The sequence below is a fragment of the Schistocerca americana genome, chromosome 3 (genome assembly GCF_021461395.2).
Source record: "Schistocerca americana isolate TAMUIC-IGC-003095 chromosome 3, iqSchAmer2.1, whole genome shotgun sequence".
NCBI lineage: Eukaryota > Metazoa > Arthropoda > Insecta > Orthoptera > Acrididae > Schistocerca > Schistocerca americana.
In genome coordinates, this window is record NC_060121.1 from 932,440,389 (window position 1) to 932,695,835 (window position 255,447).

Sequence of the window (255,447 nt, forward strand, 5' to 3'; positions counted from 1 at the left end):
TAGGACGCCACAAATTCTACATAGTTACACAGCGTTCAGTACGGCGTCAATTGAAATCATCCGAGCGGGTGTCAATGTTAAAGTGCAGGTTAAAGCATTAGAGCTGTGACAGGAATTAACTACAAGGAAGACGAAACCCAAATGTTGAATCCGCAAATAGATTTCGCGCAAGGATGAATCAGGACCCACAAACACATTTATAAAAGCAGTAATATTAGGAGAAAAAAATGCTGTCTGCTACGGCGAACTTACCAACAGCTGGCATGTTAATATCATCTGCAGACAGTCCGCCCTTCCTAGACATTTGAATCTTGTGTTCGTTGAGGTAGGTTTTCGAATAACAAATTTTTTGTTTAATAACTGCCACTTCAAGAAGAATATAATAATTCCAATCCCAAAGAAAGCATGTGTTGACAGATGTGAAAATTACCGAACTATAAGTTTAATAAGTCACGGCTGCAAAATACTAATGCGAATTCTTTACAGACGAGTGGAAAAACTAGTAGAAGCCGACCTCGGGGAAGATCAGTTTGGATTCCGTAGAAATGTTGGAACACGTGAGGCAATACTGACCCTACGACTTATCTTAAAAGAAAGATTAAGGAAAGGCAAACCTACGTTTCTAGCATTTGTAGACTTAGAAAAAGATTTTGACAATGTTGACTGGAATACTCTCTTTCAAATTCTGAAGGTGGCAGGGGTAAAATACAGGGAGCGAAAGGCTACTTACAATTTGTATAGAAACCAAATGGCAGTTATAGGAATTGAGGGGCATGAAAGGGAAACAGTGGTTGGGAAGGGAGTGAGACAGGGGTGTAGCCTCTCCCCGATGTTATTCAATCTGTATATTGAGCAAGCAGTGAAGGAAACAAAAGAAAAATTCGGAGTAGGTATTAAAATCCATGGAGAAGAAATAAAAACTTTGAGGTTCGCCGATGACATTGTAATTCTGTCAGAGACAGCAAAGGACTTGGAAGAGCAGTTGAACGGAATGGATAGTGTCTTGAAAGGAGGATATAAGATGAACATCAACAAAAGCAAAACGAGGATAATGGAATGTAGTCGAATTAAGTCGGGTGATGGTGAGGGTATTAGATTAGGAAATGAGACACTTAAAGTAGTAAAGGAGTTTTGCTATTTGGGGAGCAAAATAACTGATGATGGTCGAAGTAGAGAGGATATAAAATGTAGACTGACAATGGGAAGGAAAGCGTTTCTGAAGAAGAGAAATTTATTAACATCCAGTATTGATTTAAGTGTCAGGAAGTCATTTCTGAAAGTATTTGTATGGAGTGTAGCCATGTATGGAAGTGAAACATGGACGATAAATAGTTTAAACAAGAAGAGAATAGAAGCTTTCGAAATGTGGTGCTACAGAAGAATGCTGAAGATTAGTTGGGTAGATCACATAACTAATGAGGAGGTGTTGAATAGGATTGGGGAGAAGAGAAGTTTGTGGCAAAACTTGACTAGAAGAAGGGATCGGTTGGTAGGACATGTCCTGAGGCATCAAGGGATCACAAATTTAGTATCGGAGGATATCGTGGAGGGTAAAAATCGTAGAGGGAGACCAAGAGATGAATACACCAAGCAGATTCAGAAGGATGTAGGTTGCAGTAGGTACTGGAAGATGAAGAAGCTTGCACAGGAGAGAGTAGCATGGAGAGCTGCATCAAACTAGTCTCAGGATTGAAGACCACAACAAGAACAAACTGCCACGTCACATTGGGGGGCTATTTCATGCGCGTAATCTATGATTTTTATAGTGCTTGGTTTCACAAATCACGTAGTTGACACACCTTGCTTTTTGTTTACATATTGAGTTTGTTTATTTATTCACCCAAAGGTCATTGAAGATTGTGGGATACATCACTGGTTTGCACACACACACACACACACACACACACACACACACACACACACACAAACACACACACACCTCTAAAGAAAATCAAACAAACTTAGTTTCTTGTCTTGTAATTCCAGAAGCTGCGAAAGTATACCAGCCGACCACTGTTTTCACTTTTCTTAGTAATAAGAATGGATTACAGGAGCAATTACACCACGATGACTGCGACAGAATGCTCTTGTTCCGAAATACAGCCACCAGGGAACAGTGGTGGAAGAAAAGTGGCGGAACTAAGTAGAATGAAGTTGAACTTTTTGTGGCATGACGAAAGCTGCGTCTCTGAAGTTACGCCCCTAAAAACTGAGAGTTCACACGCAACTACATTGCACCTGCAGTATGCCACCAGCTGTGGCAAAGTTTCTGTTGCGTGTGCGAACCCAGCTTTAGATGCGAAAGTCATGGGGCATTCCGTGTTGCCAAATGCTTGAGATAAAGCTGCCCCTATACCACCTGATGATGCATATACTGCAAGCAGTACTGGCTTTTGTGGATCGAAAAACATAAGACGTGAACGACTAAGCAATGCATGTTTCAGTTTCTGAAAAGATTGTTTGCATTCTCCAGTTAATTTAAGGAAACATTTTTGCACTGGAGGCGATGCAAAGGAGCAGCTATTTGCGTTGTGTTTGGAATGAACTTGATGTAGTACGTCAGTTTGTCAAGAACAGCTTGAAATTGTCACACACTTGTAGCAAGAGGCCTGTAAATGCTTAGTCGAGGGACGAGTACAGTGGTGGTCAATACCATGTCCCAAATATTGTTTCAGTATTCAATAATTAACATTCGTCCAAACTACACTTGAACCCTGTGGCAGTTAAAACTTGAAAAGGAGACTCCAAACTTTTAAGAATCGTTCTGGATTTTGTCCAGAGACAATGGTGTCATCTAAATAATTTGGGCAGGACGGAACTTTCTCGACGTTACGTGTTCAAGAAACCGTTGAAATAACGCAGGAACAAAGGCACTTCCGAAGGGAAGGCGCTGGTATTGATACAAGCTGACGTGCGTGTTAACCACGATAAATTTTTTAGTTTCCTCGCCCAGGGGAAGTTGAAGATAAGCATCGAATAAATAAATTCTCGAAAAGAATCATCCACCTGCTAGGCATTCCGTACGCACGTCAGTACATGAATGCGGGAGAGCAGGGGCGGCTCGTGACCAAGAAAGCTGGTGGTACACTTTGCTCAACAAGGGAAACATTAAAAACGGAGTGAAAATCAGCTCACTGCTCATGTTTTTGTAATCCATAATACAAACAGTACTCTTAGTAACACCAAAACATGTACACAGAGTAAAGTATTACTTTGCAGAAAATAAGAAATTAAGAATTGCAACCTTATTCACGTAAAAAGTAGAAGGCCTCCATTTCCGACCTTTTTCAGTAGCACCGATGTTAATGCCGTTCGATTGTATCTCCGTCGTTTGATGTGGTGGTGATCACTTATACAGGAATTCCATTCTTATTTCCTGCGTATCTGCGAAATTTTCAGTCACTCTTTGATTGAAGTCTCGTTCGAATTGTAATTGTAATTACCTCTTCCAGGAGTTTCACACATTCACTCAGTATCACAAAGAGTATTGTCTGTTATTTAATCCAACACGCTCAAAGCTCCACACATACTTTTGTACTCCTCTTTTCCGTAAATAACGAAGAGTTCTGTTCGAAGTTTGTTTGCTTCCAAAAAAGAATAGCATTCAACAATAGCTCTGACTGAAGTTTCTTGAAAACTTGAAAAGTAAGTAATGAATTTCTCTAGTAGAAAGTGGGAGGCAGCAACTAGGTGTCCAGTGAACTTGAATTTATCTTTTGCCTCGTAACTTACTACTACTTTTGCGTCCCACAGTAGATTACACATCACTCCTCGATTTTCAGTCCTTCCTCTTTTATGATACTCGTGCAAATTCGTTGAATTTTCAACCACATCTTCCCTAATGTTTGCAGTTTCTGGAGGAAATGCTGTCAGCTGATGTGCTCAAGTTGAGTCAATATCCGTTTTCTGCAGCTATACGTACAAAACATCTACACTGATCACAATTTTATGAAAAAATGAGAGCCAGAAAATGAACCTTTTATCCTTCAAAATTATAACTAAGCCGGCAGGCTTGTAGGACTGTATTTTCATTACATAGTTTTTCCCCATTTGTCATACTATTGACATACTCGATAATATCTTCCCTTCGAAGGCAGTATTGACACTCCTTGATGGTAATTCCGACGAGTAGGAACTAAATGTGGCAGACATTTTCATACTATTTCATAGAGGATTGCTGTTCTTTGTAGAAATGCTGAAAAGGAGCTGGAAGAAAATGATGAAGAAACAGACATTCCACACCAACAGTTACGTAATGGAAAAGCTGTAAACATCTCATAATTTGGACAAAACTTGACAGAAGTTTCTTTGCGATACTTATCAACAGTAATTTATTAAACGACTGTGCTTCATATTGCATAATATGTTAGAGTGAACTTATAGGCTTGAGCTTAATTCAAAACATGTATATAAATTAAATTTTAATGCAGTATACTGTCTTCGTTTTAAGTATTATCTATGATAATTGCAAAGAAATTAGTTGACTGGGAATCTCTTGGCATCAGCTGTGTTAGGTATGGATATGCTATGTATTAGCGACATGTGAAAATTTGTTCCCAACCAGGACTCGAAATCAGGTTTCCTTTTATCGCAAACGGCCGCTTTAACCACTTTGGCTATCTATGCACACCAGTTTATTTCGAATTAATTTCGGATATCTGCCAATCTCATTAATGCCTGTTCATCCAGATATGCAATAAAATAATACCTATGTGCTACTTTCAGGTTGAAAAAATGAATGAAAATTCCAGGAGTTAATACAAACACCGAAACTCCTGCAGTGTATCCCATAACAGCTGCTCCTGTTTTGTAAGTGAAGTTGATTTTTCAACAATAACTCCCAGGAAAGAAAAGTTAAGAAGTAAAATAAAATATTTGCAAGGAAGAACCGATATTTACTAAATAAATTAGCTTCATTTTCATATGAAGCTAAAAGAAGCTTGTACATGTGAAGAGTAATTAATTTTAAAGCTTATGTGATAAATTTTAATTAAAGAGTTATCACAAGTTGTTTCATTAGCGTTTATTTTCGTAATTTTTCTATTTGAATGGATAGATTAATTCCATTTAGCAAAAATGTCAGTTTCGATCTTCACGCAAACCTTCATTTAGAAAGCTGAATCTTCCATCACCATGCCTGTATATCTTAGAAATAATAGCATTTATAAGGAAAATCATAGGTGAAACAGCAATATTGCGCCAAAAAAAACAAAATATACATTCATACAGCACAAAGAATAATCAAGATTTATAAGTTCAGTCTGCACACACAACACAGAAACAAAAGGACTCCTGGAAGCAGAAAAAAAGCTATAGGCCTACAACAAACTACCTAAAAAAATTTAAGGCAATAACTGGCGTGCATAAATTCAAAATTTCAGTGAGTGACTACTTTTTTCAGAATTGCTACTATAGTGGTGATGAATTTTTACATACTACGTAAATATGTGAAAAAATTTAAATAGTTTATACAGCAAGGGGCAAAAAAAGAAATGTGTATATTTAAATTTATTTGTGTATTCTGTGTATGTATGTGTGTGTGTGTGTTTGTGTGTGTGTGTGTGTGTGTGTGTGTGTGTGTGTGTGTGTGTAAACAAGGGCCAACCGAGGTGCCCGAGTGATTCTACAGTCTGGAACTGCGTGATCGTATGGTCGCAGGTTCGAATTCTGCCTTGGGCATGGATGTGTGTGATGTCCTTAGGTTAGTTAGGTTTAAGTAGTTCTAAGTTCTGGGGGACTGATGACCTCAGAAATTAAGTCCCATAGTGCTCAGAGCCATTTGAATTTTCATAAACAAGGTCAAAAGCAAGAATTGTGCATTTGTGGACTGGTTTTATCCATATGTTACGCTTATATTGCTATATCCTCTAAACCATACAACAGTTTCTGTTCAAGTAGTAAGGAGCTATCGTTCGCGTTTATTCGGTTTCAATATGGTGCCGAGAGCAATTATTGACTTTATACTTATTAAATGAGCTGCCCCCTGCTTTAGTTTCTGTATACTGACTGTTCTGTGGCTCCGGTAACGTGTCTATACACCAAAGGCCTGTATACGAGTACGATGTAGTATTTCAGACCAAGCATGGTGAAAATTATAATACAAATGTTAATATAAATGGAAAAACTGTTAAAGAAGTAACCAGCACAAACTTTCTAGCAACTACAATAGACAAACATTCGGCATGGGGGGAGCACATAGATGCACTGTGTATAAAGATAAACAATCAGATCTTCATCATGCATAAAACAGCTAAGACTGTGGATGATAAAGTCCTCAGATCAATGTATTATGGACTTGTCTTCCTACATTTGTCATATTCAGTTCATATATGGGGAAGTGCACAAGCTGGCTACTTAAAACGAATATTCACAATTCAGAAAAGGGCAGTGAGATGCATTGCAAAAATACCACCAAGACAGACCTGTAGGCAAGCTTTTGTACACTATAATATTATGACAATATATTCACTGTACATATACCAAAGCATAATGGCGGTAAGGTCAAGCGATAAACACCTCCTAAATAAAGATGTACATAAACACGGTACAAGAGGAAATGAAAATTACTACATGATAAACAGAAATCTAAAACTGTCTATGACTGGCCCTGAAGAAGCAGCCAAAAGGTTTTTTAATAAACTCCCAAAAATCATTAAAAAAGAAACAGACCTAAAATGTTTTAAAAGTCATTTGAAACTATATTTCACAGAGAAATGTGTATACAGTTTGAGTGAATACTAAGATGATGTTTAAATATGTTGTATCATTACTGAAATGTACCTTTGAAAATGATCAATTCTGTATGTTGTCTGGATTTGTGTGTATATATAATGTGAAACATGTAATACCTTTGTATGCTTATAGACTATTCCTGTTTAATTATTTGTTTCATTTATATATATAATGAAATCAAGTTTGATGTTTCCAGTATGTGCTTGGGTAGCTCAGTCGGTAGAGCACTTGCCCACGAAAGGCAAAAGTCCCGAGTTGGAGTCTCGGTCCGGCACACAGTTTTAATCTGCCAGGAAGTTTCAAGTTTGATGTTAATAGCCTATTGCATGACACATCCAATACCCTCAGCTGGATTTTCAGCTGGAGTCCATGGGCAGAGAATAAATATATAAATGTTGTCAAGCACTGCCTCAGAGGCTCCGCAGGTCCCCAAGACAACCACTTGTGTCTAGGGACAGCAAATCTTGGTGCCGATCGGGTGAGCCGATCGGTTGCGCTCGGCTGGCATCGGAACCACAGCTCATAGCGCTTTCTATGGCAGAAAACGAAAGCTCACATTCGCCTTTAGGGCAAGGAACTGTTCGATTCATTCAGCACGAACTTCAAACTTATTAATTACTATAGTTTTTAATCTCATGTAAGTTATCACAATGTGTAGAAGTGCCGAAGCCGTTTATGCTGTTTTTAGGACATGCCGGTACAGTTTACTTTACAAAAATAAAAGAAAGTCCTGGACAGTGTACCCCACAAATAAACACGTAGTTAAGTTTTTCTTCCAAGACTACAAGTAATTTTTTTCATGACAAAAGTGTTCCAGTTCTTATCACAGTCTTCTGTTAGACTGTAGTTCTTATTATCTTAACTAACTAATTATATAAGTTTCTGAGCATAGAGGACTACATAGATAGATTGATCTGAATCCCTTGTTTATCATCACGGTCTGCACAAACATCATTGGCACTGGTTTCCTTTATTAACCTGGAGCTGTAAATGATCTTTAAATATCCGTGCTCTATGTACTTCTCTCGAGATGTTTCAATCCAACTACAACACTTTACGAGTAGCTACATGTTTTTTATGTAACATTCCTTTTAGTGGATTGAATCTGTCAGTAACACGAAGACTATTGTAATTATATTTCACAGTTCTGGAGATGGAGAAGTATTTATTAATGTACTGGACTGAATGGACATCCAGAAGCAGCTGACAGGTTTTGTCATATATGAATCAAGAATTTTATTCACTGTTGATCATTTTACAATGAAATAGGCTGTGTCATTGTTGTATAATACAGTTTGTATTATAATACATATGGGCACATAATAATAAAATAATGTCGTTTAACTATAGTTTACATATTAAGCGCCACAGTAATAAAATATATCACACGAATATTTCTAAGAGCCAGTATCCATAAGTTATACTATGATGATGTATGGCACAAACACTGAGAAATAATAACTGGGTAGAGTATACAGGACATAATTATACAAAACATAGAAGCATAATTATAGAAAACATAAACACACCAATAATCGTCACAGAAGAGTGCAGGTGCTGGAACTTGCGTATACGGGTATGGCGATGAAATCAAGGCCCAATCGTCCCAATGGAAACTGTCTGAAGAGCCAATACCGAAAAAGAATTCGGCAAGTTCAAACACATTTGAAGGTTCTTGTCACTGTTTTCTTCAATAACAATCCAAAATCGATAAATACTACTCTTTCAATAATAATTTCGTATTCGTGCAGTAATATCGTGTATATGTAGTATCTTTCTAGCAAATGCCTCATTACAATTGTACATTTGGATATCACCTTGTGGTAGGTTTAGAAACCAGATTGACTTCGTCTGAGGCTGAGGAAGTTGGAAGACTTTATCTTGAACTAACTGTAAGACGTTTCATGGGGCTGACTGTGGGGGGGGGGGGGGGGCAACAGCAGAGTATGGGAAAATTTTTTAAATGCTAATATCCTTCTCAGGTATCTCAAACAAATTTTGAATATGGTAAAGTGGATGATCTGATAGCCAGTTGTAGCGTTTAATTTCAAAAATATTTAGATCCATAGACCAAACATAGGTTAGTAATGTGATGAACATTTTGAGTCGGTTCATTTTCTGAGAATTTCCATTTCTTACTAATCTCCAACTTGGTACATCTAAATTAACCTTATTTTTGGTGTGTTAATGAGTTTTGTCCCTAGAAGCAAATTCTGAAATATAATTTTTAACATAGAGCACAGACATATATAATCATAAATTTGTAAAGGTGAGTATTCTGAGCCTGGAGAAAAGAGGACAACAGTGCTCCATGTGTCTTGTTTTACACATTATATGCAGGACATTTTTTTGTATTTTTAAAATGCTAGTTAGCTTCATAAATCGATTATTAGCTCCATACAATGCCAGTGTTTATGTGCATTTTATAAATATTTGAAATATATATCCATAGTATCAGTAATGGTGACATAGAAAATTTTTTGTTAAAGGTTTATTGCATGATGAATTGCTTGTGAGGTACACTCTGTTGCAGGAATTCAGGGTAATTGATATTAAGTCTACTTTCATACAGTAGTCTGATTTTTTATAAAACTGTCTGTGGTGCCTGATTGCCATTAGTGTTTTTGGCAATAAATACAAAGTAAATAAAGAGTGTCACCGCTAATGACAGTGAATTAAAAAGTAAAGCAAACTGCAAAAGCACATTTTTTTCATCTGGGGAACCATTATAAAATTGGTGACAGTATGTTTCTTTGATACAGTTTGTAAACTTATAAAGGTCTCAGAAACGAGATATTTAAGTTGCACATAGGGCAAATGAGACAGTCTATATCAGAATTTTTCATATAAATATTTTTCATCAGTTTCGACTTTGATGAAATTTTATGTAAATTACACACATGAGAAGCCTAATATCTGGTATGTAGGAAGAAGAACATTGTCGCAATATCACTATTTTCATAGTTTTCTGGGATAGCAAGGTTTGAGACATTCAAGATAGTCAGGGAAAATGATCTTGAAATCTGTAGTAAGGTCATGCAGGTTAAAAAGGAACCTGTATTTCTCAAGCTTCTCAAATGATTTTCACTCTCCAAAAGTAAAAAATAAATAAAATGAAAATAAAAGAATAAAAAAAGGTTTGGCACTATAAATTTTTATGAAAAGTTTTGATTATCGACCTTATATTGGACAATATAAGATTTTAATACTGCCCTATGCTGCAATGCTAAAATTGCAACCATATTTTTCCATGTTTCGAATGAAAGTTGTATTAAGATAAACAAATGCACAATAACCAAAGTACATCACCAGTACACAGGGGCCTTCACACTTTCAGTATTTATTGACAATACTAATTTGTCAAAATTCAGTATACTGAAGCGACCTCACACCATTAATAATATTGACAAAAATCGTCAGTTGACAATGCAGTTCTACAATGCTAAGATGTCGAACACCCAAAAGAAACTGCGTATTGCAATTATATTAGCTGTAGCTTGTAAGCAACAGAAAATAGCGAAAAAGAGGAAATGGGTCCAAGAACGGTTAAGGGAGAAAAAAGGAGCGACTGGGCACATGTTAATTTACTGACAATCAGAACCATGCATCCAAATATTCCATACTTTTTTCTGATGATTGCTGCACCACACCGGTACAACAAGACATTAAAGATGAAACGAGAAAAAAAGGGAAGCAGATACGTTAAAGAGAGAGGCAACCGCAAGAGATTAGGAGTTACTTTAAGATTTCTGGCGACAGACAGGTAATTCGAATGCTCGAAGTACAGTTCTGCAATATCAGCAAACGCAATTACTAAAATTTTATGGAGCTCTGTGAAGCAATTATATCTGTCTAGCAAAGATATGTCCAGGCAACTGGGGTAAAACATTTTTTTACAATGGTGGAACTGAAATGTATTTCACAGACATCTTACTTGTCATTACATTACATTTATCATTTCCCATGGATCCTTTGGAGAGGAGTCTCTGGTATGTGGAAAGAGTCAAAGTTTTTTTTTTTACTAAGATACTTTGATATTGTACAGTTCTAATGCAGACAGAGTTATGAGCTATAATCCTTGTGAAGATATTCATCGATTGAGTAGAAGGAGTTGACCGGCAGGAAGTTCTTTAATTCACTCTGAAACGGATATTTATCACTTACAAGACCTTTGATATACTCTGGTAAGTTATTGAATATATGAATACCCAAGTATCTGACTCCTTTTTGTACTAATGTTAAGTTTTTATAGTCCTTATACAGACTGTTTTTGATTCTGGTACTGTAATCATGTTTTGCACTATTTTGTGTTAAAAGAGACATGTCGGAAATGACAAACGACATCAATGAGAATATGTACTGAGTAGTAGTAGTAAGAAAACCAAGTTTGTTAAAGAGGTCTGTGCATGATGATCTTGGACTGACACCAGATATAATTCTAATGACTCATTCCTGAATTTTGAAAATGTTCTCTTTGTGAGAGGAGTTTCTCCAAAAGATGATTCAATAACTCATTAGTGAATGGAAGTAGGCTGAATAAACTAACTTCCTCATCTTTAAATCACCTATTTCTGCTATCATGTGTACTGCTAATATAGCTGAACTAAGGCGTTTCATTAAGTCTAGAGTCTGAGTTTTAAAATTTAGGTTGTGGTCAATTTGTAGCCCTAAAAATTTGACGCTCTCTACAGCTTTAAATTCATTGTTTAAATAGATTATTCTTATAGGGTCAGGTATTCTTGGTGAGGTACTAAACTGTATGTACTGGGTGTTTTCAAAATTCAGTGACAGTCCATTTGCTGAGAACTACCCATTAATACTTACAAATATTTCATTAGCTGACTGCTCCGTGATATCACAGGTACTGTTTTCTATACCAATACTTGTCTCGTCTGCAAATGAGACAAAATTTGCATTTTGTGGCACTGCATACGGAAGGTCATTAATATATAATACGAGCAACAAGGGACCTAAAATAGAGCCCTGGGGCACCCCTTGTCTGATGGTTTCATATTTTGAAAGTTTGTTGTTATGTGGTAAGCCTGATACAGACACACACTGTTTTCTATTAAAAAGATAGGATGAGAACCATGAGCCTGCTACTCCTGTTATTCCATAATATTTTAATTTTTGTATAAGGATATAATATCTAACACAATCAAAAGCGTTAGCCAGATCACAGAATATTCCAAGTGGTAATAACTTTTGATTTATTGATTCTAATACACCGTCTGTAAAAGTGAATCTAGCTTGATGAGTTGACAACCCTTTCCGAAATCCAAACTGATTGTGAATGAGAATGATTTTCTGTACTAAGTGTTTATAAAGTCTATTGTACATAACACTTTCAAACACTTTTGACAATAGTGGCAATAATGAAATGGGACAGAAGTTTTCCACTGATGATTTGTCTCCTTTTTTGTGTAATGGTTTGATAATAGCATATTTAAGCCTATCTGGAAAAGCACCACTGTGGAGGGATTCATCACATAACTAACTCAGTATGTCATGAAGTTCTGAGGAGCAACATATTTAATTATGGTAGCGCTGATTTCATCATAATCACTGGAACATTATATATATATATATATATATATATATATATATATATATATATATATATATATATATATATATATATATACAAATCTGTTGGTTCTATTGAGAAATACATCAATGGAGTAAAAGGAGTCGGCCACCAGTATAACCTTTAGGCTTCTCTTAAAGTGAATTTCATTGGTTGTTAAGTTTTTTATGGCTCCTGGCAAGTTATTGAAAATGTGTGTTCCTGAATAATGCGCACCTTTTTGTGCAAGACTACGTGACTTTAAATCCTTGTGAAGATTATTCTTATTTCTAGTACTGATTCCATGAATTGATCTGTTGGTTTGGAAAAGTGATATATTTTAATAACAAATTTCATTAAGGAATAAATATATTGGGAAGCAGTAGTTAGTATCCCTAGTTCCTTAAACAGGCTTCTGCAGGATGTTCTTGGGTTCACACCGCATATCTCGTAATGCACGTTTTTGTGCCCAAGAAACTTTAGCTTGGCTTGATGAATTACTCCAAAAAATAATACCATATGACATTATGGAATGAAAGTAAGCATATTATGCCAGCTTTTTCATTTTTATATCCCATATGTCTGACAAAATTTGCATTTCAAACAGAGATTTGTTAAGACGCTTCAGCAGTTCTGTGGTGTGCTCCTCCCAGTTGAATTTATTATCAAGCTGTAATCCCAAGAATTTAACACTGTCCACTTCTTCTCTCTGCTTGTCATCGTACATTAGGCATATACTCGTGTGACACCCCTTAAAAGTTCTGAAATGCATGTAGTGTGTTTTTTCAAAGTTTAGTGACAAAGAATTGGCTAGGAACCAGTGATTAATGTCCACAAATATTTTATCAGCCGATCTTTCTAAGATAACACCTGATTTGCTATTTATTGCAATGTTTGTATCACTGGCAAACAAAACGAACTTGGCATCTGGTAATGTTACTGATGAAAGGTCATTGATGCACAAAAGAAAAAGTAAGGGCCCTAAAATGGAACGTTGTGGGACTCCACATGTAATTAGTTCCCAGTTGGATGATGCCTGATAGCTTAATACATGTCTCTTTCCTAATAACACCCTTTGTTTCCTGCCAGAGTTATAAGATATGAACCATCTTGCAGCATTTCCTGTTACACCATAATATTTTAATTTACTTAAAAGGATATTGTGATTTACACAGTCAAATGCCTTTGACAGATCACAAAATATACCAGTTGCCTGCAATTTTTTTGTCTAATGAATTAAGCACATTTTCACTGTAAGTGTAGACAGCCTTCTCAATATCAGAACCCTTTAGAAAACCGAACTGCGACTTTGACAGAATGTTATTTGAGATAAGATGTTTATAAAGCCGATTGTACGAGGGTAATCCCAAAAGTAAGGTCTCCTATTTTTTTATAACTCCGTTTGTGTGGCAGTTGGTCACACTGTTATGAAGAGTGCTTCACGCGCTGTGTGTAAACATGCACACACTGTGCTGAGGCACTCGGTCTTGGCTTGGCAGCCGTTGAGAATGAATCTCCCATTGGATGTTACCGGTAAGTGCGAATTGAGCGCAGTTATTCGGTTTCTGAATGCAAAGGGCACTGTGCCAATTGAAATTCATCGCCAATTGACGTAAGTGTATGGTGAGTCGTGCATGGATGTCAAAAATGTTCGTAAGTGGTGTAGAGAGTTTGCAGCTGGTCGGACCGAAATTCATGACGAACAAAGGAGCGGGAGACCGTCAGTTTCTGAGGAGACAGTGTTGAAGGTTGAGCAAAGCATGTGTGAAGATCGGCGGGTCAGCCTGGATGATCTCTGCAAGTTGGTTCCTGAGGTTTCCCGAAGCACCGCTCACAGAATTTTAACAGAAACAGTGAACTACCAGAAGGTGTGCGCAAGATGGGTGCCACGCATGCTGACTGAGGACCACATGCGGCATTAAGTTGATGATTCCCGCGCATTTCTTCACCTCCTTGCAGCCGAACAGGACTACTTTCTGGACTTAATTGTCACGGGGGACGAAACCTGGGCATACCACTTTACACCTGAGACCAAGCAACAATCACGCCAGTTCATAACTTTCTGAACAGCATGGCGGCGAGCTGGTATGACATGGGCATACAAAAACTGCCACAGCATCTACAAAAATCGACAGAAATGATGATTACATCGAAAAATACACTCCTGGAAATGGAAAAAAGAACACATTGACACCGGTGTGTCAGACCCACCATACTTGCTCCGGACACTGCGAGAGGGCTGTACAAGCAATGATCACACGCACGGCACAGCGGACACACCAGGAACTGCGGTGTTGGCCGTCGAATGGCGCTAGCTGCGCAGCATTTGTGCACCGCCGCCGTCAGTGTCAGACAGTTTGCCGTGGCATACGGAGCTCCATCGCAGTCTTTAACACTGGTATCATGCCGCGACAGCGTGGACGTGAACCGTATGTGCAGTTGACGGACTTTGAGCGAGGGCGTATAGTGGGCATGCGGGAGGCCGGGTGGACGTACCGCCGAATTGCTCAACACGTGGGGCGTGAGGTCTCCACAGTACATCGATGTTGTCGCCAGTGGTCGGCGGAAGGTGCACGTGCCCGTCGATCTGGGACCGGACCGCAGCGACGCGCGGAAGACCGTAGGATCCTACGCAGTGCCGTAGGGGACCGCACCGCCACTTCCCAGCAAATTAGGGACACTGTTGCTTCTGGGGTATCGGCGAGGACCATTCGCAACCGTCTCCATGAAGCTGGGCTACGGTCCCGCACACCGTTAGGCCGTCTTCCGCTCACGCCCCAACATCGTGCAGCCCGCCTCCAGTGGTGTCGCGACAGGCGTGAATGGAGGGACGAATGGAGACGTGTCGTCTTCAGCGATGAGAGTCGCTTCTGCCTTGGTGCCAATGATGGTCGTATGCGTGTTTGGCGCCGTGCAGGTGAGCGCCACAATCAGGACTGCATACGACCGAGGCACACACGGCCAACACCCGGCATCATGGTGTGGGGAGCGATCTCCTACACTGGCCGTACACCACTGGTGATCGTCGAGGGGACACTGAATAGTGCACGGTACATCCAAACCGTCATCGAACCCATCGTTCTACCATTCCTAGACCGGCAAGGGAACTTGCTGTTCCAACAGGACAATGCACGTCCGCATGTATCCCGTGCCACCCAACGTACTCTAGAAGGTGTAAGTCAACTACCCTGGCCAGCAAGATCTCCGGATCTGTCCCCCATTGAGCATGTTTGGGACTGGATGAAGCGTCGTCTCACGCGGTCTGCACGTCCAGCACGAACGCTGGTCCAACTGAGGCGCCAGGTGGAAATGGCATGGCAAGCCGTTCCACAGGACTACATCCAGCATCTCTACGATCGTCTCCATGGGAGAATAGCAGCCTGCATTGCTGCAAAAGGTGGATATACACTGTACTAGTGCCGACATTGTGCATGCTCTGTTGCCTGTGTCTATGTGCCTGTGGTTCTGTCAGTGTGATCATGTGATGTATCTGACCCCAGGAATGTGTCAATAAAGTTTCCCCTTCCTGGGGCAATGAATTCACGGTGTTCTTATTTCAATTTCCAGGAGTGTAGCTAAATGTTCAAACTGTACACTGATGTAAACCATTGTAGAAACCAATAGGAGACCTTACTTTAGGGTTTACCCTCGTACATTACTTTTCTAAAATTTTTGAAAATGCTGGCAAAAGTGAAATTGGACGGAAATTTGATGCTATTTCTTTATCTCCCTTCTTAAACAGTGGCTTAACTTCAGCATATTTCAACCATTCAGGAAATATTACACTGATAAACGACTGGTTACACAGATAGCTTAATATGTTACTTAACTCAGAATCACATTCTTTAATTAACTTTGTTGATATTTAATCATATCCACTAGATGTTTTTGATTTTAAGATTTTATGGTGGACATTATTTCTGCTGGGGTAGTTAGGGTCAAATTCATGTTATGGAAGTTACTTGAAATGTCTAGTCTGAGGTATTCCATAGCAGCACCTACAGAACGTGATAACCCCATCTTTTCAGTAACAGTTACAAAATGTCTGTTAAAAACTTCTGCAACACTACACACATCTGTCACCAATGTGTCATTTACTCTTAATGCTATTTGTCCCTGTTCATGTCTGGTTGTACCGGTCTCCTCCTTCACTGTATGTCATATTGTCTTTATTTTGTTATCTGATACGACTATCTTTTCCTTGTAATATATTTGCTTTGATGTCCGTATTACAGTCTTTAATATTTTGCAGTATTTCTTGTAATGTGCTATAGCATCAACATCAGAACTGTTTCGGATTGACAGATACAGTTTTCTTTTTGTTTTACAAGGTACCCCTATTCCTTGAGTAATCCATGGCTTCTTTGTAGACTTTGCTCTAACCTTGGTTAGTTTTGGGGGAAAACAGTGTTCAAATGAGGTAAGCACTTTATTGGCAAAAGTGTTATATCTTTTATTCATGCCATGAGCACTGTAAACTCCAGTCTAGTGAATTTCTCTGAGGAGTGTCCTAAAATAATCAATTTTTGGCTTATTGATTACCCTCTTGCTCACAGATTTAACAGATTTTATATCCTGTTCAGTATTAACGTTTAACAGAGGGAACTGCATGTCATGGTCTGAGAGGCTATTAACTATTGGTTTTGTAACATAATTTTGTTCATTGGACTTTTCTATAAAGATATTATCATTGGCTGTTTTTGAGCAATTGGCTACTCTAGTGGGGAACTTCACAGCTACATCCACATTTATACTCCGCAAGCCACCCGACGGTGTGTGGTGGAGGGTACTTCACGTGCCGCTGTCATTACCTCCCTTTCCGGTTCCAGTCGCGTATGGTTTGCTCAAAGAACAACTGGAGGAAAGCCTCCGTGCGCGCTCGAATCTCTCTAATTTTACATTCGTGATCTCGGGAGGTATAAATAGGGGGAAGCAATATAATCCATACCTCATCCAGAAGCGCACCATCTCTAAACCTGGACAGCAAGCTACACCGCGATGCAGAGCACCTCTCTTGCAGAGTCTGCCACTTGAGTTTGCTAAATATCTCCGTAACGCTATCATGGTTACCAAATAACCCTGTGACGAAACGCGCCGCTCTTCTTTGGATCTTCTCTATCTCCTCCGTCAACCCGATCTGGTATGGATCCCACACTGCTGAGCAATACTCAAGTATAGGTCGAACGAGTGTTTTGTAAGCCACCTCCTTTTTTGATGGACTACATTTTCTAAGGACTCTCCCAATGAATCTCAACCTGGTACCCGCCTTACCAACAATTAATTTTATATGACCATTCCACTTCAAATCGTTCCGCACGCATTCTCCCAGATATTTTACAGAAGTAACTGCTACCAGTGCATGTTCCGCTGTCATATAATCATACAATAAAGGATCCTTCTTTCTATGTATTCGCAATACGTTACATTTGCCTATGTTAAGGGTCAGTTGCCACTCCCTGCACCAAATGCCTAACTGCTGCAGATCTTCCTGCATTTCGCTACAATTTTCTAATGCTGTAACTTCTCTGTATACTACAGCATCATCTGCGAAAAGCCGCATGGAACTTCCGACACTATCTACTAGGTCATTTATATATATTGTGAAAAGCAATGGTCCCATAACACTCCCCTGTGGCACGCCAGAGGTTACTTTAACGTCTGTAGACGTCTCTCCATTGATAACAACATGCTGTGTTCTGTTTGCTAAAAACTCTTCAATCCAGCCACACAGCTGGTCTGATATTCCGTAGGCTCTTACTTTGTTTATCAGGCGACAGTACGGAACTGTATCGAACGCCTTCTGGAAGTCAAGGAAAATAGCACCTACCTGGGAGCCTGTATCTAATATTTTCTGGGTCTCATGAACAAATAAAGTGAGTTGGGTCTCACACGATCGCTGTTTCCGGAATCCTTGTTGATTCCTACAGATTAGATTCTGGGTTTCCAGAAATGACATGATATGTGAGCAAAAAACATGTTCTAAAATTCTACAACAGATCGACGTCAGAGATATAGGTCTATAGCTTTGCACATCTGCTCGATGACCCTTCTTGAACACTGGGACTACCTGTGCTCTTTTCCAATCATTTGGAACCTTCTGTTCCTCTAGAGACTTGTGGTACACGGCTGTTAGAAGGGAGGCAAGCTCTTTCGCGTACTCTGTGTAGACTCGAATTGGTATCCCGTCAGATCCAGTGGACTTTCCTCTCTTGAGTGATTCCAGTTGCTTTTCTATTCCTTGGACACTTATTTCGATGTCAGCCATTTTTTCTTTTGTGCGAGGATTTAGAGAAGGAACTGCAGTGCGGTCTTCCACTGTGAAACAGCTTTGCAAAAATGTGTTTAGTATTTCAGCTTTACGCGTGTCATCCTCTGTTTCAATGCCATAATCATCCCAGAGTGTCTGGATATGCTGTTTCGAGCCACTTACTGATTTAACGTAAGACCAGAACTTCCTAGGATTTTTGTTAAGTCGGTACATAGAAATTTACTTTCGAATTCACTGAACGCTTCACGCATAGCCCTCCTTACGATAACATTGACAACGTTTAGCTTCTGTTTCTCTGAGAGGTTTCGGCTGCGTTTAAACTTGCAGTGAAGCTCTCTTTGATTTCGAAGTAGTTTCCTAACTTTGTTGTTGAACCACGGTGGGTTTTTCCCGTCCCTCACAGTTTTACTCGGCACGTACCTGTCTAAAACGCATTTTACGATTGCTTTGAACTTTCTCCATAAACACTCAACATTGTCAGTGTCGGAACAGAAATTTTCGTTTTGATCTGTTAGGTAGTCTGAAATCTGTCTTCTATTACTCTTGCTAAACAGATAAACCTTTCTCCCTTTTTTTATATTCCTATTTACTTCCATATTCAGGGATGCTGCAATGGCCTTGTGATCACTGATTCCCTGTTCTGCGCTTACATAGTCGAAAAGTTCGGGTCTGTTTGTTATCAGTAGGTCCAAGATGTTATCTCCACGAGTCGGTTCTCTGTTTAATTGCTCGAGGTAATTTTCGGATAGTGCAGTCAGTATGTCACTCAATGCTCTGTCCCTACCACCCGTCCTAAACATCTGAGTGTCCCAGTCTATATCTGGTAAATTGATATCTCCACCTAAGACTATAACATGCTGAGAAAATGTATGTGAAATGTATTCCAGATTTTCTCTCAGTTGTTCTGCCACTAATGCTGCTGAGTCGGGAGGTCAGTAAAAGGAGCCAATTATTAACCTAGCTCGGTTGTTGAGTGTAGCCTCCACCCACAATAATTCACAGGAACTATCCACTACTACTTCACTACAGGATAAACTACTACTAACAGCGACAAACACGCCACCACCAGTTGCATGCAATCTATCCTTTCTAAACACCGTCTGTGCCTTTGTAAAAATTTCGGCAGAATTTATCTCTGGCTTCAGCCAGCTTTCCGTACCTATAACGATTTCAGCTTTGGTGCTTTCTATCAGCACTTGAAGTTCCGGTACTTTACCAATGCAGCTTCGACAGTTTACAATTACAATAGCGATTGCTGCTTGGTCCCCCCATGTCCTGACTTTGCCCCACACCCTTTGAGGCTGTTGCCCTTTCTGTACTTGCCCGAGGCCATCTAACCTAAAAAACCGCCCAGTCCACGCCACACAACCCCTGCTACCCGTGTAGCTGACTGCTGCATGTAGTGGACTCCTGACCTATCCAGCAGAACCCAAAACCCCACCACCCTATGGCGCAAGTCGAGAAATCTGCAGCCCACACGGTCGCAGAACTGTCTCAGCCTCTGATTCAGACCCTCCACTCGGCTCTGTACCAAAGGTCCGCAGTCAGTCCTGTCGACGATGCTGCAGATGGTGAGCTTTGCATTCATCCCACTAGCGAGACTGGCAGTCTTCACCAAATCAGATAGCCGCCGGAAGCCAGAGAGGATTTCCTCCGATCCATAGCGACACACATCATTGGTGCCGACATGAGCGACCACCTGCAGATGGGTGCACACTGTACCCTTCATGGCATCTGGAAGGACCCTTTCCACATCTGGAATGACTCCCCCCGGTATGCACACGGAGTGCACATTGGTTTTCTTCCCCTCTCTTGCTGCCACATCCCTAAGGGGCCCCATTACGCGCCTGGCGTTGGAGCTCCCATCTACCAGTAAGCCCACCCTCTGCGACTGCCCAGATCTTGCAGACTGAGGGGCAACAGGACAAGCAGCCATGTCCGGCCAAAGATCAGTATCAGCCAGAGACAGAGCCTGAAACCGGTTCGTCAGACAAACTGGAGAGGCCTTCTGTTCAGCCCTCCGGAATGTCGTTCGCCCCCTGCCACACCTCAAGACGACATCCCACTCTACCACAGGTGAGGGGTCAGCCTCAATGTGGGCAGTATCCCGGGCAGCCACAGCTGTATTTCGATTGGGGGATGCGTGGGACGAGCTGGCCATCCCCGACAAACCCCCATCCGGACCCCCACAGTGATGCCCATTAGCAACAGCCTCAAGCTGTGTGAGTGAAGCCAACACTGCCTGCAGCTGGGAGCGAAGGGATGCCAACTCAGCCCACATCTGAACACAGCAGTTGCAGTCCCTATCCATTCTAAAAACTGTAGTGCAAATAACGTCTGAACTAATCAACAGAGAGCACAAACAATTCGACACAAAATTTAATCAGGTATTAAAATACAAGGTATCCTAGTAAATGCAGTAATGCTGCTACTTGCGCACTGCTGACACACTGCTCGGCGGCGGAAGGAGACTACGCGATTTTACACTATTCAGGTACTAAAATGTGATGCTACAACTCTCAAACACTATAATACGCCCGAAATTTATAAATTAAACAATGCAAGTACCCAAAAACACGCAAAGAAATTAAGAATTAAACTATGTAACAAATAAGTGAGCTAAGAGTATACGACTTGCTGCTGGCAGCTGCTTATCCAACAGCGGCAAGGAGCACACTGGGAATTAAGTTGAATGATAATGTTACTAACTCAAATAAGCTTTTATTGGGAGAGTCTTTAAGGAAATATACATTGAAATCATCAGTAACCACTATTTCTTTGTTTTTGGTTGTTAAATGGGCCAGTACAACTTCAAGATGGTTTATGAGCAGATTAAAGTTACTTGCAGGTGCTTGATATACACTCAATATTATGAAGGATTTTTTTGTGAAATTCTACTTCTGTTGCACATGCTTCCATATGCCATTGTAGGCAAAATTTATGAATGTCTGTGTTCATAAATTTATGACAGTTCCTGATGAATCACGCAACTCCTCCTTTCTCCGTTTCTGCTCTACAAAAGTGAGATGCTAACCTAAAACCTGTAACACTTAAAAGTTCTATACCAGTGGTCACATGATGTTCAGAGAGGCAGATTATGTCAACTGGGTTTGAGGACTCTAATTCATCTGTGCAGATAATTAATTCATTAATTTTATTTCTCAGTCCTCGAATATTTTGATGCAATAAAGATAGCTGATATTTCACATTGACTGAGTTAAAATTGGGTAGAGTTGAAATATCTGCTGACTGTTGAAAATTCTTAACCAATAGCTGTTTATGCTGATGTAATAAGCTAGAATTATGTTTTTTGGTTTCTTTCTCAAACTGAAGGTTTGTCTCAGTCCTAGCCTCTCTTAAAATTTGGTTTCTTTCTGTCCTCCCTACCCTATAACCACTGGTATTTTATCACTCATGACAGTATCTCTCCCCTTTAACTTTCCTGCTAGTTTCCCAGTCAGTTTACCCTTCCCTTTCCTGTTGAGGTGAAGGCCATGCCTAGTATAATCCCAACTATTGCGACAATCAACAGGAACCACACCAATGTGTGACCCTGCACCTGACATAACACCCGTTCCAACTCCAAATTAACTCTCTTGACAGAAGAGTTCAAATGAGGTCAATCATGACGCCCAACAACAGATACAAATTCAACACTAGTATCCTTTGATGCTGATGAAATCTTTGCCAGGTCGCACTCTATACTGTACCCAGGATCTCTGTCAATACTATTACCTGGCCCACCCACAATAAACATGGTGTCTTCCTTAGTGAAATCTTTGCAAAGTGATCCTAAATCCTCTGTCACCTGCTCCAGACCAGCACTAGGTTTAAAAAAATTGGTAACGTGGTATTCTGATCTTAGTTCATCCTGCAAAAGTTGGTCAACACCTCTTCCATGGGAACTACCTAAAAACAACACTTTCTTTCTCTTTACTGCTTTGCCTACATTATTTCTTTTCAATTTGCTGCTGAAAGTTTGTTGTGCCTTGTTTACACCTGAAACTGCTTGAGGCTCACCAGCTTCTAACTGAAGCAACAGGTCAAATCTATTTTCCACATTCACCACGAAGCTGTCAGACAAAGTTCTAGGCCTGTTCCTCCTGTTGCCACTTCCCACTTCTCTTTACCCTTCTCCCTCCTTAACCTGTCGAGATCTCCCCTGGCCTTGTCTAACTCAGCCTGAAGGGCTGTTCTAGCCTGTTCTAGTATCTTCCTATCTGTACTACATATCATACAAAACCACTGACGAGTCTCATTTACTTCCGCTATTCCCACGCCACTACAGTCACCCACATGGAAAAAACTACAGCATCCGTCACACCAAAGCCCCGACTTAACCGGCAGGTCAAGCACTTTTCACTCATGATAAACGTAATAGTTTATTAAGAATAAGTCAGTTAAATTACAGATAAACATGAAAATATGGTTCCACAAATTTGGCCTATACGCAACTGTGTGTAAACAAAAACAACAGTGCAAAGTTTCTGAAACAACAACTTAAACTTTACGCTACTTTCCGGAAATGTGAGCTAAATAATGAAGAGGTACGCTACAGTTAAATTGCTGGAGAGAGCAAAGAACAACTCAATGAAATTATGTAGATTTGCTGTGGCAAAACTCCTAAACAGAAAATACGACTGTTCGATCTTTTCGCGTTTTCTGCTATATTACGTAAAGAAAAATGAAACCTTTAATGGTACGCTTAAAAGGCACACTAATACACCTATTTACCACGTAATCAGTACTAAACTATGTGTTTTTATAATCTAAAATGACTTATCTTTACGAGAACACCAAAACTCGCGCTAGTCGCCCGGCTGAAGGGCAAGTCCACGAAGGCCATCAATACTGCTTGTCCATATTTCTAGTATTGACGGTCAATATACTGACGACTTGACATTATTATAGCGTGTGTGTGAGAGCCCCTTTAGCTTTCGCTGTCTGCTACATGGAAGCGCTAGGAACTGCAACAGGAGGAACAGGCCTAGAACTTTGTCTGACAGCTTCGTGGTAAATGTGGAAACTAGATTTGACATGTTGCTTCAGTTAGAAGCTGGTGAGCCTCAAGCAGTTGCAGGTGTAGACAAGGCACAACAAACTTTCAGCAGCAAATTGAAAAGAAATAATGTAGGGAAATCAGTAAAGAGAAAGGAAGTGTTGTTGTTAGGTAGTTCCCATGGAAGAGGTGTTGGCCAACTTTTGCAGGATGAACTAAGTCGTCATTTTCAAATGTAAAACATCAGTTGGAGGATATAAAATGAGAATTGTGACCATACATCCGGCAACGATTTCGAAAAATAATGAGACCAGGCAAGCGAGGCAATGGTGGCACAATTAAGTCACTACAAGTTATGCCCATGCTTGCCCACCCATCCATTCCATATCGTACACCAGGGTAAAAGCTACCAAAGATTCTTGCAATTCTTGTAGTACTGTGACTATGGCTTCACTACTGTAATGTCAAATAATCATTTAACTAATATCTAACTGTAATGGTACAGATTGACTGCAAGTATACAAAGAGATGCACAGTTTGCAGTGTTTCCTCTGAATGTGACTATCCGTTCTGACTTGCAGAAGACTGTCTTTCGCTGAATTGTGATTGACGAAGTGTTTAGCCGTACGTCTATAGATTTTTATCTGGGGCCAGCAAACATTCGTGTCGCTCGGGTGAGCCGATCGATTGCGCTGGGCCGGCCTTGGGCTTGTAGAAAGTCCGTGGTAGGCTCTCTAGCACTTCAGGTGGCAGACCAGGAAAGCATATACGGTATTCGTCTTAAGGGGCAAGGAGCTTCCTTCAGCGCGAAATTCAGAATCATATTTTAATTATCGAAGTTTGTAATTTCCTGCACGTTATCACAGTCTTCACATCACAATGTGCAGTTTTGAGGACCTACTGTTTACAGTGACGAAGGACATTAAAATAATATATCTCGAAAATATATCCCACAACTAAAAATAAAGGCAAGTTCTCCCCAAACTACGAGTAACTTTCCACGACAAAACTGTTCTAGTTCTTATCATCTTAACTGACTAATAATATACCAGCACGTTTCTGACTGCATGGGACTACGCAGATAGATTGGTCTGAATTTATCATAGGTTAAAATGTGTGCTACCATTAATTCTACACTATTACGTACTCATTTGAAATTAATTATAAGATGAAGATAAAAATTTTGTATTTTAATTGAAATCATAATCACAAAATGTAAATTTCACTATTTATTTGCGGCATTGAATTAAAACTGTGTACTTCCATTCATTCTGCTATTTTAAGCACTCACTTGAACTTATATCAGTAAAATGCGGGTTGCAATACTGTCTGCAATCAGTCGTTCACAGAAAATAAATATTCGAAAGATATACAAAATGCTCGCATAATTTTGTATTGTTTCGCTTGACTTGTCGTATATTACTGGTACACCATTTGTACAATGTGTAATTAACAGGACCAAATAAAAAATCCGTGTTTATCACTTTTGGCTGCAGAAACATCATGGACACTGGTTTCCTCTATTAACTGGGAGCCGAATTTGATCTTTAAGTAGCGAAACTTATGTAGTTCTCTCGAGAATTTCATATCCAACTACAGCGGTTTACGAGTAGATTTGTATTTTTATGTAACATTCATTTTAGTGCCCTGAATCTACCAATAACCCAAAGACCATTGTAATGATATGTCGCAATCCTGGAGGTGCAGAAATATTTACTAATATTTTGCACTTAACTGGAAAATCAGAAACAGCTGACTGTTTAACCTAATGGGAGTATTATCAGAGCAAGTTCTGTACAGTACTAGTGTTATTTAGTTTTTGTTAGTGTATAAAATGTTTTGTAAATTGGACGGGCTGTTGCATAGTGCATGGTCTCAGTAGCAGTGACCTGGGCAGTTTGCTAAAGATGTTTTGGATGAAAAAATTGTCAGTAAGGGGCAAACTTTTTTTACTTAAGTACCGTATAACAGTGTGAGTTTAAAATAAAAATCGTTTGTGCCGTCATTGCCATTAGTGTTTTTACTGATAAATAAATAGCAAATGATAATTGTTACTGCTAATGACAATGAGTTTAAAAAGTGAAGTAAATTGTCAAAACATTTTTTATTGGGAGAACCATGACGACGTGACAGTATTTTTCTTTGATGCGATTTATAAACTTATAAATATCTCAGAAATTAATATTTAAATTGTACTTTCAGCAATGAGGCAATCTAGATCAGATTGTTCAAATAAGTAAATTTGTGTATTTCATCATTTTCGCCTTGGTACGGTGTAAATTACATAAGTGAGAAGCCGAATATTTTGTATGGGAGTAGAAGAACGTTAAGGCGACATCTTTCTTTTCGTAGTTTTCTGGGTCAAAATGGCTCTAAGCACTATGGGATTTAACATCCGAGGTCATCAGTCGCCTAGACATAGAACTACTTAAACCCAACTAACCTAAGGACATCACACACATCCATGCTCGAGCAGGATTAGAACCTGCGACCGCTTTGTCACACCGGCTGGCTGTTTACAGGGATAGCAAGGTTTAAGACATCCAGGATTAAAAGTAAGGGAGAATGATCTTGAAACGTAATCTGTTATAAGAATTTGCAGGTTATTCTTTATTCCTTAGCTTCTCAGCTGATTCTCACTCTCCTAACGTGAATAAAAAAGTTCGGCCAGTTATAAGAGAGTTAATTTTTACGAAAATTTTTGATTATCATGCCTATCACGGACAATTTAGCGACATCAGCTTTTATTATTGTCATATGTTGCAGTGCACAAATTTCAAGGATATTATCCTTTTTTCTAATGAACGTTGTAAATGCACAATGACCAAAGCGAATTGTAAGCTGCCGCTGTCTGTCACTAGAGAGCTTTACGAGCTGCAGATCCGTGGGAACTGCAGACCAACCTAGCGCACCCGCTATGCACAAAGATTTGCTCTCCCCACACACAAGTGTCTATTAGAGGAGAGCTGATTAGACTGAGGCAAGATTTGGACTGAGTGTTTTAACATGTCAGGCCTGTGGTTTACACGACTGTGAGCCATGTGTATGTACACTGAGTTGAGTGGGCCGCTGTTGACAGAAACGAAATCTCATATGAATGCAGTGCCTGTTTCTACATTTGGGATATGGCGCTATACTAGACACGGCCTACACCTGAATAGGACAGGGTAATATGGGTTGCCTGAGAACCTTATCGAAAAAGTAAGGGGGGCGGGGGCAAGATCCCTGTGGTTTAGGTTAGATTCAAACACCCTGTTTTGAAAGAAGTCAGAATAACAGTGCTTAAAATTGCACAGAAAAGTAATTTAGCTTATATTTTCAATATATTAGAGGATTGAGTAGCTAGGTAGAAGAGCTTCTTGTCTATTTGTAAATGTTGAAAGCTTGGGAAAGATAGACATATTTTGCCTATGTGAGCACCCCATAACCATAGGGTTAAGGAATTTATATGAAAGATTACTCTCACGCATTATACTCTTAGAGAACTAATGTGGGAAAAGAAGGAGTTGTTACATTGTTAAGACAGGGATCTGCACACACAAGTGTGTGCATGCAAATTAATGCTGAAAAATACTCTACTTCTAATTGTAACTGTATATAGGGCCCTACTAGGAAAGTTTGAACTACTTACGAGGAATCTGGATTTCTTACTAAGCTATCTGTTAGACAGAAGCAAGCTGTTAATAGTTTGTGGTGATTTCAATGAAGAAAGGATTCTGATAGGAAAAAATGATCTGGAAACCATATTTGAATTTTATATTTTGATTACAGTAATTAACTTCCCAGGATAGGTGAATGAAGACAGTACAACATTAAATGATAATGTTTTTTGTGGACCTCAGAGCAAGAAAATAACTATTTACTCTGTAACAAATGCTCTCTCTGATGATGATGATAGTTAGGTAGGATGGATGAGATAGTGCCTTACAATAAAAACACTCCACAGTGGAAATCAGAAAAATTAATGCCTGCAGGACAAACATTTTTAAGAATAGTTTATAAGAGAAGACCTGAGATGAAATTTTTACTGAACCGGTTACTAAAACAGATGTAATATATTTCATGATAAATTCATATCATTATTTGAAAATAGCATTCTGCAAAAACTAATCAAAAAATACCTTAAACAGTCGTGTAAAAAACAATGGATCACTAGAAGGATCAAAATATCTTGTGAAAAAGAAAGGGAAATGTACCTCTTAGAAAGAACAAGTAGAGATCCTGCAAAAGTTTGCACAGTGCAAACAATAATCAAAATTACAAAGAAAAGTTTAAAAAAAATCAAGGAACATGCACATAATGTCAAAAATCAAGTTAAGGCTATATGGAATGTAGTGAAATGAGAGATAGGACATCCAACCACACAACAGGATGACACCACTACTGAACTGAATGGAAGGGCTGTTGGTGATGAATCGCATGTAGCAAATACATGTAACAACCATTTAAAAAATATGGTAAAAAGTGTAGGGGGAAGCAGTTCGAGAGAAAAATCACAGAAATTTCTTGAAAAAGCAACTCTCATAAAATTCAGTCCTATGAATGAATCACCAACTTTTCCCTCTGAAATTAAGAAAATTATATATTCTGTCAAAAGCAAAAGCTCATCTGGATTTGTTGGTGTTTCTATTAGAGTACTAAAGATTTGTTTCTACACACATCTAAAAAAGTTTTGCATCACCCTGGTTCCTAGAACTCCTGAAGATAGATGTTGACTGTGGATATTGTACCAAAGACACAGTCCTTTTGACTGTTCAAAGATGTCACTAAACCCGCACAAAGATGTAAACAACCATGCATGAACAGCGCCTATTAGATGGAGAGGGTCCGACAGCCGATCAGTTCCAGCCGTTCCACCAGGAAGAAGGTACACAGCTTGTGTTGTCTGTAGGTCAACCATGCCTAGACGATCAATACCGCAGCTCAATCGTGTCTACATTGTTACTTTATTCCAGGAAGGGCTCTCAACACGAGAAGTGTCCAGGCATCTCGAAAAGAACCAAAGCGATGTAGTTCGGACATGGAGGAGATACAGAGAGACAGGAAATGTCAATGACATGCCTCGCTCGGGCCGCCCAAGGGCTACTACTGCAGTGGATGACCGCTACCTATGGATTATTGTTCGGAGGAACCCTCACAGTAATGCCACCATGTCGAATAATGCTTTTCGTGCAGCCACAGGATGTCCTGTTATCACTCAAACTGTGTGCAATAGGCTGCATGATGCGCAACTTCACCCCCCACCTCCTCAGTGAGGTTCACCTTTGCAACCATGACACCATGCAGCGCGGTACATTTGGGCATAACATGCCGAATGGACCACTCAGGATTGACATCACGTTCTCTTCACCAATGAGTGTCACATGTGCCGTAAACCAGACAATCGTCGAAGACGCATTTGGAGGCACCCAGTCGGGCTGAACGCCTTAGACCCACCGTAATGGCTGTACAATATGTGGATGCCATCCTCCGACCGATATTGCAACCATATCGGCAGCATATTGGCGTGAGACATTCATCTTCATGGATGATAATTTGTGCCCCCATCATGCACATCTTGTGAATGACTTCCTTCAGGATGACGACATCGCTCAACTAGAGTGGCCAGTGTGTTCTCCAGACATGAGCCCTATCAAACATGGCTGGGATAGATTGAAAAGGGCTGTTTATGAATGACGTGACCCAGCAACCACTTTGAGGGATCTGTGCCAAATCGCTGTCGAGGAGTGGGACAATCTGGACCAACAGTGCCTTGTTGAACGTGTGGATAGTATGCCACGATGAATATAGACATACATCAATGCAAGAGGACGTGCTACTGGGTATTAGAGGTACCGATGTGTGCAGCAATCTGGACCACCACCTCTGAAGGTCTCGCTGTATGGTAGTACGACATGCAATGTTTGGTTTTCATGGTCAGCAGAAAGGGTGGAAATGATGTTTATCTTTATCTCTATTCCAATTTTCTGTACAGGTTCCAGAACTCTCGGAACTGACGTGACGCAAAAATTTTTTTGATGTGTGATTATATAATAAGCTCTGTCTCATATGAAATATGTAGTGCATCACTTAACTCAAGGCATTTTTCCAGAGAGACTGAGATTATTATGCCCCCATTACAAATGGTGATAAGAGACATTATTTTCAAAAGTTTTTTAGAAGAAGATGTATTCTAGAATAGTATCTCACTTGAGCAACAATGATATCCTCAGAAAATTAAAATTTGGATTTCAGAAGAGTTGCTCTACTGAAAATACTATTTACATGTTCACTCACCAAATTTTACAAGCATTTAAATAACGAAATAGCACTGATTGGTATTTTCTGTGATTATCTAAGTTAGTTCTCTTTGTGAATCATAATATTCTCCATAGTTAAGGTCATCTTTAGCACTCAAAGGGATGCCCAATCCTGTAACTAAATTTTTTGATCCCTTCCTCAGTGATACAAAATCTCTGACAGACAGCAAAGTAAAATTTGAAAATAAACTCAAAAAGTTTCTCGGTCGCAACTCTTTCTATCCCACAGAAGTATTTCTGTTATTGTAATGTGTAAGGGAAGCAGTGATTGGGAAGGGAGTGAGACAGGGTTGTAGCCTGTCCCCGATGTTATTCAATCTGTATATTGAGCAAGCAGTAAAGGAAACAAAAGAAAAATTCGGAGTAGGTATTAAAATCCATGGAGAAGAAATAAAAACTTTGAGGTTCGCCGATGACATTGTAATTCTGTCAGAGACAGCAAAGGACTTGGAAGAGCAGTTGAACGGAATGCACAGTGTCTTGAAAGGAGGATATAAGATGAACATCAACAAAAGCAAAATGAGGATAATGGAATGTAGTTGAATTAAGTCGGGTGATGCTGAGGAAATGAGATTAGGAAATGAGACACTTAAAGTAGTAAAGGAGTTTTGCTATTTGGGGAGCAAAATAACTGATGATGGTCAAAGTAGAGAGGATATAAAATGTAGACTGGCAATGGCAAGGAAAGCGTTTCTGAAGAAGAGAAATTTGTTAACATCGAGTATAGATTTAAGTGTCAGGGAGTTGTTTCTGAAAGTATTTGTATGGAGTGTAGCCATGTATGGAAGTGAAACATGGACAATAAATAGTTTGGACAAGAAGAGAATAGAAGCTTTCGAAATGTGGTGCTACAGAGGAATGCTGAAGATTAGATGGGTAGATCACATAACTAATGGGTAGGTATTGAATAGAATTGGGGAGAAGAGGAGTTTGTGGCACAGCCTGACAAGAAGAAGGGACCGGTTGGTAGGACTTGTTCCCAGGCATCAAGGGATCACAAATTTAGCATTGGAGGGCAGCGTGGAGGGTAAAAATCGTAGAGGGAGACCAAGAGATGAATACATTAAGCAGATTCAGAAGGATGTAGGCTGCAGTAAGTACTGGGAGATGAAGAAACTTGTACAGGATAGAGTAGCATGGAGAGCTGCATCAAACCAGTCTCAGGACTGAAGACAACAACAACAACAACAACAACAATGTGTAAAAGGTGGTGGGTATGAATAACTAACATCTGCATATTTAATATTGATAATTTTAAAAAAATTAAAAATTTTCTGCTTGTAGCCATAATTAAAAATTAATTTGTGATAAGAATGTAAAATGACTCGTTCCACATCATTACAATTTTTATACAAATGATCTGTGGAACATGAAACTAACTAACTAACTGTGAAAATAGATAGCTTTCAGCCATTATTTGTGTGGCACTGTGAGGAGCAGTGGATACGGATTCAGAATGGGGATCTAATTTATTTCATTTTCTCATGTCGAGATTTGTGTCAAACACAATTTATATTGCGTTGCGTTGCATGCACACTTGCTGTATGTATCCTGTGCAGTTGTGAGTGTCAGCGTTCAGCATGCCAGAGAAAGTAGTTTTTGTTGTCACATGTTACATAATATATTGCACAAGTCCTCAGGAGGTTTGAATGAGTCGAGAAAGCGGTTGAGCTACCCATGCTGTTTTTTAAGGACATCTTTGAGACCAGGTTTTTCATGTTTTAGAACCTCAGCCTGAATTCTGTTATCAGCATGATTTAGAGTAATGGCATTGCAAAGCATTTCATCTTGAGACAAGGTGCCAAAATAGTAGATAAGCAGTATGATGATGCCTACAAAAAAATTTGAAATATATATGAATCTGCACTTCAAAGAATTCATTTAATGTGCAAATAATATTTGGGATTCTAACTGAGGGAAAGACTTGGGATACAATCAGAAAACATACATTCCTACCCACAAAAGAAAAAAAGAAAGAAAGAGCATCATGATTCACCAGAGATGTTGTATACAGTGAAATGCTGGTCTATCTGTTCTTTCCTTTTGTGCATTAATGGAATGGAAGGGTGGAAGAGACCTCTGGCATTCTATCTTTCAGTTGTCGATGTTTGCTGTGTTATTGTCCATTCCTCAATTTGTAAATAGCTGCTAGTAATGATCAAACTTGTTGGCTTCGAAACTGTATAAATGCAGTGAGGAATTGCTACTGCAGTGTAAAGACACTAGAAATAGATGTATGTTTTAGAGAAAAATTAAGAATGTTAGTGTTTGCTGATCCCTGCTGTGGTAAAAGCAGACTCATCACCAGTTGAAACTGATGTGTCAGTGTTTGAGAGGTGGCTAATAAAGATAATCACATCTACAATAAATAACACAGTAATAAGTTTATTTACAATAGGTACAGTTAATTATTGAGGTATACATAACTTCGAAGTGATGTAAGCTCTTCTGTGATGCTGAATTATATGCAGTGAGAGCAATGTTCTTGACAGAAACAAATAGTATGGAAAGCTGAAGCACTTCGAGCCTCTCTGAATATTCATAATCTTTAGTAGCATTGTGCTTAATTGATGTAATGTCCTCATTGCAGTCTTTGATGCTAAGGTTGTTAAGAGTATAGATGCACTGAATCTGGGACCAAGCTCCGAATGTGGCTGCTTAAGATGATGTGATAGCCAATTAGAGTTGCAAGCAAGTGATGTCACATCAGTTTAGCATCCTCTGGTGGTGTGTATGCATGGTGTAGTGCCTCTCAGAAAAGCTAGCACTGGAAGAGTGAGTTTGCTTAGTGGCATGGTAGCGGGAAGTTAAAAAGTGCTGTGTCTTACATAAATGTGAGCAGTGCTCAGTGTACTGGGTGCAACTGACAAAGATGTCATCGATACTGCAGATTGTCTGTGCCAGTGGCAAAAACCTCTGGGAAAGTAGAGCTGAAGCCAGCCATAGATGTTAGTGCTTACCTGCAAATAAGCGTCTTTCTCTGTATCATCATCTTCCTCAGTCTTGGTTCAATCAGCAGTTCAGCATGGATCTGACCCTAGTAAGTTGGCTGCTGAATCATAAATAGTCATGTTAAAAAAAAAAAAAAAAAACTCGGCAGCAAACCTAAACAGTGTCTGTCAGTAAATCTATATATTAACTCTAATTTTGTGGATTTTCCCGTCGCGGTCATGTTGCAAGAAGAGTGGTGTGTGTGTGTGGGGAGGGGGGGGGGGGGGGGGGGATAAGTTGCAGTTGTAAAGACAATTTGCTTCTGACTATGGTTCATACTTGCCCTGTCTAGCATGTTTAAATCAACTAACCACTTATCAAGAAAACTTACTCCATCAGCACCAAGATTATCCACACTGATGGAAACCAGTCTCTCACCATCTATATCTTGTACATGTACATTACTCTGACATACAAAATATTGTTCTTCTCCAGTGGCTCTACTACACACAACATGTTAGCAGATTGTTGTATCCTCAGCCTCACCAAAAGTAATTAACCTGTGCAGTGCAGTACTGTATCATGTGAGTCAAGCCTTAGTGATTTTGCCTGTAATTTAATTGGATGATCCTTCATGATGGACGACCCTCTGATACACAAGTATATTAGAATGTATTGTGGAGAAGAATATCCTAATGTAACTTATCATCTGTAGGGTAAGAGTGGGCGAATGGTTCTCTGCTGGAAGTTGGCGGTGGAGCAGGTGAAGAAGGCACAAACAGACATGGTTCAGTATATCTGAAACAGAAAGGCTGCAAATAACAGGACGTGATCCTCAGACCACAGAACACAGGTACAGACATGCCAATGCAGGGGTTTCCCCTGGACAGTAGCCAGGTTATCATAGCATGCTGGTGAATGGCAGCTGACAGCTGTGGGGTGGTGGCATGGCAGCAAGGCAATGTCCCTGTGCCCAGGGAGGACACTCAGGCAGTGGCTATTGATTCACAGCCAGCAGAGGCAGTGTCATAGATGTTTGGCAACGGATACAGGCTAAGCGTCATCAAACAGCCCACATGACGACTTGCTGAAAGGTTGATCCTGGTGGTTTAAACCAAATTTCCACATGCTGACAGTTGTGGAAGGTCCCTCGTATCCAGGCCACATCAAAATGTCTGGAGCAAGGTCAATGGCTTGCCGTGACATAATCAGTAGGTCAGTCGATCAAGTGACAGGAGTCTCTCTTCTAGACGCCCAGAAGAGCTGGCTGCAGAAGCCATGTCTGCTGATGCTGCTAGGCTTTCAGGGTATTGGCCAATGGTCTATGGTCTAGTTTTCTCAGCTGGACTGCAATCCCAGCTGCCAATGTCTGGGGTGTTACACTGGATTGGAAAAATATGTTTCTCCACTTTTAATATTGCACTTATATTTAACACCTATGTAGTCTTCATTGTAATCTACATTAGCAATCTCCACATAGTTTACATATAAATAACTACAATTAGAAGCATACCAAGAATTACCACGGCAGACAAATTGCAGCATGATAGTAGTGCCACATACATGCTCACACTCAAAACCTTTAGAGGGGAATCTTTTAAGCATGCTTGACATATTGGTTCTTTAACAAGGTTCCAGATTGAGAAAAAATATGTTTCCCCAGCTTTAACATAGCACTTATTTCATCTTTGTTAGAGTCTGTACCTGTTCTACATCTGTCTGTCCTCTTATTTTAGTACAGTATTGCTGTTTGGTACTCCCTCTCACAATTAACAAAAGTTCCATAAAAAAACTGCAATATTCCATAGTATATAAACATCCCATACTTATTTTTGGAATGAATATTCCTTACGGCATACAGCCAGTACCCCAGCAGAGCAATAGCATCAGGTGCATATCCTAAATTTTCATATATTCTACAAATACTCTTGTCTTCCCATTCTTTTTAGTAGAGTATAGCTGTTTGATACTGCCTTCCACCATTACAAAACATTCTGTTAAAAATACAGTCTTCTAAGCACATACATCTCCAGAATTTGAAATGCATTTTTTTTTTACAAAGGATAACATGTATTCCAGCAGAGCAATGGAATCGACGATGATTTCCACCATAAGATAGTGTACAAATATACCTGTCAGTATAATTTTATTAGAATACTGCTGTGTGGTGCTGCATGTTGGCATTAACATCTAGGAGTATCTATCTGGAACGACCTTAACTGGAATGACCACATAAAACAAAGTTGAAAATCAGATACTAGAATTGAGATTTATAGGAAGAATTTTAAGGAAATGTAATTCATCCACTAAAGAAGTGGCTTACAAGGCACTTGTTTGAATGATTGCTCAGTATTGTTCATCAATGTGAGACCCTCACCAGGTAGGACTGTTAGAAGAGATAGAGAAGATCCAACAAAGAGTGCCATGTTTCCTCACAGGATTGTTAGCCGACACAAAAGCATTACAGGGATCTTCAACAAGTTCCAGTGTAAGATGTTACAAGAGTGGCATTGTGCTTTATGAAGAGGTTTACTACTGAAATTTCCATTTACGCACAGAAGTCATTGTTGGATGCTAGGTAGTCACACAGTTCCATTTTGTTAAATATCCCAGCAAAGTCTTGTATTATCTCCCTGAAGCTGACACGATAGTCCGAGCACTTGATCCATTAGAAGATGCATTGAGTTAACATCGGTCAGCTCCAGAGGCATGGATTCTTTCTTTACATTTGCTTGAAATCGCTTCCAGCACTTCTCTGCTAAAATTTCTTTCCGAGATACCTACTGCTGATGCAGTATGACCCATCTGTAGGAGAATATTCCAGTCTTATCTTGGCACCGCATCTCTAGAATGTCCCATGTTTCCACTATTAACGCTGTGTATGTGGTGATATCCCTCCTTATATCTAGTGGTCACATCAAAATCCTACAGCCTCTACTGCAAATTCCAACTACTCCCTTTGGAGAGGGAGTAATCGGAATTGCTAAATGCTCTTTTCTTTCTTAGTGTATATGTGGTGTCATCTCTTTCCTATATATCTAGTGCTGACATTAAAGTCTTATGCCACATATTTCGATTACCCCCTCTGTATAAATACAGATATCTTTTACTCTCATTTTGTATCTGGATTATTTTCTTTATTTTTTTCATACTCTACTAAACATAGGGTCTTGCAGGTTTATTTGTGGACTATGAGAAAACTGAAAATACACATCTGATTCCATTGCTCTGGTGGAGTACTGGCTAGTCATCATAAGGAAATCACACTTCAAAATTCTGTGTGGGATCTGTATGTGCCATAAGACACTGTGCTTTTTTAAATGCAGCACTTGTTAATGGCAAAAGGGAGTACCAAGCAGCAGTACTCTACTAAAAAAGGAGACTGACAGACATGGTGTAGATGATCTTTGTTAACAAAGGCTTCAGCATAGATGACAGACATTAAGTGCTAAATTAAACCTGGGGAACATATTTTTTCTCAATCCAGGGCCTTGTTAAAGTTATGTACCATGCATCAAAATTCTGTACTGAGGTGGATAATACCTAAAAAAGAAGCAATGTGTCAGCTATACGTAAACCGTTCCCTCTTAAAACTTCTGAGTGTGAAGCACGTTTGTGGCACTACTATCGTTCTGAAATTTGTCTGCTGGAGTAATTCTCTGTCTGCCTATAGTTTTAATTATTTGCCTGTAAATTACATGGAGACTGCAAATGCAGACTCCAACGACAGCTACACAGGTGTTAAATATAAGTGCTACTTGAAAGCTGGAAAAACATATATTTTCAATCCATGATATTCTCCTCCACGATACAGTGAAATATAGAGGACGGGTGAGAAGTCACTCCCTAGTCTTAAATGCTTATAATCTTTTTAATAATGAATATTTGCACATGGAAGAAGTTGTAGTCAGTTCTCAGGACGACGAGAATGTGTGTAGTACACTAAAATTCCACATATGCTCCTGCATTGTCAACCAAACGACATAAATGTACAGGAATGTCATCAACTGATTTCTGCAAGAAAGTCACAGGTACATTTCCGAGGACAACTATGATCCTCTCTGCTAATTCATCCAGAGTGCAAGAGTCTGTTTGGTACATCCCTTCTTTGGGCCAACGCCACAAGAGGAAGTCACAAGGGATGGGGTTGGAACTTCCTGGAAGCCATTTATAGGGTCCTCACCAACCCACTCAACGTTCTAGAGTGTGTCCATCCAGCCAGTCATGAGTGACGTAGGCAAAAATGAGGTGGTGCTCTCTCTTGCTGAAACAGGATTGTGCCACTGTGATATTAGTGGCCACACATATTCATGCAGCATCTGGCACTACCCATCGCTATTCGTGGTGCCTTGCAATATGAATGGACCAATGAGATGATCCACAGTCATACTGCACCAGATGATAACTCCTGAACATAATGGGGGTTTCCATGATTTTCGGGTCGGGTTCTTCTTTAACACAACACACACAGTGTGCCTGCTGATTCCACTTTCATGAGCTGCCTGGCATGTTTTTACCAGGGCTGCAAGTAAAGATGTCCCTCACTGCCACTACTTTTTCTGGAGATCGTGCCATTCAAGGTCGTCCTCCTCGTGGTCTATCCACAACTGACCCATTTGTCATTAGCTTGGTGTGACAATTCCCAATGGTTTTTGTATCAAGTGTGGTAGGAGGACCATGAATGCCCAGTCACAGTCACTGAACAAGGGCCATAGATCACCACACTTCAAACCACAAAGTGATGTGGGCACATTCTTTTAATGTCAACTTTCCTGCAATATCATCATTCACAGTAAGAAGATGCAATGGATGGTCAAGGTATTCTTAGGGATCCTGTAATAAAACACAATGACGTTCATCGACAATCATAAAATTTACGGACATTTACAATTAGGGAGTGACTTGTCACCACTGTATATCCAAGGTTCATCCATCATGAAGGATGATCCAATTAAACTGCAGGCTAAATCACTTGATAAAGTACCACAAGACACTAGGAAATTGCTTTAACACAGTGCAGGGTTACAACTATCTGCTCACATGTTGTGTGTAGTAGAACCACTGGAGGAGAAGTATGTATTGGAAGCATCAGGATTTTTTGTATATCAAAGTATCATATGCATACTGGGTACAGATGGTGAGAGAGTGGTTTCTGTTAGTGAGCGTAATTTTGGTCCTGATGGAGTAAGTTTGGTTAAGGGGTCGTAAGATGCTAGTACTTTGCTATATTGGAATACTAGCTATACTTCGTATTTTTTAATGTCTCTGTGAATATATACCAATTAAACAAGTACTGAACTAGATTAATTTGGAACCACTGCACTGAGTGACTACATAAAATTCCATTTTAAAATAATTTAGTTTGCAATGGGATGACCATAAAATGTTGTTATTTATTTTGGATTTCATTTTTCTTTGTAGAGAACTTGTGACAAAGCAAGTTGGGGTATTTTTACTTCCCTTCTTGTTTTGCTATCTGCTTCCTTAAATTCATTTTTTCACTTTTAACTAATTACCATTAACATACATAAGTATAATCTGCATTTTCATAAAAGAGAAAGGATAGCCCTCAGTTTTAAAGAATATTGCACCAGATCTAATTTTGTGCTTAGTTTTATGTATGCAATTGATTTTATAATTTGTTTTGACTATTCCTAGTTAATATCTTTTGTTATAGGGTGAAATCAGTAAAAATTCTATACTAATTATAAACATTTGGACGAACAACTGATAGCATTCTTTAAGTATTTATTTGGCTCTATTCGAAAACATGTTAGCAAAGCTAGCCCTTAATTAATTCCAAAGTAATTACCAGTTTTATCAATAGTATTGTTTGTGAATCTATATCAGTTAATTTCATGATTTAAACAAATTATTCGGCTTAGCTCTTGTAGTAGAAGAAACTGTTAAAAAAAGGAAGTTTTCGATGTATTCAGTTAATTTAATGAGTTATGTTTTGATTGTAATTTCTGTAAATTAAACATTGAACAATCTGTAGTTTCAGTGCCTATTATTGTGGATGATACATAAGGGCCCGATTTTTGGTTCCGAGACGGTCAGTCCACAAGGAAGTTTCTGACAAGAAACCTGTCTCGGATAGAACAACAACAATGCTTCAGCTTAACACTGAAATAAGTATCACAGGCCGTGTGCTAAAATAATGAGTGTCTGTTCAATACTTACCGTATTATGCAGCAAGAACTGTGTGGTTAGGTGTTTACTTCTCATAGATGTTCAACAGTAAACTATTGTTGCAGTATGTTCACGTTCGCTTGCAACCTATTAATGAGACTTGTTGAAAGTTAAACAATAATGCACTGGCCATATAACTGTGTATTATTGGGGGTTGTGAACAGTGAAAATAATGAACAGTGAAATGCAAATGTGCACCTGTCGGCTACATCATTTAAAGTAGTCAGTACTGAACTTCCACCCCCCATTTTGCAGCGCAGTACATTGACACCGAGGACAATCAAGCAGGCGAACATCACAAACTATCATAGGGAACAAAATTTCACAGTACATGGTAGGAATCAACATGTGGACACATCTTGCAGTGACATGTGATACATGATCAGTGGGGTTGTCATTGGACAGCTCATTACACACATCAATCATAGTTTACCAATGCATACAAAAATAAATGTATTAAAAGAATTCGAAATTGCGAATAAGGACAACCATTGCTGTAGCATGGAATGACGAAAGTGAAAATTTGTGCCGGACCAGGACTCGAAACTGGGTTTCCTGCTTATCGCGAACAATCGCCTTACCATTTGGCTATCCATGCACCAGCAACGGCCAGACCCAAACTTCCATACGTCATCAACCTGCATCTACAACTTGTACTCGTACATCCATTATGTATATTCCTGTGCAGGTCAGATAAATATGATATTGCAGTTCCTGTGTTATTCTGATTGCTATGCAAATTTCCTTTGGACGTACATGCATGCAGTTGTGAATAAGCACAACCATCAGCTGTAGGATGGAATGACGGCAGTGAAAATTTGTGCCGGACTGGGACTTGAACCCGGATTTCCCACTTACCATGAGCGGTCGCCTTACAATTTGGCTATCTGTTCACAACCAACAGCCAGACCCAAATTTCCATATGTTGTCAACCATGAATCTATGACTTGCACTTGTACATCCATTATGTATATTCCTGTACAGGTCAGACGTTACACTTGAAAGTCACTTGCCCACCAGTATCGGCAGATTACGATGCAAAGTTCCTTCGGACATGCATTCATGTCCAAAGGAACTTTGCGTTGTAATCAGAATAACACAGGCACTGCAATATTGAAAACAAATGCTGTTAGCAGTACTCTGGTGTCAAGCATAAATCATAGGAACCTGTCAGTTTCATAGTTTTGGAAAGAGTTTCAGAAAAAATTGAAGGATGGTTACCCACTAGTGATGTAATGATTTTAATAAAGATTAATTGTTGGAAATATTCTCACATAATAAAAAAACAATTAGACCATTTTTTAAGACTGGCTGCAGTCTCCTCTGCTGTTGGCTGCTTCTGATAGCATGCCAGTCTTATCTCCAGTGTACATAATGCTCGAGTGTTGCTTGTCTCAGGTGTGAGTACTCTCTCTCTCTCTCTCTCTCTCTCTCTCTCTCTCTCTCTCTCTCTCTCTCTCTCTCTCTGTCTCTGTCTCTCTCTCATTTATCTGAAGATGCATAGGGTGCTTCCAACTGTTGCTGGCAAAGGCATGTATTGCCTGTGCACTGAGTCCTGTCACATGCAGATTACAGTGTGGTGGTACTTCCTCGGCTTTCTAGTTGTGGCGAGACAATTGGCTGCATCTTCGGATCATTGTGCCAGAAAGCCTTGAGCCATCTGGAGCCTCACACAGACCTGCTACCGTGTACACACCTTGCACATCAAAAGTCATTCAATTGCTCTAGTAAGAAGAGGGTCAGGGGGAGGGGGTTTACACCATTTCAATGTGTTCCTACTGGCCTAGATAAGAAAATTGGGGAGGGGTTTCCTGTCTTTTTAAAGCCAACTTGTTGACCTATATCAGTGGGGAGAGGGTGACCTCATATTACACCATTATCTTGGCTAGAACTGTCAAAGTGGATGAGTAGCCTTCATATTCGTACAGATTTTAGGGTTCCATATGTCAGTCAGTGAAACAGAACCCTTATAGGATCATTTTGTTGTCTGTTAGTCCGTCTGTCTGTCTATCTGCCTGTCCAACTGTTAAGATCCCTTTTTATAAGGAGCAGGTAGATGTATCAAGTTAAAATTTATGTCACATAATAAGGTCTAAGGTCCCTTAGCAATGTAAAACATTTAAGCTTCTACGTCAGTGTTATCCAAAGATATGGCCTTGTATGTCACATATTTTGAGACTTGCAAACTCAAAACCTATAGAGTACTTCCAGTTGACCTAGAATCATGAAATTGTCAAGATGTAAAATTCAACAGCACAAGAAAAGGAAACAATGCAAAAATCGTTTATTTGTCATTATATCACATGCAAAAATATTTTTTGTCATTTGTTATCCATCAGTGTGTCTGTACTTCTGTTAAGACCCCTTTGTCTCAGGGAAGGATGGATGTATCAAGTTGAAATTCAAGTCATTTTATAACGTCTATGTCCCATAGCAGTACAAAAAAATTTAAGCTTCTACACCAATGCAATCAAAAGATAGGGCCATTTATGTCACATATTTTTATATCTTGCTATTGTTGATGTTGATAACAGGCACAAATCGTTGAAGTTCTCCATTCCCAGGATGGACAAACTATATATATCCATAATCAAATTTGTATGCAGCCCTCAGTGCAAGAGCCCTACTCACAATTATCCAGATCTTTTTTAGTCACACAATTGCCTGATATGCACGGGCAGGGTATCAGGTTACATCGTGATCTCGGATGTACCACACACAATTGCCCAACTAACATGGGTGGGGTACCAGGTTACAGAGTTATCTTATCTTGAGTTGTGCATCGCCCAATGTCTGTCTGTCCTTGTACTTAGTCTGCCTCTCTACTATCATACAGTAAATGATCTTTGTGCTCATATCGCCAGTCCCTGCACTAAATGTTGATCCTCAGCAGGTCTTCTGCATTTCAGTATAATTTTTTAGTGTTGCACCTTCTCTGTATACAACATATCCATTATGTCATTTATACATGCCTTCCGGAAGTCAGTGAATGTGGCATCAGCTCAGGTATTATTACCTACCCCTTTCTGGATCCTGTGTATGAAAAGAGTAAGTTCATTTCCACACGATTGTTAATTCCTGAATCTATGTTGACTGCTACAGAGGAGGTTCTCTGTCTCCATAAATGTCTTAGTACACAAGCATAAAACATGTTAAAAATTCTACAGTAGACTGACATTAGAGACATAGGCCTCTAGTTTTGTGCGGCTGTTCGGCAATCTTGCTTGAAAATAGGAATGAACTGCACTTTTTATTAAGCTGGGTTTATGCATGCAATTACAGCAATGTCACGGGTCAATGCAGTCTGCAGTAGCACTGTGAGCTACCATTCTGGTAGTTTCACAATTTCCAATCAGTGTCTACTTATGATTTGGGTAGGTGTCATGAAGTAGCATAGATTGTGGCTTGTGGCATTAGAACTGAGCCGAGAGTTAAATACATAGAAAAGAAAACTCAAATGTTGCATATGATAATGGAGTGTCTGCAGAAGTAAAATGTCAGCTGCAATACACTTTATAACAGAATTAACTATCAGAGATGGAAATTCATTCATATACTGTTTCAAATAACAAAAACGAATCTGAAGTATTTGTTCCACTGCATAGTGAACTCTATCGGAAAATTTGATACCCACATTAAAGAGATATTGACACAGAAATTACCTGTCATCTCATTCCCAAATCTGCAGTTTCAAAGTTCTTGTGTGATATGCTGGATGCTATTTGTCATGTATGAAGGCTCATTAGAAAGCTAATATTTTCACTCTTGCATCTGACATCGGTTAAATAAGGCAAAATATTATTCTACATGGAATGTTGGAGTTATGCCTTCTACATCTACTTCTACATCCATGTTTGCGCAAATGTGCTGAAAGACATTGTAATGAAGTTGATGATTAGATATTTGTGTTCCTTTATTAAGAGCTACAGTCAAGCTGAAATTATACTACCACCAGTAACCTTGTTGTTTCCTTCCCCAAATGCACTGGACAAGTGTTTAGGTACAGTTATTTTGCCAGTACTAGATCAGAATATACTGCCAGTATTGCACAAATTTTCACCATTTGTAAAAATTAGTAAGCTGCTGTGAAACTGCAAATTGTCTTTCACTAATTAGGGGAGAGTGTTGTACCGTGGTACACTTTTCAGACTTTCACCTCTACCCAGCCATGTAACAGGAGTTTAATATATATTATTATTCCATTTTTAAATGATGGCATTCATGTTTTATGTACTGCAGTCTTTTTCTAAAATTAGTAAAATTACTCCAGAAACTTAAGGTTTTCTCCAAATGTGAAAATATGTTCTAAGGTATGACATGGTCATGTACCTAGGTACACATATCGGTTGAAATTTAAAGGCACTGCGATTGAGAAATTCTTGTTAAACTGTATTTAATAGTCTACATGTTACATTATTACTTTACTACATTCTAATAATCAGTAAATGAAATCAAATTAAGGAGAAGTATTATCAAAAACCAGTTACAAGCTCAATACATTTTGAAGTAGAAGCTAGTGGAAACCGACACAAATTTCCATTTTCAAGACGGGTGAATTTGTCACATTAAAGGAACTCAGTTCATTTGCATGTTCCAAGGTGAAAGAACTACTTCTGTTTCATGGTACAATATGGTGCACAACAGACAACGAATGGCTTAACTGTCCACATGTTACATAAATAATTCTAAAAAATGTATACCATTTTACTCACTATAAAATTCTATACCTGAAGAATTAACAACATATTCCAAATAGCTTTAACATACTATACAGCACTTAATGTGTAGATCATGAAATATTTATAAGTGCTGAGCAAAACACAATATCATGTCTAACAACAACAAAAACTGTTGAAATGGCAGAAACTGTTTATGATGGTGTACAGTGTGCATTCCTTCACATGATTCTAAAATCACATCACTAGTTTGCAGTACCAACCAAAAAAACATCATGTGTTCCTAGGTACACTATCTTCTAGACACAACACTCTCCCCTACTTAATAATACTTTCTTATTCATAAATAAATCTTATCCATGTATCAGAATATAGAAATATTATATACTTTCACTACATAAATTGAACATATGTGCTCATAACTGTAATGGTAAAGCCTTTAACTACCAGAAAACTTGAATGTAGAACGTCAATATATTTCTCTTGGAATACATCTTGTGTTGTCATGGTTCTGGGCATTTACAGTTTAGAATAATAACACACATATCATGTTTTCAGAGTTGCTTAGTTCACACTGTACAGAATAAAATCATACTCCACATCATTTTGTTGCCATGGTAGCTGTACACATACCATAAAGCACAAAATGATTAATTGTTTGTATTGATAAAGAACAGTAATAACCACATTTTAATGATTAATGGAAAACAACTCAGCTGTATTATTACACATTTATTGTGCTGCAACTTATAGTGCTAAAGTAACACTATTTTCCAATCAATTAAGTGTTTAAGGTGCCCCTTACTGAAACTGCAAGAATAATGAAATATTTTTAGAATAACTGTAGCTGCAGATTTTTCTAGAAATAGTTTGTATCGATGTTTTAACTCTTCATAGTGTGGCTGTATTTATATCAGCTGCAAGGAACACTACTGGCTGACGTATTCACGTGGTGAGACAAGTGGCATGCTCACATTGCATGGGCATATTACCTCCAGCAGACATTCAATTTCTGTGGAGTCAGATACCATACCCCCCCCCCCCCCAAAAAAAAACAGGAGCATAGGGGCAGAAATGCGCCATATGGTGCTGTGGAGGGTGAAATGGAGGCACGGGCTAAGACCTGGTCCCTTCGATCACTGGCTGTGGGAAGGGAGGGTGTTCAGTGGCACCCATTGGAACATGGCTGGCACTGGGATGCCAGGGGGATCCACCGATCAACTCGAATGCAGAAGGGATGACCAATGAAATGGTGCAGAGCCACAGGATGCCACCAGGGGTGCCAGCCATGGGGCCACAGTGTCATCAGAAGGGGGTGGAGGAGGTGGCGGTAGATGCAACACCTGCCCTTGAGGCTGGAGTTGGTTATCATGGTAGTTCGTAAGCCCCTTCTGTGTTTGGTTCAACATAACCCACTGCCCCTGAGTCTCCATCACAGTTGTAGGTGTGCAAGCCTTAGTACTCCCATAGGATCAGGCCCATACAGCACCACCAGGTGCATAATCACAGGAGGGAGAGAAGTGGGGCTCTGAAGGAGGCAGTGTCAGAAGCTGAAGTAGGGTCCACATTGTTTCCCATAGAGGAGCTCAGTGGGGCTATAATTGTTAATTAGCGTGGTTCAATATGTGCTCAAAAACCATGTGAGGGCTGATGCAAGTGGCAGAGCATTCGACTGCTTTTGTCATTTGCTGTTTGAAGGTCGGAATGAGACATTCTGCTTCACTGTTTGAGAGAGGACAGGCTGGAGGGCTGTAATATGTTTATGCCGTTGGCCTCACAGAAATCTTTGAAGGCAGATGCCATGAACCCTTCAATGGCACCCTTTTAATGGCAAAAACTTGAGCCAAGGTGTTGAGGATGGCATAGGTCACATTGGACACCATGCATTCAACATCAAGGGTACTCTGAGTAAGTGTACACAGTGAGCAAGCACAGTGATCCCAAAAATGTGCCTGCAATGCTAAGATGGGTGCGGTCCCACGGAAAGTGGGGAGTAGGCCAGAGTCCCAGGGAAGGTGGGGGGTAGGTCAAGGGGCAAAAGATTGTTGTGGCACTGCCTGGTGCCTTGCAAACATGGACAATTGCTTTGATGTCACCACTGATCCCCAGCCAGTACAGATGTTGGCAAGCTAGTGTCTTCATGAGGGACATACCCCAGTGCCCAAGTGCAGCAAGCTCAACACTTGTGGGCACAAGTCTGCCTGCATAATCACCCGGTTGAATTCATTTGCCAACTGGCAGGTGAGGTAAACTGGCCAGACATATGTCACACAGTGGAGGACCTGATGCAAAGTGTGGTTCAGACACGTGGTGGCAGCGACACGAGCAGCCATAATGAGAAATCTGTCCAATGTATGTTGCCACTCGGTATCAGTGTGGAAGCAGAGGACCACCTGTTGGTCAAAATCAGGGTCCGGGCCAGCGGGTAGATGTGAAAGTGCGTCAGTATTGGAATGTTGTGCCTTGGGCTTATACCAGATGGTACAATTGTGTGCAGTCAGGAAAAATGCCCAGCGCTGGAGGCATTGGGCTGTTCAGTTTGAGAGACTGGAGCACAGCCCAAATAATGCCAATGGCTTGTGATCCACATTTAGGGAGAACTGTGTCCCAAAAAATTAGACATAAAATTTTGAATGGCAAACACTATTGCTGCTCTCTCCATTTGATCTGGGAATAGTTTCACTGTGCATGGGTCAGTGTCTTCGATGCACATATGCTATACACTGTTTGGAGCCATCCCCACTCCCGTGCACCAACCATCCCCATTCCTGTGCACCAAGATTACACCAATGTCAAAGGTGGATGTGTCAGCTGTCACAATCAGTGGGTGACTCGGAGAGAATGGCATGAGGCAAGGGGCAGATTGCAGCATGGTTTTCAATTGTCTAAAAAGCTGGTTGCTGGCAGTGGTCCATTTGTAAGGCATGCCTTTTTAAGCAACTGATTGAGGAGTCTATCATGGTGACATTCCAATCAGTTGGCTTGATTCCTTCTTTGGTGGACCAGTGCCCCAAATACTGCACTTCTGGCTGAAAAAACTTGCTCTTCTCTAAATGACAACACTAGCCTGCACCCTGCAGGGTTGTAAAAAGGAGATGGAGATTTTGCAAATGCTCTGGTGGGAGGATCCTGTGACAATGACATGATCCAAGCAATTCACATTAGCTGGAACATGCTCTGTTAGCAGTTCAAGAAAAGGTTGGAAAAACTGCAGGAGTCGATGCAATGCCACATGGGATTGGCTTGTACTTGAACAAATTAAGAGACAAATTGTTGTTGTTGTGGTCTTCAGTCCTGAGACTGGTTTGATGCAGCTCTCCATGCTACTCTATCCTGTGCAAGCTTCTTCATCTCCCAGTACCTACTGCAACCTACATCCTTCTGCATCTGTTAAGTGTATTCATCTGACAAATTAATGACAACAATTTTCTATAATTTCTAATCTAAGGGAAATGGAATTATGCATCAGTGAGGTTGATCTTTGAGTAGTATTCCCCTCTAGCAAGTATGATGATGATTTCTTCCAGCCAGTGGATGGCATAAGTTTCCACTTACAATTGAGCACTGAATGTAGCCTTGAAATCTCCACACAATCTGAGGAACCATTGGGCTTTCACACAACCTGAGAGAATCATTGAGCTTTCTGAGGATGACTAGGGGAGTGGCCCACGTGCTATGTTTCACCAATGCAATAACCCCAGCAGCCTGGAGATGATCTAGCTCCCACTTCACATCAGTATGTAAGGTAACTAGTATTAGTCTAGCATGGTAAAAACAAGGTGTGGCATACGGCCAAAGGGTGACATGAGCCTGAACATCTGAAGCACACCTCAAATCTGACTGATACAGAGATGCAAATGCAGTGCAGAGATCATTCAGTTCCTGGAAAGGAATTGTGGTTGATACAACCATGACTTCATCAAAAACAGAAAAAACAAACAATGTAAAGGCTTTGAGGCTGAAAATGTTAGCAGTAGATGGGTGGTTGACCACATATAACGTGATGAGCTGCTTCATGCTTTTGTAGGCCACATGACCAAAAACTGTGCACGAAAAGGAATAGAACCATCCCTGCAGGCCACCAGACACCATAAGGGTAGGGACAACTTGGTTAAGCCCAGTTGTGCATATGTCACATGACTTATCAAAGAAATGGTGGCCCCTATGTCCAGATGGAAGTGGACGTCCTGGTGAGAAATGCAATGCATGAGAAATAATTTCTGCTTGAAGGGGACCCCTGGCGGGAGGGAAGAGGGGCCACAGAATGCCTTTGTGCACATAGGGAGCAGGATGGGAGTGGGTTACATGGCTTTGACACACTGAACAGAGATCCCCTCTTTGCCAGAGCGATCCAGACATTCTCCTTGCGAGTGAACAGAAAAACACTGCGGGCATGAAGGGTGCGGTCCCCATGACTATTGGCGAGGTGCGACTGGAGGCTTGGATGTCATAGAGATATTGGGCAATCACGAACCATAATGTTGCTGCAACTTGGGGGTTGCCCTATGCCTGAGACTTGGGTGTGGAACATGTGGTGGTGTGTTAACCACTACAACTTGAGGCCTCACCATGAGTCTTTGATTAGCAGCCTGCGCAGTTCAGAATGAGTGTGCAATGCACAAGGTGTCCTCTAACAATGGGTTATTCAGTCTCTGTACCACTGTGTGGACCTCAGTTTCAGGCTCAGGTGAACTCTGACATCACACATGAAGGAGTATGCATATGAAGCCTTGCAGCCTTGATTGGCACAAGTGAAATTGCATTTGCAGTGCAGTCTTGCAAGTCAGTGACCCAGAAGTGGTATGACTGTCCAGGATGTTTATGATATTGGTGAAACTCAAGCCTGGAGTGAATAATAATTAGCAATGGAGCACAAATCTCCTGAAAGGAGAGTGCAACAGGATCAGATGGAGGCACCAATTTGAGGAGCAGAAAAAATGTGTCTGGTGAACCCCAAGACACAAATAACAATCACTGCAATGAATCATACGTGACTTGGAATGCCATAAAATGCTGTTTCAGTTGATGCAAATGTGTGTCCCACTCTTCTGTAGTGTTATGATGCAATGTTCCTTTGGATATGCAAATTTGTCCAAACGAAAATTGCATCATAATTAGGAATAACGCAGGCATTGCAGTATCATATTTATTCACCGACACTGGGCCAGTGACTTTCAAGTACAATGTCTCGCCTTTACAGGAATATACATAATGGATGTACAAGTACAGATTGTAGACAGACAGCTGACGACAATGGAAGTTTAGGTCTGGCTGTGAGTCAATCTCGGATTGCCTAATGCTAAGGCAACTGCTCGTGATAAGTGGGAAATCCGGGTTTGACTCCCGGTCCAGCACAAATTTTCATTGTCCTCATTCCATTATAGAGCTGATGGTTGTCCACATTCACAATTGCAAATACATTTCATGTATTTCATAATGGCCATAGTTGCCACAATATTGCATTGTAATTCGTAAGAGCACAGGCACTGCAATATCCTATCGATCTTAAAAATGCCTGATAATGTTCTAAATTCCCTCCTAGTGTACAACATCAGTGACACTAAAATATGAAGAACCCACTATGCCATAAACTGTATATCCATAACCAAAACAGGACTGTACAACACCTTACTAAGATTCTTGCACTCTATTCCCTGCAGCTTGATTAGGGTGACAGTTTATGTTAGGTGGAGGGGGCTTGGAGAGAAAGGAGACATGAATGAGATGGAAGAGGAAGAGTGGCTGACGCTAGGGATGTAAAGGCAGCATTTGCTTAGGAAGATTATGGGATTGAAGGATACAAGGGCTTGTTTCAATCTCCACTAACCCCTTGCCCCACATCTGTCTCCAGCCTGCCTCAGGCCCCCTTCAGTCACCTTTCCCCAACAATACCTCCTGCTCCCCATTTTGTTTCCCCCCTAGCCCATTCACACTGACACAACTGTTCCTTAGGTCTCTATCAAACATGAGAACCTTCACTGATGTTGAGTACGTTAACAAGAGAGAAATAACTCTCAAAAACTTATTGTCATGGTGCTGACAAGTAACTACATGGGGGAGTTGGAAAATAAGTTTCCCCTGTTGACTGTGGTCAGAGTTGTGTGTGAAAGGAAAAAAAAGAGAATGATGCATTAAAGATAAGACATATCTTTATTTTTCTACATAATTTCCAAGTACAATGAGACATTTCTCATACCACTTTATAAGCTTCAAAAAGCCGTCTAGGAAAATATCAGGGCATTGCATATGGAAGAAGCATTGAACGGCTTGTTTGACGTCAGCATTGCTGCCAAAGTGCTTTCCGCTGAGAGTCTTCTTCAAAGCAGGAAACAGATGGAAGTCACTTGGTGCGAGATCCGGACTATAAGGCAGATAGTGTAGGTGCTCCCTACCAAGAGTTGCAATATGGTTTTGTGTTACTGTCGCCGTGTGTGGTCTCGCATTGTCATCCAACGGCAGAATGCCAGATCTGGGAAGGCCAGGCCACTTTTTCCAAATCACCTCTTTCAATTTTGACAGAGTGGCACAGTACCACGCAGCATTAATGGTTGTATCCTCCAGAAAGTCCAGCAGCAAAACTCCTTTGGTGTCCCAGAAAATGGTGAGTAGCACTTTACCTGCAGACGGAATGCTTTTCAACTTCTTTCGGACAGGTGATGATGGATGTTTCCACTCCATGGATGCAGCCTTTGATTTGGGCATGTAATGGTGGACCTACATTTCATCCCCCGTCACAATCCGAAACAGATGGTCATTGCCAGATTCATGGTAATGCACGAGCTGGTCCAGGCTGAACGCCATGCATTGTTCCATGTGTGTCAGGGTCAGTTGGCGGGGCACACATCATGCTGACACCTTCCTGTATCGGAGAATGTCATGGATGATATTGTGAGCTCACTCATGTCTGATTCCAAGTTCTGCCGCTATTCCATCAATGATAATATGGCGGTTTGCTTTAATGATGTCATCCACCTTCCTGGCATTTGTATCTGTAGTGGCCATGTGCGTCTGTCCAGGTCTCGGTGTGTCCTGCACTTGCTGATGTACATCACTGAATTTCTGGCACCCCAACTGCTGGCATCCCAATGGTGTATTGGTGTCTTGCACGTGCGCGTTCACCTGCCATGTCATCTTTTGCCCATATCACACAACTCTGCCCACAGTCGACAGGGGAAACTTATTTTCCAACTCCCCCTTGTACATATCACTATGCTACTTCATACTATTTGTGATTACACTATCTCAGTGTAATGTATTAAATTAGCAGGAAATCAACACCTTTGGTTTTTAAATGCTGCTTCCTCAGTTATTTTAAATAACTGTTGTTTATCTAAATTAAAATTTGCTTGATTCAGCTACCTCTGATTTCTATGGAGCCTACAAAACACTTTTCATTTCACTAAAGCTGTATCCTAATGGAACGTGTTTTGCATCTGAGATGTACACAGTTTTCTAAATCACACAAAGCTATAAATGTTGTTATTTATATTTGTCATATCTGCTATCTACAGACTTTGCTGTTTCAATTGTGCAGTTCCTTTTACTTCTGTATGGGCTTTATCTTTAGAGCAGTACTTCCTCATTTTCTTCCTGATGTAAACCTTCCTTGAATCAGTATACATTTTTCCAGTTTTTAATTTTGGATTTACTTGGAAATCAAGGTGCTCTTGGGGTTCCTTCAGTGGAATGCATTCTGGATATCCTCCTGTATTATCCCCACTTCTTGCAAGCCTTTTTCTAACTACCTGGTTTCTGCTTCCTTGGTTTTCACTATTATCATATATACACTCCTGGAAATGGAAAAAAGAACACATTGACACCGGTGTGTCAGACCCACCATACTTGCTCCGGACACTGCGAGAGGGCTGTACAAGCAATGATCACACGCACGGCACAGCGGACACACCAGGAACAGCGGTGTTGGCCGTCGAATGGCGCTAGCTGCGCAGCATTTGTCAGCCAGTTTGCCGTGGCATACGGAGCTCCATCGCAGTCTTTAACACTGGTAGCATGCCGCGACAGCGTGGACGTGAACCGTATGTGCAGTTGACGGACTTTGAGCGAGGGCGTATAGTGGGCATGTGGGAGGCCTGGTGGACGTACCGCCGAACTGCTCAACACGTGGGGCGTGAGGTCTCCACAGTACATCGATGTTGTCGCCAGTGGTCGGCGGAAGGTGCACGTGCCCGTCGACCTGGGACCGGACCGCAGCGACGCACGGATGCACGCCAAGACCGTAGGATCCTACGCAGTGCCGTAGGGGACCGCACCGCCACTTCCCAGCAAATTAGGGACACTGTTGCTCCTGGGGTATCGGCGAGGACCATTCGCAACCGTCTCCATGAAGCTGGGCTACGGTCCCGCACACCGTTAGGCTGTCTTCCGCTCACGCCCCAACATCGTGCAGCCCGCCTCCAGTGGTGTCGCGACAGGCGTGAATGGAGGGACGAATGGAGACGTGTCGTCTTCAGCGATGAGAGTCGCTTCTGCCTTGGTGCCAATGATGGTCGTAAGCGTGTTTGGCGCCGTGCAGGTGAGCGCCACAATCAGGACTGCATACGACCGAGGCACACAGGGCCAACACCCGGCATCATGGTGTGGGGAGCGATCTCCTACACTGGCCGTACACCACTGGTGATCGTCGAGGGGACACTGAATAGTGCACGGTACATCCAAACCGTCATCGAATCCATCGTTCTACCATTCCTAGACCGGCAAGGGAACTTGCTGTTCCAACAGGACAATGCACGTCCGCATGTATCCCGTGCTACCCAACGTGCTCTAGAAGGTGTAAGTCAACTACCCTGGCCAGCAAGATCTCCGGATCTGTCCCCCATTGAGCATGTTTGGGACTGGATGAAGCGTCGTCTCACGCGGTCTGCACGTCCAGCACGAACGCTGGTCCAACTGAGGCGCCAGGTGGAAATGGCATGGCAAGCCGTTCCACAGGACTACATACAGCATCTCTACGATCGTCTCCATGGGAGAATAGCAGCCTGCATTGCTGCGAAAGGTGGATATACACTGTACTAGTGCCGACATTGTGCATGCTCTGTTGCCTGTGTCTATGCGCCTGTGGTTCTGTCAGTGTGATCATGTGATGTATCTGACCCCAGGAATGTGTCAATAAAGTTTCCCCTTCCTGGGACAATGAATTCACGGTGTTCTTATTTCAATTTCCAGGAGTGTATTTAACACTCGAACACCCAGTTAAGTGCTAGCTGTGTTTTGAAGAATGATTCAAGTGACATTTATTTATTTGGCCTGTACTTTCACTATATTAAAAAACAGTGCATTTCGCATAATAGATTATCACTTTTTTTCGAGTTTTACCTTTAATGCCCTTTAGAAAGAAGCTATAATTTTGTTTGTAGTTATGCCATACATTTATCACATGCATTCTCAAGCCTCGACTACTTTACTCTGTAGTTCAATAACTTACTTTCATTCATATTACTGCCGTATGAAATGACAACAATTGACTTGGTTCACCATTGTTCATCATTCCCTTGTACGAATCAGTCTTTCAAAGGTGACTGTGAGTTGAAGATTGAAATGAATCAGAAAGAGTATTTACGAGATGAAGAGATTCTTGGAAAGCTACAAAGAGTTATGGACTGTGATTCAGATGGTGGTGTGATGAAGCAAGCTGGGATATTTTTACTTACCCTCTTGTTTTGCCATCTGCCTACTTAAATTCGTTTTTTTTAAAACTAATTACCATTAACACACATGAGTGAAATCTGTATTTCCATACAAGAGAAAGGTTGGTCCTCAGTTTTAAAGAATATAACACGGGATCTAATTTTGTGCTTAGTTTTATGTATGTGCTTGGTTGTCTAATTTAATTTGACTATTCCTAGTTAGTATATTTCATTATAGAGAGAAACCAGTAATTGTTTCATAACTTAAATTCTATTGTTGACATATAAACAAATATAAATTCTGTAATAATTGTGAACATTTGGAAGATGAAATGCTGGTAATCTTAAAGTATTTAGTTGGCTCTATTTGAAAACATGTTGTCAAAGCCAGACCTTAATCAGTTCCAAAGTAATTAACAGTTTTGTCAGGAGTATTGTTTACATAAATATATTTGTTAATTTCATAATTAAAACAAATAATTTGGTTTAACCCTTGTAGTTGAAGAAACCGTTCAAAAGAACCAATTTTTTGTGTAGTCAGTTAATTTAATGAGTTAAGTTTTAATTGTAATTTCTGTAAAGTAAACTTTGAACAACTTGTAGTTTCAGCATCTATTATTGTGATGATATATAAGGGGCAGATTTTTGGTCACAGTTCAGTCAGTCCACGGCCGGGTTTCAGATGAGGAACCTGTGTTGGTTTGAAGGACAACAATGCATCGACTTAACAGTGAAATAAGTGTTACACCAACAGGACGTGTGTAAAAACAATGACAGTGGCTTCTTCCATATGTACCTTTCTATTCTTCAAGAACTGTGAACTTTGTGGTTAGGCTTTTAATGCTCGTAGATGTTCAACAGTAAACTATTGTAGTAGTATGTGGATTTTCACCTGCTAACTATTAATGAGGCTTATAGGACGTTAGAACAATAGTGCACTGGCCATATATATAACTGTATGTTATTGGGGGTTGTGAAAAGTGAAAGTAAAAGACTGTGAAAGGCAACTGTGCATCTGTCTGCTACATTATTTAAAGTAGTCTGTGTTGTACTTCCACAACCCATTTTTCAGCCAGTGTAGCAATGCAGTACATTGACGCCGAGGACAGCACACCAAGAAATAAATAAAGCAGGCAGAACTGTTACAGTGGCAAACTTTTTTCTGACAATTCAGAGGAAGAGTTTTACTGCAGACATTGAGAGAAGATGAATCATCTAATACTAATGACTCTGATTCTTCAGATACAGATAATGGAAGTTTATAGTCCAGTAAGTATATTATTATTGTTGCTGCTAATTTATAATCATCATATTCTTGTCTACATATAATGTTACTGTACTTAATTTAGATTTTATGGTGGCTTTCTTACATTTGTTCTATTATTCATGCTCTATAGATCGAGAAGAATCAAGTAACAGAAGAGGAGATGAAACTGTTCCTCGGAGTGTAGAACAAGTGACTGCTTCTTCATCGTCTGATGAAAGACATAAAGACATTGCTCCTGATGGAACAGTCTGGATAAAAGCAGTGCTTAATTCACAAGGTGGGTGTCTTCCTAATCACAATATTTTGAGAGACTTTCCTGGACCTACACCACATGCAAAAAGAAATGTAAGTGATGAACTTGTATCAAGTGCTTGGCACTTGTTCATAGACAACTATATAATCAAACATATCTTGAAATGTACTGTGATGCACACAGAGTACCAGGAAATGACAGTTGGTCAATGACCAGGGGTCCACCCCCGGTAGCTGAGTGGTCAGCGTGACGGAATGTCAATCCTAAGGGCCCAGGTTTGATTCCTGGCTGGGTCAGAGATTTTCTCCGTTCAGGGACTGGGTGTTGTGTTGTCCTAATCATCGTCATTTCATCCCCATCGACTCGCAAGTCACCGAAGTGGCATCAAATTGAAAGACTTGCACCAGGCGAACGGTCTACCCAACGGGAGGCCGTCGTCACATGACATAATTATTATAATGGCCAGGGAAGAACTAGAGGCATTTATCGTAATTATTTATGCTCGTAGTGTGAGTGGTTGCCGAAGTAAAGATCTTCACAGCTTATGGTCGGATTCCTGGGGCCTACCATTCTGTGAGATTACGAGATTCCTGAGGTTCGACGAGAAGTCTTCATGCTCTGTATGATTACAGAATGATAAGTTTGCATTGGTTTCTGCTGTCTGGAACAAATTCACAGAAAACTGTACAATGTGTTACAAACCTGGAAGTGACATAACAATAGACAAGCAGCTCTTCCCAAGTAAAACTAGATGCCTGTTCACACAGTTCATGGCTTCAAAGCCTGACATGTATGGGCGAAAATACTGGTTAGCTGTAGATGTTGAAAGCAAGTATATACTCAATGGTCTCCCTTATCTTGGTAAGGATGCTGCACGATCCCAAGATGAAAGGGTTTCATATTATGGAGTGATGCCTCTTATGGAACCATTTCTGGGCAAAGGCAGAAATGTCACAACAGACAATTATTTCTTTTCACTCAAACTAGCCAAAAAATTGAAAGAAAAATCAACCTCCCATGTAGGAACAGTAAACAGAGCAAGAAGAGAAATATAACATTATCTGAAGTTATTTAGGGTTGACATAGTAGACAAAATGGTGAGGCAGTATTCAGTCAAGGCTTCCTCAAGAAGATGGCCAGTGCACTCCTTCTACAATATCCTTGATCTAGCAGGAATAAATGCACATGTAGTATTTAGCATTGTTACTGGGAAGAAGATCAAAAGAAGACATTTTATTCAGCAGCTTGCAGATGAACTACGCTCACTCTGAGTATGTGAAGAGTCACTTTTCTCGTGTGACCACAGACAAGTATGAAAAGAATGAAAATGAAGAAGTGCCGTAAATGTCAAGTTCTCAAATTCTGCAAATGTAATAAATCTATTTCCAAGTGCAGTGTTTATTTATTTATTTATTTATTTTATTTATCCATCTGTTGACAATAAATATTGCATGGATGTTGTCAAGCCATTTCAAAGAAATGGACACAAACAATATATACGTAAAAAAGTACAAAACAAAATAATACAATCAGGTTAATAATAATACAATGAAAGTAACATAGCCTATATACATCCCTGCTTGTTATTTTAAATGCATAGTCTGCTTTTCATAAGGTTTTAGTTCTGTCCTCCCTAAACGGCAAGTCCTTATATGCACAACACTGCTTAAGTATATATTTACATCACACAACAGCTGTCCTTTAAGTATGTAAATGTAATGAATGATTAGGTACATATTGTATTTTCCATTTTGCCTTTATAAATATCATCAGAAAAAATTTATTGGCCTACATAGTCATTTACACAATAAAAACATTGTTCTACTAGAAATTTTTATATTCTGTTTTAAATTTGTTATCATCTTCTAACTGCCTGATGTTGACTGGCAGTGCGTTGTACAGTTTTGCACCGATATGGCTCACATGCCCTTGTGTATTCGTTCTTTTTGTTCGCTGAGTATGGAGTGCTGCGCTATTATGGGTATTGTAGTTATGAAAGTCGGCATTTGTCTGAAAATCTGCAATGTGGGTCCTGACATACAATACACATTTGTATATGTATAATGATGGTATAGTAAGTATTCTAAGCTTTTTGAATATGGTTTTGCAGTGTGTCTGTGGATGACTGTGAGTTATTATTCGGAAGGCCCTCTTCTGCAACAAAAAAATTTGTTTTAGGTGCCCTGTTGTGGAACCCCAAAATATTATTCCATATGTGGTAAGAGATTGAATGTAAGAAGATGGTTTGTTAAATGTACAAAGGAAACTAAATACAAATGTATAAATTGTGAAAAACAATGAAGTAGCTGAAATTTCTGTGCACATGAAAAGTTCAATTTTTTTATGAATTTAGAAGAAAGAAAAGCCTGTCACTTGCTTGGGTGTTAACAGGCTCAGTGAAATTTGTTTACATGTCAATAAATAATATAATTTGTTTCTGTTTTTTATTTACAACTCTGTATCTGAAATGGCTATAAATCTTGTAAACATTAAAATATAATAAATGCTTAAAATTTTGAAATAATAGTTCAGAAAACATTTTTTAAATGGTAGGGGTCAAAATGACCCCTCTGGGCGTTCGAGGGGCAGGCAAAGTCTGGGCATCTGAGTGTTAATCTATCTTAAAGAAGTACAATACAAGGTACTGACAACTAAGTGCTTTGCAATGCATCCAATAAGCAAGCCTACAATTAACACATCTTTAATATATCTTGCTCTGGTATGCAGTAAAGAATTCCAAGAACACTGTTAATTACGTTAACAGTCCTAAATGTGGTATGGAAATATTAACAGATTTATACCATGACACCAGTCTCTGCCATAGCAACATAAGCCCACCAATATGATTCCATATTCATATAAAAATTCAGTATTTGGTTTCATGGAACCTTATCAGGCTTCAATGAGAAAACAACTGAAATGTTTCACAGACTGTCAAGTAACTGAACAAAAATTATATATTTCCACCATTGGAAATCATTCACTGTGTGTGTTGGAACATTTTTTGTGGGTCTTGATAGGAAGCAATTTCATATTTTTAAAGTAAGAACTAGAATTTTCAATGAATTCACAATACATAATAGAAATATTTATGATATGCATTAGCTTTTATTTTAGGAATCAATGCTTTTCCTATATTTAAGAACACATATAGTGACAATCATCATAGTAAACTTGCCAACAATACTGAAAATTTCTTCAAAGGTGTTTTACAAAAATTGGAAATATTATCTGCTCAAATTCCATTCCAGAATATTTGGTGATTCATGTGGCACTGACTTCTATGTCTTGAGAGAAAGCCATTATGCATCTGTTAACTTATAACAATACAGATAATCATCTCGAGAGCCGATTACAAGTACTCCACCACATACCACCGGGGATGAAAATAATTCACAACCAATATTTTTTTTGTACAAGAGTTCACCTGAAACAGAACAAACCAATGGGATTTTTCATCTTTATTGTTGATACATCACAGTGTCACAGTAGTTTTATCAATTTTCCTCTCACTTTGTTTATCACACTATATTCAACATAAAAAAAAGCAAAATACTAACTTCTCATGGGATGGCAAAGAGACAGGAAGTTGAATATAAAGATGAAGAAAAACAACAGACAAATGTTGCTAAAACTTGAGCTTTTAAGATTGATGGTTATTTTTTAGTATAAAAAGACAAAACAGAAAAGGTAATTAGGTTTCATAAATAAGCACACTAGACAAAATATTTTCCACCTCCACAAGACCTCATGCTAATATTGTGTAACATTGCCTCCAGCCCTGAGGATGGCCTCAGCTCAGCTAGGAAGAGTGCCCAAAAGTTCCTCCAAATTAGAATAAAACTGGAAAATTTGCCACACTCATTTTCGTACATAGAAACATTCCACTACTATAGCATACAACCTGATCCATCAAGTAGGACTTGGGCCTTGTACCAACAATTTCTGTGTTCTTTATTTACATTTGTTATTTTGTTACTGTCATTCATTCACAAATAAATTATTCATGTAATGTAGAAAGCATTCTTTAACAACCAATTATTCTGATTATTGTAATAATAACTGCTATGAAATTATGCTTTCTAATTCCAATGTAACTCCATAGGTACACCCATATTAAGGTGGATTTCAGTTTTTCCCAAATTTGAAAACAGTTTGAACCTGACTGTACCAATAATTATTTTTTCCCTGTACCAGTTTGTCTGTAATATTTTGTATTTAAGATTTCAGACTGATTGGAAACTAACTGTCCATTTTTATTTATTTTTGAATTCCATGGATCCTTGATGCGAGGATCCATGTATTTCATGAAAATGTATTTCAGCAAACTGGTATACAATAATGTAATAATTTTTGTTTTCGCATATTTTAGAGTCCACTATGACTAATTACTGATCATAAAACAATATAACTAAAATTAGCATAATTAAAGTTATTTCTTCAAAACTATATCTATTACATTATTTATGCTAAAATTACCTTAATGAATCTATGTGTAGATAAATATTTACATAGAATTCTAAAATAGCGCTTTCTGTTGCATGAAATTTATATAAAAAGTTATAGGCATAAAATTTATAAACTTGTGTTTTGAGTATGGGCTAGACATCTCATGCAGAGTGTAATGTTTGAGGGCAGCTGGCATTTGAAAGCACACGGAGTAGGTATGTTTTGGAAACATTTCTGGAAATAATTACTTCCACGACAGTGATAGAAAAAAATGCAAGATGAAGATAAATATATTGTAACAGTATTTTACTAATAAAACAAAAGTTTTGTCTGCAACTTGCGGTTAAAGGCTAACAAATACCAAAATGTCAATAAGCCTTTGGAAGCTGCCAACAATCTAAATAGATGTCAAGTTCAATATATTTTCCACATTTGATATGAATTGCACAAAATTCAAGCTTTCGCAGACATTTCATGTCTGCTTGTGTCTGTATATGTGTGGATGGATATGTGTGTGTGTGTGTGCGAGTGTATACCCGTCCTTTTTTCCCCCTAAGGTAAGTCTTTCCGCTCCCGGGACTGGAGTGACTCCTTACCCTCTCCCTTAAAACCCACATCCTTTCGTCTTTCCCTCTCCTTCCTTCTTTCCTGATGAGGCAACAGTTTGTTGCGAAAGCTTGAATTTTGTGTGTATGTTTGTGTTTGTTTGTGTGTCTGTTGACCTGCCAGCACTTTCATTTGGTAAGTCACATCATCTTTGTTTTTAGATACAAGCTTTCGCAACAAACTGTTGCCTCATCAGGAAAGAAGGAAGGAGAGGGAAAGACGAAAGGATGTGGGTTTTAAGGGAGAGGGTAAGGAGTCATTCCAATCCCGGGAGCGGAAAGACTTACCTTAGGGGAAAAAAAAGGACGGGTATACACTCGCACACACACACATATCCATCCACACATATACAGACACAAGCAGACATATTTAAAGACAAAGAGTTTGGGCAGAGATGTCAGTCGAGGCAGAAGTGCAGGGGCAAAGATGTTGTTGAATGACAGGTGAGGTATGAGTGGCGGCAACTTGAAATTAGCGGAGATTGAGGCCTGGTGGATAACGGGAAGAGAGGATATGTTGAAGAGCAAGTTCCCATCTCCGGAGTTCAGATAGGTTGGTGTTAGTGGGAAGTATCCAGATAACCCGGACGGTGTAACACTGTGCCAAGATGTGCTGGCCGTGCACCAAGGCATGTTTAGTCACAGGGTGATCCTCATTACCAACAAACACTGTCTGCCTGTGTCCATTCATGCAAATGGACAGTTTGTTGCTGGTCATTCCCACATAGAATGCGTCACAGTGTAGGCAGGTCAGTTGGTAGATCACGTGGGTGCTTTCACACGTGGCTCTGCCTTTGATCGTGTACACCTTCCGGGTTACAGGACTGGAGTAGGTGGTGGTGGGAGGGTGCATAGGACAGGTTTTACACCGGGGGCGGTTACAAGGGTAGGAGCCAGAGGGTAGGAAAGGTGGTTTGGGATTTCATAGGGATGAACTAAGAGGTTACGAAGGTTAGGTGGACGGCGGAAAGACACTATTGGTGGAGTGGGGAGGATTTCATGAAGGATGGATCTCATTTCAGGGCAGGATTTGAGGAAGTCGTATCCCTGCTGGAGAGCCACATTCAGAATCTGATCCAGTCCCGGAAAGTATCCTGTCACAAGTGGGGCACTTTTGTGGTTCTTCTGTGGGAGGTTCTGGGTTTGAGAGGATGAGGAAGTGGCTCTGGTTATTTGCTTCTGTACCAGGTCGGGAGGGTAGTTGCGGGATGCGAAAGCTGTTGTCAGGTTGTTGGTGTAATGCTTCAGGGATTCCGGACTGGAGCAGATTCGTTTGCCACGAAGACCTAGGCTGTAGGGAAGGGACAGTTTCATGTGGAATGGGTGGCAGCTGTCGTAATGGAGGTACTGTTGCTTGTTGGTGGGTTTGATGTGGACGGACGTGTGAAGCTGGCCATTGGACAGGTGGAGGTCAACATCAAGGAAAGTGGCATGGGATTTGGAGTAGGACCAGGTGAATCTGATGGAACCAAAGGAGTTGAGGTTGGAGAGGAAATCCTGGAGTTCTTCTTCACTGTGAGTCCAGATCATGAAGATGTCATCAATAAATCTGTACCAAACTTTGGGTTGGCAGGCCTGGGTAACCAAGAAGGCTTCCTCTAAGCAACCCATGAATAGGTTGGCGTACGAAGGGGCCATCCTGGTACTCATGGCTGTTCCCTTTAATTGTTGGTATGTCTGGCCTTCAAAAGTGAAGAAGTTGTGGGTCAGGATGAAGCTGGCTAAGGTAATGAGGAAAGAGGTTTTAGGTAGGGTGGCAGGTGATCGGCGTGAAAGGAAGTGCTCCATCGCAGCGAGGCCCTGGATGTGCGGGATATTTGTGTATAAGGAAGTGGCATCAATGGTTACAAAGATGGTTTCTGGGGGTAACGGATTTGGTAAGGATTCCAGGCGTTCGAGAAAGTGATTGGTGTCTTTGATGAAGGATGGGAGACTGCATGTAATGGGTTGAAGGTGTTGATCTACGTAGGCAGAGATACGTTCTGTGGGGGCTTGGTAACCAGCTACAATGGGGCGGCCGGGATGATTGGGTTTGTGAATTTTAGGAAGAAGGTAGAAGGTAGGGGTGCGGGCGTCGGTGGGGTCAGGAGGTTGATGGAGTCAGGTGAAAGGTTTTGTAGGGGGCCTAAGGTTCTGAGGATTCCTTGAAGCTCCGCCTGGACATCAGGAATGGGATTACCTTGGCAAACTTTGTATGTGGTGTTGTCTGAAAGCTGACGCAGTCCCTCAGCCACATACTCCCGACGATCAAGTACCACGGTCGTGGAACCCTTGTCCGCCGGAAGAATGACGATGGACCGGTCAGCCTTCAGATCACAGATAGCCTGGGCTTCAGCAGTGGTGATGTTGGGAGTAGGATTAAGGTTTTTTAAGAAGGATTGAGAGGCAAGGCTGGAAGTCAGAAATTCCTGGAAGGTTTGGAGAGGGTGATTTTGAGGAAGAGGAGGTGGGTCCCGCTGTGACGGAGGACGGAACTGTTCCAGGCAGGGTTCAATTTGGATAGTGTCTTGGGGAGTTGGATCATTAGGGGTAGGATTAGGATCATTTTTCTTCGTGGCAAAGTGATACTTCCAGCAGAGAGTACGAGTGTAGGACAGTAAATCTTTGACGAGGGCTGTTTGGTTGAATCTGGGAGTAGGGCTGAAGGTGAGGCCTTTGGATAGGACAGAGGTTTCGGATTGGGAGAGAGGTTTGGAGGAAAGGTTAACTACTGAATTAGGGTGTTGTGGTGCCAGATTGTGTTGATTGGAATTTTGAGGTTTTGGAGGGATATATAGCAGACATGAAATGTCTGCTTGTGTCTGTATATGTGTGGATGGATATGTGTGTGTGTGTGCGCGAGTGTATACCTGTCCTTTTTTTCCCCTAAGGTAAGTCTTTCCGCTCCCGGGATTGGAATGACTCCTTACCCTCTCCCTTAAAACCAACATCCTTTTGTCTTTCCCTCTCCTTCCCTCTTTCCTGATGAGGCAACAGTTGTTGCGAAAGCTTGAATTTTGTGTGTATGTTTGTGTGTCTATCGACGTGCCAGCGCTTTTGTTTGGTAAGTCACATCATCATATATATATATATATATATATAAAAAAACAAAGATGAGGTGACTTACCGAACAAAAGCGCTGGCAGGTCGATAGACACACAAACAAACACAAACATACACACAAAATTCAAGCTTTCGCAACAAACTGTTGCCTCATCAGGAAAGAGGGAAGGAGAGGGGAAGACGAAAGGAAGTGGGTTTTAAGGGAGAGGGTAAGGAGTCATTTCAATCCCGGGAGCGGAAAGACTTACCTTAGGGGGAAAAAAGGACAGGTATACACTCGCACACACGCACATATCCATCCACACATACAGACACAAGCAGACATATTTAAAGATTTGCAACAGTTTGTATACACACACTCACTTAAGCAGTTCACAATACCATTACCAGTTTCAACCAGCCAGCCAACATCTTCTGACTAAATAGATAAAAAGAGGTTACTGATAAGCAATGTATGATCTACAAAATCTGCTGAGGGATTATCTACATACTGATAAAAAGAATGAATTCATATCTAAAAGGTACATGCTGTAAATGGTTTCCATTGCATTGTCAACAATACTGAAAGTACAGTAAGTAGAGATCAAGGTTTTTGAAGGGGGAGTTAAATCTTCACCTTGTCTATATTCATAGAAGAAATATCTACACTAGTAGATTTTACAGCTATGTTAATTAGAGGTAGTGTAGTACAACTTTTAAACAGTTTTTTTTAAAAACTTTAAAAAATTGAAAACACTGTGTAAGTTCCAGCAAAGTGATGTAAAAAAAGATAAAAAAGAATTAGTTGCATTTATGCTCACTTGGTACAATTAGTGTGAGGTGCACACTGGTGTCTAGATAGCACTGGATTTTTCATGATACACAATTGTCAGGGCAAAATTTATTTGTAGCCAGCAAGGTTAGAGAGGATGACACACAGCAGCTGGGAGCAGCAGCTGGACACCAGGCACTAGTGGGATGCAAGGAAGGTGGTACGACAAATCTCAGAGGAAGAGTTCTTCACAGGTGTTGAAATAGGCCTCAGTCGAGAAATAGGCATCTTGTGACTTCACCTGGTTAGAAAAACACCAAAAGCTTACAGAAGAAAACATTGAACCCTGTGATGTCACTTGGTTTGGAGGCAGTTTTATTCCTATCCTTTAAGCTGATATGCGCAGCATGAAAAATTTTCACCGTCACTCATCACTATCTCGGTAAGCTTTGGTGCCAAACTCATCCATAGACAGGATGACTAAGTACTCGGGAAGGTAATTATTACACTCTACAAAACATTTTAGTACCTTTTCCAATTTTTTTAGAAAAACATCAAATTGTAAAATTCTATTTCCATAATTTTTTATTAACTCCCTGTTACCTTGTAATTAAGGTGATAAGTCTATAACAATTATCGACAATCCATAATAGTTGGCAGTTCTGCCTTTACATCTTGAAATTAAAATACTGAATGATAATACACATCTGGACCTCCAGTTCATGTAGAACAATTTAACCATTTCAATTTTCTTGCCACAGCAGTAGAATGAGTGTCATCATACTAATCAGTTTCATAGCTTGTTTATTCATTATAAGTACAGAAAAACTGTGATGCAACATTTTCCAGCATGAGATGGAGAACAAGGTAATGTGGGATGATGTGAAATCATGAAGTGGTAGCCTCTAGAATGATCTTGCAGAGGAATACTTCCACTGAGATCAAGGCACTGTTTCAAAAATGTGAGGGAACACCCCCTCCTAACAGAGTAGACTTGACCAGAGAGGCAACCCAGGGATGGGCAACAAATCTGTGCTAACCTTTAAAATTTATTTTAAAGCATGGCTCCATAAGGAACATGGCTACAAATATTATATTGTTTTTGCCTTCAGCAGAGATAGATAATGAATGAAGAGGCAGCCAAATAAAGAAAATAAAATGTAAGAAAAATTTTCTCACTCGGCAAAAGATAAGGGGAGGCAGTTAGTAAAGAGTGCCAACCTGGTCTCTGGGCTTCCTGAGGCAAACTGCCCATACAACATGCACCAATGACAGCTCACTGCTTCACTATCATTCAACAGTGGCATTACAAATCAAAATATAATTTAGCTGTTAACTACAGATAGAGAAGAGGTTCAATGGAAGAATTGACTCAGTAATGTTTACACACTGCAATATTTTTGGTTGTAGCATGGATGTTATTTATTGCTGTCAAAATTTCTTAAGTAACTCCTGATAATGAAGTTAATCACTTCAACATTCCTTGTCAGTGGTGAGTTGTTACAAGTCTGTAATGGAATGATGAGCCCTGACACCAAAACAACTGATTCACATAAATACAATGGTTGTTCAATAAATAATGCCCCAAATTTTTACAGCCATTAATATATTAAATCATCTTTTCAGGTACTTAAAAACAAGTTTCTTCTGCATGTGAGCTAAGTTTTGAACACAGCCATAAATAGCACAGCCATAGTGAACCATCACAATGGTGTCTACACAAGACATTCATTACAAGCAATGTGCTGTAACTGAATTGTTGGTTGTAGAAAAAGAAACAACGGTGAACATCCACAAATCTTTGTATTCATTGTATGGTAATGATGCAGTTAATAGGAGTACTGCTGGGTGACGAGTAAAGTGAGTCAAAGTGCCATGAAGTGCAGAAACTCAGTTCCATGACTGACCAATTTTGAGATGGTTCTGTCACAGCCACTGCTTCCAACATAGTGAGTCGTGCAGATGCCATTTATTCATGCAGACTTGTGCATCACAACTTGACAATAGGCTTTACAGATATAAGTGAGCATTGGAACTGCATGTGCAATGACTGAGACTCTTGGATATTAAAAACTTTGCTCAAGATGTGTTCCACGAAAGTTCACAACAAACCACAAGAGTCAAAGAAAAGTCATTTAATCTTAGGTGTTGGAACAGTTTGAGGCCAATGAAGTGATCTTTGTTCATGGATTCTTAGAGGTAATAAAACCTAGGTGCATCACCTGGAGCCAGAAACAAAACCAGTCACTGGACAGGCACCACCCAGAAACACCAACAAAGAAGAAATTCAAAGCAGCTCCCTCTAATGGAAATGTCATGACGATATTCTGAGATAGTCATGGTGTCTAATAATAAACATGTTCTGAGAAAAATTTGTGGGGTGTGATTCACTGACTTATTCTCCAACACAGAACAGATACATTGCTACAGTTGGTTCTAATTAAGACAAAAGAACATGTATTAATGCCTAATTATTGCTAGTAAGTGTAATTCATCAAGGCAATATATATTATGATGTTTGACAAACCTGATTTTGCATGAAGGATGCATAGGGCACCAGAAGTAGAAGCTGCAGCAACAAAATCTACTTCGCTGTTGACCGTACTAAAAGGAAAGGGTGTTGCATAAACGGGTGAATCCAGTTTAGTTGTCCACAACAACTGTCCATTTGTACCCAAGCAGTACACCTGTAAAATAGCACAACAGGTAAAACTAAGGAATATTTATTTTCGTGATATTAGATCATTACATGAAGTGTCATAAAGATTTTACCTTCTCTGGGTTACAACTGTCATAGATATGAACTCTTGCTCACACTCTACAACTAACAGTTACTGTTTAAAAAGTACAAGTCATAAGCTGGGCTGACAAACAAATAATGCAATGTATAATTAAACATACAAGCTGGAATCTGATATTATTTAATTCAATACTCTTAGTGATTTGGAAGCAATAATGTAGTCTGCCAACACCCTGATAATCTCATCATGAGCCATTGTAAATGTCTTTTTCATGAATTCAGCATAAAGAGATATCTGTTTATTTTTTGTAGAATACAGTGTAAAGTAACAGTTCATACGTTAAACTCTATGATTACAACCAGTGATGGGGTAGTGAAGCAATATAACAGGTGCCCTCTTTATCTCTCCGCCAAATGAATTTAATGCAGATATTACACTGCATCTCACATTCCCTGCAAGAGGTTATTCTGTGATTACTGTACGAGGAACATCTCTCTGACCGCACCCCATCCCACCACTGGCACTGGTCAGCGAGCAGATGATTCTGGATGAAACCCTGTGGTCAGGGTGGTTATCAAAACTGCCTACAGATCTCCAGGTTCATCTCCTCCCCCCCACCCTAAAATCCATCGGTTCACGTCTGTGGATGGCTGACCAGGTCTATTTGCTCACACATCACTGCCACCAGCAGGAGTTCACGCAACAGGTTGGCACTCCTGCACCAGTAGTTCGCCGGGCCACAGGCAGGGGCAGCCCACACACTGCCCCCCAGACTGCTGCGCCACCTGGCACCCAGCGCACACACACTCTGCCCACTGAGCTGCTGCATATCGCACCTGCGCTGACCGCCCTGGCGTACAAACCTGAAGACATCAATGACGATCGGCCGCCTCCTCTCCAAACATACCCTCACTGTTGATACTACACCGTATACGGCGATGATGAAAGAAAGTGCCACTCCCCATGCAATCATCCGAAAAGCCAATCATCTGATAAGCACCAACCCATGCTACATTCCATCCATGCCTCTGCCCCGTCGAACGGCCACCTTTACATCACAGACTATTCTTTGAGTCACATCTTCCTCATGGACACCAGTGCTGACATCTCAATCATACCTAAATAGATGGTCACACACCCCCTCACATGCACACGCTCTCTCCTGCGAGCCATGAACTCATCTACAATCCAGACATGTGGACCCGTCAAGCTTCAACTCTATCTCTCTAATGGCCTCTCCCTCCCATGGATCTTCCACGTGGTGAACGTCAAAGAAGTGATCCTGGGAATCGACTTCTTATCACACCACCAACTGTCTCCAAATTTCGTTCGAGGTTCTCTGTTTCATCACACCTCTAACTCTCACATCCTGTGTGACCGTGCTCCGACATCTGCTCCGAGTATGAATGCCGTTAACTGCGTACTGCATCAGTGCGCGGCTCTTGCAAGCACGAATTGTGCAACTGTGAACCGCGTCCTGGCAAGAAGTGCCAAGACATGCACCCACTGCTGTGAGAACGCCGTTTTGAAATATCGCATTGCACGCACCGAGGACGAGCTTGCTGCAATAACCGCCCGCATTAATTCACACCACTCGGCAGTGCCGACACCCGAGCCTTCATCCGCCACACCTGGCCGCTCCGCCGACAACAGCACACAGGTTAGCAATATCACAACTATCTCATGTGACTCCAGTCTCAACCACACAGTGTTACACACGGCTCCCCTGTCCCCACCAAGTGTGTTCCACTCAAAGGTCGTCGACCTTTCTGACCTCACGTCCCTACAGAATCAGGATGAAGACAAACAGCAACTTTTCAACAGCATCTCCATTTTGCTATCTTTCACAAAAGCAAAATTTGCTGGCGTCTGAGAGGAGGTCTGGTGCAACTCCTCCACTGGCACCCTCCAACTCCTCATTCCCACCCCCCTCTGCCATTCAGTGCTTGAGCACAGTACATTCCTTGTATACCCCGGAATTATGTCATTGACACACCTTGTGACCAAACTATTTGTGTCACAAGACATGAAGTGCGGCTGTCAGACCTGGGCCCAGAACTGCATCACCTGCCAGCACAACAAAGTCATGGGTAGAGGTCATACCTCTCACCAACATAACCGCCAAAACCATGGATAAGGCTTTTGTTTCTTCCTGGATTTCCCGCTTCGGCTGCCCCACTACCGTCACCACTGAGCACGGCTGGCAGTTTGAATCAGCAGTCTTCGCCCAACTCTGCCAGCTGTACGGTATCAACAAATGTCGCATGACTGCCTACCACCCCCTAAGCAAACGGTCACGACAGTTATCCTGTAGATAACCACAGCATTTATGAAAAGACTCTGTAACATCAGTATAATCTTATTGTGAAATTGTTTTTGTAATGCCATTTAGCCTAAAGGTGAGGTATTCCCTCGAAACATGTAGCAAAATAAATAAATAATACAATAGTTAACAAAGTTTGTGACTGGTAGTGGTAATTTAAAAAACCTTTACATATTTGGTATAAGAAGATGGTCACGTGGGTGGAACTACTGGCAATAATACTCATATAACTTGCCATCTGGCAGAGTGCAAGCACTTCAGACTGTGCTGTGATTCACTGACAATTACTGCTATCACCATGCTTCACTATATCTGTCCGTAAGGTTTAGGTTGGCTATCTATCTCATTTACGTCATCAAGCTATGGGCTAGGTTGCAAGCAATTAATGTATTTTGTGCGGTTTTTGTTAGAATGACAAGTGTGACAATACACAGCGGTTCCCTTGCACCTGAATATTATTGGCATTATGAGTCCATAAGACCCTGCAGAGTAAATAAATGAGCTTCAGCTAACTTTAACAGTAATTCCTTACAATTCATTACCTTGTGATCATGACAACCAAACAGCAAACATAAACCACTGTTATCTTCAGGCATGCAAGCAGATTCAAAGAAGCAGAGGGATGAGAAGACATTTCCACCAGCTTGAAATGTCCACAGCTGTAACAGAAGGAAATTCTTCAGGGACACTAGAAGAAATCGAGAAGAATTGAAATATTCATTACTCACAGAGAAAAAAAACCAATGAAAAGTATTAGTAGGACAACGCTGCCATCTTCAAAAATCATGATGTGGGTCAACTGGTTCCATCATAATACAACATCATAAAAAACGCACTGTGACCTACGTGAGAACCACATCAAAACATTGTTAAGTTTCTTGAACATTATCCAGAAATATGATTTCAGCACAAATAGATACATAATAAACCAGCCAGGTGAGTCAAAAGGAACGACTGTTCTTACAGAGACCCTTTACTCCTGAACAGACTCATTCCAAGGTTATTTATTTTGCTGGTGGTTTAAAAAATTGTAAAAGAACTTTCTTCTACAGTTTAAAATTATACACATATCTTCAGCTAGGATATTTAACATTGAAATTGTTTGTTGTTATTTTTTGTATATATAATGACATAGTAATTTGTAAAGTTAATAGGTTAGGTTGTCCTGCTCCATAGCTGAGTGGTCAGCAGAGTAGAATGCCATGTGAGGGGTCTGGGTTCAATTTCCAGCCAGGTGGGAAATTTTCTCCACTCGGGAACAAGGTGTTGTGTTGTCTTCATCATCATGTCTTCCCCATCAACACTGAAGTTGCCGAAGTGGCACTGACTAAAAAGACCTGCACCAGGCAAAAAAAAAGGTCATAGAAACAGAAAGTACTTCGTCAATTATTATGTCAACTGGAGCCCACAAAGTCAAAATTGCAGCCTCAAGAACCTACCCCTAGATGTACTGCACCCAACAATGAGAAAATGAAGATAAATAATTTTTTTTTGTATATCTTACACCTCTCAAAGCTTTTGAAACTAATGAAGGGACTGAAAATTTACTGGTGATGTGTGGGAGGGTAAGAGTACAAGGTTCAGATCGTACTAGATAACAAAAAAGCGAGCCACTCAATGTCAGATAGAGTTGCATCTTTACCCATGTATTAGGCAAAACTGCAGGGCAATAAGATATTAAACTAATACAACATTTTTATATGTTTATTAAATAATAAACACTGTCTTGTTAATACTAACCTCATCACCTTTTGATGCACCATAACAGTGCACTATCCCAAGCACTTCTGCAACTACAACAACAGAGTAATCTGGCTGATGAAAGGTGACAGGTGATGAGAATATAGGTGCAGAGAGATGACGCTGCCAAACAACTTGTCCAGATGTTTCTTCTACTGCAGCTATGGTACCATCAAGTGTTCCAGCAAAAATCAATCCTATGTGAGAATTGACACATGGTGAGGCACAAATGCCACCTCTACTCAGTTCACAAGACCACAAAGAAGTTCCATCCTGTAAAATGCATTACAATTTGTTTTAAGTTTAAATGGGGAAAAGCTTTCACTAAACTTGAAAACATTTGTATCATCTAGATAACAACAGCAAACAACATTAGGATATTACAAGATGTGGTGTTTATGAGAAAGATGCCTTCTGCACACACTGGATGGCAACCACTTCAAAATCACTATGTACATGGATTCCCACAGTGTATACAAGTTTAAAACAAAATGTTAAAATGGAAGGCAAAGTTCTGGAATCAAGTCCCAGTCTAGCAAATATTTTGATCTGCCATGAATCTTTGAGATAGTTGCAACTTTGCTGGAAGGTCCATTATTATTTGGCTCACTCCTAGCACATTCAATACCATTTTCAAAATGAGAGTTATCTTGTGAACTTGTTTCCAGTATTATATAAAAAATAAGAAATTATTCTGGCTCTTCTTTCTTTTTTGCAGGTGAGAAGGTAGTATAATGAGAGAATAAGAGCAAAAGAGACCTCTGACAACTGAAACAGTCGGATTGTCGAATAGTTTTTCTTCTGTGAGCGTAACAAGAAATTGACTGAAGTTTCCACTGCCAAACACCACATAATGGCTAGTTAAGTGTGTATCCAGTTGCAGATCATGAAACATATGCAGTTGGCAAACTGGTGGAGGACATGTGGGATCTGTCCCATACATCCACCTGTCATTTCCTACTTCAGACCTGTAATACCACGGTAGCTTGTAAGAACCATATCACATACCAGCTCATATTCAGAGATTCCTGTGATCATGACTCAGAACTAATTGTCCACTTGGATGAATAGGTTTGTTTTCTGATATCTTTGTGATGTATGAATGTAGTCTTTTGTTTTGCCCCTGTACTATAAAATCTCTGGAAATATCCTGAGCCATCTGTAACTATTATTGTATTCTGGTGAACTGCTGTCTTGCTAAATTCGACAAACTTCCTATGGAGGCAAATTGTGGGTGCTCATTTAATTGCTTCACCTGCAGCAACAGGCACAAAATTTTTATGAGTAGTCAGATCTACTGTATATGAGGGATAGTCATAAGGTTTTACTTATCATCTCAAAGAATAATTTTGCAAACTTATTTCATGATCACAGGAATTTCTGCATAGTGCTTACAGTGAGCTGGTATCTGATATGGGACTTACATGTTACCCCGCCCTTGCTCTAATATATGGTGTCAGAGGCCTGAATAATGAAATGACAGGTGGATACATCGGATGGGTTCTACATGTCCTCCACCAGTTTCCCAAGTTGTCGAAGTGGCGTCCAATTGACTCTTGCACCAGGCCATTGAGCCACATGAAATAATAATAATAATAATAATAATCAAATAATAATAATAATTATTATTATTATTATTATTATAGTGTCTATATAAAGTCATGTACTTATTTTTTTGTTTGCAGATAAGAATTTCAGTTTGAATCTGCAAGCAAACAAAATAAATATGCAATGTTATTTTTTTGAGGTTATTTTATGACAATTCCTCATATAGTCTCAGAACTATGTACACAGTTCATAAGAAATAAATTGTCTGCTACACACACCAGTGGGACAAGTACTAAATTCGCTAACTCGGACACAAAGTACTGAACAAGAATGGTACCTTTATTAAGAAGGCTATTGCACGGCCAATGTCTGATGAGTTCGGTATTCATCTGGAGAACAAGATGCCAATGGGGAGCATGTGGTGAGAACAACACAAACAAAAGATTCATGTTAGAGGTGCTATTTATGTACTTCTTGTAAACCAAATGAAGGGCCATTTTTGGTGAAAACGTTAATGCAATTGTACAGGAACTGTTTCCAGAAAGAGATTGCACCATCCAAGATGGAATGCCCTCATTTATATGGCAGCTAACGTCCTAGATTGGTTTCGTGAGTGTAGGGATACATCTTATTCGGGCCTCCAAAATCTCAGAATTTGAGGTATGCATTGCCTAAATGGCCCACTGCCTTTCACCAGATGCTCTCAGAATTGGAACAGTTTATTCAAAGAAAGACTACAAATATCATCCAATATCAGTACGTCAGACCTGGTGGTCTAGCAGTAGAGCGGATGCATGGAGACCGAGAGGTCATGGGATGGAAGCTACTTTTCATACCAGTGGTCACATTAATCATCATTACGCAATTTTCTGGGGTACTGAAACTCCACATATCGTTCATGAGCATGAATGTGATTATGGGGTGTTCCGTGACTCTACTGGTGTAGTTGGCCTATTTTTATTTACAACCCCAATGGTGAATGCACTTGGCTACTTGCAAATGCCAAAATAGTTTGCCATTGATAACATGCCCCCCCTCCTGCCCCCTCTACAACTTAGATGAGAAGGGTATTTCCAACATGATGCTGCACTGCCCCATTTTGCTAGTTCCATTCATGCTTATCTTGATCAGACATTCCTAAACCATTGGATGGTCATGATGGACCATTTTTATGGCCTCCTCTATCTCTGGATCTCACACTCTGTGAGCTCTCATTATTGGGTGTGATAAAGGAGGACATGTATAGCACAATAATAAGAAAACTCGTAGAATTCTAGGACATGATACAAAGTGTGATATCCAACATTTCCCCAGCAAGGTGTGTTCCAGCACTAAATTGTACGGTTGAATGCTGGTCTGAGTGCATTAATCATGCTGGTGGTCAGGTTGCGACTCTGTATAACGAAAACCCTGAGTGAATGCTTTCTCTCAAATAATGTTCACTAATTTTGACTCATCCTGTATTTTGTATGTTTCAATATATTTTTTCTTTTGTAGAAACAGAAACAATGCCTAGATGGGGAAAAGGGAACACAATGGGTTATCTTTAAGTTATTAGTGACATGTTGTTCTTTGAGGTAGACTTCCTGCTTCAGTTCTCGAATTTTGCTGTTCTGAAATCAGCGGGCTTCTTAGCGAACTGTAATTCATATGTATGTATAATGTGAGGCATCTGCATGTAAATGTCTGCCTTTGGAATCATTTTTATAGGGTTAAAATAAAACTTACGCAAAGGTGGGAAGAGGAGGGGGAATTTCATCAATATGTAAGTAAGTTTCACTGGTCTCGGTATAACTTACTTCATGCTAGTATGTTATGGACAAAATTTGACACTCCAAACAGCCCACAATGGTACATAATAGAAGAACAGACATTTCGGTGAATAAACTCAACTTCTTTACATTTAATCAGAACCTATGATCCACTGAAATTCAGTGTGTCATATAACTCCATAATAATTGGACATTTCACGAATTTATCACTCCTCCATAAGGATGTTTGCTGTATGGAACCAGCTGTTTCCACATGGAAGCTCCTGGTCCAAGGCCGTTTTACTCATTTCAAATATCCCACTTTGCCATTTACAACCATGTGTGTATGAAGAAGAGGAACACACCCTCAGATGCCACCTAAGACTATAGTGAACATAAAACTGTGTTTTCTTACAGTACACATTTACTAAAGACTCCTTAGAAGCTCATATCAATCATGTTTCCTTTATGGGATGAGTGTTAGTACACTCTGTTAACGAACGAAAGTCTAAGAGTTTTAAAATTTTTGATTTTGTAGAACACATGGTTGTTCCACCACAAATGAAGAAAATAGTGGACCAACCAAGAAAAGCTTCACATACACAGATAAGCCTTACAGAACTGAGGCAGTGCGAGTGCTTTATGGAGTGTTTCACTTCAACACTAAATATATCATCTTGATTACATAATAAATCCATCTTGTTAAAGTATATCTTAATAGAACAAATCATACATATATTAACAATAATATCAAATGATGTGAGTGTTATCTAAAATCCAACTTATGCACACCTTCAATGCAGTAACACCCTGTGTACGTGTTGTAACTGTTTTATGGTTGATGGAGCTAAAATTGTCTAAGAGGACATTTCATGAAGTAAGTTACACATTTTGTCTCACTTGAAGACTATTGCACAACAAGAACGGCACATTATTGGAAGAGAATACACGTCCCGGATTTCCTGCAGACACAGTTCTGCTGCACTACAGATATCAGGTGCACCACAGTGTGGGAATGAAATGGCATGGCAACAGGAAAAGTATTTCAAATTTGAAGTACATGGGACAGTACTATTCTTTTGGGCAAAACATCTAAATGACACACAGATTAACCATGACATTCTGATGGTATATGGATCAAATGCAATGTTGTGTCCAACCATAGTGAAATATTGCCTACAGATTGACCAAGGCCACACAAACGTAGGTGATTCTGATAACAAGGAAAGTGATCAACACCGACCACAGATAACGTCCAAGCAATCGAGGAACAGATTCACTGCAATCACAGATTTTCCAGTGATGAGGATGTTCACATAGCAGTTGTCAAATAGCTCATGACCAAGGAGCAGATTTCTATACTCGAAGAATTGAGTGATTGGTAGAATGTTCCGACCGTTGTTTACAGAGGTTTCATGACTATGTTGAATAATAGTGTCACATATCTCTATCACTTTGAAGTGTAGTTCAGCATTCAAAAGAAGTTACTTGGCCCACAACAATAATAAGTAAATTACTTTTTGAAGTCCCTTCTTATTATCTAATGCACTTTAGTGTAAATACATTCACATGTTTGTGACAACTTGAATATATTATTTTTTAAATGAAAATATGTTTTACATTTTTTACATATTCCATATCCCTGAAGATCATATCACTTATGATCTGTGAAAGGAACCATGACATATCTGTTCTCCTGTACATTCATATTATGCATTTTTGTTTTTATGCTACCTTGAGGATTATATTGGATCTATAGAAAAAGTCTATGTATGTTTCCATCTAGGGCATGGAGTTCAACTATCAAATGCATAATATGCTGTTTAATATTGCCAGAAGCAAATTTTAATCTTTTTAAAAGCTATGTAACATCTATGAAAGCAGAAAAAGTGCTAAATTGAGTCACAAAAATAAGGCCCTGAGCTTCATTTCCATACTAAACAATTATTTGCTTAGTCAGTGCCAAGAGAAGACAATCTACACAATGGTCTCGTAAGATGTCCTTACCTGCACCTTAATACAATATAATTTGTGGTTGTAGCACCCAACAACAATGGCTGTTTGGTGACAACACAGAACAGGACCACTTTTCACCTTGTCACCAGCGGAGAATACCCAAATCAGGCTGCCCTGTGTAATGTCAACAGCATAAATGTTACCATCATAACAACCTGAAACAGACAAATGCCTCAATACTTTCTGTTCCTCTCTAAGAAGATGTGATAGAAGATGGTTCAGCAGCTTAAACTAAGGAACAGACGTGATTCATGCACATTTAAGAACTCATAAATTCACAATTTTTTTCTAAAGATACTGCACACAGGCAATAAGTAACAGCAGTCCATTAAAAAATAATAAAAAATAAAATAAATAAATAAATCACGCACACTTATTGTCATCATTTCTGTAGACTAAGGAAAATATTCAGTTTAAAATTCTATCAATGATTTGGACATTACAGATGGAGAAGTTAACAATAAGACAATATTATCATTCAGTAAGTTAACTCAGTTACAAGTGTTCAGTTTATAATAACTGATTTTTCTGATGACCCAATGAAATCAGAAACAATTATTTGGGCTTTTGCATCTGTTGGACAATCTGTTCCACATGGTATAAGTTTTCACGCCTCTGGGATGAGTATCTAATGCACAAAAGATAAATAAACATAGTAAAATGGCAGTTAATTTCTGTTTGTGCATTAGTACTGCAGATGAAGATAAATAATGTGTAAGAGGAGTGTTAGCTTTTCTTTCTACTTAGTTTATATCATACAGGGTGTGACAATGTTCAAAGCGTAATTTCACTTGCATAGTACAATGATGTACTGCAGGAATGCGCACCAGTTTGTGCCGCATTCATGTACTAATGAGCTGCCATTTCGAGAGTGACAGTGATATGGAGCAGTGAAGTGCACAGCGTCGTGCCTTTCCTGCTGAAAGTTATTTCAAGAATAATGACTCTGTATTGCTACCCAGCATCTATTTCGGCAACATTTCAACTTGGGACGTCATGGGAAAGTTCCAGAAGGATGGACCATTGTGAGGTGGGTAGGTGCCATTTCGAACAACAGGTTCTGTTTGCAATCACAAACCGGGAAGAAGTGAAATAACTATATGGACACCAGAAGCCATGGAAAATGTTCATGCACCACTATTTCATAGCCCAAAAAGATCTGCTTGTCATCATGCCCAAACTGTGCTTATGTCCGATCGCTCATTCAGGAGAATATTGCACGTAGATCTCCATTTTCATCCATATAAGCTGCAGATTGTTCAGGAAATTAGGCCTCGCGACTGGGTTTCACGCGAAACATTCTGCTTAACCACATGTGATCTCCTTTGCCAAAAACCACAAATGTTGCACACCATCCTGATGTCAGATGAAGCTCATTTTGAGTTATGTGCCAGCTATCACAACATTTCAGTCATTTCATGAGGCTCAAGAATACTGAGAAGTATATTTTTTAAAATTTATTACATATACTTAATTTTGTTTCGTATGGGTTCACAGCCTCAATATACAGGGTGCAGCAAAAGTCAGTTAACCAAAAATGCTGTACATTGTGGTTTACACAAAGTAATTTGTCCTATTAAAAGTGTTCAAAGTTTCCTCCATTGTTAACTAGACATTTAACACATCATTTAAACACTGATTTAATGTCACATAACTCCTCGTTATTATCAAAAAGTTGCCATATTCTTGTTCAATCAAAATCTCTAAATACTGTAATTTGAATAGTTTTGTAGTGAAAACATTACCATTCAGTATCTACCATATTGAAAATAACAAGGAGTGAGGTCCAGCAAGCTTGGAGGCCAACTGATTTTACCCTGCCTTCCCACCTATTCTTAAAAAACTGTCAGCCAAAAACACGAAGAGTTGTAACCCCTTGCGTGGTGGAGTGCTGTCTTGTTGCCAAATGAGATTGTTTTGTACAGCCTCAAGTACAGGGGTACTGTGTAAATAAATAACTTCTCTTAACAAATCAACATACTTTTTCTGCAGTCATGGTTCCAATGAAAAAGTATGGGCTTGCCATTCCTTTGTTTACATTTCAAACAAAAACTCCAAGAACATTTAACTCCTCCTCAACAACAAATCAAGGATTTTCAGGCAGCTGAATCTGTTAACTCTTCCATTTAATTTAATACTTGCTTCTTTACACCACAGGATTGTTTTGTAAAAGTTAGGATCACTTTCACTGCGGATCACACACCACTTACATAATTCATGGCTTTGATCTGGATCATCCTCATTTAGGGCATGTAGTAAGGTAGATACCTAAGGCTTCGGATGTAGTGTTTTTAACAACTGTAGTTCCTTAGAAGCTCTTTTTGCAGATTTCTTGGATGACGGAACAAATGCCTGTGCAACAAGCTGAAGACTTTCTTTAATCGTTGCTACTTTGGGCAGCCACTGTGTGGTAAGCCAGCTACAGAACCTTTCACCTAGAACCTTCAATTTAATTTTTAGATAGTTTGCCTGCGTGGTGGCTGTGTATGCAAAAAATTTTCAATTAATTATTGTCTTACATCTTCATAATTTCAACCAAATTTCCACCATATCTGTAAAGCTAACACTCATTGTTCTGTAGACAATTTTTTGTTCCTTTACTTTCCACACTCACAATAAATGCACAACTGACACCAAGGCTCAGTTTGTTATTTGTTAATAACAAACCAGTTCAGCCTTAACTCTTAAATCAAATTTCACTGTGCAGAGATTTCACAATTTTCAATATAGGGATTATTACTTAATTATTTAGCTAAAACATGACCATGAACCGAAATGCACAGCTGTTGAGTGACTAATGCCACACCCAGTATTTTTAAAATAAAATATTGCTGTATGGGCTGCAAAAATTTCAAATTTTAGCTGCTACTAGCTAATTTCAAATTTTTTGTCATTATCAAGTACAATTCAGATAATATCTATATAACACCTTACAACAGATGTAGCATGCAAACCAGTTCACCAGCCCACATGTGAGCCACTTGTAACCACTAATGTGATCATACAGAATTCACACTGTATCATGCACCAATGTCAAATTTACTCTCACAGTATGTCTACATGCAGACTCTGTAGGGAAACAGTGCAACGTGTTTTTGTAATTGACTCTACAAGCGGCAAACAAGTCCCATGCTGTGGCAGCCAACCACCCGCATTCTCTGCAATTCTGCACTAGTGATACATGTTGTTTACCAGTTGTCTGGATTGTTTTTTCTTATATCCCAGGTAGGAGTGGTCACATTACATCCTAAGCAGGAATGATCACATTATGAGGACAAGTATTCACAGTAAGGTCAAATTGCAGAATTATGCAGTGACACATGCCAGCACATAGCAACAAACCTGACCAATGCTAATAAGTAACATTTCTGATGATGATCAGTGCTGAAACTACGTAAAAGTTTTTGCCCATGACTTCTCTTTTTGTTAGCAGCATATCAGTTTCAGTAGTAAAGCAGGCTATGTACTTTAGTATGGGTGCTCCCTCTCTCTGTACAGCATAATAAAAGTTATGTACGTACAGCCACCAAAAGATGCCTCTTTTATGTCATGTACAACTACCAGTCACTTATTGTTGTGCTGGATTTGTCGGTTGAGTATATATTTGGCCTTGATGCATATTTCACTTTTGGATTTTCCTTTTATCATACAATGCATCCTCAGCTTGTCGGTAACTTGTGCTGCCACTGATGCACTTCATACACAATTTGCACCATTGTGTGAACATGGCCTGTGGAAAGCAGTCAACTTTCCAGCTCATGCTGTCTCAAGACAGACAACAAATTCAATATTTTGCAAATCCTGATTCTGTTGGCTATTAAGGATGAGGTAAAGACTGAAGTGGATAGGGTTAACAATGAGTTCTGTACTCAGATTCCTACAGTCAGTGGGATTCACCACTAGTGGTGGTCAAGAAATTTGGGGCCCCCTTGGATCTTGTGGAGACTTTAAGAAAATCATTAACATTCACATGGAAATTGATTCTTATACATTACCTCTTCTTATCCATTACATCGTTTGGATGAACTCTTTTCTAGACTTTCAGGTGGTAAACTATTCTCCAAAATAGACCACACACAAGCATATTTTAAATTGCCTCTTGATCAAGACACTCAGAAGATATTAGTCCTGAACACGCAATTCAGACTATATCGACATAACAGGATGCTCTTTAGGGTGACTGGTGCTGCTCCCATTTTCCAAAGGTCTCTTGAATGGATTTTTTTCAGCATTCTGTATTGTGTCAGTTACTTGGTTGTAAAACAAACACACATTTGCGCATTCTGTTTGTTTTTGCAGCCCCTGTTTAGAAATGACTTAAGTTTAATTTTTCCAAATGTGCCTTCTTTCAGCTTTCAACCACAGAATATGTAGAGGCTATTCAGAATATGCCTGTGCCTAAGTCCATTAAGGACCTTCAAGTATTTCTAGGAAATGTAAACTACTATGTGAGCTCTATTCCCCATCTAACTTTCATGGTCTGACGACTCAGCCATCTCTGTTAACATACAGGAGTACTGTTCATCGGTCCGAAGAATGAAATCAGGCTTTTCAGAAGTTAAAATCAGCCCTACAGTCAGCCACCTGTCTTATGACTTACCAGCCCTATTTACCACATGGAATCAGGGTGGCTCAGCTTCATAAGTTAGAGGATGGGAGAAAAAGGCCAATCAAGCACATGTCAAAGATGCTTACTCGCTTACTCCAGCTCAGGAGAATTATTCTTAGCTCAAAAAGGAAGTGCTGGTCATCATTTTTGGTATCCATAATTTTGCATTTTTGTGTGGTTGCCATTTTCACCTTATCACTGACCATAAACCACTCATGTCACTTTTTACCCCAAGGTTAATTTCCAGAGTGTACTGCATTGCCTTCATTGTTGGGCTCTCTACTAGCTGATCTTTCAGTATTATTTATTACTTGTAGTATTTCGAGAATTTCCGCGTAAATTCTAGAACCACTTGGCCTTCTACTATCTCAAACAAACAATATTTTAAATATAAGTGTGAGAGAGCCTATCTACTGCAGGTCCCCTGTGTGTGTGTGTGTGTGTGTGTGTGTGTGTGTGTGTGTGTGTGCAGGTCTGAAGTGTGTAGTGAGAAGACTGTAGACACGGGAGTCGAACGGTACCAACAAGTACTTGTCGGTTGCACCAAGGAAGTTCTAATTAAAGAACATGGCAGCCCCAAGGAACTTCTGTGTTATTCGGTGCTGTTTTATAACTCTGAATATTGTAGTGACGAAAAAAACAGTTGAGTTGAAAAAAGATTTTTAGTACCTTTTAACACAGACATGCTAGAGGCATGACTTGTTCACGATTTCCGTGGTTGAGAATCAACTATGTGGTAAATGTATCTTAATTTTTGTCTAATGTGAGATGACACGGGTGACTTACAAGAAGTCTAACGTTTATGTGAGAAATGATAATTTTGTTCTTTATGGAAGCTGAAATACACCAACAGAAGTATTCTTCAAGTACCTACTTATTTAATGAGTAGAGAGTCTTTGGAGAAGAAGTTTTTGGAGACTGACGTAGGTGGCTATCCAGAGAAGAAGATCGGCTGTCCATACCAAGTAAGTCTACGCGTGTAAAAGAAGTGAGGAGGTTGCAATCCAACTTCACACATTCTTGTCAGCAAAAACATTAGATACTGCTTCTCAGCATTCTAACATGACCACACAGTATCACCTTCTGGTAGGTCTGGATCTTGAATTTGACAGTCAAGAAACAATTTGCTTTTTCAGTTACACAGTCAGCTGGAGTAATTGCTCGATGTACCCTATAAATTTCCATGATGTTGGTAAATTGTCTCTTCACACTTGCTTCTTCAATGGGTCATGCAGTGTGAGTTGGCATCCCCTTCTCTCCCGTGCAGATCTGCCTGGCCTTCATTGCTTTTATTATTTTTATTTTTTTCCCCCAACTGTAGCACTCACTTCAGGTTCAGCAATGTGTGATGCTCTGTATAGAAACTGATGAACGGCGCCGAGTGGTGTCACTGAGCCGTGAGGACATCCCTGTAGCTATAGCATTCAAGTAATACACAGTAATTTAGTTTAGATTCTGTTTTTCAAATGTACTTCTGTATTTTACTGTGCAGGCTGGTGTTCACTCCATTACTCTAAGTTTTTTGCATAACTTTTAGTGCATTCTTCCCGTGTGAGGCAACTTTCTTTGGTAAAATAGACCAGAGGTAGTGTAAAGCAGAGCTTACATTGCACTCACTGACAAGTCACATACTTATTGTTGTACTGATTGAAATGGATAGGGACTGCACCTGTTGTGTATGGATGCAGGGGGGAACTGGTCACTGCCTGTAAACAGCTGGGAACTGCATAGGCCATGGTTGATAGGCTTCAGGCTGCTGCCCTGGGCTGCAGTAGCAGTTGGCCACAAGAGATGAATGCTTTGGCACCTCTGGAGCCTATTGCATCACATGGGACACAAGATGCTGCTGCAGCTTCTGATTCACATGGCATGCTGGCCAACATGTACCCAATGGTGAGTGATGAACAGTGCTGGGGTTGCAAATCTCTTGATGGGAGATGACAGTGGATACTCGTCAAACGGCTGCCCACTTATGCCCTAACAACAGGTTTGAAGTATTTCCCACTGCTGAAAGTACGATGGTTGTTTCAAAAGTAAGGTTCCCAACTCTGTACCCTTACTGTGCATGGTGCAATGCGAAATCTGGCAACACCCCCGTGTTTGCTGGATCCACCATCACCAATTCCAACAACCAGCGTGAGTCAGTACCGGCCTGACAGCCATAAGCGATGGAGCCCATCATCACCATCACTGCCAGGTGTGAAATTCGTGTGGTCATCTGATTTTTGCATGCAAGAAAGTTACCACCTGCAGAAATTCATCGGCAATTGAGTGAAGTGTATGGGGAAACGTGTGTAAGCATTCAACACGTCTGCAAATGTGTAGGGAGTTTGCCAACAGCCGTACGGATGTCCACGACGAACAACGAAGTGGGAGGCCGTCGATCTCCGACTTAGTTGTGGTGAAAGTTGAGCAAATCCTGCTTGAAGATCGGCGAATCACCATCCGGCAACTTACTGCTGAAATTCCTGAGGCTTTTGAAGCTTCTATTGACAGGATATTGAATGAAAAGCTAGGCTACCACAATATGTGGGCACGCTGATTGCCGCACATAATTCGCGGATTGCTGCACATGCTTTCAGAAGTCCACAAACAGCAGCGCATCGACTGTGCTCGGAAGTTCTGGAATGAATGCGACAAGAATAAGGAAGACTTCCTTGATTCCATTGTTATGGGGGATGAATAGTGGTGCCATTATATTATTCCAGAAACAAAACAACAATCGCACGAATGGAAACAGACCGGATCGCTACTAACAAAGAAGTTTAAGCAGCAGCTGTCAGCAGGAAAAATCATGGCATCGGTGTTTTGGGACCAGCGGGGTTTGCTGCTCATTGATTTTATGCATAGAGGGACCACCATAAACTCAACAGGTTATTGCAAGACCTTGAAAAAACTCAAACGGGCAATCCAAAATCGTCATAGGCGAAAACTCAGCAAAGGCGTAAGGCTACACCACGACAATGTGCGTCCACATGTGTTACAACAAACGATGGAGTTAACTGACAATTTGCCCGGGATGTCATTGACCACCCCCCTTACAGCCCCAATTTGGCACCCAGCAATTTACATCTATTTCTGAAATTGAAGGAGCACCTAGGCGGTCTGCGATTCCAGACAGACAAGGAGTTGCAAGAAGAAGTTTCCAAGTTTCTCAACGGGCTGGCGGCAGAGTTCTTTGAGGTGGGAATGCAAAAGTGGATTACTCGACATAAAATTGGGACTATGTGGAAAAATAGCTTAAAGATCAATGTTTCCAATGGTGTAATCGTTTTTTCAAATAAAAAACTCCTTGTGTCTAAAAAAAATGTGGGAACCTTATTTTTGAAACGACCCTCATACATATGAGCCAGCACAGGATACCTCACCTATTGGAAGACAGATTCTGATGCCAATTTCTTGATCTCCACTATCAGGTGGAGATGTGTAGGAGCCTGCACCTATTATGTCAGGCATGCACTACACATAGGAAGTAGCTTCCAGGGTAGGGGAGTATGTGTTGTGTGCACACGTGGTTTTTTTTGAATAGGGAAACCCCTCCACAACCCAATAATATGTGTTGCGAGTCGAGACAGGATAGCAGTCAACAGCAATGAAATTTACACTCTCACTGGAATGTATATCACAAAAATAAGTTGAACACTGGTGGTGGATATGTGTTTATAGCAACAAAAAACAATGATAATATCTAACAATGAAAAATCTGGAATGGAATGTAACAATATAATGAAAAGGATAGTTGATACTCACTATATAGTGGAGACGCTGAATCGTAGAAAGGCACAATAAAAAGACTGTCGGAAAGTTGGCTTTCAGCCAGCAAGACCTTTCTCAAAAGTAGACAACATACACACCCACACGCACACTCACACAAACTTAACTCTCACACACATGACCACAGTCTCTGGCAGCTGGAGGCAGACTCCGAGCAGCAATGCATTATGGGAGATGCAATCGGATGGGGTTAAGGAGGAGGCTGAGGTGGACAGGGGGAGGGATAGCAGTGTGGGGGTGGGGGATAGTACGGTGCTGTTCTCTCCTTTTCCGCTATCCCCCCCCCCCCCCCTCCCCCTCTTCCTCGCTCTCTGTCTTACCTCCCAACTGCACCTAGCTGCCTTACTCTCCATCTCATCCCTGCATGCTCCAAGCAGTACTTTACTGGCCCTACCCCTACCCTGCTATCGCTCCCCCTCCCTGTCCCAGCCTCCTCCTAACCCCCACCTGGTTGCCTCTCCCATAATGCACTGCTGCTTGCAGTCTGGCTCTGGCTGCCATAGACATTGGTGATGTGTGTATGTGAGTTGTGTGTGTGTGTGTGTGTGTGTGTGTGTGTGTGTGTGTGTGTGTGTGTGTGTGTTTTGTCTATTTTTGACAAAGCTGATAGCTAACTTTCTGATAGTCTTTTGGTTGTGCCTTTCTGTGAGTTGGCATCTACGCTGTATGGTGAGTAGCATTGTATTGTATTGAATTGTATTTCATTGTATTGCATGATAATATCTAGTGAAAGTAGTATAGATTCAGAATGCAAAATAGTATGGGTGGAGATAAATGTTAATGGTGGATCAAGCATGAGTATTTATTTGTCTATAGACCTTTGCCCTGGTAACAATAGTGGCAGAGCATATGAGGGGGAAACTTGGGGAATATTTTGAGTAAATTTCCTGCTCGTGTTATAGTTTTAGGTGGAGCTTTTAACATAGCAGCTATAGACTCGGAGATTCAAGTGATTTTATAAATAATAGGGACAGAGAATTGTGTGAAATTGTTCTCAGTGCCTTAGCCAAAAATTATTTTGAGCAGTTTGTCAGATAACTACTTAGACCTGCTGCTGACAAACAGACTTGAACTTTTCAATTGTTAGCACAGGACAGTGAATCAATGACCATAAGGCCATTAAAACATCAATGAATGTGCCTGTAAATAAGAACACAAAGAAAGGTAGGAAGGAAGGTTTTTCGATTCAGCAAGAGTGACAAGATTTCAGATTACCCGACACATCAACATGAAAATTTCATATCCACCACTAACAATGTTGAACATCAATGAACAAAGTTCAAGCACATCACACAATACACTTTTGAAAAGTATGTGTTGAATAAAATTGTAAAGGTTGGAAAACACCTACCTGGTGTGATAACCATGTAAGAAGGCTGCTTTTTTTTAAAGAGAGAGAGAGAGAGAGCTTCTCTGCAAGTTTAAATTCAGCCAAAGCCCCACAGACAAACAAAACAAAACATAGGCAAAATTAGTGTAAAGAAGGCCATATGTGTAGTGTTCTATAAATTCAAAAGTAAATTCTATCTACTGACTTGACAGAAAATCCTAAAAAGTTCTTGTCTTACATTAAATCAGTAAACAGGCCAAAGCTATCTGCCTGACAATCTGGTGACCATAAGAGAATTGAAACACAGGGTTGAAAAAAAGGCCAAAATGAAAAACATCTTTTTCCAAAACTGTTTCACAGTAGAATATCACAGTGTAGTTCCCCCTTTAAATAATCATACAAATGACCAAACGATAAATATTGAAATAAGTGATCAAGGGATAGAGAAGCAACTGAAATCATTTAATAGAGGAAAGGCTCCTGAATCTGAGGGCATACAAGTTCAATTCTACACAGAGTATGTGAAAAAAAACCTGCCACTATTCCAGTAGCGGTGTACCATACGTCTCTAGCAGAGTGAAGCATTCCTAATGATTGGAAAAAAGCTCACGTCATTCCCATTTTCAAGAAGAGTCATCAAATGGACATACAATACTATAGGCTTATAAACCTGACATCAGCATGTTGTAGAATTTTGGAACACATTTAACACTCGCATATCACAACATTTCTAGGCACTGAAAATCTCCTCTGTAGGAATCAACTTGGGTTCCAAAAATACCAATCGTTTGAAAACCAGCTCACTCTATTCATCCACAAGACACAGACAGCAGTAGATATTGGCACCCATGTAGCTGCTGTGTTGGTAGATTCCATGTTCCTGACTTCAAAAAGACATTTGAAACAGTTCCACACTGTCAACCAATGAACAAAATATGAAGGTACAGAATATCAGACCAATTATGTGATCATATACAAGAGTTTCTAGCAGATGACACACGCATGTCATTCTTAACAGCGGGAAATCTTCAGACGTATAAGTAGCTTTGGGCATGCTCCTCAGGAAGTGTTATAAGACAATTACTTTTCACAATATACAGTAAAGGAGAACATGTATAATTCAGAAAACTTCCCAAAACCGTACAAGTATTTCAGTCCTGATGCATCCAATACAGTTTTGTATACTAACCTTTTGTAAAAACCAAAACATATCTAACATGGAAACAGAATGAAAATTTTAGGACTTAATTAATAATTCATTGCATAATGTGGGTAAGAGCTTATACAGTACTACTGTATTACAGTGTAAATTAGTTATTCACGACTCTATAGAGTGAGACTGGGTTCTAGTCCATCCATGATCTTATTTGATCTGTATAATGGGCAAGCATTAAAGAAAATCTAGAGTGCTACTTTTAGCACAAAGGCTGTTCAGCCCTGACAATGCTGTTAAGTGGTGCAAAACCAAGAAAAGATGTTTGGCGCAGCACAGGGCTGCGGGTGTGGCTTCAAACCATGCTGCTCCATGCAACAACAAACAAGTTATGCGTAGTGTCGGTATATCAAAGGAATTCGTTTGTGAATGCTCTGTTTGTCAGCATTTCTTGTTTTCCATTACTATTGATGAGCATGGGTGCATAATAGAACATTGTTGTGCACCTATGAACAGTGTGCTGCAATCTGCACAATGAAAGAGATGAGTACTGTTCCATTCAGCAATGGCTTTACCCGGCAAGGTCAAGCATTCCAAAAAAATGCACTACCCGTATTATTTTCTACTAGTTTCAGTTGACTAGTAGTACTTTATGTGATAACATGATCTTGAAAAAAAGTATGAGTTGATAATACTTAATGAAAATGTTAGGGTAATTGTAGCAAATAAAAAAGGCAAACTCTCAGTCCGCAAAATAAGGTTGCATTTCAAATGTGGTAAAACACAAATTTATTAAGAAATAAGGATAAGATATGGGATGAATGACTGACAGGAAATGGGAAAATGAAAAGAAATGTGAAGAAGATGAGAAATGAAGAAATTAATGAGATAATATGGGAATGGGCAAAAATCTTACCTTTGTGTGGACCCATGTTGCAGAGAGAAGCCCTGAAAGTTGCTAAAGAGAATGGAAATGCAGAATTTAATGTATGCATTGTGTTATAATTTTCTTGCATGCTGTGTTGTTCTTTAGTGGATACAGGAGCATGGAATAGATGCTGTTCCTGAACAAAAAATTCAGATGTTAATTTATTCTATACCCAATATCAAATTGTAAAAATAATACATAAGTTTGTGGCTGCAGTTGCAGAGTCAGTCGCTAACAGTAGTTTAATACTGAATATTTACAAATCAGTCAGTCTCCAATTTCAATAACTATTCAGTAGATCATGACTCCTGGTCCTCTCCATGGGACACCACCTTGACGAAGCACTGTCCGTGCGGATGGAGAGGCTTGCGTATCCGCGGGAAGCTGAGGGCTATGCCCAAGGTAGAGGACCTACCGCTGGAAAGGTCTCAGCCAATGGATCAGACTAAGAGTGTCCCACAACGTCCCATCTTCCCTATCCACTCCTAGTCCTACCCTATTCCCTGACCCAACTCAAGGTGTGATGCGATCCGTGCTGAGGGGTGTGTGGCACATGGGAAGATGTGTTGCAAACAGAGCCTCAGGTATACCGGTCGACCTCCCTGAGTAATTATCCTTACACCGTGCGGGGCATTCATGGTATGGACTTTCTAGATCCCCAAATCTCATGGAACCAACATGGACATGACTTCAGAAAAAGAAAAAGAAACTGAGGGGCAAATTGAGACCTCAGATACCCAAACATTGGGGACTGAACCGATGGAAGGCACTTCCACTACTGAGTCAGGGTCTAGACCTGAGCCAGAAGTGGGAACTGTGACCGAGAAGCTAGACCAGATTAAGATCAAAGACTTGTCTGGGGCCCAAAGGAGGAAGCTACTCAGGGAACAGAGGGAAAAGGAAGGAAAAGAATGGCTTCCTAAACACAAGTGGAGGGAAGTATAGGGACTAGAACCCAAGAGTCCCAGGAATAAACTGTCTCAGGTTTAAGGGGACACGCAGACCCCCACAACTTCAAAGACAGGTAGTAAGCGGATAAGGGAGGAATCAAAGACTCCCTCCTCCCTGGATAAGTGAGTCCAGAAAAAACTAAGGCAAGAAATAAGGAAACAGACCTATAGTACTGCAGTCTCAGTTTTTAGGATGGCAGTTATCCAGGAAGGTTATCCACTGGTGGCCATTACCTCACAGCAGGAGTAACTAGTACATATGGCCCTCTTTGAAAAGATTGGGAGGTACGCTGGCCCAGAAACCAACTTCAGGAGGGTCTATCTAGACCGTGATGCACTCATTTTTGTCTGTGAGGGTGTGCACACAGTAGAATGGTTCAAGGACAAGGTTCCCATGATATCCCCGTGGCAAGATGCAAACCTGTTGGTCAAGACGGCAGCGGAGCTTCTTAAGACTGCAAAGATATCATTATGGGTATCCAAGGTCCTTAAGGAAGTCTCTTCCAGGACTCTGTTCGGGAAAATATGGGGCCAGAACCTAAAAGTCCCGACAGAAGACTGGAGGGACCAGAAACTGATTTTAGGGTTCTCGCAGGTCACCGTCAGGGTTCTCAAAGACCTCAAAGATGGCAGTAAGACGGAGCCTGGAGGTGCTGCAGATTAATCTGCAGCACAGTAAAGGGGCCTCTGCTGCCCTGAGCCGCTGCCTGGGGAGGCAGGAGGTGGACGTGGCTCTGATACAAGTACCCTATTTATACAAAGAGGGTGTATCGGGCCTCGGAGGCACTGGAGGTAATCTGATCTATGCTAGGAATCTAATAAACTCCAGAACATGCATCTTTGTTAGAAACGGCATTTCTTTCATGCCAATGATGGATTTCTGCTCTAGGGACTTAGGGACCGTCAAAATGCAGCAGTGTGAGGAAGGTATCATGAGGGAAATTGTCTCGGCCTCAGCATACCTTCATTACGAAGAGGGTTCTCCCCCTCCCTTGGAGGTGAGGAGACTGGTAGAGACTTGCCATCAGCAAGGTGACCAACTGCTGGTGGGGTGCAACGCCAATGCCCACAACCTAGTGTGGGGCAGCAAGGGCACCAACAGTAGAGGTGAGTACCTTCTTGAATTCCTCTTAGCTAACAACTTAGAGGTCCTGAATAGAGGCAATGAACCTACATTCAGGAATAGCAAAAGGGAAGAAGTAATTGGCATAACATTTGGTTCCATGACGATGCGTAGCTGTGTCAAACAATGGCATGTGGTGTTGGAGCCATCCTCATCGGACCACATGTACATTAGATTCAAGGTTGAAATGGGAATCAGACAGACTATGACTTATAGAAATCCCAGGAAAACAGACTGGGAGACATATAGGAGGGACTTGACTTAGGCTTATCGGAATTTAAAACCACAATAAGGAAGCCAGTAGAATTAGAGGAAGTAGCAGAGGCTGTTACCTCTGCCATAGTGACCTCATATCAGGACAGACCTCATATCAGGACAACTCCACAATCGCCAGGAAGTGCACAAATATGAGTGTTCCTTGGTGGAATAAGAAATTGGAAATGCAAAGACAACAGGTACGGAGACTGTTTAATATTGTGACGTAAAGGACAATGGGCTAAACATCGAGAGGCCCTTGTCAGTTACAACCTTGCAACTAGACAAGCAAAGGAGGCATTCTGGAAGGCGTTCTGTGAGGAAGTGGAGAGCACAGCTGCACAAGCCAGACTTCACAACATTCTCACTAGAGTACCAACTAATCCAGGAGGTACGTTGAGGAAGGAGGATGGGGAATATACAAAGACAACACATGAGACACTGGAATTGCTCCTCAAAACTCACTTTCCTCAATATGCTCTGCCGGATAACCCAGACCAGTATGTGACCCCAGAGAGACAACGGTTCTCAGACACTCGAAGAGAGGACTGGTAATTGGCCAAGGAGTGTGTGAACTTCAACAAAATCCAGTGGGCGGTGGGAACATTCCAGCCGTTCAAGTCACCTGGCCCAGATGGAATTTTTCCAGCTCTCCTGCAACAGGCAGGAGGAAAGCTTATAAGAATCCTATGCAGGCTATTTAGGGTTAGCTTAGCAGTAGGAATCATTCCCAATGTTTGGAGGGCAGTGAAGGCTGTCTTCATTCCAAAGCCAGGGAGAATTGATTATACCAAGGCCAAGGATATGAGACCAATCAGTTTGGCATAACATTTGGTTCCATGACGATGGGTAGCTGTGTCAAACAATGGCATGTGGTGTTGGAGCCATCCTCATCGGACCACATGTACATTAGATTCAAGGTTGAAATGGGAATCAGACAGACTATGGCTTATAGAAATCCCAGGAAAACAGACTGGGAGACATATAGGAGGGACTTGACTTAGGCTTGACTTAGGCTCATGTGTTGGGAACATTCCAGCCGTTCAAGTCACCTGGCCCAGATGGAATTTTTCCAGCTCTCCTGCAACAGGCAGGAGGAAAGCTTATAAGAATCCTATGCAGGCTATTTAGGGTTAGCTTAGCAGTTGGAATCATTCCCAATGTTTGGAGGGCAGTGAAGGCTGTCTTCATTCCAAAGCCAGGGAGAATTGATTGTACCAAGGCCAAGGATATGAGACCAATCAGTTTGTCCTCCTTCATTCTCAAAACATTGGAAAAACTGGTTAATGTATACGTTGGGGAGAGGAGGCTAAGTATGGTCCCTCTACACCTAAACCAACACGCATACGAACCAGGTAAATCATGTGAGACAGCTCTATGCCAACTCGTCGGGAAGGTGGAAAAAGCACTTCACTTTCCAGAAACAGCCCTCTGCATCTTCCTGGATATCGAGGGGGCCTTTAGTAACATGACCTTCGATTCCATGGTAAGGGCAGCAGAGGTGCATGACCTGGGAACCACTATATGTAGGTGGACCAGGGCCATGCTCAGTGGAAGGAAGGTAGAGGCCACCATGATGCATGAAAAGATGGTAATTAAGACCACTAGAGGCTGCCCACAAGGAGGAGTTTTGCCTCCTCTATTGTGGAATCTAGTGGTGAACGAACTCATTGAGGAACTAAATTCCAGACAATGCTTCTGCCAAGGATACACAGATGACCTTGTCATAGTAATACTTGGCAAATTCACTGATACAGTCAGGAATATGGCACAAGGAGGGTTGGACATTGTGCAAAAATAGTGCATTAAAAAGGATCTGAGAGTTAATCCCAAGAAGACTGTTGTGGTGCCGTTTACAAAGAGACATGCAAGTTGGAATCTAAAGCTCTTCGATGAAACTCTACCTGTGAAGGGGACAGTGAAATATCTAGGGGTAACATTGGATGAGAAGCTAACTTGGACCCCTCATATTAAGAGTAACTGCTCCAAGGCAAAAAGCACTTTAGTGAGTACTAGGAGGGCTTGTGGCAAAAAATGGGGGCTAAGCCCCAGGGGTATGCACTGGATATACACCACAGTGGTTAGACCTAGGATTTCCTATGGGGCTGTAGTGTGGTGGAAGAAGGTAGAACAGCGGGTTGCTGCTGAAGAGCTTGCTAAGGTGCAGAGATTGGCCTGCTTAGCCATAACAGGCGGAATTAGCAGCACACCAACTGCTGGAATGGAAGCCATGGTGGATATGCCTCCACTTCACCTTTGGGTTAAGATGGAGGCAGCAGCTGGGGCATACAGACTTAAAACTGGCCAAAACTGGGTCTCATTCGGATATCCATAATCACACACTAACATAGTGAGTGAGGTAAATATAGGTATGGCTGGGGAAATGCCCGCCGACTATATAATAACTCCGAACTGCTTTGACAACCCTTACAACATAATAAATGGAAGTAGGGAGCAGTGGGAGAAAACAGTTCGACACCATACGGGGGACATCATTTGGTTCATTGATGGGTCGAAAACAGATCAAGGCGTTGGGGCAGGGTTGTGCAGGGTTCAGCCAAGAGTGGAGAGCAGCATCTCTCTAGCGAAACTGGCCTCTGTATTCCAAGCTGAAATTACTGCAATCAGGACATATGTGGAGGAGAATACGAGTAGGTGCTACAATGACTGTAGCATCTACATCTATTCAGACAGCCAGGCAGCCCTGAAATCATTGGCAGCTCCTGCAACAAGATCTAAGATTGTTGCAGATTGCCACAGGGCTCTGGTGGAGCTAGGGGGAAGCAATAGGGTGTACCTAGTGTGGGTCCCTGGACACTCAGGGATCTGTGGCAATGAACAACCCGATAGATTGGCTAGGATTGGGGGCAACAACTCCATTTATTGGACTGGAACCTGTCTTGACAATCACCAAGGCTATGATCAAATTAGAACTACAGAACTGGCTTAGGAAACAGCACGTAGGATATTGGACCAGGTCCATAAACAAAAACATGGTAAGGTAATGATGCCTAAGCCATGTTTTAAAAGAAACTCTGTAATCCTGGGATTGAACAGGAAAGAGATCAAACTCATGACTGGACTGATGACTGGCCATGGGAACTTCAAAAAACACCTACACACAATGGGTATAATGGAAGAGGACCCTAAATGTAGGATTTGTGATGAGGGTGAAGAAACTGCATCACACCTAATCTTCGAATGCATGGCATTGGAGTGTAAAAGATACAGAATCTTTGGGACAACTAGACCTGAAGAAATTGAGCCTAACAAAAAACTGGTAGGGGGACTCCTTGCACTATTTAAGGGCAGTGGTTGGCTTTACTAGATAACAGGGAGCAATACCGCACAATAAGTTTCGGTGCAAGCAGTGGCGGGTAAGACCTAAGCTGTTTTAGCTCTCCTGTTAAAATCAATCAATCCTCAATCAATCAATGACTCCTGGTCACTATGAAAGTTTGTAATTGTTATTCAACTGGCAAACACTGAAGACGGTGCTCTGAGCATGAATGTTCAAACTTAAGTAGCTTAAGAGAAAGGGAAATACAGCCTGAAACTGTTACCAAGTACTTCAACAAAACACAATTTTGAGATAAAAAAAAAAAAAGGTAGCAGTCATTGTTATATTAATTGAAATGCAAAACATTTAATGTAGTGCAGATAACTACATTTGAAGTGATGACTTTCTGTTAACTCACTCCACTTTTATAGATTTAATAGAAATCTGCACCACAGAAGGTGATCAGGAAGAAACAGAGGAGGAGGAAAGGGAGGAGGAGGAGGAGGAGGAGGAGGAGGAGGAGGAGGAAGAAGAAGAAGAAGAAGAAGAAGAAGACGACGAGGAGCAAAATGATGTCCTTACAAAAATTAATACACCTGAAGAAACTATTGCATGCATAAACAATGTTATGCAATTTGGTCATGAGCTGTTGGAACTATTGTACAGTGCAAAACATTGCATAGAAAAAACAATTTTGAAAAGGAAATTCAAATAAGTTTCCCTCCCTGGTATGTGGTGAAAAATGTGAAATGTAAAGAAATTAAACACAGGAGTAATATAGATACATACATATAACAATAAACAAATTTAAAATCAGAGTAAAATACAGAAATGCTGTATTATTTACCAGTCAGTGCAACATTCTAGTGTTCTGTAGTACAATACACAGTAAATGAACATCTACTGTGCATGTGTGAAGGTACATAAATAAGTGCATAATTACAAATTAATATTGCGGTGCATGATAGCTGACAAATTTTATGTAGCCTAGTGAATTTTGTGTAATCTGGAAACTCGTCCAATTTGGAAAATTATTTTAGTCCCATTTCATTCCACTTTGAGCAAGTTTTACTGTCTATAAATAACCTAGTAGATTAAGCTGAAAGTTCCATGAGCTTTTTGTGGATGATACTGTCATACACACAGAAGTTGCAATGCTAGAAAAATATAGGAAGATGCCAGAAGACCTGCAGTGGATTGACACTTAGTGCAGGGACCAGCAACTGACCCAGAAATCTAATATACTGTGAATACATAGAAGAAAGACCTTTTATTGTGTGATCACACCATTGCAGAACAATGACTGGATGCACTTACTCACATAAAATATCTAGGTGTATGCGTATGGAGCAAACTGAAGTGGAATGACTACATTAAATTAATTGCAGGTAAGGCAGATGCCAGACAGAAATTGATTGGATGAATTATCATAAAATGTAGCCCATCAATAATGGAAGTAGCTTATGAAACACTCGTTTGACCAATACTTGAATACTACTTCTTATTATGGGTTCTGTGCCAAATAGGATTGATAGATGAAATTGAGAAGATACAAAGAAGAGGTGGATGTTTTCTTAAAGGTTCATTTAGTAAGCACAAAAGTGTCACAAAGATGATCAACTAACTCCAGTAGCAGGGGCTGCAAGAGAGGCATTCTGCACCACGATATGGTTTACTGTTCAAGTTTCAAGAGCATAAGTTCCTAGAAAAGTCATCCAATAAAGTTAACCAATATATTGTTTCCTCCTAAGTATACCTCATGGAAAGGCCATGAAGATAAAATCAGAGAGATTTGAGTCCACATGGAGGCTTACCAGCAACTGTTCTTCCCACAGACCATACACGACCGAAAGAGGAAGAGTGGGAAGTGACAATGGTGCACAAAGTACCCTCTGCCATATACCAAAAGGTGGTTTGTGAAATATATATGTAGATGCATATGTCAATGTACTGTCCTCTCTGCAATGTCATATGATTCAGATCATACATCAATCACAATGGCACGTTTCCTGAACGAAGCAACCGGCAGATCGCCATTTGTGCTGGCATTCTATGGACAATAATTTTGCACAGGTAATGTGGCAGTGTACTGCTTGACAAGTGCACCAACTGGCCCAACCCTAGGCATTCACGCTGTACCCAGCACTGATACAGCCATGGGACTGAGTTCATGCTGACTTTGCAGCCCTTTCCTGGGTCCACGTCATTAATCATTGTGGACTCCCTCGCACACTTCCTGTATGTTGTCCACGTCCAGCTGACAACACTGGTGGCCACAGTGGGTGCCTTGGACTTCAATGGTATTTGTTATTTTACGACGATTCCTTTTCACCCAGCCTCCGAAGGATTTGTAGAATGGTTTGTTCACACTTTTAAGCTGCAAATGCAAAAAGCTTTATGAGCTACTAAATTGGCATCAGCTTTAAACACCTTCCTAGTGTCTTACAAGTCCATGCTCACATGCTCATCAATGTCAGAGCCCAGTGGACATCCTCACAGGATACTTTTACATCTTCTGTGTTCACCCCCAGAACGCTAAGCAGGCACAGTCAAAATGTTTCAGCTGCCTGACCCTTTCTTCCAACTAACTGCGGGACATGCCTGTGGACGCCAATCTGGCTTTAGTGACAGCTGAATCACTGGACCTGCCATGTCCTGCATGGTCACCTCCACTTTCAGGTGTCTACGGGCCTATGCAAGAAGTCCCAGATCCAGCATCAGCTACGTCAGACATCTGCCAGAAGCATTCTTTCGTGTTTTTTTCCACCTTCAGACAGCTGCCACCACATCCTCCCCCACAATGGCTGGGCAAATTCTGGCTGTAGGTGACAGTTCAATGGAGGAAGGATTCAGTAACCCCAATGGACACATAAATGAATAAAGTGTAATGTTGCACACATCTGGTGGGGAGGGAACCTGTGACTGGCATGCCATCCTTACCACAGACTCGTCACATGAGAGTGCACATTGAACCAAATAAAAGGCCAGATATTCTGCACTGAAAAGGCACATTACAGTGTTAACAGGCTGTTTTCAGTGGAACTTGATCCTTCTACTCCGAAGCAATCTCCAAATGGTTTCTACTGTTACTCTGATGAATATTCCTCCAAATATTATTTCTACTTGACTCGTGGACTAATTTGTTATTTATTTGTCATAGAATTTGTTTTCAGCGCTCAATTCTTGAAGTTTTGCATCAAGTCACTGTGTGCAAAACATGTATTCTGCACTGTACATCTACACATTTCAAACAGCAACTGCCTTCACAATGTTACAAAATCGCAACAATAGCTGAAAATGTGCACTGCCTAAGAAGAATGAGAAAATTAGCACAATTTCAATAAAAAAATTACATAAAAACGATATAATTTTTATTTATGTAAGATATATGGTTTTTACACTCTACTTACCAATATATGCTTGCTGGCCACAAGGAGAGATACATGCAGGAGCTTCAATTCGACCTCCAAGTTGCAGAACAGAATGAACTTTTCCATCATCATGAATGGTGGCAAGTTGGCCAGAGTGAGATCCAACAATTGCTAGCCAGTGCTTGCTAAATGGTACATACTACAATTACACATATTCTTGTAAAATCAACAATAAAAACATACAAAATTATCTTACTGAACTTAAGTCACACATATTCAACTTTATACAGACAAATAGAAAGCCTCACATTCTGGAAAACATTTAATCACTCTGTCATGTGTAAAACCAGCCAACTCCATGCAACAGTCAAAGATGAAAGGAACACAAAATTCATCATTCATGAATTGAATGAGAGTAAAGTGCAATTACCACAATTAAATTCTTGTACATTGTTTGTTACTTAGGAACTAAAAAAGTTACACATGCAGGGACAACAGGATGGAAAGGTATGAATGGTGCAAATGCATCAAACAAGTTGCATTCAGTCTGATGGAGTTTACAGAGAATAACAGAATAAACTAAATCATTAGAGACTTCCACTTTTCATTTAAGATTGGAAGTGTGAGATGTACTGATTGTGGGAATATGCAGCATAACAAACTAAGTAAAAGGAACAGCAGAAATAAGAACAATAACAATGAAATTATAAGATGCTAATTGAAAGTGTCATATTTAATGTACTTGTTCATGAATTTACATTTATTTCAGGGAAAATTAGACCACTCTATCAGAGTGTTTGTGTTTGGTAGAAGTAATAGACAATCATTAAAATTTTACTTTATAAAATGAACTGAGAACTTAAAGTACAGATTTGATGTAGAGGAGTTTTGGCAAAGCCTAATATAGAGGATAAATTATTGTAGATAAAAATAAATACCTAATAAAGCAATAACAAAACAGCATAGTTTGATTTTCATTTCGTGGTAAAATTCAAAAAAAGTGGCAAAAGTGTAGATTTTTTTAAACTCTTGCTACAAAAGATAACACAAGGAAATGAAAAAGGAAACTAAATGACTACTTCTGCGTTCTTGAGAAGGGCTTCATGTGAAGCCTACAATTTTCACATACAAAATACGGCAAAAGTTCCACCAGAAAATTCTATCACAATGTAGCCATATATACAGTTAATGAAAATATGAACTTTTATACAATCTTTCTCTCTCTCCTACCACCACATTTCTCCTACCAAAAACTGGGTATGTTGGCTAAGATGTGTCTCAAGCACAATATTTAACTATTGTACTGACTTGATAAGCTATCTTTATAAATAATCAATGACCCAGTTCATTTCTGGCAGACTGAAATATGTAGTATTAATACACAGCAATGCATGCAATTAGAAATATCCAAATCTGCTCACTAACAGGACAGTTAAACTCTTTCCTGCCTTTTCAAAAGTTTTTGAGAAAATGGCCTATGATAAAACAGTGACTAGCTTTTTTAATATATATAGACACACACAATAACAAACACAAACACACACACAAATTTCAAGCTTTCGCAACCCACGGCTGCTTCATCAGGAAAGAGGGAAAGATGAAAGGATGTGGGTTTTAAGGGAGAGGGTAAGGAGTCATTCCAATCCCGGGAGCGGAAAGACTTACCTTGGGGGCAAAAAGGGACAGGTTTACACTTGCACACACAATCATATCCATCCGCACATAACAGACATATGCAGACACAAGCTGTCTGCTTGTGTCTGGTATGTGCGGATGGATATGTGTGTGTGTGCGCGAGTGTAAACCTGCCCCTTTTTCCCCCCAAGGTAAGTCTATCCGCTCATATGCAGACACAAGCTGTCTGCTTGCGTCTGTTATGTGCGGATGGATATGTGAGTGTGTGCGCGAGTGTAAACCTGTCCCTTTTTCCCCCCAAGGTAAGTCTTTCCGCTCCCGGGATTGGAATGACTCCTTACCCTCTCCCTTAAAACCCACATCCTTTCGTCTTTCCCTTTCCTTCCCTCTTTCCTGATGGAGCAACCGTGGGTTGCGAAAGCTTGAAATTTGCGTGTGTGTTATTGTTTCTATCAACATACCAACACTTTCGTTTGGTAAAATACAGAATCATTGTTTTTAGATATATTTTTCCCATGTGGAATGTTTCCCTCTGGGAAAAATATATCTAAAAAGAAAGATGATGTGACTTACCAAACGAAAGCGCTGGCATGTTGATAGATACACAAACATACACACAAAATTCAAGCTTTCGTAACCAGCGGTTGCTTCATCAGGAAAGAGGGAAGGAGAGGCAAAGACAAAAGGATGTGGTTTTTAAGGGAGAGGGTAAGGAGTTATTCCAATCCCGGGAGCGGAAAGACTTACCTTAGGGGGAAAAAAGGATAGGTATACACTCGCGCGCACACACACACACACACACATATCCATCTGCACATACACAGACACAAGCAGACCAAGATGTCAGTTGAGGCAGAAGTACAGAGGTAAAGATGTTGTTGAATGACAGGTGAGGTATGAGTGGCGGCAACTTGAAATTAGCGGAGGTTGAGGCCTGGTGGATAACGAGAACAGAGGATATCCTGAAGGGCAAGTTCCCATCTCCGGAGTTCTGACAGGTTGGTGTTAGTGGGAAGTATCCAGATAACACAGACGGTGTAACACTTTGCCAATATGTGCTGGCCGTGCACCAAGGCATGTTTAGCCACAGGGTGATCCTCATTACCAACAAACACTGTCTGCCTGTGTCCATTCATGCGAATGGACAGTTTGTTGCTGGTCATTCCCACATAGAAAGCTTCACAGTGTAGGCAGGTCAGTTGGTAAATCACGTGGGTGCTTTCACACGTGGCTCTGCCTTTGATCGTGTACACCTTCCGGGTTACAGGACTGGAGTAGGTGGTGGTGGGAGGGTGCATGGGACAGGTTTGCACCAGGGGCGGTTACAAGGGTAGGAGCCAGAGGGTAGGGAAGGTGGTTTGGGGATTTCATAGGGATGAACCAACAGGTTGCGAAGGTTAGGTGGATGGCGGAAAGACACTCCTGGTGGAGTGGGGAGGATTTCACGAAGGATGGATCTCATTTCAGGGCAGGATTTGAGGAAGTCGTAACCCTGCTGGAGAGCCACATTCAGAGTCTGATCCAGTCCCGGAAAGTATCCAGTCACAAGTGGGGCACTTTTGGGGTTCTTCTGTGGGAGGTTCTGGGTTTGAGGGGATGAGGAAGTGGCTCTGGTAATTTGCTTCTGTACCAGGTCGGGAGGGTAGTTGCCGGATGCGAAAGCTGTTTTCAGGTTGGTGTAATGGTTCAGGGATTCCGGACTGGAGCAGATTCGTTTGCCACAAAGACCTAGGCTGTAGGGAAGGGACCGTTTCATGTGGAATGGGTGGCAGCTGTCACAATGGAGGTACTGTTGCTTGTTGGTGAGTTTGATGTGGACGGACGTGTGAAGCTGGCCATTGGATAGATGGAAGTCAATGTCAAGGAAAGTGGCATGGGATTTGGAGTAGGACCAGGTGAATTTGATGGAACCAAAGGAGTTGAGGTTGGAGAGGAAATTCTGGAGTTCTTCTTCACTGTGAGTCCAGATCATGAAGATGCCATCAATAAATCTGTACCAAACTTTGGGTTGGCAGGCCTGGGTAACCAAGAAGGCTTCCTCTAAGCAACCCATAAATAGGTTGGCATACAAGGGGGACATCCTGGTAACCATGGCTGTTCACTTTAATTGTTGGTATGTCTGGCCTTCAAAAGTGAAGAAGTTGTGAGTCAGGATGAAGCTGGCTATGGTAATGAGGAAAGAGGTTTTAGGTAGGGTGGCAGGTGATTGGCTTGAAAGGAAGGGCTCCATCGCAGCGAGGCCCTGGACGTGCGGAATATTTGTGTATAAGGAAGTGGCATCAATGGTTACAAGGATGGTTTCCGGGGGTAACAGATTGGGTAAGGATTCCAGGTGTTCGAGAAAGATGATGTGACTTACCAAACGAAAGCACTGGCATGTTGATAGATACACAAACAAACACAAACATACACACAAAATTCAAGCTTTCGCAACCAGCGGTTGCTTCATCAGGAAAGAGGGAAGGAGAGGGAAAGACAAAAGGATGTGGGTTTTAAGGGAGAAGGGAGAGGGTAAGGAGTCATTCCAATCCCAGGAGTGGAAAGATTTACCTTAGGGGGAAAAAAGGACAGGTATACACTCGCACACACACACACATATCCATCCGCACATACACAGACACAAGCAGACTGTCTGCTTGTGTCTGTGTATGTGCAGAGGTCTACCACAAACATGGTGATTCATTACTGGATCAAATCATAACAGGTGACGAGACTTGGGTGAAACACGTCAATTGCGAGACAAAATTATAGTTCATGGAGTGAGGGCACACAAGGTCCCCCCAAAAGCTGAGAATATGTTTGCAAACCTTGTCAGCAAGGAAGTTGATGGTGACAGTGTTTTGGAACAGGCAAGGTGTGTTTCCTATTGATTTTCTCGAACATGTAGCAACCATAAATTCTGCCCACTACTGTCAAACTTTGCACAGCATTAGAAGAGCAGTTCAAAACAAACGCTGAGGGAAGCTGACGTCCAAAATTTTGTTTTTGCATGACAATGCCCGACCTCACATGGCAAACCACAGTAAAGAACTCATTAATTCATTAAAATGGGAAATTTTCCCTCACCCGCCCTACTGCCCCAATCTTGCACCAAGTGACTTCCACTTGTTTCCCAAGATGGAGAACTGGCCTGCAACGCAGCATTCTGATGAGGATGTGGACTCACTGGTCAAAGTCTCAGGCGGCAGAATTTTACAAAGAAGGTCTTTCAAAGCTTGTCCACCACTATGGTAAGTGCCTCAATGTGTTTGGTGACTATGTGGAAAAGTAATATGTCAGTCGCTCTTTCAGATATATATAATAAAACGTATTTCTTGTACATAGTTATTTTTTTAATGCCAAAACGTTCCCTAGTTTCTGGATAGCCCTCGTAAAGAATTATGGGATTAATAGCCCCCCACCTCCACCCTCTTGCAAGGATGGAGTCTTACCTTCACAAAAGAAATCAAAGGGGTCCTACAGACACACTGGGTCATAAGCATGAAACTAACCTCAGGAAGGGGGAGAACATAACATGTGGATTCACAGAATGATCAGTAATCCATTCTTGCTTTTAACCTTCATAAACAATCTTTCAATGACTTTAATGGATGGTTCAAAAACTATGTTTGATGATGACACTATCATACTAATCAACTGTCTAAAATGAACCTTACTAGACACAACTCAGATAACAGGTGAACAGTTCCATCACTGGTTCATGGTAAATGATTCACATCTTAATCTCACAAAGATTCATATTATGTAATTTTGAGTAAACAAAAATGAGCTGCTTGCACCAGAAGTAGACATTAATGGTCACACAATCAATGGAACACTGAGTGTAAAATGCCAAGAGGTCCACTTGAATGACATGTTCAAATGTAGTCAAAAAAGAGATAAACTAATGAAGAAGCTCAGTTCAATATGTCTGATGTTCAAAGTATCTAATTTCCACTCCCTCTTGTCTTGCAAATTCTCTTCTATGGCAGTGCACTTAAGAATTAATGAAGTATTCATTCGAGAGAAGTGAGCAGTAAGCGTACTGTGAGAAGTAGCTAGCTCCAAATCTTGCACAGTCCTTTTTAAGGGTCTTGGAATTCTCACGCTAAGTCCCAATTACATTTACTCATTAATGATTTTAGTTGCTGACAATAAAAAGCAGTTTAATCTGAATTGTGATCTTCAAAATCACAACAGAAGCTCACAAAATAAATGTCATGGGCACTTTGCTTTCTTGTCTAGAGTTCACAGGGCAGTTATGGAATCAGGTACAAAGGTGTTCAACCATCTACTATAAATCAAGAAACTGAGGATCCCAATCAGTTCAAAAGATAACTAAAAATGTACGTTACGAGCCACTGTACAAATTATCTATTTATCTAGTTAGTAACATTGGCAGCATCAGTGTAGGTAGTAAATCTTTATATACAAAAACTGAGCCTGCATATGTTTGTCCTTGCAAAATTAAAAAAGTTGTTGGTCGACAGACTTGAAATTTCTACACAATGTTGCAGCATTTTACCAAAAATCTCAGAACGTTCTTGACACAGTTCCTTAAAATATTATATGATACTCCAATGAACATTCAGATGGATAGTAGGCTACACACTTTAATACATATACAACATATATATAAAATATATAATACTGAAATGTTGTTAGCAAAAGTCTCGAAAAGTTCTTGACTGATTTACTTAAAATTTTAAATGTTGTTGTTGTTGTGGGCTTCGGTCCTGAGACTGGTTTGATGCAGCTCTCCATGCTACTCTATCCTGTGCAAGTTTTTTCATCTCCCAGTACCTACTGCAACCTACATCCTTCTGAATCTGTTTAGTGTATTCATCTCTTGGTCTCCCTCTATGATTTTTACCCTCCACGCTGCCCTCCAATACTAAATTGGTGATACCTTGATGCCTCAGAACATGTCCTACCAACTGATCCCTTCTTCTAGTTAAGTTGTGCCACAAACTTCTCTTCTCCCCAATCCTATTCAATACCTCCTCATTAGTTATATGATCTACCCATCTAATCTTCAGCATTCTTCTGTATCACCACATTTCGAAAGCTTCTATTCTCTTCTTGTCCAAACTAGGTATCGTCCATGTTTCACTTCCATACATGGCTACACTCCATACAAATACTTTCAGAAACGACTTCCTGACACTTAAATCAATACTCGATGTTAACAAATTTCTCTTCTTCAGAAACGCTTTCCTTGCCATTGCCAGTCTACATTTGATATCCTCTCTACTTCGACCATCATCAGTTATTTTGCTCCCCAAATAGCAAAACTCCTTTACTACTTTAAGTGTCTCATTTCCTAATCTAATTCCCTCAGCAACACCCAACTTAATTCGACTGCATTCCATTATCCTCGTTTTGCTTTTGTTGATGTTCATCTTATACCCTCCTTTCATGACACTGTCCATTCCGTTCAACTGCTCTTCCAAGTCCTTTGCTGTCTCTGACAGAATTACAATGTCATCGGCGAACCTCAAAGTTTTTATTTCTTCTCCATGGATTTTAATACCTACTCTGAATTTTTCTTTTGTTTCCTTCACTGCTTGCTCAATATACAGATTGAATAACATCGGGGATGGGCTACAACCCTGTCTCACTCCCTTGCCAACCAATGCTTCCCTTTCGTGCCCCTCAACTCTTATAACTGCCATCTGCTTTCTGTACAAATTGTAAATAGCCTTTCGCTCCCTGTATTTTGCCCCTGCCACCTTCAGAATTTGAAAGAGAGTATTCCAGTCAATATTGTCAAAAGCTTTCTCTAAGTCAACAAATGGTAGAAACGTAGGTCTGCCTTTCCTTAATCTATCTTCTAAGATAAGTCGTAGGGTCAGTATTGCCTCACGTGTTCCAACATTTCTACGGAATCCAAACTGATCTTCCCCAAGGTCAGCTTCTACCAGTTTTTCCATTCGTCTGTAGAGAATACGCGTTAGTATTTTGCATCCGTGACTTATTAAACTGATTGTTCGGTAATTTTCACATCTGTCAACGCCTGCTTTCTTTGGGATCGGAATTATTATATTCTTCTTGAAGTCTGAGGGTATTTCGCCTGTCTCATACATCTTGCTCACCAGATGGTAGAGTTTTGTCATGACTGGCTCTCCCAAGGCCATCAGTAGATCTAATGGAATGTTGTCTACTCCTGGGGCCTTGTTTCGACTCAGGTCTTTCAGTGCTCTGTCAAACTCTTCACGCAGTATCGTATCTCCCATTTCATCTTCATCTACATCCTCTTCCATTTCCATAATATTGTCCTCAAGTACATTGCCCTTGTATAGACCCTCTATATACTCCCTCCACCTTTCTGCTTTCCCTTCTTTGCTTAGAACTGGGTTTCCATCTGAGCTCTTGATATTCATACAAGTGGTTCTCTGTTCTCCAAAGGTCTCTTTAATTTTCCTGTAGGCAGTATCTATCTTGCCCCTAGTGAGATAACCCTCTAAACCCTTACATTTGTCCTCTAGCCATCCCTGCTTAGCCATTTTGCACTTCCTGTCGATCTTGTTTTTGAGACGTTTGTATTCCTTTTTGCCTGCTTCATTTACTGCAGTTTTATATTTTCTCCTTTTATGAATTAAATTCAGTATTTCTTCTGTTACCCAAGGATTTCTACTAGCCCTCGTCTTTTCACCTACTAGGTCCTCTGCTGCCTTCACTACTTCATCTCTCAAAGCTACCCATTCTTCTTCTGCTGTATTTCTTTCCCCCATTCCTGTCAATTGTTCCCTTATGCCCTCCCTGAAAATCTGTTCATAACCAATAGATTGTGAGCAGAGTCCACATCTGGCCCTGGAAATGTCTTACAATTTAAAACCTGGTTCCTAAATCTCTGTCTTACCATTATGTAATCTATCTTAAACCTGTCAGTATCTCCAGGCTTCTTCCATGTATACAACCTTCTTTTATGATTCTTGAACCAAGTGTTAGCTATGATTAAGTTGTGCTCTGTGCAAAATTCTGCCAGGTGGCTTCCTCTTTCATTTCTTAGCCCCAATCCATATTCACCTACTACGTTTCCTTCTCTCCCTTTTCCTACTACCGAATTCCAGTCACCCATGACTATTAAATTTTCTTTTCCCTTCACTATCTGAATAATTTCTTTTATTTCATCATACATTTCTTCAATCACTTCGTCATCCGCAGAGTTAGTTGGCATATAAACTTGTACTACTGTAGTAGGCGTGGGCTTCATGTCTATCTTGGCCACAATAATGTGTTCACCATGCTGTTTGTAGTAGTTTACCCGCACTCCTATTTTTTTATTCATTATTAAACCGCCTCCTACATTACCCCTATTTGATTTTGTATTTATAACCCTGTATTCACCTGACCAGAAGTCTTGTTCCTGCTGCCACCAAACTTCACTAATTCCCACTATATCTAACTTTAACCCATCCATTTCCCTTTTTAAATTTTCTAACCTACCTGCCCGATTAAGGGATCTGACATTCCACTCTCTGATCTGTAGAATGCCAGTTTTCTTTCTCCTGATAACGACATCCTCTTGAGTAGTCCCCACCCGGAGATCCGAATGGGGGAGTATTTTACCTCCGGAATATTTTACCCATACAGTAAAGCTGCATGCCCTCAGGAAAAATTACAGCCGTAGTTTCCCCTTGCTTTCAGCTGTTCGCAGTACCAACACAGCAAGACTGTTTTGGTTAGTGTTACAAGGCCAGATCAGTCAATCTTCCAGACTGTTGCCCCTGCAACTACTGAAAAGGCTGCTGCCCTTCTTCAGGAACCACATGTTTGTCTGGCCTCTCAACAGATACCCCTCCATTGTGGTTGCACCTACGGTACGGCTATCTGTATCGCTGAGGCACGCAAGCCTCCCCACCAATGGCAAGGTCCATGGTTCTTCATTTTAAATGATACTCCGTAAAACATTCTGACAGACATAGATTAGATACTGATTTAAAAAACAATGTACAGGTTTTCTTTAAAACTGGACTGTAAGAAAGAAAATGCTCTGATGTAAAGCTATGCCAGTTTTAACTATGATAGTAGGGCATATATATATTTTAAACATAAATTCTATTCACAACAATGTGCTGCTTTGTTTCTTCCTGAAAGACAGTTTTCAGAGCAAACAGGAAAGTAGTACTTCTGGCTTACTGGCTCATGATTAGAATATTACTACAGATTCTGAATTTTCAATAACAATAAACATGGCTCAAGGACAGAGGGGGAAAGGGGAAAGGGGGGAGGAGGAGATGGATGGAGCAGTGGGAGGAAATGGATATAGAAAGCAGGAAGGAGGGGCTGGACAGCGAAAGGGGCCAGGTGGACATGGAGAGGGGGGAAGGGTGTGTGTGGGGGGGGGGGGGGGGTGGAGGAGGAGGAGATGAACAAAGAGAGAGGAGGAGATGGACAAAGAGAGGGGAGGAGATGGACAAAGAGAGGGGAGGAGAGGGTGGCCAGAGACAGGGAGGAGAAGAAGATTAGTTTTATATCCAATATCTCATACATATTGGAATGTGAGTTTTCTCTTTTCTTTCTTTTCCATTTAACCAGAATGAGTCACAGCAACATGTGGCTGGGTACAGCTAGTAATAATATAAAAACAACACTGTACATGCAGAAATAGATAACAATTTCCTTTGAAAAATACCAATGTAATTAAGTACACATTAAGCTACTAATTGGAGATTAATGGCAGCTACTTAATACAACTGAGGAAACAGCAGCTTTCTTTTTAATTTACTACATTACATTTATCTGTCATAAGCACAAAGAGCATTGAGCACTATAGTGATAGTTTAACGGTGTACAGATTAAGTTTCTATGATTTGCTTGTCTTTTGTTAATGTCTACCTCGACTTGTTCAACTTCCTTGAAAGTTATCCTTCATGGGACACAATGTATCAACTAATGAATGGTAATATGGAAATATGCATTCCTGCAGCTGAAAACAATTACAACTACTCAAAGTGAGCTAAACATGAGGGCCTGACTTAATTTCCATAAAGTTTTGCACTAAGTACGTTGGAGACATGGCCCCTTTCATAACTCATATTTATTCAAAATCTCTTGCACAATGAATAGTTCCATGTCACTAGAAAAAGAGTATTGGCTGTCCTTCCACTACCAATCAGCAAGTCTTTGCACGTGGCCACCAAAATTGGCCAATCCTGCAACCAAGAAAGATAAAAGAAGGGATGCACAAAATTTCAGACCAATATGTTTAACACTGACCTGTTGCAAAATCCTAGAGCATACTACAAACATTATGGAATCAATTGAAAAAAAAAAGTTTATCTCACAGAACCAGTACTGGTTCAGAAAATTTCACTAACATGTAACACAAGTCGCTCTTTTTCACACACAATGATTTGCAAATAACACAAGCAGGTAAAGATTTAGATTTCGTGTTCTTATACTTCCACTAAGGTGTTTAGTACTGTACCACACTATTCACTGTTTTTTAAGATAGAGCACACAAAAATCTTAAGGAGACTATGATAGATATATAGGGTACAATGACGTTGCATATCCTGTTTTGAATTGTATCCCTTCTGAGTAGATATTTATAGAGTTTTCTCATGTGTACTGCTTACATACTTGATACTATGCCACCAGCTGTGAAATATTTTGCTGCTACTACTGCTTACTGAGCAAAAATCCAACTTCCTGTCTGTAATGGTGTTGAAGACTCTGCAATGATTCAACTTGGCAGTCAGAATCAAGTACATCCACCTTGGGGTAAGTGTTTCAAGTAATTAAAAAAAAAAATAGTTGTTTGTAATATTCATGTTCTGAACAAGGACTGGTTACAATAATTCATCACATTTGCAAAATCCCATAATGATATGCAACACCCATAAAACAGTAACATTAGTTCATCTTTAAACGGCCATCCATATATTTTTTGTATTAAAAAGTTGTACCATTTCCACAAAGCTATTATGCTCCTCTCATAAATATCCACAAATTATGGAATAGTTGAAATACTGGTCTGCTATTTCATGCTAAAAGCATACCATGTACTTAAGAAACCCATAGTATTATGTTCTGATAGTTCTTAACAAAATTATGAAGATATTTATACATTCAATTCCAGTGATGAGTCTTCAAGAGTTTTTAAAATGGTCAATCAATGACTGCTACACATCCACCCCACAAATGGTTATAGGGACACCACAGCCAAAGAAAAAGAAATACAAGCCTTTTATATAGCGGAAATAACCATATGGCCTGTGTTCAGGCAAGGAACTTTCTCAATAGACTATGTCCCTCAGTTTCACAAATCTGCAGTTGATGCTATGGGTAATATTAGTTCGCCTTTTAACAAAGTTGTCTTAATAATGGGCATCTTTATTCAATATACTCATGATGAGAAGTTTAAATATTTTCAGCAAATATATTAAAATCTTTCTACAGTTGTCCTGAATGGATTCACATTACAGCCATGAAAGTGACAAGGTTACAATTAAAATTTTGATACATCCATTTTCTTCCCTAGTGAAACAGATTATCATGCTTCCCTTTTGTTGTGTTATTAAAATCACTTTAGTGTGGGAATTGCAAGTAACAGTCAAATCAATGAAGAATAAGCATTATTACAACATTTCATTTGCCACCAATGAAATCTGACAAGAGTGTCTTTACATAAACCAATGAATGTCAGCTTAGGCTCACTATTACCTTCCACATATCAATAGGCTCACTATCCCCCTCCAAGTATCAACGGTTTAGGGTTAATATGCGCAAAACATTCAGTGTGTCACCATTGGAGCATTGTGGGACCACTCCAGGACTGGGATCTTCACAAAGTCAGGTGCAGTTAGTATGTCATATCAACATTCAACATCATAACAAAAAGATAGATTACTACCCACCATAAACATGACACACAGAGCTGTAGACAGGCACAACTAAAAGACAGTTACACATTGGCTTTCAGCCAAAGCCTTCATCAGAAAAGGAAACACACACACACACACACATGTATATTTATTCGCACAAACTAGTACACCTCATACGCACGATTGCCATCTCTGGCAGCACAGACTGGACTGAAACTGTCATACAGAACAGAAGCAGCAGTCTGACGGGGTAGGGGAGGGGAAGAGGAAGGGATAGCAAGATATGGGTTGGGGAAGAGAAGAGTGTTGTCTGGCAGATTGTGCAGAGACTAGACTACCAACAGGTGCAGCATCAGGAGGCTGTGGGTCAGTAAGGTGGCAAAAGGGGGGAGGGGGGGGAGGGCAAAAGAAGAGGGATAGAGGAATGGAGAAGGGGAAGGGGAAAGCTAGATGGGTGTGTTGGCAGCACACAAAACAAAGAGGGTGGCAGATGAGGATACGAAGCAAGTGACAGGACAGAGGGGATGGAAACGACAGTAGGTTACCATAGGCTGAGGCCAGGATAATTTCGGGAGCAGATAATGTCTTGTATGGGATAGGAGTTATGCTTGTGGAAAGAAAACATGCATAATGGAACACCAGACATTAAAAAAAAAAAAAAAAAAAAAAAAAAAATCTGCTGACATGGAATGCGAAGAGGCACATGAGAGAGTAATAGAACACAATTATGAGTAAGAAACAAATGTAAAAACTATACGGTTTTACAAATGTGGCAATTTTTTTTTGTTCATTTACCTTTTGTACGAAGCTATACACGGAGAAGAGTCAATACATTTGTTGAGGTATAACTTCCATTTTAATGAGGGGCTGATGCCAGAATATACTTTACAGTGACATGTATACGGTTCTACTGCAGAATAATTTTCTGTCCTACCTTGGCAATGAGAATGGAGCACACAGTCTTTTGCAAAGTCCAATGAGCAATTCTCTGAGCACCACAATATATTTTGTTCTGCACCTTTCACACACACAGTTGATAAATTTTCAGTTAACTGTCTGTTCTGTCTTTCAATAAATTCTCTTTCTTCGTTACTCTTAAATAACTGCGCACTCTCCAGACCTCCCCTCTCAGAGTACTGGGTAGTAGCTCTACGTTTCACACTTTGAATATTTCTGTTGTCCTGGAATACTGTTTCACTATTAGTACACTGTCCTTCATCCACAACGTCTTTTCTTTTTGATGTCTGGGGCGTTTTTGGCACCAATGAGGAAGATGCACAATCAACAGTTTTTCCAGGACATTCCTGCGTTATTTTGGTTTCTTCCTTTTTCTGCAGTATTTTCTCACCATGTAACATCTCTGAATATTGTTTTACACTACAATATTTTTTTGTGTCAGCTTTACAATTATTTTCAAAGCCCTGGGAATGGCCATCATGGTGCATTTTAATGACATCTGGTATATTACTACCATAAATTCTCCTACTGTCAGGATCGGCAATCAGATTTTTGCTATAAGATTTATTTTCAATGATTTGATATTCTACTGTAACATCCGTAGAATTGGTGCTTTGCTCCTGGTTCTGAAATGATAAAATTGTTATGTTAGTGCCAATAACTTTCCAACAAGATTTAGTAAATAAATATATTGTATCATATGAAGAATTTTTTATGATCTGGAGTACCCTCATGCTAACTTTCTGAGTGGCTCAATTGTGCACTGTATTTTTTTCAGTTCAAGTAATCGGAAATATAAAAATGCTTGTTCTACTTACACAAGAGACAGTGGGCACAATCAAAGATCCAGTGGAGAGTGTCTCAGAATTTTCCCCTGTTATTCTTGAAGCTGCAGCATTCACAGAAAGGCTATGTTGGTGCAAGTTACTGACAGGAAGTTTGTCCTCTAAGTTGACACCAGAGAGACTGTCTGCTGCAAAAGAACTGTCATAATTAGCAATTCTAACAGATAAAAAACAAATAATGTAGATGGAGGCAATTGAGTTCCAGTTCATTATTAAAATTTTAATAAACACTGAGTTCTGTACTCGGAACATGACAGATATAGAAATTAAGAGATATATAAATTAATGACATATTTTACTGCTTTGCACACTGCTAAATACGTTGTACATTTCCCTGCCTCTTTTTTTTCTGAGTCTGGCACAATGTACTGATAAAAATGAAATTAATGAAGCTGCAATGGCATGAAATGATATCAGTACAATCCATACAGATGCACTGAACCTGCAATGTTTTCCACAAACTCCTTTCCCCCATTGGTGCTGTTCTTACATACTCCATGGAGAACCCTCTACCGGCAGTGATCAGAAATCATAGATAAAAACATCAGTGACAATGAAAGTTTGAGTCAAGTCTGGCTGTGTTATTGGATTGCCTTATGATTAAGATGAATGTGGTATAGAGTGCTGGTACAACCCCAACTGTCTCTCAAAGTTGGCAACGGCAATGCAAGTTTCCATCAGACACCGACAGTAATTGTGCGGGATCTGGCAGACCCAGTGGTGTGTGTCTGCTGAGCCACACCTCCTGCAGCTCTGCTGTTGCAATATAGGACCCCCGGCAGCAGCCACACGGCCCACTCTCACTCCGAGCCACTTCACTAAGTGATGCTATGCAGACATCACCTAGCTGCAACTCTGAAACCACTGTTCGTGTTTTAGTTCAGAGAGCCACATAGTTGTCACTACTGTATTAGCTGGACTCTGTTTCTTGCTGCATTATGTGCTTGGAGAGTCTTCATGCGCTTGGAGAAAGCTACCACTTAAGTAAAGCTTTTGTTTACTGTATTTGCTTATTTACTCATCACTTCTACACCCGTCCAGCTTTCCCACAATGACAGCTGCTGCACCACTCTGTAGCCCACCTCTCCTCACCAGTGTGTATGAAGTGGTACACAACAGTGAATGATCGAGGTAAGCAGGAAGTTGAACTTGAACGAGCCTGCGGATCATAACGACAAAAGTGACAACACAGTAGTTAAGGTAGATAACAATGCCACTGGTGGTAGAACAGTGTGGTCAGTCAGAGAAGACATTATAGTTAATGGAGATGATAAGATTGATCCAGACAAAAAAGAAGAAAATGCAGAAGGAAATGATACAAGAGTATTAAAAGACGTGGTTCTGAATGTTTCAAGCTTTTATAATAGTGAGTCACTGAATGGCCTTCCAGCAATATTTGAAGTAGTGGCAAACGTACATGCAGGAAAGAGTAGATTTGTGGGGCCAGTATCAACAACAGAAATTGTATTACCAGGAGATATAAGGCACACATCAGTAGGAGAAGGAAGTATAGATAAGTCCACTCAAAATTGAACTGAATAAGACAAGGAATGGTCCAAATGTCAATGGGCAGGAAGGTAATTTTAATGACATAATCCGTAGCACAATATGACAACACTAACTTAGCACACGCTGCTTCATTTACGTAGACTGCATTGTCTGCACAGATTTTTGTTTTGTTTTCCTGTAATAGAATTTTTACATTCATAAATTACAACACTTTCTAAGCTTTTCACACTAATTAAGGCCATCGAAGAGTGGTCTTTTCTGAATGTACTTCTGACTAAAAAGTGATTCCAGCAGCTGGAGTCCAAGGTCCCTGTTAAACATGTTTTTTGTGTTCTAGTAATGATATTTCCATAGATACTTTCATCCCTTAACCACATACTTCTTTATATCTAACTGAGAAGTGAAATACCAATTTTCATAGATTTGGCTTCAAAATTTTTAATATAAGAAATATTATTTTAAAAATTTGCATCCCCTTAGATGCTGAATTTACAAAAACTGTGAAACATGATTATTTTATTTTATTTTATTTCTTACAGAGATGCCAAATACAATTTTCCATAGATTTAGCTTTGAAAATGCTTTCATAATGATATAATTTTTCATCCCACATTCCACTCCATTATGGGGCTGAATTTCCAAATACACTGAAACATGTATTATTTCAATTTGCAACAGAGAAGTCAAATATCAATTTTCATACATGTGGCTTTAAACATACTTTAGAAGTTCCTTAATAACGTTTTATTCTCAAAAAAAATTCCACCCATTATTTTACCTTCTTATAGGTTGAATTTCCAAAAGTGCTAGAATGCATATTTTCTATTTATTACTGAAAAACCAAATTCCAATTTTCATAGTTCTAGCTTTAAAATTGTCTTAATAGTGACATATTTTCAAAAAGCCTTTAATTCCCTACTTCAACCCCTTAGTAGTGGAATTTTGAAATAAAATCAACCGCCTCTCCAAATTTCAAGTTTCTGTCCTTGGTGGTTCGAGCTGAGTGATGATGAATCAGTGAATTAGTCTAGCCCTATTTCACACCCCGACGTGCTGAATTTGGAAATAACGTGAAATTCAAATATTTTTATTTCTAACAGAGAAGCCAAAAACAAATTTTCATAGATTTAATTTCATAAATGCTTGCATAATGAAATATTTCCATAAAAACTTTCACCCCCCTATTTTACCCCCACATACCATAGTGGTTGAATTTACAAAAATAGTGAAACACACATATTGTTATATCTAACTGAGAAGCCAAATTCAAATTTTCATAGATTTAGCTTCAAAAATGCTTTCACAACGAAATTTTTCCATAAAATATTTCATCCCACTGCCTTAATATTGACATTTTTCAAGTAATCTTCCACCCCCTGTTTCATCCCATTAGTGGTGGGATTTCAAAAAATCCCTTCTTAAATGATGTCTACAGTATAGCACCGCATTTTGAAAGCTTCTATTCTTTTCTTGTCTAAACTATTTATCGTCCATGTTTCACATCCATACATAGCTACACTCCATACAAATACTTTCAGAAACGACTTCCTGTCACTTAAATCTATACTTGATGTTAATAAATTTCTCTTCTTCAGAAATGTTTTCCTTGCCATTGCCAGTCTACATTTTATATACTCTCTACTTTGACCATCATCAATTATTTTGCTCCTCAAATAGCAATACTCATTTACTACTTTAAGCGCCTCATTTCCTAATCTAATTCCCGCAGCATCACCCGATTTAATTTGACTACATTCCATTATTCTCATTTTGCTTTTGTTGGTGTTCATCTTATATCCTCCTTTCAAGACACTGTCCATTCCGTTCAGCTGCTCTTCCAGGTCCTTTGCTGTCTCTCACAGAATTACAATGTCATCGGCGAACCTCAAAGTTTTTATTTCTTCTCCATGGATTTTAATACCTACTCTGAATTTTTCTTTTGTTTCCTTTACTGCTTGCTCAATATACAGATTGAATAACATCGGGGAGAGGCTACAACCCTGTCTCACTCCCTTCCCAACCACTGCTTCCCTTTCATGCCCTTCGACTCTTATAACTGCCATCTGGTTTCTGTACAAATTGTAAGTAGCCTTTCGCTCCCTGTATTTTACCCCTGCCACCTTCAGAATTTGAAAGAGAGTATTCCAGTCAATATTGTCAAAAGCTTTCTCTAAATCTACAAATGCTAGAAATGTAGGTTTGCCTTTCCTTAATCTATTTTCTAAGGTAAGTCGTAGAGTCACTATTGCCTCACGTGTTCCAACATTTCTACGGAATCCAAACTGATCTTCCCCGAGGTCGGCTTCTACCAGTTTTTCCATTCGTCTGTAAGGAATTCGTGTTAGTATTTTGCAGCAGTGGCTTGTTAAACTGATAGTTCGGTAATTCTCACATCTGACAACACCTGCTTTCTTCGGGATTGGATTATTATATTCTTCTTGAAGTCTGAGGGTATTTCGCCTATCTCATACATCTTGCTCACCAGATGGTAGAGTTTTGTCAGGACTGGCTCTCCCAAGGCCATCAGTAGTTCTAATGGAATGTTGTCTACTCCCGGGGCCTTGTTTCGACTTAGGTCTTTCAGTGCTCTATCAAACTCTTCGCGCAGTACCATATCTCCCACTTCATCTTCATCTACATTCTCTTCCACTTCTATAATATTGTCCTTAAGAACATCGCCCTTGTATAGACCCTCTATATACTCCTTCCACCTTTCTGCTTTCCCTTCTTTGCTTGGAACTGGGTTTCCATCTGAGCTCTTGATATTCATGCAAGTGGTTCTCTTTTCTCCAAAGGTCTCTTTAATTTTCTTGTAGGCAGTATCTATCTTACCCCTGGGAATATTTAAAAACTGCAAAAGGTGCCCTAGCAACACCTGGGTATACAAAATCCCACGCAGTTGTGGACAAGTATATATTGGAACAATGAAAAGAAGCGAAAACACCCACTTAGGCGTACATAAAAGAAACTGTCGCTTAGGACACATCGAAAAATCGGCCGTAGCTGAGTATGTTTTTCGAGATGGGAACCACGAAATTAAATTTAATGAGACAAGTGTTCTAGCACGAACATCCCATTATCATGCACGCATGTATAGAGAAGCAATAGAGATTCACAAACACCATGTTGTTGTTGTTGTGGTCTTCAGTCCTGAGACTGGTTTGATGCAGCTCTCCATGCTACTCTATCCTGTGCAAGCTTTTTCATCTCCCAGTACCTACTGCAACCTACATCCTTCTGAATCTGCTTAGTGTATTCATCTCTTGGTCTCCCTCTACGATTTTTACCCTCCACGCTGCCCTCCAATACTAAATTGGTGATCCCTTGATGCCTCAGAACATGTCCTACCAACCGATCCCTTCTTCTGGTCAAGTTGTGCCACAAACTTCTCTCCTCCCCAATCCTATTCAATACCTCCTCATTAGTTACGTGATCTACCCATCTAATCTTCAGCATTCTTCTGTAGCACCACATTTCGAAAGCTTCTATTCTCTTCTTGTCCAGACTATTTATCATCCATGTTTCACTTCCATACATGGCTACACTCCATACGAATACTTTCAGAAATGACTTCCTGACACTTAAATCAATACTGGATGTTAACAGATTTCTCTTCTTCAGAAACGCTTTCCTTGCCATTGCCAGCCTACATTTTAAATCCTCTCTACTTCGACCATCATCAGTTATTTTGCTCCCCAAATAGCAATACTCCTTTACTACTTTAAGTGCCTCATTTCCTAATCTAATTCCCTCAGCATCACCCGACTTAATTAGACTACATTCCATTATCCTTGTTTTGCTTTTGTTGATGTTCATAATTATATCCTCCTTTCAAGACACTGTCCATTCCATTCAACTGCTCTTCCAAGTCCTTTGCTGTCTCTGACAGAATTACAATGTCATCGGCGAACCTCAAAGTTTTTATTTCTTCTCCATGAATTTTAATACCTACCCCGAATTTTTCTTTTGTTTCCTTTACTGCTTGCTCAATATACAGATTGAACAACATCGGGGAGAGGCTACAACCCTGTCTTACTCCCTTCCCAACCACTGCTTCCCTTTCATGTCCCTCGACTCTTATAACTGCCATCTGCTTTCTGTACAAATTGTAAATAGCCTTTCGCTCCCTGTATTTTACCCCTGCCACCTTTAGAATTTGAAAGAGAGTATTCCAGTCAACATTGTCAAAAGCTTTCTCTAAGTCTACAAATGCTAGAAACGTAGGTTTGCCTTTCCTTAATCTTTCTTCTAAGATAAGTCGTAAGGTCAGTATTGCCTCACGTGTTCCAGTGTTTCTACGGAATCCAAACTGATCTTCCCCGAGGTTGGCTTCTACTAGTTTTTCCATTCGTCTGTAAAGAATTCGTGTTAGTATTTTGCAGCTGTGACTTATTAAGCTGATAGTTCGGTAATTTTCACATCTGTCAACACCTGCTTTCTTTGGGATTGGAATTATTATATTCTTCTTGAAGTCTGAGGGTATTTCACCTGTTTCATACATCTTGCTCACCAGATGGTAGAGTTTTGTCAGGACTGGCTCTCCCACGGCCGTCAGTAGTTCCAATGGAATATTGTCTACTCCGGGGGCCTTGTTTCGACTCAGGTCTTTCAGTGCTCTGTCAAACTCTTCACACAGTATCGTATCTCCCATTTCATCTTCATCTACATCCTCTTCCATTTCCATAATATTGTCCTCAAGTACATCGCCCTTGTATAGACCCTCTATATACTCCTTCCACCTTTCTGCTTTCCCTTCTTTGCTTAGAACTGGGTTTCCATCTGAGCTCTTGATATTCATACAAGTCGTTCTCTTATCTCCAAAGGTCTCTTTAATTTTCCTGTAGGCGGTATCTATCTTACCCCTAGTGAGATAGGCCTCTACATCCTTACATTTGTCCTCTAGCCATCCCTGCTTAGCCATTTTGCACTTCCTGTCCATATCATTTTTGAGACGTTTGTATTCCTTTTTGCCTGTTTCACTTACTGCATTTTTATATTTTCTCCTTTCATCAAATAAATTCAATATCTCTTCTGTTACCCAAGGATTTCTACTAGCCCTCGTCTTTTTACCTACTTGATCCTCTGCTGCCTTCACTACTTCATCCCTCAAAGCTACCCATTCTTTTTCTACTGTATTTATTTCCCCCATTCCTGTCAATTGCTCCCTTATGCTCTCCCTGAATCTCTGTACAACCTCTGGTTCTTTTAGTTTATCCAGGTCCCATCTCCTTAAATTCCCACCTTTTTGCAGCTTCTTCAGTTTTAATCTACAGGTCATAACCAATAGATTGTGGTCAGAGTCCACATCTGCCCCTGGAAATGTCTTACAATTTAAAACCTGGTTCCTAAATCTCTGTCTTACCATTATATAATCTATCTGATACCTTTTAGTATCTCCAGGGTTCTTCCATGTATACAACCTTCTTTCATGATTCTTAAACCAAGTTTTAGTTATGATTATGTTGTGCTCTGTGCAAAATTCTACCAGGCGGCTTCCTCTTTCATTTCTGTCCCCCAATCCATATTCACCTACTATGTTTCCTTCTCTCCCTTTTCCTACACTCGAATTCCAGTCACCCATGACTATTAAATTTTTGTCTCCCTTCACAATCTGAATAATTTCTTTTATTTCATCATACATTTCTTCAATTTCTTCGTCATCTGCAGAGCTAGTTGGCATATAAACTTGTACTACTGTAGTAGGTGTGGGCTTCGTGTCTATCTTGGCCACAATAATGCGTTCACTATGCTGTTTGTAGTAGCTTACCCGCATTCCTATTTTCCTATTCATTATTAAACCTACTCCTGCATTACCCCTATTTGATTTTGTGTTTATAACCCTGTAGTCACCTGACCAGAAGTCTTGTTCCTGCTGCCACCGAACTTCACTAATTCCCACTATATCTAACTTTAATCTATCCATTTCCCTTTTTAAATTTTCTAACCTACCTGCCCGATTAAGGGATCTGACATTCCACGCTCCGATCCGTAGAACGCCAGTTTTCTTTCTCCTGATAACGACATCCTCTTGAGTAGTCCCCGCCCGGAGATCCGAATGGGGGACTATTTTACCTCCGGAATATTTTACCCAAGAGGACGCCATCATCATGTAATCATACAGTAAAGCTGCATGCCCTCGGGAAAAATTACGGCTGTAGTTTCCCCTTGCTTTCAGCCGTTCGCAGTACCAGCACAGCAAGGCCGTTTTGGTTATTGTTACAAGGCCAGATCAGTCAATCATCCAGACTGTTGCCCTTGCAACTACTGAAAAGGCTGCTGCCCCTCTTCAGGAACCACACGTTTGTCTGGCCTCTCAACAGATACCCCTCCGTTGTGGTTGCACCTACGGTACGGCTATCTGTATCGCTGAGGCACGCAAGCCTCCCCACCAACGGCAAGGTCCATGGTTCATGGGGGGGGACAAACACCATAATAATTTTAATAGAAAAGAGGAAGTTTTAAAGTCTGACAAAATATGGATGTCGACATTGCACCAGCAGAATGACAATTGATTACTCTTAATTGAGAATGATGACGCCTTCCAAAGACAGGCATACCGTCGGCATCACGTGACGAATGGTGGTGCCCTCTATAAATGCGAGAGTACCTGGTGCATCGGTGGCAGTAGCCAGATGACCTCAGACGATGTCTGCCGCAGATGGAGACGAAACATTAGGTGGAAATTTTTCACATCGACCACAGCCTCTCAGCCCGGAAGTTTTAACTGAAAATGGTGGTCATGTTCTGTGTTAACTTGGTGCAGCATAACAAGGGAAAAAAAAGGTCACTGTGCACACGCAAACATCTGTGTATACAGAAAGTGCGGACTATATATGAACATGCATCAGCCAAAACCCACAGCATATGGAGAAAAAGTTATTGGCTATGGATGACAAGTAGTGCATATGGAAATTGCGGTGATCTCCTCGGAGCAAGAGGGTCACTGACATTGTCAAGGGCCAGAACAAATGAAGACGCTCTTTGAACTGACTTATTCTCATTGGTAGATATTGCTTGAACTGCTTCAGTGTATGTTGAGTTACGTGATTGTCATTATTTAGAACATTATTGTAACATCGATCAGTCATTTGTTTGACTTGGGTTGTTCAAATACACAAGAATCATGGAAGAAAGGAGTAAAATGATAGTTCAGTAGAGCTGAGTAATGAAGAGTTTTCTTTCAGCAGCACCCCACAGGAAGAAGTAGTACGATGAATTCAAGTTTGTACATTGCTGTGGTACAGAATAGCAGAACCACAAGAACTTTTAGAACAGTAACCATATTTATTTACAAAAATTAGCAAAATGGTAACATAGACTTTGATTGACAGATCCAATGCAGATATTATCTACGCATACACAACTACTCAAAGTGTATGTTACACATCACACTGTACGCCACATGAGTTCAAATCATAAAATTTCCTTCAAAGTCTACTTTCAGTACTAACTACATACCTCCCATTCAAGTTCAGTGCTACAGTAACGCAATTTGGAATCATTTTGACAGTAAATGCTCGAATAAATGCATTATGTCAAGGAACAAAGAATATGGTTAATGAAAAGTTAATTAAAGATGGAGCACAATCTCAGTTGGGGGAAAGATGGTTAAGGAAGCATCCTACACTCACCTTAAGCAATTTAGGGAAATCACAGAGAAGCTAAACCTAGACAGCTAGACAGGTTTTGAACTACCATCATGCTGAATACAGTTCTAGTGTTCAGCATTGCATCATTGCGATCTATTATATAACACGTTAACAAGATTGTTAAAAAGCTATTTACACTCTTACAAAGAACAATTTTATCAATAGGATTTCAACATAAGTAAATAGTGATTTTAAGCTCTTCATAATCTGAAGCAATCAAAGATAGAAAATGAGCAACAGGGGCAAAATGATCACTTTTGTCAATGGAAAGATGACTAAATGTGAGCCGAAGACATTTTTAAAAAAAGGCTATACCCTGTAACATCCAACAGCAGTCATCATGTTTTTTTAATTTTTTTAAAATAAAGGTCAATTTAGTTACTGTCTACCTAATTGTAATAAGAAAATATGTTACAATCGGAAATGACATTATGTCTGATCTGCAAAGTAAGAATGAAACAATTAATTTTTATTCACTTCATTATTTATACTAGATGTAGTAAAACAAAACTTGAAAAATGATAGTCAGCTATGGACAAAAAAAAAGTGTTGCATTGTTTAAATCCCCACCCAGTGAAGCATCCAGAGGTACTTTTACCTTGTTTTATGAGGCCTTTCACTGGCAATCTTTCATTCTTTGTGTCTATGAAAAGTGACTGTTTCCTCAGTCTTGTTACTGTTCAGCAAATAAAAGCAAACCAAAACCTTGATAAAAACATATTATATGGGCAGTTTATGCATTCTGGTAACCGAAAAGAAACTTAAATGACATTCTCTTAGAGGTACTACCAGTAGTATACATAGAAAATTTCAGTAGCTCTATCCAAGAATCATACACAAGAAAGATTCTAATTTTTTTATTTTATAGTCTTACCGTTATCCAAAATGTCCACACATTCTCTGAATGTAGCACCTCTTCCAGTAAGAAGAGCAGGCAATAGAGAGGCAGGAGGGTGATGACCTAGATGTAATTCCAAGAGAGAGAAAAGCTGAAGAGCAAGTATGGATGATCCACCTTCTTCCAAAAAGCCCCCTGATGATGGTTCTTCATTCAGTAATTCAGACCACAGTGTTTTCAGTGTTCCTTCAGAGGTTTTCTTCCTAAAATCTTGTTCGCTGTGGACTAATGGCACAACACAAGACTGGACAGAAGGAACATCCACTTTTCCTGAAATGTTTCAAAGGAAATTAATATAATATTAACAATTAATTGACAGAAATGTAAAATTAAGGTGTTTTTGTACAAGTTCCCATGCTGTATAACAGTTGGGAGAAGCTGTAATTTATAACATAAAACATATTCTCAAAAGTGCATGAGCAAATTAGGAAAAAAGAAATAAAAATGGTCAAAATTACAATTAAGAAGCCAAAAATAAATCACTAATCGGCTACAATGTTTGAGAACCTGACTGTGATTGATTTTAGGAATTAACAATGGAATGGCCCTATGAATGAGAATTGTAATCATAATGCAGCAATTTATAAGAGGTCTGAGGGGAAGCTTAGCTTTTCTATTAAGGAGATATACTCGTTTACATGAAGCTGATGTGTTTCATTTACAGGAAAACATCTCAGTCTGAAATCCTTCATGGGACAGGATGTGCAAAGAGGATTGAAAAGATTCAAAGTAGAACAATTTTTGATAGTTTTTGTATAGATGGTATACAAGCACCACTGAACTGCACTATGAACTTCAATAAGATACCCCAGAAAAATGTAATTGTACAGAAAATGAAGAACTGCTCTTAGAATTTCAAGAATCTCTTTTGTAGCAGGTTCTGCAAAAATGTTACTCCTTTCTGTATACAAATATTGTGCACAGACTATACTGATAAAATTACAGGATACATGGAAAAGTGTACAGGTGTAATTTTATTGATCAGCATCCAAGAACACAGTGGATAGCTTGAAAAGCATTAATGCAGCTGTAGCAAAAAGGATAATAATTTTTTGTTGTGTACGTATGTTGGATAGCTGTCAATTGTCTGTCCCACCTTCAGACTGCAGCTCTGATAGGTAATATTCTGCACCAAAAGATAACGTTTTGTTGTAAAAAGTTGTTACAGAAATATAAAAATGGCAAGCAGGTGTCACTGCCAAAATATAGTGTGATGGAAACCCCATTTATTCAGTGAATTGAGAAAAGCATTAAACAGCAGATAATTTCTCATTAATCTGGTGTCTTTAGACACAAAAATCTCTTGCCTACTTAATTACACTAGATCAAAATTGTTTTTCCTGCATATAAGGAAACACCTTGATGAAGATCTGAGGGAACTAAATTAAACTGTTATAGTGCAGTTTTTCCACACTGGGCAGTGAGGGAACAAGATGATGTAAGAAACTGCAAGTAGAATGCAGTTCAGATACACATACACTAACTTATCAGAAGTATCCAGACAGCTATTAGTAGATGTTAATGTGGCATGTGTCCACCATTCACCTTTATGGTGACTTGATCTCACTGCGGACACTTTCACTGATGTAACAGGTTGTAACACCGGAAAGACATATCCTCCTATTTCCATCTATTGTACCATAATTTTTTCCTTATTCTGTTACCTGAAGATATAACATTTCTGTGTCTTTATATATTGTAATTGTTTTAATATTTGTATATATATATATACATATATTTATCTCGATGTATAATTGGTTTGTTTTGTAAATACACTCCTGGAAATGGAAAAAAGAACACATTGACACCGGTGTGTCAGACCCACCATACTTGCTCCGGACACTGCGAGAGGGCTGTACAAGCAATGATCACACGCACGGCACAGCGGACACACCAGGAACCGCGGTGTTGGCCGTCGAATGGCGCTAGCTGCGCAGCATTTGTGCACCGCCGCCGTCAGTGTCAGCCAGTTTGCCGTGGCATACGGAGCTCCATCGCAGTCTTTAACACTGGTAGCACGCCGCGACAGCGTGGACGTGAACCGTATGTGCAGTTGACGGACTTTGAGCGAGGGCATATCGTGGGCATGCGGGAGGCCGGGTGGACGTACCGCCGAATTGCTCAACACGTGGGGCATGAGGTCTCCACAGTACATCGATGTTGTCGCCAGTGGTCGGCGGAAGGTGCACGTGCCCGTCGACCTGGGACCGGACCGCAGCGACGCACGGATGCACGCCAAGACCGTAGGATCCTACGCAGTGCCGTAGGGGACCGCACCGCCACTTCCCAGCAAATTAGGGACACTGTTGCTCCTGGGGTATCGGCGAGGACCATTCGCAACCGTCTCCATGAAGCTGGGCTACGGTCCCGCACACCGTTAGGCCGTCTTCCACTCACGCCCCAACATCGTGCAGCCCGCCTCCAGTGGTGTCGCGACAGGCGTGAATGGAGGGACGAATGGAGACGTGTCGTCTTCAGCGATGAGAGTCGCTTCTGCCTTGGTGCCAATGATGGTCGTATGCGTGTTTGGCGCCGTGCAGGTGAGCGCCACAATCAGGACGGCATACGACCGAGGCACACAGGGCCAACACCCGGCATCATGGTGTGGGGAGCGATCTCCTACACTGGCCGTACACCACTGGTGATCGTCGAGGGGACACTGAATAGTGCACGGTACATCCAAACTGTCATCGAACCCATAGTTCTACCATTCCTAGACCGGCAAGGGAACTTGCTGTTCCAACAGGACAATGCACGTCCGCATATATCCCGTGCCACCCAACATGCTCTAGAAGGTGTAAGTCAACTACCCTGGCCAGCAAGATCTCCGGATCTGTCCCCCATTGAGCATGTTTGGGACTGGATGAAGCGTCGTCTCACGTGGTCTGCACGTCCAGCACGAATGCTGGTCCAACTGAGGTGCCAGGTGGAAATGGCATGGCAAGCCGTTCCACAGGACTACATCCAGCATCTCTACGATCGTCTCCATGGGAGAATAGCAGCCTGCATTGCTGCGAAAGGTGGATATACACTGTACTAGTGCCGACATTGTGCATGCTCTGTTGCCTGTGTCTATGTGCCTGTGGTTCTGTCAGTGTGATCATGTGATGTATCTGATCCCAGGAATGTGTCAATAAAGTTTCCCCTTCCTGGGACAATGAATTCACGGTGTTCTTATTTCAATTTCCAGGAGTGTATTATTTGTATTTTACGCTGGGTCTTGCCTAGGGAAAACTATGCTATCGAACGAGTACATCGATAGGTCGTGTGAAGAACGAAAGTGTGTAGGATCTTTGGTAGTGTTAACTCTGCCGCGTGGAGCGCGGGCAGCGAGGGGGAGTCTGGTTGGAGTAGTGCGATTGAGCTGGTGTGTTGTGTGACGCTCCCGCAAGTTGCCGGGCTTTCGGGGTTTGGCAGCATGTAATTGCGATCGAATGGCTATGATGGTTTCTAGCACGGTGTCGCAGACGGGAAGCATTAGCTGGCACACATCAAGAGCCCGTTTCGCCTGGTGACCGTGTCGAGAAGAAGGCGCGCCAGCGTCCAGCTTCTGCAACAGCGACGGCCGACAATGAGTGACTGTCGCCACCTCCTCGATCGCAGACTTCAAACCTTCAATCAACCAACAAGGAAGACTAAAAGCACGTAAAGTTTCAGAACTGTATGGCAGACCTCAGCTTTTCAAACTGTTCCATTTGCCTCGCAAAATTACAGCAACTTAGCATGAACCTTTGTTGCTCATTGTCCCAATTGCATTGCCAAGCAGGGTCCCTTCCTTTCCCGAAATGAACCCGAGTGTCGTTGAAATTCAAACGCCAGCATTAAAGCATTATAATTCGATTTCACTGCTTTAATTTCAAAGTTCAGTTAAAGTATTCATAGCTGGCTACAATATTTAGATTACACAAGCACAAATTAAGAGTGCGAGTTTTGTTACCATATTTTAGCTTACCTGTGACTGCAGCTCAGCTTGGTACATACAAAATTTTACTATTGTTAATTGTTCAGAATCATTTAATTCAAGTTCAAAGTTAAATCTCTTATTTCTAAATTGTGTAGATTCAAGCTGCTTTTGAAATGATTGTTGAGGTAGTCCAAGACTAACCGTATTTTACTGAATTTCGATGTGCTTCAGAAAGAAAGCTCACTATTAACTTCAGTCACTAAATTAACTTTTGATTTTCCGGTTTTATTAATTCTTTTGCTAAATTAAGTCAGAGTGTAGTGAAATTTATTACTTCAGACAAACTTTCAGTTTTCACACTACACGTGTCAACCTTCAGTTGCCCCGCTTCTAGTGCTAATTATATGTGTAATAACCTTTCTTTTTCAGTTACTATAGTAATTGTCCTTAGGACTGGCAACCGTAATTTCCCCCAAATCTCAAATATCTAATTACCGCTAGTTAATTGTTAACATAACGGTCACACATTTACTTTCTTTATTAACTTTACCCCTTTTCAAAATTAATTTCCACCAGTTTCATTTGCATTTTTCCTTTCATTTAGATGTAACCCTTTCCTCCCTCTTTACCAACAGATTAACTTCGGTGACGATTGCTTTCCCAAATTTCCATTAGGTACATGCGGTTTAATTTTTCACTGTCATTAAGGTCGATAAGTGAGGGGGAGGTTACAAGGTCTGTTCAAAAAATTCAAGAACTCTCATAATTTCATGCCAATGGTGTGTTGGAGTGAAATGTGGTTGGAATCCCTGCAGACACCTGTGTTTAATGTGTAACTGCTGGAAGTTTCACTGTTGTATGTCTGTTAGTTATTGTTCAGTGCTGTATTTAGTAGAATGTTGTGTCACACAGTTTGTGAATTTTGAGATGGCAGAGTTAGAGGAGCAATGCATCTGCATTAAATTTGCGTGAAACTCAAGAAAACCTTTCCAGAAACACACCAAATGATGCAGAAAGCCTACAGTGATGAGCACTTAAGCCAAACTCAGTGTTACGAATGATTCACACAGTTTAAAAATGGCCAGAGGAAGTTAAAGATGGCCCCCATTCAGGATGCCCTTTGGTGTCTACCAATTGTCAGCAATGTCAATGAAATCATGTGCCAGTAGAAGACTCACTGTTGATTGCACAAGAACATAACATTTCAGTTAGATCATGTCATGAAGTCCTGACACAACATCTTGAAATGCATTATGTTGCCACCAAGATTGTCCCACGGCTCATGAGTCAAGACCAGAAAGACATTCGCCTTGCAATCTGTGAAGAGCTTTAGGACTGTGCAAATGAGAAGGAAATGATCGTTAAGAGAACCACTGCTGGTGATGAGACATGGGTCTATGGTTATGATGTTGAGACCAAGGTTCAGTTTTCACAATGGGTTGGGAAAGTTTTTCCAAGATAAAAAAAAAGCTCATCAGGTCAGGTCACATGTCAAAGCCATGCTGATAGTTTTCTTTGTCTTTGAAGGATTAGTTCATCACGAATTCATGCCACAGCGACAAACTGTTAATCAATGGTATTATCTGGATGTGTTCCAATGCCTGTCAGAAAATGTGTGAAGGAAATGGCCTGAAATGTGGCAAGACAATTCATGGTTCTTGTGTCACAATAACACACCTGCACATTCATCCCTGTTGGTGCATGACTATTGCACAAAAAATGAAACCACTGTGCTGTCTCATCCTCTGTGCTCTCCAGACCTGGCCTCTGCGGACTTTTTTTTTTTTTTTATTTCCAAAGTTGAAAACCCCATTGAAAGGAGAAAGATTTGCAATGACAGATGAGATAAAAGCAAATTCGCAAATGGCACTTCGCGTGATCCTGTAAGAGGCATACCAATACTGCTTGGTGGCTTCAGCTGCCAGAGGCTGCAGTCATGTGTGTGAGTTGCTCTGTTTGCGTGCGTGAGTGTGTGTGTGTGTGTGTGTGTGTGTGTGTGTGTGTGTGAGAGAGAGAGAGAGAGAGAGAGAGAGAGAGAGAGAGAGATAGATTTATTTTTGACAAAGGCCTTGGCCAAATGCTCATACTGTGACAGTCTTTTAGTTGTTCCTATCTACGACTCACCATTTCCGCTATATGGTGAGTAGCAACTTTCCTTTTCATAATATTGTTATACTCCATCCTGGATTTTCCACTGCTAAAGAAACTAAGTATAGTCACTGTGCTAACTGGACTGCTGGTAGCACTTTGGAACTCATGAGTGATTCCTTCCAATGATTTCATGCAGTTTTTTACAATCGCTCTCCGCAATGCTCAGTGGTTCCTGCCCATCACTGCCTAAGGCCTGCCTGGTCTGGGTTGAGCTGTGGTTCCATTTCACAGTCGTATCATCAGCATTCTGCATGGGCAGCTTTAGAAGGGTTGAAATATCCCTGATGGATCTGTTACCCAGGTGACATCCAATGACTAGCACAAATTCATACCCACTGAGCTCTCCTCACTGACCCATTCAACTGATGTAGTACATCTCTACTGACAACACAATATCCTCGACCTCTTTTGACACTTGTGGATCCACCTCTTGTGACATGTAGTGATCAATTCCACATTACTTACGGGTGTCTGGATATTTTTGGTCAGGTAGTGTGCCAACAACAAAAGTAACAGTACCATAATTACCTAGATTGAATTGCAGTATATATGCAAAATATGATCTTATCAAGCAGGAATATGGAGGGATTAAATTACAGCAAACAATTTTTTATATGTAGATATCTTTTACCTGTATCCGTAAGTTAACACAAAATGTATTTAACAGTACAAAAAAGGTTATGCTTTAAAAAATTAAAAAGAGAGAGAAGAGGAGTCATCTTGCATACTTTAATTTCTGCACAGTTATCTAGAACATAAATTAACAATAAATAACTAGAATACAATGAACAACCATTTAAATACAAAACTGTTGGTCATAAGTTTGTATACCTGTAAGAGTAGTCATGAACTCACTAAATGTCTCCTCCTCTCTTTCTGAACTTATATTATGCTTAAAGTTCAGAAATGACTAGTAAAACTGACTATTTACATCTGCAAAACATTCAGATGTTCATGCCAGAGAAAATACAATGGAATTTGCCTAGTAAAATATATAGCAGATACAAATAAACTGTGAATGATACAGAACATGGTTGTTATTTGCACATGACTAATCAATAACATTCCTCAACAATCAGGCCACTTGGGTGAAATATTATTTATTCCTGAAGTAAAGCATGTTTCTCTTTGTGCCCTTGTTGTTTTTACATCTTCTTAAAATTCACAGAGTATTACACTATACAAGATTCTATGAGCGTGTTTTCTAAGTAAGTACTGTTTTGAAATTAAAAAAAGACATGCTAAGATATCTCAATAATTTTATTTTTGCATGAAAGCCTGTACCTTAATCTACTATTCTACATAATTTCCATCAATATAGAGGCACTTGTCATAACATTGTACCAGTTTTTGAATACCCTCCTCATAGAAGTCTGCCCCATGAGTTGTCAACCACTGCATCACCACCGTTTTGACTTCGTCACCGTCTTGAAGACGCTGGCCACCCAGGTGTTTCTGCAAGTGCAGGAACAGATGGTAATCACTGGGTGCAAGATCGGGGCTGTACAGAGGATGATCTAGAGTTTCCCATCGAAAAGATGTGATGAGATCTTTGGTCTGATTCGCCACATGCGGATGGGCATTGTCTTGCAGCAAAACGAAGCCCTTGCCCAACTTGCCACGTCTTTTGTTCTGAATTGAATGGCACAGATTGTGCAATGTCTTACAGTAAGCTGCTGCATTGATTGTCTCATTACAAAGAAGAAATTCCACAAGCAATACTCCTTTTCTGTCCCAAAAAACTGTGCACATAAATTTCCAGGCAGAAACTGTTTGCTTAAACTTCACTTTTCTGGGCGAATCTTACCTCCATACAGCCCCGATCTTGCGCCCAGTGACTACCATCTGTTCCTGCACTTGAAGAAAACACCTGGGCGGTCAGCATCTTCAAGACGATGACGAAGTCAAAACAGTGGTGATGCAGTGGTTAACAAGTCAGGTGGCAGACTTCTATGAGGAGGGTATTCAAAACCTGGTACAACATTATGATAAGTGCCTCAATATTGACGGAAATTATGTAGAAAAGTAGATTAAGGTACAGGCTTTCATGTAAAAATAAAATTATTGGGATATCTTAGCACGTCGTTTTTTAATTTCAAAATGGTACTTACTTAAAAAACATGCCTCGTATAAGTCAGCTGTACAAGGATACGGAAATAACATGTTTTTCCCAAGATGTAGGAAATGTTGGAATAAATTACCATGTCTTGTGAGAGGAAACTTCTTAAGTTCAACAACAACATCAGGAACATGATCCACAGGTAAGACGTCCATAAGGTGCTTTCGCAGTTGAGAGCAGTCAACACATTCAGAAACAGCCAAGATGAGACTGGAATCCACTAATACTGCACAACATATTGCACCAGAAGTCAGCCTTGTTGCTGTAGTTTCTATCAGTAACAAGTCTAATCGGCGTCCCCATCGTTTTGTCATTCTATCATGCCGGCCTATGTAGAAAAGATGGTGTGGACCCACCTGAGGAACATAACAAGATTGGTTATGATTTTGCAGCTAATTTTCCTTTGCCAGATAAAACTGCCAAAATGAAATGAAATAAATTCTCATTTATAAATTGCAGTATTATTCACTTACTTAATCACTGACTTGACAGGAAATAAATACAGAAATAAAGTAACAATTATAGACATTCAAATCTTTGTCACTGAAAGCAAAGAACAACACTAAACTCTCTTCAGTGACAAAATGTAAAGTACCAATGAAAATTATATGCATGCATTTACAGTTCTCATCAGTCAACATATTAACTGATGAACTCTGCATACTGACCCTCTTCATCACACCGATAATTTCAGCTGACAAGAATCTAGAATCTAAAGATCAAACACTTCTCAGTATTCCCTCTGCTATGATAATGACAAAGTAATGAAAACACAATATTACAGTGTTGTTGTGGTGTTTAGTCTGATGACTGGTTTGATACAGCTTTCCACGCTAGTCTATTCTGTGTAAGCTTCTTCATCTCTGTGTAGCTACAACAACTTGCATCCATTTGAACCTACTTACCGTATTCAAGCCCTCATCTCTCTCTCTCTACAATTTGTATGCCCCACAGTTCCCTCATTTATCAAACTGATAATTCCTCGACGCCTCAGGATGTGTCCTCTCAACTGATCCCCACTTTCAGTCAAGCTGTATCATTAACTCCTTCTCCCCTAATTCAACAGAGCATCATTTGCCTTGTCCACAGATTTATGTCATTACCAACTCACAATGTTTTTGTTTTTTCTTCCTGAACATTAAGTCCCTTTCCAAATTTCTCCTTGGTTTCCATCACAGTTTGCTCAGTGTAAAGATTGAACAACATTTGAGATAGGTCCCAACCTTGCATTACTCCTTAATCAACTATTGCTTCCCTTTCACGTTCTTCAGCTCTTGTAACTGCAGTCTGGTTTCTGCACATGTGGTAAATAACTTTTCAGGCCCTGTGTTTCACCCTGCTACCTTCAAAACTTACAAATGCTACAAGCATAGGCTTGTCTTTCTTCAACCTATCTTCTTATATAAATTGTTGGGTCTGTATTTCTCTTGTATCCAAACTGATCTTCCCCAGGATTGGCCTCTTCAAGTTTTTCCATTCTTCTGTAAATAACTGATGTCAATATTTTGCAACCATGAATATTAAACTGATGGTTTGATAGTACAAGCAACTGCCTTTTATGGAATTGGAAATGTTACATCCTTCTTGAAGTCAGAGGGTAATTCCTGTGTCTCCTATGCAGTATCTCACACATCAGGTGAAATAATTTTGTCATGGTTGCTCTCCCAAGGTTCTCAATAATTCTGAAGAAATGTCGCCAACTCCAGGAGCCTTGTATCTACTTAGGTCCTTCAACATCCTGTCAAATTTTTCTCCAGTAACATATCACCTATCTCAGCTTTGCCTATTTCCTTTTCTCTTTCTGTAATACTGTCCTCAATTTTGTGCCCTTTATATAGTTCCTCTATATATTTCTTCCACCTTTCAGCTTTCCCTTCTTTGCTTAGTGCTGGCTTGCCATCTGAGCTCTTGATATCTGTACAGTCACTTCTCTCTTCTCCAAAGGTCTCTTTTATCTTCCTACAGAGAGCATCCATCTTTCCTCTAGTTATGCATGGTTCTATATCCTTGCATTATTCCTCTACCCATTCCTGCTAGCCATCTTTCATTTTCTGTCAACCAAATGTTTTACACGTTTTATTCCCCTTTGCCAGCTTCATTTGCTACATTTTTAAATTTTCTGCTTTCATCAATTAAATTTAATATTTCATAATAGGGAAACATTCCACGCGGGAAAAATATATTTAAAAACAAAGATGTGTGACTTACCATACGAAAGCGCTGGCAGGTCGACAGAAACACAAACAAACACATACATACACACAAAATTCTAGCTTTCGCAACCAATGGTTGCTTCGTCAGTAAAGAGGGAAGGAGAGGGAAAGACGAAAGGATGTGGGTTTTAAGGGAGAGGGTAAGGAGTCATTCCAATCCCGGGAGCGGAAAGACTTACCTTAGGGGGAAAAAAGGACAGGTATACACTCGCACACACATACACATATCCATCCGCACATACACAGACACAAGCCGTGCGGATGGATATGTGTGTGTGTGCGAGTGTATACCTGTCCTTTTTTCCCCCTAAGGTAAGTCTTTCCGCTCCCGGGATTGGAATGACTCCTTACCCTCTCCCTTAAAACCCACATCCTTTCGTCTTTCCCTCTCCTTCCCTCTTTACTGACGAAGCAACCATTGGTTGCGAAAGCTAGAATTTTGTGTGTATGTATGTGTTTGCTTGTGTTTCTGTCGGCCTGCCAGCGCTTTCGTATGGTAAGTCACACATCTTTGTTTTTAAATATAAATTTAATATTTCCTTAGTTAATGAAGGATTTCTATTAGGCATTGTCTTTTTATCTATTTGATCCTCTGCTGCCTTATCTGTTTCATCCATCAAAGCTACCCAATCAGTTTCTATCATATTCCTTTCCCTCATTTCAGTCCAGCATTGCATAATTCTCCCTCTGAAACTCCCAAAAATCTCTGGTACATTCAACTTTTCCAGGTCCCACCTCCTTAATTTCCTATCTTTTTGCAATTTCTTCAGTTTTACTCTGCAGTTCATAACAAATGAATTATGGTCAGAGTCCATATCTCCATCTGGAAATGTCTTATAACTGTGCAAAATTCTACCAGGTGGCTTCCTTTTTCATTCCTTCCCACCAGGCCATGTCCTCCTACTATTTTTTTCTTCTCTTCCTATTCCTACTACCAAACCCCAAATCACCCAACACAATTAAAGTGTTATCTCCTGTAGCTAGCTGAATAATTTTCTTTACCTCATCATACATTCTTCCAATCTCTTCATCATTTACAGAGATAGTTGTCGTATAAACTGGTACTACCGAGATTAGCGTTGGCTTCATGTCTCCCTTGGCTATAATAATGTGTTCACTATGCTGTTCATATTAGCTTAACTGCATTTCTATCTTCTTACCCGTTATTAGGCCTATTCCTGCATTATCTTGGTCATATTTTGTGTTGATAACCCTGTACTATATGACCAAAAGTCCTGTTCTCTCTGCCACTGCACTTCACTAATTCCCACTATTTCTAACTTCAACCTGCCCGTTTCCCTTTGTGAAACACCTAACCTACCGACCCACTAAGGGACCTAATGTTCCACACTCTTGATGACACTGTCCCCTTGAGTAGCCCCCATCTGGAGATCTGAATGGAGAACTATTTTACCCTGGAGGATGCCATCATCATTAAGCCATACAGTAGAGGTGCATACCCTTGCAGCAAAAAATTACAGCTATAGGTTCCCCCTATTTTCAGCCATTTTCAGTACCACAATAGCAGTGCCATGTTGGCTAGAGTTACCCGACCAGATCAATCAATCATGCACCCATCATGCAGACTGTTAATCCTGCAGCTACTGATAAGGCTGTTTTCCCCCATCCCCTTTTTTTTTCAGGAACTAAAAGTTAATCTGCCTATTGTCAAAATATAGGTACTGTTACTTGTTAGTAGGTTTAATATGAAAAGAAGTGTACAGCTGACACTTGCTGAGAATGAGGTCAACATCATGGGATTTGGCGTAGGACCATGTGAAATTTAATCATGAGAATGTATTTAGGGGTTCCAAACATTTAAACAGGTCAGTCTCACCATGAGTCCTTATGGCAAAGATGTCATCAATGTATCTAAACCAAATGAGGGGCTGAAGGCTTATGGATTCCTGGATAGTCCCTAGAAGAAATCCATGAAAAGGGTCACTTCGATGTCACACTATCGAGGCGAGTGTCGCAATTGCTGATCTTACACTCCTATGCATTAATTTGACGAGGGTGGGACCCGCCATGACTGGATGGCCCAAGTGCTACACATTTATGTTAACATAATTATTTGGTGACAACTGATGATAAAGCTTTATGCTTACAAACCAGTCATGCAACAACTAAAAAATTACTCGCAACTGATGCAGATTTTTTATTCTATTAATATGTTCTTCAGCTGCAGATGTTTGCCTGATCAAATACTTTGTACTATAGGTTGCAGGTGTTGATCAACTAAGGCAGATATATGTTTAGTGGGTGCTTAGAAGACAGCAATTTTGGGATGGCTAGGGTAATTGGGTTTATGGATCTTACATTCTTTGTTAAAGTGGTCGTGTGCGTTGTGTGATACGTGCACGCATATGTCGAGAGCATTCTGGACTGCATATCACACAGTTGCACCACAGAGAATGCTTCACAGATGAAGGCAGGGTCACACAGTTGCACCACAGAGAATGCTTCACAGATGAAGGCAGGGTTACGCGTCCGGAAATCAGACAGCCGTTTATTTTATCACAGAGGTAAACCCCATATATTAAGAAGATACTAATAAGAAAGAGCAGGTGAATTACTCGCAACTGATGCAGATTTTTTATTCTATTAATATGTTCTTCAGTTGCAGATGTTTGCCTGATCAAATACTTTGTATTATAGGTTGCAGGTGTTGATCAACTAAGGCAGATATATGTTTAGTGGGTGCTTAGAAGACAGCAATTTTGGGATGGCTAGGGTGATTGGGTTTATGGATCTTAGAAAGAGGATGAAGAGTAGTGCTGCTGACCCTTCAAAAACCCGCTTAGAAGTACGTCTCTTGTCACTCAGTATTATGCTGCTCTTGAATGTATTAATCAGCTACTTTGACAAGGCTATGACCTCCTACAATCAGACCCTGAAACGAGGTGCACTCTGCGTGATATTTTGTCCACCACACTTAGAATAGCTTTTCCTCACTCCAACACTCCACATATTCCGGAATATCCTGGTCATATCCTATGCTCCTTCTCCACCCTATTTCCCTACCCTATTGTTCCTATGACTGCGAGCATCTCCACTGTAAGACTTGCCCTATGAACCTCCTATCACCACCTATATCAGCCCTGTAACTGGCAAAACATACATCTATATCTATACTCTACAAACCACTGTGAGCTGCACGGCAAAGGGTACATCCAACTGTACCATATATTGGGGTTTCTTCCTCTTCCATTCAGGTATGGAGCACAGGAAGAATGATTGTTTGAATGTCTCTGTGTGTTGAGTAATTATTCTAATCGTATCTTCATGATCCTTATGTGAGCAATACATAGGGGGTTGTAGTAGACTCCTAGAGTAACCACTTAAGACAGTTCTTGAAACTTCGTTAACAGACTTTCTCGAGATAGTTTACATCTATCTTCAAAAGTCTTCAAGCCAGTGCCTTCAGTATCTCTGCGACTCTCTCCCACGGATTAAACAAAACCTGTGACCATTCATGCTGCCCTTCTCCATATAAGTTCTCTATGCCCTATTAGCCCTATCCGGTAAAGGTACCACACCCTTCAGCAATATTCTAGAACCAGTCACACAACTGATTTGTAAGCAGTCTCCTTTGTAGAGTGCTTGCACTTTCCCAATGTGCTACCAATAAACTGAAGTCTGCCACCTGCTTTAACCACAACTGAACCTACATGACCATTCTACTTTATATTCCTACAAAGTGTTAGACCCAGATATTTATATGAGTTGGTCGATTGCAACTGCGACTCACTGACATTAATCACAGGATAGTATGTTTTTTCATTTTGTGAAGTGCAAAATTTTACATTTTTGAACATTTACAGCAAGTTGCCAACCACTGAACCACTTTGAAAGCTTATCAAGATCTGACTGAATATTTATGCAGCTTCTTTCAGACAGTACTTCACTATAGATAAGTATGTCATTTGCAAAAAGCCTGATTTTACTATTAACATTGTCTGCAAAGTCATTAATATACAAAACAAACAGCAAGGGTCCCAACACACTTGCCTGGGGCACACCCGAAGTTACTTCTACATCTGACAATGACTCTCCATACAAGATAACAGGTTGTGTACTCCCTACCAAAAAGTCCTCAATACAGTCACAAATTTCACTTGATACCCCATTTGATCATACAAATGACAATAAGCTTAGGTGTGGTACTGAGTCAAATGCTTTTCAGAAATCAAGATATACAGCATCTACCTGATTGCCTTGATCTAAAGCTTTCAGTATGTCATGTGAGAAAAGTGCAAGTTGGGTTTCACATGACTGATGTTCTCGAAATCCAAGTTGGTTGGCATTGAGGAGGTCATTCTGTTCAAGACACCTGATTACGTTTGAGATCAGAATATGATATAAGATTCTACTCAGAATATGTTCTAAGATTCTACAAAAAATCAAAATCAGGGATACTGGATGGTAGTTTTGTGGATCACTTTTACTACCCTTCTTGTAGATGGGTGTGACCTGTGCCTTTCCCAAGAACTGGGCAATGTTTTTCTTCGAGGGATCTATGATAGATTATAGTTAGAGAAGGAGCTAACTGAGCCAAAAATTCAGAGTAGAATCTGATAGGGATTCCATCAGTCCCTGGAGCTTTGATCAAATTTAATGACTTCAGATCTTTCTCAATACCACTGACATTAATACTTATTTCATTCATCTTTTCAGTGGTACGACAATTAAATTGGGGCAATTCTCCTAGGTTTTCCTTTGTAAAGGAACATTTAGAAATAGAGTCAAGCATATCAGCTTTTGCTTTGCTACCCTCAATTTGTGGAGATGAAGATGAAATGGGAGATATGGATACTGTGTGACGAGTTTGACAGAGCACTGAAAGACCTCAGTCAAAACAAGGTCCTGGAAGTAGACAACATTCCATTAGAACTACTGATAGCCTTGGGAGAGCAATTTCAGAGAAAGCAGGTGTTGACAGGTGTGAAAATTACTGAATTATCAATTTAATAAGTCACGGTTGCAAAATACTAACATGAATTCTTTACAGACAAATGAAAAAACTGGTAGAAGCCAACCTTGGGGAAGATCAGATTGGATTCCGTAGAAATGTTGAAACACATAAGGCAATACTGACCCTACGACTTATCTTAGAAGATAGATTAAGGAGAGACAAGCCTACATTTCTCGCATTTGTATACTTAGAGAAAGCTTTTGACAATGCTGACTGGAACACTCTCTTTCAAATTCTAAAGGTGGCAGGGGTCAAATATAGGGAGCAAAAGGCTATTTACAACTTGTAGAGAAACCAGATGGTGGTTATGAGTTGAAGGATATGAACAGGAATCAGTGGTTGGGAAGGGAGTGAGACAGGGTTGTAGCCTATCCCCGACATTATTCAATCTATATATTGAGCAAGCATTAAAAGAAACAAAAGAAAAATTTGGGGTAGGAATTAAAATCCATGGAGAAGAAATAAAAACTTCGAGGTTTGCCGACAACATTGTAATTCTGTCAGAGACAACAAAGGACCTGGAAGAGCAGTTGAATGGAATGGACAGTGTCTTGAAAGGAGGATATAATATGAACATCAACAAAAGCAAATGAGGATAATGGAATGTAGTTGAATTAAGTCGGGTGATGCTCAGGGAGTTAGATTAGGAAATGAGACACTTAAAGTAGTAACTGAGTTTTGCTATTTGGGGAGCAAAATATCTGATGATGGTCGAAGTAGAGAGGTTATAAAATGTAGACTGGCAATGGCAAGGAAAGCGTTTCTGAAGAAGAGAAATTTGTTAACATCGAGTATTGATTTAAGTGTCAGGAAGTTGTTTCTGAAAGTATTTGTATGGAGTGTAGCAATGTATGGGAGTGAAACATGGGGAATAAATAGTTTAGACAAGAAGAGAATAGAAGCTTTCAAAATGTGGTGCTACAGAAGAATGCTGAAGATTAGATGGGTATATCGTGTAACTAACGAGGAGGTACCGAGTAGAATTGGGAAGAAGAGGAATTTGTGGCACAACGTGACTAGGAGTAAGGATCGATTGGTAGGACATGCTCTGAGGCATCAAGGGATCACCAATTTAGTATTGTACGGGAGCGTAGAGGGCATAAATTGTAGAGGGAGACCAAGAGATGAATACATTAAGCAGATTCAGAAGGATGTCAGTTGCAGTAGGTACTTGGAGATGAAGAAGTTTGCACAGGATAGTGTAGTAGGGAGAGCTGCATCAAACCAGTCTCTGGACTGAAGACCACAACAACAACAACCCTCAATTTCAGTTCCCGTGTCACTCACTAGAGATTGGACACTAACTTTGGTGCCACTAACAGCCTTTACATACGACCACAATTTGAGAAAGATCACTTGTAAATATTCTGATACAGCAGTCACTGAAGGCATCACACATTTCTCTCTTGACAGCCAAATGTGTTTCATTCAGCATCTCTCCATCTATAGCCCTACACTTTGTTTTACACTTATTACACACTAATCTCTGTTTCTTTAGAAGTTTCTTTACAGTGACTGTACACCATGGAGGTTCCCTCCTATTATGAACCGTTTTACTGCATAAATATTTATCCAGTGCACAGTCAACTATTCTTTTAAACTTGAGGCAGAATTCCTCTACATGCTCCTGCCCTCTGCTGAAAGTTTCAAGTTCCTCATGAGATATGACACAACAGATTTTTTTACCTAGTTTACTGAACATATATATCTTTCCGCTTGTTTTAGTTGTTCATTGTTGCCACAACTGCATCATGGTCACTGATACCAGCTGTGATGTGGACATCAGCTGTGATGTGGACATCCTCAAAGAGGTCAGGTCAATTTGTTGCCATTAGACCCAATACATTTCCATCACGAGCTGGGTTCCTAACTATCTGTTCTAGGTAGTTTTCAGAGAAGCCATTCAGTAATGTTTCAGAGGATGTCTTATGACGTCCATCACTAACAAAACTGTAATTTTCAAAAATTAATTTCTGGATGATAAAGTCTTCACCAATGATTACAGTATGCTTGGGAAACTTACATACAAGTAAACTTTGGTTTTCTCTCATTTTCTGGTTACTTCAAGAGAATAGTCTGGTGGGTGATAGAGGGATCCAATTATCACTTTATGCCTACCCCGATACTGGGTCTTGCCCAATTTCTACCTCGTGGATTTGAGTTTCTTGTCTATGGTGACAAATATACCACCGCCATTTACCATTTGCCTATTCTTTCAAAATACACTCAGATTTTCCCCAGAAGTCTCACTGGTATCTACTTCAGGTTTCAACCAATTTTCTGTGCCTAGTATTATGCGAGCTTCGCTGCTTTTCACGAGCACTTCAAACTCTGGCTCTTTGTTGTGAATACTTCGGAAGTTTATCATTAGAATTTTAATACTCCTGTCAGTGGGAGCCATTTCTTTCGATCTTACACTGATACTTTAGGGTTTCCTACAGCCTTCATCATGTAGATTGGATGGAGAGTTGCCTAATCTAAAAAAAACCTTGTGTACACCCCACACATAGTTATCTATCTGACTAGCAGCCTCTTATGTGTAGTGCACACCTGACCCATTTAGGGGGCCCTACAGTTCTCAACCCTATGGTGCAAGTCCAAGAATCGTAGCCTGGCTTGTCACAGAACTTTTGAAGTCTCTGGTTCAGTCCTTCCACTCAACTCAGAGCCAGAGGGCCACAATCAGTTCTGGGGACAATGCTGCAAATTGCGAGCTTTGTTGAAACTCCATGTGCAAGGCTGGTCTCAGTCTTCGTTGAAATGACCCAAGAATGATCTTGGATCCCAGATAACAAGGATCATTCATTCCAACATGTGCCAAAATTTGCAGTTGTTTGTACACTGTTCATCAATGGCTGTTGGAATAGCCTCTTCAACATGTTGAATGAGGCCCCCACGCATGCACACTGAGCGCACCTGGTGTCCTTTTCTGTCCCTTGCTGCCATTTCCCTAAAGGGCACCATCATTCGCCATATGTTTGAACTGCCGATGATTAATAGACCCCTACCCTTTTGCATTTGCCTCCTTCTGACACCGGACAAAACAGGTTTTCCCACAACAGATGAAGTGGGTCAAACTGGCTCATTTTCACTTCCAGAGACAGATAGCACCCCAAACTTGTTGGTTAGGAAGATCGGTACAACACCCTGCATCCTCCCTGGTCCCCCTCCACCCTGTACAGGACTCGTTGATCTACCATTGACATGCCACTCACAGTCAAGTGGACGAGTTATGACAGATCCTGTACTTTCAGCAGAGGAGACGAGATCCATGGGAGAGGATAGTACTTGAAGTACCAATGGTACAGGTATCACAGGTACACGACTCTCAGGAACTCTTCCAACACACCAATTCGAAGCAGCTGCCATTCTTTTGACAGTAGTCAGGGTGATTTCCAGCTGCTGACGAACATCAACCAATTCATCCTGTGTTCAAGAACAGCGTTCATAGTGGGGCTGCATTTTAGCTGGTGCATTGTATTATAAGGCAGTAAACTAATAACTTTACGTTAATCCCACTGATTATCTTTTAATCTGTTTAGTTAAAAAGTTGGTGATTTCCAATTAGAATTGAAGCAATTACACAAAACGAGATTTCTATTAAGGCAACACAAAAACTTGTGGTAAAAACTATTAGTTTCCTAAAACCCTTCCAGGTTAATTATAGTTGTTAGCAAACTCGAAAATCAAAGGGAGAGCCATCTGTGAAACAGCACACGTGTTCCAGCTGTTATGTAAACAGTGGAGTCATACCAAAATAAAAGTCCATTCAGTACGAGTACCAGCAAGTTAACAGTTAGGATGAATGGGCATGGACAGAGGAGGTATAATTGGAGCACAGTATCCTATTGCAGAGCATGCTCTACACGACAGCCATGACCTTGGTGCTTGTTTCACCACCTGGATTTTCCTCTGACATCAGTTTCTTAGAACTCCACTGGTTGGAATTGGTGTTACAAGAAGTCCTAGATTCTCACCAGCTGGCCTTAATTTACATTAATTTCTTCACTCTCAACATTTCTTTTCAGTAACTATTCCTCTCTTTACTGTCTTTTAGTTTTATATACATTGTATTTTCTGACCTGTCTATTTTTTCTCACCCCTCACATCCACCTGTCTACCACATCTAATACAATTTCTGCTCTTATTAAGTTTTACACGGTGTTTTGTCAGTAATCCATCTTGTTTATTACCCTATCTTCCACCTCTAAACTCTTGGGTTTTCAAATCTCAACCTGTACTGTCCCCAACATTCAGTCTTTCCTTCTCATCCTGCCTGGCAAGTCTCCCCTGACCTGGGGTTCTGACCTCACCAGTTCTTTTTCTTCATCCCTCTTCCTTCCATTTCAACCCTTCTGCCAGCAGGAGGAGCCACTGGCTCCGACAGCTTGCACATTTCATTAAATTTCATATGTATTTCCTCATTCTGCTACTTGGTGAGTAGATTTTTTATCCAATTATATTAGAAATACTGCCATTTATAATTTTTATGGATGTAAAATAGCGGTATACATAAAATTTAACTGTCTTCATTAACTTTAACAAGCAGCTGTAATGACTGTACTGTTTCCAGCAAAATGCCAATAAAATAAATATAAAAAATAAAATAAAACTGCATAATAACATTTTTGCTCAAGGATGACACACAATTTTTTTTTTCATGATGCCTACAGGTAGTTACTTAATGTGTATAATTTTCACTTTTACTTTACTGTGTTTTATTCCTAATCAAGTTCTTAATTCCTAAGATCAGACACCTGTTAAAAGTGGTTCCCTATAAATAATTATGAACTGTTGTGCATAAAAATAAAGATCTTGTAGCATAGCAACTACACCTACTGTTTGCATTATATATAGAGGTCTGCGCGGATAAGAAAAGTGCAATCCGCACCGCATCTGCAAGGTCCTAATCCGCAACCGCATCCGCGGCCATTAATCCGCATCTGCAAGTTCCTTATCCGCATCCGCATATATTTAAGTTTTGAATGAGTAATTAATAGTAATAGACAGTAGTACTTAGAATTTACCATATGTAATGACATAGTTATTGTCAGGGTGCCATTTCTGTGACAACTTAACTACTTTTTATATAAATGATTAATGGAAAATCTCATATAAGATGTGAAACAAATACTAACAAAGAGATAGAGGGGCTGGCCAGTACTTACCTCAGCTCAGTACAGCCGATAGATACACATAAAACAGAACTGAAAATTTACATTCCTAGCTTTCGGAACTTTGTTCCTTCATCAGGGAGGAGAGAGGGGAAAAAAGGGAAGAAGGGAAAGTGGATTCAGTTACTCACAACCCAGGTTATGAAGCAACAGGGAAAGGTAAACAGGGAGGGTAGCAAGGATGGAGGCATGGTTGTCAGAGGGAAGCCAAAGATATTCTACTGTAAGTACTGTGCCAGCTTCAAACCAAAGAGGATGCATACAGAAATTTTTTGCGGCACGCGCGATCTTTTTTGCGGCACGCGCGACCGCTTTTGCGGCACCCGCAATTTTTTGCGGCACGCGCGATCGCTTTTGCGGCACGCGCGATCTTTTTTCGCCACTCGCTATTTCTGTTTTTGAGCAACGTGTGTTCTTTTCCCCTGATCTGGACATACTTGCCTGGTCTGGTCAACTTTTTCCGTATTTTTCTTATTTAGTGGTCTTCCTTTGGTATTGAACATTACCAACACAATTTCTTTCCTTCTCGTCCTTCCTTCCGTGTTTTACTCCTTCTTATGATTACTATTTCAACTTTAGTTATTTAATTTCCCTACCCACCAGTTACCCACTATGTACCCTAATCCTATACCACATTATTTACATTCATTCCGGAAACATGCATTCACCGTAGCCAAACTGCAATCCCACATACTTTTCCTCCAGTCCTGCTTAACCTTTGGAATTACTCCTAAAGGGCTTACCTTAAAAGTTCCCATCTCCGGGTGCAATTCCTCCTTCCACCAGTCTCTCCTGGACTTCCAGAACCTTCAATCCTTAGCCCTTACCCAACTTGTCCTGAATCTCTACACTACTTCATGTAACCACCACTCCCAACAGCTCCTATCTCTCTTCGAAGTCCTCCACCTCTCAAACCCTTGCTTGGAGAACACACTGAGGAACATCATCCTAGAAGCCAGCTGCAAACTTGAGTTCCATGCCACACACCACCTGAAAAAACTATCCACAGTGCTAGTACAACACCTAAGAAGTGGTGTCCCTCTCCCTATCCCTCACAAACACCAACCACAACAGAACCTTCAACAAACCCCCCTCATAGCCAACAAACCTAGCCTAGCCACCCTACTCAATCTCCCCATCCCAGCACATACCCCACACAGACCAAATCTCAACTATAACCACAGTCAAATGCCACATATCACCAGTCCCAATTCAGTCCTAAACCTCTCATCCAGATCCCTCTCTCCTCCAGAGACATCTGTTCTATCAAAAGGCTTAACCTTTAGCCCCACACCTAAATTCAAACACACTGCCCTGGTTAAAGATCTCCTCTCATTCACCCGGAACCTCAACTGGAAATATCACTTCACTACCCAAACACAGCCCCCAAATACTAGACCCAGTGTTGAACCCTGTCTAGAACAGTTCCGACTGCCTTCTCAAAGGGATCCTCCTCCCCTCCCCCAAAACCATCCCTTGCAGACATTTCAGGAATTCCTCACATCCAGTGTTGCCTCCCAGTCCTTCTTGAAGAACATCCCGACAACCCCCAACATCACCCCAGCTGAATCCCGTGCCATTAAGGAGCTGAAAATAGACCGCTCTATTGTAATCCTCCCGGCGGATAAAGGCCCCACAACTGTCGTACTTGACCGTGTGGAGTATGTGGCAGAAGGACTGCGTCAACTCTCTGACACCTCAATCTACAAAGCTGTTACCCAGGATCCCATTTCCTCCATCCAGACTGAGCTGCAAAAAATCCTAAAAATCCAAGGTCCCTCACAAGGCCTCACAACGGCTTCCATAGACTTACTCACTCCACCTGAGCCACGTACCCCTACCTTCTACCTATTACCCAAAATCCACAAAGAGAACCATCCTGGCCGTCCCATTGTAGCAGGCTTCAAATCCCCAACCGAACGTATCTCAGCTCTGGTAGACCAGCACCTACAACCTATCACCCGCAGACTCCCATCCTACATCAAAGACACAAACCACTTCCTAGAACGCCTCAAATCCATTCCCACTCCTCTCCCACCTGAAACCTTTCTTGTCACTATAGATGCTACATCCCTTTACACAAACATCCCACATACCCATGGTCTCTCTGCCCTTGAGCACTACCTCTCCCAACGCCCACCCGAAGATCTTCCAAAAACCTCGTTCCTTATCACACTTACCAACTTCATCCTCACCCATAATTACTTCACTTTTGAAGGCCAGACCTACAAACAAATCAGGGGAACGGCCATGGGAACCAGGATGGCTCCCTCCTATGCCAACCTCTTCACGGGCCGCATGGAGGAGGCTTTCCTGAAGACCCAACAGCTGCTTCCCCTGGCCTGGTATAGGTTTATAGATGACATCTTTGTGGTCTGGACTCATGGTGAAGAAACACTCCTTAATTTCCTCCATAACCTCAACTCCTTTTCGAATCTGAATTTCACCTGGTCCTTCTCCAAAACCCAAGCCACCTTCCTGGATGTTGACCTTCATCTTGTTGAAGCTCACATTCACACCTCTGCCCATATCAAACCCACAAACAAACAACAGTACCTCCACTTTGATAGCTGCCATCCTTTCCACATCAAACGCTCCCTTCCCTACAGCCTAGGTATTCGTGGCAAACGTATCTGCTCCAGTGACGAATCCCTCAACAATTACACCAATAACCTGACCAGTGCTTTCCTCTCCCGCAACTATCCTGCAGACCTTGTCCACAAACAGATTTCCCGAGCAATACATTCCTCCCCGTCCAACAACAATGTTCCTACCCCCAGACCACACAGAAGCATCCCCCTTGTCACCCAATATTATCCTGGCCTCGAAAACATCAACAAATTACTCCGCCAGGGATATGACTTTCTCAAGTCAACCCCTGAAATGAGATCATCCCTTGACAAAATTCTCCCCACACCACCCAGAGTTGCCTTTCGTCGCCCCCCTAACCTCCGTAACATCCTTGTTAAACCCTACAATATTCCCAGACTACCTTCTCTACCCAGCGGTTCCTACCCCTGTAACCGACCCCGCTGCAAAACCTGCCCCATGCATCCCCCCACAACCACCTACTCCAGCCCCGCTACTGGTAAAACATACACAATTCAAGGCAGGGCTACGTGTGAAACTACACATGTCATTTATCAACTGACATGCCTGCACTGCACAGCCTTTTACATCGGCATGACAACAACTAAACTGGCTGAGCGCATGAACGGACACAGACGAACTGTCCGCCTAGGAGATGCCCAATACCCAGTAGCGGAGCATGCCCTCCAGCCATAATTCTAGGGACCTAGGAACCTGCTACACCGTATGTGCCATTTGGCTTCTCCTGCCCAGCACCAGTCCCTCTGAACTGCGGAGATGGGAACTTGCACTCCAACACATCCTTTCATCCCGCCATCCCCCTGGACTGAACCTACGTTAAACAACCTCGCTCCCATTCACTCTTCAGTCTTCTCCTCTTTCCCTTTCCTCTTTAGCCATTCACGCATCTTTTCATCCTGCATAGTTGTGTTTATCTTTATACTATATACCTCTTTACTTCTGTATGCATCCTCTTTGGTTTGAAGCTGGCACAGTACTTACAGTAGAATATCTTTGGCTTCCCTCTGACAACCATGCCTCCATCCTTGCTACCCTCCCTGTTTACCTTTCCCTGTTGCTTCATAACCTGGGTTGTGAGTAACTGAATCCACTTTCCCTTCTTCCCTTTTTTCCCCTCTCTCCTCCCTGATGAAGGAACAAAGTTCCGAAAGCTAGGAATGTAAATTTTCAGTTCTGTTTTATGTGTATCTATCGGCTGTACTGAGCTGAGGTAGGTACTGGCCAGCCCCTCTATCTCTTTGTTACTACTTTTTATATATACTAAGATGGTATCTGTTCATTCGGACATGTCTGAAAGAACAGATACCATCAGTGACCATGCAGCTCGTTAGAATGAAATTACAATGAAATGAACACCCTTAGTTGCTTACAGGATCTCCTGCTTACATGGCAGACGATCTAACCATCTGATGGTAGACAGTGGGCAGGTTTGCCACCCAGAGAGCACTTCACAGGTCACACAAAAGACACGGTCGCGGAAACGCATTAGGCGCAGGTCTCTTGGGTACAGCTACGTCGGTCGTAGCCAGGGGCTGAGGACAACAGACATCCGCTCTACCCGGGCCCTGCAAGATTCCAAGAATGTCAACAGACTTGAAGTTTTCAACTAACATTGCAACATACGTCCTGGGCAGATGCCTTGCTCATTATCCGCAGATGACCCGCGGATATTCGCGCCAGTCGCGATTTTATCCGCCAAGTAACAAATACCGCGGATATATCCGTGGATATCCGTATCCACGCAGACCTCTAATTACATAGTTGTTTTTCCCCTACACAACATAATTAAACAATTTTGTTTCATTTCACTTAATAAAAATATTCCTATTCATACAGGCTTCACTTAGATTTGATGCAGTAGGAATTATGGCTCCAATTAAGTGTCATTATTCAGAAATGCATTTTGCAACACTGTAACTCAGTCTGTACTCATTTGCAACAAAGACATTTGTACAGTGCATGGGGCACAAGTGAGATAGCCATGTGTTGACCTACGCAGAGAGGGCAGTATGTTGCTCTTGGTAGCAAGCCCGTCACAAACTCACTTGGCCACAACTTGTCTCTGACAAGCAATAGGAGGACATTCTATTGGATAATAGCCCTCAGTTTATGTGCAAAGTGTTCAGGAGTTCCCTGCAATCTTAGGGTGTGCAGCAAATAAGGATCACCTGACAATTTCGGCGATACAACCCTAGTGAGAGAGTAATGAAATAGTTGAACAGAATATATTAATAAGGTAGAAGGTCATGACACCACCTCATATGAGATATACATATTCTATGTGAGGGGAATAAAAAATGAGCTGCAATTGAGAACAGGGAATAGAATAACAACAAAGAGTCACTCGCCACCCCCTACATATCCACTGACTGATCACAAAGGAGCACCCCCTTTGTGGGTGAGCAACTTCCAGGAGTGGAGAAACTGAATCACATTATTATCACTATTACCTTCTTGGAGATGTGGTCTGTCTAAGCAACTACATGAAAGGTTGTTTGTTTTTATGCTATGGATGTTTAACTTCTTTTAGCTAACAAAGCATCATAGGTGGCCTGCAATACATATTTGTTGTATGAGTGCAATAAACATGTTATATAATGTTTCCAGATGTTTTTCTACTTTACAGCTTTTTCACCATTCACTTTTGCTAGATAACAAAGAACTTTTTGGAACACAAGTTTCATAAGGTTATTGTTACTGTTTGGTACCACCTAAGATTTTTTTACTGTCACATATGAATCTCCTTGGAATTGTATCTCATTGTCCTGCTGTTGCAAATGTAAGAAACATTTCAACCAATCCATTGATTCAGTTTAAGAAGTAGTTCTTGATCGAGAAGCAGCTGGGCACTTGCGCTGACTCCAGAAGATGCAAGCTAATATTTGAACTGAATAATGAGCCTACAATGTGCAACAGCGGCACATGACTAGCCTCTCAGTTTGCAGGGTCCAAAGATGTAAAGCTAGAAAATTCCATGTGTATTAAATACAGAGGGCATCATGCATTAACCACACGATCAGCCATGCACAGGGCAGAATCGTCAAACCTTCTAGTAGTAGTGCATATCAATAGTTAGCCACTTCTACCCTTCTCCTTGAGCAATCCTACAGAATTATGTGCTCTGCGTCACTCAAAGCTTGCTTTTCAGCCGAGGTCAGAGAACCAGCAGGTGGCCAACCACCAGTTAACCTCAGTGAATTCCACCGCACGAGGTAAGCTCTTCTATAATGCTTACAGCCATCCTTCTTTCTCCCTCTCAGGGCACGACACTGCATACATCCAGATGTCCAGTTTTCCGCATTTTTGAATACATTTCACATGACCACTTCACTTTCTTTGTGTGTTTTTTAAAAACGTGTGTTTGTGTGTTTATCAGTCTTTTTTGTTTGTGCTGAGGTGTCTGTATGCAGTTTGATATTCATGTGTTTGTTATGTAAGTGCATTTGTTATTGTGCATGGTGGGAGATGCGCTCTCTCTCTCTCTCTCTCTCTCTCTCTCTCTCTCTCTGTTTGTGTGTGTGTGTGTGTGTGTGTGTGTGTGTGTGTGTGTGTGCGCGCGCACACGCGTGCGCATGCATACGAGGTGCCGCTAGAAAAAAACCGGACTGATGCTGGAAAAAACATTTATTTACAATTATTTACAATTTCATGTTATCTCCTTCAATGTACTCTCCTCCTCGGTCTCTACACCGCTCCATACGAATTTTCCACTGTTCATAGCAATGCTGCAGATCATTTTCGGTAAGTCCACACATTACTTCCGTCGCTTTTTCTTTTACTGCTTCAACAGTCTCAAATCTAGTTCCTTTCAAAGCTGACTTGACTTTAGGGAAAAGAAGAAAGTCACAGGGGACCAAATCAGGTGAGTAGGGTGGATGATCTAAGATGGGAATGTTGTGTTTTGCCAAAAACGTCTTCACTGACAACGCATTGTGAGCTGGGGCATTGTCTTGGTGAAGGATCCATGACTTTTTTCTCCACAAATCGTTCCGTTTTCTCCGTACTCGCTCACGTAGGGTAGCCAGGACGCTAATGTAGTAATGCTGATTCACTGTTTGTCCCTCTGGTACCCAATCAATGAGCACAATCCCTTTGATGTCAAAAAAACAATCATTATTGCCTTGAATTTCGATTTTGACATTCGTGCTTTTTTTTGTCGTGGAGAACCAGGAGTTTTCCAATGCATCAATTAGCGTTTAGTTTCGGGATCGTAAGTAAAAAACCACGATTCATCGCAAGTAATAACATTTTGTAAGAAGGTGGGATCACTTTCAATGTTTTCCAGGATGTCAGAACAAATCATTCTTCGGCGTTCCTTCTGTTCAATTGTGAGACACTTTGGAACCATTTTTGAACACACTTTGTTCATGTTGAAACTTTCATGAAGAATCTGCCTAACACTTTCCTTGTCAACTCATGTTAACTCAGACACTGCTCTGATTGTTAAACGGCGATCTTGTCGAAGAAGTTTACCGATTTTTTCAATGTTTGCATCAGTTTTTGCTGACAATGGTCTGCCAGTGCGAGTGTCATCACTGGTGTCTTCGCGGCCATCTTTAAATCATTTAAACCACTCAAACACTTGTGTTCGCGATAAACAATCATCGCCGTACACTTGTTGTAACATTACAAACGTTTCACTTGCAGATTTTCCTAGTTTGAAACAAAATTTGATGTTAACACGCTGTTCTTTCTGTACACTCAACATTTTCCGACGCACAGACAAAACGTCAACTACTTAAAACAGACACCACGGGCAGACTGAGTGCAGGAGGCAGATGAAACTCGAGCAGTAGGTGGAGCGAGAGTCACGTGACAGGCCACGCGACTTTCAGCCTTATTGCATTCGTTTTATTGTTTCACCAGTACTAGTCCGGTTTTTTCTAGCCACACCTCGTATGCATGCACACACTTTTAATGTGGACGGAATTGTCAGAAGAAAGGAGATTGAGTGAGTTGCTATTTAGCCTGGTAATGTTCTAATCCCAATTTGTTATCACTTGATCAGTGAGTTGTTACTTATATTAATTTAGTCATTTGTTACTATTTTGTTCTTTGCAAGGATTCTTTGAACGTGAAAATTTTCCTACAATATTGAGAGTTTTCTGTTGTGACTGTTCATTCTGATAACTTTAACATTTTGTTCCTTGTTGGATGGTCCATGTTTATGCTTTGTTTGTTTTGTGAAGGTGGAATTGGTATTTTCATACTTCCACCTTCTTATGTGTTATTTGTATCTAGTTTTGAAATTTCCATTTGTCATTCCCAGATACACTGACTTGTAAATTTGACATTCTAATTGGTATACTTTATTTGCCAGCCCAGCTCTATGGTATTTATCTGGTTTTTATAGTGTGTGAGTAAATGTGACTAGAAAGTTTTTGTTGTTTGCATGCTTTGTGTGATCCTTGTTTCTTCAGTATGTTTGCCACCCTGTGCGTTGAACTGTGTATGTACATTAATTTGTTAGTCCAGTCGTACGTGTTTGTCTTCTGTATGTTTGTGTGTACTGTAGTGACTGTATTGATTGTGAAGATTTGGGGTGCTTGTGCCCTCTATCTGTTTTAATTTTTCTTTAGCTGTGTTTTGATTTTGTCATCAAGTCACTGTACTGTATGTGTGATGTACCCACTGTGTCTGGCTGCGAGCTATATTGCTTCTAATCCATTTTCAAAGTTTTTTCTGCTGAGTGGATTTTATTTAGACAGTCTGTCATGTGTTGAACAACTGCTAGTTTGTGGCTTTGTGCATGAGTTGATGTGGCATGTGTAATTGGGTATGTTGATTTTCTGTAAATGTCAAACTTGTACTTATTGTTTCTCTCTTTACTGTTGTATCCAGGAAGTGTATTTGTTTATACATTCATTTTTTCATAGTGAACTGAATATTCCAATGTATACTGCTTATTTATTTTCTGTGTTGGTTCATCTCGTACACATATTATACCATCCACAATTCTATACCAGTAAATAATTTTGTATCCCTTTTTTGTGATATTACTATCTATTAACATAGCTATGTTGTTAGCCAGTCAAAATTGGAAGACCGGTTACTGTTATAAGATTAAGATTACACAAGCATTACTGTAGAAAATTTGCAAAAGTATGCATAATAATACAGAACAAATTTGCATAAGTACAGCATAACACTTAATGACATATAGATTGAGAGCTTTTTACAAGTACATTTTCACTTCTTTTCAGATGGCAGTGCATTGTTTAGGGAATCCATTTTGCCGTTTCATGGTCAAAGAACTTATTTAAATTGTACTGTGGTTTTTGGCATAGATTTTGTGACATATTTCCTCAAAATTTCATGAAGTCCAGGGACTGCAATTTAGTATTTTGATGGTTGAAAATTTTCACAGCTACTGTTGGAAAACTGTCCCATGTCACGGAGTTGACAGCTTGGGATGCCTGTCTTCATTATTGCACACATTATAATTGTCATGTCAATCCTATTGGTGAACATTTCATGGTTTTCTTTCACATACATAAGACAGGTGGAGACACACTGACTTAATATCATCACTCCTATATGTGTGAAGATCAGTTTGCAGTGGTCCAGTTTCCTCCTTGATGTTATGATCCTAGTAACAGGCCATAGCTGACATGGCTGTGGAACGGTGAATAACATACCATCAGCTGATTCTGGTCAGATATCACATGCTTCAGTTTCCTCAGGAAGTATACGACTTGAGACAGTTTGTCACAAACATATGTAGTGTGTTCTTGCCAAGTGAGTTTACTACCCACCATAACCCCAAGAAGCTTCACAGTTCCTGCAGTTTAGAGGTATGAGGCTACGTACAAATTTTTGTGTTTTTTCTTCATTTATTTTCATTTTTTTATAACAACTTCTTCTAGCATCTACTTCTTCTTGAGCCTTGCTGGCATCAATGCCTTTGCAGTACAGAATTGTGTCATCTGCAAATTGCAAGTACTGTCCATGAGAGCTTAAATCATTTACAAATAATAGGAATGGGTGGGGGCCCATTACCAATCCCTGTGGCACACCGTATTCCACCTTCCATTCACAGGATAGTCCTCCTTGGACTAATACGATCTGTTTTCTGTTTTCCAGATAAGATTTGAGGGCTGCCAGAACAGTAGCTCCATCTCCACATTTACTGGGCTTGTTTAGGAGTACCTTATGAGGAAAACAGTCACACACCTTACTAAGGTCACAAAGTGTTAGTGCTACAGATTCTTTGTTCTCAAAACTCTAACCTAGCAACCAGATCTAGTGCTGCTGCTGTTGTAAATTTGCCTTTATAGAAACGATGCTGTGCATCTGTGAAGTATTCTTTAATTTCAAAGTAACTTGATATTTTGTATTTCACTGCAGTCTCAGTGACTTTTGCAACGACTGGAATGATTGAGATTTGTCTGAAGCTTGCTACCATGGCTGGGTCACCTTTTTTATAAACTGGCACTGTCCGTGCAAGTTTCAGAATATCTGGAAATACACCAGCAGTGAAACACTTATTAATTAACATAGTTAATGGTTCATCAATTTCATACATAATTTACTTGAGGACATTAGTAGACATCCCATACATATCATGACTACCAGAAGGTTTATAAGATTTTACAATCTTTATTATTTCATTTTTTTGTAATTCCCTCCAGTTCATCATGGTGCATCTCTTCTCATTTATTACAACAGCTGCAGAGTCTATATTGAGGTTTCAGATTGTACTTATAAGAGTTTCTCACAATGTCAATAAAATAACTATTAAAGGCATCTGTACTACACAAGTTTAAGGCAGAGGTGGTTTTCTTCCTGTGTTCAATGATCAGATCCCAGGCTACCTTTTATGGGTTGTGAGCTCCTTCAGTAAACCTATGATTGCTTTTCCTTTTGCTTTCTTCTACACTCTTTCTATAATGTCTTATTGCTTGTAAATATCTGCTGTAGAACACTTCCTTTGCATTGGAATCTGTTGCTGTATTGTAGTGATCACGAAACAATAGTATTATGCATTTTAATTTTTTCAATTCATCAGTATACCATGGTTCCCCCCCCCCCCCCTCACACACACACACACACACACACACACACACACACACACACACTGTGGGTGTGTTGTGACCTGCTCTTTTTAGGGCACTGTTGGTCTTCTGTGGATAGATATAGTCAAATCTGGCTTTCATGATCTAAGAAAACTCTTCAAATGTATCACTCACCGTCATTTCTGGCAATCCAGGCTGCTTTGGCTTTCATGATCTAAGAAAACTCTTCAAATGTATCAGTCACCATCATTTCTGGCAATCCAGGCTGCCACTTTACTGCAGATACTGCTGTCTGAAAAGCTTTCAATGTTCCCTTATTCATGACCCTTTTTGTGAATACTTAATTAGAATGCAGCTTTGATCTCTTTTTGTATATATTTCCATAATTAACGCACTGTGGTCAGAGATCAGTGGGTCAACTACAGAAGTCTCATGTTCCCCAGTATTTAGGTTTATGATCACAGTGTCAAGGCAGGAATCACATCTGGTTGGTAGATGGTTTGCTACAGATGGCCTGTGACTGACTACTAGGTTCATAAATTCTCTCTCCTTGATGCTTTCTTCACCAAAGTGTGCACTGAAATCACCAAGCAATGCAATTTTTGATTTCAAGTGCATTAAGTAGCACAACCACAATTCCATTTGGCTGAGAAAATTTTCAAAGTTTCCATTTGAAGAATTGTATACTGAGACAACAATTAGATTAAGATCTAATAACTCCAAAGCAGCCAACTCTAAATCTTGGTCCATAGAACAGCTTTTTAAATCAGTTTCTTTAACACTGAGTTTTCTGTTGGCATATATACACTGAACAGCCAAAGAAACTGGTACACCTGCATAATATCATGTATAGCCACTTCGAGTATGCAGAAGTGCCACAATACGATGTGGCATGGACTCGACTAATGTCTGAAGTAGTGTTGGAGGGAGTTGACAGCATCAATCCTGCAAGGCTGTCCATAAATCCGTATGAGGGTAGAGATCTCTCCTGAACACCACTTTGCAAGGCATCCAAGATATGCTCAATAATGTTCACATCTGGGGAGTTTGGTGACCAGCAGAAGTGTTTAAACTCAGGAGAGTGTTTGTGGAGCCATTCTGTAGCAATTATGGATGTGTGAGGTGTTACACTGTCCTGCTGGAAATGCCCTAAGTCCGTCAGAATGAACAACGGACATGAATGGATGCAGGTGATCAGATAGGATGTTTACGTATGTGTCACCTGTCAGAGTCATATCTAGACGTATCAGCTGTTATTACAGCTATGGTGATGAAGTCCAGAAGATCACTGTGAAAAGTACAAGGTCAAACTACTACTTCTTCTTCTTGTACCTTTGTCCCACATCAATACAGGATCAGCATGTTTAGTAACAAATTTGGCACATTTAATTGAAGGTGTGGCCTGTTGCCCTTCCTGGCACCACCCCATAACCCAACAGAATGGAAGATGTGTACCTCAACCGTCTGCATGTAGCGTTATCCATATAAAAATGAGTGAAAGTTTTCTAAATGTTTGTGAATTGTGTAAAGGAGGGTTACCAGCCCAGTATTCAGCAAGTGGAATGTAGGAAATTGTATAAAACCCACATCCAGGCTGCAAGCACATTAACCCTCATCGTTAATCCGCAGAGCGGATACGAATCGGAATTGGTGCACCTCCCATTCTGGAACTGGCACTTTAACACACTCAGCTATCTGGGAGGTGCAGTCAAACTACTTTTACCCAAATATAATAATAACCCCATATTTGAAAAAACAGCTACAGTTCAACTGTTTTCTCCCCATTACACGAATTCAATTGCGGCAAACTGTTTGTACTGCCTTGTGTAGATGCCATTCTGATGATTCACTATGGCTCTGGAGGGGGGCCTTTATTTATCGAACAATCCTCATGGGTATGTCGGATATCTACTTATGTAAGCTTACTGCGGAAAATATTAGCCACTCCCTCAAAAAAGCACACTGGTTACTTTGGAGCACTGTAGTTGGGGTACCACTGGTACCAAATGGTCATGTGACCATCCACTACTGATAATGGGAAATCCAGGATGGAATAATGACAATATTATGAAAAGGATAGATGAAATGAAATGAAATGAAATATTGGCCGGGATATCCCCTTCGGGGTTCGGCCACCGTATTGAAAGTCTTTTTAGATGACGCCATGTCAGCGACTTTCGTGTCAATGATGATGAAAACGATGATGAAGGACACATAACAAACAGTCCCCTGCTGGGAATCAAACCCGGGCCTGCTACTCACTATACAGTGGAGATGCTGAGTCACAGATTGGCACAGCAAAAAGACTCAAACAAGTGGGCCTTCAGCCAAAGAGGCCTTCATATATATGCGAGTCACATGCACATGACCACTGTCTCTGTGCGTGTGTATGTGTGTGTGTGTGTGTGTGTGAGAGAGAGAGAGAGAGAGAGAGAGAGATATGTCTAATTTGGATGAAGGCCTTTTTGGCCAGAAGCTCATTTGTTTGACAGTCTTTTTTGTTGTGCCTACCTGCAACTCAACATATGGTGAGCAGCAGTCTATCCTTTTCATAATACTGTCATTCGCCACTAACGTAGGTCATGGCAGTGACGTGGTGTGTATGTATCAGTCAGTTTTATGAAATTAATGCATTAAGGTGGACTATCATGGAGATGTAACAGAACGGCAGTAAGGGGCTATCATGTTTGGACATGTCCATGAGCACACTGTGAATCCAGTGACCCCACTTTGTCAGTGTATCTATGCAGACTGTCCAACTTGTTTACAACTGTCCAATTTGTTTACAAGGAATGATATAATACTCACAGTCATCTAATACAGCAATTATTAAAAAAAAACATAAGTGACAGGGACTGGAACTAATGTCACTCCTTGCCAATGACAATTGGCTTCAAACCTGAAACAAATTACCGTTGTTCAGTGCAGGTCCATCTCAACCAGTTTGCAAAGGAACACTGCAAATGGAGGGAATGGGTATTTGAAGTTGGGTACCTTGTAACAGGCCATTGCTCACAGCAACATGTAAAGCAACACTGCTGTAATGAGCTTGCAGCACCAACACATCGTATCATTCATAATTTTCACAATCATTTATAGATACTGTTTTGCCTGTATTTTGTTGCTGTTTATGCTTATTTCTGTTTTTGTACTAAATGTGTGCCATTTCTGTATTTCTAATGTAATCTCTGAAACTACTGCATGGTTTACTGGTTCATGTCTATGGTAGACAGAATTGTAATATCAGGATAGGAAAATCTGGAGAAAAGTCCCTCTGCATTATGAAGCACACCAACCAAAAAGATAGTGTGCATGAACAGTGTGTGTCAAATGTGGATAAAGCAACAGTTCATAGTCAGCTATCACAGTCAGCACATCCCAGCTTGGTGACAAGGCTAATATCTATAAAGATACATGGAATTATTGCCTCAGATGGTGATCGGCTCCTCCGGTAAAGATATGGAATGTGTTAAGAATGGTCCATGGCATTTGTTAATTAGAAGAAGAGCCATACTTGAGCTACATAAATGCCGAGACAAAAATCACATAATATTCTATGACAGTGACACAGTGCTCCAAGTCATTGCCTCCAGGCACTGTACTGCTTTTAATATTGTAAATCAGTTGGCCCAGTATTTATATGCTATTTTATAAATACAGTTTAATTTATGTGTGCATGAAGACAGTTATTGACCTAAGTCATATTATCTATAATAGGTTCCTGGTTCAAACCTTAAAATGTACCTTGTATCATAATTAAAAAGGAGAAAAAACAAATTTTCAATACAGCCTAGTTACGTGGTGCAGTTAGTTGCACAATGTTGTAATAGGTTTTGAATTTCATAAAACAAATAGCAAGCAATCTAAAAGTTACTTTTTATGACAATTATATTCAACAATATTATGAAAAGGATAGTTGCTACTCACCATATAGCGGAAATGTTGAGTCACAGATAGGCACAACAAAAAGACTGTCACAAAACAAGCTTTTGGCCAATGCCGGCATTTATCAAAACTTGACAACACACACACACACACACACACACACACACACACACACGAGCGCGCATGCTCAGACGAAAATGCAATTCACACACACATGACCATAGTCCCTGGCAGGTGAAGCCAGCCTGTCTGGCTTCGCAAATGCAATTCACACACTCATGACCATAGTCCCTGGCGGGTGAAGCCAGCCTGTCTGGCTTCAGTTAGCGGTGACTGGTCGTGTGTGTGTGAGTTGCATTTGTGTGTGTGTGTGTGTGTGTGTGTGTGTGTGTGTGTGTGTTTGTTTGTTGTCTATTTCTGACAAAAGCCTTGTTGGCAGAGAGCTTATATCTTGTGACAGTCTTTATTGTTGTGCCTACCTGCGACTTAGCATCTCCACTGTATGGTGTATAGCAACTATCCTTTTCATAATATTGTTACATTCCATCCTGGATTTTCCATTGTTTAACTATATTCAACAATCATTCACAATAACTGATTTAGCTGTGTTTAGCATTTCACTGTCTGCAAAGTGTGGAAGGTGTATGATTATTTACATGTGGTTGTGAATTTTGGAAACCTATGTAAAAAAAGTTGGGTTGCAGAATGACTTCCTCGGTTGCGTTAGAAGCTGTTTCACTCAAAACTGCATGGAATATTTTAGTAGCTGTTAATGAAAGGGAGTGATTTTCTGCTTAATTAGTGTCTCACAGAAGAGTGTTTAATCAGTATGGCAGGTAAATATATTATTATAGGAATGCAGTTCCGCCTTGAGCAAACACAAATGCTTTTTATTTAACACTAAAACATGTTTCGGTGATGTTACCATTTCCTTACTCATTAAAAGAATGTCTGAATTGGACTGGTGACTGTGATTTTACCTTGTTACAACACATAATTACTAATTTACATGACCAAACAGAAACAATCTGCTATCCACATTGTTTTGCACACTAATTGTGGTACGTTTTGGAGAAGAGTAATTAATTTTCGGTCAGACTGGCTAAATGAACCACTAGTAACACAATCACAGTCAAAAATTTAGTAAAACAACAGCTCACATGATTTGTAAAGAGTTGTGTGAAGGGATCTTATAGGTCAACTTCCAACAAAGGAACTGGACAATATCTGACTGGAGGCATATAGTATTGTCTGACAAATCACAAATTTGCATCTTTTCAAATAATACAAGGCGTCTAGCGCACTGATGGCCCAATGAGGCATTTAATGTGCAGTGTGTGAATGTACAAGGGTCATTCAATAAGTAATAGCGTATTTTTTTTTCTCAGAACATATTTATTGATAAGTCAGAATTTGGTGACAATATATATCAACATGTCTTGTCCATATAATATTTTTCTATATAGTCTCCATCACGTTCTATGGCCATAAGTCAACATTGTGGCATGTATTCCCCGCTGGTAAAATCTCTCGTCCTGCAGGGGCGTAGCAATATTTTAATTGCATGATGACACTCTTGTCATCTTCAAAGTATGTTCCCCTTAGAGAATCTTTAAGCGGCCCAGTCTCAAAATGCTCTGACAACTCAGATGAAAAGGCCTTTCTTTGAATCTTGTAGTCCGCTGTGAGCATTCGTGGAACCCATCGTGAGCACCTCTTTGAATATCCTAGAGTCTCGATCATTGCAGACGCACTTCCAATGCTGACCGACAACTGTAGAGCAAATTGTCAAGTTGTGATGTGCTGGTCAGCATGAATAATGGCATCCGCATGATTCAGCATGTCTGGAGCAATGGCTGTGACAGGACGTTCCAAGCATGGCTGATCATGGAGCTCTGTTTCTCCATTTCCTGAGGCTGTAACTTTCCTTACCCATTTCCCAAATGTACTCCTACCACAACTGCAGCATCACATTCACTGCACACAAACATTTATAGATGTTCACCACAGTTTCTTTTTCTGCACACAAGGATTCAATAACAGCACGCTGCTTGTAACAGGAGTGGTATGTAGACGCCATCTTGATGCTGTACTACGGCTCTGCGATCTGGCAGAACAGTTCGAAACTTCACCAGCGCACGGAACAAACATCAAATGTGAAGCACCAACAAGGATGTTTGTCTATGTGTATTAATGGCTTTTTAAAACAATGTGGGGCACTACTTATTGAACAACCCTCGTATATAAGACAACAGGTGATGTTATGATGTTTTGGAGTGTTTTTCATATTGCGACTTGAGCCCACTGATTTAGGTTGAACCAGAATGGCTACGTCAACATTCTCTGTGGTCAAGTGTTGCCCCTTCTACTATATCTTCTTGATGAGTCTGCTGTGGACACCCCCATCTTCCAAGATCACTGAAGATCATCACAAGAGGGCAGCACATATATGTCCCTTGTTTGACGAATGCTCAGGCACCCTACCCTGCCTCAAATGCATATTACAGGCAAAGGTTGATTCAAGAGCTTTCTCATGAAATAGATAATGAAACCGGTTACTTAGTCATTGAAATTTACCCAATCTTAATTTCATTTAAAATATTTGGAACTATTTTGGCATAGCAGGTGGACTACAGCAGTCAACATCCCCATAATCTGGTAGCTCTACAGGATCTAATCGTAACGAGCTGGATCCTGGATAATCAGCTGGACTTGACACACTTGAAGAAACTTATGGACTCCCTTAATCACTGATTTGCAGTTGTTACCAAGGTTACAGATAGCATTACATGGTATTCAGAGGATGTCTCCTGATGATGTATAATTTTTTGTCCAGTTGGCTTATGTCTTTCATAATTTAGTGATGGGGAATGATTTTATTTTTATTTTTTCTACTTCTACATTGAATGATGGCCCAATTCAACCAAAACCAGTTGTTGCATCTGAAAAAACGATCTAGACTACATTTTGTGCAAAAAAGATAATTTTATAGATGTTTTCAATTTTTCCAATATGTGTAATTGCTAATGAGAGTGGATTGACATCAGCTACAGCTTTTGTTAGTTTACTTCACAGAATTTTTCAGCACTGGCTGTTTCTGAAGATTAATGTATAACTTGATTTGTTCCATATGTGTGATGGCACCCTTTCACAATGGAATTTTCAGAATGCAATTTGTGAATGAGTCTATCATATGCTAAGGTATCACAAGCAACTCCAAATTAGCACTACTCACATTCTTAACTCAGGAAAGGTTGATCAGAACAATCTAACTGGTAATTTCCTGCACTTCATCTGGCCTGTTATTCAAGTGTCTTGGTATACCAACTTTCATACCAGTACATATACTTCCTCAAAAGATTCATGTTTAATACTGTATACCTAAAAGAAACTCAGCCATTTTTACTCAGTGGACTTGAGAAAGAAAAATGACTACATTGACAATTCTCATTCTCAAATTTGTTTCCCTAGAGTAACAGCAAAAGCTGCTCTGAACAAATGGTGATATTGCTTATAATAAGTCTCTTGCTAGACTAGATATAATTATGTATAGGACACTAATAGTGTCAAACATCAGTAGTCAGCTAAGACATGGCTTAAATGCTCAAGATAACTTAAACATCAAATTCCATATGTACCAAACAATTTGATCAATTAAAAGGTGAGATGTGATTCTTAACTGCTCATTTTAATCTCATGTGGATTCTATGTTGTTATTTTTTATTCAAATTTTTATTATTATTTATTGTTAGTATTTAATTATCTTCAACATAAAAGTAAAAAATGGGGAAATTAGATCAGATCAGTAAATTACCATATTATACCATTTCATGTAGTATGCCTGTTTTTAAATCTGGGCAACATAAGCTCATAAAATTCTTATTTTCATTATCACCATATTTTATGCAAGGTGAGGAAATATAAGTGTGATGCCTTACACACCTATAGCCGGACCACCAAAAAAATTTAGTTATACAATATACATAGTGATACTGAATAAAACAATATCTGTTAAGTAGGTTAACAGTACAGATAAAAAAATAAAATTAAAGAAATAAAAATTAAAGGAATCATACGTACTAACCTTAACAATGTCCCCTGTTGGCCTGAAGACAACTGCTGGAAGATCTTTTTCTAGCTCATCATTAACTAGGCAAACTCGATGAGAACTTCCTAGAGGAAGGAACAGATCTTTGAAGTAACATCAAGTATTTCGGTCAGTAAGGAATACTACACACTTCTGTCAATATACAGGGTGGAGAAAAATTGTATCACGAAATTTTAACCCTGGATAGCTGATGCCAGAATTACTAATGTAATGTAGGTTGACAACACACCATTTTTAAGCTATGGAAACTTGACACCACATGCTCCGATTGGCCATGGGATTGCCCTGTTGCCATTCATCCATTGACAGGCAGCGCTATGGTTGTTGGTTCACACGTATAAAGATCCCTCACTCCATCACTGCCCCAACGTGATACACACACGTGTCGAATATGTCTTGCTGTTTGTCTACATCTCATGTCAGAGGCATTATCATGTAAGCTTCACCTCAGAGCACACACACGTCACCTGTGATTTAGTCACAATGTAAGCATGGTGGCAGTTTGGTTTTAGTTTATGGACTAGATGACGGCAATGCGCATGAAGCTCGACAGTTGTGTGAGGAACAGTACCCAGCAAGATTCCACCCACACTCGCAAACATTTACAGCAATTCACTGGCAACTTGGCAACACAGGCTCTTTAGCGGGATATCATGGTGATGCTGGAAGACCTTGAACACATTGGGATGCTGCATTTGAAGACTGTTCTTGAGCACTTCGAGGAAGCACCTACGACAAGCACTCGAGTGGTTGGACATGAGATGGGTCTCACTCATCGGTTAGTCTGGGAGGTTTTGAGGCATGATGGCCAGCATCCATTTAGTTTTCACCCTGTCCAGGACCTAAATCCTGTGGCAGACTATGAACACAGGCTAGGGTTTTGCCAGTGGTTTCTGTGACATGTTGCACAAGATCCCGACTTCCCCGCCATTGTGTTGTTTACCAATGAGTGCACCTTCCGTCGGGATGACCTTTACAACAGTCAAAATGTTCACTACTCATCAAGGGGAAATCCTCATGTCACGTACGTCCACAGACACCAGGAGCAGTCTTCGCTCAACATTGGGGCAGACATAGTGGCTGACCATCTGACTGGGCCGGTCTGTCTACCTCCTCGACTTACTGGGGCAAATTACCTTCACTTTTTGCAAGAAACTCTACTCGGCCTGCTGGAAGATGTTGCCCTGGACATATGGCTACGCATGTGGTTGCAGGATAATGGGGCACCTGCACATAACAGACGTGCTGTGCGCAGAAATTTAAATGAACTCTTCGACAGCCAGGTAATGGGCAGAGGTGCTCGGAGGACATGGCCCCGCGATCACAAAACCTCACACCACTGGACTTTTTCCTGTGGGGATTCTTCAAGATTTTAGTTCACCCACCCAGATGCAAACCACCTAGAAATGAAGATATGTCAATGGATCACATTCAACAAGCCACCCATCACATCAGGGCAATGCCAGGAATCTTTGAAAGAGTTCAGCCAAACACTGTTCAACATCACCAAGTTTATGTCATGTTAGAGGGTCGCCAGTTTGAGCACCTACTTTAAGTAAACAATGTCCTAGTTACAAAAAGGCCCTTTTCAGGCCCTACACAATTTGTAAAAGACTTTCTATACCAAACTAACAGCTGTTGACAGTTTTGTTCCCAGTACTTCTTATCATGAAACTACAATGGATGTGTCGAGACCCCGGCAGATTTGCTCCCAGACCCCCAGAATGGAAGGCTGGCGTGCTACCACAGAGCTTGCAGGCCACCTTGGATACATTGTGATCTCTGGCAGACAAAGCATTTGCGGTCATGCGTTGTCCAGAGCATCCGGCAGTAGGACAATCCCACAGCCAATCGGAACACGTGGCACCAAGTTTCCGTAGTTTAAAAATTGTGCATTGTCGACCTAAACAAAAGTAGTAATTTTGGTTCCTACTGGCATCAGCCATCCAGGGTTAAAATTTCATGACACAATTGTTCTCCAGTCTGTATAGCTGATTACCACCTAAAACAATAAGTAGTGTTAGCTGCACTCAACTGATAGATAAACCATTGTTAATTCATAAAAGCACCCCAAGGTTGGAGATCATTCTATAAAGTAAAATGAAAACTAACTGTCATTCACTACTGCACAGTGTTCTTTATCAGGTGACTGTGTATGCTACAATGGTATGTATTCAAGATATTCAGGGCAAATGCTACTTACTCATGATAATTAGGAGAAAAACTGTCAGAATTATTTTTTTCAACTTTCTAAGTATGATATTTGTTTATGTTTGTCCCTTCAACCATGAGGAATACCCAAATATTACCGTTAATGCTTCTGCAGAAAACAAGTCATATCCACTACATGTGGGAGTGTACATGTATGTGATAGCTGCCCATGTGTACAAAGTGCAATTAGCCATTTGCTGACCTCTGACAGCCTCTAAACTACCTGCACCTGAGAACCACAAAATAATAGAAGAAATGAATAGAAGCAATCGACATAGGCAGCCACAGACTGACACCTGTCCACATTTTATCTCCTCTTGTCATTTCATCTGAATCTACACAGCTACTCTGCCATTCAATTTATGTACATGGCAGAGGTTTCATAGAACCAATTTCAGATTATTTTTTGACCATTCCATTCTTGAAAAGCAAGGGAGAAAAATGAACACCAGACTCATTCTGTAAGAGCTCTGATTTCCCTCATTTTATTACAATGATCATATCTCAAATACGTATGTGATAGTTAACAAAACATTTTGGCATTCAGAAAAGCAAGCTGGTGTCTGAAACTTTGTGAAAAGATCTTGCTGCAATGAAGAATCCCTTTGTTTTAATGAATGAAGAAGCTCCGTCTGGATCATTATTTCCTTTATTAATAATAATCAGTTTCAATCTGCACAGCAGACCATCTTCACACTTCAAAGTAGTGGTATGTCAGCAAACTGTACTTCACAGTGGCAAATCTGTAGATGATCTGCTGAGCAGAACACCACCAGTAATCTCTACATATATGTGAATTGAAGTCGCTTGCTTGTGTCCATCTCCATTGCAGCCTAATCTCAGGAACTGCTGTATGGATTTTTATCCAGTTTTTACTAATTGATGCACAGATTTATGAAGAAGGTTTTTATACATAATTTATACAAATGTCATACAAATTGTTTGAATTATGATGAATTCAAGTGAAATTGTGAAAACAATGCAACTGCCACCTACCAAACAGCTGAAATAACTTGAAAGAGCAGGAGAGAGAGAGAGAGAGAGAGAGAGAGAGAGAGAGAGAGAGAATGCAGAAGCAGAATTTCACTTGTATCTAGTGTGGCAGTCTAGTGGTAGTGTGTGCAGCTGGAAACCTAAAAGTTGTGGTGATTGAATCTTAGCTGGGTCACTTTCATTCACTTTGTCTTTTAACCTAGCATTTATTTCAGAGTGTCACTTCCTGCTTCCCTCAGATTACCAACTGCACTTTGCACTCTTAATTCACTGCATATTCTTTAAACAATGGGCAGAGATTTACTCATCTTTAAAGTATAATAATAAACAAGACCAATACGAAAAAAGACAACCACCTCATCAATAGGCTGTGATGTGAGACTTATAATTTGAAATAATGAAATATTTAACAGGTAGGTTCCCTGTAGTCATTTGGGAACAATACCATAGCAAAAAAACACATGAATCCAAAATATGTAGTGTTTTATTTTTTATGCTACAAGTAAAATGTTTCTGAAAAACTACTTCAGCAATTTTGCTTTGTTTACATATAGTACTTCTTTCAGCAGAGCAGCAGATGACTCATCTTCCAGCTTTCTGCCTTCCTTGAATCAAACCCACATGTAGACACGTGTCTTTGTGTGGCACACAGAAGAAGTCTGCCATAAAGAGCCCACAGCAAAGAATTGTGGCAATAAGTCTCAACAATGCATCACATTGCTCACTAAGCTTCACAGGAGGAGTGCTGTGACACAAGCTAAATAAGTGCAACATATGTGTTTTTCCTTATTTTTTCTTTAATTTGTGCCACTTCTGTCAGCCTCCGATATATACTGAATCTCACACACACACACACACAAACACACACACACACACACACACACACACACCACACACACACATGATTCATAAACAGTATTTGCATTGGTTGCAAATGTATTACTTACATCACAATGTAATGCCTTCATTGTCATGAGGTGTCACTGCAAAAACCAATTCGACATGGAATGCATAACATTCATGCCTCCAGACAACTTTCCAGCCGTGCGCTGCTTCCATCGCACAAGTTACATAAAAGTGATGTTATTCAGTTACTTAAAATTATTCTCTGAAATCTGTTCACAACTCTACATTGCAGGCCACAAAATAAATACACTACACCATGCTAATCGTATGGAGTTCCTGTAACTTGTGCCAAGCTGCACCGGATTGTTGTTCCTTAATGAGGTGACCAGTACGGGGGTGATACAAGACCCATGCTTCTGACAGCCAGGATGGCTATGGCTCCCCATCTGTGTATTGGGCAGGCATGGGCTACAGGAGTGTATCAGCAGAGGTCAGATGGTTGCAGCAAGACAGACATTGTGCCTGACAACTCTTTATTTGTACAACAAACTTTGAGCAGCTACAGATATGTGACCTCATGTGGTGGTGCAGCCTGGCATCAATCAACGTTTCTGTGATCCATGGCCTAGCCAGGGAGCTATACTCCACAGTGGCACACACTCTTGGTGGCAATGTGGCTGCTTGGCTCTTCTGACATACTGGGTGCTGGTGGACAAGGCCCTGAGGCTGAGCTGGTGATGGTTGACGAAGCCCGTAATGCTGCGCTGAGTAGCAGCACAGAGATGTGGCGGCACAGTGCACTGAACACATCCTCAGCATACGGGTAGCAGTCTGATGATGACAACAGCCGTCCAGCAGATGCTGGAGGGTCCAGCAGCACTGCAGCCACTGTGTACAGACATTGGCTCAAACCTGTCCCTGGTAGTTCAACTGATTCATATAAATCACATCCTGGTGACTGTTCAATTTACTGGCTGGCAGCAAAGGACTGCACCATCAGTTGGCACAATGCTGCACTGACATGTCATTATGGGAGCCTTGCCACATGTTGAGGTAATGACACACGCATTCTGCAGGTCATCTGTGTCATCAGCTGTGTGGCTTCCTGGTGGTAATCGGAATACTGTGTCCCTAACTCCTTGGTGTCATTTAATTAGATCATTCCCCAACAAAAGAAATAGTGATCAAGACGGTGTTTTTTCATTCTTTGTAACAACTGAGATGATGGTTCCTGAGACATGGCATCAATTATGAAACTTCATTTTAATGATTGTCTCCACAACTTGCACAATATACGCATGACACTATTTTGTCTTTTTAGTGATAATACATCATGAGCTGCCCTTTCTTGAACTATTCAATGTCCTCCATCTGTCTTACCTAGCAAGGATCCCATACCATGCAGCAATACTCCACAAGAGGATGAACAATCATTGTATAGAAGATTTTTAACAGATTTGTAGCAAGTGTTCTGCCAATAAAACACCGTATTTGATTCGCCTTATCCACAATGTTTTCTACGTCTTGGTTTCAATTTGAGTTGCTTGTAGATGTAATCCTTACATATTTAGTTAAATCTATAACCATTAAATTTAAAATATTTATTGTGTGACTGAAGTTTAAAGGAATTTTTTTAGTCCTTACGTGGAGGACCTCACATTTTTTATTGTCTTGGGACAATGACCACTTTTCACACAATGCAGGCATCTTGCCTACATCATTTTTTATGTCTGTCTGATCTTCTGGTGACTTTATAGACAGTGTAAACGACAGCACTGTCTGCAGACATTTCGAGACAGCTGCTCAGATTCCCTTGTATATACAGATTAAGAATAACAGAGGCCCACAAGCACTCCCTTGAGGAACCCCAGATGTCACTTGAGTTTCATTAGATGACTTCTCGTCAATTACTATGAGCTGTAACCTTTCTGAAAGTAAACCACAAATTCAACTGCACAACTGAGACAGTATTCAATAGGCATGCAATTTGAATTGAATCCATTTGGGAGGAATGGTGTTAAAAGTCTTCTGGAGATCTAGAAACATGAAATCAACATGACATCCCCGTCAAGAGATTTCGATTATTTTGTGCGAAACCGCACTCATTACATCTCAAAAGATCATTTTCTTCACGATATTTCCTAATGTTGGAACACAGTATAAGCTGAAACACAGTACAAGTTCCAAAATACTACTAAAAATCAATGTCAATTACATGGGTTTGTAATTCACCACATTGTTTCTATTTTCTTTATTGTATAGTGATAACACCTGTACAATTTTTCAGGCTTTAGGTACAGATCTTTCAACAAGTGACTGGTTGTATACGATTAATGAAAATGGAGCTGTTGCATCAGTATACTACAAAAGGAACCTAGCTGGTTCACAATCTGCTTTATTAAGTGGTTTAAGTTGTTATGCTACATTGAGGATATCAACTGCCAAATTACTAATTTTGGCAACTGTTCTTGATTCAGATTCCAGACTAGTGGTTCCTGAAAACCATGTTCAATAATTCCACTTCAGTGGCACTTTTGTAAATATCATTATGACTGCCACCATACAATGAAGCCATTGTGTCTTGCCACTGGTGTATTAGCATATAACTATATATATATATATTTTTTTTTTCAGATTAAACCGTATAACAATGAACATGCACTTTCAATGTGAGTCCTATATGATGATATATTTAATCACACAATTACAAAATGAATTTTCAGTCTGCTGAGGAGTGTGCGCTGGTTTGAATTTCCCTGTCAGATTAAACTGTGTGCCGGACAGGAACTTGAACCCATTATCTTTGCTTTTTGCGAGCAAATGCTCTAGTCTCAAGCAACCCAGCGATGACACAGAACCAACCCTCACAGCTTTACTGCCACCAGTACCTTATCTCATACCTTCCAAAGTTCACAGAAGTTCTCTTCACTCTAGAAACAAGCCCCAGACAGTGGCTAATCCATGTATTTGCAACATTCAGGAGAACTCCTGTGGAGTTTGGAAAGCAGGAGAGAGGTACTGGTGGAAGTGAAGCTGTGAGGGCAGATCATGAGGTACGCTTGAATAGTTCAAAGGTTGAGCATTTGCCGGCAAAATGCAGATGTTCAGAGTTCAAGTTCCAGTCTGGGACATTGTTTTAATCTACCACGAAGTTTCAATAATGTAACAATACAAACAGAGGAAATGTCTGGTCTCTTACACTACTTGCAGTTTTTGCATATCTTAAACTCATCTAACATTAGTATGGAGTGCAGTTCACTGTGATCCTTAGAATGCTAGCAGTGGTTCAGTGGAGTTGGAATATGATGTAACTAATTTCACAGGTGGTCCTGTCTGAGCTGGTCAGCAGATGTACAAGGTCTGTTCAAAAAATTCTGGAACTTTGTCCAAATAATTTTTCTACACTTACCTTGTACTTATTGTGCACGGTGTTCTTCAAAATACTCTCCTCCACAACTGACACACCACTCCCAATGTCGTTTTCATTTGCAGAAGCAGTCTTAGTATGCCTCTTGCTGGATCACGCAAAGCGCTGTCTGTGAATTTTCTTTTATCTCATCTATTATTGAAAATCTTCGTCCCTTCAATGGGAAATAAAAAAAGTCCAGAAGCAAGGTCTGGAGAGCAGGGAGGATGAAACAGCACAGTGACTTCATTTGTTTTTTTTTGTGCAAAAGTCACCCACCAACAGGATGAATGTGAGGGTGCGTTATTGTGATGCAAGAAGCATGTATTGTCTTGCCACATTTTAGGCTATTTTCTTCCCACATTTTCTGACAGGCGTCGCAACACATTCGGATAGTACCATCAATTAACAGTCTGTCCCTGAGGCATGGATTCATCATGAACTAATCCTACAAAGACAAAGAAAACTATCAGTGCGGCTTTGACATTTGAGAAAACTGAACCTTGGTCACCATTATAACCGTAGACCCATGTCTCATCACCAGTTACAATTCTCTTAAGGAACATCTCATTCTCATTTGCACCATCCAAAAGCTCTTCACACATTGTCAGGTCTTTCTGGTCTTTACTCATGACCCGTGAGACGAACTTTGTGGCAACATGATGCATTCCAAGATGCTGTGTAAGGATTTCATCACTAGACCTAACTGAAATGTTACATTCTTCTGCAATCTCTTGGACAGTCAGTATTTGATTGGTACATACAGTTTCGTTGATATTCCTGATATATGCGTCATCAATAGACACTGAAGGTTGTCCTGAATGAGGGTCATCTTTAACTTCTGCTGGCCATTTTTAAGCCATATGAACAATTTGTAACACTGAATACTGCTTAAGCACTCATCACTATAGGCTTCCTGCATCATTTGGAATGTCTTTGTAAAGGTTTTCCTGAGTTTCATGCACAATTTAAAGCAGACGTGTTACTCCTCTAACTCTGCCATCTCGAAATTCAGACTGTGTGAACAACATTCTGGTCAATACAGCACTGAACAATAACTAACAGACACACAACAATGAAACTTCTAGCAATTACATTTTAAACACAGGCATATCCAGGGATGCCAACCAAATTCCGCTCCAACACACCATTGGCGAGAAATTACGAATGTTGCAGAATTTTTTGAACAGACCTCATATGGTACTGGTATTGCATCTGGGTCTTCCACAAGGATATGACCCTGGACAGTTGAGACTTAAAGCTGTATTATGTGGCTAGGGGAATACCACATATGTAGAGGTGGGAAAGATAGTGAGAAAAAGGCATCACCACAGCCCTTTCATGTGCCAACAAGTTGCACACCAGCACAATCTTTTTTAATCCCCTACCACACTGTTCCCACCTCCGCTCATCCTACATTTCCTTCGCGTTCTCACACATATCCAAGGGAACACTGCTAGACCATGCCCAGACAGGCTGCTGTGCCAGAACCAGAAGACAACAGTAATGCGCTCTCTCTCTCTCTCTCTCTCTCTCTCTCTCTCTCTCTCTCTCTCTCTCTTTTAACAGTTTTCTCAACTGAACTTTCCATTTGATATGATGGCTCTATTCAAAAGTTTAACATTTGGTCATCCTTTCAGTGTGCCTGTGTGTTTGTAACTTACTGACCTGTTTCATGTAGCTCCTAAGTCTCATCAAATTTCTTGTTTTGCTTTACTTCTTCTTGATGATTATTAGTAACTTTGACCCATTATCAAATGATTCTACACAGTGTTTATAATTAAACCTTCATTACTTGAGACAGTGTAGACAGAAAGCTATTTACCTTATGGGTACCAAACCTTATCGGAACAATGTTCACACTATGCATCACAGGAATTGCATTGTAAGCAGTTTTAGAATCATGACTTGCTGTTAGGCATCAGCACTGATACCTCAACTTAAGCTTGAAACAGAAGCATCAGATTGCGGTACAGTTAGAGACAGTCAACATGGGTCTGGACACGATGAGCATAACTTTACTCATAAAGCTGTTTCTATCAAAACAAAGCAATAGCGCTGCTGCTGTTTGTAAGTATTGACGCAATTAAGGAATACAGAGAGGTTCTCTTTTCATACCAGGGCTGAAGAACATGATTCGGAAGTTCAGATTAACTGGTGATTTGGTGACTGCTCCTGGGAGCGGCCGACAGCCAATTGTGCTGCAAATTGTTGAAGGAGATACTGTTGCCATGGCTGAGAATGCTGGACAAAATGTGCAATTTCCAAACAATGCATGAGCTGTGTCATGAGAGCTGAACATTGCATGGTCAACTGTTCAAAAAGAGCTGTGAACAATAGTAAAATGGTATCTCTAGGGTGGCTCTACACTGTTGTGGATGTAGACGGTCATCATCTTGAGCATCATTTGTATCCTGGAACGTAAATATAGTACACAGTTAACAGATGTTACCCTGTCATGTTGGAATTAAAATGAGTTTCTTTCAATGGTTTATTCATTATTTCTCTTCTACATGTCTTTATAAATGTTTCCACAAAGTTCCATTGACCTACGATCATTTGTTTCTCATTTAGCCCCTCTAAAATAGCAAAATTTTAATTATAACCACCCTCTGCTCAACCTAGATGATACTAACTTTTACTTTTTTTCATATTTCTTGTTCATAAGCACTTTAGACAATCTACTTGGTTGTCATGAACTATTTCAATTTGATATCACAGGTCAGTAAGCTACATACGCTGTTATTAGCTTATGGAACATTAAGAATTGACATCACAAATAAAAAGCTGTTTTGAATAAAACTTTACATATTTACTCCTGGATGCAGACTGACTGATACTGAACATTACATTATGATTACCATATACTGAATGACTAACAACATAGTGACTGTGCTAGTTGAAGACAACTGACATAGAAATTTCCTTATCTACTACCTGGTTTTGCCTGCCGTGGCTTATTGTGCGACATTTAGTTATAGGCACACCAATTACAGAAGTAACAATATATTGAATTACATTCTGGATATGAACATAAAAGACAGAAAATGTAAAGGAAACAAAGATGCAATTGGCAGTGACATAAATTTTGTTTAGCTAAAGGCTGTGTCCTTTTATATTGGTATAAATGAAACTATTTTATGAGAGGGAAGTTTTAACATGCAATGAGATTTCCAAAGCCCACTAAGAAGTTGCTGCAAAGTTACATTTTACAATTTGGATATTTCATAAACTAACATGTTATTTTAAGAATCAGAAAAATTGGGGCTACAAAACTATAACAGTAGATTTGAGAAACAATCGCATTTTAAGAATGGAACATTCTGGAATATGATCCATTTAAATATGAATAACTTTTGAAATATTACAGTTTTGGAGAAACTAAAACATTTTTTTGAAAGAGAAGAATAAGAACTTTCAATTAAGATATGTCAATGCTACAACAGAGAATTATTAGCATGGTAGAAATTTGATGTGCACACAGTTTACAGGTATTATAAATTTATGACATTTCTTTACATAAAGTATTTCAATGTGGACCATTTATGCAACTGCCACGAATAATCGATAAATTATGTTATGAATAATAAAGTTCAGTATCAATGTATCAATAAGAAAGTAGTTATTTTATGTAATTATGGTATATGCATAATGAATTAAAAAAGATCAGAAAAAGAAAAAAAAAATATATGGATATCAGGACTGGTGTAAGAACAAGTAGGAGAATCCCACCATGCTCTGTTGCAGATGCTCAGTGGCTTTTCTATTTTATGAGCAACGATCTACTTTCATATAGATAATTATATCCCATACTTGATTTTTCTTTAAATGTAAAGTAATAATCAGCTGAATAACATAACTACATGATATGAAGATCATGAAGTCATAAACCTGGAACTTTTATTTTTAAAGCCCTATTGGCTGTTTATAAATCAACTTTTCTGTTGACTGATATGTTAAGTTATGTAAGTTTTAAGCATTCACTTTAATTTACATATACTTCACGCAGTACACTGTTTCATATTGGTGCCCTTATTTATTTCATTAGTTACTTAAGGTACTTTTTTGTCATTATTTTCTCTGTGAAGAATTCACATTGCATAAAGCAAAGATGTGCATCACTCAAAGCAAGAAAATTAAATGCTACCTCAGTTTTCTGTCTTCCTCAGTACCTTGAATTCTCAACTGGCTAAATTTGTTACTCAAAATTAAATGCTAGCTCCTTTTAGTGTCTTCCTCAGCACCTTGAATTCTCCAACTGGCTGAACTCTTTATTATCATTATCATTATTATTATTATTATTATTATTATTGTTGTTGTTGTTATTAGCTGCAGACATAATAGCAGTAGTAGTAGTGGTAGTAGTGGTAGAGGTAGAGGTAATAGTAATAGTAATAGTAGTAGTAGTAGTAGTCATAGGAGGAGGAGGAATCGAAGTTTCAATGCAATTTATGCTCAAAACAGTTGAACATCTACTAGATTTCTTCATAAGCATCTCCTGTTTGTCCAGTTGACGAAGCTTGCAGATATACATCATCAATACAAAAGAAACAAGACTGCTCAGATTATTACTGAACTATTTGTTCATTGCATTAGGGTCTAACTGATTCATTAACTTGTATTATGGCCTTTTAGTGGAAAATGGCATGCAGGAAGAAAATAACAAATGATATTGCAAATTTGTGTATCAATTATGTTCAGTGGTAGTCATCTTCAAACTAGCACCCTTTTCAGTCCTAAAATTTTCCTTCCAATGCCCAAAACATATCTGCACCATGTGTTCCATGAAACTATGAAGGAGCTTTCCAGGGGAACACAAGAAAATGTATGTAATCATTTTCTCATCAGCTCCTGATGAGCTGTCCAGTTTTGATGAAAACTGTAATAGTAAAGAGCACAGTTTGAAATCAAAAAGCATTTGTGCATTAATGTCAGAACAAATAGGTCTTTAGTAATGCAGCAGTTTCATTTCCTCCCCATCTTATTTTTCTTCTTCTTCATAAGGCTGGTAGATTAATGAACATACTGAACAAAATTGTTTATTCTCTGTGTCTAGTTGTTCTCTTTTGATTATTCAGCCATCACACAACTTCATATATAAGTTCACTCAGTTTTTTTTATAAAAAGTGAAATATAAACCTGTGATAGCACATTAATGGGATGGGCATATATATATTCAGTTCTAGTAGAGAGAATCGTAGAGACACGAATTTTTATCTCTTACAAACAGCCTACAACTCAGTAAATCTATAACTAATCCTCCTTTTACCTTCTTATTCTTGTGACAGAAGGGACATACACCTGCTACGAGCATACAGTGAAACACAGTCGCTCCGCATACACATGAGATTTAGAACCTGTAGTCCTTCTTATCCCAAATACAACAAGAGTAAACATCACTGTCTCAATATGGGTGTCCAACAGCAAAAGTAACAATAAAGTAACAAATAAATGGATGATTAAGAGGTCACTATCATACTTCGGTTTTAGCCTTACCAATATACATGTGACCTTCTCCAGCAGTCAAAACCTTTCCTTGTTCATCTCGTACTTCCATCAATGTTTCTGACAGAGGTTTGCCAAGAGGTACTGTCATTGCTTCTTCTGCATCAAGCTCAACACGCTGGAGGGATGCCCAACATGAAACCTCTGTGATGCCATACGCTGAGAAAACAGCAGGCCTATAAAGAGCGTATTAGTTCTTCACTGAATATTGCATGCTAAACAAATTTTGAACAAATAATTATACAGTGTTAAATTACTACATTTTACACTAATTAGCATGACTTAATTACTACAATTTTTGTTCTGAAATAGCATGCAAAAAGAGTCAAGCAACATACACTGATTGGCCAGGACATTACAACCACCGACCTACTATCGATATAAAATGGCCACGCAATAGCACGACTTTATGGATGTTCGAGGAGTGCTGTGATGAGTGTCTTCAGCATGTAGTGAAACCACATCCAGACATCAAGGGGTTGGGTAGCCTCCCCACACTACACAGTAGGACATCGTAGGTGGGGCAGTACGGTAAAACAGGATAGGCTGTGAACAGTGGCGGAACTAACATCAGACTTTAATGCTGGGCAGCATACAACTGTGCACTGAACACTCCTAATGATGGGCCTCTGCAGCTGATGAGCCATGTATGTGCCAATGTTAACACCACGACATCAGCAACTACCACTAAAATGGGCACGTGACCATCAGTACTGAACATTGGTGCAGTGGCAGAGCATTGCATGGTCTTATGAATACTGATATCTCCTTCATCATGCCAATGAGAGGATGCAAACCTGTCATCTTCCAGGGAACAGCTGCTTGACAGCTCAATTGCAAGATGGAGACAAGCTGGTGGTAGCTCCATTACGTCCTGGGAAACATTCACGTGGGCATCGATGGCTCCAGTGGAGCTCGTACAAGGCACCATCAGGGCCAAGGAGTATTGTACACTGGTTGCACGCCATATACACCTCTTCATGACGATCATTTTTCAAAAAGATAATGCTCCATGTCACAGGGCCAGAAATGTGATGGAGTGGTTCAAGGGACACAGTGGCGAGTTCCAATTCATGTGCTGGCCCCTCAACTCACCAGATCTGAACCCGGTTGAACATGGTGTCAGAGCTCATCACTCCCCCTCCCCGGAATTTATGGGAATTAGGTGACTTGCGTGTGTAGATGTGGCGTCAGCTTCCTGTAGTGACCTACCATGGCTTCATTGCTTCCATGCCACACTGCATTGTTGCTGTTTTATCCGTGCCAAATATGGTCATACTTGCTATTAGGTAGGTGGTCGTAATGTTCTGGCTCACAAAATGAACATGAAAGTGGAAACAGTGAAAGTCAAGATGATAATGAGGCTTATTGACTGTCATTCTTCCTACATGTCATTCACAAATGGAGCTGGAAAGGGAAGAAATGGCAATGGTGCACACAGTATCCTTTGCTACACATTATAAGGTACTTGTGGAGGAAGAAGGACAAAAAGCATCTTTTTTTTCATATATGCACACTGCAAGTTACTTTAAATTGCAAAATACATTATTTTGGTGCAACACTGATGACAATAATTATTTTAGCTTTCATTGAAATGTACTCACTACCATTTTCACTTATAGATATGTGGGGTTTAGAGAGTCAAGGAACAACACTATAATAACAACCTATTAGTATGTGGGGTTTAGAGAGTCAAGGAACAACACTATAATAACAACCTATAAGCCAAATCATTTAAACCATAAGTGCACAGATAAGTGTACATCCAAATCTCACCAGCGCGTACAGGTAACAAATATAAAAAATTTAAGCCAATAAATTTTAACAGATTTGTGTCAACAGCAAATTTCTGAGAGAAGAGAGTATTGACCAGCCATTTTGTACAATATTAAAAACCAAGTGTCACACAAAATATGAAAATATCTACCTAAGTGACAGTCAGTACACCATAACACCTTACTAACTTGGAAGAGGACTCATAAAGTCAGGTGGTAAGATAAACTGAGCACTGCTTAATTTCTCTCACTTTTACCCTATGTCTTCCAACAAGGCATAACAGTCTCTGTAACCTATTCACTGAAAACTGTATTAATGACAAGTGACTGATAACTGAAATTATTACAGTAACATGTAATGGTAAAAATAGTATGAACTAATCAGTCGATTTGAAAGTGCTGACACCAATCATTAGAAAATAATCATTTCACTATTTCAAACAACCTGATTCATTTTTCTGAAAATAAATTAATTGGAAAGATAACTGCAATTAAAGTTCTAACTTATCCAAAATTACTTTTGCCATCTGAGTCAGCATACCTGTTAATTCCAGGATTTGAGTTTATAATTTTGTTGCCCTTATTTTTTAGAACCAGATACAATCCATCATTATTCAATAAATCAATTAATTAAAGAATTGACTAAATGAACATAATCCATACTCAAATCATAAATGGAATAGTAACTCTCACTGCTACATTTTCATGACCAAACTGTTGAACTGATTTTGATAAAATTTGGTACAGGGCTTGAAACCCAAGGAATAACAAAGCCTACTTAAAAAAAGGGTGAAAAAATGGTTCAAATGGCTCTGAGCACTATGGGACTCAACTGCTGAGGTCATTAGTCCCCTAGAACTTAGAACTAGTTAAACCTAACTAACCTAAGGACATCACAAACATCCATGCCCGAGGCAGGATTCAAACCTGCGACCGTAGCGGTCTTGCGGTTCCAGACTGCAGCGCCTTTAACCGCACGGCCACTTCAAAAAGGGTGAAGTAGGAATGCTTATGACTTGGAATGTTTATAAATTATTCAGTGGCAGTGCAAATCCAATGTTTACTCATGCACATGGTTTCTGAAATTTTAAAAAGAATTACTATACCACCTGTTGAAGCTGGACAGTTTTTACAGAAAAATATCTGTGGAAATATGACAATGAAAACAATCAACATTTTACAAAATAATTTAATTTGATAGATAAAAAAATCTACTCACCATGCAGCACCAGAACACACACACAGAAGAAAGTTATGATTAGGCAAGCTTTTGGAGACAGTAGTTCCTTCTTCAGGCAGAAGGGTTGAAGAGGAAGGAAGAGGGGTGAAGGAAAAGGACTGGAGAGATCTAGGGAAAGGGATGGATTTTGGGAAAGTCACCCAGAACTACAGGTCAGGGGACACTTACCAGACAGGATGAGAAGGAAAAACTGCACAAGTTAATCAGAATGAAAAGCTAAGTGTATTGTATGTAACATAGATGGGAGAGGGACAGTGAAAAACCGATGGGTAAGTCAATGAAAGATGTATAAAACTAAAACGGAGTGAAGAAAAGATCAGTTACCACGAAGAAATGCTGAGACAGAAGAAATTAATGTAAATTAAGAGCAGGTGTGTGGCAAAAACCACGGATATGTTGTAGTGCAAGTTCCCACCTGAGGAGTTCTAAGAAACTGGTGTCTGGGGGAAGAATCCAGATGGCACTTGAGGTGAAACAGGTACTGAGACTGTCATGTTATAAAGCATGCTTTGCAACAGGATATTCCCTGTTGACAGCATACACTCTCTATGTCCATTTATCCTAATTGATAATTTGGTGGTTGCCATGCCAATGTAAAAGGCCGAACAGTGTATACATAACATCTGATACATGATGTGTCATTTCAAATGGTTCAAATGGCTCTGAGCACTATGGGACTTAACATCTGTGGTCAGCAGTCACCTAGAACTTAGAACTACTTAAACCTAACTAACCTAAGGACATCACACACATCCATGCCTGAGGCAGGATTCGAACCTGTGACCAGAGCAGTCACACGGTTCCAGACTGAAGGGCCTAGAACCGCACGGCCACACCGGCCGGCCGATGAGTCATTTCACAGATGGTTCTCCCTCTGATAGTATATGTTTTGTCAGTTACAGGGCTGATATAGGTGGTGGTAGGAAGGTGCAAAGGACAAGTCTTGTGGTGGGGATGGTCACAGTGGTAGGAGCCATAAGGTAGGGATATAGGTGCAGTAGGAGCATAAGGTCTGACAAGAATATTGGGGAGATTGGGAGAGTGACAAAAAGATCTTCTAGGTGTGGTGGGTAAAATCTCAGACAGAATGGATCTCTTTTCAGTGCAAGATTTTAGGAAGTCGTGCCCTGAGTGGCCGGGTGCTGTGCTCCAAAGTTGTTTTTTGGAGGGATCAGCAATACCAGGACTGGATGTGATGGCTCAGGAAAACTGCTTTTGAACTAGACTGGTGGGGTAATTAGGTCTAGTGAAGGCTCAGGTGTGAATGGTGGTGTATTGCTGTAAAGAATCTGCATCAGAACAAATACAGGGCTATTACAAATGATTGAAGCGATTTCATAAATTCACTGTAGCTCCATTCATTCACATATGGTCACGACACACTACAGATACGTAGAAAAACTCATAAAGTTTTGTTGAAGCCGCACTTCAGATTTCTGCCACCAGAGCGCTCGAGAGCGCAGTGAGACAAAATGGCGACAGGAGCTGAGAAAGCATATGCCGTGCTTGAAATGCACTCACATGAGTCAGTCATAACAGTGCAACGACACTTCAGGACGAAGTTCAACAAAGATCCACCAACTGCTAACTCCATTCGGCGATGGTATGCGCAGTATAAAGCTTCTGGATGCCTCACGGTTTAAAGTTTACGGCCCCTTTTTCTTCTGCAAAAAAAACGTTACGGGACACGTGTATCTGGACATGCTGGAAAATTGGCGCATGCCACAACTGGAGACCGACAGCGCCGACTTCATCTTTCAACAGGATGGTGCTCCACCGCACTTCCATCATGATGTTCGGCATTTCTTAAACAGGAGATTGGAAAACCGATGGATCGGTCGTGGTGGAGATCATGATCAGCAATTCATGTCATGGCCTCCACACTCTCCCGACTTAACCCCATGCGATTTCTTTTTGTGGGGTTATCTGAAAGATTCAGTGTTTAAACCTCCTCTACCAAGAGACGTGCAAGAACTGCGAGCTCGCATCAACGATGCTTTCGAACTCCTTGACGGGGACATGCTGCGCCAATTCAATCATTTGTAATAACCCTGTACGTTTGCCTCAAACGCCAAGGCTGTAAGGGAGAAAATGTTTGATGTGGAAAGGATGGCAAGTGTCAAAATGTAAGTACTGTTGTTTGTTAGTAGGTTTATTGTCGACAGAAGTGTGTAGAAGGCCTTGGGTGAGGATGAGAACAACATCACAGATAGTGGAATAGGATTTGGAATAGGACCATGTGAAATTTAATTGGGAGATGGTATTAAGAGATGCCAGGAATTTTAACAGGTCAGCCTCACCATGAGTCCATGTGACAAAGATGTCATCAATGTTTCTAAAACAAACAAGGGCCTGAAGGCTTATGGATCCCAGAAAAGCTGCCTCTAAGTGACCCTTGAAAAGGCTGGTTTAGAAAGGATCCATCCTGGCTCCCTTGGCTGTACCCCTGATTTGTTTGTATGTCTGCTTCTCAAAGATGAAGTAATTGTTGATAAGTACAAAGCTGGTTAAGGTGAACAAGAAGGATGTCATAGGTTTGGAACAAGGTGGATGCTGATTGAGGAAATGTTCAGCAGCAGTCTGATCACGTATGTGGAGGATGTTGGTAAAGAGGGGGACAAGCAGGGTGTGTAGTGAGAGTGGGACAGAAATGGATTTCAGACGATCTAGGAAATGGTTGGTATCTTTGACATAGGAGGGAAGTCTTTGTACTATGGGTTGCCGTTGTTGATCAACTAAGGCAGATATACTTTTGGTGGGTGCCTTGAAGCCAGCAACTGTAGGATGGCCAGTATGATTGTGTTTGTAGATCTTAGAAAGAAGGTCAAATGTGGGGATCCATGGTTTGGATGCGGTATAAAGTTCTATGGATTGAGGTGTTTGTCCTTGTGAGAGGCCTGAGGTTTTAAGGAGGGACTGCAAGTCAGCTTGAATCACAGCGATGGGATCTTGACAGCAGACACTGAATGTAGAGCTATCAGACAGCTGGCCTAGACCTTCTCTAACATACTCCTTTTGGTCAAGTACCACAGTGGTAGATCCTTTGTCTGCTGGGAGAATAATGATGGAGTCATCAGGTATTACGGAATGTACAACCTGAAGTTCTGCAGAGGACAAGTTAGGGTCATGTAGGGACCTGAGGAAGGGTTGCAAAGCAATGCTGGATGTGAGGAGTTCTTGGAAAGTTTGTAAGGAATGATTTTGAGGAAGTAGTGTGGATCAAGTTGATATTGTGACTGGAACTGTTCAAGGCAGGGTTCAATGTCAGAGTTGCTGTTGCAAGGGGTTTGGATTTGGTTTGCAAAGTGATATTTCCAGTTGAGATTACATGTGAAGGAAAGTTGGTCCTTCACCAAAGCAGCATGATAAAATGCAGGTTTAGGGCTGAAAGTAAGAGCCTTAGATAATACAGATAATTCAGGAGGGGAGAGTGGTTTAGACTAGAGGCTGAGGACACTGTACTGTTGTGACTGGTTCTTGTGATTATGGGTTATTCTTGGTCTGGAAGACAGTGGTGAAGGCTGCCGGATGTCAAAGAGGCTGGCCAAGCTCGGTTTGTAGGAGAGAAGTGGTGTTTGATGGTGTGGCTGTTTAGGGAGCTGCAGAGGGACAGGAAGGGAAACACCACTGTTCAGCTAAGAGAAGGTGGGGTAGCTAATTTTATCTTGAACTGCAAGTGAATATGGGAAATAAAGAATGGTTCCTGGTGGACAGTTTTGGTGCTGACTAATGAATTTGTAGGAGAGATAAATGAAAAAAAAATGTCACAAGGAGGAGGAGATATTGTGGAATATCTGACTGAACAAGTCACCTCATACCCTACAGAGTTCTTTCACTAATTGAAATTGTGAGGAGTGCCTTCATATAAATTGAGGTTAAAGGTTAGTGTTCTGGTCCTCTTAAGGAGAAATCTTGATGCGACCAGAGTGCATAACAGTGCACACTTACAAGTTACATATCTGGGCCAAAATACTGTTAGGGCTATCATAATCAGTGTCACAGCTAAAGGAGAAAGTGTTTTGATTTCACGAATCCTAATTATATCGAAAAATTTGCCATTTCAATTCTGAATAAAAACTGCTTTTGGAATGACCATAAATATAGTCCAATGGTAAAAACTCAAATATGCCAGTGTGCATTTAGTAAAATCACCTTTCTCTCATGGAAAATCTGTGTCATGCTCACCTGTATCCAGCTCCCACAAAATCTTTACGTCTTTGCAGAAGGAGATGAGACTAAAAATGTTGTTTATACAACTCTACATCTACATGATTACTCTGCAATTCACATTTAAGTGCTTGGCAGAGGGTTCATCGAACCACAATCATACTATCTCTCTACCATTCCACTCCCGAACAGCGCGCAAGAGAAAAGAACACCTAAACCTTTCTGTTCGAGCTCTGATTTCTCTTATTTTATTTTGACGATCATTCCTACCTATGTAGGTTGGGCTCAACAAAATATTTTCTCATTCGGAAGAGAAAGTTGGTGACTGAAATTTCGTAAATAGATCTCGCCGCGACGAAAAACGTCTTTTGCTTTAATGACTTCCATCCAAACTCGCGTATCATATCTGCCACACTCTCTCCCCTATTACATGATAATACAAAACGAGCTGCCCTTTTCTGCACCCTTTCGATGTCCTCCGTCAATCCCACCTGGTAAGGATCCCACACCGCACAGCAATATTCTAACAGAGGACGAACGAGTGTAGGATGTGTTAAGTTTGTGCAATGAATAATTGATAAAGAATAAAAAATTTTGAGCTTTTAGTATTTTTTAACTAAGATTTGTCATACAGCAAAATAAAACAAACTTGTTAATTATGTACCTATATACTGGCAATACAAACAATTACACACACACACACACACACACACACACACATATACATATGTACATCACCATATATGCAAAGTAACTGGATAGATAAAAAATCTATTAACCAAGTGGCAGCAGGGTGGTACAAATAAATAAATGAATGGACTAGCACATAAGGTAGAAAACAGATGCAGTTTCAACAAGACATATGACAATGTAGACTGACCAGGGGGTTACATAAGAAGGAATGATTGCCACATGGACTAATACAACAACAAAAAAATGCTGTCACTTGGTTGGCAGATTTTTTATCTATCCAATTACTTCATATTGTCAGAAATTGACTATTTTTGCCACTACACAGGGTGTCCCATTTATCTTGACCACCATAATAACTGTTTGTCCAGATGCAAATTACAAAATGCTTCAAGCAAATGTTCTTTAGCCGTCAGGGGGCACCAATCAGCATGATTGCCTTGGTTGTAGCTTTGCTTTTTACAAAGATATGAACAGCGGTATGACTTTTTTAAATAGCACCCTATATTTTTTATTTGGTAATCCATTTCCTCTCCAAAAGACCTATTCAAAAATGTATCACAGTGTACCATTCACTGAAACACAATGTTATTAATTACATAACACAACATTGACGCTGATGCTCCCAGCACTGGTGCACATACTCTAGGTAATGGAACACATCCACATGCTGACGTTGACAGAGGACAAATGCTAACATAAGTAGAATACACACCCATCATTCCGTCAACCATCATCAGTTGAAGAGTTGTGTGAGTTGAATGTACACCAATGAAGAGAAGGTAGAAATGCTACTTATCTATGGTGAATGTAAGTTAGCAGAACAGTAATTGCAGTACTGTTTTCTGATGTACAGGTACATTTAGTATAGTAGTTTAGTCCTTTTAAACATTGTTGTGTGGAGTAGACGTACAGTAAAGACTGTCCTTCCTATAAACTCCACTGACATAATGTTTCTTTTGTTGCTGTTGTTGAAGGTAGGTGAAATGGTATGCAGGCAGCGGAACTGTAAAGGGAGCGATACCCTGAAAAGAACCCACCTTCCCGACGGATGTTTTCTCATATTGTAGCGACGCTTCAGGAAATGAGAAGTTTCAACCCACAACTACGCAATCATCATAGCACTCGCACAGGCGAAGCTGCCAAAGTTACTGTTCTCACTTCTGTTGCTATGAATCCACCTGTGACCACACAACAGCTTGAACATGAGATTGGCATTCCTAAAACTAGCGCACATCATATTCTTACACATCACCGGTTTCATCCTTAACATGTACACCTACATCAAGAATTGCATGGGAATGATTTCCAGAATCGTGTACAGTTCTGTCAGTGGCCACAGTAGCAAACCCTCACCAACCCAAACTACTTCTATAATGTTCTATTTACCGATGAATGTTTCTTCTCAAACAAAGGACATGTAAATACAAGGAACATGCATTATTGGTCCAGTGACAACCCATGATGGCTTAGACAGGTGGAACATCAGCATCAATGGAGAGTTAATGTCTGGGTTGGGTTGTTTGGGGCAGAAGACCAGACAGCGAGGTCATTGGTCTCATCGGATTAGGGAAAGATGGGGAAGGAAGTTGGCCGTGCCCTTTCAAAGGAACCATCCCGGCATTTGCCTGGAGCGACTTAGGGACATCACGGAAAACCTAAATCAGGATGGCCGGACGCGGGATTGAACCGTCGTCCTCCCGAATGCGAGTCCAGTGTCTAACCACTGCACCACCTCACTCGGTTTAATGTCTGGTGTGGGATGCTTGGAACTACAATCATTGACCCTTATTTCATCAACGGTAGTCTAAACAGCATAGTGTACACCATCTTCCTCAGATGGGTTCTTCCTCCTCTTCTGGATGAAGTGCCGCTAAGAGCCATAATGCTTATGTGGTATCAACATGATGGATGTCCAGCACATAATGCCTTGCGTGCACATCGTGTTCTGAACTGAAGGTATCCTGCCAGATGGACTGGTCGAGGAGGAACAGTTACTTGGCTTGCTAGGTCTCCTGATTTAAATCCTCTGGACTTTTTTCCTTTGGGGATGTATTAAAGATGTTGTCTATCACGATATTCCAACAACTCCAAAGGACATGCAGGAATGTATCATACTTTCTTTTAATTCTCTTCAGCAGGCAACACTGGAAGAAGTACGTAATTCTTTCATTCAACGAGTACACCAGTGTATCAGTGTCCAGGGTCACCACTATGAGCACCTATGAATGTTCTACTCCTGGGCAATGGTACAGGAGACTCAAAGTCAAATTTGTGTTATGTTTTTACTTGGTTTTCATTTGTTTTCTGTTAACTCCAGCAAGTGGACAAGTTTGTGATCCCAGGCAAAATCAATGTTGTGTTATGTAATTAATAATGTTGTGTTTCAGTGAATGATACACTGCGATACATTTTTGTATAAGTCTTTAGGAGAGGAAATGAAGCGACAAATAAAAAATACAGGCTGCCATTTAAAAAGGTCATACCACTGTTCATATCTTTGTAAAAAACAAAGCTACAACAAAGGAATCATGCTGACTGATGTCCCCCTGATGGCTAAAGAACATTTGCTTGAAACATTTTGTAATTTGCACCTGGACAAACAGTTGTTTAGGGTGCTTAAGATAAATGGGACACCCTGTATATGCAGATATTTATAAATTACTTGCTTACTTTCTCACCATTACTCATCATAACAAAGCTACTAATGTGCAAGTGCAGCCACAAGTAACAGCTAGTGTCAAATATGGCACCTTTACTTGTACATAGGTAATTTACAGTGGAGGTATACAATTTAGTCAGCAATGTTTTTTACATTGTTAATAAAATATTTTAGTTGAAGCTAGTTCTTCTTGAAAGCTATAGAGTATCTGCTTTAGCAAAATTTCCACTCCACAATTTTATAAAATACAATGGTGTTCTCACAATCTCAGAAAATCATCACACCAGTCAATGGGTACCCCTCTCATCCCAAAAATCATCAGTTTATGTCCAGCAATCACATAAGTATGGCCTACGGATAATGAGTACAGGGTTATTACAAATGATTGAAGCGATTTCACAGCTCTACAATAACTTTATTATTTGAGATATTTTCACAATGCTTCGCACACACATACAAAAACTCAAAAAGTTTTTTTAGGCATTCACAAATGTTGATATGTGCCCCTTTAGGGATTCGGCAGACATCAAGCCGATAATCAAGTTCCTCCCACACTCGGCGCAGCATGTCCCCATCAATGAGTTCGAAAGCATCGTTGATGCGAGCTCGCAGTTCTGGCACATTTCTTGGTAGAGGAGGTTTAAACACTGAATCTTTCACATAACCCCAAAGAAAGAAATCGCAAGGGGTTAAGTCGTGAGAGCGTGGAGGCCATGACATGAATTGCTGATCATGATCTCCACCACGACCGATCCATCAGTTTTCCAATCTCCTGTTTAAGAAATGCCGAACATCATGATGGAAGTGGGGTGGAGCACCATCCTGTTGAAAGATGAAGTCGGCGCTGTCGGTCTCCAGTTGTGGCATGAGCCAATTTTCCAGCATGTCCAGATACACGTGTCCTGTAACGTTTTTTTCGCAGAAGAAAAAGGGGCCGTAAACTTTAAACCGTGAGATTGCACAAAACACGTTACCTTTTGGTTAATTGTGAATTTGCTGCACGAATGCGTGAGGATTCTCTACCGCCCAGATTCATACATTGTGTCTGTTCACTTCACCATTAAGAAAAAATGTTGCTTCATCACCGAAAACAAGTTTCGCACTGAACGCATCCTCTTCCATGAAAAATTCAAAGCGTTTGACTTTGTCATTGGGGGTCAGGGCTTGTAGCAATTGTAAATGGTAAGGCTTCTGCTTTAGCCTTTTCCGTAAGATTTTCCAAACTGTCGGCTGTGGTACGTTTAGCTCCCTGCTTGCTTTATTCGTCGACTTCCGCGGGCTACGCATGAAACTTGCCCGCACGCGTTCAACCGTTTCTTCGCTCACTGCAGGCCGACCCGTTGATTTCCCCTTACAGAGGCATCCAGAAGCTTTAAACTGCGCATACCAGCGCCGAATGGAGTTAGCAGTTGGTGGATCTTTGTTGAACTTCGTCTTGAAGTGTCGTTGCACTGTTATGACTGACTCATGTGAGTGCATTTCAAGCACGACATACGCTTTCTCGGCTCCTGTCGCCATTTTGGCTCACTGCGCTCTCGAGCGCTCTGGCGGCACAAACCTGAAGTGCGGCTTCAGCCGAACAAAACTTTATGAGTTTTTCTACGTATCTGTAGTGTGTCGTGACCATATGCCAATGAATGGAGCTACAGTGAATTTATGAAATCGCTTCAATCATTTGTAATAGCCCTGTACATGGTTAGGTGCAAGACGATAAGACTTGTGTAAAAAGTCTGTGTACTGTTAGCATCAAACTGACAGCTAAATGAAAGTACACTTAAAATTTTGCTCACATTAGCATTTTTGTGGTATTTCCATTAATGAAAACCAGTAACTTACTGTGTGTAGTAATGTTTACTTCAGGCTGCATAAGACTAGCATTTTGTTAACTGTTCTACTGTGAATAACAGGACACATTTGTGCAACAGATAATGACATACTGCATTAATTTTAATAAACTGTGATGTGAATGACAGTTAGGTTCAGTGTCACTAAATATTGAATGTACATTAGTGGACTGTAAAGTAATGTTATGTACAAATGAACTAAGTATAGACAACAAGAATGGACTGTGTAGATAATCTGACCACTGAATGTTATTCTTGTTTATAACACCAAGAAGTAAGGGTGCTTTACTTGATTACTTAATGACATTGTCCTGAATTAAAATCAGCAGAATAGCTGTAGCTAGATTTACAGGTGGAACAGTACATAAAGAACTTTCAATTGACAGATACTGGTTGTCACACCAATGAAAATGCCTAATTTGAGTAAATGTGCATTCATGAAAAATTTTGCATGTGGTGTTCCCCTTTGAACTGTATGACTACTAACCAAAGCAATTTCAGGTTATGAGAGTTCAATGCTGCACATGCCACCAAGGAACTTTAATCTACACCAAAATAAGTAAATTTACAGCTTTCTGGAAAAGAGAAAGGATATGCAGATATTACAGACAATTTTCTGTTTTGGAATGCACTTCCCAACAGAAATTGATAATAATTTCAAATTGCATTAGAAGTGCTTTACAAAGCTTCAAAATATAGCTTTGCCTCAGGTGTTTCTACATTTCTCAGGAACCCAAACTGATCATCCCTGAGATGAATGTGACAATTACAGGCAATCCTCACTCAGTATGACACCATGAATCAAGACAGCCCTGCAAAATTGTTTTCTGCCAGGTACAAAAACATTATTCCTGAAACTACAAGTGGCATTCAGTATGTAGTGTAACAATTTTTTTTCCGATTCAGGTTGGTTTTATTCAGGATTCCAACACACCACATCACTCCCCACTCTTTTCAATACAAAACAGTATTTTCCAACATAACCTCTATTCAATCGAAGGCCTTACGCCACCTTACTGACAGGACATGTATGCCTGCATGGTATCAATCTACTGGTCGATGTCAGAGCCAACATCTTACTGTGTCAATAACCTATCCCTCATCCACGTACTGCTTCCCGCTGAGTGCATTCCCCAATGGGCCAAACAGATGGAAGTCGGAAGGTGTGAGATTTGCCTGTAGAGTAGATGAGGAATAATAGTCCAATGAAGTTTTGTGAGATCCTCTCAGATGTGCAGACTTGTGTGTGGCCTTGTGCTGTTATGAAGAAGGTGAAGTACATTTGCATTTTTGTAGTGATGAACACAGTGAAATCATTTTTTCAGTTACCTGAGGAGAGCACAGTACTTTTCAGTGCACAGTTGATCATTGCATCACAAGGAAGGACATGAAACAGTCATCCCTTCAGAGTCCCAGAAGATCATAGCCACAACTTTACTGACTGAGGGTGTGGCTTTGAACTTTTTCTTTGGAGGAGAGGTAGTGTAGCACCGCTCCATGAATTGCCATTTCGTTTCTGGTTCTAAGTAAATGAGCCATGTCTCAACACCTGTGATGATGTTTGACAAAAAATTGTCTTAATCAGCTTCATAATGCAGAAGAAATTCTGCACATATGGTCCCTTCGTCACTCTTTATGGTCGTCTGCTAAGCAGCGAGGATCCCAGTGGGCACAAACTTTTGAGTATCCCAACTGGTGGATGAGGGTGTCAGCACTACCAACAAAGACGTCCAGTTGTGCAGCAAGGTGCTTGGTTGTGATTTGTTGATCACCTTGAGTGAGAGTGTCCGCATGTTCCAAAACTGCAAGAGTCACAGCTCTGCTCACATGCACGATATCGGACAGGTTTGTGTGATCTTTTTGCAATTGTTCAGTCAAGGTCTCCACAGACATCCTGCAAGTGCCTTGAATATCTGTGATGCTCTGGTTTTCCTCCAAAAGAAACTAAGTGATAGCTCTGTGCTTGGAACACACCTCCATTACAGATTCATTTTGAAGGTTATCGGAACTTCATGAAACTACACAGGCTGAAGCGGGAATATTCCACAATGTCCCAAGACAAATTCCACATTTTTTTCAATTGAAATTGGCTGATGAAAAAAATGTGTTGAATTACTTATTGAACACCTCTGGTACATGGGTGTCAAATCCTAGGTAGTAGTACAAAGCCTGAGAAGAGAACACACAATCGGAACATTATAAAAATGTTGCAAGAGAGAGATTACTACTGAAACAATGTGCACTAGTTAATAAGAGTGAAAAGCTAAGTGCATTGTATGTAACCGAGGTGGGAGGGGGGACGGCGAAAAATATACAGGTCAGAAAATGAAAGATGTAGAAATTAAAATGGAGTGAAGAAAGGAGTAGTTACTGTGAAGAAATGTGGACATAGAAGAAATTCTTGTAAATTAAGGCCAGGTGGGTGGTGAGAACATGCTGTAGCACTAGTTCCCACCAGCAGTGTTCTGAGAAAGTGGTGTCTGCAGGAAGAATCCAGATGGCGCGTGTAGTGAAACAGGCACTGAGGTCACAACTGTCATGTTGTAAAGCAGGCTTTGTAACAGGATACTGTGTGTTGCTGGTATATACACCTTCTGCCTATGCCCCTTCATCCTGACTGATAACTGGATGGTAGTTATGTCGATGTAAAAGGCCAAACAGTGTTTATATAACAGGTGGTATGACATGTGCTGTTTCACAGGTGGCTCTCCCTTTGATAGTGCATGTTTTGTCAGTTAGAGGACTCATATAGGTGTGATAGGAGGATGAAATCAGCTTCAAGGAAAGTGGCAAGAGATTCAGAACAGCACCATGTGAAATTTAACTTGGAGAAGGTATTAAGAGATTCCAGGAACTATAAAAGGTCAGCCTCACCATGTGTCCAAACGGAAAAGATGTCATCAATGTATCTAAATCAAACCAGGGGCTCAAGGCTTCTGGAACCCAGGGAAGTCCCCTCCATGCAACCCATGAAAAGGATGGCACAGAAAGGAGCCATCCCGGTTCCCGTGGTCATACCCCTGATCTGTTTGTATGTCTGTCTCTCAAAGGTGAAGTAATTATTGGTAAGTATAAAGATGATTAAGGTGAGCAAGCCAAATTCAGACTGCAGCAACATGCCAAATTTCACCTCAAAAAGATATCCCACCTTCTCCTAAACTACATCGACAGTGGTGTTTTCCTTCCTGTCCTTCTGCAGTTCCCCAATCAGCCACACAATCAACCACCATTCCTGTCCTACAAACAGAGCTTGGCCAACATCCAACAGCCTTCACCACTCTCCCACACCAATAACAACTCATAATCACAAGAACCAGTCACAACAGTACTGCATTTCACCAAAAAAATCTCACTTTCAACTCTAATTATATATTGAAAAATGCTGCTTTGGTGAAAGACCTATTTTCCTTAACACTTAACTTCGACTGGAAATGTCACTTTGCAATCCCACCCCAAAACCTTTCCGACAGCGAACCTGACATTGAAACTTGCCTTGAGCAGTTCCAACCACAATCTCAACTTGATCCACCCAGTGTTGCTTCACAACCCTTCCTCAGGTACCTACAACATGACACTAACCTGTCCTCTGCAGAACTCCAGGCTCTACATTCCCTAATACCTGATGACTCCATCATTATCCTCCCAGCAGACAATGAATCTACCACTATGGTACTTGACCAAAAGAAGTATGTTAGTGACAGTGTACGGCAGCTGTATGATAACTTTACAAAGACCATCTACCATCAAGATCCCATCGGGTGATTCAAATTTATTTGTAGTCCCCCCTAAAAACCTCAGGCCCCTCAAAAGAACTTACACCTCAACCCATAGAACTTCTTACCCCACCTAAACCACGGATATCTGCCTTTTACCTTCTTTCTAAGATCACAAACACAATCATACTGGCCATCCTACAGTTGCTGGCTTCAAGGCACCCACCAAAAGTAAATCTGCCTTAGTTGCTCAACACCTTCAACCCATAGTACAAAGACTTCCCTCCTATATCAAAGCTACCAACCATTTCCTGGATCGTCTGAAATCCATGTCTGTCCCACTCTCACTACACACCCTGCTTGTCACCACTGATCCCATCCCCCTCTATACCAACATCCTCCATGCACGTGGTCAGACTGCTGCTGAACATTTCCTCAATCAGCATCCACCTTATTCCAAACCTATGGCATCCTTCTTGATCACCTTAATCAGGTTTGTACTTACCAACAGTTACTTCATCTTTGAGAAGCAGACATACAAACAAATCACGGGTACAGCCAAGGGAACCAGGATGGATCCTTCCTAGACCAATCTTTTCATGGATCTCTTAGAGGCAGATTTTCTGGGATCCATAAGCCTTCGGGCTCTGGTTTGTTTTAGATACATTGATGACATCTTTGTCACAAGGAGGTTGACATGTTAAAATTCCTGGAATCTCTTAATACCATCTCCCAATTAAATTTCACATGGTCCTATTCCAAATCCTATTCCACTTTCCATGATGTTGATCTCATCCACACTGAAGGCCTTCTATGCACTTCTGTTCACATTAAACAGTACTTACATTTTGACACTTGCCATCCTTTCCACGTCAAACATTTCCTCCCATATAGCCTTTGTGTTCGAGGCAAACATATTTGTTCTAATGCAGACTCTTCACAGCAATACACCACCATTCTCACCTCAGCCTTCACTGGACCTAATTACCCCAAAAGTCTAGTTCAAAAGCAGATTTCCTGAGCCATTACATCCAGTCCTGGTACTGCTGATCCCTAGAAAAAACAACTTCGGAGCACACCACTGGTCACTCATTATTATCCTGGTCTGGAATGTATTACTCAATTCCTCTGACAAGGCCACGACTTCCTAAAATCTTGCACTGAAATGAGATCCATTCAGTCTGATATTTTACCCACCACTCCTAGAATAGCTTTCTGTTGCTCTCCCAATCTCCCCAATATTCTTTTCAGACCCTATGCTCTTTCTGCATCCATCTCCCTGCCTTATGGCTCCTACCTCTGTGACCATCCCTGCTGCAAGATTTGCCCTTTGCACCCTCCTGCCACCACCTATACCAGCCCTATCACTGACAAAACATATACTATCAAAGGGAGAGCCACCTGTGAAACAACACATCACGTATAAGCTTTAATGTATACACTGTTCGGCCTGTTACATCGATATGACTACCACCCAGTTATCAGTCAGGATGAATTGAATGGGCGCAGGCAAAGGGTGTATACCAGCAACATACTGCATCCTGTTGCGAAGCATGCTCTACTACATGACAGTCACGACCACAGTGCCTGTTTCGCCACATGCACTCTCTAGGTTCTTCCCCCAGATAGCAGTTTCACAGAACTCCACGGGTGGGAACTAGCGATACAACATGTCCTTGGGTCTTGCCAACCACCTGGCCTTAATTTACATTAATTTCCTCCATCTCAGCATTTCTTCACAGTAACTAATCCTTCCTTCATTCCATTTTAGTTTTCTACATCTTTCATGTTTTGACCTGTCTATTTTTCACCATCCCCCCCCCCCCCCCCCTGCCAACACTGTTTCATACAATGGACTCAGCTTTTCACTCTTATTAACTCGTGCACAATGTTTCTGCACTAATCTCTGTCTTGAATATTAGCCTGTCTTCCACTTTTAAGTTCTCAGGTTTTCAAATCTCATCCAATGCAGTCCCCAACAATTAGTCTTTCCTTCTCATCCTGTCCAGTAAGTCTCCCCTGACCCAGGGTTCTGGGTGACTTTTCCAAACCATACCCCTTTTTCTAATCCTCTCCAGTCGTTTACCTTCATCTGTCTTCCTTCCCCTTCAAATCTTCTGCCAGAAGAAAGAGCCATTGGCTCATAAAGCCTGCATAAGTTAAACCTTTGTGTGTGTATGTGTGTGTGTGTGTGTGTGTGTGTGTGTGTGTTCTCCTGCCGCCACTTAGCAAGTAGATTTTTTTTTTAATCCACCCAATTACATACATTGTTAATAATTGATTATTTTTGTTCTTATAAAAATGAATTTAGGCTTTCACAGAAGAATTAAAATAAACTTTAAATGTAGTAGTATGGCAATATGTATTTCATTAAACAAGAATGTATAAGTAACTGTAATCTTACTAATAAATGGGACAGGAGAAGATCATCTTTTCATCAACAATAGGAAAAAGACTTGCTGGCTAGTGTGGCCGAGCAGTTCTAGGCGCTTCAGTCTGGAACCGCGCGACCGCTACGGTCACAGGTTCGAATCCTGCCTCGGGCATGGATGTGTGTGATGTCCTTAGGTTAGTTAGGTTTAAGTAGTTCTAAGTTCTAGGGGACTGATGACCTCAGATATTAAGTTCCATGGTGCTCAGAGCCTTTTGAACCATGTTTTGAACAAGACTTACGAATAAAGAGATGTTAATATATTTCAATCTTCAAGCATCTTGTAGTTTTCTGTTGTCACAACATGGTACTCAGTGGTTTGGAGAAAGGCAAAGACTACATAAATGAGAGAAAGTTATTCAGAAATCTGTGCCAAGAGAAACATACTACATGCCAGAAAGGAATCAGAAATAACAACCAGTAATGATTACTAATGCAATGATACTAAAGCTTCAGAAGTAGATCAGATCTCTAGGGCAAAATTCTGTTAGAAAATATATAGAGAGGAATGTGTTAGACAGTTCATTCCTACAAAAGTTGCTGCAATATTTCCACAGCTGCAGATGAAGAATGGTGATTACCCCTCTCCCTTTACATATTTCCTGAAGCATTTTCTGTTAAAAAGATGAAATGAGATATTCTTACGATTGCAGATTTCATGTCACGTAAATAAAAAACAATAAAACCTCCATGGTTAGTCTGGTAAATTTCCATTAAGGAATGGAATACTTTTGTTGCACCTTCATAGTTGGTTTAAGCTTGATTATTCCCAGGGTCATTCAACACTGTACAGCATACACTTGATTGTTAACAGTCTTCTGAATTGGTCAGAGTGCGTTTGATAATGGAGAAAAGAGATGTTTGCTCAATAGGATGAAGTTAACACAAACTCTACACCATCCCTGCAGATCATTTGTTTTAAGGTTAACGAATTTAAACGCAATTGCACAAGCACCAAAGACAAAGCATGCTCCAGCCATGCAACTGAAGTCACCACAAAAGAAACCACTGACAAAATCAATGACATGATAATGCAAGATTGCCAAATAAAAATTCATGAAATTGCTGAGATTGTAGGCATCTCAACCAAATGAGGGCATAATATTGTGCATGGAGAATTGACTATGCAGAAGCAGTGTGTGAAGTGGGTGTCGCGATTGCTCACAGTCAACCAAAAGTGCTTTTGGCAGAACTTTTCAACACAATGTCTGGCAATGTGTAATCGCAGTCTGCAAGACATTTTGCACTAATTTGTGACTGTTGATGAAACCTGGATCTGTCACTACACACCAGACACAAAATGGCAATCAAAACATTGGGTCAAGGCTGGTGAAATTGCACTGAAGAAGGCAAAGACCATTTTGTTAGCTGGTAAGGTGATGGCCACATTTTTTTGAGATTCCCAAGAAATAATACTCATAGATTACTTGGATAAAGGCAAAACCATAACTAGACTCTTATATGCTTCATTGTCTGATCATCTGAAACTTGTGTTAGATGAAAACTGTTGAAGTTTGGCCCACAGAAGAGTGCTCTTTCACCAGGATAATGTACCATCCCACACGCCAGCAATAACAATGGCAAAAGTGAGTTTATTGGACTTGCAGTTGGTTCCTCAACCATCCTATACACCAGGCATCCACCCAAGTGACTTCTTCCTGTTCCCTAACTTAAAACTTTGCATTGCTGGGAAGAAATTTTCATGAAATGAGGAAGTGATCATTACAGTCAATGAGTATTTTGCAGAGTTTGACAGAACTTATTTTCCCCGATGGGATGAAAAAGCTGCAGAATCACTGGATCAAGTGTATATTCCTCAAACGAGATTATCTCAAGAAGTAAGGTGAGTTGTTTAAAAAAAAAAAAAAAACTCTTTTCTTCCTTTTTTACCACACTTATCAAACCACTGTAGTATATCTCCAGTCAGAAAAGGGACGCTATGGCTGTTGTATTGTCCCGTCTGTTAACATGCCTTCAAAAGCGATTTCAGACTTGGACTGTGTCCACAGTAAAGAGTAGTTATCCATCCTGGAATTTGCTCGCTGATTTGGTGTATATCTTAGTGACATCATTTAGTAATTCGATCACTATTAAGAAAAAAAATTAACTGAAGTTCCCCCTCATAATGGTCACCTGCAATTAACACCACCAGCTGATAATTGCTAACCACAGAGTATGGTTCATATGTACTTAAAGCAGAAGGCAACAGAACTGTGCACTGCCTGTTTAGAGGCAACAGTGAGGGAGGTGTTGACCCAGACAGAATGCAACAGTCTCAACACAATTAATTTTGGTCATTAGGCAACCATTATAGACAACAGTACAAACTTCCCAGCCCTGTGGTGTGCACAGAGGGGGGCAGGAAATACCTGATAGAGCATGGATCAATGTCATCAGGTCATTTTCACTGACAACAGCACAGTATTTGTCTTATGCCTGACAATCATTGAAGAAGAGTGTGAAGATAGCCAGGTCCAGTGCACACCTCAGAAACAGAGTCCTATGGGGTCACCAGGGTCGTGGATCATCAAAGTCAGACATGTCTCATCACTGTCAAGAGTATTTTGAAGGCTGTGCAATATAAGAACAATGAAAGTGTATGTGATGTTATGATGACTGAAAAAACAGCCTACGAGCACTGAAAGACAGTGCCACAGGTTACCCAACAGTCGTACATACAATACATCCACACCTTATTAACTGACAAAAATCCACCTCATGACAGAGATATTATTCTCTGAAACATATTGTGAATAGTACACGCTGGTGCCATTAAACGTAGCCCGACTCCCCTTTAAAATGTGAATGCAATGTTTTGGCAACTGAAACAGAGCAAACTGCTACAATGATGGACAGTTTTATGCAATAATTGATTATTAGCAATCTTCTGTCAGCATTTCAGTTTCATCAGTGAAGTTAGATGTTTCTCTTTGTGGCCTGCAATAGGACTTTGTCAAGAGAAGAAAGACTTGAAATTGTGGAAGCATATGTGAAAACAGGTTCAATTAAGGAAATTTGAGAAATTCTTGGGGTCGAGTATCTGGACAGAGGACTACCAGCAAAGAGAGCAATATAAACACTGGCACACCTACGGATCTGTGCAAAATGTGAAATGACAAAGAATTCTTTCAGTTCACACACCAGAAGTTATTGCAAACATCAGCTGAAAAATTATTCAGAGCCCAAAGAAGTCTACACAAAAACTGGCCCAACAGGCGGAGGTAAATAGGAGGAGTTGCCAGCGGATATTGAAAAGTCTTTATATGAAGCCATATGGTGTGATGGCTGCGCAGCAATTATGGGAGTATGAGAGTTAGAGATGTGTAGATTACTGTACATGGCTTTTGAGTATCACCAACGACAGTTTATTAGACCCTTTCCATTACATCATGAGTGATGATGACCCATGGTTTCATCTTTCCTGTCATGTGAATTCACAGAAAACAAAGTACTGGGCAACGGAAAACCCTAATACTGCAGGTCAACAATCACTCCATGATGGAAAAAATTGACATTTGGTGCAGTGTAACAGGAACGAGCATCATTGGACCAATATTTTTTTGACATTACCCTCAACACAGTTGCACATATGGAAATTTTTGATACATTTTGTGGTCAACTCACTGAATATGAAAGACAATACTGCTTCTTGCAGCAAGATGGGGCAACATGCCGTATGTCTAAGGTATCCCTGGGATGAGTCCACAATGTCTTCACTGAGGAATGAACTGTCAGCAAACATTTATGGCCACCACACTCGCTAGATCTAACAACAAGTGATCTTTTCCTGTGAGGACATTGGAAGAGCAAGATCTATCAAACAAATCCACACACAATACAGGAACTGAAAGACAACACAACCACGATGTGCTGCCATCAATATCCAAACTTCACGTCAGATGCATCTGCCAATGTTTAGAAGTGCGTAGCTGTGTATTGATGTTGCAGGGGATCACTTTCAACATCTTCTGTAAATGCATTTTTCACTATATTTTTCATTGGAAATAAATGGTAAGTCCATTTCAGCTCTTCGTTTCTGTAATTTCACAGCATTTCCTTTATACTTACATGGGCTACTTTTATCTAGACCATTCTGTATAATAAGTAGACTGTTTACAGTAATATGTAGTACAGAGCAGCATGCACCAACATTTTATCCAGCTCTACAGTCAAAATTTTAGCAGCAGGTTCATATTTAGAGACTATAATGTATGAGTACACTGTGCCCACCTTGCGATTACCTTTCTCCAAGAGGCAGGGATGAACCAAATGGAACATTCTGCAGTATCTGCCTTATAAGAAGCTGATTGAGCATGCCTGAGCCTGTTAAAACTTGCCGTGAGTTATCACAGGGACCCTCTTCACAAACTAAATGATCTCAGGAGTGCCAGCAACTGTGAGCTGGATGGGGCTGAGCCAGAACAACAGGAAAGTGAGCCAAGGAGGATCCAAGTATGATTGGGTGGAGTAACATGACACTGGATGATACCCAACAGTAGACTTTGGTTTCATGGATGTGCATTTATGGACAGAATTCATTTATTTTAGTTACTGTTTTACTTTTATTTCACAGTGAAGCTTCTTAAGAGTTATTCTTTTGCTCCCCACTCCCCTTGAATCTAAGCCCTACATACATCTGCAGATATGTAAGTAGTGCAAAACTGGTTTTGAGCAGTTTATTTTTGTTAGTTTTCTTAAATATACAGGGTGTTTCAGGAGGAAATGAACACAATAAGAGGTAGATTCAAAGGAAAATATCACATAAACATCAGCTCTTTCCTCAGTAGGGTCTGAGATACTACTGCACTGAGATGACAAAAGTCACGGGACACCTTCTAATATTGTGTCGGACTTCCTTTTGCCTGCCATAGTGCAACAACTCGATGCAGCACAGACATTTTGTTGGAATCCCCCTGCAGAAATATTAACCCATGCAGCCTCTACAGCCTTCCATAATTCCATATATGTTGCCACTGCAGGATTCAGTGCACGAACTGACATCTCTATTCTGGCCTGTAAATGTTCAATGGGATTTAAGGCAGATGATCTGGTGGAGAGAACATTCATTGATATTGCCCAGAATGTTCTTCAACCAATTGTGAATAACTGTGGCCCAGCAACATGTCGAACCATCATTCATAAAAATCCCATCATTTTTTGGGAACATGCAGTCCACGAATTGCTGAAAATGGTCTCCAAGTAGCCAAACATAACCATTTCCAGTCAATGATCAGTTCCGTTCAACCAGGTGACCCAGTCTATTCCATGTAAACACAGCCCGCTCCATTATAGAGCCACCACAGTGCCTTGTTGACAACTTGGGTCCATGGCCTCGTCGGGTCTGTGCCACATTCAAACCCTACCATCAGCTCTTGACAACTTAAATGGGGAATCATCTGACCAGGACATTTTCCAATCATCTAGGGCCCAACTGATATGGCCACAAGTCCAGGAGAGATGCTGCAGCCAAATTTTGCCACACAGTCTTAATTGATACATTTGTCATACATCCCACATTTATTTCTGTGGTTATTTCATGCAGTGTTGCTGTCTGTTAGAATTGACAACTATGCACAAACGCCACTGCTCTCAGTTTTTAAGTGAAGGCCATTGGCCACTACATTGTCTATGGAGAGAGGAAATGCCCGAAGTTTGCTATTCTCAGCACACTATTGACACTGTGGCTCTCAGAATACTGAATTCCCTAACAATTTCCAAAATGGAGTATCCCATGCATCTAGCTCCCAAGTACCATTGCATGTTCAAAGTCTGTTAATTCCTGTCCTGCAGCTATAATCATGTCGCAAAACTTTTCACATGAAACACTTGAATACAAATGACAGCTTTGCCAATGCATTACTCTTTCATACTTAGTTTACACGATACTACTGCCATCTGTGTACGTACATATTGCTGTCCCATGACTTTTGTCACTTGAGTGTATTTGAATGAATCAGTCAGGAATAGGAATGAAGTGGTGATTTTCTCTTCTTTAACATCCAATCAGTGTTACTGTCACTGGAGGGTGATCAGTTTAACTTGCAGTACTTAACACAAGAGACACCACAATGTACATAACTTCTGATCAGATATATGAAAATACCTACCTTGATGGTAGTAGGTTTAAACATTGTGCTAAAATGGAAGGTGATGGACAGGGTTCACCACCCAAAACTAAACACCGTAACTTCGGAATCATCTTCCAATTGTATAGTGTTCTCATCAATGATGGTGTCGTCTGCACTATTGTTGCCATTTCATAGGCAGTTGGTAATGCCAGACTAGCACCATTTGCCAAAGCTAGAAAGAGTTCCACAATGCTAGGATCAAATGTAAGTGACGTCCCAAGTAGTACGACATCTGATGTTTGAACATGGAGAATGTGCCTGTTGATTCCAGAGAAAAGCAATCATACATCAACTGAATAAATTTAAGTAGTTATTTCTACTGCAATTATTACAATGAATTTTTTAACTGTTGCATATTAGAGAAATTTCTGGCAATGATATTTCCAGAAATATTACACAAAAATGCCACTTTAACTCACATAGATGCAAATAGCTCATTTCACATTTACATATGCATTAAGTACGTTTCACCATCAGGCACTCCTTAAGTCTGTTCAGACATAACTAAACACTAAATGTGGTAACTGGTAACTATATAAGACTCTGCAGCATACGCATCTACAACTATAATCAATGTTTCAAGGTATAAGGTAGTTGGTGTTTGGGGTTAATTAAAAAGCAACAATGAAAGAGGTACAGAATATACAGAAAGGCTGTGGCACATTATTCACAGCTCCCTGCACTGCCATGCCATACTACTAGTCTCTACGTTTCAGAAAGTCATTCTGCAGTTGTTTTGGAAGTGAGAAGTTCTGTCTACAGTTTTGTAATCCACACAATTGCTGAATTTGTTTTCAGGACCGTGCCTGCCATGTGTTCAAAGAATAAATGCATGCACATACCCTGGAATATGTTTGAAGATTAGTGTACATACTTTTACATACTTTCTATAACTGCGCTATGTATTGTGTACATTTATGTATTTGTTTACTTGTGTAATAAAGCTTGTTTCTTTCACGCTCTCCATGGCATATACCTTAATCCATACGATATTCAAAGAATTTGCATCCTTCGTAACATTTCCGAAACGTCAGTATCATGGGACTACACATTTTTGTTGTGACTGAAAACTACTGGATGGAAGGTGCAGTGAATTACATTCTTTTTATATAAGCAGTATAAGGAAAGTGATCAGTTTTTCACAGATGTAGTACGCATTACTCCAATAATTGTTTTTGTTGCTTTCTGGAAGTTTTAAATGAAATATGCTTTCACATTATAAAATATGGGTTAACAGACAGGAAGGCCTGTAATTTTCTGTGGATATACAGTTACTTGTTTCAGATTACAAGAGGAGTTCTTTGCATGCAAAGTAAGATGGTCAAGTTACTCTATGAAACAATCTTCGTATGCTTTCATATGTGAGTAGTCATTTTACAAAGTTTAGATCTTTATAATGGATAGATGATAAATTAATTCAGTAGAAAGCTAATTTAGCTAGGGTGTGGCTTAAGAATTAATTTTATAAACTTATGATCATCCAACAACTTCACTGTATATTTGACTGGCTGGGTGGGTTAAGTTGTACTACATCTGATCCATGAATTGGAGTTTACTTACTTGATCTATGTAACAATCAGTTTACTTCACTTATATCAAATACAAATTTAACAATATGTCACATACAATTCATATAAGGTGCACATGCTGTGCTATGGGGCAGTACATATGGTTGGAAACAAAGAACACACCTTGTACATCGTGATTGCAGTCTTGGAACAATAAAAGTGTCAACATTGCAATTGTGGCATAGGAAATGTGTTCTTCACTTCCAATTTACATAAAAGCAAAATTTTCTCAAACATTTCTCTCTTAATTCTGTTCTCCAGAAGTTGTGGATTACACATATCTCCAGCTGAATTTGGAATTTGCTGTTTTGGATGTGTCTTATGTATAGTGGAGTATGCATTAATCCACACAAACACTGATATCAAACTGAATTTTCCAGTCCATGTCTTCTTTTTCTGAATGTCACACTCCAGATCATCTGGGATTGAAGTATTTGTATGTATGTATAACAGCAATTGCTGAAAGCAACCAATTTAATTTCACTTCTGCCTTTAACTGCTCAACATTAACAGATGGACTTTATCTCATAGCTATTGACACATTATCCGCCTATGTCCTGTATCACAACATTTTCTTTTGACTTCTGAAAATATGGCAGAGGCTTATTAAATTTGCTGTATTCTGGCTGCAGTGTTGTCTCTATTCTATCTCTTTGTCCCTATGCTATCTCTTTGTACACAAGTCTTTGAATTTCACAGAAATAATCAACAAGAAAACACTAATTGTTTGCAAAATTCAATTCAAGGACTCAAAAACTAATCATAACTGAAGGCGTAATATACCAATTAAGATCATCATCCATATTTGCCCTCCTCATGGCATATATCTGATTTATTTATAATTTTCTTTGCAGATAACATTTCCATTACTACTAATGAGATTGAGTCTATAATTATTTATATTCCAATTTTCATGCATGAGAAGTTTGTTCTTGTAATGAAATGCTATTATGCATACTTCCACACCTGTGTGCATTAAAATTTGTTTTTTTACTTCAACTGTCATCACACTGAGAAGGTAGGGTTTCCTGCTTGTGATTTGTACCATGGAAGAAGATTGTGCACTGCATATCTGTTTATTTATAGTGAACCAGAAGTTTGTGAGGGACACATCATTACCACTGATCTAATAAATGCTAAAGGTACATTAATGTTGAAAAAGAGAGATAAGCATCTGCCCCAAAACTATCTACCAATTCCTGTTGTTCTCATTTTCTCCAAAGTTTTCAAGTCTCTTACAGACAACCAGCTAAACAACTATTTCAACAAGCATGCTCTCCTCTCCAACATACAGCTTGGATTCCAAAGTCATAACAATTCTACTACTGTTGTCACTGAATTTGTTAACCAGAAGTTAACTACATTTGAAAATAAGGGCTGGTATCTATTGTATTTTATGGTCTCAGTAAAGCCTTTGGCTGTATACTCTTTACAACCCTGCTTGAAAAACTGTAATTTTATGGCATATACAACCTACCCTTAGCTGTAATCAAGTCCTATTTAATGAGCAGAAGGCAGTTTGCCTCAATTAACAATAGATGCTCTTAGTTAAGGAAGATCAGATTACAGTGTCACAGGGCTTGGTCCTTGGTCCATTTCTGTTCATCATTGCAAGTAATTATATAACTTACCACGCCGGAGCTAGTTGTGTAGTGTTTTATGCAGACACATTGACACAACTCAATACACATCAACTCACGAATGAACTGGTTTTCTTCTAATGAACTCGGTCATAATCTGATAAAACACAAGAACCAACGCTGAGGTGATTACTAAAGCTGTAGAAAGTAAAACAGTGAAATCATTATGCTTTCGTAGTGACTCCAAATTAAACTAGGAGGAACATATTGGTCAGGTCTGTAAGAAAGTAGTGAAGTGTGCTATCTCATGTGGAAACTGACAGATACAGTCACTAATGAGTATGTGAGATGGCATGCTTTAGCCTTTTCCTGTCACATATTTCATACGGCATACTAATACAGGGTGTCTACAGATTTTCAGAGGATCAAATCCCCAACCTTTTTATGACTTTTTCATTATCTCTTTACTTATATTCATGACCTCTCGAAAATATGCATAGTACAATGATGAAAATACTTCTTTTTTACTAACTTGAAAGCTGGTTGAAATAAAAGATAAATGTAATAAATCTTGTATCACTTAAACTGTATGTCAGCATGAATAATGTAACTGTGTGTGAACTGAAGCACACCACTCACCAAATGCTATAAAAACATTAAACTCTCACACAGGATGGGGTATTATTATTTTCAGATGTATTTATCAAATCAATTAAAATACAGATTGTTTTAAATATTAATGTAGTGAAAACTTACAATTTTCCTTAAGACAATATAACAATTTTGAAGGTACAAAATTTATGTCAAATGTTAAACTTCACAGTAAAAGATGCTATGTTTAAGTTTCTCAGGTAAACTTGAAATTTTAACACCTGAATCTTCAGCTTCTTCTTTTGCCTTTTCTATAATCGTTCTTTTTTTCATTTTTGAGGTCTTATTTCTTGAACTATTCTTCTTCCAATATTGGCCACTTCATTTTCATCAGATTTCTTCTTTTTTGAGGCTTCTACTCTTTCTGATGAAGCATTCTTCACAGCTAATATCACTGATTTTGCAACTCTATTGCAACCATCCCACTGATACACCAGGTAGAAGATACCTGTTTGGAAAAATATCATGTCTTGCTGTGTGAAGGAGTCTACAACTACCATCTGCACGTCATCATCCAACAGGAATTGTCGACACTTCAAGGCCTTTTTTAAGAGTTCCGAAGTAGTGATAACCACATGGGGAGAGGTCAGGACTGTCAGGTGGGTGATCGAGAGTCTCCCATTTGAGGTTGGCATAACTTTGGCGTTATGTCGTGTGCTGTATGCGGATGTGCATTATCATGAAGCAGTAGCATCCCTTGCTGCACCATTCTCCAACAGCACTTTTCGACAGACATGCTGCTCCTTACAAATTCTTCAATTTCCAATGGATGTCTGCCAGTGTTTATCCAGCCAAGAAAGAAACAACAGTACATTTTTCCTGTTTGGACGCAACTAGTAATAATGTCACCACGGTTCACGTTTCTGCATTTACCACACCCGTCGGAAAGACACAAAAGCCAAACTAATTCCTTTCCCACCTGTTGGTGCTTATATACCCACACCAGAGTCACACTATTTGCATACACACTGCAGCAACATCCTCAAATGGAAACCATTTCATCGCCCCTCATATCTTTCAATGTCACTACACAATAATTACGTCTTGTGTAATTTCATTTGGGTGATAGGGCAGGTCCAGACCCCATGGGCCTCCTCTGGCTACATCCTTGTTTGCAGCAATTTTTACATACAGACTTTGCAAAATACCGGTACACACACTTCTGAAAATAAGGATATCCTTTTGCATGTAGTTCTTGCTAACATCAGTGACACCAAATGCAATATCTACATAACAACTTGTTTTATGATTACATGCTTTCATGACATCAATAGCAAGTAACATGCTACAATTTGTCTCCATTACCATGACAGTTATCTTTATGAATCGAGAAGCAATGCTATACATTAAACTGAACAAATCTTTGTACAAAAAGCGGAAGAGAGAGGCGTTTGACCAATACTTAGTTAACAGTTCCTCAAATTCAATTGACAATGATACAAGAAACTCAAGTTTTGCATGAAGGAATTTGTCTTCTCAGCAATGTTTGGTTTCTTCAAAGTTTCGACTTTCAGTTGGTCTTTTCTGAACTTCACCAACATACTTCTTCAAATTAGCAATAAGTTCATGACTTCAATATTTCCAATCCATCTCATAGGACAAAATTTGAGAGCAAACTTGGAAAAACCCAGTGATATTTGAGAAGGTTGCAAACATTTGTGCTTAATTATCTTCTTCATTGATTAGAAATGCTTCTAAACCATACAATATCATCAACTCACATTTGGCACATGTTAAATTTTGAATTATATTCTTCAGTGACAAATTAAAACATTTTACACCCTCCAGGAAACTTGCCAGTAAATCAGAAGATGTGCCAGAATTCAAAAACATAGATGCTAAATATTTTGAAGGTACAGACTGATTTTGTTCATTCCAGAAATGAACCACCAAATCCGTCAGTACCTTTTGGACAACTTTGTCTAATAGGAAAAATAGTGAGACAGACACAAGTTGTGCTGAAGAGTCCTAGAATCAATGCCAACACAGCTACGGACCTCATGTCAAAAGTTCCAGTGCCACCAAGAATATATGGAGTACCTATAGTCCAGAAGGAAGACAGTTCTTTGAGATCAGTTATCAATGGGATCAACTCACCCCATATTATTTGGAAAAATATCTGGGCCACAAATTATGCAGCCTGGATGGCCATTTGAAATGTTGTCTTTAGGATTTGACACATTTCATCAGCTTATAAGGGAACAGCAAGTAGTAGCTCTTACGGTCAGCTTTCACATAAACTTTTTGTTTACCGACATGCCTATAGTTGAGACCACCAATGTCCTCTAGGAGCAAATATCGCCAGATTTCTGCAACCTAGAGCACTTGTGTTTTGTATTTTAGTTGGCAGGGCAAATTTTATGAGCAAACAGACAGAATAGCCATGGGCTCCCCCCTCTCACATGTAGCAGCTGACATATTCATGGAAGTCTTCAAACAAATTGTACTAAATTCCAAGCCATTGTGCCCATGTTACTGCCCACGACGACATTGGATGCCACCTAGTGGCATTGCGGGCACGTGACACGGTAACAAAAGTTGTAGGTGGAGCAGACATGGACAGGGGATCACCCTATCAAAGATATGGGCTGTATACAGGGAAATTCACTGAGATGGCAACTTTGACAAAGGGCAGATTATTATTATGCAGAGCCTGTGAATGAGTCTCTCTAAAACGGTGGAGCAGGTCGAATGTTCATGTGCTATTGCCTGGAACATGTATGGAAAGACTGCCATTAGGGGCTAAATGGTACGACATCCACAACTCTTCAAAGGAGACAAGGTTTGGAGGCTTGTCTGCCTTGCAAAGTAGGATAGATGGTGATATGTGGCATCTGTGCTGACAGATCACAACACTGATGCAAGCACAAGTGTTTTAGAGCACATCATTCATCATACATTGTTGAATATGGAGCTCCACAACACCCCACAACTACATGTTCCCATGTCGACCCAACAACATCTTCAATTACGACTGCAGTGGGTATTGGGCCTTCAGGATCCGACCGTCGATCAATGGAAATATGCTGCTTCTTCGGGTGACAAACATTTTGCTACACTAGGTCAATGTTCATCTCCACAAATACCTTCATAGAGGTGAACAGCAGCTCAAAACATGCAGCATGCCATGGATGTAGGCTGGTGGTAGCAATATTACACTATGGGAGACATTCTCCTGCACTATCATGGGACCTGTGGTGGTAGTCAAAGACACAATGACAGCTGTGAACCACCTGCATCCCTTCACGCTTCATGTCTTCCCCGATGGCATTGTCATCTTTCAGCAGTATAATTGTCAGTGTCTCAGAGTCAGAACCATGCTACAGTTGTTTGAGGAGCATTATAGTTAACTCATATTGATGTCTCACCAATCAAATTTGTCTGACTTAAATCCAACGGAACCCATCTGTATTGTTATCAGGTGCCATCATCACGTAAGCAAATCAGCAGCCCATTTTTTATGCGAATTACGTGAACTGTATGTACATGTATCCTGATGTGCGTAATCTGTGATGTATTTCATTCCAAAATGGATGAACAAGCTGTTAGGCAGGTGGTCATAATGTTTTGGCTAATTACTGTATATACTTTTATTAAATGGACTGCTGGATACAACAGTTTTGGAGGTAGTACTAACTCACTAGAGAGAGGAGAACGAGTGGGAGGATGGGGTGGGGTGGAGGGACGAGGGGGGGTTTGGTAGGGGGTGTTTCATTTGTTGCCTTCCTAGCCTCACTGCACACTTTCTTCATACTTATCCCCCATGGACCTGTAACCCACATTCCAGTCATTTTATTAATTTTTTCTTTAATCATATAGTGTTTTTCAGGTTGATTTCAGTTGGTTTTCCACCTTGCACTACCGACCTCCTACCACAGATTCCCCCAGATGTCAACCATTGCAACCTTTTCATGATTTTTCTCACGTGTTTTGGTGTATTTTTGCGGATTTTTTTGGACATATTTCTATGTGATTTACATATTTTTTACGCGTTTTTATCCTGCACAATGAATCCTTGACCCTTCGATCTGCATCAATACAGAAAAGTTTCCTTATCCCTAGCCAGAGCCCAGTACCATATATTGTTCCTTCATTGTTGCTTGGCTCATGGAATCGTCCCAAATGGCCTTACCATCAAATTACCCAACCACCTGCAACCCTTCCTTCCACAATGACCTCCATGTGTGCAGATTCCACCAGTCTTTAACCCTCACCAACATAGTCCTGCAGAACCATATCAAGCCAAAACCTCTTTGCAATACCTCCTATCCATCCATAAAATTCTCCTTCCTTGCTATCCCAAATTCCTGAATCTTGTAACACACATTGAAACTCTTTCTCATCAGCAATTACAGCAGTATGCACAATGCCACCTCAAAAATCTCTCCACCCTGTTCACTTCCAATTCCCACCTTGGACTACCACTATCTACCTCCTCTACAACAAGCTCCAAATCTCCCCCACATCTTTTAATAGCTGACAAACTCTGCCTTGCAGACCTACTAATTTACCACACCTTCAGAAACTCACTCCCCCTACCTCACAGAGTCCAGAACCTAAACAAACCCGAAACAGTCACGAAACTGTCCTCCAAATCCTTAGCCCCACAAACATATCAGTCCTTTCCAAAGGCCTCATTTTTTGCCCCATTCCCAAATTCAATCATGCGGGATTTGGTAAAGGTACTCTCTCCTTCTCCCGGTCCCTACAGTACAAACACTGTTTTGCCAGCGACCCTACCAATCACATTCAACCAAAGATCAATGTTGAACCGTGCATGATACAGTTCATACCTCCTTCCAACTGTGATCCACCCCCACTGCCCCCAAATCATCCCCTGTTAACTTTCCACAATTTCTTAACCTCGAACCTTGAATCGCCATCATTCCTTAAATTCCTCAAAATGGAAGCTGACCTTACATCCACAAAAAGAACTGTATACTACCACCTAATAACTGACAAAGGTTCCAGCACTGGTATTTTGAACCAAAAGGATTACCAGACAGGACTCCGCCACCTCTCAGATTCATCAATCTATGACCCCATTTCAGAAAGCAAGCAGGATCTCCAGGCTCTCCTCAAATCATTAGGCCCATCTCAGAACTTCTCCTCGGAGTCCATCTCTCTCCTCACCCCTACCACTCCATGCACCCCTCCCTTCTACATGCTTCCTACAGTCCATAAACTCAATCACCAAGAACACCCCATTGTGGCCTGTTACTGTGCCCCCAATGAGAGAATCTCTAGGCTACTACCCACCACCTACCCTCTTATATAAAAGAGACAAACCATTTCCTCCACCGACTCTCCACAGTTCCCGTTCCTTTACCACATGGTGTGCTGCTCATCACTACTCATGCCACCTCTCTTTAAACTACCATCCCTAATTCCCATGCCTTTGTGCTACTGAACACTAATTTTCCCAATGCCCTACAGAATTCTAAACCTGTAACTTCTTTCCTAGTCACCATGACCAACTATATTCTCACCTACTGTTGTGTTGGCTGAAGAGCCAACACCGTGTTACAAGAGGAGGCCGAAATGCACACGTTTAGCTCACGCAGGCTGGCTTGAGGAGGGAAGAACTATACTGACGTGAGGTCTGGAACATGACAAGGAATCAGAATTCAGAAAGCAGACGTAATTAGTTTCATACTTAACTTTAATCCATTAATGATGAATGTCGCTCTTGATGGTACATGATTCACAATATTATCTGTTCAGAATAGTAACTGAATATGGCGCCTTGCTAGGTCGTAGCAAATGACTTAGCTGAAGGCTATGCTAAACTGTCGTCTTAGCAAATGAGAGCGTATGTAGTCAGTGAACCATCGCTAGCAAAGTCGGCTGTACAACTGCAGCGAGTGCTAGGGAGTCTTTCTAGACTAGACATGCCGTGTGGCGGCACTCGGTCTGCAATCACTGATAGTGGCGACACGCGAGTCCGACGTATACTAACGGACCGCGGCCGATTTAAAGGCTACTACCTAGCAAGTGTGGTGTCTGGCGGTGACACCACACCTACAATTATTTTTCCTTTGAAGGCATTGCCTACAAACAAACTTGTGGTATGACTATGGACACCTGCATGACACCATGCTACACCAACCTGTTCATGGGCCCTCAACAGGAATACTTTCTAACACCCAGAATCCCAAACCCCTCACCTGGTTCAGATTCATTAATGACATCTTCGTGATCTGGATCAAGGATGAGGACACCCTATCCACATTCCTCCATAAGTACACCACCTTCTCCACCATTCACTTCACTTGGTCCACATCAACCCAACAAGCCATCTTCCTCGATGTTGACCTCCACCTCAAAGATAGTTACACCTGTACCTCCATTCATATTAAACCTACCAACCACCAGCAATACCTCCACTTTGACAGCTGCCACCAATTCCATACCAAGAAGTCCCTTCCATAAAACCTAGCCACCTGTGGCCATCACATCGGTAGTGACAAGCAGTTCCAAAGTCCCAACATCTGGTCATCGAGGAACATTCACCTTGTGGCGCAGTACCAGCCAGGACTGGAGCAACTGAGACACATTCTCAGCCAGGGTTTCGGCTACCTCTAGGGTTTCAGCTACCTCACGTCATACCCTGAAACAAGGAATGGCCTACCCACTATCCTTCCCACCCCTTGTACAGTGGTATTCCACCACTGACCAAACCTACACAATATCCTTGTTCATCCCCACACAATCCTGGCTACCAACCCTTTGCCTCACGACTCATATATCTGTAATAGACGAAGATCATGACCTGTCCCATACAGCCTCTTACCACCACCTACTCTAGTCAGGTCACAAGCATCACCTTCCCATCAAAGGCAGGACTATCTGTGAAACCAGTCATGTGACCTAAAAGCTAAGTAGCAACAACTGTGCTGAATTCTATGTGGGCATGACAACCAACAAGCTGTCTGTCTGCATGAATGGCCTCAACAAACTGTGGCCAAGAAACAGTTGGACCATACAGTTGCTGAGAACGCTGTCCAACACGACATTCTTTATTTCAATGACTGCTCCACAGCCTGTGCCATCTTGATCCTTCCCACCAACACCAGCTTTTCTGAACTGTGCAGGTGGGAACTCTCCCTACAATATATGCTACATTCCTGTATCTCTCCTGGCCTGTCTCCATTAATCATTGTCCTTTGACCACCTACCCCCTTTCCTGTTCCCATCCCAGCCTAATAGCCCTCTGTTCCACCAAAACACCCACAGCCTTCGTATTTCTCACCTTTTCCACTGCTCCCTCCTCCTGCCCTCCATCTAACCTCTTGACTGCATCTAGCTGCCCTGTCTGCTCCCACAAGCAGCACTTTACTGTCCCCGATCCTTATCTTGCTATCCCTCCATCTCCCTTCCTCAGCCTCCTCCTTATCCCCTACCAACAAGTTTGCTCGTCCCATCATGCACTGCTGCTCGCAGTTTGGCCTTGGCAGCCAGACTGTGGTCATGTCTGTGCGAGTTGCACTTAAGGGCACATTTGTGTGTGTGTGTGTGTGTGTGTGTGTGTGTGTGTGTGTGTGTGTTTTGTCTAATCAGATAAAGTCCTGTTTGGCTGGGAGCATGTTTGTCAGTCTTTTTTTTGTGCCTCCCTACAAGTCAGTAGCTCCGTTATATGATGTATAGCAATTACCTTTTTCACAATATGGTCATTTTCACCTCATTCTTTTTGTCAAACATTTGCTTCTAGCTCCTCCCATGAGCTTTTCACAGAAAACTCAGAGAGGAAGCTGCGTGGCATTAAATTTCCTTCAGTTTGATGTATACTTTTGCACTTTATCTTCAACCAATCAAAAGTTATAGAATTTCTAGGATGTACACTCAAATCCAATGCTCCTCTAGAAATGAGTATTTCAGAGCTTGCTGCGTTTTAACTGCTGTATCTTGCTATTTTGGTGAATAATGACATTTTAACAGTGGAAATAAGGTAATCTCAATTGAAACACAACACTTTTTTAAAATAATTATAGCTTTTATCATATCATTACGAATCATATAATGAAAGTAATTACATGGACTGATAGTACGAGGGCAGTTCAATAAGTAATGCAACACATTTTTTTTTCTCGGCCAATTTTGGTTGAAAAAACCGGAAATTCCTTGTGGAATATTTTCAAACATTCCCGCTTCGTCTCGTATAGTTTCATTGACTTCCAACAGGTGGTAGCGCTGTACGGAGCTGTTAAAATGGCGTCTGTAACGGATGTGCGTTGCAAACAACGGGCAGTGATCGAGTTTCTTTTGGCGGAAAACCAGGGCATCTCAGACATTCATAGGCGCTTGCAGAATGTCTACGGTGATCTGGCAGTGGACAAAAGCACGGTGAGTCGTTGGGCAAAGCGTGTGTCATCATCGCCGCAAGGTCAAGCGAGACTGTCTGATCTCCCGCGTGCGGGCCGGCCGTGCACAGCTGTGACTCCTGCAATGGCGGAGCGTGCGAACACACTCGTTCGAGATGATCGACGGATCACCATCAAACAACTCAGTGCTCAACTTGACATCTCTGTTGGTAGTGCTGTCACAATTGTTCACCAGTTGGGATATTCAAAGGTTTGTTCCCGCTGGGTCCCTCGTTGTCTAACCGAACACCATAAAGAGCAAAGGAGAACCATCTGTGCAGAATTGCTTGCTCGTCATGTGGCTGAGGGTGACAATTTCTTGTCAAAGATTGTTACAGGCGATGAAACATGGGTTCATCACTTCGAACCTGAAACAAAACGGCAATCAATGGAGTGGCGCCACACCCACTCCCCTACAGAGAAAAAGTTTAAAGCCATACCCTCAGCCGGTAAAGTCACGGTTACAGTCTTCTGGGACGCTGAAGGGGTTATTCTGTTCGATGTCCTTCCCTGTGGTCAAACGATCAACTCTGAATTGTATTGTGCTACTCTTCAGAAGTTGAAGAAACGACTTCAGCGTGTTCATAGGCACAAAAATCTGAACGAACTTCTCCTTCTTCATGAGAACGCAAGACCTCACACAAGTCTTCGCACCCGAGAGGAGCTCACAAAACTTCAGTGGACTGTTCTTCCTCATGCACCCTACAGCCCCGATCTCGCACCGTCGGATTTCCATATGTTTGGCCCAATGAAGGACGCAATCCGTGGGAGGCACTACGCGGATGATGAAGAAGTTATTGATGCAGTACGACGTTGGCTCCGACATCGACCAGTGGAATGGTATCGTGCAGGCATACAGGCCCTCATTTCAAGGTGGCGTAAGGCCGTAGCATTGAATGGAGATTACGTTGAAAAATAGTGTTGTGTAGCTAAAAGATTGGGGAATAACCTGGTGTATTTCAATGCTGAATAAAACAACCCCTGTTTCAGAAAAAAAATGTGTTGCATTACTTATTGAGCCGCCCTCGTAATTAAAAAATGAAGAAAAGTGCATTCAAGGCAACACCTTGATTTTTTCAAGCCGAAGGGTCGAGGTTCAGTCATCTTTGTCAGAAGTGAAGATGTCGTCCAACAATACAGGTAGAATACCGATGTCGTCATCGTAACCTTCTTCCTGAATTAATGTTTTCACTCCATTGTTGCACTTGCTCTTGCAATTCGGGTATGCAACACATTTTTACAGCCACATGTGCCACTGTCACAATCTTTTGCGCAATGGCAAAAAAATAATCTTCAAGGTTTCATCAGGGGCAGCATCCGACTATGAGAGTTTTGGAACTAGTTGGTCATTCCTCTCCTCCCAATCCCAATTTGGTGCCCTTATCTTTATGTTCCTCCTCTAACCACAGGTGTAGTTGGTGGTATGTCAGGAATGCATGCTGCTTAACAGTTCCTTCGGTTGGAAAGGGAGTTGAGAGAGCAGGCTTCATGTTTCCACCTGCTCTGATAAACTATTTGTAGCAGAACTTGTTGAGGGACATTTTTGTGGCTGTAGTGCCATACTACATGAGAGTACCCAATGGAGAATTGTGGGAAAATAGCTTGGTTGCACGTTGTGTGATTTTGAACTTCTGGTACATTTTGACAAAAACCATTTTACTCTTGCAATATACTGTCGATGTTGTGTAACACCCTATAAATGCATGTAAGAATAACAAATGGGCATTGTCCTTCATTTTCAACTCCTGTTGCAGCTTTTGTGAGGAATATGCACCCATCTTTACTCTTCCCTTACAGGTTTTACCAGCAGAATGTCATGATCAGTTGGGGTTTGGTTACCAAGACAACAGCTAAGTCGATGTCCTCTCCAGTAACAGCAACCAAGGAATTCTGCAATTTGTTGATAGTTGTCTTCACAATATCAACTCTAGCATCACCTGAAGCTTGGAGCATATTTATCCCATTTTTCTGCATGTGCATCAACAGTAGGTTTATCAGCTGATTCTTACTATGAAAGTTGGAAAGGAAACCATTTTGTTTGACTTTAATTTCAATTTCCAAACTGAGACTGACATCACACATCTGCTGGGTCATTACGATCGACTCTGTTCAGCTGCTTTTGTGCTCTCTCATGCGTCAGCGTACCATCAGAAATGATGGTACAATCTCTTCCATGATAATGGGTCTTCAGAAATCTAACATAACAATCACAAATGGTTGATACAGTTCTCTACTTTTACCAAACAACTTCGTGGACTAGGAATCCCAACAACAAATTTAAAGTTAGTTAAATAAGATCCTTTTCAGTTTCCTTAAACAGTGTGTATAGTGCTGATTTCTGCACTTCCTCATTCCACTTTCATTGATGAATCCCAGAAGGTACAGAGCCAGTTCATATAGGATATAATTTTTCAAATTGTCATCTGATCTCTTGGTAATGTAGACTCACTGAAAAAACAAGAATGGATCCACAACAACTTTTTCATTGTCAGTCTTGATTTTCCTATTCATTGAGAAAGGAGGAAGTACACAATCTTTCCATGACAGTTTGATTTTTATGAATTTCAAGTTTTCCACTTTTACCATTTCTCATTTGCCAACTGTGACTGCACCATAACATAAGATTAAATCATCTCCCACAACACCTGTCACTATTGACATGATTTTCTCAGCCCTCAGGAAAAGGCTGTGATTATCATAATAATATAAGTTGTAATTATAAAAAAGTGTAGTGTTTCAATTGAAATTACCTTATTTCCATTGTTAAAATGTTGTTATTCATAAAAAAGCAAGCAGCAGTCAAAATACAACAGGCACTCGAGACAATTATTTCTAGAGGAGCATTGATACTGAGCTTACATCTTAGAAATTCTATAACTCTTGGTTTGCTGAAGATAAAGTGCAAAAGTGTACATCACACTGAAGGAAATTTAATGCTCTACAACCTCCTCTCTGACAATTTTTCTGAATAAAGATTGTGGGAGGCACTAGACATAAATTTTTGACAAAAGGAGAGAGGAAAAAATGATTTTTTCAAATATCATCAATTTTCGCCAATGCATATCTCAAAGACCATTGGGAATTCTACAAATACGTATAGAGATAATTTTATAGTAAATTTAATTGGCTTTCATTTTTATTTGGAACAGTCTTTTTCTACTGATATAATCAAAGAACCAAACAATGTGACCTATCCATCACCTCCTGCCTAGCTCACCTCACAGGGGGTGGGGATTTTTAGAATGTTTGCCACCTAATTATTCCTAAAGAAGTCAATTCTTGCATAGTCCACGCACTCTACATCCCCTCTTTGATGCACTCATTGACTGGATTGTATGGAAAATTTTGAAGTAACAATCCCACTTGAGTGGGATGCAATGGCATGTAGGTGAACAGTATATGTCATAATTCTGTGCTCAGAATATAATTTCATGGATACTGCATCACGAATTTCATTTCCTTGGATTCCCATATTGCAGCTACCCAATGGGTGACTCATCTATCTGTTGCCTTTACTGTAGGTGGAGAGTATGCTGGATGTACTGGGTGGTTTTTTTCTGGTGGGTACTTGTGCTGAATGAATGATACAGCACAGAGGCCATCAGAGCAAACAAGGACTACTGTACTATTTTTATGACTTACCTTCTCCATTGTCCTCAGTACTGCTTGTAGCTGTACAGGAACAATAATGATGACAAATACAAATAAAAACCATAAACACACTGTAGATGTGAATCCTGAAGGCATATTTAAGAGAAATGCCTGTGCAAGTAACTAAGCTTCCTTCCTTGCACCAACCAGCATGTATGACTGCAGAACTGAATATAGAATTTGACGCACTGATTCTGTAACACTCTAGTAATTTTAAAAAGAGTTTAGGGACTAAAAATCCACGATGGACACTCTCTCCCTCTTCCATGAGGCCTGAATGAGGCTACAACCACTTCACACAAAACCTTGCAAGGGTCATAAAACGGACACACATAATTATAGGCTCAGATCTATCTTAGTGAGAGTCTCGAAGGTCAGCAGAAAAACAATTTATAATTGGGTTATAATTTTTTTTGTAAAAACTGCTTACTAAGTTAACAACAGTTTAGCTTCAGAAGGAGAAAATCTATTAATTGCCTCTATACTCTTTGTTAAATGAAATGATACAGGATTTAATGGAAAAAAGCTAACACCAGGAATTTCCTGCATCTCAACAAAGTATCTGATTTTGAAAAATATGCATTACTTCTACTACTACTACTACTACTACTACTACTACTACAGAAAATGCTAAATTATGGGACAGGGGCACATTTCGATCCTATCTACAGGTCAGGTAATAGAGTTCGGTAATCATATCACAAAGTGAGGGAACTGTACAATCCAGTGAACAAATTGGCAAACAAGGCCCTCCATAGTTGTCAATACTCAGTCCACTTTTATTTATAATGTTTATTAATGATCTCCCAAGCTACATTAAAAACTTTACCACATTATAAATGTCCTACTCATTAATCATCTGACACAGGAACTAAGACAAATGATTCACAAATCAACAACAGAATAATAAGCTGGTTAAACCGCAACAAACTATTACTGGGCAAAGAAAACATGGCGTGTTTCCAGGTGTTCTGCCTAGTTGTTGTTTCCACAGAATGGTGCATAAAATGAAAACAACACCTTGGCAAAACTCCTAGAAGCGCACCATTAATCACTAAATCAAAGAAAACCTGAGATATCACACAAAAATTTTACTTCTGCACAACAGTCAGCATCTAAAATTGATCATTTAGTCATTGACATTACTCTCATCAACCAACAAAAAGTAACGAAACTTCTTGGAATATGGATGGATGACATTTACAAATACATATAAGGAAAAACTTTTACATGGACTGAGTAGCCGTTGATACTCTTTCAGCGTCATCAGCAGCGTCTGTGACAATGAAACACTCAAAACAGTACACTTTGCAAGACACTCTCATCACATATGGAATCTCTTTCTGGAGTGAAAAAAACAGAGGAATATTCCTCATGTAGAAAAGAATCACTAAAACACTGAAGCAAGTTTCAGTACCCCCTAGTACAAATACTCCGTTCTATGAAGTGTCTATCTCACGTGTCCTTGAAACTGTCTGTTTCATCCATGTAATATCCAGTTGTTTACAAAGAATGATGAGGAGCACGAAAACTTAACCTGCTATTTAAATAATACCTTTACAGTGGACAAGCATTTGCATAACAATCATGGCAGTGTGAGACATAAGGCGTACTTGAGAACATAAGTTACCTCAATGAATTTAGCAAAATGCTAAAAAAGGTACTCCAGAAACACTGCTTCTACATTGTAAAAGACTACATGGGAGCCCAATTAATCTAATTAACATAGGACAGTCTGTTACTGATTATAGTTTCACAATAAATGTTATTAGTAATTAATAAATGTCTATTTTGACTTTTATATTTTTGTAATTTGATGCTACTGTATGAAATTACCAAATGCAGTTATCAGTTGTTCCCCTACAGAGCTCTTGTCAGTTATTTCTTGTGTATAATATAGTTTTTTATGTCATACATTATCATGTAAAAAAGCACAAAACTAGCTCATGGGATACATAAATAAGTAAACAAAGTTACACTCACATTACACATTTTCAAACAAGCAAAAGTGACTGTCAGTTTCATCCAGTCTTCCTCCCAATGGCTCATTATCTTCTGACTCAACAGCTACATAAAATCTCACCTGCAGATACTAATGTGTATCTCTAGAGAATACCAGGTCAGGTTCTAGCCAACCTGAACTCCCAAGTCTAGTAGGCCATTGAACAATAGCGATGCTGCTTGGAGATGTTCGATCATTCCCAAGTCTGAGAGGTATAGTTAAACCAGTTTCATAGCATATATCAGTAAATCGTCTTCTTCACACATAAAGTTAAAATAATTGTGGGGGATGTACTTGCAAGCTGTGAAGCTGTGGAGAGGTGCCACAATATATTGTGATTAACTATGCCAGAAACCTGCGATATGGAATGTATTATAGAAAAAACTAAATCCGGCTCTCATACATAAAAAAGTGCATTTGTAAACTTCACTACTGGCCGAACTGAGGTCTCAGCTGCTCCCCTCAACAATCCCTGACTGGAAGCAGAAAACTAGATTCAGTGTGATGACAGTGATTTGAGCGAAATACTCTGCCATAGTTTCTCCAATGCCTGGAGAAAAATATTCCTCTTTGCAGTATTAACAACACATAGAAACCTCACTTACAATGATAACAACAGTCTCCCATACAGATGATGGTAGGTGCCTTCATTTTGCATGGTGTAATGCTTGATCAACTGAACCATAAAAAAATCCTTTCTTCTTTGAGTATTTTAGTTGAGAAATATCCTATCACCTTCCGAGCAAGCCATAAGACTGAGAATACAGCCCTCCTGTCTGACAAAACTTTTGGACTATGCCAACAAGCTTGTAGGCACAGATACAAACAGCTGGTAAGATGCCACACAGGTGGCAATGGTATATATACTGGCTGCATGTCATCTGCAATGGACATATTAGTGACACACATGAAGGGTACTAGGCAATACAAATGTGGACAATACACCGTCGACTTTGAGAAATTAGTACTACATTTTACACTCTAACCAAGCCGAAGCCACCGTCATACTTAATCAGATTGTCCTTCACTACAATGACAAAAATGGCTGTCTTTGGTTGAGAGTAAGAGAGGGATTTCATTTTGAGTTTCGCAAGAGTCTGACGTACTTTAGATGAAAGGCTCCCTACATGTGGTAGAGGGGCATGAACTTCTTTTTCTTCTCTTTTGAATCAAAATGTTTATCTGAGGTTTGAACTGTAAATCCTTAATTCTATGTGGTAGGTGCAGTACCTGCCCCTTATTAATCTGGATCACCAGTTCATAAATTACTTGTTTGTTTTTTGTACAGTGTTTGATATTCTGGAAGTAGGGGACACCAGAGCTGATTAGCCCACTTTTTTCTAGATTTTTTTCCCCAGCTTTTATTTCAAATATTTCCATTGACCTTCTATGTCTTGCGACAGAATACCACATAAGTATAATGAAAACGAAGATGCTAAGGTAGACAGTGGGCCTCACTAAGTTAGATCACATTTCTAATGACATCATTAGGAAACAGCTTGATGTTGCACCAATTCAAGTCAAGATGCAGAAGAGTCGTCCTCAATGGTTTGGGCACGTTTTACAGGTCGGTGATGACTCTACTGCCAAGGCGGGTTACAAACTTGAAGTCGTTGGCAGAAGACCCAAAGGATGAGCTACGCAATGCTGGGCTGATACAATTCATAAAGACCTTAAATGCGTGAACACCCACCCAGATGCAGCCCGTGATAAGAGCGAAATAGAGACACTGGACCTACGTAGTGGACCGCACAGGCATGTGGGACAAATGATGAAGGAAAAGAAGAAGAAGATCTTTTATGTGGGAACATTTGTACATGGCTTCAGCATAACTATGGCTTCTCACTGTTTGACTATTCATAAAAAAATATTTAGCACAGTAATACCAAGTAAGCCAACCTATGGCACATACTATTTTATCATTTAACTTAGTTATGACATTGGTTAATTAACAGGAAATGTATTGATCTTAATATTCACAGTAAATTTTAATATAAATTCCTGCAAATTTATGGCAAAATTACAAAAAGTAATTTGTGTTATCATTGTTATACAAACAGTTTGACATAAAAGTATGTCCAATATTTTCATCAGTCTTTATCTGAATGCTCAATAGTATCTTTACAGTTCACACATTCATAAAAGAGCCCTATCATGCTATTTTTAACACAACACATGAGCACTTGTGCACTGAATCCATTCATCACCTCGAATGTTGTAAGAAAATGATTTAAGAATCCTAAGAAACAGGTCAGCCTCATCCTCATCTTCTTCATCTTGAAGAATCTTCTCACAAATTCTCACTATTGCTGAAGTTCTTTTATGTTTGTTCTTTGTCTTTCACGGCTGTGATTTCTCAAACGGCATGACTTCTTCAGGCTTTGTTGTTGACAGCATAGGCTTACCATCACATTTGTGAACAACTGAAGGGTCAGCTTCAGCAATTAAACCACAAGCAACAGCATTAGGATCAGGTCTATCTGTTACATATGAAGGCTGAAAGTTACTATCAGTGAAAATGTTCCTGTTTACGGGAGAGATGTCTGTCACTTTGAATACAACCAATATATTTCTGGGTGAACCTGTGTCTGCAGAGCAGTTCTCCACAATACCTGGGAGGCTGTATATTGTCATTGGTCATTTGTTTGTTGTCACTCTTACATTGCACACTGAGTTTACAAACTTCTTAAAGGGGCAGTAAAAACTTCTGTCTAAGGACTATAGTTCATGGCTATAGTGAGCAGGAAAAGACAAAAGTCTGGCACCACTTTCCCTGCAAAAATCTGACTTGAAAGGATAAATGGGAGCTATGGCTGTCAATTAGTAACAAGCAAGGATGGCCTTTGGAGCATTGAACATGTACCACAAAATGTTGCATGTATTCAAGAGGCTGGTTTCTGTTATTCACCCTCGAAGATAGGCACTACCTTTGCTCCCAACAGGATCGTCTCTGATACTTACTTTACTTTTTCATGCCCGGAAACTACAATTTGTTTGCCCAGTATTGGGCAATGTCCAATGCTTCTTCTATAGCCAGCCATAGATCGTCGAGGGTGCATCTGTGGGGGCAGGCAGGGCATTGTAGAAGACGTTCCATGTCCTGTCGAGTGCCGCAGTTGCATTTGTCGTCATTTTCATCCAACAAACCCCATTTGATCAGATTAGACTTCACAGACAAAATGGAGCTTGAAGTTAACCCTACAGAGTATGAGAAAAGGTGGCACACTATTCCCATTTGCCCTAACAGCTCAAGCACTAGTGATAAGTGTTCCTCTTTCAGCAGCTGTTACCCTCCCTGTTTGAGGTAATTACAGTAAGCAACTACTCTATCAGTCTTTGGATGGCTGTGATTCCAGTTTCATCTACACTATGTGATCAAAAGTATCCTGACATCTGGCTGAAAATGACTTACACATTTGTGGTGCCCTCCATCACTAATGCTGGAATTCAATATGGTGTTGGCCCAACCTTAGCTTTGACGACCGCTTCCACTCTCACAGGTCCTAGAAGGTTTCTTGGGCAACAGCAGCACATTCTTTGTGAAGTGCTGCACTAAGGACAGGTAACGATGTCGGTAGGTGAGGCCTGGCATGAAGTCAGCGTTCCAAAACACCCCAAAGGTGTTCTATAGGATTCAGGCCAGGACTCTGTGCATGCCAGTCCATTACAGGGATGTTACTGTCGTGTAACCACTCCACCACAGGCTGTGCATTATGAACAGGTGCTTGATCGTGTTGAAAGATGCAATCGCCATCCCCGAATTGCTCTTCAACAGTGGGAAGCAAGAAGGCACTTAAAACATCAATGTGGGCCTGCACTGTGATAGTGCCATGCAAAACAACAGGGGGTGCAAGATCCCTCCATGAAAAACACGACCACTTCATAACACCACCACCCACGAATTTTACTGTTGGCACAACACACGCAGGCAGATGACGTTCACCGGGCATTCACCATACTCACACCCTGCCATCAGATCATCACATTGTGTACCTAGATTCATCACTCCACACGATGTTTTTCCACTGTTCAATCATCCAATGTTTATGCTCCTTACACCAAGCGAGGCGCCATTTGGCAGTTACTGGGAAGATGGCTTATGAGCAGCCGCTCGAGCATGGAATCCAAGTTTTCTTACCTCTCGCCTAACTGTCATAGTACTTGCACTGGATCCTAATGCAGTTTGGTGGTCTGGTTAGATGTCTGTCTATTACATATTACAACCCTCTTCAACTGTTGGTGGTCTCTGTCAGGCAACAGACGAGGTCAGCCTGTACACTTTTGTGCTGTACGTGTCCCCTCATGTCTCCACTTCACTATCACATCGCAAACAGTGGAAGCTTCTTCATCTCCCAGTACCTACTGCAACCTACATCCTTCTGAATCTGTTTGGTGTATTCATCTCTTGGTCTCCCTCTAGGATTTTTACCCTCCACGCTGCCCTCCAATACTAAATTTGTGATCCCTTGATGCCTCAGAACATGCCCTACCAATCAATCCCTTCTTCTAGTCAAGTTGTGTCACAAACTCCTCTTCTCCCCAATCCTATTCAGTACCTCCTCATTAGTTATGTGATCTACCCATCTCATCTTCAGCATTCTTCTGTAGCACCACACTTCAAAAGCTTCTATTCTCTTCTTGTCCAAACTAGTTATCGTCCATGTTTCATTTCCATACATGGCTACACTCCATACATATACTTTCCGAAATGACTTCCTGACACTTAAATCTATACTCGATGTTAACAAATTTCTCTTCTTCAGAAACGCTTTCCTTGCCATTGCCAATCTACATTTTATATCCTCTCTACTTCGACCATCATCAGTTATTTTGCTCCCCAAATAGCAAAACTCCTTTACTACTTTAAGTGTCTCATTTCTTAATCTAATTCCCTCAGCATCACCAGAGTTAATTCGACTACATTCCATTATCCTCGTTTTGCTTTTGTTGATGTTCATCTTATACCCTTCTTTCAAGACACTGTCCATTCCGTTCAACTGCTCTTCCAAGTCCTTTGCTGTCTCTGACAGAATTACAATGTCATCAGCGAACCTCAAAGTTTTTATTTCTTCTCCATGGATTTTAATACCTACTCCGAACTTTTCTTTTGTTTCCTTTGCTGCTTGCTCAATATACAGATTGAATAACATCGGGGAGAGGCTACAACCCTGTCTCACTCACTTCCCAACCACTGCTTCCCTTTCATGTCCCTCGACCCTTATAACTGCCATCTGGTTTCTGTACAAATTGTAAATAGCCTTTCGCTCCCTGTATTTTACTCCTGCAACCTTCAGATTTGAAAAAGAGTATTCCAGTCAACATTGTCAAAAGCTTTCTCTAAGTCTACAAATGCTAGAAATGTAGGTTTGCCTTTTCTTAATCTAGCTTCTAAAATAAGTCGTAGGGTCAGTATTGCCTCACGTGTTCCCATATTTCTACGGAATCCAAACTGATCTTCCCCAAGGTCGGCTTCTACCAGTTTTTCCATTCGTCTGTAAACAATTCGCGTTAGTATTTTGCAGCTGTGACTTACTAAACTGATAGTTCGGTAATTTTCACATCAGTCAACGCGTGCTTTCTTTGGGATTGGAATTATTATATTCTTCTTGAAGTCTGAGGGTATTTCGCCTGTCTCATACATTTTGCTCACCAGATGGTAGAGTTTTGTCAGGACTGGCTCTCCCAAGGCTGTCAGTAGTTCTAATGGAATGTTGTCTATTCCCGGGGCCTTGTTTCGGCTCAGGTCTTGCAGTGCTCTGTCAAACTCTTCACGCAGTATCGCATCTCCCACTTCATCTTCATCTACATTCTCTTCCATTTCTATAATATTGTCCTCAACTACATCGCCCTTGTATAGACCCTCTATATACTCCTTCCACCTTTCTGCTTTCCCTTCTTTGCTTAGAACTGGGTTTCCATCTGAGCTCTTGATATTCATACAAGTCATTCTCTTTTCTCCATAGGCCTCTTTAATTTTCCTGTAGGCAGTATCTATCTTACCTCTAGTGAGATAAGCCTCTATATCCTTACATTTGTCCTCTAGCCATGCCTGCTTAGCCATTCTGCACTTCCTGTCGATCTAATTCTTTAGACGTTTGTATTCCTTTTTGCCTGCTTCTTTTACTGCATTTTTATATTTTCTCCTTTCATCAATTAAATTCAATATTTCATCTGTCACCCAAGGATTTCTATTAGCCCTCGTATTTTTACCTACTTGATCCTCTGCTGCCTTCACTACTTCATCCCACAAAGCTACCCACTCTTCTTCTACTGTATTACTTTCCCCCATTCTTGTCAATTGTTCCCTTATGCTCTCCCTGAAACTCTGTACAACCTCTGGTTTAGTCAGTTTATCCAGGTCCAATCTCCATAAATTCTCACCTTTTTGCAGTTTCTTCAGTTTTAATCTACAGTTCATAACCAATAGATTGTGGTCAGAGTCCACATCTGCCCCTGGAATTGTCTTACAATTTATAACCTGGTTCCTAAATCTCTGTCTTACCATTATATAATCTATCTGATACCTTTTAGTATCTCCAGGGTTCTTCCATGTATACAACCTTCTTTCATGATTCTTGAACCTAGTGTTAGCTATGATTAAGTTGTGCTCTGTGCAAAATTCCACCAGGCGGCTTCCTCTTTCATTTCTTACCCCCAATCCATATTCACCTACTACGTTTCCTTCTCTCCCTTTTCCTACTACCGAATTCCAGTCACCCATGACTATTAAATTTTCGTCTCCCTTCACTATCTGAATAATTTCTTTTATTTCATCATACATTTCTTCAATTTCTTCATCATCTGGAGAGCTAGTTGGCATATAGACTTGCACTACTGTCATAGGCGTGGGCTTCGTGTCTATCTTGGCCACAACATTGCGTTCACTGTGCTGTTTGTAGTAGCTTACCCACATTCGTATCGTTTTATTCATTATTAAACCTACTCCTGCATTACCCCTATTTGATTTTGTATTTACAACCCTGTATTCACCTGACCAAAAGTCTTGTTCATCCTGCCACCGAACTTCACTAATTCCCACTACATCCAACTTTAACCTATCCATTTCCCTTTTTAAATTTTCTAACCTACCTGCCCGATTAAGGGATCTGACATTCCACGCTCCGATCCGTAGAACGCCAGTTTCCTTTCTCCCGATAACGACGTCCTCCTAGGAGTGTGGAAATCTCGCATACAGACGTATCACACAACTGACACCCAATCACCTGACCACATTCGAAGTCCATGAGTTCCAAAGAGCACCCCATTCTCCTCTCTCACAATCTCTAATGACTACTGAGGTCTCTGATATGGGGTACCTGGCAGTAGATGGCAGCACAATGCCCCTAATATGAGAAACATATGTTTTTGGGGGTGTCCGGATACTTTTGATCACATAGTGTACATTTCAGGTGTCACCAGGGGTCAGCTTCAGTCTTGTCTAGACATTGTTCAGGTTGCCAAAAAACAAGGCTGTGTTGTGCTTGTTGAAGCTAGTACACCATGCCTAACTAGTTGCCCGAAAACCAATCAGGTCCCGCCATTCCAAAGTTGGTCCGAGAGTGGTGTATTTTACGTTGACAGGAAACTGCAGTGGTGTAGGCAAGCTGCCTAACTCGTTTTGGTGAAAAGCCAAAGTATATGTCAATAGCTTTAATAAGGTACTCTTCAGCATGTTTTTCTGCATTGGATGTGATCTAGACTTTACCTATGTTCGACCTATTAAAGTTAATAAGAGTACTTACTTACAAAAAGACACCAGGTTAGATTGGCTATGTCGGACGATGTGCCGCCATTTAAGTGGGCCAGTGTATCTCATTGCCATATTGGAGTTATTTTAGTTCATTTATGAAAACGTTTTAAACATTTATTGCTGTATAGTGTCAAATTAATTTTAAATCCATGGACTTTAATCGCTGTACTTGTTTAGTAATATCGTTGTCTTGGAGTGCACCACAAAATATATTGAGCAAGCAAATTTACTTTCACTGCCAAGAAAACACAAAATATGTGAGCTTGCTCACTCAACAATCTAATTCCACTGGCCTGTTTGTGGAAAGGTGACAGTATTGTTGCCATCAACCTCCTTGGTGCAGTTTAACAAAATAATACCAATTGTCCATTGTATCCCTACAGCCAATATTCTCATGTCTCTCCAAATAGTGGCAATAATCAGTGATGATAAACATTAAATTTAAATTGAATCACCTGTCATTCATAGATCCTGGAATGATGTCATATGAAAAGTTAATATTGAGTTCTACAGTACAGTATTGTTCAAACATAAAATAGCATGAAAGAGGAAGAAGATGGTAGAGTCCATGGACAAACAGTTAGATGCACTCTATAGGATGGATAAAGGTAAACTGTTGAAAAACAGTAATGCTGATTATTAGCTACAACATTGTCACATTGGAACAACAACCAGAAAGTAACTAAAGACCTCAGAGTGCACATGGACAAAAAATTAAAGGATAAAGGAGGATTGCTGAAACACACTGATGGTGAGTTTGGTGTTGGAACTTCAATGTTGTCGCACTGGAACAACAACAGAAAAGTAAAGATCTCAGGCTCAAACTAATGATTTCTGATGACAATATTATTGCCATTGTTTGTCTACAGATGATAACAAAGAACTAATCAATTAACTGATGATGTTGACGCTCAATGTGAATGCATTATAACACATACAGAGGCAACGAAGCTCCTGGACAATGTAAAGGTTTACTTGGACAGCCAGATGAACACAATTTCAGCCAAACTAACAGCAACGAAAGGCCTGTATGATCATGCTGAACACAGATGACATACAAATCTGACTCAAAGGAAACATACTGATTATTTCCTTGTACAAAACATTGCTTTTTTCAATATCTGGTCAAAATTTTGATTAAAATATTGTGTAATTGGTGGATTTATGTGAAATAAATACGAGCATGTTCTTGGCTTGTAACCTGTGTCATTCTAATTTTTTTCTGACTTTCTGGATTATTCAGATTTTTGACAATATGGATGAGCTACAGCACCTAGTCAAGATAAAAGAGGTTCCACTGTAGCTTTCATTTACAAAAACCTCTCCTTAGATGTTCATCGTGCATGTGGTCCTTATCACAAGTAAAATTTTGTGTGTGTAGAGGCATTGTGAGCAAAGGGTGATAACAACTGTCTGATTCACATTCAGTTTTGTGTCTATGGACTTGAGAGCTAACATACCTTCGATTTTGTGGTGCATAGTATGCAGCTTGGAGGAATGCTACATGTGTAACAACATTTACCTTCCCGTAACCATGCCTATCTGTCTTCATTCTCCGTGTTTACAAATCTCACGTGTTACTTCCAGTTTTTCTCAATTCTGAAGATAAGTCTTCTATGTTTCATTTGTGTTCTTCTCAAACACCCTATTGCAAATTAAATTATTAAGCCTTTCCCTGAGCCCACAGCACAATATACATGGTACAGTATAGCACCCTAGGTTGGTATTCTGGAAGGTGACGGTTCAAATCCTAATCCAGCCAGCCAGAGTTGAGTTTAGTTTACAAGATGTTAAGCCCAAAACTTCCTCGAGCCCGCAGTGCCATATAGATCTTTAATTTCTGTTTTTCCTAAAAGTATAACTTGGATGAGCAAGCACAAGGTGACATTTCTACAATGAAGGCAAACTCATGATTGTTTGGAAAAATGTTATGTATTGGACCCCCACCTCCCTTTTCAGTATGTCATATAAACATTAGTCTTCATAACTGGTCAATTTGTTACCACAACCAGATCTTCTGGTTTCACATTAATTGCCTTTGCCAATTCACAAACAAATTGTCACCTTACAACCTAACCTAGATCTTGGGCTGCACCACAAATCTGTCTGTCGCCACAACCAAGGTTTCGGGGGGGGGGGGGGGGGGGGGGGGGGTCCAACATGTGATTTTAACATGTTATTTTAACATGTTTTTTGGGAGTCTCTTCAATTTTCTTTCTAACTGTTCTACAAACAAAACCAGCCCACTTTTTTTAAATACCGTGGCAACTATCAATCTAGCAAAGAGCACCAATCAGTGTTTTAAGTTGTGTATGCAGGGAGGCAACGCTTCTGTTGACATTGGTATTTACGGAGGTATCTTTTCAGGTTGTTATACTTATTTTGTCTTTGTAGCCCCAAAATCTCTCTCCTCGACCATTCATTTACAACAGATATGATAATTTATTCTTCACGTTCATAAGAAATCATATAAGCAAGTATGTCTTCATTGAACAGTTATTAATTGTTTACTTACCCAAAGTCCAGGATATTAGGGATTACACATCTGTGAGGAACTTTAACGATCTTTGGTTTCCCAGTTGTGCCTGACGTTTGTACAGCATAGGCATAACTGAATTTATTGTGCAGCTTTGGCTGATTAATAATTGTTTCAGATCCTATATCCCACAAATAAATTGTGGAACCACATAAGATGATACTCTTATTAAGCCTTGCGTACTTCAACAGATGAGTCTGTGACACATCAGATGTTGATATTATCCAACAAATGTTCAGCTTTCGCACAAAACTCAAGTTCCGTTGGCAAGACGATTTATCATCTATAAAAGCAAAAGCTAATCGCTTCTTCAGTACACTGCAAATAAAAAAGGGTTTGAAAACGAAATATTAATCTGCACAAATAAACAGATGCTAGTGTCAAATCATCACAATCCACATAAATCGCAATACATTGGGTGAATTTTATTTGGTCCCATTTGATTACATTATGTAGGCTACAGGTAGTGTACTTACAACACCGAGTAGGTTACCTTACACCTATTAACTTAAAATATTTAACCTACATTTACAGCAAAAAACAACATACTATGAGTTATTTACATACATCGTACTACGATATTTTCAACTGATAACAATACATACATACAAGTACTAACAGCATTCTCATTCTTCATATGCATACTCTACTACACTATAAAAAGCTTACCCTAAAACAACACTGCACAGAAGTGGAACGCGGTCCATTAAAATACCTACGAAGCATCCTTCTTGATCAATTTCACTTAAAAACTCACAAATCTTGATTGCACATTCTCGAAGAAGACCGTACTTGACGGAAGAAACATCAGAGTCTTTCCACACTAGCGCAACATTCACTTCGTTTTTTGCAACAGAAGCCTCAAATAAATCATATAATGTCGCCATATTTCTGGAGGAGACGGCTATTCATCGTTTAGAATTAAGGAACAAGGGATGTGTTTTATAGGTGTATGACATTTTAAATGATGAGTCAACAAACACAATGTTTACATTTTTCACTCTCTAATACACAACGTAAACAACTCAAGCTCAAAGCGGAAGGTCTTTGGTGCAACTACGCTTACCATATTCAAACATTTTCAAAAAGATATGTCACTTGAAACCGGCAATTTACATCTGTGAGGAAGCGATTCCACGGGGTTGAGACTCTTGTTGTTGTGTTCTTAAGTCCGAATAGTGGTCTGATGCAGCTCTCCATGCTACTCTATTCTGTACAAGTCCTTCAATTCCGAATAACTATCGCAACTTACATCCTTCCGGGATCTGCTTACTGTGTTCATCTATTGGTCCCCTCTACGATTTTTCTCCCACACACTTCCGTCCAGTACTAAATTGGTGATTCCTTGAGGTATCGGAATGTGTGCTGTCAACCGATCCCTCCTCCTAGACAGCCTGTACCACCAATTTATTTTTTTCTAAATTCTGTCCAGTATTAGCGCATGTTAAGTGATCTACCATTTAATCAGCATTCTCCCGTAGCACCACGTTTCGAAAGCTTCTATTCTCTTCTTGTCTAAATTGTTTATCGTCCATGTTTCACTTCCATACATGGCTACACTCCGTACAAATACATTCAGAAAACACTTCCTAACACTTAAATCTATATTCGATGGTAACAAATTTCTCTACTTCAGAAACGCTTTCTTGCCATTGTCACTCTACATTTTATATCATCTCTGCTTCGATCATTATCAGTTATTTTCCTGGCCAAATACGTATCTACTACCGGTACTTTTAGTGTCTTGTTTTCTAATCTAATTCCCTCAGCATCACCAGATTTGATTCGATTACATTTCATTATTTTTGCTTTACTTTTGTTGACGTTCATCTTATATCCTCTTTTCACAACACAGTCCATTATGTTCAGCTGGTCTTCCACGACCTTTGCTATCTCTGAAAGAGTTAAAATGTTATAGGCAAACCTCAAAGTTTTTATTTTTTCTCTCTGGACTTTAATTCCCACCCTAAACTTTTATTTGTTTCCTTTGACGCTTGCTCAAGGTACGGACTGAATAACAATGGGAACCAACTGTCTTACTCTCTTCTAAGTCATTGCTTCCGTTTCATGCTCGTCAACTCTTATAACTGTCGTCTGGCTTCTGTACAGGATGTAAATGAATCGGTCGGAGCTGAAAGGCATAAGTCCATTTTCACAACTTTTCAGGAGAAGGAAAAAAACTGTATAGATGTATCCAAGCCAAATAAATATTGATTATAACTCCTATTACGTAAAAAGTAATTTCTTAGAATGTGAATTTTTTTAGTGAAAGTACAATTTCAATGTTCAAACTGCATTTATTTTTGTATAATGGTTCTCGGGCGAGACATCGGATGTCATAGTGAAAACTCCACAATATTTCGTCAGCGCAACTGGCCGACATCTTCAGGTGCGATGAACACACTGCTAAGGCAGGACCACAGCCTCCTTTTTATGCCAGTCTTAGGCAGGAAGTGCGCATGCGTGGAGGCGCCAAATTCGATGGCCAATAGCGACGATATCTACAGATAGCTGGAAGGACAGCAACGCCACCTACAGGATGAAGAACCAAAGACTTCGGCGCACGCGTGGAAGCTGCCGCCGCTGCTCTGCGCTGCCATCGGCCGCCCCAGCGACCTCTGTCGGAAGCCGCAAGCAAAAATGCGCGTCCACGTAGGCACCTTGATTATCCTCCCGTTGTCAACAGAATATTTATGTTGGTGGCGAATCGTCATCCGTCTTATGGCCAATAGTACTCCTCGCTGCTCGAAGCGACTTCAGTATGGCCAGTGCTGGATCCCAAGCTGTACTAAGCTGAAAGCCCATGTCTCAGTTTACAAGATTCGTCGAGCTACGTATTTCCACCACTTCCTTAATAACACTGTCCCAGTACGAACTCGTCGATGCGAGAATTTTTGTATGTTGATAATTCATAGAATGGCCTGTACTGAGACAATGCTCGGCCACTGCAGATTTTTCTGGTTGCTCCAGACGAGTGTAGCGTCGGTGTTCAGTGCATCTCTCTTTTACGGTGCGACAAGATTTGTCCGATGTACGACATGCCGCAGCTACAAGGAATCTCGTAAACACCGGGTCTTCTTAGGCCAAGGCTGTCCTTAGATGAGCCCAAGAGAGCTCTGAGTTTTGCCGGCGGACGAAAGACTCATTTAACTTTATGCCTCTTCAATAATCTTCCTATTTTTGAAGAGACACCGCCGGTGTATGGCAAGATGACCATTCCCCTTTGTTCTTCGCCTTCTTCCACTTCCTCACGTTGGGTAACCCGCTTCGGTTGTAAGGCATGGCGAATCTCCCGTTCGGAGTATCCATTTTGTTGGAAAGTGGTACGCAGATGGAGTAGGTCCTTGGATGAGCTGTCTGAGTCTGATATGGTTCGTGCTCTGTGGACCAACGTCCTCAGTACGCCACTTCATTGCAAAGGATGGTGACAGCTGGTGGCCTGTAAGTATAGGTCCGTGAGCACTGGTTTACAGTACACTGCGTGACCTAATGTGCCATCTTCTTTCCTCCGTACCAACACGTCCAGGAATGGACGTTCACTGTTTTTCTCCATCTCCATAATGAACTTGATGTTGGGATGAAGCGAGTTAAGATGCTCAAGAAAAACATTCAACAGTGCAATGCCATGAGGCCAGATAACAAATGTGTCGTCCACATATCGCCAAAAGCACGTAGGTTTCAAATCCGACGTCTGGAGTGCTCTCTCCTCGAAGTCTTCCATGAAAAGATTAGCCACAATGGGTGACAGGGGACTACCCATTGCGACGCCGTCAGTCTGTTCAAAGTATTGTCCATTAAATAAAAAGTATGTCGAGGTGAGCACATGTTGGAATAAGTCTAAAAGTTCCCCATCCAGCTTCTCGCTAATGAGCAACAACAATTCCTGCAATGGTACTCGAGGAAAAAGTGAGACTACGTCAAAACTCACGAGTATATCTGATAGTGTGAGTCGTAAGTTCTTGAGCCGACGAATAAAGTCTTGTGAATTAAGGATATGATGCTCACACTTTCCTACTAGAGGGCTCAGGTGCGCTGCCAGATGTTTTACGAGTTTATACGTTGGTGCCCCAATATTACTCACAATAGGCCGCAGTGGCACATTATCCTTGTGAATTTTGGGCAATCCGTATAGCCTGGGAGGTACGGGCACCTCTCTTAGCAACCACATCGGAGATCGTGCTGTTTTTGAGGAGCTCCAAAGTTTTTCGCTGAATTTTGGCTGTGGGGTCCTTATTTAGTGTGCGATATGCAGAGTCGTCCAGAAGCTGGTGCATCTTGCTCAGATACATTGACGTGGAGAGGATAACAGTCACATTTCCCCTATCCGCCGGTAAAATCACAAGATCAGGATCTTCTCGTAGAGATCGAACCACTGACCTCTCTGCTGCTGTTATATTGGTCTTAGGCACTTGAGCCCGTGTCAGAGCACGGCAAGTCTCCCGCCGGATCTCCTCGGCAGATTCCCTGGGAAGTTTTAGGATGCCTTGTTCGACGGAGCTAATGATGTCCAGAACAGGTGGTGTCCTCGGAGTGGGTGCGAAGTTCAATCCTTTCTCCAAGACCGATACCGCCGCGTCAGGCAAAGGTTTGTCCGCTATATTGTATACAGCTCGTCTACGAACTTCGTTGTTCTCTTCTTGTGGTAAACGGTCTCTGAAGCGATGAAACTTATCAATTTGACGTGCTGCGTCTTGTTGCCGTTTCCAGTCTGAGAACGCCCAAGTAGCGCTGTCAACCCATGTACAAGGATCAGCGGACAGTCTTGACGATATCTTCAAATGAAGTGCCAAGAGCTCTCTGGATACGAAGTCCAGTTCTCGCCGAGTATGGTGAAACCTTTCTCTTACCAGTGCGTGGCTTGCTCGATTTTTTATCCTTTTAGCGGCTGCAGAGGTTATGAAGTGCGTCACCTTAGCGAATGTCGGAATAACTCGATGATCTCAGCATCTTAATAAAAACGTAAGTGCACATAGCAGTCTGCTCTTCTTATTCCGTAGTCTATCAAGACTATTAACTTCTTTTATCATCTCCTCCCCGTACAGGTATCGGATGTGTTGCTTGAGGCTTTCCCGATGGACTTGTTGTATATATGGTTCTCGGGCGAGACGTCAGATGTCATAGTGAAAACTCCACAATATTTTGTCAGCGCAACTGGCCGACATCTTCAGATGCGATGAACACACTGCTAAGGCAGGACCAGAGCCCCCTATTTATGCCAGTCTTAGGCAGGAAGTGCGCATGCGTGGAGGCGCCAAATTCGATGGCCAATAGCGACGATATCTACCGATAGCTGGAAGGACAGCAACGCCACCTACAGGATTAAGAACCAAAGACTTTGGCGCACGCGCGGAGGCTGCCGCCGCTGCTCTGCGCTTCCATCGGCCAGTCGGTGATATAGTAATTACAATGTTTACAACCCCACAAAAGATAAATATTATTGAACTATATAAAATAAAATCGTCATTACTTCTGAATGGTTTGCGTTGACATTCAAACTGCACAGTTGGCCGTGGGGCATGATGGGAATTAGTATGGACATTGTTGTTTGGTTTAGCGATGCATCCACTTTCGTTGGTATGGGTTCATTAATAAGGAAAACTGGAGAATTTGGGGGACTGAGAATCCGCATTTAGCAATCAAGAAGTCTCTTCACCCTCAACACATGACTCTGTGGTGCGCAATGTCCAGTAATGGAATAATCGGTGTGATATTCCTTGTAGCATGGTGAGCACTGAATGGTAAGTGAAGGTTTTGGAAGATGATTTCATGCCCTGATTTCAACAAGACGTGGTTCATGCAAGACGGAGCTCCACCCCATCGAAGCAAGAGAGTGTTCGATGTCCTGGAGGAGAACTTTTGGGACCGCATTTTTGGTCTGGGGACCTGGAGGGACTGACATGGGCCTTGATTGGCCACCATATTCTCCAGATTTGAACATATGCTACTCCTTTTTGTGGGGCTATATCAAAGACAAGGTTTACAACAATAACCTCAAAACCATTGCTGGATTTGGTTAGATTAGATTCAGTTTTCGTTCCATAGACCCAAAAAATTAGATGATTCTCGTGAGTGTGGAACATGTCAGAAAGTATAACATAAAAACGATAAAACATTTGGATATAATCCATACTACCCTGGTCATTTGTCAGGGTATTGTCAAAATAGGTGAATACATTACAGTAAACTGGAACTGCTAATATTTACAGAATTAATACGGTGTCAGAATGAAACATTGTCATTCACTTTTAATAAATTTATCATACACAAAATACCTAATCGTGGCTGTTGTAACTAAGTGGTGTCAAAACTGTTGTCTAATGTGACTAAGTGGTGTCAAAACTGTTGTCTAATAGACATTTATACTTAAGTTGGTATAACAGTCCCTGCTAAGACATTCATCTACAGAGTAGGAGTTGCCTATCAAAACGGCTTCTGTTTAAATCGTGCTTAATCTGAAACTAAATTTTTAAACAGCTGAAAACACCCCTTGAAACACGTATGTAACGTAGCAACGATGGTGAGGCACGTTAAAATCTTTGACCAGAGAGCCTATTATCGTGGTTAGTCTGCGCTTGACCGCGCGAGTGTTGCGAGTAGTACGCGAGTAGCAGTAGGCCAGTGCACTCTGTCGGTAGCAGTAGCTCAGTTCAGTTGCGTGCAGTATGTCGGTAATAGCAGTCGAGTGGAGTTGTGTGTGTGAGGAGTCGGCGAGCGTCGACATGGCATTCTGGTCAAGAGGCTGAATGAGGTATATTGTTAATTAAGGTAATCATCAGATAATGTAAAGTTTATTTATTGTAATTAATTTCCAACAAGTGCCCCAATAATAATTTTGATTTCAAAGCAATTTTTACAAAAAAAAATTTATTTAATTGAACTAACGATTTCGTTCCACCTCCCTTAAAGAAAAGTTTCAGTTAAATTTCAAAAAAAATATATTATTTGCAATGCAGTTCCTCCAAGCCGTGGGCAACAATAAGACCAGAAATTTGACAAGCAGTTTCAATGAGGTAAGAAATTAATTCTGATTTTTGCACAAGGGCCAAAGACCGATATTTCGGTTTAATTGAATTTTCATTGTCACTGAAGTTTCATTAGCACTGAATTGTTTTTCATTATTTTTTTTGTGAGGAACTTATACTTGGATCAGATTGCTAATTTTTGTTTAATTGGCTTTGTCAGTACATTTCATTGCAGGGAGGTTACGTTTGGCTCCCATTTATTATTATATTTTTGTCTTTAAAATTTCGGTGGAGAGGATACACTTAGCGCAATGTCCATTAGCATTCTTAAATAATATTGCCACATTTTTAAATTTTTGTGGGGAGGTTACACTTGGCGACACCTAGTCCAGGATCGTATTTCGTTGAGAATCTTTTGAAAAACAGTCAGATATCTGCTCTTATTTGCTTAGATATAATTAGGATTTGGCGCAATGCTTTTATTAACTTGTGACTTTCTTTCTACAGGTCAACGGCAATTCGTTGCTCTGTTGTATTTGTGTGTTGCTTTTGCATTGTGCTTATTTCTGTTTTTGAACAATTGTGACTACTGTAAAAATGCCGCGAAAGACTGTGAATAGTGTATCGCGAAGTATTGTGAACGAAATTACCGACTTAAACAACTTGACCGTTAGGACATGTGACACGCAGTGTAATGATGACAATCCTGCGTTCACTAACAATCAGTGCATTCCAACCACTAATGATGACTTTTATCTTAGTGATGAACAAACGAACTCAATTGCCTCCTCTGTTAATTTGACGACAATTGATGACGCGGGACGCTCTATTGTAATGAGCGCTGCCGAGCTTAACTCACCCGATTTGGAAAATTCAAATAACGTTCAGACAAATTTTTCTAGTGAAAATGAACAGTGTACTGGAAGTACGACGGATCTATTTAATTCCGAAATAGTGTCTGACAGTGTACATCCGACTGATAAACCTTTCTGTAAATTACAGAATGACCAAATGGTCACGCAAAACAAGACAATTGTAGATACACCATCAAACAGTACTGAGAATAGAGTAGGTAATGTCACCTAGGAGCAATTTATGGCAATATTGATACAACAGAATGAAAAACAGAGTGAAGATTTCAGACAACTTAAAGAACAGAACAAACAAGATAACGTAGATCTCAAACAACAACTTAATGAACAGGTCAAACAACTTACGGAAGATAACAAACAAGATAACGAAAATCTCAAACAGCACTTAAATGGAAAACTTGACAATAATGACGAAAATTTCAAACAACTTAGTGAGCAGAACAAACAGTTAAATGAAAAATTAGATGACAATTACAGACACTAAAATAAAAAATTAGACGACAATTCCAAACAGCTTAGTGAACAAATTAGAGCCGTTGCCGCGCAGTGCCATGACACTAAGGAACAGTTGCGCGTGGAAATTGAGGCTTGTTCACGAAAAAATAGCGAAGAAATTAAGTCTGTTGCGCAAGAATTAAGGGAAATGCAAACAGCCGCAACAGAAACACTCAGAGACGAAATTAGCGGAGTCGCTAAACAATGCTCTGAAAAAGCTACACAATTACGGGACGAGTTTAAAGCAATGACGGTAGAACTTTCGCGCACAATGGACGCAAAGATAGACGCGAAATCGAACAGCAGAACACTCAGATTGACGAGCGCTTTAATCTTCACATACAATACGGTGATACGCGTTTCCGCAAATTTATTCAAGACCAAAACAAAGTAAAACGACAAGTCATGGAAACAATCACTGCACAAAGACAAGAAGACAAACGTAAAATGTTCGCGAAAGCGAAGACATATGTAGACAATAATATTACTACAGTGTCCGACAAAATTAATACCATAGAACAGTTGAATGCGGAATTACGTGATGAAATTTCTTATCTTAAATCAAAAACAGATACACACACAGTAAATATTCAAACAGTGACAGACAGATTCGAACAATTAGAACTAACACAGGATTGCGATGTCATCAAAGCTGATGTTAAAAAACTGAGCGAAACTACGCGTAAGTTGCAAAAACAGATTAAAGCGTCCGATTCTAAAACCGATGATCAGGCAAAAATACTGACTGAAAAATATGATGAATTAGCCAGTCGTATTGATGCTATTGAAAGTAATAATGATAATAAATCAGACGATACTACACCGATTTCATTTAACCAAACATCTGAATTTCAAAATTTACAGCAGACAATTAATGAGATCGATTCGTCTAATAACACGTTGCGTAGAAAATTGTCGAGTTTACAACAAGAAGTAACAGAGATGAAAAACATTTCAGTTAATAACATACCACAACAGACGCCACTTTATGAACATTTGTCAGACTCACGCAGCGCGTATAATTTGAGTAATCTACAGAGAGTACAGGACTTAGATTCCGATCAACCACAGTTCAATAGATTCTCTTACGATCCTGAACGTGTTCCATCACACAGAGATGATAATTTCGATTACAAACATTTTCTGTCAGTGAGAAAGTTTCAAGTTTTTAAAAACGATAGAACGCAGATTCACCCACTGGATTGGATTCAACAATTTAGCTTTGCTCTTCCACCGACTTGGCCTGTAACACACAAACTTGAATTTATTTGCAGTTTTTTGGAAGGCGAACTGGCAACTCGTATGAGACCGATCGCGAGGCAATGCTACTCAGTAGAGGAATTTCAGAATGCTTTTCTGTCAGCGTATTGGTCGAAGACGACACAGCGCGGAATTAAAGATCAGTTAATTAGTTTGCCAAATTACGAGAACTCAAATTTTCCCAGTGTGACGCAATTTTTTGAGCATATGGTCCAACAAAACCAGTACCTAAGTGAACCGTACAGTGAATCTGCACTTATACAATTATGCATCTCTAAATTACCACGGTCATTACGAGTGTCACTTCTAACGGGCCAGCAAAAAGAAAACATTTCAGCATTCAGAGATCTTTTACAGCTCTTGGAAGTACAGCAATCTGATTATTCTTTTGTAAACAAAAACTTTTCGTATAATAACCAAGGTCAACAAACTTAGGGTAATTATGATCAGGGACGTAATTTCAATAGGAAAAGTAACAGACGCTTTAGAAACGACAACTACCAGAACTTTGGTAACAGACAAAATTCTAATTATCAATATCGTCAAAATTTTCAGCAACAGGAACCACACTTTAGTAACAATAGAGGTGTTTCACAACAACAACATCAAAACCAGCCGGTTAGGATACCTAACCAACAATGGAATGCACAAGGTCAACCAGGCTTTAATGTTCCGCCGCGTGCACGTATAGTCCCAGATCCAACAAATAGTAACGCACGGCAGCAAGGAAACAACTACGTACAAAGAAGACAATATTTCAATTCCTATCGCAATACACCGTATAGGAATGACTATTACGACAGACGTAAAAATAATGAGAACAATTTTCAGCGTACATCTAACAACAGTCGGTCATACCAACAGCAAAATTATTCACAAGAACCTATTCTCATGAATGAAGCGGACAGTAGGTATCATCCAGAGCGTAACACGTCTGGAAGAAGTAATAGAACAGTTCAAATAGTAGAAATGCCACAGAATCCTCCTAATAATAATAACACGTCAGATAGAATCTGACTAGATACTGTACAAGCCGCATCTTCCAGTAACACAAGTACTACTTTAGACACGCAAAATGTTGTTCACGAAAATGTAATTACTTTTGACGATATCAGAGACACTTTCTTGCAGGAAAGACCAGTTGTTCAGAAAACTATTTCACATCCTGTCATCGAAATTAAAATTGGTTCATCAAAATTCTCAGCAGTAATTGATTCCGGATCACCTATATCAGTAATAAATGAGGAGACTTTTAACGAATGTAACAAAGAGAATACTTATCCGACATTACCTTTAGGCAAAACAAAAGTAAAAGGAGCAGTATCGAGTAAAGGAGTAGACGTTAAATTACAGACGCATTTATCATTTTGTATTGCAGGTCATACTTTTCACTCTAATTTTTGGATAGTTCCTTTATTCACAACAGACGTAATTTTAGGTACGAATTTTCTGGTACAACACGACGCAGTTATTGATTTTCAGAATTCTTATTTAATGGTGAAGGATGAAAATATACAATTTGCTATAGAATTTCAGCACTCACTATCTGCGGAAGAACAAACAATTAACCGCACAGAGGTCATTTCCGCAACACGTAACATAGACTGTAATCCCACATTGTTCACGGATACGTACGTACACAACTATAATACTCCAGACGAAGCTGACTACGACGTAATGCAATTGATTTCTGATAAGGTTAAAGAGAGCAGTGCAACTACAGACGACGAACGAACGCAATTACACAAAATTCTTTTACAGCAAGCTCCAGTTTTTGACAACATTCCTGGTACTATGTCCGGATTTATGTATGAATTTCAAGTCAAACAGCACGATACATTTAAAGCTAAGCATTATCCTATTCCGTATATTCATAGAGAACAAGTTAAAAAAGAATTGCAGGATATGCTCGATCAAGGAATTATAGAACCAGCAGTTAGTCCGTACATAAACCCGCTACATATTGTTAAGAAGAAAGATGGCTAACTTCGCCTTGTACTTGATTCACGTCACATCAATGACATTATTATTAATGAAACAGATCGACCACAGACTTTAGAGGAACTTTTACAGAAATTTCATGGTACAGCTATTTATTCTACACTAGATTTGAAATCGGGATTTTGGCAAATTCAACTTCATCCGAATTGCAGAAAATATACAGCTTTTCTCTGTTTTGGCGACTGTTATCAATTTCGCAAATTACCGTTCGGCTTAACTATTTCTTCTGCAGCTTTTATTCGCGGTTTGAACACAATACTTCCGACAGAACTTAAGGACAGAATTACGACGTATGTAGACGACATTCTTATCGCAGAAGCTAACTGGTCTGAACACAATCTGATTCTTGAACAACTGTTACAAACTTTTCATGCACAAGGACTCACAGTTAACCTCAGTAAATCGCATTTTGGCAAAACTTCCATAAAATTTCTGGGACACGTAATTTCAGCAGAAGGGATTGCACCTGATCCGGAAAAACTTCAAGCTCTACGTGACATTACTATTCCTTCAACGAAAAAACAATTACGCAGTTTTTTGGGCTTAATTAACTTTTTTCGTAAATTTATTCATCACTCCGCTTTAGACACGCCCAGATTATGCCAATTAACAGGTAAAAACAGTATTTGGTCTTGGGATAAGCAAGCACACTCTGATTTCATGAACCTGAAGCATGCTCTGTTGAATGCTCCACTGTTATCGCACCCAGATCTTACTAGAAATTTTTCCATTGCCACCGACAGTTCTAACACGGCTTTAGGCGTACATATTTTCCAGGAAATAGAAGAAGATGGCTCTACAGTAATTAAAAACATCGCATTTGCAAGCCGCATTCTGTCACCTGCTGAACGAAATTATTCCGTCACAAAACTTGAAACATTATGTGTTGTATGGGCTTTCACGAGATTTAGGCACTTTCTTTATGGCAGACATACTACCGTTTACACAGACCATAGAGCTATACAATTTTTGCTTTCAGCTAAATTTACTCACGACAGGTTAAGTAGATGGAAACTATATTTACAGGAATTTAATTTTACGATTGTTCACATTCCCGGCACACAAAATGTTATAGCAGACGCACTATCGCGTTCTCTGAGCAACAATCAGCAAGACGTAGCAACCAACTTCTGCAAAGCAAATTTCAGTGTCATGTACATTCAGCAAGTTGCATTTGAAAACTTTATTTCGTCGTCATTACAGGACATAGCACAAGAGCAAAATAAAGACAATGTGTGGAAAGAAATTAAACACTTTTGGCAAGGTAAGAATAATGTTACGATTAGAAACCATTACACTGTACGCAATGACATTCTGTTTCGCCGCTCTCATCCTGACAGCAACAATTGGTTATTATGCATTCCTGACGAACTGGTCAACAAATTAATCTGGTACACTCATTTAAGTTACGCACATTACGGAGCACGAAAATGTTTTCTTATACTGAGACAGAACTGTTATTTTACCAACATGGAGAAACGTATACGACGAGTTTTAGCGTCTTGTAAAATTTGCCAGAAAGCTAAATCAGACACCACTTCACATATTCCTCCTTTATATCCCATTATACCTGTTAAATTAAGACATATGGCCGCAGTAGACATTTTTGGTCCGATTCCGAGAACTAACAGAGGTTTTTGCTACATCTTTGTCGCTGTTGAGCTCACTTCAAAATTTGTTACTTTCACTCCATTACGCAAAGCTACTGCTAAAACTGTCTCGAAAGCATTTGTAAAACATTTTCTATTTCATATAGGGCATGTGATGAAAGTAATTTCTGACAATGGATCACAATTTCGTAGTACTATATGGATACGCATGTTACGAGCTAGAAACATTTCTCCGATTTATATATCCAAGTACCATGCTTCTTCGAACCCCTGTGAAAGATTAATGAAAGAAATTGGTAAGCTGTGCCGAATATACTGCCACAAAAGACATATTGATTGGGATACACACATACTCTCATTCCAAGATGTAATTAATTCCATTCCAAATGAATCCACTATGCTATCTCCGTCTGTTATACTGAAAGACGTTGAACCACCAAACAAAATTAAAGAATTAGTAAACTTCCCTAAATGTCGTCGACTAAGACACCACGAAATAATTGACATTGCGCTAAACAACATCAAACGTGCCGCAGAGCGCCGGAGAAGACAGCAAAAACAGGTTTGTACACGCCGAGACTTTCACGTTGGACAGAAGATATTAGTACGTACACACTATTTATCCAGCAAAATAAAAGATAAGTGCAGTAAATTTGAACTTTTATACGCAGGTCCATATCGGATTCGCAGCATTCCTCATCCCAATGTTGTACACGTCGAAACTTTGAGAACCAGAAAATCGAAAGGCAACCACCATTGGTCAAATATTAAACCCTTTATTGAATGAAGACTCTGTATGATTCAACACACTATGATGCCATTTACTAATCTTTATGACAACTTATGCAATTATATTCACGTGACTAATTACTGATGATTATCGTATTTTTTCTTGGCAAGTGCCCGGCAAGGTAAGGTTAGCAGGTCGTTTTTCTTGTCGTTACACATCAGACCGTGCATATTTTTTCAGAGATACTTATGTATTTTATGACTAATTATGCAATGTTATCTAATGACATGTAAATTTCGTTACATTTTTCTCCATTAAAGTCTTTAATTCTCGCCTCTATACAAGCTGAACACAACGAACGTCACATTTTGTCTTTTTATGTATGATTGTACTCCAGTTTTGTTTATATGCACTGTGAAATAGTTAAGATATAACACACAGCAGTTGACTTTGACATTTTTTGCCTTATGCCATCTCAAGATCATGACTGTTTTACATTTTTTTGCTGCTGCATTGTGATATTCTATGTACATTTTTGCATCTGAACACTGTCAATGTCTTTGACATATTACGTTTTCTGTCATGTTATGCTGTATGGTTAATTATGTCACCATAAACCAGTCATTATTTAGTGGGTATATGATTTAAATTGTAAGACATTAATCTCTGTTCATCAATTTCAGAAAGAAATGATGCGTGTAAGAAATAAATTCAACAGAAACGGGAATTTCACCTACGGAATAAACGAAAGAAGATGCAATAACTTTATGAGGAAGAGTAAATGGATCAGGATTAACAAACATTAACAAGAATATACTATACTCATCATAGAATAGCAGTCTTAACTAATTTTTTCTTTCAGAATACAAGGTGATTGATGCAGGCTGTCAGACAGAACTACACATCTTAGTTTTAGTGATGAAATATGCTAGAGATAAGGATTAGTTGTGTAATAAGTAATGAAGTGATTTTTTGCAGATGATAATGAATGCTGATGAATAATGATGAAGAATATGGTATTATGAATAATGAAGTTTTTCTTTACAGGTGATGATAATAATGAAGTTATGATAATGTGGATAATGAAGTGATTGATAATGAAGTTTTTTCTTTACAGATGAGGATAATGTTGAAGTTATATTTTGACTATGTAGTTGTTTAAGTATTTGTTGCAGTTTGTTTTGACAGCAGGTGTTATATTGCATAGTAGGATGACGGAAAGTTTTGGAAAGGACAGCTATGGAACACATTTTTTATACACATTTCACTACCTGTTAATTCGAAGTTCACTACTTTTCAGCATAGTGTGCGTTTCTTCTTTCAGGTCAATAATCCATTTTGTATTTTTTTCAGGAGAAGCTTTTCATGATACTTACTAAACCTGTTACTTATTATATCTGTTCTAGTACTTGCATTTTTATTTTTTACCCATTTGTGTTTATCATTTATAAATGTGATCACATATACTGCCTTGTTACATAACCTTGCTACAGCTGACTCATGACGAATGACGTTACCTATCCTCATTTGCAGCAATAGGTCAAAAGCAAATATTGTTATGCCTCAGCAATTAATTATCGATCCCAACGCAATGCATTGCTAACAAAAAATGTATTACCAGTCCCAAATAGTGATACCAGTTTGAGAAAGTTCTGAGTAATGCTGATCAGCTCTGAATAGTATGTCACTTCAGTAATGACTTCTTAAAAATATATATATATATATATATATATATATATATATATATATATATAATGCTTTGTAACTGGCTAATAACTGCCACTGTTTATTGTAATGAGACTACTTAAAATGCCCATGATTATTAATGCTATGACTATAATTAACTGATTTTTAATAATGACTTTGTAATGATCTGAATAATACTGAATGATGAACAATGTTTTATTCTATTCAATACTTGCTGGCCACTGAGTGCCAATAATTAATGTCACTCAATGAATAATGTTATTAATTATGCCATTAATTAGCTCTTGTTTTCAATGTTGATACTTTGTAACTGGAAAAGAATGTGATTGTTTCATAATGCTTTGTAATTAGGAGAAGGCTAATAATTCTTACTATATTCAAATGACAAATGATTAATTATGCTTTGTAACTGGAAAAGAATGTGATTCTTACTATATTGAAATGACAAATGATGCTATACTTTGTAATTAGGAAAAAGCTAATGATTAATACTATATTGGAATGACACATAATTAATTAACTATGCTATGCTTTGTAATTGGAAAAGAATGTGACTGTTTAATAATGCTTTGTAATTAGAAGAAGGCTAATGATTCTTAATTATGCTTTGTAACTGGAAAAGAATGTGATTCTTACTATATTGAAATGACAAATGATGCTATGCTTTGTAATTAGGAGAAGGCTAATGATTCTTACTATATTGAAATGACAAATGATGCTATGCTTTGTAATTAGAAGAAGGCTAATGATTCTTAATTATGCTTTGTAATTGGAAATGAATGCGATTGTTTCATAATGCTTTGTAATTAGGAAAAAGCTAATGATTAATACTATATTGGAATGACAAATAATTAATTAACTATGCCATACTTTGTAACTGGAAAAGAATGCGATTATTTAATAATGCTTTGTAACTAGGAAAAGAAGGCTACTGATTCTATGTAAAACAATTAATGAACATTTTTCTGTAATACTACATACTTGGTACAGAAATGTTCAATAACTGGGCTATGAATGCCGCAAACTACTAATGAAGAATGGTATGTGACTTAATGTCCTTCACCTTATGAGCTAACTACCCTGAATTACTGCAATGTCCATTTGTCCTGTCTATCCTAGTGATCATGGAGCACTATCTTTGGTTTTGCACTAATTCTACGTTGGTGTGCCTTGTAAGAGCGTGGTGTTGACACGACATGCTGTCCACCACCGTGAGCGATGAAGACGTTATTATGGTCCCACTGTTTGGTGTACCTAATGTACTGCCAAAATGAAAACATGGAACATTACTACGACAGTTCAGTGTCTTGGCTACGCTGATAAATTCTGATGGGAAAAGAACTTCAAATTGTGTCACTTGGTGTTGTACTTCTGTGGAAAGATATGGACTTTCAGAACATCTGTGTGCAATCTAAAGTGCTACAACCATGATGCAATCCTTCCCTTTTCTATCCTAATTCTTGTCACATAGTGAAGATCATTTTTTGGTTAACATCATTTATGTTCATGGGCTATACATTTTTTTGGATTTGCTGAACTCCAGTGCGAGTACACTTATGTCACTTGTCGATATGATTTTTTTTTTTTTTGCCATTATGTTTATTTATTGCGAAAATGCTAAAGACATTTTTTCGATTTGTTCTGAAGTACAGTATATGTGCACTCTTGTCTTTAATATTGTATATACATTTTTTATTTTGATGATATGTTCTGAACTACAGTGCATGTGCACTTATGTTGTGTGTTAATATGTTTTCTACTGAACTTCAGTGCCTGTGCATTTTTCTCATTTTTCAATATGATTTGTACTCATTCTGTATGTTCAATACTTCAATGTGTATGCACTTATGTCATTTGTTACTCATTGTATATACATTTCATCATTTACTGATATGTTCTCAACTGCAGTGCATGTGCACTCATGTCACTTGTCAACATGATTTTTTTTGCCAGTCTGTTTATTTGTTCTGAATATGCTAAAGAATTTCTTCAGTGCCTGTGCACTTTGTTATCTGTCAAATAATTTTTATATACATTTTTCTGATTTGCTATTATGTTTTGTACTCACTTTGTCTTTGCCTGATATATTTTGTACTCGGTGCGTGTGCACCACATTTAATTTATGTACTAAATTTGAATATTCTGTAAATTGTAAAAATTTCTTGCGATGGCAAGTCCAAATGACGCACCATCGCTGCCAAATTTTTGCCCCCCCCAGTGGAGGGTTATGAAACACGTATGTAACGTAGCAGCGATGGTGAGGCACGTTAAAATCTTTGACCAGAGAGCCTATTATCGTGGTTAGTCTGCGCTTGACCGCGCGAGTGTTGCGAGTAGTACGCGAGTAGCAGTAGGCCAGTGCACTCTGTCGGTAGCAGTAGCTCAGTTCAGTTGCGTGCAGTATGTCGGTAATAGCAGTCGAGTGGAGTTGTGTGTGTGAGGAGTCGGCGAGTGTCGACATGGCATTCTGGTCAAGAGGCTGAATGAGGTATATTGTTAATTAAGGTAATCATCAGATAATATATTATTTGCAATGCAGTTCCTCCAAGCCGTGGGCAACAATAAGACCAGAAATTTGACAAGCAGTTTCAATGAGGTAAGAAATTAATTCTGATTTTTGCACAAGGGCCAAAGACCGATATTTCGGTTTAATTGAATTTTCATTGTCACTGAAGTTTCATTAGCACTGAATTGTTTTTCATTATTTTTTTTGTGAGAAACTTATACTTGGGTCAGATTGCTAATTTTTGTTTAATTGGCTTTGTCAGTACATTTCATTGCAGGGAGGTTACGTTTGGCTCCCATTTATTATTATATTTTTGTCTTTAAAATTTCGGTGGAGAGGATACACTTAGCGCAATGTCCATTAGCATTCTTAAATAATATTGCCACATTTTTAAATTTTTGTGGGGAGGTTACACCCTTCATGAGGTCATCGATGTTCTGACATTTCGGCGGATCACACTGAATTTCACTATTCATCTGCCCCACATCATCACCAGTGATGGCAGGCGTATCGAACACATCATAGCCTAAATCTAAATAACTGTAGTGACATTTGCATGTTGGAGGAGGAGGAGATTAGTGTTTAACGTCCAGTCAACATAGAGATTATTAGAGATGGAGCACAAACTCGGATTAGGGAAGGATGGGGAACGATATCGTACCCTTTCAGAGGAACCATCTTGGCATTTGCCTGAAGTGATCTAGGGAACTCACATTTACATGTTGAATAAAATGTGTGCATGCCACGGTTTGTAACTAATTTATGTTTTTTTCATACACTTCTATAATTGTCACCATGTACATAACTCAAGATACTATCTTGAGAAGCAATTTAATTGTGGCTAGTACTTGATTTACTTTGGCAATGGTCACATATGGTATAAAAAACTGAAAAGTCAACCAAATCACTGTGAAAACTTTGAAAGACAGAGTTAACACAATGCATTTTAGAGTATGTCAAAACTGTTGACCCGGGATAAAATTGACCTGTCAATTATGTAAATTGTTTCTCAGATCAAATTTTGGAGACATGCCTAATTCACTCAAATATGGCAGTAACATCATGTTTAGATTTTTGTAACACTAAGACAATGTTTAAATACTGAAGAGTCACGTTCAGAAAAAAGACAGCATGAAATTATAGTGTTGTCTTTAAGGGTATCACCAACAATCACCCTGATCAAATCACTTGGCTACTGGAAACAGAAATGCTAAAATTGTATTTATATACACTCCTGGAAATTGAAATAAGAACACCGTGAATTCATTGTCCCAGGAAGGGGAAACTTTATTGACACATTCCTGGGGTCAGATACATCACATGATCACACTGACAGAACCACAGGCACATAGACACAGGCAACAGAGCATGCACAATGTCGGCACTAGTACAGTGTATATCCACCTTTCGCAGCAATGCAGGCTGCTATTCTCCCATGGAGAAGATCGTAGAGATGCTGGATGTAGTCCTGTGGAACGGCTTGCCATGCCACTTCCACCTGGCGCCTCAGTTGGACCAGCGTTCGTGCTGGACGTGCAGACCGCGTGAGACGACGCTTCATCCAGTCACAAACATGCTCAATGGGGGACAGATCCGGAGATCTTGCTGGCCAGGGTAGTTGACTTACACCTTCTAGAGCACGTTGGGTGGCACGGGATACATGCGGACGTGCATTGTCCTGTTGGAACAGCAAGTTCCCTTGCCGGTCTAGGAATGGTAGAACGATGGGTTCGATGACGGTTTGGATGTACCGTGCACTATTCGGTGTCCCCTCGACGATCACCAGTGGTATACGGCCAGTGTAGGAGATCGCTCCCCACACCATGATGCCGGGTGTTGGCCCTGTGTGCCTCGGTCGTATGCAGTCCTGATTGTGGCGCTCACCTGCACGGCGCCAAACACGCATACGACCATCATTGGCACCAAGGCAGAAGCGACTCTCATCGCTGAAGACAACACGTCTCCATTCGTCCCTCCATTCATGCCTGTGCGAGGAAGACGGCCTAACGGTGTGCGGGACCGTAGCCCAGCTTCATGGAGACGGTTGCGAATGGTCCTCGCCGATACCCCAGGAGCAACAGTGTCCCTAATTTGCTGGGAAGTGGCAGTGCGGTCCCCTACGGCACTGCGTAGGATCCTACGGTCTTGGCGTGCATCCGTGCGTCGCTGCGGTCCGGTCCCAGGTCGATGGGCACGTGCACCATCCGCCGACCACTGGCGACAACATCGATGTACTGTGGAGATCTCACGCCCCACGTGTTGAGCAATTTGGTGGTACGTCCACTCGGCCTCCCGCATGCCCACTATACGCCCTCGCTCAAAGTCTGTCAACTGCACATACGGTTCACGTCCACGCTGTCGCGGCATGCTACCAGTGTTAAAGACTGCGATGGAGCTCCGTATGCCACGGCAAACTGGCTGACACTGACGGCGGCGGTGCACAAATGCTGCGCAGCTAGCGCCATTCGACGGCCAACACCGCGGTTCCTGGTGTGTCCGCTGTGCCGTGCGTGTGATCATTGCTTGTACAGCCCTCTCGCAGTGTCCGGAGCAAGTATGGTGGGTCTGACACACCGGTGTCAATGTGTTCTTTTTTCCATTTCCAGGAGTGTAGAATGTGGTCATTACACAGAAATGGATACATTGGGCTGTAAGAATAAAGTGAAGCAAATGCTTTTCCTTCGAATTTTAGAGCTAAAGCTTCGGAATTTATGAATAAAATGTGAAGCAAGGGTTTTTGCTTGCGGGAACAAAAAGAACAATGAAAGCTTTTGCTTTCCCCTTGAGCTCTTGCTTTGGTATTAGATGAACTGTAAGAATAGAGAGAAGCTCTGACTTTATTCTGGGACCAATTGTTTGTAAAACTTGAAGGTTGGTCAGTAGCAGACTCACGTTTGCAGAGTGCAGATATGGCTCAAATAGCAGCACGTTTACGTCGTGAAAAATGCTACAGACCACGTTGATGTCCACCTGGAGAACATTATAAAACTCTGTATCGTTTCAATGAAGAAAATGTTAAGTGGATTGCAAAGAAGCATTTTCTGACAGAGACAGGGGAAAGAAAGGTGGAGCACTATCGTCAGAACAGAAGATGAAGATTTTCCTTCGGTATGCAGCTGATCCAGGATTCCAGTCTGGAATAGCAGAAGAAATGGGCATTCATCAAACTACAGTGAGTAGTGTTTCTAAAAAAATAATGGAAAAAGCTGATTTATGGATCAAGTTTCCGTCATCAACACATGATATTACTATGGCTAAAAATGAGTGGCTACAAAAATGTAAATTTCCAATTGCTATTGGTGTAATTGACTGTACCCATGTGCGAATTCCAAAACCTGTGCAATTTCGCGACGAATACGAGGTGTGTCTTTTTTTAAGTAAGTAACGTTTTGAAATTTAAAAAAGACTTGCTAAGATATCTCAAAAATTTTATTTTTACATGAAAGCCTGTACCTTAATCTACTTTTCTACATAATTTCCGTCAATATTGAGGCACTTGTCATAACGTTGTACCAGTTTTTGAATACCCTCCTCACAGAAGTCTTTCGCCTGACTTGTTAACCACCGCATCACCACTGTTTTGACTTCGTCATCGTCTTGAAGACGCTGACCGCCCAGGTGTTTCTTCGAGTGCAGGAACAGATGGTAGTCACTGGGCGCAAGATCGGGGCTGTACGGAGGATGATCTTGAGTTTCCCATCGAAAAGATGTGATGAGAACTTTGGTCTGATTCGCCACGTGCGGACGGGCATTGTCTTGCAGCAAAACGATGCCCTTGCTCAACTTCCATGGACTGTTGCTTTCATTCTGGTGTGACGTAGGCCACCCATGTTTCATCGCTCATAACAATTTGGCTTAAGAAATCATCACCGTCGTCGTGGTACCGCTCAAGGAAAGTCAAAGCACTGTCTAAACGTTTGGTTTTGTGCACATCCGTCATTTTCGGTACCCAACGTGCGCACAATTTTCAGTAATTCAAGTGCTCGGTCACAAAGCCATACAAAACACTACGAGAAAAATTAGGAAAGTCATCCTGCAAGGAGAAAATCGTAAAGCGGCTGTTTTTTCTCACATTATTGTGCACTTCCTGCACCAAACTTTCATTACCGACCGAAGACACCCACTCCGTTGTTCATCATGCTTATTTGTGCGGCCATCTTTAAATGCTCTCACCCACTTTGTTACCATTCCATCACTCATAATGTTTTCTTTGTAAACTGCACAGATCTCACGATGAATATCGATCGCTTTTAGGCCTTTAGCACTAAGAAATCTTATAACAGCCCGTACTTCACAGCCGGCGGGACTCATGATTATCGGAGGCATCTTAAACACTCAGTACACTACATAAACAAGGAAGAATCAGACTAATGGTGTCAGTGCGTAGATTAAGGTATGATGTGTGGATGGATATGTGCGTGTGTGCTAGTGTATACCTGTCCTTTTTTCCCCCTAAGGTAAGTCTTTCCGCTCCCGGGATTGGAATGACTCCTTACCCTCTCCCTTAAAACCCACTTCCTTTCGTCTTCCCCTCTCCTTCCCTCTTTCCTGATGAGGCAACAGTTTGTTGCGAAAGCTTGAATTTTGTGTGTATGTTTGTGTTTGTTTGTGTATCTATCAACCTGCCAGCGCTTTTGTTCGGTAAGTCACCTCATCTTTGTTTTTATATATGATTAAGGTATAGGCTTTCATGTAAAAATGAAATTATTGAGATATCTTAGCACGTCTTTTTTTAATTTCAAAACGGTACTTACAGTTCACTAGTGTTGGAGTTAGCTGGCCAGGGTCAGTAAATGACAATCGAATATGGAGAAATACAAGTGTCTGGAAAGTGCTGAGTGAATGCAAGAACACTGTTCTTTTGGGTGAGGAAGGATATGGCCTAGAGCCCTGGCTGATGACCCCCTTTCGTAATCCAACTGAGGACAGTCACAAGTCATTCAATAACCTTTTTAAAAAAAGAAAGAGTTGTGATAGAGCGTTGCTTTGTTCAGCTGAAGAGGCGGTTTCCTGTTTTGCTGTATATGTGTAGAGTTGCCTTACCAAATGTTCCAACAATAATACCTTGCTGCTTTATACTGCATAATGTTGCAAAACATCTACAAGATGAATATTTTGAAGACACGGCACAGGATTTACATGAAGATGGTGATAATGAGGGAGAGAAGCCTTTAACTGAAGCGAATATTCTTAGGAGGGGATGTCAAAGAAGACAAGAAATTGCAGCTCTAATACAAAATGCAGGATTTAGAATTTTTTATTTATGAAAAGATACAAAACTACTGATCATCTACAACAAAAGAAATAACACAGTCTACAGAACGGTACATACATTAAAACTATTTACATTTTCCTTCTGTTGCAAATTGTTTACATTATTCATCATTATATTAAGAAAGTTCACTAACATAGCTTCTTTTTCCATTTGCAGGCGAGTGAACGTCAGTTGCTCCAGCAGCACCAGCCTATGTAATTCTGTGGTACTGAGCATCTTCGTCTCGTCTGTTTCTGGCAATGCACCTTTCTTCATTGCTCTAGACGAAGAGGATGGTGGGCCAGCACGAGGTGTAACATCTATTCCTAGAAATACATATGTATGCCAGAGACGTATACAACGGTAGAACTTAATGCGTGTTTGCATTTTTATGAAGATTTACTTTACAAAGATAACAGCAGAAGCTTTCCTTCACAAAGGGTTACGAAATGTTGGCGGCCCACGGTAACTCTAGCCATGGCAGTTAATGAAACTGAATAGCAAACATGGCTCTTACATATCGTATTACTGCTAGCACCACTAATAACAGTAATAGTAGTAATAGTACTTACGATACAGAAATAAGAACATTTCGCTACTCTCGCGAAATTTTGTTCGACTAAATAGAACTGAATCTTACCAGATGACTTCGAGTGCTCTACTGGCGATAGTGTAGATATGGATGGTGGGGGGGGGGGGGGGGGGGGTGGGGGGGGGAGAACACATTTTAACGTTGACAGACTGTGTGTAGTTTTTTTAACCGAATGAAAATAAATAAATATTAACATCACACGAGCATATAATTTATCTTGCCTGGTATCTGGTTGACTGTAGGATTCCCATCTCCTTGTAGAAAGCTGTAAAACTTTTTCTCCAAAACATTTAAAACAATCGGTTTATTTCCCGTTCTGTTCTTATCAGTTTTCCTTTTCATGTTACTAACTTTCTTTATCAATTGTTTCCTGTCAATTTTAATGCTGATATTAGTTTCAAATGAATGTGTAACATTTAGGATTGCTGCTTCTTGGTTTCTTTTTGCTTCTGGAAGTTGTGACTTCTCCAATAACTCAAGATGATTTTCTAAAGCCGTGACTAAAAACAACATCGTACTTTCTGCACATACTGAGCTTTCGTCTGAATTGGACAAGGACACCTTCAGTCCATACGTGACAGTACTCATTGAAAATAAATGAAGTGAAACGCAGTCTCACGGCAAAGGAAACAGTGATGAACCCTGCTCTTGCTCAACAATGGTTCGCTGACTGCGTACCGAGAAGACGGCTAAGAGCTTTTGCTACTGTGTTAAAAGTAAAAGGTAGAGAGGAAAAGCAAAAGTTTATTCTTACAATCTGAAGCTAATGCTTCTGCTTTTACCTTTTTCTTCCAAGTGAATGCTCTTACTTCTACCTTTTGCTCCAAGCTTGTGCTTCAGTTTTATTCATGTGGCCCATTATATTAAAGATACCAACATCTTGTTTGATATTTAATTTACATTCGAGCAGTTATCAGATACTTTCATAAATGTGTCCACACGTAAAAACTGTGTTGGCTTTGGAAAGCTGCATGTTTGGCACGGAAAACAAATAGGAGGAAGTTGCTTGTAACATGTGTTATTGGTGTCAAAGTATTGTGCAATGTTAGCACTCAAACCTTTACTGCGTGAGATATATAAGTGTAGCAACAAGCAGCAATAAACAATGGAGACTTATTTTTCTTAATTTGCATCAATTAATTTCACAAAATCCATGTAAAATTTCTGCTCAGCCAGGAGAGCCTAGCATCACCAAAAAGTTTACATGACTGTTTTATAGTGCCACAGCAATAATTTGGTGTCACTTCAATCGTAATACTGGAATCTAGGTATTACCAGATTTAATTTCACCTATGGCACATGAGATACCTGTGTAAATAAAGCTTAAAATCTTTAGACTTGATGAAAAGTTTCACAGAGGAATTAATTATATGGAATACAGCAGATGAAAATACTGAATAAGGCACACAAAATTTCCACTGAATTTAATTACAAAATTTTATAAATCTTAAAAATAGTCTATTAATGTATGAACACTGTACCCAGTCTTTCCATCAACAATACTCCCTTGAACTTTTCCTTTTTCCCCCCATCTCCATAAGCAGCAGATGAAACACAAACATTAAAATACAAATACAAACATTAAAATACAAATACAAACATTAAAATACAAATACAAACATTAAAAGACAAAAAAAGTCAAGAAAGATACATCTGCTGGGCATGACAAGATTAACTGTTTTCTGCTTGAAAAATGTGCTATCTACAACAATAATCCTCTGTAGAATATTATACAGTATCATTTGAAGATACAATAAATCTTGATAAATTAAAAGTGGCAAAAATTATACCACCGCAAAAGAAATGAAAACTTGAGAAAACTGATTGCAAACCAATTGCAACATTTAATGTAAGAAAGATTCTCACAATGGTAACGTCGAGTAAAATGTTCTCAGGCTTTCAGCTGCAACAAGTGGTTAAAATGCCACAAGCTTTTGACCAAGCACTTCTTGAACATTGTCAAGTGGAATGACTGCTGTTACACCCTTAAATACACCTGGTACTGGTTGTGACGTCATCGCTACTGACAGCATTGCCATATATGGGCATATGTTGACTCAGCATTGAATGTGCCTGCTTCAAGTCATGATCACTGGATCCCATGCCATGCTGAGCTGCAGGCTGCTATCATTGATTTTTGTTTTGATGACTTCTTTAATTATATACTCCAAGAAGCTGTTAGTGTAAGTTTCATAAAATTTGATCTGGTGACCATTTTTAGAGCATGCTCAGCTAAAACAGATTTTTCAGGGTAGTGTAGTGATAAAACCTCTCATATTCCTTCCTATGTTGTTCTAAAGTATGCACTGTTTGTTCGGCATTAAAGTGGCTATGCTCACAAGGTATCTTGTAGGCCTCCAGGTATTCTGAGAACTGCTGCTTCTTTAAATGGTCTCAGTAATTTCTGGATTTTTGTTGGAGGCCTAAAAGTCAATTTGATTTTGAGTCTTTAAAGCAGGCAGCTTATCTTTCCTCACACAGACACACAGAATGACAAAAAAATTAAGTTTCTTTTCCTGGTTCTAGTTGATGGTCTTATTGCAATACTTGCTCAAGATCAGTTCAGTTACTTGAGGAATATTGTAGCCATTATTCCTGAAGACCTTGCATAGATGGCTCAGCTCATGGGGCAGTTTATCAGCATCTGATAACGTTCTTGCACAATGTACCAATGCTTATAACAGTGTGCCTCTGTGCTGGGTTATGATGGCTGATAGCATGCAACTATAGATTGGTGAGAGTAGATTTTGGCCAAGGCATCCATTTGTAGTGGACTAGGACATTGAGGAAGGTCACTGCACTGTCTCTTTCACTTCCTTGGTGCTCTGGAAGGAGTAGTTAATTCTGTTGAGATATTCCAAGAAGATGTCACTTTTTCACGTCCATGGAGCAAATTGACAAACGAGTCATCCACTTCAGAAGAAATAACTAGGGGTTAATCACACCATGTCTAAGGCAAAACCCTTGAAATTCTCCATAGATTTGCAACAGCTGGAGCTAATGAGCTTCCCATTACAAAGCCATCTATCTGATTGTAATACTGGCCATTGTACAGAAAATAAGATGTAGGAGTGTGCCTAAATATCTTGACCACGTCACTTATGAAGAACTGGGATAGTAAGTACAAAGAGTGTTTGATAGGCACATTCATAAACACTGCCACCACAACAAAACTGATCATAACGTCTCCCTCACTTAAGTCAAAGATGTATTATGATGATGTGACCCACACATTTAGTGAGAAGATTGGCCAAGTACTCTGCGAGCTTGTATGTCGATGAACCAATGGTGGATACAATGACATTCCAGATATGAGTATGCCCTCACTTTACATTCCTTCTGTATTCCTGGCCAAGTCACCTTGCTTACTGCTAATTTAGCAGCTGTCCCAACACCTGGAAAAGCCAGATTATGTAACACCCTAAACACTACACATTGAGGTGGTGGTGTTTAGTGGTTAACGTCCCGTCGACAACGAGGTCATTAGAGACGGAGCGCAAGCTCGGGTTAGGGAAGGATTGGGAAGGAAATCGGCCGTGCCCTTTCAAAGGAACCATCCCGGCATTTGCCTGAAACGATTTAGGGAAATCACGGAAAACCTAAATCAGGATGGCCGGAGACGGGATTGAACCGTCGTCCTCCCGAATGCGAGTCCAGTGTGCTAACCACTGCGCCACCTCGCTCGGTACTACACATTGACATTCTACTGGCATGTACATGCATTGGTTGTTCTGTGGTGTGTAGCACTAAATACCCGTGGCATAACGTGACACCCGAAGCCATATGCTGACACCTGAGAAAGTCGCATAGCGTTTGGTCCTCTCGTTGTTTTCCTTCTATTTTATTCCAAAGCACTGCCTGTAGCCCGGCACAATTCCACGATAAGCCACCTGCAACAATGTTATGACTGCTTGAAATATGATGCACATCAGTTGTAAATTATGCAATATATTCCACCTGCCTACACTGATTTTATGATCCATAGTATGTTGCATGTTGGAATAAACTACTTAGTGTTTGTGATCGGTAAGGAGTGTAAAATGTCTGCCATTCAATGAGGACTAAAAATGCTTGACCACTCCATAAACCACCAGAAAACAGCAATCAATAGCACTCCAGTTTCTCCTTCACAGTGTAAGGTTTCATGAATAAAATGCGAGTGGTTGCCAATGACCATCCACCTTCTGCTGCAGTGCTGCTACATAGTGGTTTGGCTCGTGTGTCATGAGAGCCAGAGGTGCATCAATGCGAGGATGAGACAACTGTGCCACTTGTTTGACTTTGCGAAATGTATCTTTAGTTGCTAGGTTCCGAGTCACTTTCTGGCTACCACATGCTTGTTTGCCTGGAAGCACCATTTTAGGCAGCTTCTGTTACTTTGATCTTGTACTGCTGCAACTCGACCTGGAAGAGTGAGAGGCCTGCTGCCATCACTAAATGTACAAAAAATTGAGCCGCTGTCTTGCCAAAAACGCACTTTGCTGCATTAATAACTGTACCATATTCTTGTAAGTAATGAGGACGTTGCATTAGGTGTGAGACATGTTCTTTCACAGTAGCAGAGGATATGAGAATGTCATCAATGTAGCAAATGTCAAACTGCGCAGCATGTCATGCATAAAGTGTTGCCAAGTTTGTGGAACATTTCACAACACAAAGAACATGAAGTTGTATTGACAAAGGCCAAAAAGTGTTGTTACTGTGGTTTTCTGCACATCATCTGGTGTTACCAGGACTTGTAAATATGCCTTTTATACTCAACTACACTAAACACCTGAACTTATGTAATGACATAGTTATAAGTCATCTCAAGAGGTATGGGGAATTGATCAGTAATTTTAAAGGTGTTAATGCCCTGCAATCTCCTCACAATCACCACGAGCCATCTTTTTTGTGCAACATGTGGAGTGGGGTTGGCAAAGAACCATTAGATCTGCTCACATCACCTGCTTTCAGCATCTCTTCAAAACCTGCTTCTGCTGCCAGGAGCTGCCTCCGCTGAGCAACTGCAAGTTGCCCAGTGTAGAGAGGATGTGGTGCACCACCATGTGATATCTCTTTCCATCAATAGCGTACTGATGGGTAAGTGATGGCAATTCCTGTAGCAGCTGATACAGATCACTGTCCTGAACTGACATGACCATTTCTGTCAGCTGAAAAGTGTTATGATCCCACCATCCAGTTTCGTTTGACTCTTCATCTACCAATACTTCGATCAGACACCATTTCAGCAAGTCCGCCAACAGACAAAATTGCAGCAGAAAATCTGTGCCGAGTATAGGCCGGCAACAAACATGTATGGAATTTCATGAAGTAGTCCTAGATCCAATGTCATCGTTTGTTCACCATGCGGTAGTTGTTAGCACCAGTGAGCATATGCTGTGTTGGTCTGTTTGTAGCAGTGCAAAGTTGTTTGGGGTAGACGCCACTTCTGACCCTGAATCAATGAAAACATTTTGGCCAGATACGTGATCATAGGCAAACAATAGCAGTGACCGGTGCACCATGTCGAAAGTGCTGCATTAGCATGGTGCCTCTCTATCTTGCTTTGTGGAGACACACATTGTTGGTGACGCAAGTTGACATCCTCTAACATTCATCTACCATATCTGGGTAACCGCAAGGATTGGTGCACTGCAGAGCTGGCTCCCCAAAACACCTGTGGTACCAGCACAAATGTGATGAAGTTGCATCACATCTGCATAGATTATCCTTCCCTTGCTTA

The 255,447-nt window shown here is 40.2% G+C and overlaps 1 protein-coding gene across 2 annotated transcripts; it reads right to left on the reverse strand.

Moving 5' to 3' along the window:
- Positions 1–56,926: 56,926 nt before the first annotated feature.
- Positions 56,927–226,733, reverse strand: LOC124605749 (beta-alanine-activating enzyme). 2 transcript variants are annotated; one of them, XM_047137629.1, is made up of 15 exons: positions 226,403–226,733; positions 225,713–226,051; positions 197,615–197,893; positions 172,977–173,161; positions 160,001–160,089; positions 129,127–129,400; positions 120,847–121,140; positions 110,788–110,939; positions 109,808–110,595; positions 96,606–96,751; positions 75,785–75,948; positions 70,479–70,751; positions 69,281–69,397; positions 66,202–66,361; positions 56,927–58,254 (listed from the first exon to the last, which is right to left on the reverse strand). In XM_047137629.1, exons 1-15 carry the CDS (start codon positions 226,618–226,620, stop codon positions 58,130–58,132), a joined length of 3,603 nt encoding a protein of 1,200 aa, XP_046993585.1. In that variant the 5' UTR covers positions 226,621–226,733; the 3' UTR covers positions 56,927–58,129. The 2 variants fall into 2 exon arrangements, with proteins under 2 accessions (XP_046993585.1, XP_046993584.1); XM_047137628.1 differs by having other exon boundaries at positions 110,788–110,942.
- Positions 226,734–255,447: the final 28,714 nt, after the last annotated feature.

Bases quoted from the DNA above. Each gene is read 5' to 3' on its own strand.
- LOC124605749 (XM_047137628.1), bottom strand. From the start codon at position 226,620: ATGGCGACATTATATGATTTATTTGAGGCTTCTGTTGCAAAAAACGAA. The intron at 173,162-197,614 runs GTAGGTATTTTC...CGCTCTTTATAG, and splicing joins TTAAACCTACTACCATCAAG to GCCTGCTGTTTTCTCAGCGT. The intron at 96,752-109,807 runs GTAAATGAACAA...TGTACCATTTAG, and splicing joins TGTATAGCTTCGTACAAAAG to CAAGCACTGGCTAGCAATTG.